At 32.6% G+C, this 243,793-nt stretch overlaps 4 protein-coding genes across 8 annotated transcripts; 1 reads left to right on the top strand and 3 right to left on the bottom strand.

The window, feature by feature from the left end:
* Window positions 1–213: 213 nt before the first annotated feature.
* LOC113403984 (uncharacterized) lies at window positions 214–27,318 on the bottom strand. Its single transcript, XM_026644692.2, has 14 exons — window positions 27,107–27,318; window positions 26,491–26,568; window positions 24,756–24,894; window positions 12,448–12,667; window positions 11,717–11,888; window positions 11,285–11,505; window positions 10,725–10,926; window positions 10,462–10,559; window positions 9,851–10,004; window positions 8,748–8,932; window positions 7,660–7,915; window positions 7,134–7,345; window positions 6,283–6,475; window positions 214–434 (listed from the first exon to the last, which is right to left on the bottom strand). The coding sequence occupies exons 2-14, from the start codon at window positions 26,546–26,548 to the stop codon at window positions 331–333; spliced, it is 2,214 nt and encodes a 737-aa protein (XP_026500477.1). The 5' UTR covers window positions 26,549–26,568; window positions 27,107–27,318; the 3' UTR covers window positions 214–330.
* Window positions 27,319–36,870: 9,552 nt separating this feature from the next.
* Window positions 36,871–150,657, top strand: LOC113403985 (forkhead box protein L2-like). 3 transcript variants are annotated; one of them, XM_026644696.2, is made up of 11 exons: window positions 36,871–37,276; window positions 46,325–46,467; window positions 83,437–83,545; window positions 116,735–116,885; window positions 117,114–117,445; window positions 118,087–118,303; window positions 135,732–135,879; window positions 145,196–145,268; window positions 145,863–145,979; window positions 147,705–147,818; window positions 148,403–150,657. In XM_026644696.2, coding segments are annotated over exons 1-11 (1,476 nt in total). In that variant the 5' UTR covers window positions 36,871–37,275; the 3' UTR covers window positions 148,474–150,657. The 3 variants fall into 3 exon arrangements, with proteins under 3 accessions (XP_026500481.2, XP_026500480.2, XP_026500482.2); XM_026644695.2 differs by having other exon boundaries at window positions 36,872–37,276; window positions 117,111–117,445; XM_026644697.2 differs by having other exon boundaries at window positions 36,872–37,280; window positions 117,111–117,445.
* An 11,295-nt stretch (window positions 150,658–161,952) lies between these two features.
* Window positions 161,953–208,721, bottom strand: LOC113404000 (cyclic nucleotide-gated cation channel subunit A). Of its 3 annotated transcripts, XM_064220453.1 has the most exons (10): window positions 208,623–208,721; window positions 188,773–188,900; window positions 185,546–185,729; window positions 166,412–166,645; window positions 165,939–166,098; window positions 164,738–164,883; window positions 164,111–164,233; window positions 163,117–164,022; window positions 162,580–162,761; window positions 161,953–162,421 (listed from the first exon to the last, which is right to left on the bottom strand). In XM_064220453.1, exons 2-10 carry the CDS (start codon window positions 188,865–188,867, stop codon window positions 162,160–162,162), a joined length of 2,292 nt encoding a protein of 763 aa, XP_064076523.1. In that variant the 5' UTR covers window positions 188,868–188,900; window positions 208,623–208,721; the 3' UTR covers window positions 161,953–162,159. The 3 variants fall into 3 exon arrangements, with proteins under 3 accessions (XP_064076523.1, XP_026500506.2, XP_064076524.1); XM_064220454.1 differs by lacking the exon at window positions 161,953–162,421 and having other exon boundaries at window positions 162,622–162,761; window positions 163,113–164,022; XM_026644721.2 differs by lacking the exons at window positions 185,546–185,729; window positions 188,773–188,900; window positions 208,623–208,721 and adding an exon at window positions 175,781–176,105 and having other exon boundaries at window positions 161,954–162,421.
* Window positions 208,722–234,849: 26,128 nt separating this feature from the next.
* LOC113403980 (uncharacterized) lies at window positions 234,850–241,003 on the bottom strand. The gene is made up of 8 exons (XM_064220281.1): window positions 240,973–241,003; window positions 240,780–240,826; window positions 240,083–240,155; window positions 238,906–238,998; window positions 237,885–237,974; window positions 236,624–236,823; window positions 236,289–236,402; window positions 234,850–235,166 (listed from the first exon to the last, which is right to left on the bottom strand). Exons 1-8 carry the CDS (start codon window positions 241,001–241,003, stop codon window positions 235,065–235,067), a joined length of 750 nt encoding a protein of 249 aa, XP_064076351.1. The 3' UTR covers window positions 234,850–235,064.
* Window positions 241,004–243,793: the final 2,790 nt, after the last annotated feature.

Raw genomic sequence — 243,793 nt, 5'->3', positions numbered from 1 at the left:
TACAATTTCGGTAGAATAGGAATCCTTCGTCCTAACTAATGGTTTTATGTATTATTTTTTTTAAATGCAACTACTCAAAACTTTCCTACGAAGCTGAATGATAGTTCATATCGTCATACAATAAATACCGGCCACAAGCATACGACTATAAATATATAATCAGTACTGCACTTGTACGAATATTCGCACTAATTTCTGCAACCAAGTCATTGCTCGTAGCCGATATTATATGACGTATTTAATAAATTAATACTAACATCGATTAAGTACTAATGCCATTGGTAATACGGAATGATATATCTTCAGTAATCGTGATGTAAATTAAACATATTACTGATATATGATATGACTGTGTAGATCTTCGTCGACGTCGGCTAGCATGTACACTGCGGCGCCGTCGATACCCTGCCCGTATCGAACAACGTTCGTGAAACCTGTAATAAGGCAGAAATCGCAGAACGAAAACGTTAATACGACATAAATATCGATCGTGAATTAAATAATTCAAACAAAACGTAAACATATACAACAATAGTCATATAACGATTGTTTCGTTGTATTTCACACATATCAACACTAACATATAACATAAATTAACGACGATACAAATAATTTCAACAAACGCTTACGTCACACTGTTTACATTTTGTACAAATTGTAATTTTAATAGAGGTCAGTCGCTCGTACGCTGATTTAAACATTTATAGCAACATTAAGCTCAATTACACATATAAAAAAAAAAATTAAATAAATTTTACTAAAAGATTGGAATGTACTTGCTTCTTTATTCCCCGATTTGTTCGCTGGAGACGATTCACAAGCGAACCCACCTTTACGAGAGTACATAAGGTTAGCACAGTATGGCATTTAGTTTATATGTCCACGTACTACAAGATAATAGTGTTTATATTATTACAATTACTCATTGTAATGTATTAGAAGGAAAAACTAAAAATCAAACAAGACTTTTGTAATTACTAATAAAATATATTTATCAATTGTAAAACTATTAAAATAATACTGAGCGAGGAACATAGAGCACAACTTCCGCGGAATAAGTTTAAACAATAAACAAATTAAACATAAATAATAATTGTTCTAAGTATAAAATAAGCTCAATAATTCATTAGTTATTTTTTAATGTAGATTATAAATATTTTGTAAATTAAAAACATAACTAGACTCTAGATTGTCTATGGTTACTATTTTTGTTGTAAGAAAACTACAAAATTGACTATTCCATATTCGACGGCAGTGACTCGAACTAAATATTACTGTTGTAAATAAATATTCAGTCTTCATTGATCTAAGGCAAGATGTTTAAAAACAATTGAGTTGTTTCCAATATTATAAAAATGATAAATGTTTTCTAAAAGACTATATTTTTCTCTAAATTTCACATATACGAATAATCGTGATATCGAAAAGTGATTAGTTATACACGCGGACGTAAGAACCAATCATCTTCAAATATTTGTACTTTATTAGTTAAGCGGAAACCCTCTGCTCCTGAATTACGCAAAAAATCTCCTATCGGTAAGCGAAACGGATCGTTTTCTGTATTTTGTTGATATTGAGAATTATATGATGGCTACAAGTTACTAGTTACAAATAGGAACGACTGGACGGATTTTGGGCATTTAATATCAATTATTTACTGTAATGATATGGGATATAAAGATACTCGATTTATTATTATTTATATCGAGTAGGTAGATCGGCTAATGGACCTGATGCTCAATTGTCACTGCTGACAGGTGCATTGGAAGAAATATCAGTGATCCCTTACATGCAATTCAAACTTTGGAGAAGTTATGTACCTTGTTGCTGTAATTAAATCGTCTCATTCAGACTTAAAACCGGAACACAACAATGTTCGAGATTACGTTATGGTGTCTATCAAGACAAAACGGGTTAAAATTAGTATAAAATATTTTATAACAGTTGGAAACAACTCAATGTTCTAAGAAATGGGTCCTCATGCTGATGGAGTAGTCATATTTGTCCGAAGCAATTTCAATAAACTAATTAATTTGCAAATTTCAGTGAAATATCTTTATAAATATTGTTAATTGTTCGTTGCATGCAAAGTAAATTCCAAGCTTTTATGAAAGTTTTATTAGATATGCCTGTCGCTCAGTGATTGCGTGATCGTGGCGCTAAAACAGCATGCTCGCATTGGTGAATCTCCACCAGCTAGTCAGCAATTTTGTTTTTGAAATTTTTCAGAAAGTCGCTAACAATTACATCGTATCAAATTTGATGACTCTAAAATCGAATTTATTAGAAGCTTCAGTAACCAATGCGAGTTGACAACACGAAAAGTTGCCAATTTCTTAATTACTCAGTTTAACTATGTCTCATGTGTCGGGAACACGTTTAGGTTTGAAATGGGAGTCACTAGCTTTTAAATTTGACGCCCAAAAAATAAAACTTCGAAAATATAAACACTCTAAAAAGTACATTTCAATATTAGCCACGAAATGATATTTAAAGCATTTTCAAACCATCATCAGCGATTTTGGTGTCTTTGTCGTTTTGGCAATGACCTTGAACTCACTAGTCAGTCAGTAGTAACTATTTTAGCGCTTGCATGCTTGCAGACAATAACATTACTATTGTATTTGATTAATAAAACAGTGCTGTATCATTTCACTAATATCCATGCGCATGCATAACAACGTCAAATATCACATGTAAATAACACAATCAACTTTAAAGTACATTGTAAGCATTTCGTAATATTTCATTATAAAAAATATACGTTACATTTATTTTTAAAAAACAACCTTCGTGTTATTATAACTTAGTGTTATTGTATACAAGATTTTAAATTAACATGGTTATTTTTATTACTACAAGTATTTAAAACGGGATATTTAACATGGGGTTTTTTTTTAGTTTTATTTGTCTTTTATAGTAGTCTCGTGAACAAGACATTCGTAGATAACGTCGAAATATCGAGCTCCATCGAATAAAAATAAAATATATGGTAAATATCCCGTTTTAAATACTTAGAGTCAGTGAGACGCCATTTTGTATTCACAAACTTCATAAACTGATTTTTCTTACAGTATTCATGAAATTTTATAATAAATGTTGAATATTTTTACGTATTTAATTTTTAATACAAATATATAGTAAAGTATAATATCGACAGATTATTGAATTAGTACTACTTTACAATAGAATAGTATTAATTGAATCATTCGAATAATAATTCTATGGTCTGGTGCTGAAATGGCCTATGTCAATTACGAGTAACTTTCGGTCATCAGAACAAAAACTATGAATGGATGTCGATTGTTTTAGATAACGTATGCCTTTTTGCGTATTACAGTCAAGCTTAAGCCGTTTCAACATAAATAAATGTACCATTTTAAAAAAAAAAAAATTATAGTAATAGACAATATTTTATATTTTTCTCAAAAATTAACGTTAGCCGTTTTAGTATCAGACCACAGAATTAAATTGCAAAGAATATCACTGTTGATCACTGCATCATTAAAAAGTAAATTAAATCTTAGATTAAATTTCAATTCGATAAAACATACTGCAAACATAAAATTTGAAAACAATTATTTTAGACCTTAATTTATTACATACATACTATTTTAAGGGAATGTTTTAAATTTGCAAATATCAAATTATAATTAATATAATGCTACGGTTAGTACTTGAACTAATTATATAATGATTCGGTGACCTCTTTTTGCACAAAAAACCAGTTCTAACCGGATTAATAATAATAAACCTTAAATGATATAATTATGTTTTACATAGTTTTTATCGTATTTTAATCGACCAATAATTATTATTTTCACGCTCATCTTATAGATAGGCCCACAAAGAACCATCTCTCATAGGATAGTGCAACAATTATTAAAAATATTAATTTTTTTTATTACTGTAATTTTTTAATTTTTCTTGCTTCCTAGATCTCCAATTTCCACAAATACCAATGGGTCGATTAAAACTCACACGTAATATAACTTTAGATATTCGTTTGTAACATTAATGATTAAAAAAAAAATGCTAATTTGAAATTAAACCAAAAATAAAATATTTTATATATTAAAAGCACAGCCAAAAATTGTATTCGAATTCACTATTCTTAGTGTCTATATTTATATTCGAAATTCAAAATCACTTAAAAATAAACCAACCTCAAATGGTGTTGCCAGTTTTTTTTATATACAGGCAAAATATGTTATAACGACATTGAAGGGACTACTCATATTTAGTCGGAAAAACCGATAGTCGTAACAACCAGTGATGCTTATTTTTTTATGAAGAGGTATTATTGAATGTGTAGGTCACAGGTAATAGGCAAATTATATAAATGAATGAAATTAAATAATATTTTGTTTATTTCATTCAAAACGTATACGTATTAAGCAAGAACAATGTCATTTTCCTGTATGCGTAAAATCTGTAATTTTAGTTTGGAAGACTTCTGTCTTGTATATACATTTTGTAATTCACTTTGGAGTTCGTTATAATTTACCTGCATGTGAAACTGTTTATTAAAAAGAACATCTTGCGTAATACATTAACAACATTGAGACCATCATTCAAAGTTGCCGTCATTTTCTTCTTCTTCAGTTGGTTGTTCTACAGATATAATTCTCCAAAAACATTAGCCAAATGTGGTCCTTTAATGCTGTATTTCGTACTAAGCAATGTCGTACAGAGCAATATTTTTGATAAGACAGTTTAGCATTCAGCCGGGACCTTTGATTTTGGTCAATATAACCGATATGTTGTTCTAAACGATGTCGCCATAAACGGTTTTAACTGTATTTACAGAAGCAGAAAAATTACTGATATGAAAATATTCGATAATCTCAAATTGAGCCTGTATCCTTTTATAGGAACTAAGGAATATATTATAGGAACCAAGTTTGTTCTTAGATTAGTTTTAAAAATTTAATACAAAGTGTGTATAATTAGAAACAAACAAAAAATTAAAAATATCAAAAATCTTTTGTTCTTTATATCACGATAGGATATATTTAAGTTAGGGCAAGAGTTTCATAACACGGAATATCTAACTTAATATCTAAAATGTAGTATTTAAAGTATTTTACGTATAGTGTCACAAGTTAAAAAAATCGAATTCAAATGGCATGGTTACGGTGATAATTAATAATAAGGACATAGATAATGAACCAGCATCATTTTAAGTTCCATAATATTTTGTGCGTGAAATGAAACGTTTACCATTTGAAGACAATGACAACGATTAATATAAATTCGATTTTATAAATTGAATTTAGAAAAGTGTACAAAACATTCGGCGAATGAACTACGCGTTTTGTGGTGGTGTGGTGGTGGTGTAATTAATTTTTTTTAATTAATTATATAATATAATGAAGATTTAATGACCATATTAATTTTTTTTTTGTTATATTATAGTCAAAATCGATTTTCTTTGTCTCGTGAAAGTTTAAGTAAATATATTCGATTTTATGATTCATCATTATCGTGTCTAGCAACTTTAAATACTATATCATCGTAACCATACAATGTGAAGGATATAACGGCGTTCACGAATAACAAAATAAAAAAAAAAAATTTTGATTACTACATACGTCCTTACGGCTTGAATATTTAAATAGTGACCTTATTTTCTATACAATTAAATTAATGTAATCTCAAGTGAGTAATAACTTTTTAAGTTTACTTGACATGAAAATTATTTGAAAAATCACAAAATAATTTTGTGTTTGTAAAAACGTCCAATCACAAAACAGCACAGATTATGTCAAAAGGACAAATCGAATCACGTTTTGGCTATAAATCCACATAACGCCTCATATAGACCATTTCCATTGAATACGTATATTGAAGTCATTAAAGTAAAACTTCTTTGTACATGAGAATAAAATTTCAAGGTCAAATTTGAGTTTGACATTTCGTTTTTGACACTAATATACGCTTATATTTGACATACACTCACACATAAACACACTCTGCTTCTTCCACGCAAACACGCGCGATCGAATAATTTCCACACATTTCATTGAAATGGTCCATATTTCTTAAGTTATCTATAACTATACTGTTATCGATAATATTATATTAAATATAACAGTGCTAAGAACTGTAGTATAATTTTATAAAAAGCTTAAAGATACGTTTGTTCTTTATAATCTAACATCTAATACTGGTTATACATTACACTTAATGGCAACATTAAATGTTCCAATAGCTACATTAAATTCGTACATTGATCATGAAATAATAATTGATACATTTATTTTTCTAAAGATGCGTTACCTTGAGTCATTCCGACATGTTGATGTTTGTTCCTCAACCAGTACTGGCCTAAGACGTGAAGACCACAGGCGACGAAAGCCCCGTAACCGAACCAACGGAATGTGTGCCAGCCGCCATAGTTCTCGTACAATAAACCCCCTATGAAGCTACCGAGGGACGAGCCGACTCCTTCGAAAACAGCACCGACGAGACCCTGGAATGTTTAAATACGTATTATGACTAACTTTTACGATTCGAGTCGGAATGGCTTTATTAGAACGAATAACCGGATCCCACAGGCGCTAGAAGCTACCACGCCGATCCAGTAAAAATATCAAAAACTAAAAACCGACACATGAAAATTTTATTATAAAGTTAAATTAAAAAAGAAGCAATATTTGTGTAGAGCATTAGTACTAAGATGAAATATCTCGTAGATAATACTTAAACTGTCAGTTAATATACTGTTATTAATTACAAAAAAATATGGTTTGCTCAAGATTACTATTAGCAGATACAGCAGCGTCTGGTTGAGCTTACTGCGTTTATCTCAGCAGTAACATTTGAGTGTTAAAGGATATTGTAAAAATATTAATTTCTTAGATTAGACCCTGGGTATGACGTATGGGTGGGATTGAAAACATGAACTATAAATACAATTATAATATTTGATAAAAAATATATAAAAAAAATGCTCCCGCTAAGTTTTGCTTCGCCGATTCATCTCAGGTCTGAGATGTTTCTTTCCAAGCCATTGGTAGATTTGATATTGAATATATATTTTTATGACTTTTCACTTTGACTAATATTCAATATGTATTAATTATACATATTTAATACTAAGTAACATGAAAATTAAGAACCCTTATTACCTGAACTGTGGTTTCGGTTCCTGCCGGCGACACAACGTTTGCATATGACGTCATAGTCGGGTAGAACATTCCGAACGTTATACCTTGGAACATCTCAATCGGTAGAATCCACCATGCGTCGGTCAGGAAGGAGTACAGCAAGAAGCGGAAGCCAAACGCAAACAGAACCAAAGTCATCATGTTGATGTGACCGATCTTTTTAAGAAGATATCCTGGAAAATAAATTAAACAGAGATTAACATATTTTTTATATTTTATTAAAACTTGTTGTCGCCAGCGGTTCCGCTCACGTTTTAGTGGTTTGTTGTCACGTGTTAGGTATAAAATATTATGTCCTTCCTTGGGGTTCAAGCTTGTTTCACACCAAATAACCCAAACCACTAAATCGAATTCCATGATATTTGTTATGAAGCAAGCTCAAGCTTCAAGGAAGGATTAATAGGCTGACTTATTTGACTAACACCTGACGACTAACCCCTAAAACTCGAGCGACAACTAGAATATGTATATTTTAGGATTTATTTACCAGATAGAAACATGAAGGGTATCTCGCCGCCGAAGGTCTGGATCGCACTGACTAATCCTTGTAAAGTCTTCACATAGTTGGAACCATCGCAAGACTGGCCAGCAACATCCTCGATATGCCAGAATAAGAATTGCCACAAGAGTCCAGTGCATAGGCCGACCGCGATTGTCCAGAGCAAGAAGGCAAACGTCGGCAGAGACGTAAGTAGACTTCCGACATCGGCTAATATATTGATCGACATTTTTGTTGAATCAACCTATAATAAGTCAACAACCGTATATAATATTTTATAATGTTCGCTAGGAAACTCGTATGTACCAAAAGGGTATAAACAAACACCAAATATTATCCTCAAATGGGTCCTCGTTAAAATGATATAGAATCAAAATATCTGCGAAATTTTATTATAGAAACGGATACTTTGCCCCACGAAGGATTTATTGACAGCGGAATCGGAAACTTGGCGTTATAAGCTTGTCCTTACGTCTCGTTTACAAACAATGATTATCATTGATTCCATTAAAGTCATCAATGTTACTGTGAATCCACATAATATTGTTGTAAATATTTTGTTACGAAACTGTGAGTATTCCTACGTCGTTAAAGACACCCCGAAGTGAGAATTTGGATGCCTAATTTATATATCAGAAAAATTACCAAAAAATTTAAAACGGGCGATATCCTCCAGGTAACGTGATCACCTACGCAATCTATGGTCTCTGGTTTTTCACATACATATATAATTGTATTTAACTAACATGACTGTATTTTTAGATGTTGAAAAAGACTAACTACTGATTATATTGCCGGTTCTTCTCGGTAGAATCTACATTCCGAACCGGTGGTAGCTTTACTTTAAATAGTTTGTTAAATGACGATTCAAAACTGCTTGTAAAAGCCTACTCGAATAAAGTATATTTTGATTTGATTTTAAATATTTATTGTCACAAAAATCCCCGACCCATATGTCTGACATCATTCACAATTCAAAGTAATCCACATCGTTATGACATAAACTAAACCTCTTTAACAGCTGACATGCTTACCTACAGGGTGTTGTTTTTTCATTACTAATATAATTAACATACCTGTGTATAGCAGGATACGATCACGTCGCCGAACATGAAGACGAACATCAGTATAAATGCGACGGTGTAGTCCTTAGATACCCCGCCACTGAACAAGTCTATAAGGGTTCCCGTCAATAGGGAAAATATACCCCAACCAACTGAACCCCAAAGCCTTTGCTTCCCATATGACGCAACGTTTGTACCTGAAATAGATATCACTTGAGCACACATTTAATGCGCTGTGGGGTTTTCTTTCTGTTGTGTCATTATTCTCTTAATCTCCCCATAATTCTCTAATGACCTTGAAAAATTTACTGATCCTTACAGAGTAAGAGATAAAATTATTTTTTCAAGGGATATTTCACATACGAGTAATCAAACTAGCTCGAGGAGAACTCTAGGTATAGTTATTTATTTTATAAACGGGGCCTGTTTGAACGTATATTATGATTTTTTTATTTATGATCTTTATCCATAAGTAATTGCCATTATCAGAAACGAATCACTCTCCGAACTATTACAGTGTAACGAGCTCTAAGATACAGATGAAGCTACTAAAAGCCTTGCTTTTTTAATTTTCATATTTGCAATTGGCTCACACTAGACCACAATCATGCCTGTTGGTAAGAACTGATAAAGTCTAAGATGGAACGCGTTTGCCTAGAAGATGCCTATTCTCTCCTGCCTTGATGCTTCTGCTATGAATATACAAGTGAAAACCAAATAAGTAAAGTAAAAGTAACAGCTGCTAAATGTTCCACTGCTGGGCTAAGGCCTCCTCTCCGTCTCGAGGAGAAATGTTGAAGCCTACTCCACCACACTTCAATGCGGGTTGGTGGATTGAAATGACATGCAGGTTTCCCCGGGATATTTTCCTTTCACCGCCGAGCGCAAGATGAATTATAAACACGTTGAGCACATGAAAATTCAATCGTGCTTGCCTGGGTTTGAACCCGCAATAATCGGTTAAGACGCACACAATCGTTTGGGCCATCTCAGCTCCAAATCTATATTATTGCTAAATTTCTCAAGTTGATATAGAAGTATTTAAAGTTGTATTATAAAGGGCGTCCGTTTAAGGATGGTAAATAAAAAACTAAGAAATAACATGGAAATCTTACCGAGTAAGTTAAAGCAGATGGCATCAGCAAAGGTAACCACAACGGCTTGCCCAATCCAGCTGATGGTCATCATCAGGAAGAACATCCAGAACTGTTTTGTGTACTGAGTCTCATTCTTATGACTTTCCGAACTGGATCTTAATAATTCATTTACCTAATAAAAAAAAGGGTATCGTGAAGGGACGTATACTATTTAGCAACTATGATGTTGTCCTTCCTCAACTATGATGTAGTTTATGTATAGTTTATTTCGCGTTTTATTTATGGATTTTTAAAAAAAATATCGTTTTTTATTTGGCAAAGTCGTTTACGGAACTTCGGAAGTGAATTTGAAGTTGATACAAACATTAGAATGGTTTTGTATCTACACTAATATTATGAAGGGCTTAAATTTGTTTGTATTGGGTTATCCTCCGGGATTTCGATACTCGGGACTCTTACTAAAAAAAATTGATAGAAAATCCAATAAAATTTTATCAGCCCGACCGGGTTTGACCCGACGGCCTTGGAATCTGCCAGTATATCTAGCCACTACACCAACGATCATTCAACAATAGCTATAGTCTGTATTGAATAATTTTGCATAGAAGTAAGAACTATATAATACATACTATTTCATTATTGCACTCAATTTTACAAAACGAGTGAAATTCATTCAACCTTGGCTCGTAATCAGCTTTGGGTCCACAGTACGGATAGTGTATAGAACCTGAAAAATATAATAATATTTATTTCTATCATAATTATTATACACAAGCATTTACCTTTGCACAGGGATAATATACACATCACACAGATTTAATTAAGATTTATATTAACATATTTAATTAGTCAATATATATACTGCAGTGTAAAACTAATAGTACCAGCTCACCGTCCGATAGTTTGATATGTTCCACTTCCATGTACAAGCATTTGTGTTCCGCCATCGTCTTGTGCAACAGCAACGAAGCGTCGAAGCTCAGGTCCGAAGGCAAGCTGTTCACGTTGTTCGCTTTACAAGTAACAGCTTTGTCAGCGTTCCAACTCTCACATATCTCCATAATTACCAACGGCGAGTCTATAGCGCATATTACCTGTAAATAATCATTATATACTAGCCGAGACGACGGTGTGACCATTAAAAAAATTCAAAAAAATATTGATATATATGGCATATTACTCAGTACAAGATTATATTACGGTTAAAAAGGCGTGGCGTGGTATTGACTTCTGCCACCTATTGCCACCAACCTTGGGAACTAAGATGTTAAGTCGCTTGTGCCTGTATTTACACTGGCTCACTCATCCTTCAAACAGGAACACAACAATACTGAGTACTGTTGTTTAGCATTAGAATATCTGATGAGTGGGTGGTACATACCCAGACGAGCTTGAGCATAGCCCTGCCACCAAGTACAAACAAAAAATATCTATCGTAATATTTGTACTTACCTCACAATCACCAATCGATTCGGTTCCAGTGGTAACATTCACCAGGGCATTCAAATCGTACGAACAGAGACGAAGGTTTAGCATTAGTTCTTCACAAGTCATATTAACTTTGGTCGAGTTGATGAGATTTGCGAGGGCGTTGTCTTCGCAGTTCATAGAGCAAGGCTCGTTAAGATTGACATAACCGGAATCGTTTCGACATTTCGGTGAGTACTTGTAGCCTGAAACAAGAAATATTAAAATAAAAATGAAAAAAAAAAAAACTTTCAAATAGGTAGGCGTACTGCCAAATATCATTAATTATCCACAACATCGACTTTCGTAAAGACGAACATCGATTCATAAACGCATAGCCAATTTCACACAGCTATAAATAATTATACACGTAAAAAAATGTCGGAACTGTATAATAAAAAAAATAAAAAAAATTACCATCGAGCACGACAGAGGAAGAGCTCATGTCGACACAGTCATCGATCTCGTTGATCTCATTTATATTCGCGGTGTATTTTATTGACTTGACATTGTTGTAACAGTAGCGAGGAATATGCCAGTGTTCGCACACCGTCTGCCACATTTCAGGGGAGTCCATGTCGCACTTCATCTGTTGATAGAAATGTATTTAAAAATTAGCTATTATATACATATTTACGCAATGAAAGCTCCTTTTTCAACGTTTCGTTACATATAGAAACATTGGGTTTAAATTCGACCGTCAAATATTACTTTAATTGAACCCAAATAAGTGTGACTTCTGTGTGTGAGCAGAGATGACCCAGTGGTTAGAACGCGTGCATTTTAACCACAATCTTAACATAATTTCGGGTTCAAACCCAGGCAAGCACCATTGAATTTTCATGGGCTTAATTTGTATTTATAATTCATCTCGTGCTCGGCGGTGAAGGAAAACGTCGTGAGGAAGCCTGCATGTGTCTAATTTCAACGAAATACTGCAACATGTGTATTGCACCAACTCGCATTGGACCAACGAGGTGGAATATGTTCTAAACCAGGAGGCCTTAGCCCAGTAATGGGAAATTAACAGGCTGTTAATGCATGTGATGTTACGTGTGAAAAATTAAATTAAAAAAATGGAATTACGCTTTAATAAATTTATTTGTGAGATATTATTTACATATGGTAGTGTTCAAACCAGTACATACATTGCATATAGCTGTAGAGTTATCCTTGCTCAGAGTTGTCACTTTACACTGGTCTATCAGGGAGGCGTCTTGGTAACAACTTCTAAGGGTGGAAGCACCATTACCACAGTCCAGGTCAACGGATGCCTTCGATGCATTCTCCGGTATGAAATATATGGCCGAGAAACTCACAATCGTCACAACTTGGAAAAGTATAAATAGAGTTTTTTGAATTTTAAACCTGAAATTATAAATTTTATTATGTATTTTATAAACTATTCTATTTTAATTAATATTATAAATGCGAAAGCAACTCTGCCTGTTACGCTTTCACGACCAAACTGTGTACTTAGAAACCTTGAATCTATTTTATTTTAATTTTTTAAACCTAATAGTCTACAACCAAACACCACCCCCTTTTTATGGTATAGGTGGCAAACGAGTTCGAGGCTCATCAGATGGAAAGTGCTCATAGACACCTGTAATACCGGGAGGCTTGCAGGTCCGTTATCGGCTTTAAGAAACGTGAAGGCTCTTTTCTTGAAGGTTACCAAGCAGCATCGGTTCGGAAATAGAAAGTTGGTTCCATAGTGTGGTTATGAGCGACAGAAAAAGCTTTAAAAATCCGGCAACCCACGAAGCGAGGCCGTGAGGAGCGTTCACCCGGAACTGTACTCCAGAAAAGACAGTGGTCCGATGAGTCCAGAGGGGGATCGACGACAACTGACGACAACGATGAGAAATCAGTAGAAAGTCCAACAGGGAAGATGTATGATTCTCCACATCCAGTATTCGCGTTGGCAAGGTGACTAGTTATCACAGATCATATAGCTATGGCGATCAAGAACATGTACTCGCATGATCAGTGGTGCGAGATCCAAGCTATTTGGTGGTAGGCATTAAAATTAAAATTACGGTCTCTGCGGGTGCGATCTACTGCAGTACGCATTTGTAGCTAGATGGACGTGCTCAACGAGTCAGACGGTTTCAACATTACCGCTATGGGATCTATACAGTCGTCACAGTCTAGGCGCAGTCAGATAAAGGATAACTCCAGATAATGGGTGGGCCTGCTAAGGCGTGAGAGCAGAATTCATCTCTGGCGTGAACGAGCACCCCATTCTACGGTACAAAGGAATGTTCCAATTTGCACCCCGGGTAGGAGGTATCAGGGGTACATGTCAGTCACCTCCTCGTGGTGTACCCTGGGCAACGGGGCCGGCTTGAGCTTGCTCGTCGGCCACGGCTAAGACTGGCGGGAGGGAAGCCGCGGGGCCGCTCCTGGTACGTCCCTGATTGGCGTCAGGGCGGACCATGTGAGTGGCCTCGTTGGCTAGGAGGGAGTGGGAGGGCTCGCTACTCGAGCCTCCCAGGTGTTTTACACCGGCGGTCGGCGGCGGAGCCTACCATCTTATCCGCCGCAGGGCGTCAGCTTCGTTGACGCCCAGCCTCCAGTGGCGGACTCGGGGGAGTTCGTCACATTCACACGTGGAGGATGAGGGGGAAGGCGCGCACTAGGCGCGCTTTCCATGTATATTCAGCCGCCTTACGGCGGCTGCCGCTGGTGGGGTCGCGGTTGCATGCCCTTGGCGATCCCGTTGCCTCACCACTCGGCGGCATGGTGGAAACCCGAGGATGGTTTTAGTGGGTAGGACAGGGCATTAGCATCAGCGTGCCCTGGCACGGGGCATTAGGCCCCGGTTAAGTCCCACATACCCGTCCCGGTCCCCCGACCGGGCGGCATGCGTAAATGCATTTCCTCCTCGTTAAACAAAAAAAAAAAAAGGAGGTATCAGACGGAGAGGATAAATGGGCCTCGGTAAAAATAGGTGGAAAGGGTTTCCTTATGATGCCTGCTGTACTTGCCCCAAATAGTAACGAGCGCAAGGCGACGAACGAGTGGGATTCTCCACCGCAATCACTGTTAGTACCCTCCTGGGGTAAAAAAAACAAATTCTGTACATCCATCATATTTTAGAAGGGGAAGTGGATTGGACCTCTGGGATCACTAATGAGCCTATCTTAACATTGTTCCGTGACTCTGTCCACTTGGACCTTTGTTGTAACGTATGGAGATACTCTTGACTCCATCGTTGCCAATAATGCTGCACGATATTACTAGAATTATGCAAGACACAAAATTCACACAACATTTTACTCGCTTTCACAAAGTTTCGACCACAATCACAGTACACATCCGTACACACACCTCGACGGCTACAAAATCGTTTTAAAGCAGCAATAAAAGCTTCAGCTGTTAATTCTGACACTAACTCTAAGTGAATTGCACGAGTCACCATACACACAAACAAACACACATAGGCTTTATAAAGTTTGGCATTTCTATGAGTACCTAGTTTTATCATAAAAGGCCCACTATAATCAACACCAACACGTAAAAAAGCACGACACCTATCCAATCGAAAAGAAGGCAAATCGCACATAAGCGGTTGCACAGCTTTCGGCTTATTTCTGAAACAAGTAATGCACTGAAATACTCTTTGTCGAACAATACTACGAGCTGACAGTATGCAATACTTCTGTTGCAATAAATATTGTAATGTTTGTACACCAACATGTAAATAGATTTTATGATAATAATCAATAATTAATTTTGTAAGATGATTTCTTTTAGGTAAGATAATTTGATTTTTTATATCATTATTCAACGAAGAATTAGACAACCGCCCGCCAACACGCAGTATGCCAGATCTATCTATAAAGGGTTTTAGCCTTTGTATACCAGTTGCACAGGGTCTATTTTTTGATAAATAATTAAACACATCACTAAATTCATTTCTTTGAACTAACTTAATCAAATTCAATAATGCTAGATTGTACTCCGACACAGTAATATAATTACACTTAGTTTTTTCAACATTTAAACAATTAACTTTAAACCGATAACACCACGCCGTAACACACACTAGCTTAGAAAGATCTGAGTACTTATGTAGCAAATCAAAATTAATATCATTCACACGAATAAAAGCTTCAATAACACGCCTTTTACTATTTATAATATTAACTTCACTATCCCCTATGTCATTAGTCATAGACACAGGCCACTGATCCCGTGACAAACGTAACCAAGGAGGCCCTTGCCACCTAAGGTTGTATGAAAGTAACTCTGAGGGTAACATTCCTCGTGGAGCACCGTCCGCGGGATTATGAACCGAAGCAATATGAAACCAATTTTCAGGACTAACATTACACTGGCACTCACTGGCTCGATTAGCCACAAAAGTTTTACATTGATGAGATGAACTCTTTATCCAGGACAAAGCGATAGTATAATCAGTCCACGCGAAAACTCTATCGATCTTTATTCTATCTTCGAACACGTTCATAACATATTTAATCAAACGAGATAGAATTACTGCAGCATACAACTCCAACCGTGGTATACTAATCTTTTTAAGAGGTGCAACACGAGATTTCGACATAAGTAAATACGTTTCACTGCGTCCATTAGCAGCAGTAACCCGAAAGTAGACAACAGCAGCGTAACCACGCTCAGTACTATCTGAGAACCCATGAAGCTCAATCGAAGCTGCATTCGTCGATACAAATCGATTTATTCTCACACTCGACAAGATTGAAAACTCATTAGTATATTGGAACCACACGTTTTTAAGACCAAAATGGTAAAGGTTCATCCCACGATAAACCACGCACCCACAATTGTTGCATCACACACTTAGCAAACAATGTGACTGGGCTTAACCACCCTAAGGGATCGTAACACTTAGCAATTTGAGATAACACTGCACGTTTGGTACACTCACACGAATCGAGTCTAACATTACAGTGGAACACATCACTTTGTGGGTTCCATTGCACACCCAACACCTTGATGACACTTTAATCTTCTGTTGCAATAAAATTCACACTAAGTTCCTTATCACATTCAGGAATATTAATCAACACAGAAGGATTGTTACTTGCCCACTTGCGAAGTTCGAAACACCCACGAGAACATAAAGCTATGAGTTCATCTTTTAATTTTAGTGCAGACTTCAAATCTGCTGCTCCGCTCACGATGTCATCGACAAAGATATCGTTAACTAAAACCTTAGCAGCATTTGGATAATTGTGCCCTTCATCAGAGGCCAGCTGTTGCAAAGTCCGTATTGCGAGATACGGAGAAGAGAGGCCATACGTGACCATTCGAAGTCTATATTCACGAACCGAATCAAACGATGAATGTCGCCACAAAATTCGCTGATAGTCCCTATCATCTTCGCTTACCAATATTCCTCGAAACATTTGTTTTATGTCCGCTACAAAACCTATCTCATGTAACCTAAACCTCAAAAGAATAGTTTCAATGTCCTTTTGAAGCTTAGGCCCCACCAACAAACATTCATTAAGCGACACACCATTACCCGACTTCGCAAAACCATCGAAGACAACACGTAGCTTAGTCGTTGAACTAGACTGTTTTATAACACAATGATGTGGAATGTAGTTAGGCCTATAACGAACATCCAAATTATTTTTAACCAATTCCATGTGACCCGAATCCAAATAATAATCCTTCATAAAATCACTATATGCCCTTTTCAATAATTCATTTTTGTTTAATCTTCCTTCTAAAGCTAATAAACGCCGCAAAGCGATATCCCGCGTATTACCTAAGTCCGGTCGACCAGTTTTAAAAGGCAATCCAATTCTATATCTCCTATTCTTTTCACGAGAATGAGTTGAAACAAAATGATCTTCACAGCGCCTCACCTCCAGGTTTAAAAAAGAACCAACAACTGTTTCGGATTCAATCTCCCAGAACCTTTTCAAAATTGAATCGAGGTTTTCATCAGATATAAAATATAGACATAAGACATAGATACCTTCTGCAGGTTCTTTAGATTTTTATTTCTCACCTCTCCCATAACCAACCAACCAAACACACTGTTGATAGCATAGGGACCCCCACACGCACCTACGACACGACCGTCTCTTATGATAGACGGAAACACCTCAACGCCCAACAAAATATCAACCTTAGAATGAATATTAAATTTTGAATCGGCAAACTTTAATGGTTTTAAATGATCCCACTGTTCAATAGGAACATACACATTAGGTATAAAGTTCGTAATTTTATTTAACACTAAACATGACACAATCTGAGAATTATTATCACTATTCTTAGGTAGTATCTCCACGACACGACACCATTCGCCTTACACACATTAGACATACTGAGACCACACACTGGCACACACACCTGCCGAACCGGTAAACCTAATCGACGAATGAAACTAGAGGTTACGAACCACGACTGTGAACCGGGATCCAACAACACGCGAGCCATATCACAGGAGCCGTCACGTCGCCTCACTCGAACCACGGCAGTGGACAACAAAACTGTTCCCGAGCTCGCACACACAGAGCCTTTAAGGGACACCACAGCCTGTTCTCCGCTGGCGTTCACACACTCGCCAGACACTCGCCGTACACCACTTTCGTTTTCACGAACACGAGAACACTCTTTCTCATTCACACTATCTTGCTTAAAGTGTAAGAGTTTATTATTTACACTCAGAGGCAACAAAAAACACAATTTATTTCGCTTTACCACTTTCGATCTATTATACGGAGACAAATGCAAAAACTTAGGACATTTATACAACTCATGATTAGAATATAACACATTACACACTCATTATTATTTTTAAATACGGTTGTAAAAGAAGAAACATACTTATTCCCGCTAGCACTCTTAATACTCAACACTCTACGCATCGATCCTTGACTAAAAAATCTAGAAGTTGAACATATGTCGGATATTCGCGATCATTTTCTAAGGACAATTCAAAGCGACGTCTCGACTCACTATCTAATTTTTTTAACACTAAGTGAAGCAACAAAAAACTCCATTCACCGGTAGGAAAACCTAAAGCCTTCAATGCACTTAAATATTCTATCAAATTATTTCTTAAACGTTTCATACCTTCGACGTCTATGTCACTACCCAACGAAGTTAAATCCAACAATTCATCCATATATTTATTTGCAATACGACGTTTATCGGAGTATCTTTCTACAAGGGAATTCCAGGCTACAGAAAAATTATCGGATGTTAATGATAAACATTTAATTAAATTATATGCTTCACCTTTTAAACTTCCACGTAATTATTGGAACCTTTGTATTTCCGATAAATTATTATTACCGATTATGTTTGAATAAAAGAAATCAAAATAACTACACCATTCTGAATACTCACCGGAAAACGTTAAAAACGGCAACTTAGGTAACCTAACACTTGTACTCGGAGCACTACACCTTCCACAATCAGATTTACGCTCAGAATTAATATCACTATCACTACGCTCAATAATTGACTTACGCTTTAAGAATTTATTATATTTTGCACGAATATCGATCACTTTGTCCATAAAATTATCACGGATTTCCTCCTGTTCGGATTCTACAAATAATTTTTGAGATATTAAAGTTGATTCGATTTTAGTCTGTGTTTCTTCAAACTGAGAACGAAGTAAGTCTAAATCGCCATAACTCGCGTCGAACTCATCAATTAAATCCGAACTTTCGTAATGCAACATACGGTCTAATTGCTTAACGAGAAATTTTCTATGAAATAATAATTGATTTATATCCATATTTAACACAATACAATTATTATTTTCCAAAACACGAGACTAGCTAAGGAATAAGATTTATATTAAATACAAACTAAAAAACAAGTTGTCCTAAGTAAACAAACACAATTATTATGACACTAAATATAATACTAAACCTTTTAACTCGACTGCGTTATAACACGACGCGTCCGGTCTATATTGTGCGGTTGCCCATCGACCGACAATATCACAAAATATGAAGGTACTTCGAAAAATAACCGACTAAATTATTTTTATGTAAAATAACTACACTTTTCTACATGCAAATAATGCGCAATTAATATAAATTACGTAATTTTGTAAAGCGAAATATAAATGAACACTATTTTAAATTACACATTAGCTCCTAACGAAAGTTTTATCCGTTTCTCCATGGAATGATTTTGAAGTATTAACACGCGATTTAAAACACACAAATTCGCCGATTTACACTAAATTTTAAATCTTAAATCCGGCTCGAAGGACCAAAATGTACGCGCGAGAGAAAAGTGGACTGTAGTTAAGGAAAAAAGGGAAGTTGTTACCTCAAAACTGGGCTCTGACTTATGAAGACACGTTCTCCTTGGGAGCGCTCCCTTGGTCTTCATACCCTCGAAGAACACAGCCAAAGGGATGGGTGATATTACAGGAGATGGATAAGTCCGTTACACAAGCTAATTTCAAAAGCGCGGCGCACTCACATAACACACGTTACCGCGGCTCACACGAGAAGGGAAGAGAAAAAAAAAAGTACGTCATACGTCAAATCATTCCTTAGACAAATATTGCCGTTTCAATGTACGCCTAAACTTAAATACGCTACAATATCTATGATTTTTTTTTTCATTCTGGTTTAACATCACTCGTCAATGTTAAGGTATAAATGTAATGAAGAATTACCTTTACCTTACCTTTTTAATCTAAATTTTTATGACAAAAAAGGACCTTGCGTCAAATTATGTACCATAGAGCGTGATTGAGTAATCGAAACCACAAAAAGATACGTTTTGTTACAGGATTAATGACTTTAGTTGCATTCAGAGGCACATCAGGGTAACACTTTTCAACTCCTAACTTAGGAATGGTTCAAACCTGTTTTCTACGATAACATTAAAATTAAATATATAATTACTAGTTAACATAGTTAGAAATAATCCCAAACAGTTCCTACTATAGCTTGTGGGATTATCTTAATTTCTTAATTTTGTTATCTGTATTATTTACGACAGCAGGCTATGTGAATATATTCATATTGAGTACATACATATATAGTTCATTAAAAGATGAAACAAGTTATTTCATTTTATTTAAAGCGTATAAATAGGAGGGGCCGATGGAGAAGTAAGTCACCTGGTAAGTGGTCACCGTCCATAGACATTGGCGCCGTCAGAAAATTTAATCAACACTTATATAGCCGATGCATCACCAATATTGCGAACGATTTTATATTCCATGTGCCTCGTGATATACTAACTATATCTGCTTGGCGATAGAAAATATGACAAGTTCGTGGTACCTACTACCTACTCAAACGAGCTTGCACAATGCCCGACCACTAAGTGCAGTGTAGCGTAAATGCTATTTATGATAATATTTGTTACGAGCGCAATATTAATATTCGTTCTACGTTCTACACATATTGTTGAGGACTGCGAGCCTTTGCCGTTTGCATATTGACAAAGTTTGTCCCCGAGGTATATGCGAAATCTCATTACGAGAGATTGTGGTCAAATTTCAAATATACTGTATGAATTGTATATAGCAAAAATGTTAATAACATTCTCTATTTTATTACGTCAATTCAACAATATTCCTTATCATGCTGTAATCAAACAATAAGTATTGCTATACAATTATATTGCTTAATAGTTAGCAACTTTTTATGTTATCAAACGTTATCTTAATCTTCTGATGATGGTTTAAAATATAGTCTTCGTTATGTTATGGGATCGGTATCATCAGATGATTGTATTATCTATGTTTTATATCGAGATTAGATTTCGTCGCTACGTATGCGTATTTTGAAACCGTTTCATTAATATGAGACGAGAGTATCGGTGCTATACTATTATATTAACTATTGAAGAAGCAATAAAGATATAAGCGCCGTAGATTTACGTTTGCCACGCGATTTTCTATTAGCTCAGCTATATTGTGCTACGAACAGTTTTTGATTAATATATCTTTATTTATAATACAATACTATTCCACTAAACTACTTATATCAACTTTAATTTCACTTCCAAAGTTCCGATAACTGTTTCGTCGACGTTCAAAACGACATTTCAATCGTTAATCCATAGTGAATATCATAGATTATTCAAGATCTTGACCAATGGTATCGCTTCAATTCAATGGCGGATATTGTTTATTTGGAAATTGTTTTTTTTTTTTTTGTAATGTCAAACTAACAAAATCCTAATGACACCAATGTAAATAAAATTACTTGAAGATACAAGGCATTCGAAAGTTTTACTGTGAGTTTAAATTATTGACGTGACGAATTTGAATTTTATACGTATAATAAAATTACTTTAGATTAGAGACGAAGATTTAATACATTTAATGTTATAAAATTTTTTAATAATAAATTATAATAAAAACGAAACGTTAAGTAAATTCCAGCGACTTTAGATAATAATCAAATTTTTATAGCGAATAATTCATTTGTTTATCAATTATCTTTATTAATATATTGTTTTATTATTATTATTTCAATCGACTATTACTTTCATTTCGTGTCAAATATTCCCTTATTTTTTTAATTATGATTACATTGTAATTACATAATTGATTGAATGTTATTTAATAATTAATTATTTTATGTCATTTTAAGATAATGTTAACCCAATAGGTTAAAAGGTCTTTTTAAATCCCACGTGTTTGTTGATATATTTTATTTCGTCTGCTCAATATATAAACTATTTACATACATATATCTCAAAACAATTTATCAAGTCCTTCAAACATAAAATTATTTAAAAACCTTACATTTAAATATTTTGTTCTACCTGTCAGAACTTACGTTGTCAAGACTTGGTAATGCAAGACGCTCTGTATAGATTGACAGGTGAGACGCACAGATATATATAAACTTATGTTATAACAGCCATGTTTATAATGTCGAGATCAGAAAACGCCTGTGACAACTTCGAGATCCGTATAGCAGAATAAAAATAGAGCTTAGCAGAAAACCTTGGTGAAATACTAACAGGTGATTCATTTTATAATTAAAATTATGAGCCTGGTTAATTACATCGCATGAATGTGAGGAACACAAGTGGAGTCTATCGACAGCAGTTCCTGGCGTCATCACTCGCAACGGTTCGATGACAAAAATCACGCTTGTGTAATCCGACTTGCGGGCTTTAAGAACCCTACGTAATAAACTATCGACCGACAGTACCTATCAGTACCTATGTGCTATGTACTACAAATATTATATATTATTAATACGTTTCGAATTGCTGGGTATCCGCAATCTAATATGTAAATGTCAAAAGATCAAAAATGTCGCTTTAATAGCTCTCTGAAGTCATTCTTGGTACGTTTGTTAAAAATAATCTCCTTTTAACGATCTCCCTTCTAGAACCATTCATTTATCAGTGTTCAGATAGGTGTCTGATCATCGCCCACGCAATATTTCCTCGACACTCGATCGATACTCGAGTGAAACGAACCAAACACGGATTAAGGTATAGCAATAATAAACGAATTCTGATATCGTAGGATGATTTCAGAGATTTCGAAATAGAAATATTTAACTATAAATTTTATTTACATTTTGAATATATAAAATTAAGATCAAATCAAATCAACATGTATAAAACAAAGACTTTTCGCCGTCTGTCGATATGAACGCGATTAAATTATAAAATACTAAACGGATTTTCATGGGATTTTTACCAAATGGTTTGGACGTATTATATTAAGATCTTGTACAAATTGACCGATGACGATTATTGAAGATGTTGGAAAAAAATATTTAAGAGGTTTACTAGAATATACGTCGTAAACCAATAGATCCGTATGTGTTACGATATAAACTTACTACGGAGTCTAAAAACATTGCTCGTTTTTAAAATAGTCTCCGTGCCGTAATCGAACGCGCTTTTGTGAAATAAATAAAAAATTAAAACATCTTTAGGTGCATCAAAAGATGTTCCCTGACATTAATTTTCCTGATCCCCAAAATAAGATAAACCATAAATTAATATAAAATTCATAAGTGACTTATTACCGACCGCGGATTCGCTGCGTGTGAGAAAAGAGGAGTTATCACCTGTAAACTTTTCTGTACCCATAACAAAGTGAATGCAATATTGAATGATCGATTCAGAAGTTTACGTGTGATTAAGAAATAATCTTACTTTCTCATTTTTAATATTAATAACATAGTTAGGATTTTGTAAATATTCTCACAAGTTTTATAATATACTTTCATTATTAAAATTATTATTTTAAACCATTGATCTCTCCAACTGACCGTAGCTCGGAGAATGTTACAGAGATAATTCTGACGCGCGCTACAAATTAAATGAAAGCTCGGATTTTGGCTGACATGCCCGTTACGTTAACATGCCCGTTACGTTAACATGCCCTAGTTGAAAGTATCGATTTTATGATATTCCGCGAAACTCTAGCCGGGCACATCCGTTGATTAATTTTACTATTTGTAAATTATATCTAAAATCTGATTCTGATTTTGTGTAAATATTATTTTAATAAACTACATCACGGATGTACCTTTTATTTACCTGAAATAGCTAAAATTTGAATTAAACAAAACTGAGTTTTTTTATTAAGCCCTCACGGCAAGCAAAGTCAAACAACCAAAATCGCAACCGTCTGTACGCTTATATCTATTAAACTATGCAACGGATTTTAACGTGGTTTTCACCAATAAACAGGATGTTTCACGAGGAAGGTCTATTATGCATAATGCGGATAAATTCAACTTCTAGTCAGAAAAAAAAACATTTATTTTTATATTGTTCCAAAATCTAAAAGTTGTACATATATAAGATCCTAGTAGCCCGTAAGACCCGTGTAAAGCCGGGACGGTTAGCCAGTATATTGTATTTAGGTAAATATAGGATCGAAATTAACAATAATTTTTTGTCCTTCATAAATGGAATTCTATAAGAAAATACGCTTTATATATCGGAGTGATACAAATGTTAGCGTGATTCACAAAAATGTATTCTTAAAAAAAAAAAAAACATTTTCTACAGTTACACTAACCAATAGCGCAGGACATCGTAGTGTACACAAAAAAAATAAACAAATGCAAAATCCTTCACTCTCACAATCCTATGGGACCTCAAATTCGCCTTCAAGATCAAGAGTCTAGACGCCGCAGTAATACTGACAATATCAATACCCTTCAAAAAGCTGTTTCGAACACAATTTTCCGTCTAAAGCTCGTTTATGAAGTCGGGAGTCGGAAGTTACCCCATGTTTTACCGCACCCCTGACAATATGTATGCAAAATTTAACGCTGATCGGTTGAGTATTTAAGGCGTGAAAGCGTAACAAACAAACTTACTTTCGCATTAATAGTATTAATTGGGAAGAATGTCTTTAGATACAATAATTTTAACACCATATCAAACACAATTACTAATACGCACAATGCAGATGTACGACTAAAATCTTGGATGAGAACTCGTTAAAAATTACAATCAAATATATATTTACCTGTCCGCAATGACACCGAACAACGGTTTAGCGACGAGTCCGAATATTGGCAGGATGGTGTAAATCAAGCCGACTGTTGCAGAAGTGAAACCGAGCTGTCGAGCATATGTCGACAAATACGGTACAAGCGGAGCAGTTCCTGAAAACGATTAATATTTTAAAAAAAGAATATATAAAACCCTACTGATGATGGATGATCTAATTTTAATAAGTAGGGCAGTTCTTCGACCCAGTGATAAATGATACTGGTATTATCAATCATATTATTTAGTTTAGTCTGATAAAAAATTAAGTCGATAAACTAATCATCACTTTAAATAAACTTTCAATTGTATATATATGTAGTAAATTATTTATCATTGTTTATTAAGAAATAAATTGTTAAAAATACTGTAAGGATATGTTTTCATTGAACAATGTTTTTTTTTCTCTAAGCTGATAAATTAACTATCAGATAACTACAACTCTAGCTCAAAATATTTAAAAACATTTTACAAGACCCTTTTAAATAGGTCATCTCTGATGCAATATACTATCCCAGTCATCGATACAATTAAAACATTCGCTAACAATTTCTATCAACTTGTGAATTCAGTGTATAAACACAAATATCACAAAAATTCTTACCTAAACAAAGAAACGTAGTTCTTAATTTTTTTCAAAACAGAAATTGTGAATTATGATAATTGCAGTGTCAAATTATGTGGGAATCAAGGTTAAAGTGTTTAATCCAGGCAAGCACCATGGAATTCATCTTATGCTCGTAACTTTATAATACTGGTAAAGTAAGTGAGAAAAGTATTAGCCTGTTCATGTGCAACTGCTCCTCTCCGATTTTTTTTAAGAAAGGTTACCAGCATGCTAAAATTTGCATTGGTTAATTTTCAACTGCTACATGCCATTTTCTACGCAATGATTTCCTAATCCACCGAGCACGCATTCAGCGCATGAAATTCAGTAGTGCATTCCTGGATTAAAAATTTGAAATCATCGGTTAAAATTGACATCTAACCAACAGAACTCCTAAAGTTTATATTGACTAAACATAACATTTTAACCTTGATTCTCACATAATATAAAGAAACAATGGTTGGTTTGTAAAAGAAGCTATGGCTAGAAAGAATGTTACTTGTGAGATGACGTCAGACAGAGAAGTATGGAGACGAAGAGATGCTGGACCAACCCCAAATAAAATTGGGATAAGGGCATGACTTACTTTACCAGAATTAAAGAAAGAAAACCATGTTCTTATACAATTGATATGGTCACCATATCACCAAATTTTTTTAAAGTCTAAATAATTAATATATATGTTAAAGTCATTGAATAAGTCCAATCACTGTACATATTTTTGTAGCAAACTATGTATAGAGTTGGAATAATATGGTGTAGGATGGTACATATTTTATTTTATTCTTAGCATTCTCGTGTTATGTAAAACCCAATTATTTAACATAAAATATTGATTACTAGTAAAAAGCATGACTATTCAACGGTACCATGTAGGAGATACCTATTGACTCGGTATTTCAGTTCACTGGTTAAAAAAGAATACAGCTTATCTGTCATCGGCGGAAAGCAATAGTGCATTTTTTTGTAATATTTCAAAATGTACAACAAAAAATGCACCAATAGGGTTGTTTATAAATTGAAATATGTGTTTTATACCCACGAATAAATATTTTCTAAGTCAATATGTAAATATAATATGGAATTAATAAAAAACAATATTTACCTGCATTGAACAGAAAAAAGTGCCCCTTTATGGGCAATAGCTTTTTATTAATGGTCATTTTCGGTTACAGCTTTAATTCTGAAATAAACGATTACATTTTACTTTATGTCATTCGTTATATCAAGGACAAACTACTTGTACATCAATTTTAACAAGATAAAAAAATTCGCCATCGTCTGGAAGATTATTTTAGCCTTGTGAATCTTAACCAATAAACTTTGCATTACTTGCCTAGCAACAATTATTATTGCTTTGTACTTAAATTTATTGATTAATACTTTTTGTACTTAAACAAAAGTGGAAATGTATTGATTGTCGATTTTATGAAGCAATTGTTTGAGTTGCTTTTATAATGAATTTAATCATGTTTCTTTATTAAAAGTTTTCACACTAGCCATCGTCAAAAAGGACAAACAAATCGCTCCATTCAGGTCATGCAGGTCAACTATTCAAAAATAAATTTCCGAGAATCACCTTCGCCAAAAGCTATACTTGTTTAGAGCAATGAGTAAAAAAAGAGCAAGCCTTGCAGAATTTTATCACGTCCTTCTTTCGCTTGCTGCGTTTTAGTAAAAATATGTCCTTTATGCAACAGTATAATTAATAAATCTATTACCTTAACAAATCCAAATTCCTATGAGAAAAATTATATATCACATTTTTGTAATAACAATATAAAGTTAAGATCTTAAAACAATGTACTAAACATTATAATTTATCGTGTACTTTTAGTTATTATTTTTAATTAACACATTTGAGAAAAACACATTTTTTAAGCCATAATTTCACTCACATGTTTGAGCAGTAACAGTATTCCAGACTCCACTGTACAAAATGCAAATGAGAACACGATAAATAAAATTTTGCTGTTGCCAGTTAATGCTAGCTAAATTTCCCTAAAATATTCTTAAAATAACTCTTTGTTAAATAATTCTTGATAATTTAATGAAAATTTAATTAGTTATAATTTAAAATCTAATTATCTTACTAATATTTGTAATATGCAAATAAACACTATTATTATTTATTTTTTTCTACAAAAAATATTGTTCAATTTTTTTTTCTAATGTGTCTTTGTCTCTATGACAGATCTAAGAGCAGAATTAGTCGAATCGCAGTGATTGAGAGACTCATCGGGATCGCCACCATATCGGTAGATGTTTTGAATTCATCCTTCATGATTGCCTTTTCGGTAGTTCCGCACTTTAACAACCTAATGAGCTTAATTGTACAATCAAAATGTAGTTACTACGTGAACGGTGTATGGTATTAAGAACGTTAAAAGCTTGAGATATTCTCCTCCCAAATAGTTTACCGGTCAGAAGTGGTAAGTATCATTAAAATCTGCCATTTGCTTTTGTACACGAAAGAATCGTAGCTAGTTTATCACATTTTCTCTGACTTCTCTATGCATCGAGACCTCCCTATTCGTCTCAAAGTAGTTTTAGAGTTTTAGAGGTTGAATATGTAACGCCCATACATTATTTTAAGGATTAATACACTTTGATCAGCTCTTACTAGAATATGCTTTTCGTCTCAAAATATTTTGTGTAGTGCATAAAAGTAATAGAAATGCGGACCTTTTCTATCAATTAGCTAGACGATCTGCGGAGGTTGCGAAGAAGTTGCGACGATTATGCTTAAACAGCATGCAGTGCATTTATGTGTCGCTAACGAAGGGATGCTTAAGTACTTCTTACCATTCCTAAATATTTAATCAACGAAACTAATTTGTTTTATAACAAATTAGTTTTGTCTAGATGATGTCCGCTATTGTAGACTTTGCTGAAGGTTTAGTAGTGAACCTAAGCAGATAATTTTTTTATCCCTACAGTTTCTACGCCTTAAGTAAATAAATGTGAAATAGTTGATTAATATTTTTAAGTGCATCTTCCTTCTTATTTTTTGGTAACAAGACTATGAAAAGGAAAATATTAAATAAAAAAAAAAATAGAATACAATTTTTCTATGAAATTTATAAATTCAGGGAAAAATTATTAAGCTGGCAGCACTCACTTTACCTGTCAAAATCAATAATTATTACCAACATACACAAGATTAATTAAAATTTCGCAGTGTAGGCAACATAATGCACAGTATGTAATTATTTTATAAAAAATAAGGGTTTTTACGATGGTATTCGAAGATACTCATAACTATGCCGCTTTTTTGCTCGATCTGCGTTTTTTCTCAGAATGGAAACATCTCTAAACATCTTAGAATTTTAGGATTTTTGAAGATTATGAATTGGGGATTATTATTTTTAAGAAGTCGTGGGCTATTTATCAGCATATTAATAACTTATTTTAATTAGAAAATATTATAAGCAGAGTCGTAATATTTTAATCATTCACATCGTGATACGTATTAATAAAAAAAATCTTGTTCAAATATAAACTATAAAACTGCATAGCAGGAACATTTTTATTAATGTTCTTTGCTATGTCCAGTGAACAAAAACTTTTCCTATGAATAAGAACTAATTGGACGAACATAAAGATTCCGGTGGCGCTAAAAGGACATAGGGTAAGGCATTCAAAATAATAAAAATGTAAATTTGTATGCAATGTAAATGACGTTTATTGAAATGGTCGTGGATTATTGTTAAGTATGTTTTAAGATACACTTAGAATTCATGGAAATAACAAATACCATAGGTGGCAAGGCGCTAGTTCGGGGAACAAAATTAAGTCACAACGTGATGAGAAGATATCGTCAAGTTTGCTTTTCAGCTCGCCATTATGAGAGAAATAAAAAAAAATGTTTGTAGAAAGCTACAGTATGTAGTAGGTATCACAAGTTTTTCTATCAGGTTCGAAAGAAATAGTTCTTAAAACATAGTATCCGTTGCACTGCATTACAGCATGGTGAATTTGTAAGGAATTTAATAATCAATATCAATAATCAAAGTAATATAATATTTGAATAAGATAGTGATCATAATACATTTAAATAGTTAAAATCTCTTTATACATTCAAGTCCAAGTATTCAGGTCGAATATATTTTACTAGCTCATACGGAGGCTTCACTCATGTGAGTATTTATTTGTGCAACAATTAATTCTTTCATTGGCCAGGACGTGATTATATTTATTTAATCCGAGTAACATTGATATAAAATAGTTCCATGATTACAACTTTGTTGTATAACGTATATGTTTACATAGATTAATATATCTTTATTTATAATACAACAATATTACACCTAATTACTCATTTCCACTTTAATTTTACTTCCAAAATTTCGATAACAGTTTCGTCGACGTTCAAAACGCAAATCCATAGCGAATATCGTAGATTAAACAAGCTCTCGGTCAAAGCTATCTTGTCTATTTTCTGTCAAATTTTGTATATTTGGCTGCTCTTTTCGTATAGTTGGAATAGAGTATATTTGTTTGAGACCAATGTACTTACTTCGATACCGTATAAGCGATCACTAAAGATGGTCCTAACTCTTGCGTTATATACATTTTCATTAAGAAGTAAAATCTATATTTTTTATTTTTTATATTTTTCTAAAAGAACAAAGATGTAGATTTATTTATTAAACTAAACAGAATATAAATGTTACGAAATACACTTAAGTAGGTACTCATTTGCTGCAGAAACATGTCTAGAATTTCCCCATGGCCGGTAGGGATACCTACTTAGCTTAATTGGTGAGATCACCTTAGGCAGGATACGTGGGGGGTGCGGGGTGTTGAAATATAGGATTAAGTTTCATTTTAATTAACCCTTCAGTTGGAAAAGTCAGTAAATCGACCCCTTCGTTTTAAAAATGCAAATATATTTTAAATAAAATTAAAAACGTGAAATATACTAGGCGCTTTTAATTGTGAGTCCTTTATTTGAAGACTTTTTAGACAACGCTAAGTCAGAGTTTGTTTATGAGTATTTAATTGGTGACTGTAGTATATATAATATATATTCTACTAGCGACCCGCCCCGGCTTCGCACGGGTGCAATATTGATACTGAATGAATTACAGAATGTCTTTATACACAACGTTCACAGCTTTTCAGTCAGTTCAGAGCCGTGTCGATCTATATTAAATGCACAATTTATGTAATGAATATTATAAATTTGATTATTGCGATCTATCTCGTAGGGTTCAGCAGCATTTGAAACGTAAGCGCAAAAGATTAAACTTATTTACGACATCACATTAGTAACCTCTAAAATTACCAGTGTTTCTTTTATATATTATGCATATATTACATAAATTTGAATCACTCTTATCTATTAAAAGAAACTGCATCGAAATCCCTTGCGTAGTTTTTAGGACCTCAGTATACATAGGGTCAGACCGACAGCGGGAAATAGAAATCATTCCGGTGCTTGCTGCATAGCAATTAAAAATATGCGAATTTCGACTGTGCTTACGCAAAGTAAAAGGGAAACGGCAAAGGATCGCGCGTAACTTTGCGTTTATACAATAATTTTTAAAGAATTTCCAACCCATTGACAGGTTTTGTTTTGATTTCGTTTCATTGTAAACTGCAAATTCCTCATCTATATTTGGCGCCAAAATGATGAAACCTTTTTATTTATTTATTTTTAATATTAAATAGTAAACATTACTTTGTGTCGTTGAAATTTCGCACGTTTTTCATTTGTTTTTTTTTTTTATAGAAACGTAGCGCCGCTCTCTAACCGGCCTTATGTTAAATAGTAACAATTTAGTAAATTTCAATCTAGAAAATCCTGTTTAATTTTCTGCACATATACAGCTGGAGCTCTTAAAATGAGACCATAACCGATTTTTATGTGCAGCTGTCGTCCCATAATCACTGGACAAAAATCGGTTTACGCTATTCATATATAGGATAATAATAATAACTATTATTTTTGAAGTCTAAGACATAAACCTAATCAGATATAGTATGGCCTATATTCCCTTTAGAAGTGCTGATTAACAACACTTACAGCCTTATTCCTCGAAAGCCACCCGTTTTTGTAACGAAGTTCTTTGGTAGTAATCGTAATGCAGATTCATCGGTCGAGCGGCGGGTGTTTCAGAAAAGACCATCCTAGAGCACAGCCTTAAAACATCTATACATAAACGCGACATCAGAGTCGCCGAGGCTGTGCTCTCTCTGATCGAGCACGGAGCAGGGCCCGCTGGATTGTAGTAATTAGGATTAAAAAAAAAAATCACCATATACAGTATTTTTATATATTATATATTATCATATATTATTTATTATGGACTATTTATATATTATTTTAAATTGAAAAAAAAAAAATGTCAGTGTGGACCACGTCTTCCAAGAAGACGACAAGGTCGAAGTCCAGCGAAGATCTTCTGATGTTCAGTAAAAATATAAAATAACGCCACAATTTATACAAATAAAATGTAAAAAAAGGCACGGGCAACTGTGAGCCCGTGGATGTTGTAAAGTAAATAAAAAAAAAAATCGTAATGAAAGGAAACAACATTATGCCTCAAGGCGACCTTGTCTTTCGCTCTCTCTGTCTACCCGTTTCTTTTAGTATTTAAACTTTGGTGGTTGGTGTGTAATGTTCGTGTGTTGTTACGAATGGCTAAATCAAAGTCCAACTCACTATAAATATGTTTATTGAAACACATGAGCAAACCGAAGAATAGAAGGTGCAAGAATAGAAACGGTTACACAGTTCACAGTGTTCAACACAAGATAAGCACAAGGAGAAAAAGTTTAAAGCACAGTGGAAAGATAGGATATAAGCATAGAACTATAAGCAAACTAATAACGAATATAGGTACAGTGCAACGTATACTGCGCCGCGTGGAATAAAGCGACAAGCGTTCAGCGTCAATCAAGCGTTATTATTTTGTACCGTTTTATTCGCATGGGAAATGTTCTTACAAGTTTTTAATTTATTTAATCGTGCCTGTTTTTAATAATAATTACAATATATAACGAAAATAACTTAATTCCAAACTACATCTCAATTTTTTTAACTGTGTATAATTATAATTGAGTTATTAGTTTTGTTCAGTTAAAATTTACACTATAAACTGATTAATACTTAAGAGTCCCAAGAGAGATACAGATCCTTATCTAACATAGCCTTCTGGCATACTGATAAATATTAGCTAGGTATACACATATATATAATTTCACTGTCTGATCATTTTACTGCTTTTAAATAATACGATATATTCCTTTTTTAATAGTAATATTTAAACAAAATCAAATACACACTTATAGATGTGAACATTTTTTTGCGCGCGTTTGGGGTAAGAATCGCTTGCAGACGTCGTCTACACCTCTAAGTGTCCGTGACGCGTATGTATACTTCGTAACTTTTCCGTGTAAGTATGTAAACTACAAAATCAGCCAAAGTATATCTATTTTAGTAACTTAAACCATCGCTTTTATCTAATTCAGTTCATGTTTATTTTATATAATTTGATTAAACATCACTTTCGATGTTTCACATCGGAGCAATGATACTCCATCATTACATCGGAGTGCCTCGTGATGGCAACATTTTTGGAATCAATTTTTTTTCACGGCTTTTAGTATAGTTAACTGTCAAAAATCGCTAAGTAAGTTGTTCCTATTTGTTTTTGTTCGGATTCATTCCGAATTTTTAATAAAAAACGTTGTAATTGTCATTTTATTCTCTAATTTTGTTAATTTATTTTGTTGTGTCTCTTATTGCATGCATTTGCGAACGCAACTTCGTTTCAAACCCAGATACCTCTCATATTTTAAATAATAATAATAGTAATTAGTCCTTGTAACAGCGGTCTACTAATAAACCTAATTATATAGCTTATTTTTCCAAAAATATAGTGTATCGTCAATAGTAGTGTAACCTCAGTATTAGCGATACATATGGCATTAAATTCTTAATCCTTTTGATTATGCTATGTATTATTGCTTTTAATGCACAGTATAATAATCACAGTAAAATAATTATTAGTTTGATTCTAGAATTTTCTTTTATGAATTCAGTATTTCAAAAGCATGTTCTATAATATTTGTTGAGAAGAATATTATAGAAAATATTATACCACCTGCGATTCAGATAAATTGGTCTTGTAAGTTTTTTTTTTTAAACTGTTCTATAGGTGGCAAACGGTCAGGAGGTTGACCTGATGAAAAGTGACTACCACCGCCCATAGACATCTGTAACACCGGGGGTCTTTGGCGGTGCGTTGCCGGCTAAAATATAATATCTAGCTATTATAAAGCCACAGAGCAGATGTTTTGGGTTAAAATCGCAGATCGGGCTGAGAAAAAGTTATAGAGTTTGCTGTCGAAAAAAATTCAGTATGTATCAAATGTGTACACTGCCTTGGAAACTATGTAAAGCCGTTCCCGCACCTGATCTCTTTCCGGTCGTGTCGATTTTGTCGTCCCATGAATTATGAGAGTAAGGGAATAGAGGGCGCACTTGTGCGCACAGATTTGTGCATTATTCTTGATATTACCTATTAGATTTTCAATTGTGATTAGCCGCCGTCACCAAAATCGGTTAGGATGACATCATCACCACCATTACTTAATACATGAAAATCGTTATACGGCTAATAACAAAAACAGAGAGGCAGAATTATAGTCCAATAAAACCAATATCTAAAACGGTCTGTGCTTTCCGAGTCACGGGAGTAGTATTTCCTGCCCGTTATTAATCTCGTCGGAGAAATTCGATGATTTTACCCGAGCGCCACCCGATTCGAAATTATCTGCAGCTCTACAGGTGCTCGTGATCAGAAAAAACGCAGGATAACGGATACCTATAGTATATTCTTACCATGGCAACGGTACTATTGCTTTGTAGACTGATAATAATCTTTATAAACCCGATCCGGTATCTCACTTTATTGCATTCCACATGAACTTCTAGCAAATTTGATTTAAAAGATTTAAATTTTTACACCTATTTTAATTTTTGTACTGTAATTTTTCTTAGTATATTCGAATATCAGGTGATAGCTTTACACATTCATAGGACGATGTACGCTCTCGTAATAAACGTTAGTTTATTTACAACAATAATGATGTCCAGTCTGAACATAAAGCATCAGAGTAAATTATTTAAGGGAATATTTTTCTTTGATTCTTTGTTTAAGATTTAAGTCCACCAAAGTGTGATCTTATGCTTTCGTCGCACGATTTCTTCCGTCGAGGACTTAGATTTGCAGTTAATTTATGAGAATTTATAAATTTAATAATAATAGCCTTTATTTAACAATCTTAGATAATACATTTCTTTCTTATATACTAAATTTTAATATTTGACACCAGTTTCGCCAAGATTGTCTTGCTTCCCAGCAAAGGCCTCCCCTAAAGCTTGCCACAAAGTACGTTCTTGTGTCTTTCTTCTCCATGTAAAACCTGCTATTCTTTTTATGTCGTCTTCCCACCTGCGACGTTGTCTTCCTTTCTTTCTTTCGTATTGTCTTGGATACCATTCAGTTATATCCTTGGCCCATTTATCTTTTTTGTTTCTCATCATGTGACCACCCGTGAACACCCATTCCATACCATGCTGACAAATCTCTAGTTTGCGTATCTTGTGTTCCGTTAAACTCCATGTTTGGCATCCATATGTCATAACGGGTAGAATACACGAGTCAAATATATTTTTCTTATATTTAAGAAGTGCATCGGGATTTTTTACTACTTCTTTTAAGGACCAGTATCTTTTCCAGGACAGATTAATTCTGTTAGTTATTTCTTTAGTTGTTAGGTCTTTTGGAGATATTATTTGACCAAGATACGTGTATTCCTCCACGTATTCAATATTTGAACCATTAACTACAATTTGTTCAACGTTAGTCATCAGTTTCGTTTTTGAGGTGTTCATGGAGAGTCCAACATTTTCGCTTTCAAATACAAGTTGTTCTAGCATTTCTTGCAAGCCTATCGCATCGCCTGAAACAAGTATCAGATCGTCTGCAAATCTTAGATGGTTGAGTTGTGCTCCGTTAATATTCAGTCCATAGTTGTTCCATTCGAGACGTCTAAATACATATTCCAGAGCTGCGAGAAGAGTTTGGGTGACAACGGGCCTCCTTGTCTAACTCCTCTTTTTATAGGAAAACTTTCACCTATCCTTTCTGTCTTTATTTTAGCTCTCATATTCTTGTAGATATTGCTAATGAGGCGTATATATTTTTTGTCGACTCCTTGTGTTTCCACATTTTAGTTTGTTGCTTCCCATATTTTAGAGTGTTTAAGTGAGTCGAATGCTTTATTGTATCCTTGATATCTTTTTTAACTTATATAGTCAATGTTACTCTTATAATCGCTTGATTCCTTTTTCGAATAAATGGCAGATGTAATAAAACATCTTTTTCCGATACATTTTATTTAAGCACCGAATTATAAAATACTAAACTAGAACTTCATCACTTGTCTGACATCGTTGCCAGCGGTGCTTTTCTGTAAGAACTTAGTCAATTAAGAGATTCGAATTCTCTTAATTTAAATTAAAGCATTTGTTTAGCTACTGTGATGCATGTGTTCTTCAAATATCTCGCGTGTCACGATCATGTAAGCACAAATAATTCTGAAAACTGAAGAAAACTCAATAGTTATTCGTATGACAAGAATTTATAACAATTAATATCAATATTTTGAGTTAATTCTTTGACAAAAATACAATTTAAAAAGAGATAGGTAAACTGCATCGTAAGAATTATGAAATGATTTTTACACACACGCACGTACACACTCACACACACACACACACCAACAGACTCAAAGACACTTGTATATTGTCTTTGTGAATAGTTTTAGCTAATATAATTGTTCTATTTACATTCCGTTTCTCTGTTAAACAAAATTATAATTAATATCATTTAAGTTATTGTAACGCTTTTGATTAAAAATAAATCATATAATATATATATATATATAAATTACAGACTCATAATTATTCCAGATTTTTTTCTAGGATAATTTTAATTATAATTGTAAAAGGTTGAAACCTTAAACTGCTTGAAGTTATAGGTTTATATTATGAAAATAAAGCAACAGTCACTTTTTTTCGGATTAATTTCAAAATCTAAACTGTACCATAACTTAACCACTTTCAAACTTTACATCAACCACTATAAATTTTGATTTAAACTGCTATATATAATGTATATAAGATTCGCATTACCCCATCGTGCGCAAAGACCGACTCCGTTTTTGAGACAAGATTTGAAAGATTAGAATAAGGGAGGCGATTTGTCTTAACGAATTTCGTAGCGATCTACTGCGACTCCACCTTCAAACGCCATTGGCTTCGGCCGCTTCAATCCAACCAATGAGACCACGGCCTTCCCCACTCGACGAAACTTACTAAGATTACATTTTCCTTAAGCATGAAAACGCACCATTTCCTACTCATGACTACTAGCCAAGACGTTCAAATAATGTGCTGTAGTAACGTTAAAGGTGTTTTTTTTTTTTTAAGTTTTTGCGATCAGACGAACGGCTCGATATTTTGCGGCCTACGCGCCAAACTTACGTTGTTTGCAGAACAGTAGCGCGGGCTACGGCACAGTTAGTGCACGTTGACAGAGACGTACGTCAGCGGCACCGTGAACGATCTGCGTTGCTTTAACGTACTAGCGCCCGACGCGTCTGCACGTCCGCCCGCCTTAGCGCTCTCACGTCGAACCGCGCGTTGTAGTTTCAAAGTGTTATAACTTTTAGGACTGGACTATTTTGAATTAATTAAAAGTGTATAATTGTGATTAACAATGAACATAATAAGTTTTATGAAAATCGTTTCGCCTGGAGTTTCTTTTTAAAGTTGAAAGGAGCAGTCTGAACTTCGGAAAATATAATAAAAAGTGGGTAGGTGGTACTGATTTTGTAGTTAGTTTTAATTTATATGTTAAGTAGTTTATTCGGTTATTTTGAATATATTTTTATTTAGTTCATAAATGTATGTGTCTGGAAAAAAAATATGGTCAAACTATTTAAAGCATTAGAAAACATTTCTCTTTCTAAGTTGGTATGTTATTTTATTTAAATGAATAGATTAGTTTAATAGATTATTATTATGTTTTTTTAAAGTACATAAAAAATATAAGAAGTCTTATACGCCAATCTGAAAGGTTACGAACTCTTAATAAGTTATCTTGAATAATAAAATTAACGTATGATTTTGGTATAATGTTATTAATACTTTGAGCTATTAAAAAAAAAGTATATTTATTACGTATATTTTAATAAAAAACCAATGTTGTTTATTAATTCGATTTTGTGAGTAAAGTTTATTTTTAATATAATTATTAGTTAAGATATTATTACAATACTATTGTATATATATGTGCAATAATAGAAATATAGAAAATATTTTTATCTCAATGCTCACTTCTTAATAACAAATTATATTGCGAAGATTCTTCTTGTTTTTTTTTTTGTTTAGATTTGATAGTTTTTTTTTTTTACTAATGACAACGTGTCAAACATTTTTCTTCTTTTTCATTATATATGCTTTCATTTTATATCACATTAAATGTAGAATGCTTAATTACGTTAAATAAAAAAGTCTCAAGAATAAAAAAATCCTTCTCTATAAAATAACCGCTAACAAGTTTTTCTAGATGGTAGTCTTTTAATTGACACATTTACCTACTTTCTCTGAAGAACACAGGACCTTTATATGTATTAAAAAAATGTACGATTCTTTTCTTACAATCTCAAACAAAGGTCGAGTCTTCAAACCCGGACAATTACAATCGAATAAGCATGGGATTAATTGTGTTTATAATGGAATACATAATGGGTGACCTGTATTTATTGGATGATAATGTTCCACATTTCCGTCCACCAATCCGACCACAATTGGAGCCGTGTGGTAGAAACAAAAATTGCTCGGCTCATCAGTGGTACAAATCCTTTACATAAAAGTATTTATACATATAAATACAACGTCGAACTCAGAAGAAGTCGCATTAATTAAAAAAAAATACATCTATGAATTAGAATATTTTTTATAATCTTTTAAAATTTGTAATATTTTTTATTTTTTTATAATTAACTGTAATTCCTCAGTTGGCCAAGACTGTCATGTTGAGACCAGTCGATCTATAATACTATGTCGTAAGATGTAAGACAGTGTAACGTGATACGTTACAAGAAAAGCCGACTTCTCGAAAGCCTGTTACGAAGATGGTAAGATCAATTGCATGCAATAAGCAGAAATCAACCCACTGAAAATTCTTCTAATAGAACTTGCACATTCATAAATAATATTTCGAGAACTATTTTTTTTTCTTTTCTGAGAAAATAATCGGCTTATAGCAATTACATTTTATAATACGAATTGCTTGGAATTCGTACGGCGTAATAGTCTAATACATTCAATTGAATTTCCATTTTGAAGGATACATACATTGTATCATCTAAGCATATTTTTTAACTGCGTTGTTCGTGTCCTTTGTAGTTTATAAAACTATAAATTCTAAGGTTTTTGGTTCGAATTTCACTCGAAACAATAGGATGATATTCGTATGTTTCTGTCAACAAATTCTCGGTAGCATTTCGGAATTTTGAAGTTTGGAATCAATGTACTCTTGTACGTCAAACAGCACGTAAAGTAATTGGTCCTGACAAATGTACTCTGGCCGTGCCGTATTGAGGCCTCATCAGATTATGAGAGTGAGAAAATGCTGTCTTAGCATACACACTTGGGCACTATAAGTTGGTTCTGATGAATTCCCACCGAGGCGAAAGAACATCATAATCACATATTTTAAACAACTTAAAGAAATTAAATTAAAAATAAAACGCTCAAATATACAAATCACAATGGCTACAAGGTGTATTCGGGAGTAACACCAGAGGATCGTAAGCTGATACAAACTTTACTGCTATTAATAATAGTATAACAAATTATTTATCAATTTATTTACTTCATACAATAATATTAATTATATTTATTTACTGTATATAAATATAAGTTTCTGGCTTATTTATACCCACGGCCCTACGGCAATATAAACTGCATAATATGTATTAATATTATACTATTAATAGTGACATCACATTGAGGTTTAATTTACTACACAATTTTGGTCGGGCTTTGTGCGAGCCCATTTCGGTAGGTCACACCCACCCAAAGGAACCCCCCTCATAATTTAATCAACTTCAAAACAGCGTCATAATAGTGTTTGATTTGAAGGTCGACTGAGATAGGGTAATTTAGATAAAAGGGACCTAACTTCCTAATTCTCAAGGTTAGTGGCGCATGGGCTTTGTCAATGTTTACTACCGTAGCCATTTCTATAAATGGACACCACTTACCACTAGGTTGGTCATTTGTAAAAACAAGTCTTGTACATACAACAAGATGTTTTGTTGTTACTAAAATTTATCAGCGCTCTTGTAGTATATTGTAGTCTTTAAACAAGTAAAGGGCAGCAGAAAATTTTATTAAAAGTATTATATAAATACATCGTCTTGTGCAATAGCAAAACTTTAATTAATACCAAAATACTGCATATATATTTATGTACGATAAACGTATTGGATATGTTGACCTGGAAACGCAAATAGTTTACGTTTCGTTTCATAGTCTTAACATTTCTTTATTGGCGTAATTATTTCATTATCAGGAGTATTAGCACTAGTGACAATCTGGTTAAAGGTGAAACGCGATAGATAAAAAAAAATATATATCCTTATAAATCAATCACCTCAAATTATTTTATGGCAACAATTTGAAGTTTAATTAAAAACTGTTTAATGATCCTTGATAATTTCATTAACGCGGTCAATTATTTTATGGAAAACCTGTATTACAAATTAATCACATTGTAATAGATAAAATCAATAAGTTTATTATATTTTCATTAGTAAATAATTATCTCCTATGGTGTGCGATGGGTACGAAATTATTTGGGTTTGAATGATTTCGTCGGATGTAACGTTGTTGGATAGCTAGCGAGAACCCAGCGTTAACGTCCTTACCGATATCAGTTTTTTACAGAGGCCTCTTTCAATATAAACTACCCAAATCTATAACACATTTGGGAAACAGAAATTATATTATTTTGTGTATAAATGTTTGTGAAAACACTCTTCTTGTCTCTAGAATATATGTAATTAATTGTAAATGTAGACAAGAACCGTCTTGGTATGAAGGACGGAAATTCGAATCTACTGATAAATAAACAGAAATGGATCCAATTCCTTTGTTTTTCGAAGCATGAGGGTAAGACTTACTCACTCCGGACAGTTCCTGATCCCGATACGGAGTACGATCGTATATAGATCGTATATCAACAATTAATTTTATTGAATATTAACACCAACACACTCAGATACTGCGTATCACCATGTGAGTTTTGATGCCAAAATGAAAAAAAAAATATTAACGTATAAATGAGAAAGTAATATTATATTCATTTAATTTAAAACATACATCGTATAACAGTTTTAACTATTGTTAAATTTCTATAATTAATCATTAAACAATAACATAAAAATAATTAATTTCGATTGAAATTCGAAATCAATAATCACAATTTGAATTTAGAATTACATTAAAAGTAAAAAAAAAAAACTGAATGATATTACAACCTGATCACATATTGTACCGCCAACGGCAATACTTGGTTATGTTTATAGGAAGGATCGCTTAATATTTGTGTTAGCGTCAATCTCTATGGGCGGGCGTCAACAGGTAGCCAATTTGCTAGTTCGCCTGTGCAGTAATCAGTGGCTAACATATTCGGCCGAAGATCCCGGGATCGTGGGTTCAAAACCCTGGTTGAGCAAAAATAAGTTCTGGGTCACTGCGTCAGTAACAGTCCGGTCTGCTAGTACGTAGTATTCACACTTCCGTGCCTCGGAGAGTAACATTTGTTGTGGTCTGTGTGTTCTATCTTCCCATCAGATTATGAGGATGGAGAGTACACTTGTGTAAATGCAGGTGCATGCATGTGTACGCATCTTTATATTAATATGGAATATTAAAAGTATTTCGTGTAGGTCGTTTACTGTGGATATGTTTGTTTATTTATAAAATGAACAATAAATATGCAGTCAACTAGTTTAGTTAGTTAAGAACTTTTAGGCTTAAAAGAATGGCTAGCATATTATTAAATGTTTAGTAAAAGGCTATTGAAGTCGCAGAAGGAGGCAGCGGAACGGGGGGGGGGGGGGCGTTGGACGCTGTTGCAGACCTGCAAAGAAGAGCGGAGAGGTTGCATATGCTTAATTGTGTATATAGTTTATCTCGTGCTCGGCGGTGAAGGAAAACACCGCGAGAAAACATGCTTTAGATGAAATTTTACTTACATTTAAATACAAGTCCACCGAGCACCGTGGCGCAAAAAGTTCTAAGCTTTCTCTTCTCTACAAGAGGGGAGGAGACTTTTGCCCAGAAGTGAAACATTGTTACGGTTGTTACGGCCTTCTCTTATTAGGTTACTCACACAAACTGCTAAATGCTGTAATTATTTATTTATTATTTATATAAGGTGTGCTGGTGCACCTTTCTTGCACGGTATCTAGCAAACGAATGGCTGATATTCCGACTTTTATTATAAATACAATTTCGAGTCAAAATAAAAACCATATTATTAAACAAAATAAATATTTTAATCTAAACAGAAAGAATCAACCGAGACACTAAAACATTTGTAGAATATAGTTTTGTGATTTATTAAAACAACGAAATATCTAAAGTCGAACCCTATTGAAGGAAAGTAATTATTTCATTTTGTAATATACAAAGAGTTTATTGTAGTTTGCATTAATTTTCAATAAAGAGTTAATAATTTTTTTTTTTTTTATATATTCTGAACCTCGCTATTAAAGGTCGCCTCACGCTCACGTTTGCTCTTGTAATTTCGTTCAAAGGAACAGATTCGAGCTTTTGCGGCTTTTCGAAAATTAATTATCCTCCACTCTTTGATTCATGTTATATTACAGTACTCATTATTTAACAAATAGTTATGCGGAATCCGTGTTAAGAGAATTCATAATAACTCTCATCCCCTCATATTATAAAACAAAAGGCAGGTGACGCGCGAGGATGGCGCGCGTTATAACGTACAATAATGTTTATAGTAATTAATAATTTGATTAATACATCAATAATTAATAATTTAAAGTTCGTATTAACAAAAAGACGCGTCGTTCCGCACTACCGGGGTTTACATTCGTTTCTGATTTTGTATACGGTTTTGTTTTTTCACTATGATATTCCATAGGTCTTTTGTTTCATAATGTGACCGTATAATTTAGTTACTTCATTTGTAAATATTTTATACATTGTACTGCATATCCAAAAGTTGAACTAAATGGATCGACAGCTCGTTTTTGGCGAGAGTCGCCAAGATTTGGGACGACCTGCCTGGGTCTATTTCTCCTGCTAAGCTAAACTCTGGAGCCTTTTAGAGTAGAGTGAACAGGTTTCTTTTGGATGGGCGTGTACCACCTTCGTCTTCATCTACACTATCCATCAGGTGAGATGGAAGACAAACGCCTATTCCATTACAACTATAATAAAAATATATTTGTAAATATGATGATTTCGTCCACGGTGGCCAACCTCAATGGAGACCAGCCAACTACGTAGGACCTATTATACCAAAATGTGTGCGCAGACACTGCTGCACTCTCTGTTTCTTAACTCCCATAATCCAATGGCACGGCAAATACGACACGACCGGAAACAGTTCAGGCTCACGGCTAAACGACTTAGCGTGTTTTCCGAGCCACGGAAGACTATACACTTCCAACTTGAAGACTATTTTCCACCAATTAAATACATTCTAATATTATATAGAGGTATATTTTTTTTGTTTGTATATTCAGGGGGTAATCAGGACTAAGGATCAAAGTCTTATTTATGTTTTCCACTGGTAGAAAGGTATAATAATTATTTCTACTGGGTGTAAATTATATTTATATAAAATCATTTTAAGCGATGCCGGGGCGGGGCGCCGTTTAACTGTATTTTAAGTAATTTAATAAAATTAAATTCTAACTAAAATTTGATGAATTTTATTGTGGATTGGTCCAATTCGATTCATTCCAGTCTTAGGTAACTTTTTTTGTAGTAAATAAATAAGAATAATAATTATTTATTAATCATCCGCAGGAAGTCGAGACGGGCAGATACTCTCGTCCATACAATCTTATAAGTTTTTTAACATGAGATTAAATTATGTTTATATGTAACAAACATTTTGTCTTCTCCGTTCTACGCTGTAGAGATTCGGCAGCAATAAGAATTTCTTCAATATTGCTTATGAAAAAAAAAACGTATTTGAAACGAAACGACTAATTTTCTTAACCAGTTTTTACATGAATTTTATAAAATCATATCATTATTTGTAAGTGAAAATTAACATGGCAAACTTCGTGCACGATTTCCACTGTACAGTTAGAAATATTTTAATACAACGGATAAACTATTCGTTGAATATATTTCGTTTTGACAAATACGTGTTATAATTTCGTATTTTAGACATTATTGAAGGAAAATGTGACAATCATTGTATGCACACGTCGAGGAAAGGTAAACAAATAATACCTGGTTGCCGACTTCGCAAAGTTAATACATCCTTCCTGAGGCACGGCATTCGTTTCTATAATAAGATTCCGCGGCTATTTTACCTTGGCCTATTAAAAAAAATTTTATCTCACGCGAATATTATGCTAAAGATAAAAAACTTGGATGTATGCAAATTTCATTATACTGTATTGACATACTCTGTAATTAAAAAAGAATAACTAGTGAGTTTCTTGCCGGTTCTTACCGTTAGAATCTACTTCCCGAACCGATGCTAGCTTTATATTTAATTCAACATTCTAACATGAAGTGAAAACTGCTTTTGCTTACTTCAATAAAAAAAAATTAGATTTTGATTTAATATTATAACAACCCATGGATTTACCATTTATTTACAAAAACGTGGCAATAAGTTTTTCAATACAGATAATGTCCGCCATGACGATATTGTATATTATTTTGTAAAATTGAATGGTTATTATCGTTTTAGTTGTTTGGCCATTGATTTCAAATATGACACCTATTCGACATAATAATGGATATTATTATATGTTGTGACGGCTATGTAAGTATTAAATTATTGAATAAATATTACCCTTTGACACTATGTTACGTTATATTCGATTCCAAAATATGATAACCGCTGTTAGTATTAGATATCACGTAAAAATATATTATTATATACGTATATGATATTTATTTTGGTATAAAGTCTGCATATCAATGTTATTAACGAGCTTGGGATGAAGTCAGGGACAATTATTGATGTGCTGTCCCTTTCTTACTCATGTGTCATCGTTTAAGTGAGACAGTAACAAAACGTGCAGCTAAAGTCTGAACGCTTTTAATAACAAGATCAATTATATCCGTGAAAGTAAAGACTTCAACACACGCGAATGTAATTCTTTGTAAAGCTACCAACACCTTTGCCGCGTTTTCAGCGAACAAAGAGAAATAAGTTTAACTCTCTTTGAATAACAATTTTGTATGAACATCATAGCGATATTATTCGTTAAAATTTACTACGTATGTCTGTCAGGTGCTTTATAGTTCTCGTTTGTGTGGAGTACATTTGAGTTATTAAAGTTCATACTTATGTAATAATTGTTTGTTTTATTCCAGCATATTTGAATATTATATTTGCGATTTTATAAATTATGGAAAACTTTGTTTGTACTTGTATAATATAAACACAGGTGATATTATTAATTTATAAATTTCGATACTTTCAATTCGAAATATTTTATATGAAAATATTAAATATAAAATATTGCTACATACTTAAATTTAAGTAGTGTGTATCTGTGTGCATGTTTATCCTATTAAGTACCCCAAAATCATTGTGCATTTAATATAGATCTATATGACCCCGAACTGATTGAAAAATATGTGATCGTAGTATAATATAAAGACATATATATACATGTACATAATATGTAGTGGATTTAGTATCAACAGAGCACCCGTGCGAAGCCGGGCGGGTCGCTAGTTAATAATATTATGTTTGTATATATATATGTATGATTATGAATGGTAAATGTCGATAAATCTTTGGAATCGAACTTTTACCATCATTCACTTGGTAAATCTTAGGATTAACATGTTAGATTAAGTTAGGTTGGAATGGTAAAAGTCCGAAAAAGTCGTTCCTTTATAATAAATACTTGCATTTACCAACTCATGTCGGTAAATCTTAGGTTTTACTGGAGAATCTTAAGATTTACCTTAGTTCGAGCTTTTACGGTAACATATACAATACATCGATTTGGCGTTTCGGTTTGACGAGTTTCAGTTTCTAAATAATAATATATATATATATTTATAGTCATTTATAATAGATAAATAATTTATATGTTGATGTTACGCTGCTATGTCTAATCTATACTCATTTTAGAAATGCGAAAGTAGCTCTGTCTGTCTGTCCGTTACTGTTTCATGACCGAACTACTGAACCGAATTTGATGCAATATAGTATGCAAGCTTGAACCCCAAAAAAGGACATGGGCTACTTTTTATGCCTTACGCCTGACGACTAGCCTGTCGAACGCGAGCGACAAGTTACCTATAAAACAATATAAAGTTCAAGAGTTTGTATAGAGTGTATCAAACCTTTTGTTAACAACGGGGAGGACGTTTAAAGTTAGCTCAGTATACTAGCAAACCACTTCGCATATTCAATCATATTCAAGTTTAAAGCCTTAGTAAGACTATGCGATATAATATCTCAAGCACCATAGCTGGCGGCGTTTTAGCAGTCCAGCATTTACCAGTCAGTTGTCCTGCGACAGTAAAATGTGCTGTTTATATAATAAATAAAGCGACGGTTTATCCCAATATGAAAATACAACGAAGTTGATTTTCCCAGTGGCCCGCGCCGATGGCGCACGGCAGGGCGGCGACGCTCAGCGCTTAACTCCGGACGCGCTGCCTTTCGACATGAACGATATCCCTGCAAACGTGTACGACGCGCGTAGGATGATCTACAACTTGCCACAAGTTCATCACACTGTAAGTACTATGTCACTACTTTAATTAAACTAAGACTTCGTACAGATATCATTCGTACAAAGCTACGCCTTTTCATTTGCCCTCTTAAAGACAAAATTACCAAATATGTTTTTTTAATTATTAGTTAATTTGTTCCAAATTTCAGCTATCTAGACTTTAGTTGTTTAGGCGCAGAGTTGATAGTAAGTCAGTCAATTAAAATCATAGCTGTAAAAATGAGATGGCCCAATAGTACTGGACTAATGTAGAGGGTCCATTAAATAAATATATTTAATTCAACTCGTTTTAGAAAAATGAGTTTAGCTCTTAAAAGCACTATTGAACTGTCACAAGATGAATGTGAAGCTATTGATACAGAAAGTAGATAGCTACTCAGAACAACTTATACTTATGTACGTACGTACTTTATCGTTATTTTTTATACAAACCCAATATAACATATTGTTGTGGATTAAAATCGAACCTTGTCTCTATATCATCAACAATATATATAATAATACGCCTTACTTATTTTGTTTTAAAAATATATACATTAAGTTTTTGATTTCTTACTACTTAAAATAACTAAGAATGACAATTTATTCTGAACGAGAGCTAAACCGCTTCACAGTTCCGTTATTGTCCTGTCATTAAACACAAGATTTCAAATGTCGGTGAATATTTAAATACGAAATATCCCTTATTAAACGTTCGTGATTTGGTTATAAACTGAGTTGATTAATTTGTCAACATTAAATATATAATAAATCTTTTGACTTTTTGATCGGTATTTGGCACACTGTCTCCGCTCGAAACGTGAACGGTCGTAAATAATGCTGACTTTGTGAACACGCGGAAGTACCGTAGCCATGTGATTTTTTTTTTTTTCTTTATTTAAAGAGCTTGATCACACAAATGACTATGACGCTCTATACGTCTTCCTTTACCAGAAAAACTGAGTTTGAGACATGATGATCTTGATCATCTTACCCTCAAACCCAATCTTACAAGTTTATAAAGAGCCCTGGCAGCCGCGGACAAAGGATATGCCAGGACGCAGTTTAATCCCCCGACTTCTCTAAAAACCTAATGAGACATAAATATTTCAGAACGTAATAGTTCGTGCCGGATACAATCCATTACTATATGATACACATCCTCGATTTTATCACATTCCGCACAATAAGGGGAATCAGTCTTATTCATCATATAAGTAAACTTGTTCAATGGAATGTGTCCAGATCGTATTCTTAAAGCTATTACTATATCATATCTATTTAAGCTATTGTTGAAATTGAATTGAGCTTACATGATTTATTTTTAAGATAAAATTTATGGCCCAAATATTCCCTACGAAGAAATAGAGGCTGTAATGAAAGCTTACTTCCCATTACATGGATAGGAGTACTTTTTATAAAACCATCTAAAATCCGCAAGGCCTGATTTTGAATCCAGTCAAGTTTTTTAAGATTGGATTGAGAACTGTGTCCATAAAGAAAACTCGCATAATCTAAGCGACTACGGACCATTGAAATATATATCCTACGTAGGTGCTTGGGATGAATTCCCCAACCTGAGCCAGTCAAAACGTTACATATATTTAAAACCCTAACGCATTTACCTTTAATCTCTCTAACATGTTTACCCCATCTAAGAGGAGGATCTAGCCATATCCCTAAATATTTAACTTCTTCGACTGTGTCCGAAATTATATCATTGACTTTAAGTTCAACTACACCCCTGAATGGAAGTTTTTTAAATAAACAAACCTTACTTTTGGATGGGGACAGATTCAAACCAATATCGGATAAAAGTTTAGAAAGTAAATCTAAACCAGACTGTAACTCATTCGCAGGTTGTAATATATCATTACCAGTTTTAAATAAAACAAAATCATCTGCGCATTGCATAATCATGACCGATTTGATCTGCTTGCAAATGTCAACAGAAGCTATATTAAATAAAAGTGGAGACAGAGGATCACCTTGAGCAAGGCCACGACTGCAAGTCCTAAGAATTAAATGATTGCCTACTTTAATATAAATATATCTTTCTATTAGAAAGTTCCAAATGTACGAACATAACTTTGTACCAAATTCCATACGATTCATTGTCTTCGTCAATGACAAAAGGTCAACATTATTGTAGGCGTTATCAATATCTACAAAGCATCCCATAGTCGACAAACCTTTTAGAAATCCAATTTGAATTAGAGAAACTAAGCGACCCGTAGCCATGTGAAATTATAAATACAAAAACTATATTTAATTATATAAAAAAAAGAAAAACTTTTCAATAAACTTAAATTAACTATTTGAACTGAAACTGAGAACGTGCTAATGTGTCAAGGCTATAAAATATTGGAAACAAATGTGCATTAAACAATAAATCTTTTTTGTCACAAAACAATAAACACTAAAAAAAAACCTTATGTGAGAAAGAAAATAAATGATTTAATGTCGGCGTTGGGTTACCAATGCAAGTGGCCATTCGACTCGGTTGCGTTTGTGAGGGAATTGAATCATTCTGATATTATTTATTACACAGCCAGTAACAGTACCCTCGACTCCGGTTGTTATTATTTAAAATAATCTCTACCAAATTAGATATTGAAATGGTAAACTTATTTTAAAAAATAATTGTCAGATTTCATAAAAAAAATGTCCCACGTCTGGGAAAAGGACTTGGAGACACAACAATCTGCGTGTTTTAACGCGATTTAGTTCTAACATGTGTCAAAATTTAATATTTTTTAGTTTTCAAAATTGTCTTCTTAGGATGATTTTCCTTAACATAGAACACGGGATGTACGCCGGGATGGTCGCTGCAAGATATGTTAATCATTTCTTACACATCAAATACGCTAACCTTGGGAACTAAAATGAATCCTCTTGTGTCTGTTGTTACATTGGCTAAGTCACCCTTTAAATAAGAACAGATATTTACTAGTGCTAGTTACCTACCCAAACTTGCTTACACAAAGCCTACCTCGATCTTCGCTTACCTTACTCTACCCCACTGCTGCTACCTCTTCTCTTAGAAGATGATTTTAAAATTCATTAAGTATAATTTATACGTCAGTATTCAATAACGTAGTACAAAAAGGGGCCTCCTAATTTATTAATAGATGTTTTTAGATTGTCGTCTTTACTAGTTGAATATGGCCATTGTATCGAATAAGTTCAGTTTATGTTTCTCAAAATAAAAATATTCTTTATTCAAATATGATTATAAAAACACTTTTGTATCGCAGTTTTCTACTATAGTACTAAGTGTAATACTAATACCAATTCGAAATGTAAGTTCTTCGTAGAAGAACCGGCAAGAAACACCGTTGTAACAAATTTCCTCCAATATACATAAATAAGTATGTCTATTGAATATTATACATCCACGTGAATTTTTTTTTCGGGCAATTTCGTTCGTTAGTTTGTATATTTGATTTTTTCCATAAATCGCCTTTATTTTATTTATTTTACGAAACACGATCCAGTAGGTCCTGAGAAAAAATATCTTTTCCAAAAATAAGAATTGTATTTATGCCTTTTTCCTTAAAAGGTTGTAATCTGGGGTGAGTTTGTACCCATCAGACGCAACTTTTAGCAAACATTTGCAACGAATGTTCGCGCGGGTCGCTCCCTCCTCCTTTCCCGTCGAAGGCCAATTATATTTTATTCTTCTTAAAAATTAACGAATACTGATGGCACGCTTAATTTTGCCTTGATAATTTTGAAATGTATTTTTTTATTTTGGATGTGATATTGTATCTACTGTTGGTTGTCCTAATGAAAATAAAATAAAACAATAATAATCTTTGTATAGTTCACAGACTAAATACCTATAGCCTTTTATAGAGTAATAGGTCAAATTCATCAACATTTTTGACATGAGATTTAAATGTATTAATTGAACAATGTAAAAAAAGTGTGGGATTCCATTTTATAAAATATATTGAAATATATCACTCATATTTTTTACCTTTGAGATTAATACAAAATGTATTGACTGAACAAATTGGGAAGATACGCACGGCCGTTATGGTGTGCATAATATGGACACTCTAAAATATAGTTACTTAATGTAAACGATGAAAAGTTTTTATCGAAATTAAAGTAATTTTAACATTGTTGCTTATTTTAATAATAATTAGCTATAAAATAAATGTTATTGACAAATAATCTTCACAGTTTTGATTAGTAAAACAAATAAAGGTTGTTACCGACTAAGCTGCGGGGCGCTGTATTTGTAAATATTACAATGTTTTCCGGTAATTAATTTATCAATACTAATTATAAAGCCGTTGACATAGTCATGATTACAGTAGTGTTTCCTAACTTATCTTTGAATAAAAAAAATGTGTTGATTGAAATTTATTGTTTTTTTGGCACTATTTTAAAGCAAACGCCTGTAATGAGTTGACATGGCGGTACGGCGACATGGCGCCATGTTTGATTTTAGTGACGTCATTTATTGCACGGGACGCTTCGTACCGCGTTTGATTTTCTATTCGCTACTGTGTGAAAATAGTGGGTATAAGATATTTTAAATTGAATATAATTATTCAATAATAATACGACGGTGACGTTCTCACAGCTAGCGGCTATCAATATGAACCGTGTTATCTGTTCTCCCGTCATTACCAGTTACATCACCGACCTTGTTTGTTTGACATTTATTCTTGCAAAATACGAAAATGTATTTGTAATCTCAAAGACGTTTCGTTTAATGTTGAGTATTATATCATTTATTTATAAAAATTTAGTTGTTGTATTATTATTTTCAAGTTTTTTTTTTTCAGTTCAAGCTGTCTACGCTTCCTGTAGATGAGTATCTTTAATCTCTAAAGACAAAAAAAATAATCTAATTAAATGTTCATTATTTAGCTTGATATTGAAACCGGTATGAGTTTGACTATATGGGTTCTTCTTCTCTTAATAATTTAATTTTAGGATGAAAACATTTTATAAAATAACGAAGAATAATGAAAAATAGAATAAACGCCTGTCAAGTGTTAAATTTTGCACGCGGTTTTTATATAATATTTGTTTTTATCGTTTTTAAGTGCTATAGAGACGTATTGTTATCTCAAGTCTTTAGTGAAACCTATTAAAATAAAACTACATTACATTATCAATATCGAATACGCTGTGAAAACAATAATAAATTATTAATGTAAATAATGAAACAATAAAAACCGAACCAAAATTTGTTTTCTTTAATGATAAAAAACAATATTGACATTTATTTTTAGAGTCGACATGTCCCTGTGGTCAGAGCAAGTGAATCTCAAGCGGAGATTATGAGATCAAGCCCGGGCAAGCGCCACTGGAATTGACGCTTAATAGTTTATGATCTTTCTGTCTTTAGCTCAGCTGTGGAATATTTATAGGCATAATCTTTCGGCTTTTTGCTAGCATCGTCTATATCATTAGTATTAGTCGCTGGCGGATGGCTTAAGCAAGTTCTTTCTTTGGCTTTTCCTATCCCTCCGTTTCTAATCAAACCGTTTTCTTTCATATTTTGTTCACGCTATCTAACCATCTGAACTTGGGCGTGTCTTGATTTCTACTATCATCAGGTTTGTTGCCACTAGTACTAAAAAAAATAAATCACCCATTTACTGTCAATTCATAACTGACTATCTAAGATATTATATCACAAATGCCTGTAATTTTGTAGGACCTCTCAATATTCACAAAAAAACTTAGTACCACAGAGTATCCGACTTAATATTGTTAGCTTTTCCAAGCAGACCAATGGAGATATGCAGGCCTCTACGCGATTATGGTTTCCTAATCAAGCTACATGGACTTCGGTGGCAAAATTTCGTAGGTAACCAATTTCAGCTTACACAGTTTCTCTTCGCCACTGGCTTATATTAAGTTAAATAAATACTTTATTAAACTTTATTTAATTCTTATGAACGTTTTTTCTCTATCGTATTGCTTTATATAAAATATTTTATTGTATTATAACTTACCGATTCAATTCAGCCTTTAATCAATAATTTTGTTTACATACATACATAAACAGCCTGTAAATTTCCCACTGCTGGGCTAAGGCCTCCTCTCCCTTTGAGGAGAAGGTATGGAGCATATTCCACTACGCTGCTCCAATGCGGGTTGGTGGAATACACATGTGGCAGAATTTCGTTCAAATTAGACACATGCAGGTTTCCTCACGATGTTTTCCTTCACCGCCGAGCACGAGATGAATTATAAACACAAATTAAGCACATGAAAATTCAGTGGTGCCTGCCTGGGTTTGAACCCGAAATCATCGGTTAAGATGCACGCGTTCTAACCACTGGGCCATCTCGACTCGAATTTCGAATTTTGTTTACGTTCCTCTAACCATATATGTATATTATAATGATATTGTAGACGTTTTGTTGTATTACGATCTCATACAATTCGGATGAGTGTATCATTCGAGCACTTTGTACATTGCTTTTATAAATAGTCGTATTGAACAAATCAAGTCTTCGCTTTGACTCGATCCGATGTATTTATAACTTTAAAAATAATTTGTAATTATATTAATCAGTGAATTTATAAAAAAAAATTAACGATAAAAACAACCTTCGCTTGATGATTGGTAATCAGTCAAAATCCACGCTCTTTCAGATAATTCTCTAGGCATATAATCTTGGTGATTGATGTAAACATCTCGTGCGTAAGTGTAAAGTAAGTGTAATAATATTATTATGTAGGCATTAACCTAGGAACAGGAGATGTCAATCGAGAATATTCTTTATTTATCGTTTATTCTTTTTGATTTGAAGATTCTCGAGCAGGCTGTGAATAAAATTTCAAGGACAAATTTTACTAAAGCATTTATTTAAAAGTAAGTAAGTAATTTTTTTTCCTTTTTTAACTTGCAGCTCTTACGTTTTTTTTTTTTTCATTAAATTCTTTGCTAGAGGCGCAAGGCTACACATAATAATAAACTGATTAAAATTGTCATTAAATGCTCTGAGGGCAGGCGTAGTCAAAGGCTGGTTTCATTAAAACATCCCATCAAGAAAAATTTATATAAAAGTAAATTCCAATACGCTAGTATTTTAGATGCACTTATATTAAAGTAACAAAGTAATTATGTAACAAAATCTAGGCAGTCGATTTTGAACTACTTCTAATTGTAGTACGAAATTTGCAACTTTGCAAATGTATATAATTCGGATGAAATTGTAATTACTTGGTTCCTGCGTGGATAGTGAATTTAATAATGTTTAATAGAAAGCACATGTTTGGACTCATCTAGTTTGATAACAGCCTGCAAATACTGGGCTAATAAGGCACCGTCGAACTCGAAATTAATTATGAATACAAAAATTTAGTCCCGAGTTTGAACTCAGAATCATCGGTTAAGAATCGACTCATGTAACTAAATTATTAATTGTCTGGGTTATCATGGCGTTTATTTAGTATATTTTTGATCACTTTGGCTGTTATATCTCTGCTGTTACGCTATAAATAGCATCAAATGCCGTCTCGATGAAATATATTTCAAATGAATTTCAACTTATAATTATGTTTTAAGCACTCGGTAAACGTTCTTCGCAAGCACGCAATGTAGATTTTTTGGTAATTTGCAATAACTAACCGTCTGTGCAGAATACATAATATATCAAGTCTCTTAAATTCATAGGCCATTGTGACAGCAGACAGAAACGGCTAAAAGAGATCAGGCGGAGGCCCAACGGGTTTACGTGCTTTCCGAGACAAGGTTGTATGTCATATGTCATGCAACTTCCTAATCCCGGCCCATTGAGATCAGCCTTATAAGCTACGCCAACGAGGTAGTTAAATAAATATTTGACAGTTTACATTTCTTTCGTTTTACAAATAACATCGTAAGAGTTACGTTGACGACTGTACCAGTGTTAACTAAGTCGAGAAATTCATTATTGTTTAGAGATAAATTATTGATGTCGATTAAAATAATAATATTATGAACAGTTTTAGATATTAGTCGCACATGTTTTCTTGTTAAAAAATGTTAATAATAGGTGATGTTAATATGTTCATAATATTTCATCATTTACATTTTTAAATCGCACGTCAGAAATATCTAGTATCTAACCGATCATCACTCGTCTCATGAACTTGTGTCAGGGACGCAAGATAAACAAAACAAGCGGATTGCATTGCTTGGTTTTTAAATAATACGTATTATAATAATTGGGGAAAGATATTAGATATTAAATCACTAAAGAGTTTTTCCTGAATCGATAATATAAATTGAAGGCCATATAATACTTCCATGTGTATTTTATACGGCGTAAATATTGTTTTTTATATGTTTATTTGAATGTAATTGTTTTTCTGACCGTGTTTTGTAAGGTTTGTGAAATAGGTGATCGTGTCGTATTGCTGTCTCATGGAACTAAGCGTGGATGGAACGAAAAAAAAGGCATTATTTATCACCTTTCTGTTATAATAATTGTAGTTAAATAAAAGACTATAACGTTAGATTTATGATCACAAACACTTTTAGTGAATTTTAAATTGAATACATTCCTAAGTCAACTATCAGGTTTTATTTTCATTTACCAGGGTAAAGTCAAAGCAAACGTGCCACCACCTCGTGTCGACAAAAAACTCCACTTTTTTCATTTAATGACATATTGTCATTAGTATGCTTAAAAAAAATGAATAAGCTAAAAGTTGAAGGTAATAAAGGTATCCAGATAAAATTTTATAATAGTGCATAACAACAGACTTCTGGCTAAACCAGCGTCTCGAGTTATCGGTAGTACATTGCAATTATACCTAAAGCCGCAATGAAAATAACTTTAAATATTAAAGGTAGCAATTATTTGGCATATTTTCACATATAACGAAAACATTTACAGAACCGAAAAACAATTTTAATGTTAAATAAAAACCGACACTAAAGCATACACAAAAGAAAACTTAATCCTGAATTGTGACATCGCCTGAAAACAGAACCAAGCACGAATTCAAACTACCAAAGTCGATAAAATAATAAGAAAAATACACCACACTGTCGTGGAGACTAGAAATATTTAATATCTGTATTTAGTATACTATTAAACATCGACAAGTGGACGAAAACGCATATTCGCTGATCGCATTACTTGTTATAATTCAGCAAACGAAGCAAATACATTTATATAGGTCTACAAATTGTCGTGTTCGGACAATGTTTAACGCTAAGCAGAGTGAAATTAAATGAAATATTATCATAAAAATATGTAAAAATTAGACGTTACCCTAATCAATTTAAATATAACTTTTACTAATCTATATAGTCAATTGATTATAAGTACTTCAACTATTACTCAATAATAAACCTCAGCGTAAACTGAGAGCTAATTCTACTTATTCGTATCGGCTTTGTGCAAGCCCGTCTAGGTAGGTACAAACCACTCATTATAATCATATTCCACCGCCAAACAGCAGTCATCAGTATTGTTGTGTTCCGGTTTGAAGGGTGAGTGAGTCAGTGTAATTACAGGCACAAGGGACATAACATCTTATTTCCCAAGGTTCGGGGCGCATTAGCGATGTAAGGAATGATTAATATTGCTCACGGCGCCGTTGTCTATGGGCGGCGGTGACCGCTTACCATCAGGTGGCTCATATAGTCGTCCGCCTACCAATATATATGAATCCGATCCAAGTTCGATCGAACCGCAACTCGAAGCAAAAACAACTGAACGGCTACGATTACATTTCCATTCGATTCCGATAATGTGACAATTTTTTTATAAATAGAACTTTATATAACAATAATCTTAGTTTAACAACTTAAATGTACCGTTACATATCTCTGACTCCCTTTTCTCTCGAGGTTTTTGTAAGTATTTAACGTAACGCATCACGTTTAAGTTTTCGAAATATTCGTATATAAATCTTACACTTTACAAAGCACGAACAAAATTCAAGATTTAGACTAAATTTTAAGTGAGTGAAATTAAAAGCAGCTATTTCAATCTCACTATCAAACGCGCTGTATTTTCATGTAAAATTTTAGGAATAAAAAAGTCTCCTCGTAAATTAGTATAGATTTGCATGTTTCAATTTTTTGTTACGCGTAAAATTATACATGCCCGTAGCTTAACATAAAAATAAAATATTCACTAGTTGCATTAGTTTACATTCAAAATATATTATTTTCTACACAGATAGAAAATAAAATAAAAATAAATTTTATTTTAGTACAAGCGCTATTCATTTGTTATTTTGCAAGATTAAATAACAGTAACAAAATTAATACATTCTGTATAAAAATCGAACAACACTAACTTCAAGTTTTATAAACATCTCTTTAAACCAATTTGTAATGAGAAATACTTCAAATCTTTTCATATGTCATTCTATGTCACAACTAATAAATAAATCTTATGTACGTACACGACTCTCTCACAAATTCGTTGGAAGTAAATATTATTTATAGTTAAAAGAGCTGTCAAATTATTAACCTAAACAATCAAGCGCTTTAAAATATATGTGTGCGTGTATAGTTAACGTAACACAGTGAAGCTAATAAATAGAACTCTTTGTTCCGACATAGAGCATCAACTGGGTGTCGATTTGATGAAATATTGCTCGAAAAGAAATGGAATCTGTTTATGGTGATTCTACTTAAAGTATCGAGGGCTCCGTATAAGTTTACAGAATTCTTGTAACTTAATTTTTTTTTATTGCTGTGATCATAAACTGAACTGCTGGGTCCGAACCCACGATGGTCTGCAGTAAGTAACCGCTACGCCATGCAGTCGGCAAATAATAATGGGCAATGGTATTTCTACCAATTTTACTGTTCCTCTACCATTCCATATTCTCCCCTAGGGTAATAGGCACGCATAATTTGAACTTCAGTTATAATATAATGTAAATTAATATACAAATAGCGCTCGGCTTAGTACATAACTTAGTTTTGAAATATATCGATATTTAGTTATTCAGACGATAAATTTAAAAAAAGTACGTGGATAGCTGTTAATAATGTACATTATACACTGTAATTCAGGTCATAGTGTGCAACTGCGAGCAGTGCTCTCCCCCCCCCCAAAGATATTTACAAAATTGCAATATGATATTTGGAAAGGAATCCTATCCGTGTAAATGTAATTATATAAACCAACTAATTTTACACAATCTTTTTGGGATCAATGTATGTGGTGCATAATTATTAATATAATAAAAAATTATAACTCCAAATATAAACGCTTTTTTGTATATATTTTTTGTGCCAGTAATAAGTATATTTTTGTTCTAAATCTTGTACGACGTTTATGTTAACATTTGAGGTATTTTTTTGTAAGTCGTACCGGACTGAAATAGTTACTACCCGGTGATGGGCTGTCAGGGTTACCAGTTGCTTTTTGTTGAATGTTACAATTAATGTTACAATCTATAAAATAATGATAGCAAATATTTTAATTAAAATTATTTATACGATAATATTAAAAAAAATATTTTGAATATACTTGCAATACTAAAAGTCTGATTTTATTCCTAGTAATCTAACTACATAAATATACTAGTAAAATGACAATTTTAATATAGACTATAAACGAAATATCATTAAATAAATGATCATCATCGAACTCCATCAATGAATGCATTTGCCGTATTGCTAAAACACAATTAGCTTTTCAATCAATAGTGTACCGATAATCTAGACGGATGCCGTCAAAATAAAGTTTCGTTGAAAGCTCGTGTGTCAAAGCCCTGTGTTAGGTTTAAATTAATTGATTTAATATATACAGTTATATCGATGGTATTTCCGCTAACATTATTGTCGAATAAATAAACTTAATCATTTTGATTAAAACAAAATATAATTAATACACTACATAAGAATTTCCATGGAATTGGAAAAAAATAAACTAATTTAATAATCCTGTTACCTCCACTTTTAACATCCAATTTGAGTTTTTTTTTTTATCGTTCGGAGAAACGGAATTGTGTTACCAATGTTTATCTATCTACGTAGACAAAGTCAAAATACTGTACCTCCATGTCCGATGTTTCTCGATCTTCTTAATATTTATTAATTTAAAAAAAAAATGTTCGAAATATGAAAATTTTCATTTCCATCTAATTTTCTCCCACTGAAATTATGTAATTCATTTGAAACGAAGAAACAGTCTAGACGAAGGAACGAGTCTAAACTAAGTAAAATATAGATAAGAAAGTAAATAACAATTTATTTACTATATAATAGTGCCCTAGGTGTTCGTGTGTCGCTTACATTATCAAATATAAAGTAACATTCGGCAAATCAATGTGTATGATCAGTTTATAAAATTTGGTCAAAAATTTAAAATAATAAAATTTCGTTTTAAATTTCTTTCGTATGGTAGGTATACTCGGTGATAGGGCTTTGGGCAAACCCGTCTGGGTAGGTATCAACCACTCATCAGATATTCTAACGCCAAACAGCAGGGTTGATGTTAATATTTCTTACGGCGCCGTGGTCTATGGGTGGTGGTGACCACTTACCATCAGGTGGCCCATTTTCTCGTTCGCCTACCGGTATCATAAAAAAAATGTTTCATATCCTTTGTTAAAACTAAATATGTTAGTGGATACGACTGTTTTATTTATATCAAATTAGTTAAGGACATCGATGTGTTAATAACAACATTAATTAATATAAAAAGCAAAACAAATTAAAAACTTAAATATAATAGCTTAATTTATATATATATATAATGCTTATGTATATCTTACAATTTTAACTTAAATAGTACTTAATATGAACTTTAATAGTATGCACAGCCAGTTTAACGATTTTGTTTAGTATAATCCTGTGTATTGCTGAAAATGTTTTGGAAATAATTTGTTATACGGGTATATGTCAAAGTTTAAACAAATTCAATATATCGTTATTAAGAATTTCGTACTATAAAATAATTATTAATTTAAATTTGGAATACATAATATATGAATATATAATATTTAATTTTGATGTAAAACATCAATGGCGATCTCTAAGGTAACATGGACTCGGATGCCGTGACATGAATATATATGTGAGTATATACCTCGCTCATATATTATTATAATAAATAGATTAATATATTTATTTTATTAATAAAACTTTACATTTATATTGCTAAAATCAAGAAATAATCATTTATTGATTTTATTTACGTAAATCGATCATAAAAACGCATAATGTCGAATTCTTTTATATATATAATTATATAATAAGATTCCTCGATGGCAGCCCTCGTTATCGTGTTGGTCAGCTGGCTGGCACGCGGCCGACTCGAATGAATCTGTAATTTGACGAGCCCTGTGACAAATGTATGAGGCATTGCGTTTTAAAGTATGCCGTTTCACGACTCCCGATTGTATTCGGTTATCGTTCTCTCGTTACGAATATGAATCGTAATTGAAAGATTTCTAGTACATGTATTATATCCTTTAAAGGATATTGTTATGGTTCTATATAAAAATATTTTTATATATATTTGTATGAAAATCAAATGTTGACAAATGAAATTCAGTTTTGTAATATCAATGATTCTGATATACTCTACAATGTTGAGTAGGAATGAATATTTGTAGATTATACAGATATTCGTGTCTAGTATCGCGTACAAGATGGCGATCGCTACGTGGATTTTGCAACTTCATATATGACTATGTTGCAATTTTTGATACCATATATTCATTGATACTGTTATTTAAATTCAAATGTCAGTGTGTGTGTTAAACTTTCAAGCAGTTTTTCTTACCCATTTAGTTGAAATTTTGCAAAGATTTTTTCTCCTGGAGGCAATACGTACAATAAATTCAAATAAAATTAAATCTTTTATATTAAACAATGCTTTTAATTATGGCTGATGTTCCTCGATGGCCCAGTGGTTAGAACGCGTGCATCTTAACCGATGATTTCGGGTTCAAACCCAGGCAGGCATCACTGAATTTTCATGTGCTTAATTTGTGTTTATAATTCATCTCGTGCTCGGCGGCGAAGGAAAACATCGGGAGGAAACCTGCATGTGTCTAATTTCAACGAAATTCTGCCACACGTGTATTCCGCCAACCCGTATTGGAGCAGCGTGGTGGAATATGCTCCAAACCTTCTCCTCAAAGGGAGAGGAGGCCTTTAGCCCAGCAGTGGGAAATTTACAGGATGCTAATGCTAAAAAAATGCTGTTAAAAAGTTTTATTTATCAACAATCTGATTTTAAATCTACTCTTTAATACGTAATATGAGTAAAAGATATTTTATTCTATTACGTGTCCAACATTATTTTTTATTTATTTTGTTTAAGAAGAGTTTTAATTCCGACGTTGCGCTCAAATTTGATATAAAACATTATTAATTTATTTCAAATTTTCCATTGAATAAAATAAATATTTATAATTAAAATCGCTTCAAATATGAAACGGTATAGAATCCCTGTAACGAAACTGACATGTTTCATATTAATGCGATGCTAGGATGCCGTAAAATTATATACTAATTGATTGTGGTCATTGTGGCAAATAATTCAAAATATACATACCTCAATACGCTTATCGCAACCGTTAGAGTAAAAGGTCGTATGTACAATTACGCGTGTTATACAGCGACATCAAAAGTGTATTTAACTTACGTTTTATTCATTTTTTTATATGTTCTATATGGATCAGAGTTTTGGGCTATGAAAGGGATGACTGAAAGACAATTGCATGTGGCGGAGATGAGAATGCTGAGAGGAATGTGTGGTGTTACGCGAATGGATAGAGTAAGGAATGAGTACATAAGAGGAAGCTTGAAAGTGGCACCGGTAACCGAGAAGCTATCTGGAAACCGGCTGTCTTGGTATGGCCATGTTATGCGGAAGAATTAGGACCATGTTGTGAGAAAAGTTTTGAGAATGGATGTGGATGGATATAGAGGTAGGGGAAGACCCAAGAAACGATGGATGGATTGTGTGAAAGACGATATGGTTAGAAATAATGTTACTTGTGAGATGACGTCCGACAGAGAAGTATGGAAGAAGACGACTCCAATTAAATTGGGATAAGGGTAGGAAGATGATGATGATGACGGATGTTTTTTTTTTTTTAATATATATATTTAGGTGGACTGGTAAACGAGCCACCTGATGGGAAGTGGTCATCATCGCTTATAAACATTGCCGCAGTATGAAATATTAACCATTAATTACATCGCCAATGCATCACCAACATTGGGAGCCAAGATGTAGCATTTTTTGTGCCCGTAGTTCAATGGATTACTCACACTTAAAACCGGAAAACAACAATATTAAATATCGCTGTTTGGCGGTAGAATATCTGATGAGTGGGTGGTACCTAGCCACATGTATTTGCACAAAGCGCAACCACTAAGTAAGCGATATATAAGAAATTAATCCGAGACGTCTAAGTGGTTAGGTAAGTTTAGGTTATTGAACTAGTAAGCCAGTGACAGATCACTGAATTTTCAAGTGATTAACAGTAAAGAAAACTTAAAGAGATTTACATTTATGTCGGATTAAGTTCTACCACTTTTTTGCAACGGAAAAGCGTAGTGGAATCAGCACAAAATCTTCTAAAAATAAAGATCCTTAGGCAAGCCAGTGGTACATTGAAAATCACTTACTTTAACATTTGTCATTATAATATTAATTTATATCTTCACTGTTTCTGGTAACTAATGTACAAGACATAAAGCAACTGCTATAATATTTAATTAAGAAATAAAACAGAGAGTTTCGTATATAAAATTATTACATATTTCTTAAACTGTAAAGCAAAGAAGTATTTAGCGTACACTCCGCGCACAAAAGGCCATAAAGACCAGCTGCGGATTGAGAATAAGCCAGAAAACGCGCCAAAAGATGTTATACGTAAAAAAGTGCCACATAAGACTTTTTTAACTATAGTATATTGTGAAAATTTATATTTATTATTATTATATGACGACTACGTGAAACATTGGTGTACTTAGTAACCGATATTGCTGCTATTTATTTATTTGTTCAAAACGAAGGATACATAGCGAGTCAGTTTATTTGAAATGTCGGTTTAAAAATTGTGTATTCATTTTATGAGGGAAGGAATATTCCGGAATTCGTAGAGTATTGTAGATTAAAAGTCCAGAGATATCGAACAGAGTAATATCGGATATATTAATATGTTTTCTCTTCAAAGTTACTAAATAAATATTCTACCAGTGCTATTTAATCGTGACGTTACAAAGTAAATTAAATTTAAACTTAACTTTTGTTTTATATATGTAGATTCTATCGAGAACTGGCAAGGACATCTGAAATCAAAAAATCTAAATATACATTTATATTATTTAAGTAGGGTCTAGCGGCGAACAATAACTACCACCGGTTCGGAGTGTGAATTCTACCGTGAAAAACTGGCAAGTAACTCAGTAGTTACACTTTTAAGACAATCTGTTACACGGTTTTTATTACTACACTATAAGTGTTAAGTATATAACTTATAGTATTAAGTATTACTTAATACTATAAGTACATTATTAATTATTCCGCATGACAACGAATAAAAACCCCCACATCCTTGTCATCCAAGTATTCTTAATATGTGATTCAAATTTATTAATTGGCAAAGCTAAGAGCTTGAGAATTCTTGTTGTAGAAACGAACACCTACCCAGTGAATGAATTTTGTGGAGACGGAAACCGAGTGTCAAGTTCAATCTACCATATTGAATTGTTTTTGTATTCAAAAATAAAAATAAATTCTCAGCTTTATGTGGTAGAGTAAGGTGTCATGTCAAAAGGCTGTGGTGGGATGACTGAGAATCTTTAATAAAATCATATAGAGAAGAATCAATAAGTTTAATTTCGATGGGGCACCTGATGCGTGGCAATTGGAGCACTTGATGGTATGTGGTCACCACCGTAGACACCACAGATTGGGACTGTAAGAAATGTTAAATAATTCTTACTTCGCCAATGCAATACAGACGAACTCACCGAAAGGCTTTTTATTAAACAAATGAAAACTGACTGAAATAAGTAATTATTTGCATGTAAATCGTTTATACCAAAACGGTATGTTGAAATGGCCTTAAAGTAATAATAATAAAACTACGAAGTAGCCAGCTACAGCTGAGCTAAGGCCTCCTCCCTTTCGAGGAGTAGTTGTAGACACGGATATTTGGGTTGGTGAATGCATGTGGCAGATTAACATAATATGACACATGCAGCTTTCCTCACGATGTTTTTCTTTACCGAGCACGAAACGAATCATAAATTAATGAGCAAATGAAAAATCGACGGAGCTAGCTTGGGTTTCAGCCGGCAATCATGTATCACGGTCTAACCACTGGGGGTTATCAGCGCTTATGGAGCTCAAAAAAATTAGAATTAATTATCCATTATTCTTAATATAATTCGTAGCTTCAAATCCATGCCCTTGAATACAGAACGAACAGTGACCCACAAACATAAATTCAAATTTTATTAAAACGCATACTTATTATTACGAGTGTCGCAATTCCTGACCCCGTTTGAAAGTGTAGTGTTGATTAAATTGTGCTAACATCAAGTTTTATGCGACCGTAGTTTTCTAGCTACGTAAGCGACTAAGCGCTTGCGCAGCGAATAGCAAAAATGTATTAAAATGTCATCATACGATATGTATGAATAAATTAAATAATAATATTAATTTTTATTAATATAATTAATATTTATATATAACATATAAAATATGTAGTCAATATTTTTTACGTGTTTTTTTTTTAAAGATATTGCTATTGAATTTTTATTTCTGCTATCAATACAACTTTTAATAATTTTAATTGATATCAAACGCCGTAAGCACTCCATAGGCTTCAGTGTAACTCTCATGGTAAACATACCCTGTTCAGTTATAATATTCAATTTTTTTTCGAAAATTAAATGTTATGCTAGGTCGGAGTTCTTTTTTTTCAGAAATAAATTTCTATCCTATTTCTATGCGCGGACGAAGTTGGGAGTCTCCTTCGTACAAATAAATTTAAAAAAAAATGTCACAATTAAACTGAATATCCCTTGAAAGCGTTGTTAGCTGATCCATGCACGTGAAGGGGATATTGCATGTTTGTGCATTTGTTCATTACGTTCGCTGTTCGTGGGTGGCCCTCTGGTACATTTTTACATACGTATAACTCCGGTACTCTCGGGTCCTCAGACCGCGTTCACACGATATTCGACCTTATAGGGTTGAGTGTAAGGTCAATAGGGCGTGAAATCTCCTTATCGGTGGCATTGGTGCCAATGCTAATTCGGTCTCAAGTGCGTAACAATGGACCTATTTCACGAGCGGGTGACTTTGTTGCGTTTTTTTTTAATTGTTACTTACGAACATGGTACATAGATATTTTCTAGTACGTTACAACAGAAACAACGCAACGCTCTTTTATTATCGTTTTTAAGCTGATTTCTCTGAGATGTTGTTCCCGAATTCGTATATATTGTTGGCAATATCAAGTTTATATTTTCATTAATGGTAATATTCTGCTATTTAATAATAAGTTTTATGAGTTATATTATTGATTATCCATACTTTTAATGATGGCCCAGTGGTTAGAACGCGTGCATCTTAACCGATGATTTCGGGTTCAAACCCAGGCAGGCACCACTGAATTTTCATGTGCTTAATTTGTGTTTATAATTCATCTCGTGCTCGGCGGTGAAGGGAAACATCGTGAGGAAACCTGCATGTGTCTAATTTCAATGAAATTCTGCCACATGTGTATTCCACCAACCCGCATTGGAGCAGCGTGGTGGAATATGCTCCATACCTTCTCCTCAACGGGAGAGGAGGCCTTAGCCCAGCAGTGGGAAATTTACAGGCTGATTATGTTTAATGTTATACTTTTAATAATATTTCGTTTTAGTTCTCTAAGGACCGGTTACCATATTCAAGAAGTATAGATACGAGGCGTAATTCAGAACCGTTTAATTGATACTTACGGACCACAAGGCTGTTAACAACGGACAGTAGAGTAAATGTATGGATCTGACAGTTTATAGCGTTTTAATAAAGAAACTTAAACGTCATTTAGACAATTATATTTTTAAATTAAAAATACGAATCGTTTTTTGTATAAAGTAACCTAAATTTGGTGTTTTGAAAGATAATAAAATACGTTGATTAAAAATTACTACATTCTTGCTTAAATCGACACTCGACATCTGAGACTGATTAGTCGCGTTTTATTTTGCTGAGGCAAATATTTTGGCCACGATCGTGTCATACAGTGTACTTTATGTTTGTTATCTGAAGATAGTCTTCATAAGGGTACAGTTAGGTGGGCCGCGCTTCCTAGTATTTTAATCAAGATATTTTATTTTTTACACAATACTAATAATTTTATTTTTATCTCAAAGTATAAGGATTCCACTTGGAATCTAATTCAAAATATTATTTATTCTCGTAGGCTTATATAAATAAGCACTTGAATAATGTTACAAGATTGAATTGAAAATTATGCTACAAAATAAATATCCTAAAATAATTATCAAAAGGCTTGGTGCTTGCCCATCTAGGTATCACCTACTCATGATATATCCTACCGACAAACAGCAATGCCTTGTACTGCTGGTTTTGTTTTGAAGATTGAAGGAACCAGCGTTATTACTCAAGGGGGTATGTCCCTTAGTTCCCAAGGTTGGCTTATTGGCAATGTGAGAAATGGTTAATATTTCTTTCAATGCCAATATCAATGGGCAGTGGTGACCACTTACCATTAGGTGTCGCATTTTTCCATCCGCCTACCTAACTTATATAATATATTTAAAAAACTATTATGGGACCTGTGCTCCATTTTGAAGGGTGAATGAACTTTTGTTAATGCAGGGTAAAGGTAGACCTTAGGCACGTTAGCACCTCATTGATAGTATTAGCAACAGAGGGTCAATTCTACTAACATATATCGATTATGATACGATGCCGATCATATTCCGATCCAACGTCGATCGAACCGCAACTGGATTGTTGTGTTTGTAGAAAAGGAAAACGGCTGAACGCCAACGATAACGTTTATATTACATAACATAACATAATCAGCCTGTAAATTTCCCACTGCTGGGCTAAGGCCTCCTCTCCCGTTGAGGAGAAGGTATGGAGCATATTCCACCACGCTGCTCCAATGCGGGTTGGTGGAATACACATGTGGCAGAATTTCGTTGAAATTAGACACATGCAGGTTTCCTCACGATGTTTTCCTTCACCGCCGAGCACGAGATGAATTATAAACACAAATTAAGCACATGAAAATTCAGTGGTGCCTGCCTGGGTTTGAACCCGAAATCATCGGTTAAGATGCACGCGTTCTAACCACTGGGCCATCTCGGCTCTTTTACGTTTATATTCTTCCATTCCAATGTGACCATTTTTTAAAATAACTGGTGCCCTATAAACACGACTCACGGTATTAGTAGGTCAGGACTACCTCTAAGATATTTCTCATCTTTTCTGATAGTAATACGAAATCATATACGCTTTTTGAATAATAATCATTTGCTATAAAATTAACACTTCTGACCTTCAATCGAGACATCTATTAAATAATATCATACGGTATAGACAAACACTAAATTGTATTACAAATAACTTTTTAGTACTGAAATGACTTTTATTAATTCTTTTTTTAATTTAAATCACATTATATATGTACACATACTGAATAATATTCATATATAATAAGCTTTACTATACAAAATAATCTAGAACTTCTATTATATTTTAATTAACAAAAATTGCTTGTACTTAGTTAAATTACTATATGGATTGATAATAATATCATTTCGGCCGGCGATGACGACACATTATATATGTAAAACAACTCAAAATGACGTACATAAATGATGATATAACTGCAAATACATATATACAAATTAAAATAAATAAGAAATATAGGTAAAGATTATACTTACTTATATATTTAAAATTGGGTTTAAACATCATAATTATACATAGCGTTCTATAAAGTTCGCTTTAAAAGATGAAAAAGAAAGCGTATAGGGACAAATAAAGGAGTATTCCTCAGTTTTACAGCTGTTATATAAAATGATTTAGAGTAGAAACGTGAAAAACTTATGTGCGAGCTTAAGATTGTTGTCTGATCACCTGAGGTAATAAATAAAACTACTCTTGTAGATATGAACAGTGATAAAACATACATAGTTTTTATTACCCTGATGGTTATGAAGTAACCAACCAAATATATATTTAATGGCGACATTTTCAAGCTCATCAAGTTATCAAATAGTTAAAAATAATATAATATACAACATGAATATAAGTTCAATTGGCAAAAAAATGAAAACTGTTTTATTGAATGATAAATAATTGGTGAGCGACATCTTTGCTTATTAAGCAACTAATGAATAGGGTTTGAACAAAATTGACAATCAGATTTCTAATCAAACGAAAAAAAAAAACGGTACGACACTGTCTTAAATTCTATTTTGAATATTACAGCATCCTTTAACTTGGACACTTTAATTGAACTGTCCACAATTATAGTCTGTGATTTGAGAGGATTATTTAACAGGCCATATGATATAGCCAAATTGCTAATAGCCGCTAAGTCACCATTAATCTGCTCAATTGCTTCTCTCAAATTAGAAAATGATGCAGCAGTGTGAATCAAACAGCATATTGGTGACAAGAAGATATTATAACAGAAAATCCTTTGATGGATTGATCAATTCATAGCAAAATCGTTTACAGAATCCTTTGGTCAAATTCGACCAATTTCTGTTAATCAGATGGGAACGAAATCGAGCTGGTTTTCATACTTTAATAAACAGCAAAGCAGCAAATATGAAATTCCTTAGAGTTCAAGGTACTCTTGTAATATAGAATGACAAACACACTTACTGTTCACACACGTTTTAATTTCATAAGAAAATTTCATCAAATACAGTTTAGTGGCTTAGCCGTGAAAGAGTAACGGACAGACAAACAGACAGAGTTACTTTCGCATTTATAATATTAGTAAAGATCAATGTATACTACGTATATAATACGTAATATCATTTGAAACTTTAAAGAAGAGCTGCGGCAGAAGTTATTATGTATGACTTCAAATAGTTTATAACCTGAGGAAAAATATAGCCTGTTTCATAAATAAATAGATTAATTCGATATATATCAGTATAACGAAATAAGATGCGCGCAATATAGTAAAACTTTCTATATTAAATACATTATAAGTACTATAGTACAGGGATGGATGAGATAATCTCTTATACTGTACACTGTTAACAAAACAAATATGACATAACACTAGTTGCCTGTATGTAAATATTCCTATGTACATTCCACAACTTAAATAAGCTCCTCTCCGTTTGAAAGTTTCGGAGTATATTTTACCATGCCACTCCAATGTGGGTTAATGTCGCATGTGACATTAAATCCAAAGCATGCAAGTTTTCTCAGTCTGTTTCCCTATTAGAGCACGAGATAAAAGGCAAATTGTAAATAAAATCTCAGTGAAGCTGGCCCGGGTTTGAATCTGCAATCTTCAGCTAAGATATTCGTATACCGACCAATGGGCCATGTTGCCATCGGGTAATGTCAGCTGTCATTGGAATGTTTATTTTATGATATGGTTATATAAACAATATATCCAATAAATGCGCCTAATTAAGGGAGCGATGTAAACAATACGATTATTTTGGTAGTTAGAACGAATATCACATCAATAGCATCATTATTTATTTTGAATATTATATTACAGAAAATAATATAATTTAACTAAGCACATTACAAGTTAATTCCATTTAATTTGATATTTACTAAGTTCCAGTTGATCATAATAATTCTTAATTGATTGTGTGAGTTCTCAATAAATACTCAGGGAAGTTCGTTGAATATGAATTCAGGATATATTACATACATACATATATAATTGTATTTAACTAGTATGATTTTTAAATGTTGAAAAAGAGTAACTACTGAATCTTGATTGCGAAACGGTGGTAGCTTGACTTAATATAGTTTGTTAAATGACGATTCAAAAGTGCTTGTCAAAGTTTACTTGAATAAAGTATATTTTGATTAGATTTCATTTGAATGATCTTCCACTAATTAAACAGTCTCTAGCCCCTAATAATTGGTTACCCAGGATTTAGAAAAACTGTAAACCAATTTTATAAGTTGACGCGAAAAGGAATTTGTTAATGAAGTGTTATGTGAAATCCTAATATAATATTATAATATTAAATTAACATATTAACATATGTTGTTCAAATATATATGTATAATGGCGAACCGCACTGGCTTCGCCTGTAAATAATACGTCGCAAAACGTCACTGATACCCAATCACGAAGCTATATATAAATTTATTGAAATTGAAAACTATAAAATATAAATTTAAATAGTTTTTGTCAAGTACACCTCGTGTACGAGTATACCTATTTGTGATAAATAAGTTGTAGCAGAAGGACGGACGGACGAAAGACATCTTATATATTTTTCTTTATGTGCTATAAATCAATATTAAGAAAAATATATAAATATACAATTTTTTTTAGTCAGTCTTTAAATATCATCAAAGGTTTAGTGAATGATTTGTTTGAATTAATTGAAAGACTTTATTTTTCATTTTCGTAGCGGTTTTGGATTTTTCAGACTGAGATAAAAATATATTTATTTTATGTAAAAATAAATCGACGCCTCGCCGAATATTGTTCCCTACAAAGAATCAAAAAGTGTTTTACAATCGGAATATTTTTTTCCCTTATTTTTGTTATACTCTTGTTAGTTTACAGAATCAAGATATTAGATACATACCGTTGTAAACCTATTTGAATGGGGATCAATTCTATACTCTCAAAAATGATTTAAAGTGTTTTAAACGTAAAAAAACAAACAAAATAGTCCAGAAAATTTTGCCGTCAATGAAGAGGGGTTTTTTGTCTGACTTTTTTTTTAAATCATTTTCGGTAATTTCGAATGGCAACTTACTCAGTATCGTTTAATTACAAAAAATCAAAAACCAAAAAGTTTGTATTGTATATCTATTTTTTTTTTCATGTATTTTTTATAAGCAATGAGCGTAAATATTTCAAACGTTTACTAATTACTAACGCCTTTGGAACTATTATAATATAAAGGCATTTCTTTTGAAGTACCATTTACATAGCAATAAGAAAAATCCCTTTAGAAACGGAATACAAAGTATTGAAGTATCGTATCGAGACTGACAAGTGGGAGGTAACATACCCAGACGCACTTATATAAAGCTCTACGAATAAAAAAATACAACAATTAAAAATAATTAAAAAAAAATAATAAAACAACAGTAATGTTCACAAGCGATGAGCGGTCTCATAAAATTTCCACGAATGAAAGATCAATAAAAAATTAAAAATAAAAGAAAGTTCAACCTTCACACATATATTAATGGAAAAAAATTTGCATCGATATAATGTTGTAATTTATTATGATCGTTTAAATGAAAATCTCGAATTCTCGCTATAAGATTGTGGGCTCAAGCGTCTATTAATTACAAATCTATTTTTATTTAATCCTACCCCGCAGTCTGCCGTCTCCTCGTCACTATATACACGTTGTGGATATTTTTTGTAAAGAAATATTTATTTATAACGCTTTTTATGTTAATTGTACGAAACTCGCTTATGAACTTATTTAATACTTTAAACGGAAATTCAATATCAGTTAATTATAATACTTTTAAGTTTAAAAAAAAAATGTAATATTTTTTTAAATAAAATTAAAACAGAACATTATATATCAGATTCCACGGCGAGCGGTTTCAATGTTAAATTGTATACCTATTCCGTCGAATTGTTCGAATGTGGAATATTTCGTTTGATGTAATTTGATTTAATTATATTATTTACGTAGTATGAATAGTGTACAGATCTATTCATTTACGAAGACCTCCACGTTAAAATTATCGAATGTACAGATTAATTATTATTTGTTTTAAATAGTTGAAACTAGTGAAAAGATTTACAGGAAGTTCGAAACATATGACAGGTTTCGTTTTGATTTCATTTCATTGTAAACTGCAAGTCACTCATTTACATTCGGCGCCAAAATTATGAAACCTCTTTTAAATGAAATTTTTAATATCAATTAGAATGTTTATTCGTTTTCATTTTATTTCTTATATAGCAGTAGTGCCGCGCTCTAACCGACCAGTAACTTTTCCGCTCCCTAACACCCCCTAAATAATGTGTTGATTAAAACAAACCGTCTTCGAATAATATCTATATATTTTTTACTTTGACGGTCCGGTAATGTTTTTTTAAATTTAAATGGGACGAATTTAAAAAAATTATGTTCCAAATCAGTTCATAAATGACGGTTTTCTGAGGTAATAGACTTAAAAAAAATTGTACATCCGTACAACGTCTTCCTTTTTTCAGAAGAATTTACTAATACTTTTTTGTACGAAATAGGTGTCTTACTAAATGGCTTTGAAGAGTTTCTCATAGATAATCTTCTTATGGATTAACCAACGGTTAGACATCTCCGCCCTAAGATACATTCGCTGTGAGATACACTGGTCATGCGTCACCAATAGAAAAGCACGACTTAGATAACTCGGTTAGATGCACATCTGAATAGTTTGTTCGAACATGAGACCGAGTTTGCCAAGAGATACGAAGGTTATTGCAAATTGGATAACGTACATGAAAATTGTCGTCACGTGTCGCTCAGCAGATCTGAAACTTTGTACGATTTAAATCATTTATAATTAAATAAATCAAATTAATAAATGTGTGTTTAAATTAAAAAAAAAATAGACGATTATTATAATCACTTGGTGGTAGGTCTTTGTGGCTTGATTTTCATATTAAATTTACTCCTACCCTATATGTTAACATATGTGATGTATGTAACATATATACTATGAATATATTAAATTGATTTTATCACGGGTTCATCTCTTTTCGATAATTATATTCAGAGCCGGCGGTAACCTTAGACGATACAAAAAAAACTTATAAAAGATTTTAATAAAAATGTGTTAAGCTTGCTGAAACGAAATGCGATTTTACTTTGAAATATTATTAAATAACAATTCGTAAAAACTAGCGTTATGGATAATCTTTTTTTTTTTTTTATAATACAGTTACAAGTTAGCAAACTTTCCTAAGTGCCCTAACCTTACCTAAGCCTTACTTTTTTTCTTGAAAATATTAATTGAGTTATGTTAACGTAAATTAAATTTATCTCGGACTCGATAAGTCTTAAAAAATAAATGACTGCAACATTTCTACCATGTAACGTTTGAGTGAAACATTTCTGACGCATCGTTTTTTGATTTTATTCATTTTTGTATGTATTACAAAAAATATTCAGTATAAATTATGTACAGATAAAATTAAGCCCAGTGTCGACACAAATAGTGGTTACAGCTTTAATAAATTTGTTAATATTTAAGTTGCTTTTTTTATAATTAAATTAACGTTAAAATCTCTTTAATGCATGATCGGATATATTCATATATCCGTAATACAATTATAAATATATTCATTTTAAATAACATTCATTTCTGGTATCGTTTTAAATTAATTATCTTTATTTATGTACTATTATATTGTTGGTCAGTTTGATTTTGGTAATCTCAGGAATCAACATGGCATTTGTATATTTTTATTTGGATTTAATGAACTCTTATTGAGGAAGGCAATGAAATTTATAACCTTTACGTTCACCCAATATGACAAAATGTATCAAACAAATGGGATAAAAAGACTAGATAAAAATATATGAAATATTACAGAGATAATTAGTCAGAGCATGTTATAACAGAAACATATCACAGACATATCACTAAAATAAAATGAAACATTCGAAATTCAAAATGAAATCGAACGTTCCTTGACCAATATATCTTTATATAGAAAAGAGAAATTGTCTGCCAACGTCGTTTATATAAACCAGTTTGAATTTTTCACAGGGATATTTTCTGGAGTGTCATGCTGCAGCAAATAAATATGGTCGAATCGGAGAAGTGAATCGATCTCGCTCACATATAAATGATTCTTAAATTTTATCTCTTTCTCCCTAATAGCCGCCTGACAAACATGTATCAGCGGTTAATAGGTGCGCACACGCAGCTGTTGCGTACAAATCAGCTCCGATATAGCTGACTCTGTCAAAAAGCTAAAACTTCGGCGTAAGAGGGAAGCGGCGGGCGATGTCCTCTTTTCGACTACATTCATGTGTTCGGTTTAATCTCGAAAACCCTTTATTTTGTTCTCAATTAGTTAGTTTGTCTGTCAAATCCTATAACATTATATACGATAAATATATTGAAATAAATGTATTTTTAACGAGTTATTAATAAAGAAATACGATACACGTGCAATTTTTATCGGAATTCAAAGTGCTTTTATTAAAAAACTATTGGCTAAAAAATTATAAAATGTGTCTTCTTAAGAGACTGTATTATTTTTCAAAATTTGAATGGAAAAATTCGAACTCGAAATTTGAAATTGAATTAGTAAAAATATTTCATGGCACTGGCAGATTATTATCTACTTTATAATTGATTAATATTAACATTAGATGTATCTACATATGTGCATTGTGATAAGGTGTCATTTATCTAATGGTTTACAAAAGTAAAGGTCGATATTATAAAGCCCGTGTTCGTTTGCGTCGTTCGTATAATGCAATTTCTTCAAAAGAGTTCAATGAACACTCAATGAATATAAGAAAAAAATATATATTAATAAAACATACTTTTTACTTTTTCAATTTTAATTTCCTTATTTTTCTAATTCATTGTGTGTGTGAAATACATTGCATTATTAAATAACAATTTCTCTTATTCTATTTAATACGTAATTTAATTATGAAACGTAATTTTGAAACAATAGAAGAAAAACAATAAATACGAAACATAAATATATGTATTAAAACTTTATTTGTCTATAAAATTAGCGAAAAACATTTGCATACAAATTGAGTATTATATTGCTTTATAGAAGCGTATAAAACAATACTACGTTTGGACCGGCATTGTGCGAAAATGTTATTTTAATAATTGATATTTATGTAAACGCGTACCGACTTTTTCCATACACAAAACGTTACCTCGTAAAACGGTCCGTGTTATGATTAAAATTTTTGGTAAAATACTTGTATGTTTATTCGTTTATTCTACAATATAGTTACGAGGTACGGAATCGCTCGGGGTATTAAGCTATGCCGTATAAATGTTACGTACTCATGTAGCGATGACATACGATCTACTCGTCAACGGAGGGCCTGAGTCATATCTGCCTTAAAGAATCGGTCTTCCATATTCAAACGGATAACATAAAGTGTAACTATTCGAATTTTTAGAGAGAGTCAAAGGAATGTTTTGAATTTATTTTTTATGGTAGCATGCACTGCTATTGCTTTTCAAAATTATTTGCAAAATATTGGTAGATTGGTAGAAATGTATGTGTTTTAAAAACCAGAGAGAATGTATGAATTTATATTGTGTAAGCAACTTGTTGTAATTTATTTATTTAAAAATGATACATTTACAAATAATTTACTAATTTCATAATAAATAAGATAAACATATATTTTTTAACGCAAACTGATATGTATATCAATTAAAACGTAGACAACATTTATAAATTAGCATGAAAACTGGTTTGAAAATATTTTATAATTATGAAGAAAATTAGGTACTCGTGTTAATATAGTTTGCTTAAATCTGGTTTAAGTATGTTGATTATTGTAATTTATTCAAAAAGTGCTTGCTGAAGTGAAGTGATTTTTAATTAAGTTAATTTTTAAGCACATAGGCGATTAGGAGATTTTTTGATCTTCAAATAAGAATACATAAACTTTCGATTAGCTAACTTTGAGATTACAATTTAAGATGGCTTACTTGGTAGGGTTTTGTGCTAGCGCGTCTGGGTAGGTACCACCCACTCATCAGATATTCTACCGCCAAACAGCTGTACCCAATGTCGTTGTGTTCCAGTTTGAAGGGTGAGTGTGCCAGTGTAACTACAGGCACAAGGGACATAACATCTTAGTTCCCAAGGAGGGTAGCACTGGTGATGTAAGGAATGGTTAATATATCTTACGGCGCCATTGTCTATGCTCGTCCGCATATCATAAAAACAAGATACCTTTGTAACTATGTCTAATTAAATACTAATTTGAAGAGCTATAGGGTACTATAGTTCCAAAAAGGATCACGCGTCCAAGTCATCAGTCTATGCGCAGGTCTTTTGCTAAGCATTATGAAATGGTGCGTTCGTAGCCCAAGACTTGGCTAAGGGGTTCATATTATTGAATTAGAATTACAAAAAATAATAATGGATTGAATAAAATTATAAAACAAATCGAAGACAATCAATATAATTGGCTAACCAGTTGATTATAATTACGACATCTGTTATCTCTGGCTAACAGGTTTGCTATCAATAATTTTTTTGACGCCTTAACAAATAGATGAAAAAATATTTCGGTTGTACGGAAATAATAAAAATAATATTATTTTTTTGATGTACTATTTTTAGGCTTGATGCTTGATGTATGATGTATGATATGATATTATCACCAATTAAATATTTTAACATAAAGATTATTAATTTTATTTATACATAAGATAAAAATCCTCAGATTTACGAATCCCACGCCTTGTGCTAATAGTTCTAATACTTTATGAACTGGATAGTATTATTGATTAATATAGTTTTATGGAGCCGAGATGGGCCAGTGGTTAGAACGCGTGCATCTTAACCGATGATTTCGGGTTCAAGCCCAGGCAGGCACCACTGAATTTTCATGTGCTTAATTTGTGTTTATAATTCATCTCGTGCTCGTCGGTGAAGGAAAACATCGTGAGGAAACCTGCATGTGTCTAATTTCAACGCAACTCCTCAAAGGGAGGGGAGGTATTAGCCCAGCAGTGGGAAATTTACAGGCTGCAAATGTAATGTAATGTAATAGTTTTATTTACAATACAATATTATTCCACTCAACTACTTATACTCGTTTCCGATAATAACATCGTCGACATTCAAAATACCGTCTATACACATAATAAAATTGGAGTGTCTGTTTGTAATATTAAAATAACCCACTTTTACTAAATGCATATGTATGTATACACGGTACATATACCAAAACAATTTCTTTTACAATTTTTGTCTGTCTTTTTGTTCCGGTTAATCTCTGGAACGGCTGAACCGATTTCGACGGGACTTTCACTGGCAGATAGCGGATGTAATAAGGAGTAACTTAGGCTGCTTTTATTTTAGAATTATATATAGAATAAAAATAAAATCACGCTACAATATCCAAATAACTTAAATTCAAACAACGCGCACGAACTCGCGGGCACAGCTAGTTTATTCATAAATCCATAATGAATATTACGGATTGTTCAAGATCTGGACCAATGACATCACGTCAAATTAATGTCAAAGTTGTTATTTCTCCTTTAGTTGGAATAGGCTTCATATAATAGGTGATTAACTCCTCAGTCAACAGCTACGCTGCTGGGACCCGAGGTCTTGGGTTCAAGTCCGGCATGTAAAAATGTATCGGGATTTTTTCTAAAAATTAGCAATGTTGACAATCCCAAACCTTGGAAAGAACGTTAAAATTTAAATAATAAATAAATATTGGATAACATCACATACATTACTCTGTGTTATGGAAAATCAGAAGTAACGACGGTACAATAATCACTCAGACCCAAGACAACATAGAAAACTGATGAACTTTTTCTACATCGAATCGACTGGGAATCGAACCCGGGACCTTGGAGCGGCGTACCCATGAAAACCGGTGTACACACTACTCGACCACGGAGGTGTTTTCGCATTTTCCGTCTTATCGAATTATGATATTAAGGCACAAATTATAATGCACACAAATGTTGATTAAAATGTGTCCCATGCAGATGGCTAATCTCTCGATCTCGATGGTCGAACTTTCAGGCGGATATCATAAAGAGCAATATTCTGACAGCATCAGTGCACACTAAACTATAATATATTGAGGCTTGAAATTAGGAAGGATCTTTTGTTTCTTAATGTAGAGTCACATTAAGAAAGGATCTGTGACATGTTGTAAATAGTAACTGGATCCCCTCAGTCTTTAACTGTACGCAATCGTCCTACTCGCTCGAAGTGTTACTCTTTTAAAAACACTTTAACGAATTAAACTAACTCGTCGCGTTCTGAGCGCACTCATTTTTTTTGTTCTTCCGTAAATGATGTTTAGTGGAAGTATTATTTGAAATTGTCAGTCTGAGAATTTTTAATTCGATTTTTGAATTAAATATTCTCAATAAAATTAAAAAGAAATCTTTGTAAGTTTACAACATATTTATCGCAGAATCCAGTATTATATGTAAAATAGCAACTATGCGAGTTTCTTGCCGTTTCTTCTCGCTGGAAGCTGCTTTCCGAAACGGTGGTAATATTTAAATATCGACGATTCGAAAACGCTTCATTGTGAAGTTTACTTGAATAAAATTGATTTGATTTGATTTGATATGTATATATCACATTCATTGTCAAATTTAAAATTAGACTTTTTATTTAATGTTAACTGATTTGTCACACAATATACAAATTATGGTATTATCCATTGATATTACCATATTATTAAATTTAAAAAGTTGTACGGACATATATGTACGTAGTATTTACGCTTTGCTATTTAAACAAACGACCCGGCTTTTCAATATGTGTATAGAGAGTTCAATTTCTTATATATATATAAAAATAAAAATATATATCAAGTGTATATATTTAGAATAGTATAGAATTGGTTCGTTTTCATTTCCACTTAACCGATTTATTTATTGAGCGATAATTTTGTAATACGAGACCCGAGTTATGTTTTTAAATAAAGTTACAATAGGTACAATCAATGTCCGTAACGCTTACACAGAGCCGAATGAAGTGTTTTTGATTCTTAGAACTGTTCTCAATGTCATCGGATATTTATGACGTCACCAGAAATTGATTACAAATAACGATTCTAGTCATTTTTTAAAGACCATTAAGATGTTTAATTTTGTGACTTATATAATAATTTCATGGAATAAGAATTTTAAATTTGGTACTTATTCATATTTATTCGAAAGCCAAGACAAAAATAATAAAAAGAACATAATTATTGATATGGACGTATTTTAATTTATTCACGTTTTAACATAGCTCATTACTAAATTTACTGACAAGAAAGTTAATATAAATAAATTTTATTTATCGTAAGTCGTATAATCAGGTGTTTATTTATTTCAAAGATAAACGAAGTGGGATATTCGCGAACATACGTACGTATATCTTGTGCGTACGTGTCTATATCGCGGAAAACAAACACGCGCTCAGAAGTCATTCCGAAAACCACAAAATCGAATTCCATAGACCACAAAACGCGCCAACTAGATGATTTAATTTCGATTTTCAAAAATCTGACTCAACATTGTAAAATTCAATTGATATTTAATTTATTTATTCTTAGAGTCGCTAGTCTCTCCCCGATTGGACGGTGTTACAAGCACATTACGCAGAGGGTCGACTGTCGTTCATTCAAGATTGGAGAAAGCATCCCACGTATTCAAAAATAGATATTGCTGTTTATTTATTAGCTATTCAACATTCGATTTAATATTAACATGAGAAAAATATAGACGGAATTTGTATTTTTGACGCCTATGGATCTAGCCTATATTAAATACGAAACTCGTCAGCATATTGTACAAATGTTGATTCTTCGTATTCAATACTAGCTGTATTGACTATTAGCTGGATTATTGTGGATACGACAAATATCGGACATCGAAGGTACAGTGCCATAAACCATCTCAAATGATAAGAATGCGTGCTGTGTGTATTTAAGACTTGGTATTAATATAAACCTATCATCATGAGAAATTTTAGAGCAGGTAAAGTTTGCGTTATTTTTATCTGTATTAGTATTTATGACAGTTTTAAAATATACTGCCCGCCAGTTATCAGGTTTAATTGTATTTAATTAACACTGTGCCGATATTTATCGACAGATTAGAATTGTAATGATCATTCAATACGTGGATAAATTTGTGGTTTATAGTATCAATAAACAAATGACCGTCACGTTACGCTTAGCGGAACATCGAAATTGATGATAATTGTTTGGACTTATAAATAAAGTTAACAAAAAAACAGTAAAATAAATAAAAAATATATTTTCGATAAATAAAATAATTTATCGATATCATTATTATAATAGTGTGTGATATACCATGACAATGAAAAGCGTCATCGATGAGGAGGTATGACGCTGCAAGAAACCGTGTCGTTAACCGTCATGGTATACGAGTGGTTTTACCCGCAGGAGCGTGCAAACAGATTTTTTCATTTCATCGGCGGTTTTTCCGAACCGATACGACTTGAAACCTTCAAGAGAAAAGCGTACTCCTTTCTTAAAGGCCAGCAATGCACCTGAAAGCCCCCCGGTGTTGCAGATGTCCGTGGGCCGTGGGTAGTCACTTTCCATCAGGTGAGCCTCCTCCTCGTATGCTATCAATGACATAAAAAAACAGAAGTTTTAAACATGATACTAGTGGGTCAATCGCGAAACTTCGTGTTTATTCAAAATATTTTTTAGGTATTTCAAAACCTATGACAGGTTTTGTTTTGATTTCACTGCAATCAAATTGTAAACTGATGAAAACTTTTTTAAATGATCTTTTTAATGTCAAATACATTAGTTCTCTATAACCGGCCAGTATTTTTTTCCTCTCTCTATTTAATGTTATTTGTCTTAAATAAACGTTAAAAAAAACAATTTAATTAATTACAATCAAGAATCCCTTTTATTTTTCTGCACATTTACGACTGGAGATCAAAATGAGACTATAACCGTTTTTTTATGTGCAGCTATCGTCCCATAATCACTGGGACAAAAATCGGTTTACGCTATTAATATATAAGATGCTACGTTGTACACTATTTTAGTTAGCATTAAAATCCCCGTGTAAATTTGCTTCAATCTTTCTCCATATCGAAGCAATTTATGGCAAAGAGATCATATTTGCCCAGGTATCGGCTGTAGTATGAATCACTTCGTAAAGGATTAACGCGCCGCAAGCCACTCTTAAGAAATATATCTTGTGTTTGCAGTGTGCCTCGCTCTTTCAAGCGGTATATTAAGTTAAAGTGTTACTAGTCTATGGTAAAATAATTGAGGTTATTCCTAAATTATTCTGATAACAGAAATAAGATTTAATACCGACGAAACCTCAAAGCTTATTGCCATATTTTTACATTAGCAGCCTGTAAATTTCCCACTGCTGGGCTAAGGCCTCCTCTCCCTTTGAGGAGAAGGTTTGGGGTATATTCAACCACGCTGCTCCAATGCGTGTTGGTGGAATATACATGTGGCAGAATTTTGTTGAAATTAGACGCAGGTTTCCTCACGATGTTTTCCCTCATCGCCGAGCACGAGATGAATTATAAACACAAATTAAGAACATGGAAATTCAGTGGTGCCCGCCTGGGTTTGAACCCGATATCATCGGTTAAGATGCACGCGTACTAACCACTGGGCCATCTCGGCTCGGCTGATATTATATAAATAATATTATAATAGAACATATATTTTTTTTTCGAAAGAGTATCATGTCTGATTGTAGTATTTCTAAATTACATTCAAATCAATTGCTGTAACATAACGTGATAATGATCAAATTATTTGGTTAGTTCGAAATTATCAATATTTAGTTCATATTTCATAGTAGAATAAATTTTATTGCCTCCATTTAATCATCAAACAGTATCGTTAATGGAACAAAACAAATTTATAGTAATTGATACTAAAAAGAAACCATATCAATACATTTATAATGACATATGTTAACAGATTTTACTAACGGTACCAAAGAAACAATGCAGCAATGTGATAGACCAATTATAATTAAGCAAGCTTTAAAATTGAGACCGCATCTATAATATTTTTTTTACTTGGTGGTAGGGCTTTGTGCAAGCCCGTCTGGGTACCACCCACTCATCAGATATTCTACCGCCATGCAGCAATACTTGTTGTGTTCTATAACATCTCAGTTCCCATGGCTGGTGGCGTATAGGCGATGTGAGGAATGGTTAAATTTTGTTGCAGTGGTTACCACTTATCAGGAGAACTGCAAGTTTGTATAAAAAAAAAAAGTTTATGCAAATATGTTATGAGTGCAAAGCATTTACTAAAAAAGATTGAAAATTATTTCAAATATTATGATCAAGTTTTTGAGCATATATTGTGTTAGGTCTATTATAAGCAGTTTCATTATAGACTGGGAAATGGTGCCGGAAAATTTAAAGTAATACATAAAAGTTCAACACCTCGACTGCTAGTGCAATTACTCAACTCAAACTCAAACTCAAATTCCTTTATTCAACATAGAAGCATTACACTTTCTTATTGATGGTCAAATTAAACATTAACACCGGTTCGGAAAAAGGAACACCCTGACCTGAGAAGAACCGGCGAAAGAAACTCAGCGGGTCTTTTTTTTTTTTGTCAAATTAATTACATACATAATTGTATATGAATAGAAACAGCCAGGAGGCGATCGTTTCATTCCCAAGGTGTGCTATCAAACATAAACTCACTAATTGTATAGTAACTTTTAGCACACAAGCGTTCCTTAAAAAATTTTTAAAATTTGGCAACAGAAGCATTTTGAACAATTTCTGGGATCCTGTTGTAGAAGCGTATACATTGAGAATCACATTTTCTCATAAAAACATTAATATTTTTCCGTACATACAAAACATTACAGAATATATATTGAGACGCAACAGTTAATATCTTAATTTCTTTAAATTTATACCTTAATGATTCCTTGGCTCCTAGGTTATAGATTGCGCGAATAGCCCTCTTCTGCAGCACAAATATAGTATGGATAGCGGCTGCGTTACCCCAAAGCATACTACTGTTATGTCCCTTGTACCCGTAGTGATACTGGCTCACTCACCCTTCAAATCGGAACACAACATTACCAAGTATGGCTGCTTGGCGGCAGAATATCTGATGAGTGGGTGGTACCTATCCAGACAGGTTTGCACCAAGTCCTACCACCAAGTAAAGTTATTATGTAGACTATATGAAAAGCTGCAATTTCTGAAATGTTTTTAACTCAATTTTGATTTCGTATATACGTTCTATTTACTTGCGATTATTTGCCATGGCTTCCAAGACAAAAAAAATTGATATGAAATGTATAATTAAGTTCTCGGAGGTGTATACATAAAAGCTTCGACGGTTTTTGCATGATACTGGCTTTCTATCGAACTATTTCTTAATTAACAATACATAACAAAATATTTGTCATTGATTGTAGCTCAAAGAATATTGACATTTGTTTATGGCGAGCACAGCGTACAATAGACTGAAATTCAATTCTTTGTTTTTTCACGAATTCATCCATTCGTAGTTCGAGTCATGTCATATTTCACATGTCCGTGAAGGTCAGATTGTAGAGATTTATCCAAAATATTTTATCAACATAGAGGCCTTAGATAAATTTCGGATAAAATCAGAATTTATGGAATTATCGTCTTAACGATTTATATTTTATAATATTATAAAATTAATCTCTTTCACTTTTCATTTTCTAGATCTATTGAATTCATGTGTATTATTGAGTAGTTTCTTATGATGTGACGATATTTTAATTCGTTAAAAAATTCAACTTCCCGCCTCCGTTAAGTCGACGGTGTGATTATAGAAATATCGAAATACTAATTGGTTTATCATTTTGTCCTTTACCAATTTTTTTTATGTTTATGTGTATGTGGCAAATAGGCCAACCGATGGTAAGTAGTCTCCACCGCCTATAAACATTGACGCTGTTAGAAATAATAACCATTCCTTACATAACACCAATACACCACCAACAACAACAATGATGTTATGTCCCTTGTGCCTGTAGTTACCAGTGTAACTACAAACCGGAACACAACCACACTAAGTTTTGCTGCTACCAATTCAACAATTTATGTTATTATTCGATGTTCATATTTAATTCTCTTCAAACAGGAGCTGTCCATTCACGCTGTGTCAACGCACGAGCTGTTGAAACCAAAAGATGAGCCGTCGTACAGCTTAGCGAATAACAATATGTGCACGATCACCTTGCCTCATACAGGTATGTTTTAACATGTTAAAAACCAATAGTCTTATGATTGTCGATCTTTTCATTGGAAGTTCAGGGCTTCCCACGACAGCGTACTACTAAAATAATCTATTATTTTGTACATCAGTTATTGTTATATATTACAGTAATATTTTTTATATTCCTATAGTTTCTAACTATCTATTAGAAAAAAATGTTTATCTACTAACCTAATATAGTAGGTTAGACTAGTCTAATATATTAATAGGTTATCCGAGCCCCGAATGTTGTTTCGTTGGAGACAAGAGAACTAAGATGTGTAGATGTGATAATTGAAGTCCGAAAACGGGCGAGCACCACTGAATTATCATGTGCTTGTTTGTAACTCACCTAGTAACTCACCTTGTGGAAGCCTACAAGATCAATTATATAATGATCGTTAAACGTAGAAACTTAAGTTCATGTAACTGTTCGAAAAGAGCTTCTTTGTAATATTTTACATCAAACATAATTTTCCATTCATTCATAAATAAGTGAATATATGTTACGTACATTACATATGTATAATTTTGCTTCACAAAATTGAATTGTTTGATAAAGAGAGTAGTTTGTACAGTATTTCGTAGGTTTTGTTGGCTTCGCAAATTGAATTGGAATACTGCAATAGCTGCAGTACCCATTCAATTCGTCAAAATATTCTCAATTTTTAAACAATTCATTTCGTACTCACAACAAAAACCACAAAACTGCTGTTAATATTGAGGAAGTTTCCCTTTGTTACTTAATGGCAAATATTTAATAATAGCTGTGTATTTATCTATGTATTCGTTTACTATTTTTTTATTAAAATACCCATGGAATGGTTTGATATAAACATAATAAACAAGTGTTCTTTGCCTGTACGTTAGGTAAGTTAGCGTTAGTGCTACCATACATAGTCGTGGTAGGTCCATATCTTATTCGACGTCAAGTTAAAGTTAAATTTTTTTTTATAATAATTGCTACAGTTGCTTATTGATAAAACTCTACAACCGGTTCCGAAATAAACACCTCGGACCTTAGAAGAACCGGCGAAAGAAACTCGGCGGGATTTTTTATATGTCAAATTTTACAATTTTTTTTTTCAGTAGGTAACAAACTATATATTTTATTTATTTGATACGATTCAAAAAGTCTAAATATTGTTATGTCTGTGACAAAAAAAAAAAAATTATAACTTTAAAAGTTTAAAACTACAAACTAACACAAATTAAGTGTCTACGTGTTCAATAAATAATGTGCAACTACGAGGCAAACATTTGGACGGACAATCCCTTTAGAAATATTTAATGCCACATTAATATGATTTACTTTGGTTAATATGAAAATGTGTCCGTTCTAAGTAATCCTCTAAATTTTCTTTTAAAGATTATATATATATTTATTGGGATAATTTAGTATTATAAAATCAATAGCCTCGCGTCCAAAATCTTGATCCACATCAAGAGAATTTGTATTAGACTTAGAGTTAATTATCTAAAAAATGAGTTTCTAAAATTTTTTTGACTTAAACCACAAACTTAAGCCTCGAAATTCGCATTCGTATAAGCTATACAAACACCCACAAACATAGATACACGCACACATACAAAGATACCTGGTAAAAAATAAAATTCTTAATCTTTCACGATATAAATGTTACAGAATATCTTTGAATACACTGTAAGGTAACTTGTGTGTACATACACGACGTCGTTCTATCTTCGCGTACGAGATTAATTGTAAACAAAATACTTCGCGTTTGACAAATTGTTGCACCGCTATTGATATAACCCAGCGAATTAACAAACGCTTAAAATCATGATATTCCTTCCTATTCAAACTTTAGCTTCGTACTTTTTATTTCATTATTTGGCTAAATCTTTTTATGGATTAACGTTTAAAACAATTCATAACCGTTTTATATGCCAAGTGTAAACATAATACGGTCGAAAATCTCGCGTAGCCGCAAGCCGTAAGTAACTAACGCCCGTAACGTATCGCGTTACAATAAAGCGAGCGTCTAATCATGTTTCACCCGCTTTAGCCCGCGGTTATAATTGTTGATATTACCGTCGAATTTAAGAACTCTTAACAGACGTTAACGTAGGTCATTGTGTCTGTTTGTATCAGAATATCGATTAATAATCTGGAATTCGAGTTAAAATTTCATTCGATCTATATTAAATATACATCGATATTGTATTTCAATAAAGCAGCTCTATGTGTATACGGGGAATGTATCGGTCATCGCTTGATAATTGAGTGAAAATGCAGACGGTATTCGTCGTTTGTTTGAAATGAACATTCCATAACATCGTATTTATTATATGGCTTTAAAATTGTTCTGCTACTAAATTAACTGCCCGTTTTATAGATATTTTAAACCATATCAATGATGATGTAGTTTCATTCGGATGTTGTGTCTTTAAATTTGTATGAATATGAAAATTTAAAATTGTATGAATTTGTATATCTATGCTAATAATAGATATTAAAAATTGTTGGAAGACTCAGTAGTTCTAACCGCTAAGACATGGTTATATAGTAACCATTGATTAATTATATTTTATAGTCTTTTTTATGTTATATAAACGAGATTTTATTCTGTGTATTTTAATAACAGTTAAAGTGCAATACTATAGTAATTCACATTGAATTTAATCCTTCAAATGTTGACAGTCGAAACGCATATGTTCTGACATTTCACTTTTCACGCTCGTATTCTGCGGTGAGTTTCGAATTTCTACTTACTGAATAGCTCTACTTTACATTTTTGATGATCCATAGTCTATCATTTGTTATTGTAAACAGTCAATTTGTCACGGACCGAAAATATAAAACACGAAATTTTTACATATATAATATCAGAAGGTAATATTAATATAAATTCAATCGTATCATTTGATTTATACAAGTATGTTCTATTATTTAATTCGAAGCAGACTATTGTTGGTTTGTTAGCGATAATTGAACAACGAACATGCGTTTTCTTGATCGTACTCGACTGATAGCCATATACAATAGGCACAAAATAGACGAAATGACAAAACATATCGTATTACATTAGCTTTAGTAATAATAATAATAAGGAGAGCTGAATTTCGACCACTATGACGTCCTATATTATTAATTGTACACTACAAACGGAAATGTATAATAAGCAGGCAGACTAGCATTAATACTATGGTATGGTATGAGTCCATCACGGCACATAGGTATTGCCACCGTAAGAAATATTAACCATCCCTTAAATCTTAAATGCGCGCAGCCTTGACCTGCTCGGTCCAGCATGTTACGTCTTCCGAGATGCTACGTTTGGTCAGACAAAGGCAGCTTATATTATTTATTTAACAATGTGTAAACTGATTAAAATAATATAATATAATTACAGTAGAGTTCTATTCTAAGTGTCACAATTACTTGACGAAGAACACAGCATGAACAAAGAGAAAATAAATCAAAAATAAATTATTGAAGACCCAGCTTCAAGTAAATAGGAACGTCAAATATAGTTTACAATATTTATTTTTCGAGTTTTTGTTACAATCATCCATTAGCTTCCGCTTTTCAACCCAGATTAACAATTCGCATGTCCAATTCGAAAATAATCTTCCTCTACTTTTATTATAAAAATGTCAAACCAAAAAGTATTCATCACATTTATATAATTCTGTGATTGAATATAACTCAATAGCTAAAAGCTATACAACCTTAAATGATTATTTATAAATATTTTATATAAAATAATTTATAGGCTTACATTATATATATTTTTTTTATAGTATATATATATGAGTACGGATACATTAAGTTAGACATATTTTTTGCTGCCCAGTACGATCTTTTTCATGCAATGGACGTAACATTTAAATTTAAACTTATTTTTTATTATTCACACGGAACTTTTACTGATAATTTAATTTATTGTCATCGCATTATTCGTAAACTTTGTTAATATTTTTGCATTTAAAAAATATACCTACCAAGAATTTCAATTGAACAAGATTTGAACCATTCATTAGAATTGTTGGTCACTTAAGATGTCATTATTCAACGGTCAAATAATAGGAAGCGCTGCTGCATAGAATAGAAATTATACAGTATTCTCGATGACTTGACCTGTCGTAACTAACTATGCCTCCTGAGCTACAAACCGACAGACTTTATATCGGAATTGATAGGTCCGATAACAGAAGCAGCGTTGACAGGACCTTAAATCAATCTAGGGGATGCGACTGGACACCGTAATTACACTCCACTACTATTATCGTTCAGGTCGAGTCCACAAAATTCACTCGTAGGATAATCCTCAGAATTTAGAGAGACAGGAGCGTGTTCTCTTTGTGTATTTTAAATCTTCAGAGCGTAATTTTCGCGCAGCTTGACCTTCACGAAAACTCACACATCGAGTAATCATAAAAGTATGCATGTCTAAATTAATAACTGTGCTGATATACGAGCGCGTTACGTGGAGAGATGGTTTAGTCATACCACAGAAACTCCAAGTATTTAGTTATAATTCTGAAATGTGTGCGACAATTAGGATTTTGTCTATATTTTCTAATTTACATCGCGCGAATGAGGCGAGTTCAGAGCCACAGCTAAAGGTTTTGCGAGTTATCTGAAGCACCGAAGCATCTCCAAACTGCTGCTACTGAGTATATCAGAAAATCCCAATAAATTCTCATTGACCTTGATTGGGCCTTTAACCGGGAACTAGATTGTCAGCATCATAAGGTAGCCACTAAACCAACAGGCAGTTTTTTGTGGAGCCATCGACCACCGCCGTTTATATTGTTTATTTATAAAACGGTATAAAATATTAAAACTGATGAACCTAGGGAAACAGTCTCGGAGAAAAAATCAATTCACAAATCCAGCCTCTCGTACTCCAAAAATAGTAATTAAGTACTAGCCAGACCGGACGGCATTAATGATCGCGCAATTTACTCCGGGTATCAAACCCACTATTTCTGACGTTAAACCTATCAATGAGTTTCCGGCAGTTGACACATATTGGCAATCAAATTCGAACTCAATGAACAATACACAGTCGTAAATAATGTTTCAAGTTCGCTTTACGCAGCGCTTTACTGCTTGAGATTAACACTAGCTTTTAACGCGGTTTTGTTCATAACTTATGATTTACTATTAAAAAAAATGTACAATATGGATCGATTTAATACTATTAGATCCTTTTGTAACCATAATAATTATTTTTAATGTTAAGGTATATTTAAGAGAAAGTAACGAATATAAAATACAATAGCGTTTTATATTCGTGCTCTGCGTTGAAGGAGACCTGCATGTGTCGTATGTAAACCAGCAGAAAACATGTATTTCCACCAGCCCACATTGGAGCAGCGTGGTGGGATGAAATCCAATCAATCTTTTTAAGAGACATTCTATTACTTGCTTACCTATGTATAAAATGTAGCGGTATATGCCATACTGCTAGGCTAAGCCTCTCCTCCTTTTTAGGGAAGAAATAAGTAAAGGCCTAAAGGAATATAAATCATTTTTTACATCACCATTGCACCACCAACCTTGGGAATTAAGATGTTATCTCCCTTGTGCCTATACACTGTTTTGCAATTTGATGGTAGAATATGTCTTACTCTCAAGCAAATCAGATTGATTACTTTAACATGGATTACAACAATCAATCCACGAGATATATCCGAACAAGATGTTGAGGACCTTGGCCTTCTCGTTTTGGACTAAATAGCGATCAAAGACAAAGGCAATCTAAAAAACACTCTATTATAAGTCTGCAAAGATGTCCAAGGCTGAGTTGTATTTAAGTATTCATATATTGATTGTAATATGCTCCATACCTTCTCCTCAACGGGAGAGGAGGCCTTAGCCCAGCAGTGGGAAATTTACAGGCTGATTATGTATGTTATGTATATTGATTGTTAAATTTAATTTGATTTAGGTCAAGTAATACGTTAGAATATTAAGATTTTGAGAGAGCGCTTCACGTGAATAAATTCTAAGTAATAAATAAATTCAGAATTATTCAGCACCTAATTTTTTTTCTGTTGAATTAATTCATTTTTCCTTAACAACGCTTTCGTTCAGTCGAATTTAATGTAATTTACTGTATCCATTTGTTGTTACAAATTCAATGAAATTCTTTACTTGTTTATTTATTTACATAGGTATTATAATGGTACAAAAAATTCCATCAGCATATTTGAAATTAAATAATTTTGTATCGGTTTAACTGCATTATATAATATATTGTATAATAGTAATATACTTGCTAAAATAACATATTATTTTCATAACGTTTTCGATTCATAATATTTGATTCTCAACACGAAAAACTAAGATATGATCATCGAATATAACTTTTTTGTCGTTGATTTTATAATATATGTCGTCGATTATGAATAATTATTAACTTGATGATTTTGTTGAATCTGTGGGATGTGGACGCCGTGACGTAATGAGTCACGTGATCGGAATCGTTTGAAGGGACAACTGTCAAATTTTGAATTCTTTCGAGAGCGTTGAATCGGAAGCTAAATATTATTACAGAGAGCGATGCAGTTCGGGCCTTCTAATCGGGACCGTTGGTTCACGCAACTCGGATAGTTATAATATACCTACTTTATAATTTGTGATTGCTGATTACCTACATAAAGTACAAGAATTTTCATATTGTATCGTTGTGGTTAATTGCCTGAGACCTACGCCATGAACCCTGTACCAGAAGCTCCTACCGATGACGGGCGTCCCGCTGATCTATCGCAGTCGCCGTATATATTATTATCATTTTTATTACAAACATTCAAGTTGACACAACTGTGATGTAATGTTGCAGTAGTAGGGTAACAGAGTTTTTGTGACTAGTGACTTTCGCGTACAATTAACAGAAAGTAACTGCTACAAACAGATATATGTACAAGGGATTACTTTTTCTTTTTTCAATTAGTAGATGTATAACGACATATATATTTTTTAATTCAATTAGTGATTGATATTATTCGTAATGGTTATTATCGATATTAGTTTGATATTTGATGTTCGCAACAAATATGTCTTGTGTGCGATAAATATAATTTGTTACAGGCAACATATTTCTTAACTATATTATTCTCCATGTGTGTTAAACGAACAATAAGTATGTTTGTCTTTGGTTAAACTGATATTATTTATAACTTGAAATACTAACACCTAAAACGAAGTTAAGAAATACTTTTGATATCAATCATGAAACCTGTTAAAGTTCACATGTTTTGGCCATTGAACCGTGACAGCTCTTATTAAATAATATTTAGACGTAATTTATTTAATATTATATGACAAAAGCGCATATAAGTACAAAGTACCTCGTTGTTTATGTTAACTAGAACCATCTAAGGTGTAGTGACATCACCATACAAGTCATACCGTTGCGTTGACGTGCTCATTGCGATAGTTTTTTTTTTTTTATATAATACCAGCTAATGGCCGACATGCATTGCGATATTTTAGAAACAATAAAACCTCCTTGAATTAGCATAAAAAATCCAGAAAACATTCTGTATTAGTATTTAATAGATCACAACATCTATCAATAAACAACCTTAAGTTCAGTCGTACCTATCTCGATTTGTATTTGCTTTTACCTTACGTAAGACCTAAATTTAATTGCATCAAACGTAATGGATATTTGTTGTATTTATTGAAATTTAGAAAAAATAAATAAATCTATGAATTAAACAAACAAAATATAATGTATTCAAATATTCATTTTGAAGATTCAATTAAATGTAATACTACTAATTGGCATATAAATTCCACCAGGAAGAATCTGCAAGAAAAGCAACGGTAACTGTTTTAATCCACCAAATTACATCCAAATTTATATACAATTTGAATCTATGTAATAAATATATATATAATATAAAATAAAAACATTCCTGTTCTTTAGTCTCGCCGAAACTCAGAAGGCGGTGGACAGATTCGCATGGCCAACGTCGAAAACATTACATGCTTCTTCTCTGTTAGTAAATGTTTTGCTTGCAATTGTGAGCTGAAATACCACGGTAATAAATAAAAGATAAACACGAAGGAAATCCTTATTTACATTTGCTTCAGACTCTCTGGGTAGCATCTACAAACATCTGTGTAAAAATAAAGTTTAGGTGACAAGAACTTCACCAGCACATATAGTATTCAGTAAATACTTGTGAAGTTTATTGAACGAAATAAATATATCGTTAAATATACATTTATTATTACAATATTTTCGGAGAAAATCATAAATGATGTTCTTTCATTTAAATACATTTCATTTTTAAAATAACTAATTGCCATATTAAGTTCAAGTGTTTTATTTATTTATTTATTTAAGCCTCATTTATTCCTTAGTATAATAACAGTAATAAGAGTTTCTTTTTTTTTTTATAATTCTAATTTTAACTAAGGACCTCTCGACGAGTATGAGATGGAGATCTCATTCCATTTTTTTCTGTCTTGAGCTATTCTCATCCAGTCTTTGTTTATGAATTTTAAAAGTTCGTCTTCCCATCTTTCAAGGGGGCGACCTCTTTTCCTTTTTCCGGGAGGGCCAGCCCATGCAGTGATTGCAATGTGACCAGCCCACTTCCACTTTAGTTTCTTGCAGTGGGTTAAAGCATCAATAATTTTTGTCCTGTCTCTTATTTCACTGTGTCGTTTTTTGTCACTGAGTTTCAGGTTTAGAATGCTTATTTCCATGGCTCTTTGGATTTTTTCAATTCTTTCCTTCGTGTACGTATTGAAGATCCAGGTTTGACTTGCATATGAGAGGGAAGGTAAAATACATGAGTCTAGGACTGTCTTTTTTAATCTTAAAGGTAGATCCGATTTTAAAACTTCTTTGTGGCTCCAGAACTTGTTCCATGTCATTTTAATGCGTCTCTTTAGTTCGTCACGGTGTCTTGATTTTGAGAAAGATATTTGTTTTCCTAGATATATGTATTCATGAACATATTCCAACTGTCGACTATTCACAAATATGGGTGTTTGAGTTTTGTTGCACATGATTTTAGTTTTTTCGACATTTAATTCAAGTCCAATGTTGCGACTGATGTAGTTAAGTTCGTTGATCATTTCTTCAAGTTGTATTGCGGTTTCTGAGAACAGTACGATGTCATCTGCAAAACGTAGGTTGCTAATGTAGTGCCCTTTAATATTTATACCTTTTTTGGCTAATTAAGTTTTTTCATGATGTCTTGTAAAACAGTTATAAACAATGTCGGGGATAAGGGGTCGCCCTGTCTCACACCTCTGCAGATGTCTATGTTTTTAGTGATTTTAGATATGCGTTGTTCTAGACATGAGGCTAATAACTTGTAGAGACATGGTTGTAGGTTAATTGGTTGATAATTTGCAATATTTGTAGTGTCTCCTTTTTTCTAAAGTAAAATGATGTCGGATTTGGCCCATTCTCTTGGAATCTGTCTTGAGTCTAATGCTTTATTAAAAAGTGTCGGTTAAATATGGCGTCAGTATATATCTACCTGCTATGATAAATTCGTTGGGTATGTTATCAGGGCCACTGCTTTTACCTTTCTTTAGAGATTCAATTTTCATAAGGTTTTCGTTATTTGTGAATCGTTGTAGTGGTGGAGGATGAGAAGGGGGTCCGTTTCTAGATGTTTCACATGGATAGTTGTATGAAGAGTTATTTTTACTAGAATATAAATCCTTGTAGAAGTGTTTTATAATGAGATATTAATTGGAAGAGCTCGTTGATAAATTTTAATACGTATAAATAATAATAACACAGAGTTTTCGCATTTTTATCTTAGTGGATCGGACAAGCCGGGGTTTCTGCGATTATTCTTCTGCGTATCTCCGAATTCAACTCGATTATATGATATATTCATTTCGCTATTTTTCTGTTTAAAGTACAAACAGATTGTATCGATTTCATAATATTTTTGACCTTCGACGCAAAAAGAGAGGGTATATAAGTTTAACGTGTCTGTGTATCTGTATGTCTGTCTGTGGTATCGCAGCTCCCAAACGGATGAACCGATTTTCGTTTAGTTTTTTTTTTTTGTGTAATAGTTCATTTTATTCCAAGTGTTCTTAGCCATGTTTCATGAAAATCTGTTCAGCCGTTTGAAGATCATCAGCTTTTTAATAGTTGATGAGGATATCTGACTACCTTCTGTCCTATCGATTCGAAATTTGATTCCGTGTTACTTCAGTGATATTGAAAGAACATGGTAAGGTAACCAGGATTTCAAATATGACATGTTAGGGTGCGGTTTAGATTTCGAAGGTGAGTAATTAAATGGGACCAATTAGGCTCAGCTACCACTATATTTAAACCTATGATACCTAGTACCTAACTAAGTTACTATCTCAACTAACTAATCACTATAAATACCTTCCTAATATTTATACCTATCTACTTTAAAATGGACGAAATAAAAATAAAATTAAAAATTTTAAAAACACCCCGACACAAAAACTTAGCTCTAAAAATTAACAAATAATATTTTAAACCTATTATAATTATTATCGTCACGTGTATTATGGGTGTTTACATATTTTATATTCCAAGCGCCGTCATTGCGTCGTACGTTTCACTTAAGTATTGTAATTGTTATTAACACCTGTATAATATTGAAAGTAACTTCATTCCAATGAGGAACTAGCTTATTCATGAATACAATATGATTTTATACATTTTTTTTATATGAAAAAGAAACCTTTTATATTTTATGCCTGCTACAAATGTATCTTAAGATTTTGGGTATTTATGTAACTATATTTGATTGGTATAACAATAACGAAGCGAGATGAATTATAAACACATATGCAAATGAAAATTCAATGGTGCTCGGTCACATTTGAACCTGTTATCTTCGCTTAAGAATCACATGCTTAACTACTGGGATGTCCGTTCCAATCAAAATTTATTGTATGTAAATAATATGTTACGTTATATATTTATAATTGCTTCAAATACGTAAAATATTAAATAGAATATATCATTTACTGAAGTGGGCTCATAATATTACTTTTGTATCGTCTTGTTACAACATTGAATTGAATGTAATAACTTTTTTCAAAGAAATAACATAGATGTGTTAATTAACTAACATAATTATTATTATATATTGTATCTATAATTTAAATTAGTTTATAAAATTTAATGAGAAATGCTTCTCTATATAAATATAAAACCTTTTTAAGTTTATTTATATAGATATTTTGACGATCTCCGTGGTCGAGTAGTGTGTACATCGATTTTCATGGTTTTCGTGATTACGATTGATGATATGATTCGATTCTCGGCCGAGTCGATGTAGAAAAAGTTCATTAGTTTTCTATGTTGTCTTGGGTCTGAGTGTTCGTGGTACCGTCGTTATTTCTGATTTTCCATAACACAAGTGCTTTAGCTACTTACATTGGGATCAGAGTAATGTATGTGATGTTGTCCAATATTTATATTTATTTATATTATTTATACCAAAAGTTTTTTTTCTGATAACTAATTATTTTATTTCGTGATCCAAGATAAGGATCTCGATTTTTAATTATCCATATTTGAATGGGATACAATATACGAAAGGCGAGTGCAAATACTCTCAAGTCGCAATCAACAATATCAATTGAACCTACAGGATCGTAAAGTAGCCCGTGCCTAATCAGATACAAATGAGAAACGTACGCAGTTTAATGTGAACGTTTGTACTTTTTATAATTTTTTTTTCAACACGGCCCTGTCTTTGCCAAACATCATTGTTTTTCAAGCTTTTATGCAAATTCTCTTGACCAGTTCAATCTGTTGTGCACATTTGTTATTATTATTATTTTTTTTTATGGCATTGGTTGACGGACGAGCATATGGGCCACCTGATGATAAGTGGTCACCACCGCCCATAGACAAAGGCGCTGTAAGAAATATTAACCATTCCTTACATCAGCAATGCGCCACCAACCTTGGGAGCTAAGATGTTATCTCCCTTGTGCCTGTGATTACACTGGCTCACTCACCCTTTTAACCGGAACACAACGATACAGAGTACTCTTATTTGGCAGTAGAATATATTATGAGTGGGTGGTACCTACCCAGACGGGCTTGCACAAAGCCCGACCACCAAGTAAATTAAAAAAAACTAAAGTTAGTCGATCTAATGCACTATGTATCGTTTTTAGTTCAAAACCGTTACCAACCCTCTGTGGGTTACTAATAAGATTTAAAATAGGAAAACATTTTAGAGCGAGACGAACTCTGTTTTCTTGTTATTAATATGTTTATATAAGTATAATATTATGTAGATTATTTTAAAGTTTTTTTTTTATTTCGTAACATTGATCTCCTTTATTTTAAATCCTTGTATATATTAGTGTCTATTTGTTGGGATATTTCTGCAAATTCACGATCAAATTGCAAGCTTGTTTTAAAATGTTTCTTTTTATGCCTACCTATTAGTATATTATTTTAAAAATAATATTTTATACTTCTTTTAATAGGATTAGTAGTATAGTTGTATAGTTAATATTTCCGGGTGGGTACAGGGCCAGTCTATTCGCTTATTAAAATAAAAATTACTTTCGTATCTTAGACATGAAATTATAAACTTGATACGTGTATCGTTTTAACTTTATAATTAGTGCCCATAGTCAAACTCACATATCTCTGGCAATTTACGGTGGTATACAGTGGCGAGTTTCGAATTTGTATTTACAAAATAGTTCTACAGTTACCGTAAACGCTGTCGGCTAGTGCGCTGTGAAGCTGAATTCATATTTCTACAGATAAATAAGGCATCCTATCCACCAGAATACAGCGAGAGGAGGGTTATGGTTTTTACCTGTATGTATGTATATATATATTCAAAATTAGTCGTACCATAATAAAAAGATACAAAACATTCACAGTCAACACATTCACAACATATTCATACATTATTAACAGTAGTGAGCGATCATAAACTTTAGGGCAAATTGACGTCGGCTATCCTTGGAACATCACTATTAATGTACACAGTGTTCACACCACCACCCACATATGTTCTAAAAACAGGAGAAGTAGCAGCAGTAAGTAGAATTGTCGTGTTTCAGTTTGAAGGGTGAGTGAGCAATTGTAACTACTGCACAAGGGCATAACATCTTCGATCCCGTGGTGGTGCAGTGACGATCTGTAATGTCTTTGGGTAGTGGTTAACACTTTACATCGGCGGTCCTACGCAACTTCACTAACCAATGTTATAACAATTAAAATACGACAATTTAGTTTGTACACAACAACAACAATATATCCTTGTTTCTTAGTTTATAGAATGTGATTTTTCCGTAGTCGGGTTATGGTCTTCGAAATTAGTTTTTATTTAGATTTAATTCTACAGGATAATTATTCAAAAAAAATGTACATTTATTTTAATGGACTGAAATGAGTACATACAAAATTATAATTATATTTAGTATTATCCCTTGATTTAATTAAAGTTTTACCTTTGTTCGCTTTTAAATAAATTTGGTCAATATTATTTACATGAATATTTTATTATTAATGTTTACAAAACTGAACTATTTATATTAAAAATTCAAGCATAACTTTTTTATGGTATTAAGTCTTAAAAATGTACTCATACCAATAAGGTTTGCCTGGTAATAAAAATATACGGGCATATTTAAATAAATAAAAAAAAAAAACAAACTAAAGGGAAGATATTCCAAAGACAAATATGTCTGTGGAGATACACATTTCACTATAAAAAGTGAAACAAAAAATCACTGGAGTGAGTTTTATTCAAGCATCTAGTTGTACGCTATGTGTTGCTATTATATTTTAAGCACTATTTTGTATCGATATATAATGATAAAAATTAAATGAAAAATAATTCACAAAATCGAATATTTCATTAAAAAAAAAAAAAAAACAAAATATTGTTTATTTAATCAAACAGTAAATTTACAAGTAGCTCAATGTGAACCACTTGTTCGGAACGAAGTTTCCATGTATGGAACTAAAAGAAAATAAGCAATTATTAACACTTATATTTATATATTCCGTGAAAATCAACGAATATTAACACTCAATTTTATAATCGTGAATACAATCTTGTATCGAATATTAAGGTATGTGTACACGCAAATTATTGTTTTCTATGATCGCGTGTAACCTGCGAATGCTTGTAGGACGCTTGTACGTGCGTACGTGTTGATATTGTGTGCAATATAGGGCAGAGCTTACCACAGTTTACACATTAATTGATTTGACATCGAATGTAATCGATTAAACGCGTAGCGATAATTCATTTACGATTGCTTTTTCATATAAGATATCAGAATAAATGTTCATACAACCACATATAGTATTTAACATTCAACAAATATGTTCATCGTAATTTACTCAGTTCAAAGATGAAATTAAACTTTGAAATTTTGAAGTTTGTGATAAATTTATTTCGCGTAACCTTCAATTATTTTACTTCTGTAAATTGGTTTATTTATTTCGGATATCAAAGGGACTTATGATGGCACTGACTACTGTAGGAAAAATTGTATATTTCGAACTTTGTCGGATAAAAATTGTATATTTACAATGGACCTGACAACTAAATCGTAGAAGCGTGCTGTCTCCATTCTCTCAGAAATTCTCTTCTCATTTTAAACTTAATTCCAAATATAAACAGAAATAATTTTTCAATGTAAAAAAAAAAACGAAATATTCAATTAAACAATACTTGCACATTGTCTGGAGTCGTTTAAAAATATCATATTCGACTTGTTCGACTTTATTATTTCGTGTAAAATATTTTAAATATATCATCCAACAAATACGAAACTACTATTTGCAATATTTGTCCAAATTCAGAAAATATATTTGAAGTAATTTTAAACATTGTCGAAGTCACTTTGAGAAACAACGTGTGACCCACGGATACAATCGGAATGATAGACCATGAAGAAAAATTTGAAGCTAGGTTGGATATCACAAGCCATCTAATCTTGTAGCGTAGGTGCCTTCGACTTTGTCCAATCGCGCAGGTAATACCTGTGTAACTTATATTATATATTTTAACTTTGATTCTTAGTCCACTAGTGGTCGAAATGATTTGATTCATACAGTGTGATTTTATTAATAGGATGTGGATGGCGAAAACCGAACCAATAAGTCTTATTAAAAACGATTTTATACTGCAACATAGGGTTTGAAATTCACTCTGTATAATAGGAATCGATTAATTTAACGAACAAATGCATTTAATTCATCAATAAGGTCATAAATTATAACTTCTATATCATAAGATATATTAATTCTTAATGTATTGTTCTTTACAATATATTTCAGTTAATCTTTTTTAAGATTAATTCGATATTAATAAAATATTTAAAAATAAATATAACTATGCAACTGTTATGTAGCTCGTTCATTATTATGGATATCAGTAACTTTAAACGATCTAATAAGCACTCTTTTCAATTATTATCATTAAATATGATTTTGTAGACTGTTAAATTGAATTATAAAATATTTTAAATAGATTAGTTTGAACAGTAAATTATTAAAAATAAATAAATAAATATTATACTTTTTTTTTATGGCATTGGTTGGCGGACGAGCATATGGGCCACCAAACTTGGGAACTAAGATGTTATGTCCCTTGTGCCTGTGATTACACTGTTTCACTCACCCTTATAACCGGAACACAACAATACAGAGTACTGTTATTTGGCGGTAGAATATCTGATGAGTGGGTGGTACCTACCCAGACGGGCTTGCACAAAGCCCTATCACCAAGTGGCATACGTTTATTTAGTTTAAAGTTAATTCATCATCATCATCTTTTATCATAAAGGATTGTCATAACCTCCTTCGTAGCTTCCTGCGGCTCTCACAAGATCGTCACCGTCAACCGACAAGGTTGTCTTCTAAAGTTAATTCAAATTACCTAAATGATCCTAGAGTGTGATTTATGTTAAAAATAAATGATCATTCCTAATAATATATATATTATTAATTTTATTTAATATCCAACACAGAGCAATAATTGTGATAAGTATTGTATATTGTGTTACGGTTTTAATTGTGAGGTGAGTTTGTGTAACTACCAGCACGAGGGATATAACATCTTAGTTCCCAAAGTTAATATTTCTTGCAGCACGAATGTCACGCGGTACTTATCATCAGGTGGCCAATTTGCCCATCCGCTATAACTAAGCTATGTTCCAATACGTCTGATAAAAATTTATTTCCATTTTAAAGTGTTATATTATTATTTGAGTTAATATTAGCATCACACGTATCTTTGTGTGTGTATGTGTGTGTAGGTCTGTGAATACAAACGCTTAATGTATATAAGTTTGAATGGTTTTAATTATCCTTTGTCATACCTTTTAATATTAACGCATGGTATTAACATATCACGAATAAGAGTCTAAGCTATAGAATGATCTATAATCATAGCTCATAGCTGTTATTTGACATTAATTCTTTTGACATTAATATGCGGATAAATTAAATATGCACTTTCAATATATATATCATTTATCATTCAAAGAACCGATTGATTATAGAACATTAAAATATTAAAATAAGTACGTAATTCTACTTTTTTTCTTTAATTTTAAATATTTGTTTGAAATTATGTGTCGAAAGTGCTTGCAAGAGTCTAGATATCATTTAATAGAGTATTATTTTGATTTTAATTTTGATAAAAATGACAGTAAATAGAGGGTTTTCTCGCCTTGCTTTAACATTGGTTATGCATGATGTTTTGCTTTCGACGTAGTTCATGCACAGATAATTAAAATATAGTTTTGATACATTCTTTTAATGTCCAAAAAGAGGTTTAATGTTTTTAAACCTCTTTTACGGTAAATCCAGCTAATTACCGTACGTTGATAAAACTGATTACGTGAGCTATTACGCTTTATCTGGAACCGTATAAGAGATGATTTAATTAATTATATTTTAAAGTTTTGAGTGAAATGCATATATCCTTAAATACTTGTAAACATACATATATATATAAATACAACTAATAAATTAATACGTCCAAATAATTCCAAAACAGAGTTAAAGAGGTTTCCAATGTGGATTTGGTTTTTTAAATCTAAAATATAATTGTCAAGATTTTAATTTATTTATTTATAATAAGTGGTCACCGCTACCGATAAAAATTGACCAACCAACTTTAGGAACTAAGACGTAAATACCAGCGTTATATTTAAATTTGCCTTTCATTGCCCAAAGATGTTTTATATGCCTTTAAATTCTCAATCATTCCCCTTACCTTTAATATCGTAAAAATACATATAAAAATGTTATTTATGTACACTAGTATTTGTTTTCGTGGTTATCAGATGTAGCTGCTAGCTCTTTGTCCAATTTAAAATGTACTTTTTCGTTTCATAACAAATATGCTCGTGTAAATTACAGATCATAACAATGTTCAAGTATTTTATGGAAAATGATGCAACATTAACGAAATTTTTGAAACTTTCTGCCTTTGTATCGAATTATTAATTAAATTCTTTTCATTGAATAACTCTATTAGCGCTTACTTTTATTTATACTGTAATTAATTTTTAACAGATGATGGCGAAGTTATTAACGGAGAGGTCTTTTGTTGAAACATTAAAACATTAGTATTTCAGTCGAATTTTTTAACCAATGAGAAATCATAGAAATATTTAAGCGCACTAGATATGTATTTTCGCAATTTTAAACAAAGTATATCTGTATTAACTACCGAATAAACACTACGGACTGATAAAGGGATTTCATTTCTTTCAGTTCTTTATTATAGGAAATCGTAAATGAATAATGGACACGTCCTGATAAATTATGTCAACATAACGGGTTCGTCAATATGCGCTTTTGTGTTACTGTTATTGTGTGATGTACACCCCTACGTCATACTGCGTTAAACCATATTAAATGTCTAACACGGCTTTACCGTAAATAGACTGTGAACAAATATAGTTCGAATTTACAAGATATATTATGACGTGTGTGCTTGGTATTATTTTTGTATAATAAATCGAATGAAGCAAAAATATATTTGTTAATATAAAGAGATAGAATGTATTATAAGCAGAGGCAAAATAGTTTAGTACTTTTTTTCTTTGTTTGTCAAACTATTTTAGAATTTTTCTAAAAAAAATATGAGTATAGTGAATTTTTGTAATATCGAGACAATTAAATTAATTTCTTAAAAATATTCGTATAGTGATTAGAAAAAAAGGATTTGAAACAATCTTTTGATCAACCTTCTATATAGTAAATTAAATAAAAATACCAGGCTCTCGGCTTTCCAGATAATAGTACCATACCTCGCTCTGTAAATAAAGTTTCATTTACGCTAGGCTTTACTTTGAAACTTAAAATGTGTATATTTTTTAAATGTTTTACAAATTTCAAAGTATATGATCTAGTGTTTACAAGCTTTAACTATTCTTAGATAGATGAGCTGTTTCGTTTTTAATCTGTGAATTTTAAAGATGAAAACTTTTTCATCATTCAAATATTTAAAAGTAGTATTTTTATAGGGTTAATTAACGTTAAAATTAGTTATGCTAGTACAATTTATATAATATATAAGGAAAAAAAATATCTACTTTATTCAAGTAAGCTACAAACTATATTAAGTGAAGTTATCACCGGTTCCGAATGTAGATTCTACCGAGAAGAACCGGCCATCAACTCAGTAGTAATTATTTTTCAACATTTAAAATACAAAGTTATGTTAGTTAAATAAAATTAAATATGTATATAATATATCCTGCCTAGTAACCAAGTATTAATTCCACGCTTTTTTATCATCTATAGAATCTTGTATTGAATAATATGATTTTTTATTAATGTATTTTTAGCAAATGATTTGAATTTATGAATCGGTAAAGTTAAATTGAAATAAAATCCCAAAGACTTTCCATGGACGAACTTGAAGCTTGATCCAAAACCTGTGTTTCTCGATTGCAGATTCGCACGATATTTGTGGCAGAATTTATCTACTACAATTTGAAAATGCTGCAAAAATAAAAGACATATTTATTGATAACAAAATGTTTTCTTCGGTATCAAAAATAAGTTAAAATTTAAGCAGAAGTAAATGAGAAACACGCATGACCTGATCCCGATTTGTTCTATCCACTTCTAATAACCGTCGTATAGTTATTACTCCTGCATTTCCGCTCTATCCTTTAATCGCCAAATATAATTAGGAACTTGCAAGTGTATGCATAGTGAAATAAATTCCAACCGTATCCTCCTTCAAAATACTCATTTTCGAACTCTTACGTGTCAGTGTAGAATTGGAACATACATATGTCAGTGTGTTACTTCACTTTTTACATTATGCTGATAGAAGCATGAGATAGAAGCTCCTTGTTAATTATTATTTGAAACAAAATATACATTTATTTTAAATATAAGGCTAAATTTTTTTAAAAGAATCGATTTCATTTACGTTTTCCTCTCGAATGCCTTGTTAAGGTGTTCGAATCTTACATGCGATTTTTACAGTGCAACCTTTGAGCTAATGAGCTAATGAGGTCACTTCTCGATGTCATAACGTCTATTCCGATGGATTCAAATTTATTCATTAGCATGTGTGAGTATATTTTCCAAATAAAAAGAAACTCAATCTTCAACATAAGATAACTATTCGGGGTCTATATGAAAAATCATCGTTGCAATAAATAACCAAGTGCAAAGGGGATGGCTTTTGATTTGTATCCGGCGAAGCGGTACTACAAATATTTTGAGTCACGATACTGAAACTTGAACTAAAAATAACTGTCTTTCTAGTTACACGAAATATATTTTACTCGAGTACTTCAGATTTTTTTTTATTGCATTCGTAATTGTAATTTTCTTTTGTTTCAATTAAATTCACAAATGTTTCTATCTCATACGCACACACATACAATACCCACACAGCATCAGATCTCATACAGATTTCAGATTTTAACTCAAAATGAATTGTAAAAATTTATGCAAAGTTTATTTTATATAAAATCTGTAGTAAAATTATTTACTTATGGTTTCAACTGAACATAATAAACACATTCTATGATTAAATTTAAATTAAAAACAAATGCAGTTACAGGCAAACTCAACATGCTTACTCGTGCCTTTTTTATATTCTACTTGTATACATACTGGCGTTTTATATTTTATATTTTTACTGAGATCTTCGCTGGACTTCAAGCTCATCGTTTTCTTGGAAGACGTAGCCCACACGGACTTTTTTCATTTAAAAATAATATCCATCAATTTCATTCATAAATAATATCTAAGTAATTCTTTTAATCCTATTTACTGCGATCCAGTGGGCCCTGCTCCGCGTTCCATCAGAGAGAGTAGTCTCGGCGACTTTTATATCGCGTTTATGTATTGATGTCTTGAGGCTACGCTCTAGTAATTAGTATAGATTATGTAATAGCACTAGCTGAACCTGCTTTACCCGCGCGAAATTTATAAAACACAAACTTCGAGACCCCGCTGTACCCCCTTACGGATGAAGTTTCGTAAAATGCGTTCTAAGCGGACGTCTACCCTATAAAGAACCTACCTGCCAAATTTCAAGTTTGTAGGTATTACAGTTTCTGAGGTTTCGTGATAATCAGTATTTCGCTTTTATATATATATATATATATATATATATATATATATTTATTTATTTATATATATAACAACGTTTTTTAATAAGAAAAAATATGTCTAATTATTAGTTATACAATTAGCTGCGACAATAACTCCTCAAGCCTATCAATAACATTTCTCCGTCGAAATAACATTTCCAATAGTATAACAACATTCCTGGAAAATGTTTGAGCTTTGCCTCGAAACCAAACACGATTTTATCAGATATAGCTCGCCGAATATTACAGGATCACTATCTAGATTCTCAATAGTACGATCGAAGTTGAATTTTGAAAGATTTTCAAAACAATAACATTTTATTAGAATTCAGAAATTCTAACGAACAAATTCATATTTGAAATGGTTTCGGACAGCACATTCTTTGAAACTGCAAGTATATTACATCTCGCTAGTGACTCCGGCATAATTTTCCTTCAATATGTAACTATGCAATACATATTGTGTAGGGGTATTATGACTGATGAGGGAATTCCAGAGTCCCGTTATATAAAAAAAGAATAACCAAATATATAATAATAATAAATAAAAGAAAGAAAACACAAAAGATTTAGAGATATAAAATATACTTCCATAAACGTTTCACCAGAAGATGTTTCGGAGAGTGTGCTTCAGAGTTTCACCCGCTGTAACTTCGACATGTTCTCGTATTATATAATTGTATGAGAACTCAAAACACATTTCATTTTAAATTAGTAACCGATATATTATGATTTATTTTAACTTTGATTATTTTTTTACATACCTTAACAGCCTGGAAAATTCCCACTGCTGGGCTAAGGCCTCCTCTCCCTCACCACGCTGCTCCAATGCGGGTTGGTAGAATACACATGTGGTAGAATTTCGTTGAAATTAGACACATGCGGGTTTCCTCGCGATGTTTTTCTTCACCGCCGAGCATGAGATGAATTATAAACACAAATTAAGCACATGAAAATTCAGTGGTGCTTGCCTGGGTTTGAACCCGAAATTATCGGTTAAGATGCGCGCGTACTAACCACTGGGCCATCTCGGCTCACTGATTATTAATGAATTGAATTTCTAAGTTAAGTAAAAAAAAAAACATTAATGGATACAATAATAAATAAATGATAAAAATCATGAAGTTATAAGTTATTTTCAGTAATGCGTCTATTGATTAAATATTATTTCAATTAGAGTCGCTACGAATAGTTTAATCCACCGAGATTGAGGATCGTCTACAATATATATTTTTGTCTTGCAATTATGATTTTAAGCCTTTTTTTATTATCTTAACTCAACTCGATTGTGATAAATAATTATAAATAAATATAGGTACAATGTTTACTTCATTTCCCATTAAAAATATCTTAGTAGTATATAAGAATATCGGATACGAACCGAATATTCCTTGCTCTACTTTTTACGAAACGAAAAAAAAAAAAACAAATCGAACGAATATTCTAAATTTAAAAAAGACTAAATTTTGTTCGTGTAATTTTTACCGCTTATTATCTAACGTCTATAGTAACCTTACCTAGAACTTTGCATTATAAAGCTTTATTGTTTAAAAGAACAATCGTCCTTTGTATTGCTATCGGTATTAAACCCGGGTAACACATACGTAATCGTAAAAATGTGTCAAAGTCTGATTTAATTGCCCGACAATTAGTTCGTTCGACAGCTTAACTTTTTTTTTTTATATTAATTTATTTTGAAAGGAGTTCTTAATTGTTCTTTTGTTTTTTAATATATTGATTTCTTTGTCTGCAGAGTCGAAACTTATAATACTGATAATAAAGCCTTGACCATTTATAGCTTCGTAGCATTATGATAATTAAATTTATTATGCACGTAATTGATTATGTGGAATACTGATAGATATGTAAATTAGAATACTAATTACTATGACTATTATTATTATTGATAGTCACTTTCCATCATGTGAGCTTCTTGCTCGTTTGCCACCTATGACATAAAAAAAATAAGAGTACATTTGTATTTGTATCTTGAGTACTTTTTTAAGTAAAACATCTTTAGAAAAGTTGAGATTTTAAACTCAACGAAATGAAAATGCGTCAAAACAAAGATATATATTTATATATTTTCATTCACACAATTTTTCATATAGTTTGTCAAATAGTCTTTCATGAAAATGGCTGCCACTAACGAATGAGTCAGGAGTACATAATCTTTACTTTACTTTAATGGAGCATAAAATAATTATAAATGCTAAATGTTTTTATTGAAAATTTACTATATGTATTATATATGTTTTTATGTAAGTACCTAATTTTAGTAACATTCTTAAGTATCACAGTTTTTCATAATACAGAAAAAATATCGCATGTCGAAACAAGCACATAGATATTCCGTATATATATTAATCCACATATAATTCTCAATACAATTTTCTAGGTGAATAATTATGCCCTAAGGTCGTCACCTCACCCCCTCAAATGTCGCTAATTGGAGCTTGTATATCTTGCCCGAGGGCTGTGAGGTATGCATTTACAGATGTTTAATACGATATTTTAACACATTTCTGTTTTAATTTAATCGGATAGAACAACGAACTTCAATTTCCGTCGATTTTTGCAGGTAAATAGTTGCTAAATGTATTGTATATTTTGCCATTTGTTTGTCGTAAGTGGTGTGGTAAGTGGTACCCATAGATATTGGTGGTATAAGAAATGGTAACCATCGCTTACATCGTCAGTTTACATAGGAAACTAACTGTTGGTTACGTGGGATGACGTACCTTGCAAACCAGAACACAACGATACTAAGTAAATAATATATGAAGATACTGTTTCGGTGTATAAGAGTGGGTGGTACTTATTTATTATTATTTAAATTATATTAAACTAGCTGTTAGCCGCGGCTTTGCCCGCTTAGAATATGAATATATTTACAAATTAACTTAAAATGTTACGTTAATGTAATACCTCTTTGTATACCACAGTGTGTATTTCAGCCCTTAGGGTAGAATATCCAGAAACGCTTAAATGCGAATCAACTCATTTTTAATTGGTAGCCCAAAAATAAAATTTCGACCTTCTAACTTCAAAATGACAGACTTCCAGACTAACCTGAATACGAAATGTTAACACCTATTTTTCCCTTTAGGCCTAAAATATCAAGAAACGCTTAAATACGTATCTACTCATTTTTAATCAGTAGCCCATAAATAAAGTTTCATGCTTCTAACTTAAAAAATGACGGATTTCTAGACTAACCTATATAAAAAATGTCCTACCCCTATTAAACCCCTTAGAGGTAGAATATCTAGAAACACTTAAATAAGTATATAATCATTTTTAATCAGTATCCCAAAAATAAAGTTTCATATTTTTAGCTTAAAAAATGACGACTTCCATAAAAACTTTCAACCCTTAGTTCACCCCCTTAGTGGTAGTATATCAAAAAACACTTAAATACGTATTTACTCATTTTTAATCAGTATCCCAAAAATAAAGTATCATGTTTGTTACATAAAAAATTACTGACTCCCACAAAAACTTTCAACCCTTATTTCACCCCCTTAATGGTAGATTATCTAGAAACGCTTAAATACGTATCTACTCAGATCAGTATCTGATCAGTATCCCAAAAATAAAGTTTCATGTTTCTAACTTAAAAAAATCCATACGAACGTTCAACCCCTATTTCACCCATTTAGAGGTAGAATATCCAAAATTCCCTCCTGAGTGGGTGTCATGATATGTTATTTTATAAGTTTACAGCCTAAAATATAAGTTTTATGCTTCTAGTTCTAAAAATTCTAATATTGACAATACTTTCAACAATTTACAACCTTTCATCCCCTTTTCAACCCTTTACAGCACTTTTTTCCAAATAAAAAGTAGCCTATGTCCTTTCTCAGGCTCTAGACTATTTGTGTACCAAATTTCATTTAAATCGGTCCAGTAGTTTTGGCGTGAAAGCGAGACAGACAGACAGAGTTACTTTCGCATTTATAATATTAGTAAGTATAGAAGTATGGATTGTTATTGCTCTCGCTAGAGAGCTCCGATAATAACCGCGTCCGATCGCTGCTAATTTCAAAGTGCTACAGGGAGAACCGCGGCCTCCGACGCGCCTATAGCACGCTCCCGCCACCCCGGCCGGGCGGTACCACCGCAAACGCTAAGCTCCGCAATTTTTTAATCTGTAATATCTTCGAAAATATTCATTTAAATCAATTGCTGTAAAGGGCCATATAGATCAATATTAAATCAACAATGTATTTAAGGTATTTCATTGGATAAGGATTAATGCTGTATAGGTTAAAATCGCTTCCAAAATTAGCCAATATTTGTGGTAAAAAATTAATGACAAATTTTTTTTATTGTGGGTTATCACTTACAGATAGACATACCATCGCGGACTTTTTTGTAGACATTTTTGAGTTGTACAATTCTGTAATAAATTATTTTGATCTATCTCATAGTGTTCAGCCAGCGTTTGCAGTATATGCGCAAATAAAATAACAAAAACACAAATAACAGTACACTGTATGTGTATAATATCTGTGTGTTCCGGTTAGAAGGGTGAGTGAGCCAGTGTAATCACAGGCACAAGGGACATAACATCTTAGTTCCCAAGGTTGGTGGCGAATAGGTGATGTAAGGAATGGTTGATATTTCTTACAGCGCCTTTGTCTATGGGCGGTGGTGACCACTTACCGTCAGGTGGCCCATATGCTCGTCCGCCAAAAAAACCATCTAAAAAAAAACGATCTTTAAGAGATAGACATATACCATCGCGGACTTTTTTGTAGACATTTTTGAGGTGTATAATTCTGTAGTACATTATTTTGATTAGTAGGGTTCAGCCAGCGTTTACAATGTAAGCGCAATAAATATATAAATTTACGACATCACATTAGAAACTTTTAAAATTATCAGTGTTACTTAACTATATTGTCTATGTATTATATACAAAAACCTACCTCTCGAATTACTCTATCTATTAAAAAAAACCGCATCAAAATCCGTTGCGTCGTTTTAAAGATTTAAGCATACAAAGGGACATAGGGACAGAGAAAGCGACTTTGTTTTATACTACGTAAAGATTACAAATTTATATAAAAAAAAAATTATACAAATTTCAATTGATGAATTCTTACTGATGGCGGAGTGGTGAGACTCATAGAGATGCGCAAATAAGTTCACACACTGAATTTTACCATACAAATTGATACCGTCCCGTTGCGTGATTATAGGAAGGATTTATTGACTTTGCGGAGTCCGAAAATCTCTCAAAATGATCAACGTTATTATGAACTTACATAATATTAAATTCATAATAATTAATTTGTATTTTAACTGTAATTATTCCTATTTCGTTATAAACATACCGAAGGGAGTCTCAAAAACGCATAAACGATGGATCTAATGTTAAGTATATTTAGATCAGAGCGATCGCGTTTTATATTTACCCGAAAGGTATTTGTAAACGATGAAATGTACTCTTATTTAATTTACAAAAGATAAATCAAAATCATATATCTGCTATTGTATGCATCACGCACGAAATCATTGGATAATTCAAATTGAACCACGACGTAGACAATTGCTCGTTTGTAAACACACACCAGACTACATATATTTTTTTTTAATTTATTTCGATATTAGTTATAGGCACACAGTGCAATTATTACGTGTAGTTTTTTTTTAAACAAAGAAAAGTACTTACGAATGACGTCATTCGACGTCACACGATCAAATCCTTCGTCGTATTTTACTTACAGAATACGTTTACCAATGTTACGTATTATGTTTTGAAGCGTGAGCTTGTTAATATAATTAAAACTTAGTTATGCTAAAATAATAGAAATGTCTAAACCTTCGGTATTAAATGCCCTATCAGCCTTTACTCTATTCCAATCGAAGTAGGACTAAATAATATAATTAAAAAGAAACCTTTGATTTACATATTTTCAATTAGCTCTCACATATGCGATACAAGTTCACAACTTCGTCTTCTACTTAAACTCGATCTCAACCAATGATATCTCGTCGATTCAATTCCAAAATTGTTTATAATATTTTACTTTGCTTGTAATTGAAATAGATTACAATTCTAACTGTGCCATATCGGATTAGTAAACTTGCTAAGAAGCGAATGAAATATCGTAAAGATCTGTAGTACAGCAGTCAGGTCATTTTGAAATATACGTCATATAATATTTATAATTAAAAAAACGATAATGTACATTATAACATATTAGACCGCTTATAAATCTACTATCCTAAACTAATGTGTAGTCTGCTGTATGTACATGAGCACGTCTTCCTAATGATCGATTAAGCCGAAATTTCACGCGTAGTTTTTTACGAGATGCCTAACTTATCACTCTAAGAAAATATTCAATAATATTATAAAATTTTGGGTTGATAAGGTATGATATGGTCATTGTCTAAATATATATTCTGTTCCAATTTTATATTAATCATGATACATTTATAGTATGATTATCTTCAGTCCGCGGCTTCACCTGCGTGTTAGGGCAGATGCAGGTGTGAGGTATATCGTTCTGAGATAAAAAACTTATGTTCTATTCCAGACTTAAAAAAATTCATTCAGATCCGTTGAGATATATACAAACTTTCGCATTTATAATATCCTTAAGATAAGCGATGAAAACTTCTATGAAACGTAAATAAAGTTTCAAAGTTTAAAGAAAATCCTCTTGTAACTTTTTTTTATTAGAAACGAGATTATTGAATTAAGGTCTTTCTTAATTAACATTTAAAAAAAAAAACGGTTGTAAAAGGCGATGGCGTGGGCGATATGGTTGGAACGCAGTTGCTTTCGCTGTTTATAATGTATTAAGTAACAGATAAAATTAAATAAATTTACAACGATTTGAATGATAATGACAAAATTTTTATTAAAAATTTAGAGTTTATATATAATAGGTTTTAATAATATCATATTATAAAACTAGGGAAAGGTTGTCTGAGAAGAGTTTTGCCCCCATCAGGTTTTTTCCTCATTTAACAATATTTGCCAGTTCTCTCTACTACAAGCCACGTTCTTCTTCACGAAAAAAACATAAGCTGTTGACTCTTTAAATAATGTATAATTTATAACCTTGAACATACATACGGACTTAACAAACTTGTTATACAAACAAGCTTTTGAATAGATTTCAATATTAACTATTAAGAAGAAACATAAATAAAAAAAGTACTAAATAAGATTAATTTATATTGAGTTCTTAGCAACATGGATCGAAATTTAAAATAGTTGCTGTTCAAGACCGCGTGGAATGTTGGCCAAACTGCTTTCCCCCTTAAATCGCGATTTCGAAAATAATCAGCCCGGGGCAAAAATATATCAGCCCTTACCTGTTGCAATTACACGAGGTGTTATTTGTTTTAGTAAATCTAACGCGGGCAAAATAGGCCTGGCGGTAAGTGGTCACCATCCATTGTCGATTTCTTACATCGCCAACCTTGGGAACCACAATCCTACGTCATCATCGCTTCACAACGATACTTAATATTGCTGCTTAGTGGTGGTACTTGCGATGAGTGGGTACTACCAAATAGTAAATAAAGAAGAATCAAGACACTGGAATATTTGCCTTTAAATTTATATAAATCGCCATGAACAGCAGGACTATGATCATATGGGTATCGATCGAGATTACCGCAAAAGTAAGGTGTTGCAAGATATTTTGCTACGGAAGCGACTAAAATATACAAGGCAAACATACATATCGGTTACATTCTTTTTTCAAACGTATATACTGCCTCAGACCTCGCAGCTGTTTATATAAAAATACCACAGGATAATGATTGATTCTCAAATCTATTCTTAGGAATATTAAGAAAAGTCTGATAATTTTCACATCATACCCGTAACATACTTCAACAAAACTGAAAGTCCATATTACAAGAGCCTGGGTAATTCTCGCCGAACTAACGTTTCACAATTGTTATTTGTTATTAATTTCGCGAACGATACGGCTGTAATGTTTTATAAATACGCATTGTTCATAGCATACAATGCCCTGGCGGCGTTCGAACATGATACGGACCCTATACTGTCTGACGCATTCTTTGAGTGGAAAGTGTTCGCATTTTTACATAGAACATATATATTATATGTTACCGCATTAATATAAATACCGATCGATCACAGTTATACTGTAATTATACAAACCTAACCAGAGGAAATTTAAATTCAATGCTCTGTTTACAAATTTTCTTTAAATTATAGCGTCCAGTGACGTAGTCATTATAATATAATAAAATGAGCGATTTAAAAACAGCCATCTTCTGCATTACGCCGAAATATTGTTAATATTACAATATTGTTTATGCTTAAAAATAATCTACGATTTTCGTTAAGTCCTAATTAATCTTGCAGAATCGAATTTTAACGTAATGAAGTTTGCCAAAGACAATGTTTATCTTTTTAAAAGCGAGTGTAAGACTTACGCGATCCATTTAGTACAGGGATTTTTTTTATTATATTTTAGAATTAGTATAGAACACTCCCTAATAAATCTGACCTAAGGAGACTTTAACATTCTCACTAAAGTTTGTTGCCCTATATACAAAATCTACACTATTTCAATAATAAACATTAATATTTCCATAAAGTACAATGAAGAAAATAAGTCAAATAATTATTACAATTATCAGAAATCGATTATTTATTAGCATAGCCATTACTCACTGCCCGATCCGACTTGTTATATTTAAATGTTTGGTGTCCCACAATACTATTTAAAATTTACTTTTAGATGTGGTTGAAACTACGGCAATAAGTACATCCTATTTATAATATTATTAGGCATAATTTTTATGCATCAATATCGTCTCATTCCACAATAAAAAAAAAAGTTTACGAAAATACACACAAAGATGACCTTGTACATTTTACGCACACAAATGCAACACGTATATACGAAAAACTGGTAATTCTGTTTACGGATTTCGAATTTCAAATGTCTGCCTTCAGTCATACTTGCAGCAGGGAAATGTTAGCCGGGCTATCAGCTTTATCTGGATTACCTTATATGTTGGCTAACAAAGGATGGAGCATAAATTGAACATTTCTTATGTGAATATTATGTTACAGTCCGGACGTTTTGTATGTTGGTAAAGCTCGTTTGGACGGATCGGATTTTTTGTGCGAACTGAAAATCTATAGATATATCAAAACGAAATCGGTGGTGTAACTTACATATGTACAAATTACTTTTACATTTTTGTGTGGTTTATTTATTAGTCTGAATATCATGAGACTCGAAATCCGGTCGAGACACTAGAAAGTTGCGGTTTATTTCCGTGTACAAATTCAGAAATATAGTTAGTTGGGTTTTTAATTGCGTGCTTCGAAATAACGTTAAAACATTGTTCCTGCGCCTTATAGTTTTTTTTCCGCTGGAAGAAAGCATTACGCGTTTTCCTCACACGATGTGGGGGTGTTTGTGGGGCTCGCCGGTGCTGAAGGCGCTGGAATAGCTACTAAAAAACCAGCGGTACCCACTCCGACTTTTCGGGGGACGTCACGGGGTCGCTTGCGTTACTACCGTGACGTCATGACGGTAGGCCCAACTCTGCGGGCCTGAAATTCCTAGGGGATTATCGGGGTATAGAGACTGGGAGACCCGGTCCTACCTCCTCGAGGTGCTTAACAAGATGGGCAGAGAGAATCATTTCGAAGAGTTTGCCCTTCTCATTCAGCAGCACAGTCGGCCAGCATACCGAAGAAGAGTCTTGTGAATTTTCCCTCTTTATATAGCTTCAAGAACTGTCCACTGGAAAGACACTCGTCAAACAATTCCCGAAGCCTTCCTCCTAGGTGTTTCATGGCGTCACGCAGAAAACGTCTTGGAACTTCGTCTGGACCCAGCCCAGCGCTGGGCCACATTGTCAACAGTCATGGAGCGAGGGGCCATATTTGGTGAACGTGCGATAATCAATTTTTTTTATACTAAATGTTGTCAAATGTCTACGCGAATACTAGACTTTTACAGATATGTTACCGTAATCAAGTTAGTTAAATAGTCCATGACGACGCGCCCCACTATTTCGTGAGGGTAAGGCGCGGGATAGCTCAAACCATGCGTTAGTCTCGGTGAAGTTTAACTAATTAATTTTCTAGTATTATTTCTTCTAACACAAGTTTTTAATAATAAACGTATGAAAAAATACCCAATTATTCGAAGTATGTAATAGTAGTCTCGGATAATGTTTACCATAAATCGGGTTCGGAAAATATACCGACTTCCAGGAAATCGGCAATGCAGAAGTAGCTATCCGCAAGTAATATTTTATTTGTAAAAACAAAAACTACTCAGAGAGACCGAAGTCCATGACTTTTGGAATAGTTTCACTGCATTACGCAAGATCCTTTATCACCGGGCTCTGAATCGAAACTCATAATTGAAGCTTTTTATCAAATAAACAGTGACGTTTGAGGTACTCGTAATACGTTGAAAAAAAAAGTCACTGAGCTCTGCATAAAATAAAGTGTGCATTCATATCAGACATAACAATATGTAATACATTATATAATTATATGTTGATAAATGGGTATTTACTTTTTAAGCTTATTCGAACCTATTTTGAACTTATGAATATTTCGTTTGATACAAACATTATTGCGAATTTAAAATTAAATATTGTTGTTTTACAAAATCGTATTTTGCTGTCGTTAACGTTGATATAATCTCTGATATCATCCAATATTATAATATTCGACCTGTTAAAATGTAGTGCAATTATCATAATAAATATTATTTGGAGGCCTTTGAAGGATTTCAATTATAAATAAAATCATATTATTCTAAAATAGATATTAATACAAAAGAAAATGTGGAATATTGTACATGGAATAAATAACATCGTTATTTGAAATCAGGAATATGTAGTAGAGCATATTTCCAGTTGACTATCAATCTTTTCTGTCATTTAACTTAGTGTGCGTATGCCCACACAGATACCGCGATCATAGCAATAGAACTCACACTATAGCAGCATATATAGTGAGGCGCGTCATCGTGGATTGAACTATCTATAAACAAAATTTTACGAGACCAATAGCAAAGCTAATTTTTATATATATAGCTATAATTAATTGTTACAAATTATAATCAAAGTTAATTGCTATTTAAGGAATGCAACGTTACTGAAAATCGTTTTTATTGTCAGTGAAATGTAAAATTAATTGCATATATCTTTCATTGCTGATTTACAAATAAGTGGCAACTGTTTTTACTTCATTGAAATATTTTAACGTGAATTCAAAGAAGCTTACAGATACCTGTACATTTGTATATACTTTTGAAATAAATAATATTCATTCAAAATAATTATTTATTTAAACGTTTCTGCATGAAAAAATGTTTCGGATCGCTTTAATAATTTACATTTAAAGCTACCTAATGTACTCATGACTTTTTAATATAAATAACAGTATATAATAATAACAATATTATTTAAAGAGGGTTAGTGCAAGAGATTCGCAATAGGTTAGTTCAAATATAACGCCATACGGAATTTAACATTTCAAAAACTCGCGGTAATGCAATGTCAAATTAACTTATTTGGCTGAACACTGAACGTTCGTTGGTCGCCTATCACGTCAGCGTCTGCGCCGACCAATCATCGTTCAGATTAATGTCAAATTAGTTAATCAGATTTCAGTTGTTCCTGAAACTGTAGGTTAGGTTATAATAATGCCCAAAAGAGGCATATAATTATAAAAGCCCATTATATGCATAGGTTGTATATTTACAATGATAAGTATTATAGTTGCCAGGGGCAAAAATGTTTAGGTTTAAGCGGCTACCAATACTAAGCCACGATTCCAAGAAAGCCGTATTCGGAGGCACGTGCGCGCAGGATCGGCTAAATCGTGCGTATACATTAACATTATGTTTACATTAATAACATAATGTTCTATAGTCTAGAATGTATTGTTAAATTCTAATTTCTGGCTAATAACGATATCTAATATTTTAGGTGACGATGAAACTTAATAGACAATATTTTCTTTTAAAGACCACTTCTTTTAAGCTCTCTTATTTCTTTGTAGGGATGAGCTTTACGGACCGATTATAGCTTGCTAGTGATTATAATAGCACGATTTATATATATAGTTTTAATTGAACGTTGATGATTGGTTTCATTCGAAAGGAATGTTTCGAGAAAATATTTTTTGATATAAAATTTAATGTAATGATTCAATGAAATTTAAAACAGACGTTATAAAAAAAGTGAAAAACATGATATAAATGAGAAAACATATTTGATAGGTAAATAACTGTTATAATTAAAACTTATACAAGCGAAACACGCGCGAGTTGTAATTAATGAAGTTTTTTATAAAGAGATCTTACTTATTATAGACCTTGTGTTTAGAAAGCAAGTCTTCATATTTTTTCCGTCTCATATATCTTAGGTGAACAGTTAAAAACTAATTAATTATTGAAATACGTAGTGTAGTTATCGGCAATCATTGATTCACGAATGAACATTTAAATCAGTATTCGTACCTTTTGATTGATCCTTTGATGTTTGACTCAAAATTCACTTGAAACCTTAGTGTGTTAATTGTCAATTTTGGACTGGTTGTAATATGCAATTATTCACCAGGTACATCGGCGTACGACGGTCGCCTTTGTCTCCAAGACGGCCCGGATACCTCCGAAAACCCTATACTCAAAGGCGATGAGGAGCTATCAAGGGTTTATCAGACTCTAACATTACCACCTCTATCACGGGAGGAAGGAGCCAATTCCAACAGGTAATGTAAAATAACTGTATGGAATATTTTGAAAAATTATTTATGATACTTATCTTTGTAATCGCTGCGAATGTTTTATTATGCAATAAAAACATCCCAATAATATTAATGCAATCGCGAAGTTATAATGCATATCTAAAGAAGAATATTAACTGTTTTGAAATTGAGTACTTCAAAACGATAATAAGTAAATGGAGTGAATAAATAACAGGGTATTATTTGCAGCAGCGATACAAAGAATAAACCAAATACACCGGCTCCAGCTAGTCCAGGAAGTGCGTCTGAAATGAAGCCCCAGTCGACGACGCCAACTCTGCAGGTTCTGACCAAGCCACCATACTCCTATGTGGCTTTGATAACAATGGCTATACAGAACAGCCAGACTAAACGCGCAACTTTGAGCGAGATTTATTCTTATATCACCAAGGAATTTCCATTCTTTGAGAAAAATAAGAAGGGTTGGCAGAACTCCATCAGGCACAACTTAAGCTTAAACGAGTGCTTCATCAAAGTGCCAAGAGAAGGCGGCGGTGAACGAAAGGGCAACTATTGGACTCTTGGTGAGTTGATATTTGTTCTCGATGCGTGGAAGTGCATTAGAGCTCGGAGTCCACCTAGGTGATGCGTTACTGAGATTGGTTGCGAGTATTCTACGTGCTATGTATCAAAGACTCGTTATGTGAAAAACGCGAATCCCATAATGTACCGTCTTAACAATTTCAATTTTCGAACATGATTTGCATGGATACATCACTCCTCTAATTTGCTTCCGCGCTTTAAAGAACGAAATGGTTTTTTTTGTTTATTGTTACCAATGTGAAATTTAGTCATAATATTGGTTGCGATTGTATGCATACCCTGTTTCTATTATGCTATGCGAATAACGTAGCCAGCGAAACTTTGCCGCGCAAAAATGCTCGCGAACACAAATGGAATTTAAAAACTCAACAAATTTTTGGACTGGCGTTATTGATTTAATTTATTTAAAGATTATTGTAATATATATATATTTTAATTTCTCGAATTATAACTATTGAGCCATAGCTTAATTATGTCATTTTCGCATTGCAGCTGCTTGATAACTGTTTGTTCGTTTTGCGACGCCTTTGATTTAAATACGAATCCAGTTGATTTGGTTGATTAAATTTATTTTATGACCTTTTTACTGGGGACAGTTTCTGTGAATATAGACTTATTTTAGATCCCCAATGCGTCGATATGTTCGAGAATGGAAATTATAAGAGGAGGCGTAGGATGAAGAGGCCCTTCCGAGCAACGCCCTACCCCAAGACCCTCTTCGGAGAGGGCTACGTGACGCATGTGGGACAGCACCCGCACATGCAGTCGATCTCGCTGGGACACAGGAACTACTTCGGGTCCACCTCTCCATATCCGCCGTCGTATCCGCGCTACGATACGTAAGTTAGAATTTACAATTTTAGAATTTAATTTATTTCGTTCAGTGAAATACATCACTAATTGTAACGAACTCATTAAATATTCAATACATAACAATTTTATTCGAATCTCACTATAAATTGATATATTCTATGAGAATTATTAACATTAAGTCCTTAAATATATACAAATATGAATTAAAAATAGTTACTAAATATTAACCGCATTAAATCTGTATAGTATATAATAAGTTAGCTTCACTAAGAAAATTTAAGGAAATAAAAATATTGACAGCCGCCTCTCAATACATAATAATACAGATGTGATGTATCTTTTTATAAATTGCGATGTGCACGCAATTAATACATTTGAATTTGGAATTGATATCCGACTCGCTGTGATACGTCATTTTGACACGTGTATCCTATAAATTCTATAATTACAGTCAATGTCGCATATTACATTTTGACATTTAACATCGGTGGTAGGTCTCGAGTTTGTTCATACAGAGTAAGTTTTACAGTACAAGTTTTTGTAAATCTATGTATCGCTATTGTATTTATGTAAGGTCGTATGTAAAATAAACCTCAATTATAAATCAGACAAAAAAAATTATACGATCTTCAATTATTTCTGTTTTATTAAAATAATATATAATTGTTTGCCAGATTTCAGATGTGCATTTGTGTCATATGCGTTTTTATACCTCTAATACAAACCTCTATTTAATTAGAACGTTTGTTTAGGTCAAATCTCCTAAGTTGAATTAGAATCACTTTCTTTAATTTGATTGAATTGAAATGATTTATGATAAACAAGATCAACAGTAAAGACACGAAATTTTTAATATAAATTCTAGGCTAGGCTAGGCTAGGTTTTTAAGAATGTTTTCTTATTCAATTATTTTAGCATATCACATACAAAGCAAACATTGCATTGTTATGTTTTTAAGTTTTAAATGATTTTGATTTTTAACATTTGTTGACTTGGGTTTATCCTGCTCGTATGCCGTAACCACAACGACGCTGTCCACCAATACACGTAGGTATAATATATATTTGGTTGCAACCAATACTTATAATAAAATCATAACTGATCGAAATCTGTTCAAGGAAGATATTCGAGAAAAATATTACTGGAGGTATCTATTAACACAATAGATCACATAATTATTATTATTAGAATGTTTGTCTGTTTATCTGTTCGTTTGTTACCGCTGATCTCGGAATTGGCTTAAACGATTCGGATGCGGTTTTCACTGATTTATTGTAGTAACCTTGGGGTAACATATTGCGTTGTTTTATTAGTCAGGCTATTATAGAACCAGAGGTTTAAGACCTGTTAAATTTTCCATTTGCATTTGAAAATAAATGTCAATAGGTACGGCGTAGATGATTTTATGTCTATACCCCGGGTCGCTCATATTTCAAAAAACTTTGCGTTTACTTTTAAGTCCAGTTTCCGATGCACACGGCTAGCCTTATGTGGCTCTGTAGCGTGTTTGAAACTGCAAAAAATCTATGTTTTGATCCCCGACAGCACTACGCGCAATATCGTGTAAAATACATACCGCACTTAGTCAATCATATTTTTTAATATTACAAGATTAAATTTTAAAATTAATTAATTCATTTGTTTTGGTGGTTTGTGGTTTGATTTTTATCGATGAAAAAGCACTCAAATAAGTCATCTATCAAAATAAATCATAATTAGTCCATCCATTTGGGAATTACAATGCCATGACAGACGCAAAGATACACAAATATGTCAACCATATAATAGGGAAAAAGTAGGGACTTTTGAGGTTTAAAGTCACGCGAACGGAATCGCGGGCATTTAGCTAGTATATTATAAAAAAAAATATTATATTTCTATAACTATATTATTTTTATTTATTTTACTCCCTATTTATTAATTAGTTTTCATTAATTATAAATTATTTCAATCATCCATTTTGATTTAGATTTGGGGCCGTTCCTTGAGATCAATTTTCTTAAAACTTTTTACTTAATAAGAAAATCTCACGCATCTAACTTATCTACTACGTTTATCGTTTGAAAATATTCTGGTGGTTGGGATATACCGAAAGATAGTATTACGAGCTCGTCTACTTGAAATCTAAAATTAATTTGGAAAATCAATCGAATCATTAGTTTGAAATATAATAACAACGCGAGAATTAAATCATTGTTATCTGTTAAGGTAAATACCTCATGCAAAACAAGGATAAATTACTTATAAATTAACATGACATTTATATGACTAGGTAAGACTAATCAAAGTTTGGCTGAGCTAGTATAATTACAGGCACGAGGGTTTACAATTGTTTGAGCAGAGACTAATAGTTTTAGCAATGACATTCTTCTTCAAATCTCCTCATTGATAAAAAGCACCAAGTGTAGCCGGCGCAACGCCCGCGTTTTTCGGTTTGTCGTTAGGTGTTAAACAATTACAATGTTATTAAACAAATACAAGGTTTTTACTATTTTATAATATAAATATAAAAACTCAAAGCTATATAATGAGTAAATAGATATTGTTTCTGTTCACACGCTCACTAAACAGTGAAAGCGTAAACGCCTCGACAAGGATTTTCTGCCATCTCTAAAATTTGAATGAATGTGTCTGTTTCGAAAATATGATGGATATGTGTGTTTACTTACAGTTTACGAGACCCGTGTGTGTTGTATGTGTGCGTGGCTATGTTCCGACGCCAATTGTTCCTGAGATTACAAACTATTAATTAACCTTTAGAATATTAAGTCTAGATCATACTAAGCCAATTAAAATATTTGATAGATGTTAGCGATATATACAGACTCTTCAAGAGTCGAGATGGCCCAGTGGTTAGAGCGCGTGCATCTTAACCGATGATTACGGGTTCAAACTCGGGCAAGCACCACTCAATTTTCATGTGCTTAATTTGTGTTTATAACTCATCTCGCGCTCGTCGGTGAAGGCAAACATCGTGCGGAAACCTGCATGTGGCTAATTTCAAAACAATTCTGCCGCATGTGTATCCACCAAACCGTATTGGAGCAGCGTGAAATTTACAGGCTGTTAATGTACAGACTCTTGATAATGAATACCTTTAGTTCTTATAGGTCACGAAAAATTATATTTTATCGTGAATACTTAAACACAATGAGCAATGCCCAGACCGTTTATCGTTTCAGTCAAATCGATTAAGATGATTAGGGATCTGTCAAGTATATTTATTAATAAAAAAAATTAAATTAAAATAACTATCAAGTTATTATAAATTGGGTTGTATAGATATAATCCTTTGTAAATATGCTTCAAATTACATTTAAGTCATTTTCAATCGTAGCAGTAGTGACGTTACCATCAGGCCGTTTAAACTGACGAGTAAGAATTGATAGTCCAGAGTGGAGACTGAACGCCAAAGTTTGATCTCACCACGCAGCTCCAACCGTATGTTTAAATTAATAAGAATTAATTAGTAACGGCAAACAATACATCGTAACCTGCATGCATGCATGAGTTCTTAAAAATGTGTGAAATAAGAATCCATACAGACTGGTGGGACAGCTTAAGGCCTGATGATATGATTATTTACGTTTTGTCTGATCGAATTTAGACTTTGTATTTTTAAATGTTGAACTATTGATTTTTTTGTCGGTTCTTCTCGTTAGAATCTGCATTCCGAACCGGTGTTAGCTCCACTTAATATAGTTTGTTAACTGACGATTCAAAGGTGCTTGTAAAAGTCTACTCGATTTTCATTTTGGAACCTTTTAAAAAACGTATCTTCATATATTATTTGTTAAAATAAGCAATATTATATATATATGTATATTTATTACAAAACTATTAATTCCTCCAAAAACTTATTATGAAAATTTCAAAAGCTTACTTTAAAGTTGGACGACCTCACATACTAAATTTCAACGCTTGTATTATTCCTTCTATAGGTGAATTGACAGATTAGCCTCGGCTTTCCTGGGATTCAAGCTTACACCGTACCAAACAAGTACCGTGGTTTAGCTTTGACAGCGTATAGTAGACTTTATCATAAACTATTACAATATTAGAATGGATGATCAATCATGATTGTTTTTGTATGATATTTTTATGAGGCGAACGGGAAAATAGGTCACCTGTAAATAGTCCCAACCATACACGGTGGCGCTGTTAGATATATTAATCATTTGGAACTAAGATGTTATGTCCCTTGTGCCTTTAGTTACATTGGCTAGATTACTGCTGTTGAGTGGGTGGTACCTAACGAACTAAAATATTTGTTAAAACTAAACTAAACAATTGTATTAGTTTAAAAAAAAAATCACAAGCGTTACTTCAAAAAATTATTGTACATGATTTGTATGTAGAACAATAAAAATGTAATTAAATGTTAACACGTCAAGATAAATTGATTAATTACGAAAATATTTACATATGTGCGTTATTATATTTAATAAACAAACGTACATCGTAACCGTTTATATGTATGTAAGTGCAAAATAAAGATAAAATCGAATGAATTTAATCGATTAAATAATAACATATTCTTGAAATACTGTATAATTTTTTTTTTAATTAAATTAATTAATGGCAATAAACAGATTAGTTATTTTATTTATCTGTTCACATAAATTATTTATTATTCGCTTATCTGGAACACAGTCTATTTCGAAATCTGTTTCCTAAACGAGAATAAGACCATTTATTTTTAAAACTCAACTTAGCTGACTTAAGAATCGTTTATTTAGAAATCATTAACACTGTTACTAATTTAAATATACATATGTATATCGTTCTTTGATCGATAAAATATTTACGAATTAATTGGTACAAAATCAGTAATTTTTTTTTTAAATTAGTAGTAAACTATATTTTTAAAGTCATTGCAATAGTGCGACTCTATAAGAATAACAATAATAATTTATATGAGTTAATTTATGAGTAATAAACGAGTAGACATAGTAAAATATATGTTTTACATTCATGTTTGTGAAACACTATTTTTTTTAAAAAAAAGGTCGCCTTTAATTACATGCAATAGCCTCTGTTGTCCCAGGGCCTCCACTTCATTGTTGCCCCAGACCCTCCCCCGTTATATTGGAAAAGAGGGGGGTTTCAGGTGTTGGGTACTCTATGTCCATTTATGTATCTCTGACAACTTTGAACTTTAATCGATGGTCGGCGGAGTACTTAGGACGTGTTTTCGTTAATTTTAAGTTGAAATAACCCGTACAAATGCAAATGTTATCGCAATACAGATTAAAATGCATATTTGTATGTATTGTAAAGAGTTGAGTTGAGACGAAAACTGTTTTGTTGTAAAGTTTACCTGAATAAATTACATTTAATTGGTTTGTTTATTTCTTAACATTCTGTATTTCTTTGCAATATATTTTTTAATCATAAAAAAACGTAATTTGTTAAACTTAATCAATCGACAATCAATATACTCTTCGACTTACAGACACCTTTATCAAGACTATTTTAGGCGATTGCTTCGCCCTTAAAAAAAGAAATCAGCGTTGTGTCCTCGTTACGGCAATAATTTCATTTCTAACATGATATGTAGCTAACGTAATGTCACTTGGATTGTCTTTATAAATAATATAATAATTAAAATTAAATATTAAAAGTTATTCCACTTTGTATGACGATAAAATAATAAGTAATTACAGCGACAATAACTTAAACGAAAACAGATTATTATTTGTCGTTACATGGTCACTGGTTATGTAACGCGGAGGAATAAAAGTTTTCGGTATGCATATGTCGAAATGCGATTCGGACTTGCGCTCTGAGTGTACCGTACCATCAGAGAAATTGACAAACAAATGTAACTACAAAGTTTTCAGAATTTTTCCTTTACTTGTTCTATAAGATATACATTTTAGCCAAGTAATGACTACTAAAAGATGAAAGTAATTTATCGTATACTAGCGACCCGACCCGGCTTCGCTCGGATGCAATGTGGGTTATCCCTACGACTTATACCGTCGCGGACTTATTTGAAAATCGTTTTAAGGTGTACAATACTGTAATACATTATTTTAATGTATCTCGTAGGGTTCAGCCAGAGTTGGTAACTTAAGCGCAAAAAATTTGTCTATTTACGACATCACATTAGAAACAAAAATTATCAGTATTTCTCAACTATATAATGCATGTTATACGTACAAATATATGTTACAGTCTATCAATAAAAAAAACCGCATCAAAATCTGTTGCGTAGTTTTTAAGATCTAAGCATACATAGGGACAGACAGCGGGGACCGACTTTGTTTTATAATATCTAGTGATAGAACTAAAGAGCAAGAAAACGTGGAGATGAATGGAAGAGGAAAACACAATGAAAGAGATAAAAACACAATGAAAGAAATAAAGTAAAGTAAAAAAATATATAAATGTTGATGAAATCGAACGAAAAAACCGGTAGCGTTTTTTAAATACCGAAAGCAATTGTGCGTTTGAGCGCCAGGTTGACTGTGAAGCGGCAAAATTTGTACTGCACCCAAAAATATATGTATATGTTTGTTTAAAAAGATTTTTGTCATTTTTTTAAAACTAGAACGCCTAAATTAAACTGTTGCGTTTTCCTTATGGTTATTATATTAAAACCACCAATGGCAGATGCATAATGACTTTCATACGAATTGGCACACAGATTTTTCATGTTTTTACCAAATAACTTTGAGTATTAGTAACATAAACACAAATTTAGTTTACGTAAGCTCAGTGGTGCTTGGAATGATTTGAATCAGCGTCACAGCTCATCGTTTCAATATAATACATTTTTAATTTTAATTGTTTAATTGGCATTGCTTTGAAGTGTGAAATTGTGGTATATTATAATATGTAGCTTAAATATAAATATTGGACAACATCACATACATTACTCTGATCCCAATGTAAGTAGTTAAAGCACTTGTGTTATGGTACCACAAACACCCAGACCCAAGACAATATAGAAAACTAATGAACTTTTTCTACATCAAACCCGGGACCTCGGAGTGGCGTACCCATGAAAACCGGTGTACACACTACTCGACCACGGAGGGCGTCAAATATTTTGTATTCATCACACAAATAAACTTATACTATAATACAAAATATATGATTAAGCTTAAAGTATAAGTAGTCACTTGGGAATCAAAAATATATTATATCAGTGATGGTTTGATCACTTGTATCACAAAAAGTGACACAAAGGTCAATCGAGACAGATAAAAAAAACCCCGAATATTATCGGTAATTTTAAGTCAATATATGTTTGTAATATTATTGTAGAAATTATGTCGATTGTTGATTGTTTTCTTCGTTCGTAAATTGTATTTGACAATCCAACTAGCTTTTAATAAGGTTTCCCTTTTCAGATTTATTGAATTTTTCATTCGATCGGGTTATAAGAGGATGGTTCATTGTCCAATATAATTAAAGCAGTGTAACGTATACAATAATGTGCGTACATGATGTATTGAAAGTAGCCAAAAATGGCAAATTTCTCGGTCATTGCAAAATACGTTATTTGCTTTTTCTTTTTGACATTCAACTGTTTTGATGTACATGTTGTGCGATAGTTGAAAATGATGAAAATTTGAAATTTAACAATAACACTGTTATTTCTGTTATTCGCAAACTATTTGAATTAAATTCAGAGGATCAAAATTGGCTCACTAACATACTCGTGATTATTGTTGGCACCCTAACCGTTTGTAATCTGGGCATTATACGAGCGCGAAGTTGATACTTATTTAGTTATTAAATTACCTGTGTTTATAAAATTACATTTTACCTTTTTTTTTGTATGGCATTGGTTGGCGGGCGAGCATATGGGCCACCTGATGGTATATGGTCACCACAGACAAAGGCGCTGTAAAATCAAAAACAAAATCAAGTAGGCTTTTACAAGCACTTTTGAATCGTCATTTAACAAACTATTGTTACAATTTGTTCAGTAACTATTTTAAATTTGTATTTTTACTTAAATAAGGCTTTAATGTTATGAATCCTTATGTATATAAATATATTGCTTATCGGTTGTAATATAAATAATATTGAATAGTTCCAATAATATTTGCAGCAGTTCTGTGATGATTACCGAACTTTCAGTAGCCAAGGCAATTATATTATAGCTATTATTCAATACATTTTAAATCAATGGGTACATCGAAAATATTTAACAGTTACGATACGGAATTACTAATATTCTTAATTTTCCTTCGAGTTTGAACGGTAGGTCTAGATTAACCCTGCTTCTTTTTTTATAGCAAATTAAAAAAAAAAAAATTTTTATTTTATTTTAATGTTGTGGAGCTTAGTAATACTTAGCTATTTATGTGATTATTTAAAAGTCTAGTGACATAAATCGCAAAGTTATTATTATTTACTAAAACATGTTTTTAACTTTATTATATAATTATAAAAGATACTACAATCGATCAGGTATATGACCTTATTTTTTATAAGGTCGTTTGGACGGTTGGCAACAGATTGCATACACGTGACTGATATTCCCTGATAACCGATGCAAGGAGGTCAAATAGCGCTGCAAAACTATGATTCAGTTATCAGCTTTATGCTGACATTTTTTTAAACGATACTCTTTATTTCGTTATCAATTTGTTTCATTTGGATTCTGCAACGGAATAATTGATATATATATAAATAGGCAAAAAGGAAATAAAACTTTTTCACTTCTATTTTTAAAGCAATATTTTTTGTTCGGATATTGCTGACGAATTTCAGAACCATGACTAAAAATAATGGAAAATATGTTCGAAACATCCAAATTCATGTATGAATTTATCTCAATTTTACAATCATTATTTCTAAAGGCGCTGAACGTTCGTAACTTCCACTTGGTTGTAGGGCGTTGTGCAAGCCTGTCTAGGTAGGTATCACCCACTCATCGGATATTCTACCGCTAAGCAGCAATACTCCAGTTTGAAGGGAAAGTGGACTAGTGTAACTACAGGATAAAATTGTCAAGGTTTATTGCGCATAGGCGATGTAAGGAATGGTTAATATTTCCTACAGCGCCAATGTCTGTAGGAGATAACCGCTTACCTTCAGGTGGTCCATTTGCCTGTCCTATATAATAAAAAAATATTTTCTCATATTTTATATAATGATTATTAAATGCACTGAACGCTCGGATCCACTAGAAGTATATTCTTAGTCCTTTCTAGGTTGGATCCCTTACATGCCAATAATTCAGTTGTCAATTTATTACAATTTAAAGTAATAATTTGTTCTGATGTGTGGGCTGGTCTGGTTCAAAGGAAATAATGTGTTATTTAAAAAGCTTGGGGGTGCATTGACTTTGTGACTTATATATCCAACAGTGCAGATGTCGGTGGGCGCAGGTTGATACCCTTGCTCATTTACTTGTCTGACGTTGTTAAAATAAATAAATAAAAAAAAAACAAAGTTTCTGCGATTTTTATTTGCATAAATATTGATTTTCATAAGTGTGCTTAGAAATAAATATATTGGTAAAATTCCTGATTATAATAATATCACATTTTAACAATTTAAACAAAATATTAATGAACTATACACCTAAACCTTCCTCACCAGTCATTCATACATATTATGGTATAGACGGACTTCTATACTAACTTTCAACCCTTATTTCACCCCCTTAGGACTAGAATATCCAGAGACGCTTAAATACGTAACGTTTTATTTTAAATCGGTATCCCAAAAATAAACTTTCACGTTTCTAACTTAAAATATATTTTCAATCCTTATTTCACTCCCTTAGAGGTAGAATTTCCAAAATTCCTTCCTTAGTGGGTGTCTGTCTCAATAAAACGATCCTACTTCATCCATACTACATCCTAGCCATTCAGTCAGGACATATTATTATAAATATAGATATAAGTATTGTACTGTAATCAGAAATAAAGACATACTATAGATGATAATATAGTTTATGTATGATTCCATTTCTTATATATTGATCTATCTAAAGTCTATTATGCTCATTTGATGTGCTGGAAGAAGTTCTTGAAGGGATATGCATGTTTTTAGTATTGAGTATCCTTTAATGTTTTTTTTTATAGCTCAATTATATACTGCTTCGTATAATAAAGTGATGTAATTGTTTTACCTCGAATGCCATAATCGACAATGTTTTTATTCGGTTACGTAATAATTTTATATATTGAAATGATAATTCGGATTTGATATTTATATTTGAATTTGTAATTATATTAAAGTATTTAAAACTGTTCTTTATAAATAAACATTATTGAATAATAATCTGTATTTAAAAATAGTATTATTTTTTTTTATTTATTTACACTCATGCATAATAGATTTTTAAATATAGAATACAAATATATAAAATATATTTAAAAATATAAAATACAGAGGCCAACCAGTGGCGGGAACAAGGTCCAAGCCACCAGTGGTCAGGGCCCCAGAGAGAGGAACTTCCTCACAATACGCGCCGTGCCGAGGAGTACTGCCTTCTGCATCAGGCCCTTGACCCAGCTGCCTAACGAGAGCCTCTTAAGGTGTTGGTCGAGGCTCTTGGCCATTAGGCCATTCGCTGAAACGACTATCGGCACAATAACTGCTGTATCCACATCCCACATGTCGACAACCTCGTGAGCTAAGTCAAGATATTTTATTTGCTTATCCTTCTCAGCCTTCACGAGATTCTCGTCATGAGGGATGGTGACGTCAATAATTATCGTGCGGCGCTCTGACCGATCTATCACCACTATATCAGGCTTGTTGGCGACAACAGTCCTGTCAGTGATTATAGATCGGTCCCAGTACAGTGTGATACAACCATTCTCGAGAACTGGGTCGGGCACATACCTGTAGTAGGGTACCTCTGATACCACAAGACCGTATCGAAGTGCAAGTTGTTGATGGATAATCTTGGCCACTTGATTATGTCTGTGCAAATACTCTCCGTTAGCAAGACGAGAACAACCGGAAATAATATGTCTAATGGATTCGCCCGGAGTGTGACACGCCCGACATATGTCCACCGTGCCATCCCTCACAATATACTTCCGGTAATTGTTCGTCATGATAACTTCGTCCATAATTGCACAGACAAACCCTTCGGTTTCACCAAATAGGTTGCCGAACCGTAGCCAAGCTACGGACGCTATAAAGTCCACATCGGGTCCATGAAGGGCCCGATAGAAGCGTCCGTGTAACTCCTTGCTCTTCCATACCTCCTTGCGGTTCTCAGTACTTAGTACTACAGGTTTGCGCCAGTTCTCTTTGCCTAAGGAGAGCGGAGTTAGCCCCTTGTCCATTGTAACTACATCTCGGTGCATATCCAAGTCAGTGTGGAGAAAATACTCCCTGAGTTTGTATACCTCACTGTTATGTAGGGTCTTGGCATTTAAAAAGCCACGGCCACCACATCTCCGTGGGATATACAATCTCATCACCGAAGACCGAGGATAATGCATCCGATATGCAGTCAGCAGGACACGGACTCTCCTATCCAAGGCGTCTAGTTCTTTTTGAGTCCACTTGAGTATGCCGAAAGAGTACATCAAGACCGGCATGACCCAACCATTGAAGGCGCGAACCTTATTACCACCCGACAAAAGACTCTTGAGTACTTTTTTCAGACGACCAAAGAAACGCTCCTGCAGTGATTGTTTCATGTCGGTCACATTGATGCCTAACGCTTCCGACACACCCAAGTATTTGTATGATTCGTTTGCGGACAGTGATCTAAAGTTTATGGAATCTGAAAGTTGTAATCCGTCAGATTCCATAATCTCTCCTCGCTCTACATGCATAACCGCGCACTTGTCAACTCCAAATTCCATTCTAATAGAATTACTAAAAGTTTCTGTTACCTTTAGTAACTCCATTAGTTGTGAACCTGAAGGTGCAAAGAGCTTTAAGTCATCCATGTAAAGTAAGTGAGATATAACTTTACCTCCTCTCCGCAAACAATAGCCTAACCTTGAACCCTCTAACAGAGTAAAAAAATAAATAAATAAATAAATAGTATTATTATTATTGTTTCAAAACATTTCGATTAAATTCGACGCAGTTAGTTTGAACTCGTCGAAAGGACAAAGACCAATTGAATAGTTTGTGTACACGTTCTGTGATTAAAAATTCTGGTACCTTTTCATATCAATAGTCATTTCAGACTTTTGAAAAAAATTACTATATTTGTTGAAAAGGGGATTGTGGATTTTCCATTTATAATAGGAGTAGGAACAGAGGTTTGAAACTGTGAGGACCAATAGTGAGGCAATAGTTTCACGATGTAAATGTGAACTCATAATAAGGCACGTCGGAGGAACCCCATTGATTAAATTAGAAGATGAAACTTGTTAAATTACATATTCTTAATTTTTTAAGTTCAAAATTTGTGAATTTCATTAATTTGGGTAATTGTAATTAATAATTACATAAGTAGTAATATCACATATAGATTTTATTAACATTTTGAAAAATTTCACCCCGAAGTCTTTTGAGCAGTAGGGGGTATAAGTACGAATAGGTACTTATGTACTTTATTAAAAATAATTCTTAAACATAAAACGGATATATAATGCGATGTAAAAATTAACTGTATAATAATAGTCAGTTAATTTTTCGAGGGATGATCCCTGTTTATAAAACTGTCTCAGTGCGAACGGACCTCTCCTCAGTATGAGAAGAATGTAGTCACTGGCTTTATGCGAACTGTCAAAACTCAAATTCATTACACTTACTTATTGATAGTCAAATTAAACACTACCACCGATTCGGAAAAGAAAATACCCTGACCTGAGAAGAACCGGCGAAAAAAAATCAGCGGGTCCTTTTTTGGTCTATTAAATACATATATTGAATATGAATAGAAATAGAAAATTAAATAATCGAATCCATTAGAAGTTTATGGACGCAAGCTTCATACACCTAGATTCGAGATCTCTCAAACATACAAGTTTCATCGCAGGGATTCCTTCGCTCTTAAAGTCAGCGAAAGATTACTAATTATTCAACTAATACTAACGGCTTGACTGATAACGTTGAAAAATGTTTGTCGTAGAAAAAAAATCGAGTTGCAATCTAAGTCTCCACTCAATTTATCTATTTTAAGGATTTTTGCGCAGGATTCTACGCAGACAAAGTCATCGATTCAGTATAGTTAGTATTTTGTATACTATTTTTACTTATAGGCCATTATGTAAAAGTTTTATAGATAAATTAAAAGATATTTATATATTTAAAACTTAATATCCAGAACGTTTATAATAAATCAACTTTACGATAGATCAATTAGATAGGATCAAATTAAAGTTGAAAAATGATATAAATATTTTTTTCTCACAGTCAACACGTAAAGATGCTGGTCCTGCGCCTAAACTCTTTCCGGACGGTTTTACCGTCCCATCAGATTTCGAGAGTGAGGGAATAATGAGTGGCCATCTGCATGCACACACTTGTGCCCTATAAAATGTCGTACATAGTCTCTTAAGATTGGTCTCCGTGACAGTAATCGCTCAGGAGAAAATCATCAACGTCAGGAATATTAAAACTAGAATATTATAGCACAGTCAAATACATTAAATAGTATACTGTAATGTCTTTGAACACTATTATATTTTGACTAAGCGGAGAAGCAGTGCAGAAAGCTAAACTTCAAATGCAATATTTGTCAAAAATTCATAGTATTAACCACAGATAATAAAAAACAAAAGGCAGATAGAACGCACGGAATATTATAGTGAAGCAATAATCTACCTTCTGTTTCATAATCTGGGCCTCGATTCTGTAGGCTATCGAAAATACAAAAGAGCTTGTAACGCGCCGCGTCGCGTTATTGGCCAAAAATCATACCGTGCTTTTAAGTTCTTATGAAATGTCAAAATTCCACGTGTCTTGAAAACGTGGATGTCGTTTGACATTAAAATTTAAAAACTTATATAATGTTTTTAATGTGTTTTATAAATCATATTGATAGTTTTTGGACTTATATTTACGCATACGTCAAAGTTAATATTAATTACTTGTTGTTAGACATTTCCTTGGTCCAAATGTAAAAACTATCATGCCAAACTGTTGTCAAATTTTGCACCTTAACAAATATTAATAAATAAATAGTAGAAATAAATTAAAATAGGTTTGAAATTAGCTCAGCATGGAAACAGTTGTTTGACTCAAATGTACACGTTGTACAAAATTTACATTGTATATCTTCTTATAATAATGATACTATATTATTGGATAATAGTCGGTCACTGTGACGTGTTCTTATTGGTCGAGAATTGTAGGAGGCGTGGTTACGTCACCATTTCTTACGTTAATCTAGAGTAAACCCACATTTTACGTTGCGGTATTCATCCGTAACGAGCCGTTGCCTGCGGCTTAGAAATAAATGCGTCATTTACATGGACGCGTTTACGATACAGACACGATATTTAGATGTGTGTGTCATGCTTCACTATCACGAAGTACAAAAGAAGAAAAAAAATTACGAGTCATTTTAAAGTTCTCACTAACAATCACTTGAATTTTGATACTCTATGAATTAAATGAAAATTATAATTTTCAAGGAGGCGTTTAGAAGTACTATTGAAATGTGATTGATATATCCAGCTACCAGCTATCGAGCAAATATCGTTAGAAAACTCAAAAGTTATTCCTAAGCTTGAACGATTAATTCCAATGAAAAAGATATCTGTTAAAAAAAGAGCACATCTCTTTCTTGGGACACCTCGTTGGAATAAAGATTACCTTCGCTTTATATGATGTATTGAATAACGAATTGGAATGAATTGACGAAATGGAATGAATTAACAATGTTTGAGAATATAAATGTTACATTAAACTAGATACAATAGTTAAAGAAGAGGTAAAGGTCGTCTGAGTTTAACGCGTTTTCCTTACGTAACGATTTCTAACAGTTCACTCAATTGTAAGGCGAGTAAAAGAACTTCGTTACAAAAGATAAACTGACGTCAAAATTAATTGAATAAAATTTAACTGAGAAGCGTGCAATAGTTCGATATTTTCTGTTTGTTATAGCAACGTTCCCTTGAACATATCCTTGAATCATATTTATCAGATCCTAACATTATACACTAAAATCTACCCTGAAAAAGAATACAAATTCAAATCAGATCAGTAGTCTTTCAGAAAATGTACACGGACATACGAACACAAATACATATAAACATACAGATCAAATGGAGAACCTTTTATTGTTATATGTCCTGCTCTCCTTTTGTGACAGACAGACGGCATTTGATTTGTAATAGAGTTCACCGTTTGGGAATCCTAAATTTATCAAAACATTTTTGTATCGGGTTTTTAAAACAAAATTTCATGAAAGATTACTTTCATTTCATTTGTAAAAAAATATTTTATTTTAATGAAATATTTTTTACATAGTTTTCATGTTTATTTATAGTTTTTTTATATCTGTTTCGGACATTTATGTTACAAAAATTACACCTAAACCACAGCGCTGATTTAATCAATTAAATTTTTAGAGTCGTGTTATTTTTTGATTCAGCAATCTGGTGTTATAGTTGTAGAATATATTTGTTGATTACATTTTCGCTGTTTTCGGTTACAATATTGTTGACTATAAAATTTATAAAAATATTGCTCTTTATTAAAAAAAACTTCTCCTATTTCAAAGCCTAAAACTTTAGAAAAAAAAACAAACTAATGAAATTATATCGATGAACGACATTTTCGCTTCCAGTGTAAAATTTCGTTATATACTAGAGGTCCTAAAAATTCAAAATAGTTTTTTACAAAATTCTCGACATTTAATCGAATATCATTATTATACGTTTATGTCTTTTTCGAGCCGAGATGTCCCAGTGTTTAGAACGCGTGCACCTTAACCGATGATTTCGGGTTCAAATTTAGGCAGGCACTACTGAATTTTCATGTGCTTAATTCGTGTTTATAATTCATCTCGTGCTCGGCGGTGAGGGAAAACATCGTCAGGAACCTGCATATGTCTAATTTCAACGCAATTCTGCCACATGTTTATTTATAATAATTACATTATTATATATTATTATTATTATATGTGTAACCAACCAGCATTGGAGCAGCGTGGTGGAATATCCTCCAAACCTTAAAAGGGAGAGGAGGCCTTAGCCCAGCAGTGGGAAATTTACAGGCTGCTAATGTATGTCTTTATCAGCTTCCGACCAATTACAGCTCTACTTCGTATCGTTGCGTATAGGCAAAATGGTCGTAACTTACTTAGGTTGGTGGCGGATTGGTGAAGCAAGCAATGATTTATTTTTCTTACAATGCCTATGGACTGTTGAAATTGACTGATTCTACCATCTAAAGGCCCATTTACCCGCCCGTCTAACTTTGCTATATAAAAAAGCAATACTGCATACTATAACTATACTATTTATGTTATACAATTACTTGTCTATTTTCTTGCCTTTTTATGAAGTACGTAGTCGGATGGAATAATGTGCCACAAGGTAAATGATCACCACCACCAACAGCCATTGGCGTTGTAAGAAATATTACCATTCTTTACATCATCAATGTGCCACCAACCTTGGGTTGGTTGGTCAACCAAATTTCGCAATTTTGCGATGATACATACATTAATGAAGATACATTTTAGGAATATGTTTAAAAGTAAAAGAACAATGTTCCCGTGTTTTCAGATGGGATACCCCATACGCGCCTAGTATAATTATAATGAGCAATGAAATATTCATATGCACGTATAATTTTTGATTATTTAAAAATGTTTTCACTGTTATTTACCAAATAACCATTATTTATAAAAGCAGAGCTCAGTTATGAATAAAACGATGTAATTATTTTTATCATTACGTAATTGGTTTGTGATCCGTAAGTCGTTTGGTCTGACTGCCGCAGTCAAAACTATTGATACTAAAATTTGGAACATATATTTAATTTAATTCGTAGGGATCCGCTATGAAATGATTTTTAGAAGTTTCATATACTTTCTTGTTAGCAACACAGTCTAAATTCAGGATTACACTTATAGTTTACTTCTATGGATATTTTTCTGTCTTTGTGTAATCAATCTTAGTGGCATTTTTGATGGATGGTATTCGATCCGTCTGTTGATGGAATTTTCCTATTTCGGATGTTATATATCGTTATAGATTTTAGGTTTTAAATAAAGACATTCTGACATTAATTCGTTTCACTTTGGATACATTTTTGATGTGATCTATTGGCGCGCCTTGGGAGTACGATAAAGTCATATGTAATCCTGCTGCTGTCAGCCGTGCGTTCTTCGTATTCGTAGTCACACATATGTATGTTATTAATGAAACTATTTTAGTATTTATTTTACTCCTTATTGATTTTCTTTCATAGTTAATCACTTTTATTATGTTTAATTAATTATTGCAAAATAAACATAATCATGTCTAAAAATATCTACAACATTCACATCATTTTTCTTTTGTATAATAATATAATACGGTACCATAAAAAAAATCTCTTAAACAGATCTTGGCTCGCTCAGCCCACTGGCGGACTGGGTTATAGCAGTGGATGCGCCATGGGTCGGAGCCCTCCTGGTTGCTCTCCCCACAGCGCACTGTCTCACCAGACGCCATCAGTCAACCCTTTTGCTACACATCAGATACAGGGACAGGTAAGACGGAATTTATTTTTATAATAAATATTAAATTTTATTTAACTTTAATTGTAAGTTGAAAAATAAATATGATCATGACTAGTGCAAAATAAACAGTTAAAAACGGAACAGTGTTCAAAAGATTAAAATTTATTTAAAAATAAATTTATCTTATTAATTTTATTGTAACTTAACATTTTAGTAGGACAAATGTACATAATATTTTTTTTTTTTAAATATTTACCTTAATTAATTAATTAAATTACGTTTATTCGTAGAACTTATAACTTGGTAATGAATATTTTGCACTAAAAACACAGGTTTCCTATACAATATTTAATTAAGCGTTATTTTATAATCAACAACAAATCATTTTCGCGATACGAGCATCGAAACTCTCTTTCGAAAATTACGATCGGAAATTACGTTTTTTGTTGAGATGCTTTTGAACAGTGGTTAGAACGCGTGCATCTTAACCGATGATTTCGGGTTCAAACCCAGGCAGGCACCACTGAATTTTCATATGCTTAATTTGTGTTTATAATTCATCTCGTGCTCGGCGGTGGAGGAAAACATCGTGAGGAAACCTGCATGTGTCTAATTTCAACGAAATTCTGCCTGCATGTGTATTCCACCAACCCGCATTGGAGCAGCGTGGTGGAATATGCTCCATACCTTCTCCTCAACGGGAGAGGAGGCCTTAGCCCAGCAGTGGGAAATTTACAGGCTGATTATGTTATGTTATGACGAAGGTTGCACGACGCGTAAGCAAAATGTATCGTTTCTCGAATACAGTAACCGGACATTAGTTAGAATTGTATTGTACAGTCAACGTTGACTGTATACTAATTTATGACGCAATTACAGCATTTAAATGACTTACAAACATTTACAAAGACGCGTTGCATCGTGTGAAAATATATTACATAATATTTCGTAAACTCGATTTATTTTAAGTTTATTTGATTGGTTCGCTGCAAATACTAGCTATTAGCCAGCATTGCAAAGTCGTTATTTAGTTTGCAACTATCGACGATACTACGAGAATAATCCTTTCGCGGTACGAAATTTGATACCGAATAGCAACTTGACAGCTAATCTCGATGTCTGTAGCCAGATCGACTAAGGATCAATCAGTATAAGTGCCCGACATCTGTACAAAGTTTCAACGCAATCGGATGACAATGTTAAAATGTATAGAACAAGTACGAACAATAAAAAACAAGCATTTTTTTAATTTAAAAGAATTGACATTATAAAATTAAAAAAAACATGTTTAAGTCAACGCCCATTATAAAAAAGTCGTGCGACTATTCCATATTCAGCATAACCTGTAAAAAGTCGAAAACATTTTATGTAGCTATAATTTAATTCACGTAAGAACTACTCCGATTAAATAATTAAAACAACGGCATTGTAATCTGCTTGAAGCTAAGAAGCCGTAGACATATATTATTATAAACACCTATTCGATGTTCAACATTGGAGTACTTATTAAGACTTCAGTATTAATACCTTTTGTAATAACTTCTTTTGATGAATTATGTCAAAAAATGTATTATAATTTTAATCTTCCTTAATTCGACCATACGCTTTAATTCTCAAAGTATTTGGCAGTGACTATAGTTTGCTGATTAAATGGAGCGACATTTTTATTGACAACAATGTCAGGAACGTAGACAAATTGGTACCGTAGGAAAGATTACACCGCTATATCGAAAAAGCATTTTTAGTTTATCGACTCGTTTAAGAAATTGGAAATTTCGATCGTTTTTTGGATTCATTTGATGAAGGATTTCAAATATGGAATCTGTTATATTATATATTTTAATCCTAAATTGAATTATTTGAATTGATCTGATGGTATAGAAATAATGTCCTCCTAACCGATTTTTTGTAACGAACTCTCATCACAAATACTGTAAATATAATAGGTATGTTACATTTATATTGTTATATTTATATTGTTAATTACAAATACATATAACATATTATGGAGCAATTAATGTAAGGCTAGAGGCACTCTTACAGTCACAATTCCATGAGGCAACACACCAACAAGACCACACAGATAAAATTTCTTCTCTTCGTATAGCCGTGAAATTCATTTCGGTTCCAAATTTAAAAAATCAGGTAACCTTACTGTAAGTTTCGTAACAGTCAATGTTTATATTCGTTTTTTTTTTTTATATTAGATAACATTAACACTCACCAGCAAAAATAGGTAGGCCCGAACAGACGACGTTAGGCAATTAGATAAACTCTGTAAGGAGATATTATGCATTATTTTGAATATAACTGGTTACGTATTGTCTGGACAGCGGTTAGAACATCAGAATCTTTAAAGAAGATTCATGTTTCTGAGCATCAATGCTTCTCACGTGCTTCATTTGTTTTATAAATTCAAGTCGTGTTTGGCGGCGAACGAAAACATTGTAAGGGAATCCGCATGTGTCAGGTGAAATCTCCATGAGTATTTATCATCCCAGAGTCATAGGACATGTACAAGGTTATTATTTTACTTTTATTTTATGAAAACAGAACACGCGATGTTCGACGGTTAGTGGTCGCTTTAACCGTTAAACAGGAAGTATGAACGACTTCTCATAGTGTCAGATGCTCCAAGGATTGAAGATGCTATAACACTTTTAAATACGAATATACAGTCGCAAAACATATATATAAGGTATTTTTATCTTTTATATCAACTTCGAATCAATTACAGTCGTCGGCTAAATAGCATAATAAAAAAAAAACCAATAAATTCGCCTGTGAATATTTTTTTTTATAACAGAACAGCACTCTCGAAAAAGAAGGCGAATATTGTCCACGAGGCGGTAAATTGACAGTCGATAGTGTTGCCTGCCGAATCGCGACCACCTCATTTTTTGCTTCTTCTGCCGTCTAGCCATTATAGCTTCGCGTTCTCGAGTTCCCTCTGATACGTCGATTTTAACACCGGATTCGTGGTTAATTGCCGAATTCGAATTCAGTGCCAATCTACAACGATCAACTTATCTTAGCAATGTACTTAAACGATATGGTTATTTTGAGAGGGGTTATCAATAACTCACATAATAGCTAGTATTTTCTTATCAAAAATTATGTGTTCTCATGTACTACGCTTAACATTGGCTCTCTCGATCACGACGAGAAAAGGATACTTACATAAAAACTTATTTAAATAGGTTTACAAGTAGAATCAGCGATATAGCATCAGCGATAAAAAAACAGTTGAACTATGTAGATAAGTCTCACCTTATTAGTTATGTATAGTATAAATAATGACTTCGTTCAGTAAAATTTCCGTCGAGGCTTTTTTCCCAAACTGGATATGAAGCCCCGATCTTCCGTTTAGATAAAACTGCCTAAGTATTCATCACTACGGTTAAGAAAGTTTTTGGGGTACTATTCTCATTTATGAAAATAAAGAATTATCATGTTTACCACGAGACTGAAATGGCGCATCTATTAAATCTACACGAAAATTATAAAGGCGAACGTAACTGCTCTTATCTACCAGACCACTGAAACGAATTTGATGAAAGTGTTTAAGAAGCAAGGCTGAACTCCAAGGTAGAAGATATGCTTAACAGGCTTAATAAGCTAATTTTTTATGTCTAATACCTGATGACTGACCCCTTAAACGTAAGCGAACCCGCGGGCAGAAACTAGTGTATATAATAAATTATTTAAAAAAAAAAAAACTTTTTTTTCAGACACTACATTATTACTTAGTTATTAATTTAATTATTTTATAATCCCGGCTCACTAACTAGCTTAGTTTCAAAATATCGACCTATAAATTTAATTTGTAAGAAGCTATTTTCTTAATAATAATCTTGTTCTTAATTTATATTATTAATCTCTCGAATGACCTACTTTTTCGGAGGATAAAATAAATTAAATCGTTACGAAACTACTAAGCGAAGTAAATCATCGAATAACGTAAACAACCATTTTTATCTTGTTATATTACGAGATAACTTTATTCAAAACGAACTAACCCTATAGGATATTACGGGAAACGTAACGTTACATTTTTGCCAATAAACAGGAACCAATGTAAAGATAATGTCAAACTTCCATACCCAAATTTTACACCTCCTTAATTCATTAATTTTTTTGTAAGCATTTTTGTATTACTTTTTTTGTAAGTTATATACCTACTCAAGCGTATTTTGAAAAAGGCAAACTTCGAATCAAACTTGCATCCACAATTGGAACCTCGTGGGCGATGAATTGATAATAAAAAATCTGTGTGTGTCTCGCGAGGCCCAACAGCAGTGATAACTTAAGCTAATCTAAGTTGAACTATTAAATATTGAAATTGCTTAACTTGAGAAAAGCTTAAGTTATTACTTAAATTTTATATGAAAGTAAAGGTTATTTATTAATAAAATCTTTTATTGATTAATAAATTTTATTCTTATTTACAAATATTAAACATATTTAAGAATTGTAAATAAGAAGAAGGGAAGTCAGATAGACTGGCGCCGTAACGCGTTACGTAATGAAGCGGTTTACTCTCCCATGAGAAGTTATCACTTTTATTGTTTGTCATTTGTTTTAATTGATTCATAAACTTCCCCCATGTAACTCCCTGAGTAAATGAATTTTGAAAAATCGTAAATGTATATGATACATATGTATGTCATGTTCCATAAGGAATTTCTGTGCAAAATTTATTGCATATTAGTCAGGCAATTCAAAAACGTTTTAGGTAGATGTTCATTTTCGATAATTACGTACAACCTAAACGGATTTAATCTCTATATATTGTATGAATTTCATTCAAAATGTTCTAAATAATATTACATTAATTATTTCAGAACTCAATTATTGTTTTCATAGTGATTGATTTGATTTTATTTCAAACTATTTGAGTGTTATAATTTTAGGGATGGGTGTTAGATTGCCTATATTTGAGTGTCTGTGGTTCCGTAGCTAACGAACTCTCTTCATTCTTTTTGCAATTTGCGTAGTTTCAAAGCCAATTTTTGTCGTCAATACTATGAGGGTGAGCTCGTGTGATCTAAATATTTATTAAGAGTACTTACTCACTACTTAAAAATAGATTTAAATGTTAAAACAGTTCTTTGAAACCAAATTAAACATATTTTGATATAACTAGTCATTATATATTATAGCGTATGTATGAAACACGATATAAAATTTACGTTGGTGGAGTTTTATTAATTTATTTCGCTTTCGTAATAAAATTTTATCAGCGAGCCTATTCAAATAATTATGCGGTCTCAATTAAGATATTTATGTATTTCAAATAAATTTTACATATCATTAACGGAACTGCTTTGAACATCCCGATCAGGAAAATCGGAAAATTACCGTAATGATGCGTGTGCTAATTTTTAATAAATGCCGGTTTAGTTCTATTAATGGTTCGTTCTTCTGACTATTTCATATATAATTTAAAATACATTTTAATTGAATAGAAGTCACTGGAAAGGCTTTGAATATATGAAAATCCAGATTACAAACGGTGACCGCGGTACGTGTCCCTATTATTCTTGCTCCAAACTTTAACTTTTGCTTTTTATACTCTGTAGTTCTATGTTCGGTGTGAAAGGTGAGTTAGTGTATTGTTTCGAGATCCGGTATTTTGCAGTACATTTCCGATTCAAAAGTTGTGTTTATTTCTTGGAATCCTCTATGCACTAGGAGATATGACATGGTGACCTATTTTTTTACATTAAATTAGCAGCCTGTAAATTTCCTCCGGCTGGGCTAAGGCCTCCTCTCCCTTTGAGGAGAAGGTTTGGAGCATATTCCACCACGCTGCTCCAATGCGGGATGGTGGAATACACATGTGGCAGAATTTCGTTGCAATTAGACACATGCAGTTTTCCTCACGATGTTTTCCTTCATCGGCGATCACGAGTTGAATTATAAACACAAATTAAGCACATGAAAATTCAGTAGTGCCTGCCTGGGTTTGTACCCGAAATCATCGGTTAAGATGCACGCGTTCTAACCACTGGGCCATTGCACGCGTTCTAACCATTGGTCGCCTATTTGATATTTATTAATTACTCAAAATAACATTAGTATTGCTATGCTTCGTTGAAAATGGTTGTCATCATCAACATAAGTGAAAAAGGCATCAAAGTCAATGAGTAATAGACGGTCTAAAGCCATTTTGGTCCTGGTACTAGACCGTGTCTTTATTCCCAGACAAAATGCAAACCTAATAATGCACTGTACGATATCAGGTATCAAACGCATATTATTTTTATGGCTGTAATCAAAATGAGATTAAAATTTTATTTGCGTATCAACACGCTATAAAACCGAAGTGCTTGCAAATTGGCACAATGACTGTTTCGACAAATTCTTAATACTGCAACGGCTGCCGTTAGTTACGGCTTAGAATAAAATTTATTAGAAATGATATCAACCGTATGACGACAGTAGACGCTAAAGTAATTTATTATGTTTTATTTTTTCAATTTATCTGTTATTTTGTTTTCGATTCAGAAAATTATAAATGTTTCGCAGGAATTATTAGGTCCTTGAAAGTGTGAATATTCTATTAAAAATAGTTGATATGTTATGTTGAACAGGAGTAATACCCTCGACTAAATTAATTGGACTTTTAACATGAACGATTTACGTTGAAAAAGTTATGTCTATATCAAATAATATAAAATATCATAATAAAAAATAATTGGAGTTCATATTGATTGTTAAGTTTTCGTATTAATTAGTCGTATCTTTGTGAGAGTTAAATTATCAAAGTTATGATGTAAATTTGAAAGTTACTCTGTTTATGAGCATTACAAAACTGGTCTAAATATCACTGAATACTCATCTTAATACGATACGTTCACCAAACTGTATAGAAGTTGAAGATAATATGCAACGCGAACAAATTGTATATAATAAAATCCTATCTCATGAAAAATATATACTATTATTATGATGCAAGTTTGATGATAAAAACCAATCAGGTAGTGTCAAAGTTTGCAAAACTCAAACAAATACCAAAATCTATTAAATAATATTCTGGCTTTTTCATTTTAAATATAATTATTAACATTCATAGGCTTTGGCTAAACAAACAGTGTACCCGTAAATTTCAAGCCTCTTTGTGTCAATCTCTCCATCAAATATATGCTATGTTTAATTCAAATCTATTTTATTAATAATTCACAGGAAAAACATTACAAAATTTGTATTTCAATATTTATTTTTGTACAAAAATAATAAAAGTTAAATACGTATATTTAATTAAATTTCTATTTGATTACGAGTTCAAATATTTCCAGGAAAATTTTATTGAAAATGTCAATCTTTGTATAACCTGTGTATTCAGTATATTAAATGTAAATAAAAAACAACAGCCACTCGATTTCATTCGATTTAAAATTTAGTTTAGACTTTTCACGTTGTAATATTAAGACAGCGCGCCGCTTCTAAAGCATCAATGTCGCCTGATCGGACGGGATTTTGTAGATATCACTTTGCGTATTTACCATTCCTTAAAGTCGCATCGTATGGTTAGTCAACTTAAAAATTATCTCAATAAACAAACTATTTAATACAAAAGGTTGTTATGGATAAGCCCGGCGGTAAAATACCAATTGCGTTATAAAATATTAGATACAAGAGTCCATGTTGTTAGTGCTTGCATACGACTAGAGATCAATTCTAATTTCGTTCGGATAGCTTAGTATTCCGCTGAATAATCAAAATCAAAATATACTTTATTCATGTAGGCTTTTACACTTTTAAATCGCCATTTAACAAATTATATTAAGTGAAGCTATCAAATGAACAAATGAACCGAGAATGATCTATACATTCTACCACATATACATTATTGTCATATAAATTAAGAAAAGAAGGGGGAATTTTTTTTATTCAACCTAATCCTCAAGCATACATATAAAATTCACGTGCTACTTTAATTTTTATTTTTTTTAATTATGAAAATAGAAGTAAGAGAACATTTATGCTTTATTGTAAATCTAATCAATAAAAAAAAGTTACAGATATTAAATAATCTTTATTATATAAGATGCAGTACTGACTTCTTAGGATTTTCACTGTTGTGAATTTATTGACAGATATTTTAAAACTTTATAATTGGCCCGTCCCGTCGTCCGTCGTCCGTCGGGACATATCCATACAAAGTGATTTGATAGAATTCGGATAATTGTATGGAACTATTTATATTTACATTGATATCAAAATCGAATGCTGGCAATGGACGTCGAGTTATATGTTTCATAAAGGATTTTGCGCTCGTACTCCAAAGTCCAAGTGTTTCAAATTGACAAAGATATAATATGGAATATTTAAACAACTGGCTATTATGAAACGTGCTAGAACTGAAATTCGTGGTGTATTGTAGTGTTGACAATACGTTTTTGACGTAATAAACAATGCATTTCCAAATGTTAACTCTATGGTAAATATTTGAACTATCGACTATCTGTTACATAGTTTACATAGTTGTTCAATAATGTGGTTTGTTCGTCATTGTCAAGCTAACAAGCGTTTTAGTCTGGTCATTGAAATCATGAAGTACGTATATTATTTACTTCATGGTAGAACTTTGTGTAAGCCAGTCCGGATAGGTATCAGATATTTTACCGCCATGCAGCAATACTTGTTGTGTTGTATAACATCTCAGTTCCCATGGCTGGTGGCGCATAGGCGATGTGAGGAATGGTTAAATTTTGTTGCAGTGGTTCCCACTTACCAGGAGAACTCCAAGTTTGTATAAAAGAAAATTTAAAAAAAATACGTTTAGCAAATATGTTATGAGTGCAAAGCATTTACTAAAAAAGATTGAAAATTATTTCAAATATTATGATCAAGTTTTTAAGCGTAAATTGTGTTAGATCTATTATAGACAGTTTCATTATCAGACCGGGAGATAGTGCTAGAAAATTTCAAGTAATATATCAAAGTTCGACACCTGGACTCGACCAGTGCATTTGACATAATTATTCATCTTAACATTGAAATTGCTCGGGCGTGGCTCAAACTAACTATAAGATTTCGTTTATATATAAATATTATTTTTAGCAGAATACTGTCAATGTGTTCTGAGGGTAGAAAATAGCTTTAAAATCAATAAACAAAAATTAGAACTATTTTATGTATTTAGGAATATTTAATATACACGCAATAAGTTATTTAAGATTTTCTAGCACCAGCAAACATTCGGTCTATTAATACTGTGTCAGGATGAGAATGCATAGTAACCTGGTAATTAAAATACAAATGCCGAATGAAAAGTGCTCGCGGTATTTTATAAATGTATAATAATGTGTATTAATAATGTATCCGTCATTTGTTTCAGCTCCAGAACCAGCTGCAGTCGATGCAGCCGATGCCCATGAATAGTTACAACGCCATGAACGTTCCACCTCTTGGTAAGATGTTGAAAAGTATATAGCAGACGAGATAATTTTAGTATGAAAATAAAATAGTCAAAGTTTTACTGCGTGGTCGTGATCGCGATGATTTTGTGAAAATACTCTCACAATTAGACGAGCCTGCAAAAATCGTTACAATATTTTTTGTTTTAATAATGTTAACTGGAAATAAATACTGAATGAATTCTAAAATAATAAAAAAATCGAAACACCATTTTAACTCTATTTTACCTGGAAAAAATCCAACCAAACCGTAACTATTTGTTCAGTAAACAACAAACGAATAGTGTTTTAGGAATTTCTGCCCAAACAAAAATACTTTTGTAAGTCTCTTTGTTGTATCTGAGTACGAGTATAAGCACCATATACTTAGGAGCGTTCCTCTCCGTCAGATGTAAATTAGGATCATATAATTTTATTTCAAATTTAACATAAATAAATAATAACCGCCCTCTGTACTAATTCATGACGTGTCGATTTCTAATCCTTTAATAATAATTCCTCCAATCGTTCGACTTCCTAATTTATAATATTGTTAACATTAGGATTGAGTCATTTGTATGCTACTAAAACATTTTTTTTTTATTACAGATGGATCATCTAGTCCAGGATCTGGCTACGCAGCCACCGGTGGCTTTTCACCGAACCGCCATCACGACATCGTGACATCTTCAGACGCCGTCTCACGTTTTTCTTTCTGGCCTGAAGGTAACTTCACTTTCACATCGACTATTAGTCACCGATTGAAAGCAGGGCCGGATCTACCATAAGGCTTTTTGGGCTTCAGCCCAGGGCCCCGTGTCAAGGGGGCCCAGTTAAGTCAAGTCAACGTTAAAAATAGACGATAATGCGAAAGAATCCATAACGTTATTAAATTAAACAGGTCGTATGGTTTCAAGTCTACTTTCAGATATGTCTTAGGTGGGCCCCTAAGTAGTGTTAGCCCAGGACCCCCTAAACTTACGGTCCGGCCTTGATTGAAAGAAAAATTTTTTTTTTCAAATAAACACTAATATTTCGGAATAAAAATAAAAGTGTTTATTTTAATTTAAATAAAACGTTCTAAGCTTTTTTTTACATAAATCGTTGTCATATCAAAAATTCCTGTCGATATTTGTATACTATGTAAGGAAAATAATTGAGTGCGTTTTTATAAAGTTTTATTTTATTTATAAAAAAAAAATTACAACAGGAGTGTATAATAATACTAAAACAACAGATCTATTGGAGCAACAAATAAGTCATGAGTGCTTAACCATTTCTCACTAATAAAACATCAATAAAGTAATAAAAACCGTTGTTTGCGCTTCTCAGCGGTTTTAAAAGCAATACCTAGATTTTTAGATGCTCAAGGAAAACAAAACTAAAAAATGCATGTTTTTACATGCATTTTTTAGTTTAAAAATACAAATGTATATTTTTAAATGGAAATAAAAATTACATAGTCAATGTATGAATAGTTTGATCATAATATATGAAGTCTGACTAAAGGCTGCCGATGCATCCGTCCTAATAGATTCAAACCGACCTGGGCTAGTAGAAACTGGTTGAGTTCTATTTATATTTTCATTTAGCGGAGTTTCGAAGCAGCTTTCAAAATTAAAATCAAAATATACGTTATCAAACAAGCACCTTTAAATCGTCAGTTTACACTCTCGCGTGCTACAGAAACCACGTTAAGCTGCTTACGACGCAATTCTATACATTCCTATTTTCAGACATACTCTCAGGAGTAAGATAATTAGAGAATCTTTGTGTATACACACCTGTTCACTAATGCTCAGTCGACTAATGTCCGTTGAAAATTCGCCGTAACTGTAATTATTCAGAGGGATATTGTTACATGAATATAATAATAGTAACAGCCTGAAAATTTCCCACTGCTCTCCCTTTGAGGAGAAGGTTAGGAACATATTCCACCACGCTGCTCCAATGCTGATTCACATGTGGCAGAATTTCGTTGAAATTAGACACATTCAGGTTTCCGAGGTTTGGCAAACCTGTAAGGTTAGGTTAAAAAAGTAGCCCAATACCTTTTTTGATGTTCAAGCCTACTTCATACCAAATTTCGTTAAAACGCATTTATAATATTTGTGTATAATATCGTCAACAGCTACTACTAGCGCCATCTCTCACCAACAACCAACCAACCAACCAACACAATTACCAACCCTTCGATTAGAACCAGACTGCTATTAGTTGATGAAAAGTCCAATAGATGGCGTTGATTTACTTTCGACGTCGAAACCATGTGTACCCTTAAATGTTTTCAAAGATACGCACATATGTTTTATTTCTTAAAAGAAATAGAGAATATTACATTACACTATATTATTAATTACTACTGATATTATTGATGCTTTATATCTATAGAACTAAAAAATATATTTTATATGAGTACGATAATAAAACGTTTTATAAACCGTTTTTCAGGAGGCTCTCCAAGCCCCAATGCTGGTTACGTGTCTACAAGCAGCTTTTCTCCTCGCCGTCATGACGCAGTCACATCATCAGACACAGCTGGACGATTTACTTTCTGGCCAGAAGGTGACATCACTTTAATGATAACACGAACTTAATTTACGAAATGAATGTATTTAATTAAGAGTCAATAAAATACTTTAATCGCAACTTATTACGTCGCATACACGGATTAAACAATTCATTGGTATGTACCACAAATCCCTATCACCTAAATATACCGATATATTTATGAATGATAGGGATTTGTGCAAGCTCTTCCGATATTCTACCGCCAAACGGCAAAGAATTCTTGTAATCTGTTTGAAGGACGAATGTACCAGTGTAACGGCAGTAACAAGGGACATAACATTTTAGCTCACAAGGTCGATATACGAAATGGTTAATATTTCTTGCAGAGCCAATGTCTATGGGCGGTGGTAATCACTTCAGGTGACCCATTCGCTCGTCCATCCGCTCCAATGAGGATTTTATACAAAAAAAAAAAATACTATGACAACACAAAAAATTGTACAAATATCATTCTAAGTGGTTGGATCAGTGGAATTGTTTATTAAAGACCTCAATGTAACATTTTTTATGTAATAGCTTATATATTATTATTAGGATAAGGTATTAGACCAGATTACAGCTAAATTATCACTTTTCAGTCGGAGTCAAAGAAGAATCGTCATCCAGCATCCTCTCCAACGCGACCTCCTACTCCAAATGCTTCATGTAAATTCTACGAACGTATCCAAGACCGAGGCTATTTAACTTAATAAATCTATTGCATTAATATTGTTAGTAGACAGCTTATAATATTATGTTATGTGGTCGGTGTATAGACGTAAGTTAGTTATAAAGTTGATGACGAGAGCTAGCTTTAAAAAAACCTGGTTGATACTTTAGGTACATTTTGAATGATTTATTATTAAATTAAAACTTAAACGATTGTAATATACATTCATGAATATTACAAATTATAATGATCCCACATATGTTGTTCTGGCGTTACTAGACAGACAATATTCACTGTCGTAGGTATTATACGATCACATATGGATAAAGTTATTGAATAATGAAATTGTGGACGATTAATTTCTGATTAAGACGTGGATATACGTGAATACAATGATTCCTTTTTTTCGGTTTTGTTAGTTCAAAACTTTAAAAAAATATAAACAAATTAACAGAAGTAGAAATAAATATGTAAAGTACCCGCTGAATTTGTTATTATTAGTTTTTTTATCCTAAGATATCTGTAATATAATTTTGTTAGTTACATTAGAATATTATTTAAGACGATGATCTGGGAACCTTCGATTTAATTTTGCAGAATAACTTTTTAAATATATTTTATTTTACATAATTGATATGCGCCGATCGCGATTCAATCTATATGTTGCCTAATAATTCAGTGCGGGACAAGACTTTGTAATTTATCGGTAACTGCTTATCGAGCAAAGTCAACGACGTACATCCACGTCTTAAGGCAGCTATTTGAATAAACGATAAAAACTCTAATTTAATACACCAAATGTATGTATTTACAAATATTAACCTCCAAGTCATTGTTAAAGCTAGCTCTAAAACAGAGTTGACCCTATGAAAAGTAAAAGTTTAAAATTATAAACAAATCGTTCAAAACATCCCACCGATAAAAATAATATCGAGGGGCATTTAGATCATGTTAATAATATGTCATGGCGTTAAAATTATTTTCGTAGAAAGGCGGATACAGGGTCGCTCGTAAGAGAGTTCTAGTAGTTTAAAAATTTTTGAATCTCTATGTGTAATTGTGCAAATACATATTCAATCCGTAAGTATATTTATTATTAACTTATTTATTTCCAGCACCTTTCATCTAGTTCGTACAAATGTAAGCGAATGCCAAAAAGTAGCTATTGTGGGTCCATTAGGTTAAATTGGCAACAAAGTAAAATTTGCTAAAAGTTTACAAATGTTAAGGAAACATTTTATAAGTCATAAAAATAAAAAATAAGATTATTTGGAAGTTTAACTTTTCATAACTTGTACGGTAAATTTCAAAAGTAATTTACACAGATATGTCGTGATATAGTTACTCTATGGGACCCCCTTCTGTCTTATGACCTTTGTATATGTTATAACTATTTATCGATAATGTAATGTTATCGTATATTTTGAATCTGTATACACTTACCTCAATCGCTGTCTCGGACGATCTCTCACAAACAAAATGATCAAGCATTCCTTAATTTTTTGCTGAATTTCGTTTCTGTACTGATAAGAATGGTAATATTAGTTAATTTTGTCAATTATTGTGCTTTCGTAGTGAACGTCCGTTTCTAGATATCGGCGTTATAAATGTATGTAGATGTTTGTAATTTATAATTAGGTAAATTAATATTTCGATAGTAAGTGGTTATTTTTTTTTAATTATAAACTTTGTATAGATATGTTTGTCTTATCCAGTTTTTATTGTTTTCTTTTTTTTTGAGAATACAGTCGTATTTTATTTCTTATTTGTATCCATATTGTTAAAACGTTAAAGTGTGATAGTCATCCATGCGCGGTCGCACTTTTCAACAATGACAAATTCGATTTGATTCTTGTTTTATTTTATCATAATATGACTATTATATTACTTTTTGGACTTAGTCCATTAATTTACTTAATCCTGTTCAGATTGCTGTTAGTGATAGTTCAGTCAATGTGTAAGATTTTTGAACTCTTGATGTTATTACCGTATAGTCATATCTTGACAATAATTCTTGGTGTATTGGCGTCCTCGGTGCAATAGATTTTGTGGTTACTGTAAGTCAATGTGATTTTTGTTGTTCTGTCAAGATTTTTTTTTTATGATAAGTCTGTTGATCAGCTTAATTATAAAATTATTGTGCGCTAATATTATTCAAGATCTTAATAAAGTGAATTGAAAAATGACGTTGTGTACTTTTGTTGAGGAGATTGAGTTTTAATGAAAGTGAAGTTTGTATATCATACATAGTTCTGTAGTATTATATAATAACTGATCCATTATAAAATATCTTCATAACCTTCAACGAACCTTTGCACACATTGTACCATTTCTCAGATAACATAAAAATTGTAGCATTTTATAGGAATAGTGTTTTAATTTTTGAGTAATTCTATAAAACTTCTCTGATCGTCGATTATTTTACATAAATAGTGATTCTTCGTTTATTATTGAAGAAATATAATATATAATATATAGTCTGTCTGTTGCTCTTTCATGAGGAAACTGCTGATCCGAATTTGCTGAAATTTGGTACGAAGTAAGCTGGAGCCCAAGGAAGGATATAGGCTACTTTTTATACCTAAAACCAGACAACCAAGCCACGAACGATGCCAAAAGCGACAACTAGTGCTTAATATAATAAAAAAGATTATTCACTAAAAGACATTGTACAGTGGACTAAATCGAATTGAAGCAAAAAATCGCAGCAGAGTTAATTAATTTAAATACTTATGTATATATTCTATTCTCACCGCAAAATAATAGTCAAATAAACAACTTTTTAAATTGAATTAATGCGGTACCATTGAATGATATATGATTTTTAGTACGGATTTACGAAATAAATGGCATTTTGTACGTCGACGAAAGTAAAATTAAAGTGGATATAAGTAGTTAAGTGGATTAGTGTATAATATATAAAGGAATATAACAAAAACAGCCTGTAAATTTCCCACTGCTGGGCTAAGGCCTCCTAGCCTAATAAATTTGGCAGATATGGCAGATGCATGCATTTCAGTGAAATTAGACCCATACAGGTTTCCGCACGATGTATTCCTTCACCGCCGAGATGAATTATAAAAAATTAAACACATGAAAATTCAGAGGTGCTTGCCTTTTAAGGTGTGGGTACACGTTCTAACCAATCGGCAATTTCGGTTCATTGAATATTATCGTTTCTATAACCAGTCGAAGTATATTAATTGTATTGAGTTAATTGCGATGTCTATGTTGAATTTATAGTCTTGTTTGCACAAATCAATATATTGAACTGGTCTGGATGATGCCGTTGCTACAGGACGGATACTCAACGTCCGGTACGGTTTCTATATATAGAATATTTTTATCTTAGAAATAAATAAATATCTATAAAAATTAATAAAATGAAAGCGTTTGTCTGTGATTTAAAAAGACCCGTTTGTTTTTATATTAAGATGACTATAAATAATATTATTAACTATAGTCAGTCTGTTTGTCCGGTGTAATTATCAAAACGGCTTTTGTTTTTTTTATTATAAGTTAGATAAATAAACATTGAGTTATTCGTCTAACTTATAATAAAAAAAAATGATAGTATCATAAGGAAAAATCCAAGTTGCCAATTAGTTTTATTCCATTAAAAACGATCGTGGATATCAAAGCTTATAATATAACGACTTAAAATTAAATATAAGTATTATTTTTATTAAAAATTAAACGCATGTAGAACTACGGGACAAAGCTAGTCTATTCTATGGAATACGTTCACAATATTACATTGCTCTTTGATCAATATAATAAAATAGAATGAAGTTTATTTGCTTCATAATACAATATACTTTTTACATTTTTTGTATTTCTCAATTTCGTCTACTTACTAACTGTATATATGCATAGTCACCCGTGATTAACTTCTAACCAGTCAAATTAGACACGCGTGTTTTTATTGAATTGTGTCGTTTTTGAATGTTTGCTAACAATAGTCGTAAATATTTCTGGTTAAATAGTACTTTATATAAAACGTCGGGACTGCTAACTAGTTTAACGTTAATATGAATCTCGAACTGTTATTGTACAATCTTTAGTTTGCGGAACTTTATCTGCAATCCGTGATGTTACCTGATACTTTGCTTAGTTAAAAGTAACTTCCATGCATGTAGTTCACTTAATATTAAAGATACTAATAAATTATACGTAAACTTCATGATTTTTTTCTACATGCAAATATGTAACTACGGGTGAAATCTTGCAACTCAATTTTGAAGCAGATATCTTAAACCGATGGAGCTGAAATTTTGTATTCATGTTCAGCTTGGATGACAATGCATATTAACTGAGTGACGTCATTCTAAATTCAACATGGCGGCATACCCAAGATGGCGGACCAATTATTTTGAATGCTCGCATGCTGCATCAAATAAAAGGGCTTGCTAAAAATAACTCGAAAAATAACGTGACGTCACTTAATTCTCTTACACCGATATCCGATACAAATATATATATAAATATCTTTAACCGATTGAGCTCAAATTTTGTATACACGTTCAGTTTGAATGACAACGCAACTTTGACAAGCTTTTATATGATATAAATTGTGTCATATTATGTGTCAAATGTGAAATGACGTTATAATTTAACAGTAAAAATTTTATTGTAAAACTTTATTTTACCCATTTGTCTTACTAGTTCATTCGATTTTATTAATAAACGGTTTAATGAGTTGATTGAGATTTATACAAAGTGTTCCATGTTAACTAATAGTTGTTTATCCTTGTGGTGAGATTGTATTTTGTTTGACTTAGATTTTAATATTAAGTAAGATTATATGAATATATAGTAATACTTATATGTTTATAGGATTGGAATATATGACTAGGGCAATATTTATGAGAAATAGGATAATTCTTAGTATTATAAAAATCCCTTGAGATCGTAAACTTATTCCAATTAAATAAGATAAAACTTATTAAGATATCGGTTATGAATATATATTTCTAATAGGATAACCATTGGCAGTCAAATATAAAGCACCGTTTACACGTGCGTTAAAATAACCGCGGCTTAAAAAACGCTCAATTTTTTTACCACTTTATTGATTACGAAAGCGCATAGATTTTATTATAATAAGAAGATTAATGACCAGAGAAAAATTACACCAGCCCACTATACCATTAGTATTCTCAAACGAATTTAATATTATAACGAGGGCGCGAATTTTGAGAGTTTGTGGCAATCCACAAAGTAAATCCCGGAATCGCAGAACCTATTTAAAAAAATCTTTCAACATTTGACATATATTAATCCAGATGCAAACAATCTGAAGTAAGTGCGCCTTAAAATAAACTTATAATGTTTTTGTCTTCAAACAGACACACGAACATTATTATAAAGCCTCTTTATTTCCTTAAAACACCTATAATGCTATGGCCTTTAATGGGTACAGGCCTCCTCCAATAACCTCCAGATTTACCTTATCTTCGCTTTCTTTGTTCAGTCTTTTCCAGGATGTCTCTTACCCATAATTCTCTAGCGCGTCCCCTGACTCTCTTACGACTTGGACTTGACCAATTAGGATGACCTGAAATATTTGTCTTCAACAAACCTTAGCTAGCAGTTGCATGTGTATTTAATGTTTTATAATTAACACAATTGCACTCAAACTTACGTCAACGACCATTATACTTGAAAATTATGTTTTTCTCTTGTACTATCTATATAATATACTAACTGATAAAAGAAAACATATACCAATATCTATCAGTAAACTTACTCAAATATGAAAATCAATTTTTAAATAATGTAAAATAAAATAGATACTTTTATTTTTTTGAAAATATTATATCATCACGAGCTGGTATATACGATATCTAATTAGTAATAGAGCGAGATTAGACTGTCAGAATAAATAATCAGCGATAGAACCAGACCCATTTCTATTGTATAAACGTTTACAAGACTAATGATGAACACTAATTTGAATTAAGGGATGTTCTCTCGGCAGAAAAACAGCTGTGTTTTTCCTATTGAAGACACGTGGATTTTAAACACATGTAGGTAGCTTGTGCGAATATAAGATACCTACATTTTTATCCTAGACGAGTGGCATATCAGCATGCGTAGATGTCTCAATGTGTCTCGATGAAAGGAATAGTTAAAATCCTTGACGGTCACCATTTACCTTTGGGTGGCCCATTTGTTCATCCGCCTACTTATATCACAAAAAATATCCTCTATTCTTGCGTAATGCGTTACGTAAGGTAGTTTTGTAATTACGTATATATATTTGTAGTCAAATAAAACAAATAAGTTGATTATAATGCAGTATGAAAATTTGTATGAAATTTAAAAACGTCGACACTGTTTTGCTGATCGTCTTATTTTTAATGATCATCACACATCGCATGTTTTGCAGCTAAATAATAATACATTTATATCTATATACATATAATAAAATTGAAAATCTTTCTCAACTTTTGTCTGTCTTTTTGTTTGTTCCGGGTAATCTCAGGAACGACTGGACCGATTTTGAAAGGACTTGCACTGGCAGATAGCTGATGTATGTTAGTAAGGAGTAAATTAGGCTACAGCAATAACTTTTTTGATAAAATTCGAACGCGCACGAAGTCGCGGGCACAGATTGTATAGTAATATAAATATAAAGTAATTTAAGGATATATATATGTTGAAAGGACATAATAACTCAACATAGTTAGTTCTGAAGGGATGGTTGTATCATATAGTGCTCATTTCTATGAACTGATATGATGATGACTTTCTGGTGGTAAATTTTCCAATACACCTACCTTTAAAAAAAAAAATCATTTATAATGTTACACAGCTCTGTCTTAGTGCACTTTTAAACAAAGCCGTTCTAATATTATTTTTTATAATAATAAATCTTTATTCATTAAAAAAAAGAGGTTGAACAGAGCAGTTTAGTTTTATAATTGTTGTTGGTTTGTTCAAATTAATCTTATTTCAATCAATTGGTTGTAGTACTGTACTCCTCGCTAGGTTATAAAATTATTTGTAATAAGGAGTAACATTTTGCTCTGTATTTTGCACTTTGAAACAATTTTTATTCAACAGTGATACCCTTAGTGTGTTCGTACTTATATTTATATGTGTTCCAATAACTTATTATAAACAGTTACGCAACAAATCGCAGCAACAATAGTACACGTGTACTCCGAAGAAATTATTTTATGAATACTGTATGGAAAAATTTATCAGAAACAAGTTCTTCGAAGTCAGCAAGTAACAAAGACCGGGCAACAAGAACGTAAGTCGTTTTATTTCTGAACGAGTGATTTTAATCCCTGTCTTGTCATGTTTATCATGTTTTATTATTGCGCCACGTGACCTGGCTTCGATGAATTTTATTCGAAATTTTACGTTAACATTATCTTCGATTTATTTATTAATTTTTTTATAGTTTATACAACGCTACTGCATTGTCCAAACCAAATACCACTCAAACTTGAAACAAATAAAAAAGGTAATAACGCTAAGCAAAATGAGAGTAGAAATAAATGTATAAATAATAAAAATAAATACATAAGTAAAACAGAATATAATAATTCATAACACGTTGTTCTAAATAGCATGGTATTTAATATGATACTGAATAAATGTAGATGTTCAAATTTTAGAGTCGGCTTAGGTTTTGCGCATTGGACTGCAAATGCATAGGCCTAAGAATGCTAGACTAGCCTAGTTAGGGATGCTCGAGACATCGCGAGATTGTGCGACGCTGCGCCTTGATATTATCTACGCTGCCACTTCGCACGGCGTATGCTCGCGCAAACATTTGTGTGATACTTTTTACGCCCACATTCATTGTGATACTCTTAAGATAAAGTTGCTCAGTTTTATTATTTCAGATTTTTCATGTTATCAAAGGATACAGTATTCATAATTGTTTTGTAGTAAAAAGTATCTTATATATCTATACTGTTATATTAACGATATATTACATATATGCAAATTAATTAAATGGTGCTATAATAATAAAATGATCCTGAATATTGCCAAATGTTATCACATAAAATTTACTCGTAAAAAGAAAATTATACCATACAAATATTATGTAAAACATATAGAATTACAGGAAGTTGACTTAAGTTCGTGACTCAGGTATCATATTATATAGTAAATTGAATTTCAACCTGCATATAGACACAGGTCTTGATTTAGCAACTAAATTACTAGGCTTTGATCTAAGATGCTCCAATGACTTGAAAAGGAGTGCAACTGTCTTAAGTCTCTTCAATTATTTCGTGCGCAGCAGATTAGAATATTATTGCTTACTTTGGTCACCGTATCAAAAATTGCATATTAATAGAATCGAAAACGACACAAAGAGTTTCTTCATCAACTATCATAATTATATATTCAGGATTAATTTGAAGTCTTATAATGAAAGATGCAATCTGTTCAATATACAAAGTCTGGAGAATAGACCAAAAATAATGTCAATGAAATTTTATTTAATTTATTTAACAATAACATTGACAGTCCGGAACTTTTATCAAGATTCTACTTAAACGTCCCTAACATTAATTCCCGTAATATGAGTCATTTCTTTTATACCAGATTATATAGAACGCGAATAAGGAAAAATTCCATCATATCGAGATCATAATTGTTATACATCACCATCAGTAATCAAGTAAAAGATTTAGACGTATGTCACGATAATCGACCTCAATTCAATCGAAAAATAAAGTATTTCATTTGTGCTCATTTCTAATTTTATATAATAGTTAAAAAAAAATGTATTATACTTCTCATCTCTAATTTATATTTTTAATACATATTGTGCAATATGATAATTTATGGTGAGACTACCTGTAAGTAGTAGAACTTTTGCCTAGATAATTTTGGAATGTAATTTAATTTTTATTTGAATATAACATTGTATCTACTGTTGGTTGTCCTAATAAAAATAAATATATTACACCTATAATCATATAATCCATATAATCTACACTGTTTTCAATAAAATACATTTTTCCATATAGTACTTTTTTTACTGAAAAGTACTTCTGGATTTTGTCCCAGTTTTTTTTTTCCATTTTAAATATCTAATCCGCAAGCATACTCGAACCCTATTGCATCACGTAGCCCTATTGCTTTGATATTGTTATTCTAAATTCAAAGTATCCTGGTGTAATCTTTCAACATGATCATCGCTAACGATGTCCAAATTTTCAGGAAAAAGTTCAAATGAAACTTTACTTTTATTGTCATGTCTCAACGTAAATCTTCATAAGTAGTTATAAGTTGAATTCCGAGAATGTTTGGGGCCACCTTCTCCTCGAAGGGAGAACGAACCAAGTGTGTGAACCCGCCGATGTAATTTAGGCTTGGCAGCATATTTTTTAAAAAAATAAATGAGAAAAGATAAAATATTTTAAAAAATAATATAGTTACGAGTGGATATGTTTATTTGGTCGAAAAATCGGATAATTTGCTGAACAATCTGCCGATGTACTGTATTTTCACTTAAAGTCATTTTCACATATTTTATGTTCTCTTAAGGGACCACTTCAGCTGACTCATTCGGTTGTGCAAAGTTTCAAAATGTTAGGTTTCGAACCAGTACCGTCATACGAATCTCTTATAAGTATGGACTATTAAATATTAGTTAAATTTAGAATGCAAGGAAATATATATGAGTGTTTGACCAATGCGAGTTTTGTGTTTTTTTTTCTCATCAATTTGAATCAAAGGTTAAAATTATAAATTATAAGAGAAGTATAGAAAATCAATTACTTTATCTTGTTATGTGTGTCGTGCGTTTAAACGCATTCTAACATTTTTACAATTCCACCGAAAAATGTGCAACGCACGTTAGTCAATCTTCAATATAACTAGAACCACTGAGTTATTAGCGTTAGTGAAATGATTATCAGTAACAAAACTAGAATATTGTAAGCAGATAATTGATTGAGTGACAGCCGCAACAATTCAATACGATCAAGAAAGAGACAAAACATTTTTACGGTCATCAGTCTCAGTTTCGTACGTCTGTAATGACTAGGGCAGACAGCTGCCCACATAATCGTTATGTCTCCCTCACTCTTTTCCCCTCGGATGTACCTCAAGCCAAAATGGGAATAGCTCGTTCCTGATAAAACGATTATAATAATGTCATATTTCTGATTTATTTTTATGGCATAAATGCTAAACGACTAGAAGGCTCATCTGATGGAAGCGCCCATGGAAATCTGCAACACGAGGGGACTTGCAGGTGCGTTGCCGGCCCTAAAGGAATGTGTAGGCTATTTTCTTGAAGGTTCTCAATCGAATCGATTCCACAGAAAATGAGCGAAGCTTGGCATTCTGTCGCGATGTCCGAAGCAGTTTTCCTCGAGAGGCCAAATTTCCGCCTTGTATAGTTAACAAAACAAACTACATATGCTTCTGCATAAATATTAAAAAAAAAAGTCGATATTGAGATTCAAATATAAAGTGTCTCTATGTCGAATTTTACAAGATTTTATCCGCAAAATATATTACAAATATCATATACATCTTTTATTTCAGTCGGAAGAATGTGTAAGCCAGTTATACTACTAGCAAACGGGATATAAAACCTTGGTTCCGGAACTTGGTAGCACATTGACGATGTGGGAAGTAGCTTAGCGTTGTTACGGCACCAATATCGATAGGCAGTGGTGATCACTTCCCATCACTATTCCATATTATACATAAACAGTGATGTGGATTCCCCACATTTTTCGTTCGTTCTTTCAGTTCGTTTCTTACAACACCATTTCAACGTCTATGGCCACCTATGGTGATCATTTACCATCAGGATCATTTGCTCATCTGCCTACCCGAATGTAGATATGACAAAATACAGTCTCAGTTACTAAGTTTATGCAGACACAAGCTTTTTATTTAGGCTGAGTTATGTTACAGAATCGATGCACGTTTGTGAGGTGAATGCTGCTCACCTTGCATTGCTCCTTGCGTTAATATTATATGAGTATTTGCTTTTGTTACGGGCACACGATTGTAGCGCGAAAATAAAGTGCTTGGGTTGTGTCGCGTAAGCACATTCATATTTCAATCCTTTTTTATCTATCGGTAGATGCTATATACATGGACTAAAGTGCAAAATCATAACATTTCAATCGAGGATCTAAAAGTGTCAATTCGTTATGTTATTTACCTGTTAAAACTGAAGTTTATAACACTTTGCATAGTGACTATGACACAATAAATAATATAATACAATATTTTTTTAAACTATAATTAAAAATGTAATTATTGATTGATAAAAATTAAATGATTTTATTTTTTACATGAGATATATATTAATAATTAAGATAAAAATTGCTACTGTCTATCAACTGTTTTATCCATTACCCTATCCATATTCTATCCGATCGAAGCCGGATATGTAGTTTATATTATATTTATGTGAATATCACTTAACTATTAATTTAAATTGATTATAAATTTTATTTGACTTTTTAATAAATGCCTTTAATGTAATTCTTGGCAATGTTTATCTCCTACACATTTAAACTAACAATCAAACTCATGTTGACATTGTTTCGATTGCAATCGAATTTTAATTTCATTTATATATATAAATCACTCATATATTTAAGAATCGTTGCATGTATGTAATTGATTCATTTATATATACACGAAGAAAAGTTATTTAGTGTTAGGGAAGGTATATTCAATGTGTTAACTAAGAGGAGTTGGATTCAGAAATGAAAATCATATCGCTATCTAACATTTATTTGAGTAATAATAGACACTGAATTCTACCACTACATATCACTAAATAGAGTAATATTATATAATATTGAAATATACGATGTTTGTCGTTATACAGCTAGATCCTTTTAAAGATTACACACGCTCCATCACTACATAAATATTGTCACTTTGATTTAACTATCGTTAACTTTGAATTATTTATTTAATTAAATTTCATCATTCGGCCTATAGATGAAATATAACTAATCAAATAATTTCTAGTTCAATAAAAAATCAAAGAAACAATTTTATGCGCGCCGAGCGATGTCAGACGTATGTGATCTTCAACGGGTTCTAACTTCATAACAAACACATAATACTTAATCTATGACATAAAATTCGGGAATATAATAATAGATTAAGTTATATAATACCTCATAAACTGCCTTAAATACATTCACACTCCTATACTGTGTCACAGTGTCGATAAGAAAAATTGTATATTTTAAATCATTTGTTACAAACTCATAAACGTAAGACAAGCGTGATTTAATGGAAAATGCATCGAAAAGTCCACAATGCCCAAGTTATGTCGAAATAAGTAGAATATAATTCAAAAAAGTGGAATATAATTCTAAAAAGTGGAATATATTTCTAAAAACTGGAATATATTTCTAAAATATGGAATATATTTCTAAAATATGGAATATATTTCTAAAAACTGGAATAGATTTCTAAAATATGGAATATAAAGAGAATTTTTTTGTGCTTTTATATTTTTTTTAATTTCTTATAATCATCTTAACCGCTAAGGAAATCGAATAACCCTATGTTTTGAGTAAATATTTATCCTATAAATATTGATTAAGTTATAACTAACATATTATGTAATTGAAATAATAAAAATATAACGTAAGTACTTTTAATTCGCAAGTAATTGAATTCAAATCAAACGCTCAAATCGGATATAATAAATAAAAAAAATATATCTAAATAATTGAGATCATTTTACTAATTATTAATAAAATAACAAACTGGCATAAAATTAACCTTATATAGAACGATTTTATATCGGAAATAATATGTAGAATAACCTAGCTGTAATAAAACTTCTATAAACTTAAAAGGTATTCTTTCGATTATCGCAGACTTAGAGCATTATTACTGAATCATAACTTATGTAACTAGAACATTTAAAATTGGAACTTTTTTTCTACCTTTTTTAATATATTTTTAATTATAACCATGAAACCTTTGGTAATATATTTGGCAATAGAGACTATGTAGTTATTTTACTAGTTTATAAGTGGAATTCTATTCCTAAACATACACAAGATAATAGTATAAATTTATATATATATATATATATATAGTTAAATATAATGTAAAAGAAGTGTATATTAGGATAATAAATATAATATTAATTACGTCCATGTTAGTTAAAGCCACGCACCATTGACTGTAATATATAGTATAAATTCATATGAAAATTACATGTATACATAGAAAAGATTTACAATAAATAGTTTAAACTATGAGCAAAAAATCGATCAGATAAAATTACTTTCAGGAATAATCTTCATTACCATCGAATTTTGAATAGGGCTCTAAAACAATATATGTATGTTTAAATAAATCTCGAAGAATATCGAACGATTAATACGTTTTCAAAATCACTGGCTGACATTTATTTGACATTTATTTTCATATGTCACATTTGTTTGGTACGAAAACAATCAAAATAAAAAAAAAATATAATCAAATACGTTTCTAACATTTCCCTTCAGCACCAACACAAACCGTGTTCCATCACGAAAGTATAATTCACAATCATCTCTTAAATTTAGAGTCCAAACGTTTTCATATAAAGCCTTTTCCAGGTATCAAAAATAATTTACAAAAACGTAAATTTCGATTTTCGAAAACTCTTTTCTAGACCAACAATACATTTCTAAATTAATCAAACGTTACGATTGTACAGATTCACTTTGAAGCATCAATTTGAATCCGCTTCAGTCGTAATGACTTGCTTCTCGGCTCAGTTTTGACATTCAATAGACCTGGGCTACGCTCAACACTGAGGGAGTGTCCTCGTTCCCTAGCAGGACAGGCTGGCTGATTCAGGCTCCTGAAAGAACCCCCTTGTGCATTTCCAATGGTTTCTCTCTCTTCACGTGACCTGACAATCTGATGGCGTAATTCCTCTGGACCAAGAGAGTTCATTTTTTTTTCAGCTTCGATGGCCCTGAAATATGCTCAATTGAAATAGATCGATTTGAAATAAAGCGATTTTTATAATTCGCCAGGCAAAACTGATGTCGCAAATTTAAAAGTTCGCTTTGCCAAATACAAATGGAAACAGTGCAAATGTCTTAAATGTAAACGGTTTAATATTAGCATTACCTTGTCTCAAGTCTATTTAATCTCTGCTTCAACAATGCTTGTTTTTCTCCAACGTCAGCCAGTAATACTTGCAAACGATTTTGCAAACTAATAACAGTAGATTCCAATTTGCGAACGGTATCCTCTAAGCTTTGCTGGGTCGTTTGAGCGTTTTCGAATATTGTTTCATCGAGTAGTCCGTCCTATAAAATTTGTTTTATATTAGTATGTGTCGAAAAATTGCCAGAGTTAAACTTTGAGATAAATAAACAACGACAACTTCTAGTACTAGTATTTCTCCTACTTGTACTACTTACTAACTAAAAAGATCTATATGATATCTATCTGCAAATAATTAATTATATTTAAACGAAAACGAATGCAATGATATTATAAAATGAATAAAATAGTCTTAATACATATTTATAAATGTTAAAATGCTTTAAAAAAATTCAATTTCAACAGACTATAAAAAAACTTTTTTTTTTATATGTAAAACTTACAACTTTTAATTCGGTGTAAACACACGATCGGACTAGGTGAGATCAACTTACAAACCTTACGCAGTAATTGACAACCGCGTGCAGTTAAAGTAGCCCTGGCATCTGGATAGTCTGCAAGAGCTTCCCATAAATCTTTCTTAGCCAGACAGAATAAATCGGAATAGCCCAATGACCTGACGTTAGCTGTGCGTCTGTTACCGGTGCGGTTACCAGCAATCTCCAAAACACTGACTTCTCCGAAAACTGATCCTGCACTCAGAGTAGCTAGGACGGTTGTACCGTCATCGGCTACCACTTGAAGCCTACCCCGCTTCACGATGTACATTTCCTTGCCAACGTCACCTTTGCGGCATATATAGTCACCAGGGCTGAATACTTGCAGCCTCAATTTCAGCACCAAAGCTTCAAGTAAACCGGGCTCGCAATCTTGAAAAATCCGTACTTTGCGCAGTGTCTCGAGGTGAACCCGAATAGCGATTTCGGCTTTCAGTTTGTCCGGTAAAGATGATAATACGTTTTCTTCATCCAAAGCTCCACTCTCCGCCCATGTGTAGGAAAACCAGCGGATCACTCTTGCCTCTAAGTCACCAGTTATTTTTCGAAAAGCCATATATTGTTTAACACTGTCCATCTTGTTTTGAAATTCAACTCTCGCCACGTTCATGTTAGAGATCATAGAACCAATATTGCCTACTATAGTTGCAAAAATAAGAACTCCTGCCAGAAAGTCTGCCACTACAAATGCATACTCGACATCAATTTCTGGTTGGGGAGTCTCGCCAATAGTGGTCAACGTCAACGTTGACCAATAAAAGCTGTAAATATATTGGTGTGCCAACGTTTCATTCTGAGCTCCGGTGATGTTATATACCCAATTGTCAGTGCCAAATCCAACAGCGTAGCTGATCGCAAAGTAGAGGCATGCGTTCCAGTGAATCAGGACTAAGATTGCCATTACGACCTAGAATATCAAAATATTTTTTATTTATATTATTTAGATGAATGATAAATGATCATTAATTAGTTTGTTGTTACTAATTTTAGTTGACCTTGCAAATTCTAAAAGCGTTCGGAAAACTAGTCGCGGTCTCGGTGCGGTCGAACCACTCCCACATTCGAGGCAGGCGAAATATCCGATTAAGTCGCACAATAACAGGGCACGGCAAACGATCCTGGAACACAACCAATATTGACACTTTCAGTAATAACAAAGCTAAAGAATGTGTTTGGTTGGAATGTTTATTGTAGTTCGATTTATCTCGCCTTGTAGGTACCCTGAACTTATTTACCAAATCTAAAATACAAGATGGCTTTAATTGTAAATCTGGTTGTGCTATATGTGATAATTTATATTGACCTTAAGTTTTTATCAACCGAAGTGTAGTACGATTATACAATGATAAATATACTCATTGTATAATCATCATTATATAACCATAAGAAAAAAGAGTGCACAACGGAAATGTATTGAAAGTCTGATCTATTCAAAATAGTATTAAATCCACAGTAGAAATCTGAATTACCTTTGTGAAACAAAGCTATACATTTTAATAATCTAGCCTATCTTTTCACCACTAATACTGAATTATTGGCCAAACATTTGTTTTAGTCCAAAGTGTTAGATGAAATACATACATACGAAATATATTATTATTTTAATGATATGATCGACTCACGTAGCTGCAGGATCCTGGAGTCCACCAGCAGTAAGCTATGTCCGTCGGTAAAAGGGAGAGAACATCGTAGGGCCATGCGTCAGATTTCATATAATTTTTCCTAAGGTAATGAGAATCCTTTACCATGAGTCCTTGTTCTAAATAACCTGAAATTTACATCTTACCATTTTCAATATGAAGACTTCAACGTTCATTCAGTCCATTAAAAAGGTATCAACAAATTTAAATCGAGCTTAATTAAATCAAACATTTAATCGCAGCAAGTAGCACAAATATTTGTAGTCGCTTACAATATCAAACATCTGCGTACTCGTATATCTCACGATCGTTAAAATACGAAGGACTTTTTAATATGTCACGTATTTACTTCAACACATCGTAATTCATTAAATATCATTTCTGTCTAAGTCGAAACAAATAATAGATACGAAATGAAAATTTTTCGGAAACTAGTGCCATTAGCTACTGTTGTTGAATTTTAAAAATCCTAGCGACTGGGATTCGTTCAATTCGAATGGTAAAATGTTTGTCTTCTGAGCTTCTTAATTTTATTAAAATTAAAAAATTACTAATCTATCAAATTACCGAATAAGCATATTTTGAAAAATTTTGAAATGACATATTTTTTTTAGTTCACCATATCGAATAGTCCTTTGATATCAAGATCATTCGATTCAGAGTATTTGTGCGGAAAGTGAGGGCGGGGTGAGTTGTTTGTCCACGCGTTAGCTAAATTTGATGACGCAAGGCGCGGCCCAATGTATGTGGATGTCAAATAGTTGAGTTACGACCTTATGTCGAATACTACACTCGATTTAAATCTATGAATAATAAGTCATAAGAAATAATTATGTTGAAGGTTGCTTATGCAGCGTCCGTTTGAACAGAAAGGAATGAGCTTCAAATGCAAAATAACATGAACTGATTGGAAATTTATTTCAAATCGTATTTCTCACACAAGATATCAATATAATTGTAGGCACGAGCATTCTCCTGGAAAATATTCAACAACGAAAGACGTGACATTCGCTTGCTATTAAATAACTAAAATCCATATTTCATTAGAAATTCGCATAATGTCGCATAGTCATCTTAAATAATATACTATATATATATATAAACATAATATTATTACGGCCCGTAGCTTATTAATTCAATATTGTTCTCAAGAGTATCATAATTGATAAGATAGTAAACGTACCTTCATGAGCATGTATAATCGTATCGATGATGTAAATGATGTCACAGAGGTAATCGACCGCGAACCACATGGTGGTGAGTTCGTCCAGCTTCCAGAAAACCGCTCGTCCAATAACGAATATGACGTTATACAGTATGGCCAGGGAGACGATAGTGAGCCACTGGCAGAGATATAGTAAACAAATTAGACAAGAACATATAAAATTATCATATTTGCCATCTAAGTTGATCGGTCAGAAATTAGTCACAGTTCAGCTTGGTTATATTTGCGTGAACTGTTCACTTTAGATATTTTCTATTATTCTGCGAATGTCTCGACGATACTAAGTTTAGGGCGGCCGATGTAATTATCATTGATGTTAATAAGCAATTATTTGTATACTTAGCGGCACCACTCATGTTGGTTATGTTACAAATTATGTAATCTATAAAATTAAATAAGAAATTATTTATAATAAAACCGTTTGTACGTACCCGATAATGCGCTTGTTCTGTTGGATCGAATGCCAGTTTAAGTCCACAAAGGAACTTGGATCGTTTTGCCTGGTACAGTGGTTCTTCGGGGTCGGTGAAGGTTTGAGTCGAAAACTTATCAAGGAACCAATCGGGTGGTTTCGATCGACCCTCGCCACTAATCCGTTGGCGGACATTGCGAGTAATCCGGTGGAACTGCCGTCGAAAACATCCTGGCTGATCATCTTTAGGCGGCTGTTATAAAATGAATGAAATATTAATGGCTACCATATCAACATTTCTGTCATCATAAAAAACAGTAGACTACGATGTAGCGAGAAAAAAATATTAAACAAGATTTCCGATATTTTTTAATGGTAAGTAAAATTAAGATTTATTTTAGACACACAGTCACTTAGAACTGAACTGAACACTGTTACAAGAAATTAATGTCCATTTACTACGTCATTAATTGTAACTTGTCAATGGTACCTTTATATTTTGTCCATGCCTATGGTCTATCCTTAATTTGTAAACTTATTTTCTTTGTCCTACACGTTTTTTATTTACCAGGCAGCACCATAATTTAAGTTTGACTATACACGACAATGTATTGTGCATTGACAATAAATAAATGAAGATTGTCTTCCGGAACATTTACACGTTTAATAATATTATACTTATACGCTGATGATATATAACTATGTAGGTAACTACAGGGACAAGGGTCATAACATCTGAGTTCCCAGTTTGGCGGCGTATAGGCGATGTAAGGATATAACCATGATTACATCGCCAATAATTTTTACAGCGTCAATTTATCGGCAGTGGTGACCATAAGGTAACCCAATCGTACATCCGACTTATACCATGAAAAAAACTGTACAGTATGATAAATCTGCTAAAATCGATGCTGAATTATCGTGGAGGCTTTAAATATTTCGCTTTCAATATTCGAAACTGTGAGGGATATGACCCGAATTCTCGTTATGTGCAATTGACGAGTACACATTCTTCAGCTTCGTAAATACCATAAAGCTTTTATAACTCAAACGTCACGGTAGTTTAAAAACGTTAGGCAAAGTTCTAGTATTGAGCATCTAGCCATGGAGGAAGGTTTATGACGACCATAAAATATAGCTATTTAATCATCCAACAATCGTGAGACGTATAACATATATATATTACTAACAGATATATATATACATGATAGGCATAGATTGGAAGATGGTTTTAGTTTTAGTTCCAGTGATATATTAAACTTTCTATGTTCATGTTATTAATAAGTTATTATTATTTGTAATTAATAAGAAATGAATTTATTAATTTTAGTATGGGTATTATATCATTTTATAAAAGAAAAATATCAATCATTTTTGTGAGATTAAAGCGAAGAAAAGAAAAGAAAGAAAAATATTTTAGTTACCACAACAATACTTAAAAGGAAAGTTAAATACATTATAATTTATTCAGTTTAGGGAGTATATAGACGGCCTTATTATTTTAAATAATCTCTTACAGACTTTTAGATAGGATAATATAAGGAATCGGGATAATGCAATAATTGCTGTAGTTATATATGCCGTATCTAAAATTTAATACACATTTGTTAATAATTATAACGCATACTAGATGAAAACCCGGCTTCGCTCTGGTGAAATATATAAAACTAAACAAATACGGTTTATCATTTACTTCTAATATAACTTTTTATAAACGTTTTGAGTATTAAACATCTATATTTTCTATTTAGGTGGTGAAAACTAACAATAATCATTTTTTACACAGCTTTCTGAACGCACCTGCAAACGTCAAACATGGCCGCCCGTTGAACAGTCATGTCATTGAAATTCATGGATTTAATATCGAAATATCTCGATACAACGAATTTTGCGATTACATTTTGTCGACTAAAAATTATTGTATTTAAACGATCTATAATAGGAAATAGGCTTAGATCGGCTCTATCGCAGACCTGCACGATATTATAAAGAAAAAAAATTAGACAACTCTATACTGAAAACCATATATAAAATTTGTACCTATACATAACATAAAAATATATATAATTAAATATAATGTTAAAAAGTTATGTTATCGAATGTTACAATTTATCTCGAACAATTCAGTAGTTTAACTTGACGAATGAAAAGCGAAATTCAATTGCATTGTATTGTTTCAATTTGTTTCGAAAATTCGGATTCACACGGAAACACAATATTTTTTTTTATAAAAACGATTTTATAACTTACTGAAGAACTTTTTCGCGAATTGTCCAGTAAGAGATAAGCGACGTTTACTGTTATAATTATGTTTATGTGTTATGTTGGATATTGTTCCGATATATATGGAAATTTCAGATTGCACTAGTGTCAAGTTTCAAGGTGAAATGATAATACTATGTCTTAAATAAGTATGATTTAAAGTTGTAAGTTCTCTGTCCTGAGATGTGTTTTTTTCAAACTGTTGTGTTTTATAAAGAAATAAGTCATAATAATAAATAAATCACCATAAAAATGTGATAATAGGAACAAGTTGAAATATTGGTAACTGTGCTTTTAATATATAAATATGATATTTTTTTAAATGTATGTTTTTTATACTTTAAATTTTTTTATACGGTGGCAATCGTGAAGGCTACCATCGGCCATGGACAATTGCAACAGCAGGGGACTTGCAGGTTTAATCATATTATTATGCTTTAATTTTTGTTTATAACATATTTATAATTGTCAGATTACTATCAAATCAAATCAAATCAAAATCAAATCAAAAATCTTTATTCAATATAGAAGTGTTTACACTTGCTTATTGATTGTCAAAAATTTACCACCGGTTCGGAATTTAGCACCTCGGACCTGAGAAGAACCGGCGAAAGAAACTCAGCGGGATATTTTTTTTTTTTCCATTTTGCATGTACAATAATAATTATATTTTAGTTATTCGAAACAGCCTGGAGGCGATCAGTATTTTAAACGGGATATTTACCATGTTTTTTATTTTTATTTGGTGGAGCTCGAGAACAAGACATTCGTACACAAGACACTGAGTCTCGTGAACAAGACATTCGTAGATAATGTCGAAATATCGATCGAGTAATAAAAATAACCTGTTAATTTAAAATCTTATATAGTCAGATTAATGGGTATAAGGCCTATATTGAACAGTCTTCCCCCCGTGTGGTTACACGTACTTACATTAAGGGATATTTGGTTGAGCAATTGTGTATCTGTGTGTCGGTTCAATTTAAAATGGTTTCGTACATAGCTTATCGTGATTTTAGGTTTCATTGAATATTCTATAGAATAGATTTTCAACTGGGCGTGAATGAATTAATCCGAAATTTAGAGGATTAGCAAAAAATATAAAAAGTATGCTCGAATCCGATATTTCTAAAATCTATATTCCTAGCGAGGTTACACGTGGAATTACAAAAACAAAAAAGTATATTTCCAATTTTAAATTGAAAGCAGGCTGCATCCATCTAGCTTATCCAAGCGAGCCGTTAAAATCATTTTAGTTTGTATAATAATATGAATATTAAAGGAAACAAATATAGTGTACGTTATATATTATGTAAAACTTAAAAACGGGACAGAGACTAAAGTCTGCTAAGTATAGGAATAAGTACGAGATAGTAATTTGAGTAACAATCAAATCCATGTAATGAACTAATATTCTGTGGACATTTTTTTTTATAACAACTTCACGTGCTCTGCCGAGCATTGTCAACTTCCTAACACTAGATTGCTACTGATTTTATGACAGAACATCATTATTCTTGGTCCGATTTAAGGAACTGCAACCTTATAAGCTAGAGTCACAAAATAAACTAGTCATGCTTATTTTTTTATAGACATAATCCATAGTAATATTATAAAAGCGAAAGTTACTTTGTCTGTCTGTTACTCTGACATAGTTAAACCATATAACGAATTCAATGAAATTTGGGCTAGGACGGCCATAGGCTAACGACGACTGACGCCTGACGACTAACCCCTAAAACGTGAGCAAAGCCTGTAGTGGGTACATCTATGTGTATCCATGCCCAATCTCCTCCGCCACCTTCTAACACCCCCCCCCCTCTTTTCTATACGTGGCGCCTTTACTTATTAATATTTTTATTAATTTAACACTTTATTTATTAACTAACTAGTTGTCATTCAAGGGCTTAGCAGCGAAAGGCTTAACAGACAGAGGAACATGTAGAGTCACTTTCGCTTTTATAATGTTTAGTATTTGACAGTTGATGGGGCGCCTGTGACGTCATTTACACATTTTACTTATATTTTACGTATCGTAATTTAAAGTTTAAAATGCAACCATCGAATTTGAACCTTGGCACTTTTAAAGTACAATAGCAATTCGATACACGCACTATTTAAACGTAGCTTCCTCGAAAGAGTTATCTTATGTAATTTTCCTTGTAGTTTTGAAACTGTTCGCCATTGTCATCAAGACCATGGCGGTGTCATGGCGATGGATATGCTCTCTGAATATAAATAAGCCTAAACATTTCCACGTGTAAGAGTTAAGCGAGTAATTTATTGTGTTTTAAGAAATTGACAATTTTAAATTCACATGTGGTGAGTTAGCCATTAGCTGATTGTTCAATCGTCGAATGGTCAATACTCTGAACAGCTCCGGGCGTATTGGATATTGTAAATAGGGTTATAAGGGCTAAGCTCTACAAATGGACGCTCCGGTTATACCAGGTTTGACAAATCCCATTTCTACAATACAATGCTTGTTAGCGTAATATATTACGACGGTATATTTCATTGCTCGCGTTAAAATTAAATAAATTATTATAATGATAATAAATGAAATATATTAATTGAATAAATCCACTTCGATGTAAGAATTATTTGGTATGCATACATGATTTTATTCGATGAATATATTTTTTTTATTATCTGTACGTATTGCGTTAGAAATTAATTACGTCCATATAAATAAATAAATATAATAATGATGAATTTTACTTTCACATCACATCAGTCATAGAAATTTAACACAATATTCCCTTGGCGAGAGCAAACGTGAGAAAAAATATTGCAAAATTAGTAGTACCTAGATATATTTTATTGATGTTTTACGTTTTCGTAAAATAAATTATGTCAATTGAAAGGAATCGATTTAAAAAGTGTCCGACGACTATTTCATCACGATTATAATATATCGTGATTAAAGAAATATATGTCATTTACGCTTCGCGAAGAAGTCATTAAGTATGAAACAATTAATAATATTTGTACCTTCAACCGAAGTTACATTAATTTTAAAATAAAAACATGATGATGAATGATTGATGATGAGGTTTGCTATCTGTAAAGTTTGAGTGCTACGTTTGTGTGTGTTTAGTTGAGCGTTTTAATATTGTTCATTTGGCTCATAAAATATATGAATATCCCACTGGAAAACATATACTATATATATTAAGTCCTTGTCATTAATATGAAGAAAAGTTAATGATCATTACAAATTGAAGACGACGAGCAACACTATACACGTAACGACGTCGAGCAATTTAAAAAAATGATAAAATATTTAAAGATTTGGTCGCTAATGATTGGTAATAAATTTAATTTAATTATTTTCTAATATTTTATTGCTAATTTAGACGGAACATCGCACAGATAAACGAGACACTGATCTTGTTAGTACTACAATATATTAAAATGAAAATCTGCAGAGAATATTATTTTATATGCCCAAAAAAGTATCTATCCTCTGATTTTCATCGATACTAATATAATAAGAATTGACATTTGTTTGTTTGTATGGGGGGGGTAAGAAATATTCACTGGTAGAAATCTACATAGTTCCTGAGTATTAAAACTTATATTTATAAATAAACTTCTTATATATGATATATCATATAATTTTCTTTAATAATAAATTGCATCCGTGCGAAGCCTGGACGGGTTGCTTGTAATCTAAAACGATAGACAATCAGATAATTCAAATTCCAGGATGCTATCAAAGATATCTCGACATAAAACTGGATTGATCCGATGTTCGAGCCCAGAACCAATTCGCTCCCTAATACGCTAGTCACAATACCAACTATGCAATCAAACATAAACATATTACATAACGTAATATCTGACTACAGCCTATCACAATTTCATATTCAAAGTCGACTTGAAATTAAAACCAAGTACTTAAATGCTATCTAAAAAAAAAAACAATGCGAAACTGATCTCGCGTAATAAAAATGCAAATACACATAATATGACATCAGAATAAGTCCGAAGGGTGTATTATTAACGACGTATACCGCCCGTAGTAACGCCGCGTGATTGACAATTGCCTCATTAACAAATAGCAATGAATCGTGACGAAGACAGCCACGGACGAACAGGCTGTCGGATTCAATCAATTAAATTGGCTGTTTGTTCAAAGTGATTCGAACAAAAATTTAAATTAATTAAAAGTATGATGCCTTTGACGATGTCAAGGCAATTAAATTTTCATACGTTCTGTTGCAGTTCCCTTTAAGTTTATGTAACTTCATTATTCACGCTCTGCTGAAATATCAAAATGTAATTTTAAAGCAAAAGCTTTTTTATATTTAAACTAGCAGAATCTGGCAGACGTGGGTGTTATATATATATGTATATGTTAAAATGAAATATACGTCACAATGGACTTTTTATAGGTACATTATGTTCCACATGTTTTCATTTCAATTTCAGTGTTTTTATATATGGCAACACTAAAAAAGCACAGAATATAGAGTTCTTTGTTCAGACCTATTTCTATGGCTAAAGTCCACAAGGTGCAGGTGGAACTTATTAAAAAGGAACACTCCAAGCTACATAGGCGCTATTTGAACTTGAATTACCTTCCAAGAATATGTCACTTTGAAGTTAATAAATTTAAACACATGTTTAATATTTGTTTTTTGTTAATTTTACAGATTATAGTTTTACTATTTATTTTTTTAAATAAAATATTCAACTAATTAATAAATTACGCGTAATATATTCATAGTCGTCTGGTTTGATCCAGGTTGGTAGCTACAATTAATGTAGTTTTGTAAAATGACCTAAATAAAAATATTTCAAAATATCTTGTAAAAGCATACTTGATTTAGGTATATTTTGATTTTTCAGATTCTCAAATGAACGTGGATTTAGTTTTAAAAAGTGAGGTAAACATTAGCTTGCACGGAAGAAACTAAATTAATCGTTGCCCGACACATCACTTATAAACATCAATTTTATAATAATGTTACGTCACCTACGTAACTGCTACGTTCAGAGATAATATTATAAACAACGTTAAATATTTTAGCTCGCTAAATATGAAAATTTACTGAGTAAACAAGTCTAGTGACATAGAGTGACATAAGCTTGATCACAACAAGTATTATGGCGATCTCCTCTTCGCCTCAAAATATGTTTAAGAAACCATATTATTAATGTTCCAAGAATTGATCATCATCGGAGAAGTATAGCACTCTGGTTTATGACGAGTCTAAATATCGATAGTTCTCGGAACCGCCCACTCTTTCTCTTTGAAATTATACGCTCCAATCTTTCTCTTTAACAGTATGAGTTGATTAAAATCCACGTGAGTTGATCCAGAGGGTGCATCCAAGCACAACAATCTCAGACTTAACATGTGCTTAATTTGTGTTCTTAATTCACCTCGTGTTCATTGGCAAATATAATATCTTTCAAATGCGTATTGTGGAGTAATGTATCTCATTGTCATAGATCACCAAGGAATAAAAGCCATACAGAATGTAATATCTTTTATTATCTTATGAGAGGAGACTTGTGAAATTTATACAATTAAATATTATAATGGTCGTTTTTAGATATTATAGTACGATAAACTATCACGATCAAAGTACATTATAGATGCCACAATTATTATATATAAAATCATTTTCTCGTACAATTTACAAAACTTTACTTGACAACTATATTACTGGTGACATTCTTATCAGACTACTGTTAAGCACAATAAAGTTTGTCTATATATAGAGCAGTAATTGGTCGTGTCTGTACATTTAATATGTGGAAATAGTTCTTTGTGTGCCAGTCTTTTCATTTCCTTGTTATTACAACCGGACACATGATCAACGTCTCAAGTGATCACCTTTGATATTATCACTATAAGAAATATCAACTAGTTCTTGTACAATGGGATCAAATATGTCGTTGCGTATGATACTACAACAGATACTGAAACAGCACTAAAATGTATTTTTCTTTTACAAAATAACTGATTAAGGATTTACCCCAAGGTAGAGTTAGTGAAACTACCAGTATGGAATGTATACTTATCATTTATACCAATGAACGGATTGAATTGGCGTTTTTCAGCCTTTTGCCGTCCACAGATATAGAGCGCCAACAATCCTGATCTTGGGCAGACATGCATTTATTACGTACAAATCATCTTTTTAAGCCGTTTAGCCACCTCGCCATAGGGCATTCCCTACGTTTCCCAAGCGTAGTCTCCACTCTAGCAAGTGTCGACTCCATCGATAATCATGAATTAACGCGTGGGTAGTTTTAATTTCCCTACGAGGTAAACTTAATTCTATATTTACATTCATCGAAGTCGTGGACAGTGTAACTCGCGGTGAAATAAACTATCTCCGTCTAACAGAGCAATTCCTGCGCAATATATATATCAATTGTTATTCCAACTCGTTTATATGAACGGCAGACACGAACCTTCATTTGCTCAGCTATTAAACCGGGCGATTAGGCGCGCACTTTCCTTAGTCGCTTGAGGTTACTGATTGTCAAGTACTATCGATTTTCGAAACATATACATCTGAAGTTCTTAGCATATACTTGAAGTCCATCCGTTTTGTAGTTTTATTGTTTTATTTATTTTAAAAAAATCGACTGTGAAATGAATAAACAACTTAACTGCATATCGTATTCAATAAAATATATGATTAATAAAAAAAAACATGTTAATGAAATCATCATTTCTTCGCATATTTTTTAATACACTGAAAGTGACAGATAGATTTTTATGATCAGCCGTTTGCTTGCGAAAAATACTTATGATTCATTTTCGTTGGTAACTCTTAATCGACTGCTACGAGACCTACGGCTTATTATGAAGCTCTGCGTGGCTTTACCAGAAGAAATATTAACCGAACACTGATAATTTATCAAAACACCAGATGAGTTTCAAACGAAAAAAACTTTTCTCATACAAATAATCATTGACAATATATTAATAAGCTCTGTGAAAAAATCAGTTATCCAAATTCTTCAACACTGTCATTCAATGACACTGTAATTGCGAAATACGTATTTAAAAAAAAAATATAATACTTTTTTAATTTAAATTAATTATGTTTTTTTTTTTAAATATAATAGAATCATATCTATATAAAATGTAACTCACCTGTCCCGTAGACATTCCGAGTCCAATTTTCTGTATAGTAAAAACCGGACTCATGTTGCTAAACTGACTTACTCACTCGACTGATTCTTACACATTCACATTGCAGTTCTTATAAGACATTGAGTAATTAAAACCTTCGTGAAATGAAAGATCCTTTATCTGTAATTGGTAGAAGGTTGGGTAACGACACCGCCTCGCCACTAACTCCAATTAAAGGAAATTTAGTCAGCACTAGTAATTACTGATACGATGTCACCATCGAGGTGTTCTCGAATGGACAGAACGGCCTTTTCGTAGCTCACTATGTGCGACGCTGGAGTTCCGAAGACTAGCGCTCTCACGGGCGGAGTGAGCATCAACTTTAAAGATTAACAAAGTCTATGCGTGTTCAAGGTAGTTGAACAATAGGCCATGATGTGTACCGACTTCCCTGACGGTTTATGATGCGTTCGCCGTCCGTTGTAAATAGTGATGGCGCGCTGTAGGCTGTCACGAGTGTAATTGCCCTTTTAAAACAGAATGCATTAAGTTGATCAGTTTCGATGCCATACGTTCGGACTTTTTATGTAAATTGCTTGAATTCTTCCGCAAATTTCGGAATTACTTTCGGAATAAATTAACTATTTGTATATTTTTTTGTGGAAAATTATCAAATTATTTAATGTTTCAATTGTTTTGAGTCAATACGTAAGAATGTCGAAGTCGTTCAAATATTACATATTATTTGATATTCAAGTTGATATGCTATTGGAATTTCTTTATAAGTATAATATCAAAAGTTATGGATAAAAACAGAATTGAATCGTACAATAATGACGCTTTTGATAATCATTTATAAAATTATTATAAATATAATACTAATTTAATTTGGAAATAATTTAGTGTTAAATATTTAACACTTTTTACTTTTAGAAAATTTTAATTCTAAGCAAAGAATACATGTTCAAACCCTAGCAAGCTGCACTGAATTTTCATGTGCTTAGTTTGTGTTCTTAATTCAATTCATTATGAAAATGACTGACTCTGGCGCTGCGTGGTAGATTATACTTCAAACGTTATACTAAAAAAAAAGTAGGTAATTGAGGAGCTGTTATTTTACTATTTTTATTTAAATCAGTCACATATGTATAGCAAACAAAGTTAACTTGCAATATACTGTCGTGGTTAAAGTAGACGTATAATGTCCGAAAAGTGTATATTGCATTGAGAAAAAATTAGCCCTCTGCATATAAACATCATATTTATAAAAATATGAATTTTGAAAAAAAAACTCTTTCTATACGTGCCAGTGCGCGAAAATGCGTTCTTTTTTTTGACATCGATTGGAGTTCTGCAAATGGGCCACCTGATGGTAAGCTGTCACCACTGCCGAAGACATTGAAGCCGTATCAAATTTTAATAAATTCTTCCCTATGACAGCTACGTCACTTTACTTTACTCAGTAAGATATTCGCAGTATGCAGGTTTGCTGATAATTAACCGTTTGGAAGTCACGGCTCAAGTCCTTTGAAGCTCGGATTTAAGTTTATTTTCATATAATTTATAATTAATTAGTTCGATACTAAGAAGATCGCTCGAAAGATTTCATTTTTAATAGTGTTTGTATGTCATATAATGCAAGACATATCAGCCATATTGAATTTAACATGACGTCCAGCCTATGGTCACGTGGCATTCAACGACGAAGTAAACGAGGCCTCATTTGTGAATGTATGATATCTACACCGGAACGAACATACACACATAGGCTACGGAATTATAACCACCCCCTTTGCCCAATAATATCGATAAATCTATTCGATTTTCTAATTACCACTTAAAATATAAAAGCTAAGCCTAATCTCCACATCAGACGTACTTTAAGAATGTTTACATTAATAAATTACTTTTAAGAAATAATAACTGTTAAGCTGTTAATTCAAATTGATCTAGAATTCCATGTCTGGCGGTTTTGTGCACACTCATCAAATAGTAATTTGTCATAGTTGAGTCCAGTAAGGCTGGTATCCTAATATTGAGAGTAGGGTTGTCAACTGATGAAAGTTTTGCCTTGTTAAATATACATAATTTTTAGTACTATTCGAATAGTAAGATTAGAGTTCTCGGTCGTACACATTTATTTCGTAAATTATTATAAAACTGTTATCTTTCAACATTATGTGTGAAGAAGTCATAATAAACATAATAATCAGCCTGTAAATTTCCCACTGCTGGGCTAAGGCCTCCTCTCCCGTTGAGGAGAAGGTATGGAGCATATTCCACCACGCTGCTCCAATGCGGGTTGGTGGAATACACATGTGGCAGAATTTCGTTGAAATTAGACACATGCAGGTTTCCTCACGATGTTTTCCTTCACCGCCGAGCACGAGATGAATTATAAACAAATTAAGCACATGTAAATTCAGTGGTGCCTGCCTGGGTTTGAACCCGAAATCATCGGTTAAGATGCACGCGTTGAAGAAGTCACGATGCACTAAAAGGTGCTATATATGCACATGCTGTTGTATGTATCTGTGAATATACAAGTCATTTACAAATGAAGTATCTACCGACAGTTTTTTTTTTTAAAACATAGATACAGATAATACAGCAAAGGATATAAAAGATTGTTCTATCGGCCGGTGACAAAACTGGACACCTAATGGTAAGTGGTTACCACCGATTATATTTATTGGAATTGTAATAAATACATTGCACTTATTAAACAGGCTGCTTAACATCACAATGCTATGCCATACGCATTATAGATATATAATTGATGGAATTGTAGCTGAAATTCATACGTTTCAGGGACGATCCATAGATCTTTTATATTTAAAAAAAATAATAATCACCAGTCTCATCATTTTGATTAAATATAATCTCGGTGTTAATAGAAATAGGGATACATATACTGAAGGATTAATTTTAGACGAGAAAAGACGAGTAACAGCCCTGTTAGGGAACGGAAAAGTTTTAGGTTCATGATCGTTCATGTAAAAAGGATTGAGCACACTCGTGTGATAAGTGAAGCGTTTCGATCCAAGATGATAATCTGCGGAGTGGAGGCCGTATCTGTATGCGTTGAAACTGAGGCCGTCATTGTGTATGCATTTGAGTTGTATGAAAGACTCATTGTAATATATTGTTGCCACTGAAGCAATTCCTAAGGGAGACTGACCAACTACGTATCGTGAATCATAGCCATATAATCACAAGTGTATATGCAAACAAAAGTGTTTTTTTATATCGGTCGAGCAAATGGGCCGTCTGTCAAGTGGTCACTATTACATATATATATTTATGCTGTAAGATATATTAATCATTTCTTATCGTCAATGCGGCTACATCCTCGCGAAGTAATATCTATTGCTACAAGCGCCTGTACTGACTAACTTATCCTTCAAACCGAAAAACAACAATATTAACATCTAAACGAAGTTCTGGCAGCTAATGAGATTTTTATGATAAAAAAACAATAACTTTTTAATGGCCCAGCCAGAGTTTCATTACATAACCTCGAGATCTGTGGCCTTATAAACTAGCTAAAAACAGAATCAGCGAAGCTGCTGCTTTTGTTTTTTTTTGTCTACACATCCTTGAGAATATCCTTCGCTTCGCTTTGTCGTCCGGAAATAGTCGTACCCTAAAACACAATATTATATCGAGCAATTTCTCTTACGCATAATATCGTATGCATACGAAATGATTGGTCTAATCTAAATTCTAAAGTCAATCGATGTTATACGGTTTTGGTGTATAACAAAACATGTGATTTCGTGAATGTCGATATTGAGAAAATTCTATAACTCAGAAATAAAACGATGTTTCTTGCATTATTTTATATTCATTATAAATAATTATGAGGATGATGATGATGATGATATAAATAATGTTATAATGATTAATATACTAAGTGATAAGGAGTGAGGAGGAATCTAATCGTGTCTTACAATATATATATTTGACCTAATAAATTTTGTAAGCGCAAATGTTTAGGTATGGAATTCTGATATTTAAAACCATACTTGTCTAAAGAGTACTGAGAGATGAAAAGAATTAAATGCAGCAAAAATTAAGGAGGCCTCGCTTACAGTAATTACATTAAGACCTTCTCAAGTTAAAAATGTTAAGCGTTTAGAACCGACTGCATCTCAGAAAAACTGCATAATATTTCAGAATATGCTTGGGTTAAACGCAGAAAAAATTAGGTAGTCCTAATCGTAAAACAAGTTGCTTAATTTTATTGAATTCAAGATTTATTCGATACTAGTCACTCGCATTTTGGGGTTTGATCTTGGCTTGCTTCAAACCACATTTAGTTTAATTTGGTTGTCAGTGTTATGTCCTCGAAAAGCAACAGAAAGGCAGACAGACAGAGTTACTTCCATATATAATATTAGTAAAAAATATAACTTTAATAAATATATTTATTTATTCAATACTTTCTTAGTAATTTTGTAAAGCACTCTTACTCGTACAAACCGCTGCAGAGTCATATGTCCAAATATTGTCTGGAAATGCTCGCTTTTTAGCCCTAGGAACGGTTTTGTAGATATTTCTTATTTGTATTTATAATTCAATTTAAAGGTATACAGTAAAGAGAGTTTTTTACAATTTTAACGAAATTCAAATTAAGAATTAGCGATCTTGGACGCATTTGAAGCCACATTAAATTATTCTTTATGCTAATATTTCGTTTAGTATGAGACCAAAATTAGTTGCATATAGTTGAATCTGTTGAGCGTACTTTAGTGGTTCTGAGCTTCGAATCTGGACAGTATAGGCGAAGTATATTAGGCGACTTTAACTAATAATTCAATGAGGACTTTATTCTTAGTCGTGGTCGCCAAGTGGTAAGAACAACTGAATCTTTAACGAAGATTGTGATGTGACGATTCAAACCGTGCAACAAACATTTCCACATGGTTAATTTTTGGTTATAATTCATGCGAGGAATTCTGCACGAGTGTCATTAAAATCTGACACGCATCCGCATCGGAGCAGTGCGACGAAGTAAGATCCTAAACTTATATTCAAATGCGAGGAGATCTTTGATATGGCTATTCTTTACATCCATGATTTCCACGAGGGAAAGGAACAGATAAATAAAATAAAAATATTTCATACAAACTTTATTACATAAAAATGTCTATCAAATAAAGTATTTAAAATGTTCAACGTTACCGATTGCTAAATGAATATTAATTTGCTGACGGAGTATTTCAATATTTTTTTCAATAAAAAGTCGGCTGTTGCGGATGCGCTTCTGACGACGCCTAACACGCTTCTTCCGACGGGCACTCAATATTTCTACCTTCAGTTAAATGCACGATGTTTTATAAACATAAAACTATATTTAGCTCTATCGTCTTGTTTGCTTAGACTGCTGAGAATTTCAATATATTGTGCTCAAAGTTCTGGTCGATATTCTGTTGGGTCTATTCATTAAAAATATATCGGTAACAGCTTAAAACAATATTTTATTCACCTGGCCACCTCATGGAAGTGGTATATAGACATAGACGTTAGCGCTGCAAAGAATATTAACCATTTCTTAGATCGCCAATGTTGCACCAACCTTTGGATCTAATATATTATGCCCTTTATGCCTATAGTTGCACTGGCTTACTCACCCTTTTCACCTGCTTAGCGGAAAATATATAATTATTAGGTGGTACCTAACCAGACAGGCCTGCAAAAAGCCCTACCATCAAGATAAATATATAAATATTTGGTTGTATGTTGACGTTCGTTGCAGAACAGATACATCACATCTAAAGTATCGATACAGACATTTGTTTGGATACGTCGCTTAATTGACAGATCACCATCTAGTAATATGTTATCGTACTTCGACATAGAGCTGGCTAAAATTTTAACGCAAGTGATGTAGAGTGGTCAGTGGCGTAGCTTATTTCTGTTTAAAGACATTGACAGCCGATCGCCAACTTTGGAGGCATACCGTGAGCACTAAGGTTTTTGTTCTTGAGTGGAGACGGAAAGAAAAGCTCGATGCAAAACGGAACGAGCTTATGGCCTGACCACCTGTGGCCATTCATTCTTATATCGGAGGGGTGCTGACCTGGAGTGAATGTGATATTACGTATTAGACGTAATGGCAGGAATCTCACAAAACCCGGTTCAAGGGGTTTCTAAAGGTTTTCATTGCGAGAAAAAAAGTTTCTAGAGAAGGTTAGGCAATTATTTTACAATACTGCATGCATTATATCTGGCAGATTTTCATTCGACGAAAATTCCATATGACGTGTTATTTTAACAATAAGCGTGAATTGGATTATAATGCCTTGCATGTATTTGAACCCAGAATTTTGGTTTAAGATTCCCTCGTCCAAGCCAACAGGTATAAGCATAATAGTTGCGTTATTATAACCACTATAAGTACCTATTCTACTTCCAAGGACCTATTGAAACAAAGATTCTGAAACTTTTTCATTACCTAGAAGTATATTTGAGACAAATCACTGTGAAAATAAAACTAGATAAAAAATCATAAGCACAAATATATATTCATATAAGATCACTTTATACAAGTGTGTTAAAATTCGACGACCTCCGTGGTCGAGTAGTGTGTACACCGGTTTTCATGGGTACGCCACTCCGAGATCCCGGGTTCGATTCTCGGCCGAGTCGATGTAGATAAAGTTCATTAGTTTTCTGTTATCTTGGGTCTAAGTGTTTGTGGTACCGTCGTTATTTCTGATTTTCCATAACACAAGTGATTTAGCTACTTACATTGGCATCAGAGTAATGTATGTGATGTTGTCCAATATTTTAATATTTATTTAATAAAATCATCTTTTTGCCGTGTAAATAAATGTAATTAATAATTCCTCGCAAGTTTTAGTTATTCGAATTCCATCGTATGTTCAAATATAAGCGAAAGAGAGTTTAACCGTATTTCATTATTGCATAGAATTCAGCGTTTTCGAGTTAATAAATAGTTCGAAAAATTATTTGTTCATTTTGCTATGTAGCTACCAAATTAAAGGACCAGTTTGAGTTAGTTCGTACGTAGTTTGTGCGCGTGGATTCCATCGCGTAGTGGCAATGCGATTCAGAATTTCTAGTTCGGGTTCAGAGATTGAAATGTCAATAACGAATTCTACTCTTGTTTTGTTTTCAAATGTTTTCAATAAACATTTCCATGTTTGTAATTTGCAATATACGTTATGCAAACTAATTTATATCATTTGATTCGAATATTTAATATAAATGGATGAATTTAATTCTACTTAGAATATGTACAAAAAAACGTGATTATTTATTATAAAGCTAAAGTCCAGCTTAATTGAAGGCAAAATTCGTAAATATTAACTTTGACCTTCGGCTATATTTATATAAATTGTCACCCAGTGGCGAGGTTAAGAGGACAAGGGGCTCAGGAATCCAAAAAAAAACCTCTGAGTTCATTCGCTACAAATTTTAAATTAACTTGATAATTATTATGCTACTTGAATTCAGCGATCGTTACATTACCGAAACAAAAAGGAAATATTTTATGCTTGATTAAAGTTTACTCTTTCTAACCCCAGCGGGATCAAGCCGCTCTCAAGACATCTCTGGATGCGCCACTGCTGATCTATTACACTTGACAATTAAATACTTACAGTACTGTTGCTTAATGAAAATTAAACGTCTTAGATCCTTTAAGGCTACAATTTGATTTAACATGATCCGTTATTGACACAAAATATAATGTTTATAACATGTTTCTTAAATTTCACCGTAGAGGTACTACAAAGTACTAACACATTTCTGTTCGTATTTACAGGCTTACTGATAAAGTTTCAGAAGTGACTTGTCCGTGAGTTGTAAAGCTGACGTTGTGTACTGAAGTTGGGACGCCAGCACCAGACGAATGAGGCTTTCGACTTTGGAACTAAGTTCTCCGACAGTATTAAAATTGACGTTGGCACGTGCAGTTGCTATTAGAAAATGTTGTAAGACAAAAAATATTTAATAATAAACAAAATGATATGGGTAAATTAATACCAAATATTTAATAGTTTTATGTTTTGGATAACCAGATGCCCCAGTGTTGGTTTAAGGTACGATCTCCTTTTGTGGTTTTTGTAGTTTATTTCATTACACTGATTAAATACAGGAGTCAAAATTTAAACATACATAAAGAATATTTCAATTCATTGACGACGGCCCGTCTTTGAATCTACAGTCTTCGTTTGAGATTCACGTGTCCTAAAACACTGGACAATATATGCTATGATCTACACTTTTGCAGGTTTAATTTGGATTAAATATACCTTCCGTTATGCTAAAATTTTAGGCCAGCTTACTTTGTATTAATTTTATGAGAAGTCCTAAGTGTTCAGTAATGATACTGAAATCCATTGTATTTAGTTACATACGTAAGAACAATTTACAATTCTTACGTAGAATCGAAACGAGTGCTCGGATCGACTTACTCGACAAGTCGTAAGTCTGTTTACAAATAATCAAACTGAGTGAGCTTAATTAGTATTATTTAGTTATTTTTTTGCTAAATAATTGTTTTAATTGAGTTGATTTTACATTATAATATTTGATTTCAGGGGCAGAAATTAAATGATGAAATCTTTAAATAAAACATAAGAGTATAACAAATTCTCTTCTGCCTGTAAATATATTATCTCACTCAATCAAGTCTGAACTACTAATAAAATGCGTTGCTATATGGCGGCAGAAAATCTGGCGAGTTCATGAAATGGTGGTTACCCAGACGGGCTTGCATAAAGCTCAGAGTACACCAGTAAAACGGCAATGTCTAATGAGGATTCAAAATATACTTAAAAAATGGTAAAAAGAGTATTCGAGCAAATCCAACGTTTTTAACATGCTCAATTGGTCTTTATAACTAATCTCGTGCTTAAGAAAAACATCGTAAGAAAACGTGCACGTGTAAGATGAAATGTGCCAAATTGATATCCATCAACTCTGCAGGCCGTGAAGCAGTCAGCTGTGCAGTCTGGGCCGCAGTGGTAATTCGTCTGTCTGATCATCCAAGTTTTTTCCAAGCAGAACAAGATTATTCCCATCATGGAAAGCTGATACAAGTGGATTTATCACGAACCACTATATGGGTGGTCGAGACGGTTACGTACTCAATTAATGAACTTAACAAAAATTATCTAAGCGTTCACTTATGATACTCATATGATGTGAGGTCGACTTTAGCTCCCTGGAACTGTTTTTTTATGGCTTCGCTAGGTGATTGGGAAAACAGGCCATCTATTGGTAAGTAGTTATCACTCTCTCGAACTTGGCGTATAGAATTACAACAATTTTTTTTGCATAACCAATGCGTCACCAACATTGACAACTGAGATGTTATTTATGTTGTGCCTGTAGTTACAATGGCTCAGTCACCCTTTATGCCGGAACACAACAATACTAAGTATTACTGCTAGTGGTTGGTACCGACTAAAACGGGCTTGCACATTGATTTTTATCTGGCCTAATAAATTAAGAGCCGAGAAAAGTCCTGAGAAAGTGTGCATTGTAACCGAAGATTACGGGTTCAAAGGTAGGCAAGTACCACTGGATTTTCATGTGCTTTGTTCCTGATGATTCATTACGTGCTCGGCTGTGAAGGAATAGTAAGTAAACCTGCATTTGTCTAAATTCAATGAAATTCTGCCACATCGATCCATAGTATTATATTATATAGCAGCGTGACCTTGTTCTCAAATGGATAGGAGACCCCAGTAGTTGGACATTGACAGGCTCTTACTAAATTACTTAAAATAAATTAAAATATTCACTTACTTCATCATCAAAAGGGTTGATGCGCTCTTCGGCCATCATATTGGAACGATTGTGTCGACTGTGCCTTGGATGGATAACTCTTCTAGTGTGGGAGCTCGAATTCCTAGGCTGATCCCCGGTGTTTACCGATATAGGTTTGGTAGAAGATATTTTTGTGATCGTAAACACTTTACCATTGCGTAAACTGTAACAAAATAAATTTGTATAAGGATTTGTTGCTTATGTGTATTTACCTTAATTTAACAAATTACATTGAAAGGTAATTTTTTTTTGGCGACTGAGACGCAGGCTCCGCTTAGTTCATAGAATAAGTACGTATAAATTGTAATATTATTCATAAGTTATGATATATGCATGTACATTATTTGGTTACGGTTTCTTATATGTAAATTAAAAAAAATAAAATAATAATAAAGACTTCTTTTCTTTTAAAAAACTAGCAATAAATACGTAACGCTGTTGGTTTCTCACGGTAATGATAGCACGGTCAGACAATATAATAATTACTAATAATAATAATCATAAATTGATAACTATTATCAACGTGCTTTATAGAACAATTGTTTGTTCGAAATACAAAAAGATGAACATCGCATGACCATAGTTTATGAATAATAAAAGCGTAAAAATAATACAAGAAACCCAATAATTGCCAAAGGGAACATTTATTTATTTTTCTATTTTTTTTTTCTTTTTAAATATTGTGAGACCAGTATGGCCGAGATGGCCCAGTGGTTAGAACGCGTGCATCTTAACCGATGATTTCGGGTTCAAACCCAGGCAGGCACCACTGAATTTACATGTGCTTAATTTGTTTATAATTCATCTCGTGCTCGGCGGTGAAGGAAAACATCGTGAGGAAACCTGCATGTGTCTAATTTCAACGAAATTCTGCCACATGTGTATTCCACCAACCCGCAATGGAGCAGCGTGGTGGAATATGCTCCATACCTTCTCCTCAACGGGAGAGGAGGCCTTAGCCCAGCAGTGGGAAATTTACAGGCTGATTATGTTATGTTATGTGAGACCAGTATGCTGTGTAGGATAAGTAATGAAATATATCCTTACGATTGCGTATTATATAGTCGAAGTGATCGCTTTTTACGACACATTAATATATGTAAGGAACATTCAAATTTGGAAAAAAGTGAACCATCGAACCGATTTATTGAAAAAAAAATTACGTAAGAGGTAACTTATGATCTTAATATTCCTGATCTTAGACCTGCTTGGCTTGGCTGCTATTGATGACGTGGCTTTAAAATTCTCACAGTACCGATGTCTACTAACAATCGAGATAATTTAACTAACATGAAACGGTCAGGATTAGTTCCCGATTATATTCCGATACAACTAGAATCGACTCGACTCGATTCGACTATTCCTCACAAAAATAAAAATCAGTTTAATCGTAACTGTGTGCCCATTCTACTTACTTATATCAGTTATGATACGATCCCGATCATAATCCAAGCAAACGACGACAGAAGCACAACTGAATTGTTGTGTTAGATGAATATGAATACTCGATCGATATAGTAATACTTTGTTAGTAGACTCGGCGAAAATGTTCTAAATTTAAAACCTTCACCAATGTTCTTAATTTAAAATAACTGTTTTCATGACTACACGGAATTTAATTGAACAGAAATTCGAATACAATTTCAATTACATTTTATAATACATTATTTTTATTACAAGTAATTCTAATGATCTTATAAAAACTCTGGTAAACAATGTTAATGACAAAGCGCGTAATAAATAATTGGTCACGTTTTTTTTTTTGTCTTTATCTATAAGCGTAGAATGCATTTGAAGTATTTATCATAACACGCTATGATTGCGTTTGTTTGTATAGAAATCTTCCACAATCAAGCAATATAAAACGGAACTTATAAGATATATAACATTTTTGAATTATTTTACTAATCGCATGAAGGAAACGGAACAGATTACTGTAAGTCATCATCGTCGTCGCCAAAGACACAGATCTATTCACTCGAGAAAGCGCGTCGTTAATTAAATGAACTATTTTTTAATAAAATAAAATTAACGAATATAATTTTATTTACCCTTAATCATCTCACGCACACTAAGATAGACGAGCGCAACTCACTCATAGTAATGCACGCCGATTGTAATTTAATATGGAGACGCGCGATTTCGTCAGTTTTCGTGAACAAATCTATATCACTATGAAAAATATATGTCGTTCCTTACTATTACGGCTACCAATTCAACTATTATTAATTGTAATTAATCAAGCTCACCCTTCAACTCAGAACATAGCAATACCAAGTATTAATGATCGATTAACGGTAATTACAATAATGGGTCTAATATTACCCAACAGCTAAAGCATGTGAAACTTAATGTGATGTTTGCTGGTTCAAACCCGGGAAACATGCACGTGTCGAACGAAGTTTAGACAAATGTGTGTTTATCAAATCGTGTAGCAGCTTGATGGAACAAATTCCAATCTTTCTCAGCGAGAAGGGAAGAGGTTTTTATAATAAAATAAGCGGGTAATATGAAATCTTTGGTGACTTAAAGAAGGGAATAAAAGATATATAATTTGAATGGCGCTAAGGACCTTTTTATTCTAGTCAACTTGTTAAAAGTCACGCCCTGTTAATATGATGGTTTTGAAATCCTCCCCTTAATCCGGCAATAATATTAACTGAATGTTATGTTTGGCCTTACGTTTGGAGCATTTTCCGAACAGGAGATAAATAATATAGAAAAATTAAGCACTAGAAAACAGCGTGGTTTGTCTGGACTGGAGCTCGGAATCTTCTTAATTTTTAGCCGTCGGGTTAGAGTGAGGCCATATGAGCATTGGCTGTGCATTATGATTTCAACGCATTGAGTGCCACGTCAGCATTTTCATATTGCAACGTAGTACTGCCGTACTGGAGCGTCGCATGTTCTGGTATAGGTAAATCATGTCTGTCTTTGAACGTCAATGGAGTAAAATAGAGTCTTCTGTTGCTGCTACTAAAACCTGCTTCATCTAGTATCTTTTTCCGTGACACACGCTTCGTCTGAACATTGCATCGCACCATATGGCATACCATGGATATTTGTATGAGGACGGACAGTCAACGCTAAGTCGACGCAACACAATACAACCCGTATGGCTCACTCTTCGTCGACTTGAATATGAATATCAAACAAGCGAATTACTAGTAAATATATTTTTGAAGGAATAAAAATAAAAAAATTACGGTTGCTGTCGTTCATTGGGTGTTGATGTTGATCTTCGCTGCTGGGGACGAGGATTCCGGGTGTTACGTCCTTGCGGTGCCACATATTTATACATAGTATTGGCAAACTACAGCATCAGCATCGATTCCTGTGAACAAAATATATATTAAGTATATTACTACTCTTTACATATGACTAAGGGAGATTTCATTTGCGTTTGTCCATCGAACGAAAGGAATTTCGTGGTCGTATATGAATCTCGATAGAATCATTATTTTGTCTCACTAATAGGTTGTTATATAAAACTAGTAAAACGCAAAATAAACTCGTTTCTCAATCACAGCGCCGCTCAGGTCTAGTGTTACTGTAGAGTTATTAGTATTATTCTGTAAAAACTCACTTCGTATGACACTCGTGAAATATTGAAAACCTATTTTATCATTTCCGTAATTCACGTAAACGAAATAGCGATCCGGTGTAAGCCTTATAACTTAAATTTAGTGTGAAGTTGATATCCGAAAACTTTTAGATGATCAAAGTAGTTTTAGAATAAAATGCGGGAGATACTTGAATTTATAAAACGCATTCACTGAAACTTGTTATTGAAAGTAGAGAGTTAGGGAATGAAATATCGAATATTTTTCGAAATGAAAGAAAAAGAAGAATTGCTAAAGCGAGGATACGATAATTTTTGGAAATGAGACCGTTTTTTTTTTTTTTTAATATATAGGATGTACTAAAAGTATTACGGACGTTAAAATGTTACCTTACGCCAATATCAGATATACGGTTCGTTAAAAATATTTTATAAATAACATTTAAACACGAAGCCTATAACGAAGCATCAAATGAAACTTGACTTTAGCAAATATATTTCATGTGCTTACAGTATTTTCAACAAAAAAACACTGGAAAAGCTCTAAAAGGTCTCTCGTATAAAAACAAAAACTCCGAGAGATAGTTATTTTTATATTGAATATTTACTTTATTTTCAAATTCATATAAAATACCAAGAGATTTTAGAAACTACGTGTCCTATTGACTTCACATTTATCATAGTTATCAAGAAAATAATCTTACAAAGTCGGGCCGGGCAACTAGTATTTCGAATGTTCGCGCATCATAGAATTAATCTCTAAAACACCTCACGTAAGGAGGACCCGTTTGTCGGCTTTGATAAAATTTTATACAAATAAAAATAAATATTTATTAGTGTGTTTGTCCTCCATGCTTTCATAATTCATTTGATCGTGATTAAACTTTGTTGAGTGAAGTCAGAGTATGCACGCTAAGATTGCTGAAAAATAAATCTTTATGTATTTGTCCAATGAAATAAAGATTATAATGTGATCTTACCCGTGCAATGCCGGGACGAATAAATATAAAAGACTTCAGCTAACCGTTTTATTTGATTCGCTAAGAATTTTTAATATTTCTCAGGAAGATAGCTACAATTTCTATGCGGTGCATGTTTTCGGTCCAATAAACAATAATTGGAATATGTGGTATATTAATATGCATTTCAATGTTACCTTTACTTATTTCAAATAAATAAACATTCAATTTATGTATAATATTCAAAATTAACATTCGAAGCAGGCTACCGAAAATCATTATTAATTATGCTTCCCCGAAACTAGCATTTCATATTAATTTCCATTTGAGCGATTTTCATGGAACACAGGTATAAGTCCTTTGAGCGCACGGTAGTGCAGCGTTAAGTTCTGTGAAATACATAGCGTTTATCTTCAAATTTACCTCTATTCATTAATATAAAACACATCAATTATAATTCAAATGATTGCTAGCTCAGCCTAATAAATTGTTATTCAATGTTTTGTGAAAGTTTTTATTTTTTAATTTTGCAAATTTACATTACTTAGTAAATTCATTATCTGTTGTACAGTACGCTTTTGTAATACGTAATCATTGAGTTGTTCGACAAAATAAAATAAGATGCAGAATAAAATAATTAATATAGTTAAAAAAAAAAAAAATACATAAAATAACACAATACGGGATTATTTTTCGTTACAACTGGCTCTCTACATAGCGTTTATGATGCACGCTAGTGCACGCAAAAAATATTAATAATTTCAATTCGATCGAATGAATGATGTGGGAACGTATAAACACGAATCAAAAGAGGTACTTTTTGCAACTAGAACTGCAAAACGAAAAAAACAATAGCATCATTATTTTTCTATTGAAATTATTACGACTTAAAATTTATTTAAGCTTACAAAGACAGTATTCATGTATACTTAGTATTTATTTAACTATTTTTTCTATATCTTATTCTACTGCAACGTTTTAATCGCTATTGATTTTAATATTGTCATTCGATATTATGAAGTCGTTTTCATAATATCGGATGGATCAAAGGGTTACATCCGACGGATTACAGGAAAAAGGAGCTTGCGAACATATTAAAATGTTTTAAATGCAATAAGAGCAAGCATGCAGCAGACCCATGTAATGAAGCCTAATCTCATAAACTGGTAGGTTTTTTTGTAGAACGGGCAGAGTCTTAATTGTTTTCTTGTGCTTTTTATGCTGTTTTTGTTAGGTTGTCGTGTCGACTAATATTCTCATTTAATAAAATGGAAACAAATTAATCATTAGTTTAATTAGATTATTACAAAGTATTAATTATTTTTGAAAATGATGTAGGATGATTTAGTAAAACAGTAATTGACATTGGAATATCAACGAATAATCTCACGATGATTTTTTTTTTAATATAAAAAAATATGATGCTAATATAATATAATTGTATTACAACTATTTTATAGAACTTGGCCTTTTTTTTCAAAGAGATAATCCAATAAAATAATTTGCTGTAAATTTAATAATTAGAGAACAATGAGGCATTGTAGAATATTCGGAAATTCAATCAACCAGAATAATTAAGCCTGGATATACTGTGCACAAAATTCTAGGCATCATTAAAGTAGGCTTCTATTCATTTTTAACAATGAAATAGAGCGCTTATGCGATAATTTATCTTATAATGAGCGAGCATATAGCTCAATTTACTTTGATATATTTGTTCTTTGCCGATTAAATTATAATTTAAAAAAAGTAGCTTAATTCTTTTTTTGAGTTACAAATATTTTCCTATATTTATTTAATATTTTACAACTAATTCAAATAAACAGGATATTCAGTAGATCCTTTTATAGCTTAAATAGGGCCTATTTTTACGCCCAATATGCATTGAGTTGGTGATAGACAACTTACTACCAAATAATTATTTATTACAATATAACCATAGATGTTAAACTTATTTTAGAAAATCGGTCTAAATCGAAATATTTTTCGTTAACGTGCTATTGCACTGACAATGAGTACGAGCGAAGGTACCGTTTATGATACTAATTGTGTTATTTTATATCGCTTTACATAATAATCAGGATAAATTCTTAAACGTATCCACGTGAAGATATTAAAATGTTAAAATACAATAAGAGCAAGCAGACCCATGCTAATATTATAAAATAGTTTTTTTTTGTATACCCATGTAAATGTATTCGTAAAATAAAAAACGCGTGATCCGACCATGTGAAGATAAAATAGGTAACTAGTACATAATATTTATGTAAGCTAGAGACTAATTCCATATTGAAGGAACTAACATTTCATATTGATTGAAGATACCATATTACGATTCCATTAATACGATACGATTCCATCAAATGCCTTCAATTAGCATTGCGCTCTGATTATGTTCATAAGACTTAAGCTGGTGCTATATATAGTAATAACAAAACCGTTCATATTTCAAGAGGAAGAGAGGAAGAGGCTAATCGCTTTGGTTGCCAATCTACGGTAACCATTGAACAAGTGACAGTTGCTGAACTCAGAATTGCAGTACGGCGATTAAAAGCTTAAACTGCTTGTGGTCCTGACAACATATCTCCTTTTCTAGTAAAAGATTGCTTGTCGGCTTTCGAAGTGCCCTTACTTCATGTATATAATCTTTCAATTAAACAATGTTTATACCCTAGCAAGTGGAAATTTTATAAAAACTTCATCAAGTATATTAAACTATTACAAGTTGGCTAAAATAAAATGAAGTCGTTAACATAATTATGTTGTTCTAAATGATTAATAATAACGAACTTCAAACCTAACTTGCCTTGTCCACCGAGGTTCTATTCTTGTCCATGTTTATGGTCAAATATACGAAAACCACGTACATGTAGGCAAACGTTTCTCCAATCATAGCTATGTTGTCTTTGTCAATTTGATTATTGTGATTGTGAGCATGTCTTGTAGCTCAATTTCTTGTATCCGATGTCAGGAAGCAACGTTCCTTGAATATAAACGCAGTGAACTGTTCTATTTGCTATCCAAATTATATTGTATTGCAGTATTGGCTCCTTAGTTAGCTTTCTCAAGCATACAATTTGATAAATGTGTTTGATCTTACAAGACACATACAGGTAATGTGTCGTTTTATAAGTAACAATTTTATTTGTACAGTTTATTTGATAGCATATTTTGAATTTAAAAAGTTAATACTTTAATACACAATGTATTCAAGTATTGAGACTACCTAAATCTATTTCATGGTCATTGGATTGTAAATGTTAAATATAAACTGAAACAGCTATTTGTTCTTAAAATGTCTCTTAACATGACGTCATGTGTCAGGAAAACTAGAAGATCACCGAGTGAGCCACCCCGATGAAAATCGTACTCGTACTCGTAATCAGCTGATCTGTTACTGAGATTATTATACTAGCTGCATGTATGCTAGCTATTTAGAAAGATTTGAAAGATTTATCGAAATTCTCAATACCAAACAGTAGATACACTAGACAAAAGATACAAAGTCAATAACTTATTCAAGAACTAAATTAAATTTAGAAGATGGCTAAGTGCCTGTGACTTTTAATAGAGAAATCGGGTCAAATTATTTTATTTAAAATATTCTAGATTCGATAGAATTGATTATATTTAGATTTTAACTGACCCAGAATAAGTTCTAGACAATAATTTCTATTAAAGGTGACCCAAATATGCCGATATTTTTTTTATAGTTTTTAAATCTTATAATACTGTTTCATTTATAAAATTGTTTTTTAATATCTATCATATTGCTTAAATAATATAATAATAATTCGGTAATTATAATTATTTAATATGCATGTTTATCTTTCCAAAATATAATATAGAGGGTAAGGTTTATAGTAATCTATAACCTAGGACCTAAAGAATCGTTAAAGTATAAATTTAAAGAAATCAAGAAATTAACTCATAGCAAGGAACAAACACAAACTTATTACTCCTGTTACTCGACTACATAGAGTCTGTAACTCCTTTGTGAGGCAATGTATACGGTTCTACAACAGGATCCCAGAAAGCGTTCAAATGCCTGTGTTGCCAAATTAAAAAAAAATGTTAAGGACCGCTTGTGTGCGAAAGGCAATAATAATAAAATTAGTGAATTTATGACTGACACCAAACCATGGGAATGAAACGATCGCCTCCTGGCTTTTTCTATTCATATTCAATTGTGTAAATAACAAAATAGACAAAAAAAAAGACCCGGTGAGTTTCTTTCGCCGGTTTTTCTCAGGTCAGGGTGTTTTCTTTTCCGAACCGGTGGTAGTGCTTCATTTGACTGTCAATAAATACGTGTAGTGCTACTATATTGAATAAAGGAATTTGAGTTTGAGCAATTTGACCTATTTTTGGAAGAAGTGAACTTCATTGAAGATCGAGAGTTCGTATGAGCGAACTCGGGAGAGGTTGCCTTCTTCATTAGTGTTTATAATTATAATTCTTATGCTCAGCGGTGAAGTATAACAAAAAATTATTCGACTGAGACTGTATTTAGTAGCCACTAGACAAACGAGACGGTTAAAAAGCCGTTCATAGCATAATTTCACTTTGAATGAAATAATGGCTGTACTGCTATACATTACTGGAATTTAATCGATGTAGGTATATTTCGAATTTATTGTTGATTAGTATATACCAATGTCATCAAACTGGTATAAAATAGTAGTTAAGTTTGTTGTCGGTTCACTTAGTACAATCTAAATAACATTAAATTTAAATCGTATCTTGAAAAACACGTTTTAAATAATTATGGAAAGAACCTTACTGACTTAATTAAAAATCAACTATTATGTTTCTAAAGAAGTTCGATTTTTTTAAACCTTACTAAAGGAGAAAGAAAATTAAAGTCTTTAAATAACTGGTGATATGTCCAAGTATTCATTTATTAGTGTCGCTAACAAATTGCCGCTCGTTGAAGATGAGTATTGATTAACACGTAAACACACAGTTTTAGTACTGCATTATGGGAGTGCCTTTTTCGGACATCTATCATTTGTCAAGACATAATAAAGGAAGGAATTTTTTTGGTATCGCTCGCTTTATTTTATTTACAAAATTATGGAACAAATCTATATATTTATAATCATCATATCAAATTAAACTAAAGTTTTCTAGTACATATATTTATATTTTAACGGGAAGACTTAAACACGATTACATTTTTCCTAGTAGATTCGTATTTTGATAGAATTGATTGTAATGGATGTTGACAGTTTAATGTACTATCCGAACGCCGGCGACGGAAGAGAGATTATAATTAAGTTTATCGTAACGTCCACGTAAAACTGAAAAATCCTAGACCAAAATACTTTTTATTAAAACGTTTTCCACGCGATATCTAACTACGCGCGATTTTTTCAAATATTTGAAACGAGTTTTTAACAAATTATTAGTTTCATTCGGCACAAACAGCTTTCCTCACGATGGTTTGCCTCAGCGCCGAGGACGAGATTACAATGGTGCTAGCCTAGAGTTTGACCCACAACGTTAAATTTTCCTTACTTCACGCGTCTAAAACACTGTTCTATCAAGGCTCACGTTATAATTCCTAGCTAGCCCACATTACCGGTACCTTATTTTAATAATCAATAGTCTCAAATTATCAGTATAAATTATGTCGTATTTGATATCAAACTTATCAGCAAATATCCCCAGGATGCCATCAGGACTGTACCAATACTATGCATATCAGAGATAAATTGGGAAAAAAGCTTCAAATTAAAACAAGCTAAAAAACCTCCAGGTCAGTTAGCACACGGTATATCCGAAATAAATTTATTACCACGAAGGGAAAAATTTTAACATGCAATATTTTTACAATTTTTATTTTCATCAAAAACGAATTTTTTTTATACAGAGTCGCGATGAAAACATCAAGCTAAAATATCAAGATAACCTTACGTCCGATAAAAATATCCGATACATTTTTAATAACTATTTTCCGAGGTAGCGTTATAAAAAAAAAAAAACAATTTTTGTGCTGGATGTTGTTGAGAGCAAGTATTTTTATTATTCGGGATAAAACAAATACTTACGATAGGAAAAAATCATTTATATTTAACCTCAATTAGGTCTTTAAGTAATTACGTTTATAATTGCCAGTTAGCCGTCCACTAAGAGTAATGTAGTAAATTTTTGTTTTATTAATTAAATTAAATAAAGTCCTCTTTCGTTTTCTAAGACACGCCAACATACAAAACGACAAAATATTTTTCATCGTAGAATTGTTATGGTTATCAAATATTTGTTTCCAAATTTAAGGTCAACTCAAATTTACTTGCAAAAGTATCAAAGAAAAATATTTATAATTATAAAATTGGTGGGCGGATAGAAAATTGGATCATCTGAATGATGGTCATCACCGTCGCAAACATTGGGGCTGTAGGAAATATCAACAATTCTTTACATCTTCAATGCACCACTAAAATTGGGGTTTAACATGTTATGTCTCTGGTGCCTGTAGTTGCATTGGCTTACCTCTTTATCAAATTTTATTACGAAGGAGTAGTAGTTTAGTTTTGATGTAGTTAACAAGCTTTATAGACAAGGTTATTTATGGTTTTTATAATAATAGTCTTAGATAGTGACCACCAGTCCGACTCTTCTACCAAAACCCTCTTTTCAATATCATGAATGCGTTTGCAACCACGAGAGCTCTTCAAACCTTACGCTGTTTTTATGTAGTGTAGATAGGCGGGTTGGAAAATGGGTAACCTAATTGTGAGTGGCCATAACTATCCATAGACATTGGTGCAGTAAGAAATTTGAACCATTCTCACCTTGTCAATGCATCACTAACCTTGGGAACTAAGATGTTATGTCTTTTGTGCCTAATAATGCACTAATTCACTCAGCCGTCAAAATGAAACCCAAGAACTAAGTATTCGTATTTGATGGTAGACTACGGTAAGTCAGTGGTGAATATCCAGACGAGCACAAAGCCCCCTCGAGTGAATAGCATCAAGTATTTTTTTATAAAAAATATTATATAATAGTTCCTTTGATCTCTGTATTCGAAATGGATAATCAATTTCAAGATCAAAGTTAAAAAGAAAGTTAGAAGTTATCTTGTGTTGAAGTTAAGTTCCACGGCAAATCCTTACTTAAAAATTAATACCGTACCTTTGAGAAGATTTTTCATTGTGTAAATAGGAAATGCTGCTTTTAAAATTCTAGGAATTAAATATAAAGCGAATAGTTCTATTTATTTCCAGTATTTACTTAAGAGAAAAATTTTATCTTGACTTCCTTTGGAAGTCTTGTTTATCGGGACCAAGGATTTCATCGTGGTTTCTTAGTACAGTCATGAAAAGGTTACTAAGTTCTATAAAGGATAATGTTTTGAAAAGAACTCCGGATATAAACATACCCTAGTCGAAGATTTATTTTATGTGCTCTTATTATATTACTAAATTGTAATATTATTTACAAATTGTTAAATTGAAGCGAGTCTTAAGAAATCGAACATTTCAGAAAAATAAAAAGGTTAATTAATTTTTAGTCATAGAGTTTTCAGAAAGAGCCATTTTTAAATAATTAGAATCTGTCTTTTCACAACAATATACAAAAATTGTGTTAGTTATATTTCAGAAAGGTATACGAGTCTATGTACTAGTTATAATAATTATCATCTTCGCCATATTTTAACTCCTTAAATTATAATTCACTTCTTGGGCCTTCAATTCTTCAGGAATAGGAACTAAAATGTTTATGTCTTGTACTTGTAATTACACTGGCTCATTCTTTCTTAGGACCTAGTACAGCAATAAAGATTATGTCGATATTTAATGGTAGATTAATTTATCTTATTCACACTCATTATTTATTTATTTTTTAAGTAACGTTTTTCTAAAAAACTATTTCCATAAAATAGCTAGTAGAAAGTAGACGATTCTTGACAGATTTTTTGATCAAAGAGAAATGTGTGGATGAAATCAACTTAGCAGTGAGTGATATGGGCTGTAATGTTATCAACGGATCATTCTACAGCAGCCTTTGTACTGACTGGCCTCTGCTGGTAAAAATATGATTGCATATTGAACAAAATTTTCGGTGTTCTGTTACAATTTTTGACACCCTTTCGCCAATCCAACTGGCCATTAGCCATCCTATACACTTTTGAGTCTTCAAAATTTTGATATTCCTACAAGACTTTTTAAAACTGACTTATCAAATAATTTCTTCTTTCCGTAAATAGTATAATCCATTACTCATTGCCTGCACTCCACTTTTTCGTGTTTAATTTTACATAACTATTAAAATACAGAATAATTAAATTTCAGATAAATCTGTCCTGTTGTTTGAGTGACTTTAAACTAGTGAACGATTTCCTAATGTAAGTTTCGAGTATTTTTCGCACGGGAAGGTAATTAAACGTCTTTGCAACGAACTGTCAAACAAACACACAGACAAAGAAGCGGCCCAATGCTTCTTTGACATCCAGTTCCATTTTGTATCTAAAATTTCAAACATCGAAATCACAGGGTTTAGTTTGAAATTAATGATATTTGTACCAACCAGACTAACAAACAAACAGACAAGGAAGCTGGTAAATATAGATTTGTCTTTCAGTTCTAGTCAGTGATTTAAGTTTCAGATCACTGTTGAGGTCATTAAAAATCGAGTGATTTTTGTTGAATAAACAAGCTAACACACAAATAACGAAATAGTTCGATATAATGGCTTTGTAGTAAATTTCTGAGTTGTGCTAAAAGCTTCAAGTCTCTTTACAAGGAAAATAAAAAAAATCGATTCAATTTATACTGAAAATACTCACAGACACCCAAGCAAGAAAGCAAGTTAACATTGATTTGACATACTTTTTCTGATCTACACCTACCGTTTGTCTGTAGCTCATAGGGGAGTAAGTACCAAATCGATTGTATTTGTACCGACCAGTAAGCAAAGAAACCATTACTTACAAGCAAGCGAGTTAATAATAACGTTACTGTAATAGCTTCATCTTTGAAAGCAAGACCGACTTGTTACGGCATAAGTTTTTATATTTTTCATTTAAATGATTGGAACGTTATTTCATTCGTTACTGATACTAAATAAATATAAGTATCCGTTTTGTTTAATAAAAAACTCATGTGGGAATTCAAATATGATAATGAACTATCGTATATAGTAATAAATAAATCAGATAATTCAAAGTGAGTATTGATACCACTGATTGATTTCGACAACGATGGTTGATAACAGACAAATTTGATAAGAACTCCGACGGGTATGTCGACCTTATATTTTTTACCATTGTCTATCTGGTTTTTTTTTCAAAAGTTTTTTTTTATGGTATCCGTAGACTGACGAGCAAAGGGGCCACCTGATAGTAAGTGGTATCAATCATTCCTTACATCACCAATGCGCCTAGAACCTTGGGAACTAAGATGTTATATCCCTTGTGCCTGTAGTTACACTGGCTCACTCACCCTTCAAACTGGAACACAACAATACTCAGTACTGCTGCTTGGCGGCACAAAGCCCTATCACCAAGTAAATTATAAGTCTAGTAAGTCATATATATAATATTCATTTAAAATATGCACCTTACGCTCGGCGTCGATATTATCCAATTGTAATACCATATAATCCGATCGAGAAACCATGTCTTTACGAGTTTCTAAGAATCATGATGTCAAATGCTCTTAAATAGAATAAATATAAATATATATAAATATTGGACAACATCACACACATTACTCTGATCCCAATGTAAGTAGCTAAAGCACTTGTGTTTATTATGGAAAATCAGAAGTAACGATGGTACCACAAACACAAACCAAGACAACATAGAAAACTAATTTACCTTTTCTACATCGACTCGGCCGGGAGTCGAACCCGGGACCTCGGAGTGGCGTACCCATCAAAACCGGTGTACACACTACTCGACCACGGAGGTCGTCAATACTTAAATGATGTTATATTTAATTAATAGAACACAATGTTCGTTACCGTTCAAAATAATTAGTAAAACCATAAAAGAGATTGTTTACATCAAATAATGTGAAAATATATTAAAATCAAGTGCTTATTAAAAGCCTCCGTCATTAACGGAGTTAAGTACATCGATACTGTTGTACTGCGCTGGATATAAATGAGAATTGAAATATTGAGCACAAATGAAGCGTAATATTGTTAGCATTCGAACAATATATTGTTTTTTCGACGGAAAAAGGATTTACAGTAGCATTAATGCTAACTTTAGCATAAACCTAAGCTTATTTTTAATACAATACTGTTGTTTTTTGTTACAATGTTTGTTTTTATAAGACTATAAAGAAATTGATGAATTTTGATACTTTTTTATATAACTATAACTATCTTATCTGTTTGTATCGGAATATATATATTTTAAACTTGTAGACCGTTAGAAATATATCCGGATTTAATGTCACTGCTATGGTAGGTATTACTTGGGTGTAATGAGGTTCGGTTAAGGTCATTTATTAACCTCGTAAAAGTTTACAAAGTGCTCAATCCTTTGTTACGGATTTCTACAAATGTCAGAATTAATCGTTCAAAATAAGTACAAATTCTACTTCACTGTACATTATAATAGGCTGTATTGTCGAGATATGTATCTCCTACGTGGATACGATTGATCTCACGTAAGCCGTTCATTAAAACCGGTTAAGTGGAGAATAATCAATATTATGCAGAACATTACCTTCAATATTACTGTAGTATTCAACTACTCAAATAACAATTCGTTATAAACTCGTCAAATAGGGCAAATCCGAATTAAATTCAGATGGACGACCTTCCTATTATCATCTAGTTGCAAGTTTTCTTATTAAAATAGTGAAATTACGATTTCTGAATTCTACAATTCGCAAAACATTTTTGCTTATTTTTTTGTTATCATAATCGAAATATAATTATATATTATACGAGATTCATTTAAATTTAATACCGACCGGTTCAGAACGTAGATTATATCGATATATCGGCAAATAGTATATAGTGGAATTATTATCTCGACAGCCAATAATACCCCACTACTGCACTAACCTGATCTTCTAAGGAAATAATATTTGTTTCAGCGCGAGTTAAAATCTTTTTGTGATATCAGAATACGTGCTATCAACCCAGGTTGGACACGGGCCTCTTCCAGAGCATGCAACAATATCATTTATTGATTTCCCATACAAATCTTCTGCTTCTATTCTTTAATGTATAGATTACAGATAAAATAGGTTTTGCTGCATGCTCTGGATTACCTATTGCTCCTATTATAAAATAGTTTTTTTTTTAAAACTTATCCGTACAAAGTCGAGATATTTATAAATAAATTCGATTTAATTTATAGTTTCGTAACATCAAACACCCAATTTTAGTCTCTCTTCAAATATGAACACTCTGACCAAGCTAGTTTTAGCCAAAATGTTTCATAAACTAAAATGATAATGATTAAAGGCTTTACCAAATTCAATAACTGGGTTTTAGAGAAAATGATTTTACAGGAAAACCAATACTGCGTTTGACGTTGACCAAAATCATCATTCGTATTTTATGTATTTATGACATTCAAATTACTAAATATGAAATAGATACCCTTTATGAAATACGAAATATTAATATAGATATTAAACGTTTTCAATCACGTTTAGCGGTTATTTATTAAGTTATATAATATACCTAAATGTTCATGAAAATACATTTCGAAAAATCAAACAAACTGAACTGAACTGATCAAACTGATTAATGTCATGTAGCATTGATCGCATTATTTGCTTACAGACTAATGGTTACAATATTCAAGAAACGATCCAATTCCTTACGAAGTCTGTGATATAACAAATTAAAGGAACGACTTTACGTGCTGTGCCTGATCTGTCATCGAGGGAGTCGATACATAGTCGTATCGAAGTCTGTAGGTGAGAAAGAGAGACGGGATAAGTTATGTTCACACCTGTGCAGTATTGTGCCTCCTGCGCAGTTACATTATACAATGGACGGCTATTATAAAGTCTCGACGTCATTTAAAATATAAAGGTTTCGTATATTTTTTTAATTTTAGTCAATTGCCATGCCATTGTTTCTATTTGATTCTTTGTGTTATTCACTTTTCACGAGTTAAAGTTAAGTCTTAAACAAATATAAATAGAAACAAAATAATGAAAGAGCTTTCAATTCTTTTTTTTTTTTACTGATCCCTTGAAACATGTTGGGTCCTTCTTTAAAGTTATTTTATATGAGAGATCATTACTATAGCTGATTCTATTTTATCACGTTATCGGTCAATATATCAGGTTTTTTTTTCATTTTCATGTCTCCTATTTAAAGCTGAGATTTCCATAAATTCCTTCTTACCGGATGCAAAATTTTTGTTTGTATTTGGTTGGCGAAAGGGCAAGTGGGAGCTAAGATGTTATGTCCCTTGTGCCTGTAGTTACACTGGGCCCCTCAGCCTTCAAACCGGAATACAACAGTACTAAGTATTAAAACCCCTCCACCAAGTAAAAAAACTTTACAAAAGAAACATTTGTTCCCAATTTTAGATATTCAGACTCGCGACTTTCATGAGACCCGAATCATCCCTTAAGGGTGTGAAAAGAAGTTTGTATGGGGAATCAATAAATGTTTGTGTGAATAAAGATTTATAAATTTCGCGCGAGTAAAGCCAAGGTTTCGGCCAGTATTTGTATTATAATACATAGCAATGAAGTATAATAGAGTGAGTACAGCGGCAGGAAAAGGAGCGCAAAGCGTCATGTCTTCTTCCTGGTTTTCTTCAGCGGAGCGGGAGCGAAGGTCCACAAACACGGCCTCCTTGTGACATGACACTTTTCCAAAAAGATACTTTTTCAATACAGCACATCTTGCTGCCTAGCGTGGAAATTATAACCCCAAGACGTTTCAATAAATTTCCACATCAAAGACTCAATAACTTTAATTATTTTGCAACGGTACTAATATAAATAGTATTTTAATGCAAATAAAAGCTTAGTAATGTATTTATAGTTATAAAAAAATATTTCACTGAATAGCATAAGTAACTGGATAAGGCCTTCTAAGATTAATTACGTAATAAAATATTAACTAAGCCACGTTATAAATTTGTTCGTATCCCATGAGCTGTATACTGCTATGCTCCGTTAATTTAGCCTTTGTATTATGATACTTCGGTTAATGCGAGATTTTACAGAAATGTTTGCGCATTCTCTAAAGTCCTATATGATGTGTATTCAACTAAGCTCAATTTACACTAACGATAATTTTGATTTGAATATAACATCTTCGCGATTAACAATAGTCAAATATATTTACAGAATATTGTAATCCGTGTCCATTATTTGAGTTTTCATTCCATTAATGTCATTATAAACTGACTTTTTCATTGAATATATTTATAAATTACACTTTGGTAGCGACAATGCCATTCAAATTCAATAAAGATCATTAAATTTGCACAAAATATATTTAAACTCGAAGATCTTTTCTTACTGTGCATAGTTCATCTTTGAAAATACTGATGCGATTTGCGATTGAAATTACTACAAAGAACTGAATGTTCTGCTAAGCTTAAAATCTGCCTTGAAAAATGTTAGCTCGATAAGTGTGAACAACAATTTTCTATTAGCGATTCAATGACCAATTAGTCTCTATTAAGTAATATCAAGGCTGTTCGAGTATTTTTAAGTATAACTCTTATTGAGAGTACAAGCCTGAATCTTCGAGTTGAATATTAAATAGCTCTTAGACCTGCCGGAGAGCCGCATTAGAATGCGAATCTGATTCCATATTCCATGTTCAATCGTAAATCCAGATGTCGCGTTTTGAATACCTGTTCTTTCGCCTTCGAATTTTTTTTCATTGTATTTTGTTAAGTTGAACTATTTAACATGAGTAGTATCTACTATAATATTATTTGTATAGAAATTATTTCAATACAAATATTTTTTACAAATAATTGTAGATATCCATTGATCTGTATCCGTATTTTATAAGGCCGAACAAAGAGTTTTTTTTGTTAACTGCTCGCCATCAAACCAATCTAGTGGCTAATTTGTAAGATCGGCAGCCTCCGTCAGAACGGCAAAAGCATTTCTACTTCGACTGCGCTCGAAGCTTTGAAGCAGCGGCAGCACTGGATAGCGTAGCCGTCTCCTCCAGGAACTAAACGCACGTAAACTCATACTTGAAGCTATCCACCAGTCTTTAAAGCCTGAATATTATGAAAGCGGCAAGTCATGTACCAATTTACCTACTTAATTAGGTGGACATGAATCGACAACGGTGTGCCACCCCGGCACTAACTTGATACCCAATAAACGCTGTCACTCTCTTTGTGAGATGCAAAGAAGCAGACCCTGGTATATGAAATTGCTATAAGTAGTCTGGTTTGCTGCGCAGAAAATCAGCTTGGAAGGCCAGTATCACCTTCGTGAGACAATTGTGTTCAAGGAGAAGTCGGTGTCTTGATATTGAGAAGGGACTGATCCCACTCAGCAGATGTGACAAACGCACCAACTTGACTTCTTAGTTCCGGAATTATAAATGTGAGAAAGCAAAGCCTTGGTCATGTACCTGAACTTTCTCCGATCGCTTCAGATTGTCATCCCATTGGCTTATTATAGCGAGAGAATGGAGTAGGAATATCTCTATTTGCATTTGTGCATCCTATCTCCTGCGCAGTTACCGCTGGTCTCCGGTAAAAAAATAGCCGGATTAGCACATCATCATCATCATATTGTAAAACACCGACGTTATACAACAAGCTATTGGAATATAAATTGTTTGTTCCAATAATATTTGCTGAAATTTCTTTCTACTATTTTAGTTCATGGATATCTTTGGTTAAGATTAAAAAAAAAGAGCTTAACCAATATTAAAAAAATATATTGAAAACAAAAGTTAAGTAACGTCAGGTGTGGGAGTGAGTGAGGCCATCCTTTGTTTAGGGTGGTCTTAAAATGTTATATGTTAAACATAAAATACAAGATTTTAAAAATATTTTACAACCTAGCATATGAATGATATGATAGCATAGAATGATAGCATAGAAGTTTTGCAACGTTTTCTCAACGCAATCCGAGCATACTTAATACGCACTTGAAAAATCTTAAATGTGCGCACCCTGATTCGTGTTAAAGAACCCTTGGTTCTGTAATAGGTTCTTGGAACAGTATGTTTTAAAGTTATATTTTAAAAGAGATAAAAAAATCTTCTCACGATTTTAAATGTATGTTTAATAAATGTTTAAGATGTATATACATTTTAGAATTCTTATAATTTTATAATCTCTTCTTATAAGAGATTATTAATCATAACTGTTTATTTGAAAGTTCACCGCTGAGCACGATAATAAACAAATTAGGTATGCAAATAAAAGCTCAGTGATCAGTGACTTGTCCAGAGTTGATACCACTATCTTAAGATCATAGTGTACTTGTCTCTTTTTGCCAAAAGTGGAAAACTGCAGAACGGGTACATTTATTTGTCCAGAAGCTAAAACCAGGTTATGTGAGTTTCTTACCCACTAGAACCTCTACGATGACCGTCTTCGACAAGGATTTGGAGGGCTGCGGCATCGTGTCAATATAACGTATTCGCGGCCTATGGTTAGTACGAGGCTGTTCAAGCTACCGTTTAAAAAATTCTGAGCCGTCTTAAACAGGACATCCGAGGCCACCTCACAAATTTACGGACCCGAGGGTAACGCACTATCCTTATCTAGTCTCCTCTTCTTACATGTTCAAACCCTTAAATAGTTACTTCTATTATATTTTGTCAATTAGAGATCAAGCTTACGAAATAACTGAGTTTCATAAAATAAATATTTTAAATCTGGAATTGTTGACTTATTCGATTAAACAAGCTTGCTCCAGTCGTGTGTGTTGTTCTTGTTAATATTTAATGATATGTTTATCAGAGAATATGTTAACCCGTCAAGACGTATTATCACCATTATTATTGAAGATAAACGCTTATTCTAGGAATATTATTCAAGACGATATTACTCTGATAAAATTGGAACTTGAATGTCTACCAGAAAAAATATGTTTTGATCAAATGGGCAATTATGGCTAAGATATAATTATTCGATTTATCAAAGATAGAAAAATATTATAAATATGAAATTAATAAGAATGATATCTTAAAATTTGGAAATAGTTATTTATTTACTTTAATGAATCTTGTGTGAACGACCCTCGTGGGAGTTGATGTCTGTAGAACCTCGATGGGTGTTTGTCATTGATATGCATATATATATATATTATATATATATATGTATATTTGCTCAGTAAAATTTGTACCAATTGTAAAGGCTTCTTATTAATACGAGAGAAATTTAAGAGGATTTTTTTTAAATCAAATTTTTCGGAATTCTCACAAAGTGTGAGAAAGAAGTTACTGCAAAATGTATATGCTTCTCCTTATTAATAGTACCTTCTTAGTTTAGGCCCGCTTAGGTGTGAATTGTCCGAAAATTATAGTTTGCGACATATCCGTGAAAAATTATGATTTTTATGACTTATTTAAAAAAAATATCATCCAACATATTGCATTTCTTTCAACAATATATTGTAAAATAGCATATCCAATTCAATACTACGACATAAGAAAATCAAACTTGAATTATTTGATCAACCCGCATGGGGATAAATGTTGAATATGTTTCGTAAAGATCATCGTCGACAAGGTTCAAATCTATAGGAGATAATAACATGCAATTTTTTTTAAACAGCATCACATGCACCTTGCACTCCTTGGTGGGAGTTGATATACATAAAAATTTTCGCTCATTTGGCTTCATGTGTATCACGCTGAAGCAGAACCTACTCTAGACTAGAATACTTGAATATTAATTATTAAAATCGCACGTCGGCCGCACCGCAGCCGCACCGGAATCGCATATAAACTGCAACTTTCTGTAATAGATAATAAGCGTTCTGAAGGACCGCTAACCGCACACGCGGAATCCACCACGCGCGTAACATATCGAAATATTTGAATCTGTTTGGCCTCTGAGCAGATGCGCACACGAAGATTATGCTGACGGACACGTCTGCGCGGTGCGCTGTCACTCAATTCAAAACGCACATTAAGCCAAACGGCAAAGTGAGGTGGCGTAGGATAATATTATAAACGTAAAATCCTCGTCTTTTTTATAATTTTTCTCTTTTTATCGTACGTATTATTATTATATATAGTATTTAATTAATTATTGTATATATTAAAAATAAATGTGTCTATTTATCTCATCTGTATTGATAAGTATAAACAATAAAAGATGATAAAAAAATTCTAGTATCCGTTGATTTTTGTGAATATCCTATCCTGTATCCTTTAATAATTTAATTTGGATTAGTTTAATAATAATAAATTGTAATTTAATTCGTCGAAAAGATTGACGACTGAGTTTCTTGCCGATTAGACTCGGTAGCTTTAAATTTATTTTAATTTTGTAAAATTACTTTTTGAAAATGTTTGTAGGAGCCTCCTTTTTATTGTCAAAGTATTTTTACTGACTATGATTATGTTTTTTGTTTACAGTGTGATGACGTGCCGCCGTCGGAGGCTTGCATGTTTGCCCTAGCGGACGAATATCCCTATGATATTTCAAAGCATTAAGTTTTATAACTAGAAAAATGGTCGTTTTTACGCATCCAAACCAGCATTACTTGCCGCGAAGATCAATTTTATTTCATTCTATGATTTCTAACACAAGAAATATGACCGAAAATATTAAAGTACAATTTATTGCCTAAATTATTATGCACTTATGTTGAAGGAATATTTTTGGAATTAAAATTTATCGTTCCTACATATGTAAATCGACTATCAGTATTAAGATTGTTAAAGATTTTTCGAAAGATATTTACAATTGTTAATAGAAATAGATCCGACGGTAGAATAAATTGGAAACTCATTGGCCACGGCTAAACCCCCCAGCTGAGGTAATTTTCATTAATTACGGGTTCAATTCTTTCCCGGCGAGTGAGAGATGGAATTGTGGCAATTATGTAAGTACACTTGGGTACATTTTTGTTACTTAATAGACGTTTTACTGGAATTAACGGACACGAGAAAAAATGGAAATGAAAAATTATTTAATTATACACACGCTGTGCGTTCAATATGAATATTTTAATTCAATTACCCAAGTTTTTAACGCGAATTCCCGCCGCAAAAACGAAATTAATTTAAATCTATTTATTTTTTTTTATTTAAATGAATCATTACAAATAAACTACGTGTGTCATACTATTTAAAAAAAAATCGCGTAACTAGTTCAATTTCAAATGAAAGTCCGTCGGAATAGAAGTTTAAATGTTTTCAGTTAGAAACGAGAACCAAGCTTTACATAATGTATTTTTTTATATACGCTTCTTTTAAATACTCAATGGCAGCCTTATTTATTTTTTGTTATTTAGGCTGGCACCCAGACGATATCTATTAAATTCCGTACGCAACCGTTCTTCCAGTACAAAGTTCGAGATGCACCTGTATTACTCGAAAAGTTTTCCGAACTCGAATATCTGAAAATGCAACCAATTATTATACTTACCACCCTCCGCTCTGCACTGCTCTGCCACGGCTGGATTTTTAATATCGATACGAAACAGCTCGACACACAGCCGCAATAAAAAATAATTTTAAAAAAAAATGTCCACACACTGAAATATTACAAGTTAAGTTTTTAAGCGGCTGGTCATGAGCGCGCGTCGTCCTTTCACGGAGCGCGGAACTCATCTGACGACGACGGGGGTAGTCTATGTAGCTCGCTCTGCCCTGCGTAGCACTAACGAGGGGCGCACATCGTAGACATTTATCGTAGTAGTCAAATTTTCCGTAGCTAATTAATTATTTATTGTTTTTTTCTTCTTCTTTTCTATTATATAAATATAATATTTATTTTTATTTTAACTGACGAATATACCACGTAACACAAGACACTGCAACTATGCCTGAGCCATATTGTGAACTATTAATGAATTACTCTACAATAGGCGGATTTATTGTCATTCTCCTGTGTTTTCCAGTGTCAGGATGTATTTGGTTTCGTACAACTCAATTACAACCTCCCCAAACATCAATACCTTTTAATGAAGTCCGTATATTTCTGGACGGTTCACTGATAAACTTTGTTGAAATGCTAATGGTTTAACACTATTAGATACATGCGACCTGCGTACATTAAATATGGGTAACTGGTGTATAAGTATTTACATAGCCATCAAATGAAAAAAAAAAACGTACAAAAAAACTGATGGTTATTGAAAGATTTTATGATCAAAAATAAACTAATATGTATTACTGGTTGTAGAAGTATTTACTAGATGGTAGGTCTTTGTGCGAGCCTTTAGGGTAGGTACCATCATACCACTTATTAGATGTTCTTCCGTCGTACAGCAATACTTAGTATTATTGGGCGAATTACACGGAATGTTTACGCGGTAAGTGAGCCAATATCATCACAGGCACAAGGGATATAATGTCTTTGTTCACAAGCTTGGTGACGCATTGATGATGTAAGGTTTTTGGCATTTCTGGGTGTGTTTATGGGCGATGGTGACCACTTACAGCACATGAACGAAATTCACGTTTGCTTGTCAAAATCGTAAAGCCCTACCACCAAATCAAAAAAATCACAATCGAAATATATACTCAAGTAAGCTTTTACAAGAACTTTTTAATAGTCAATTTACAAACTATATTAAGTGAAGCCACCTCCGGTAATTAAATAAGTACTTATAAATCTATTTATTTGTTTTAGCCAGTCACTACATGACACACCAAATCAACGTCCATATCATTGTACGAATTTGCGAAGAATTTGTCTCGGAAAATAGACCACAAGCAAATTTAAAAAGGCATAAGGTAAGTAACCTACCCAGGTGGGCTTGCATAGAATCCTACCAAGTCATTTTTATTGGGTTGATACGGTGTTTGAAGTCATGACCTGGAGAACTGCCCTGTACGACACTAGTCCAATATGTGACACGTGTCACTCCTTAAAGTTGTAAAATTTATGACTACATATTTTTAAGACGTCTAAGCTTTAACTTTAGAGTGTTGAATAGGTTTTAACTTTTAACAAGCAATATCATGTTCTGCATGCTCAAGCGGGTCTCGTTTCCACATTTCGAAGGTAAATGCTTCGGATGTAGAAAACTTACATACTCGTAAGAAGAATGCTGCGTGAATTTGGGAAATTTGAGATTAATGTTTGATTGATTTACTGTATGTATGATTTATATATTTGTATATGTATACTTAATTTCAAAAAATGTGTTTAATGTTAAATAGTTGAAAAATCAACCAATTTTGAACAATTGGAACTAAATTGTGTATTTCTCTTTGTCGCTAGCAAACATTTAGTTGCGGTCAAGCTATTTTACCGACATATACTCTAATTCCCTCCACATTTTCTCCTGTATCATTATCGGTCTTCTTATTAATACTTTTTTTCCTTGTTATAATTATTAAATATATTAAATATTTTCTTAAAATTTTAATGATATAAATAATAGCTGAACCTGCTCCTCTATTCGCGCGAATTTTCTTGAACTTTACCTATAGCACTAATTTTACCCCCTCGAGGAGTGGATTTAATAAAGTAATCCATGTCCTTTTTCGGGTCTCAAACTATCTTCAGATCAAATCTCATCTAAATTGGTTTAGTAGTTTATGCGTGAAGAGGTAACAGACAGAGTTACTTTCGCATTTTTTTACAGCATTGTTTGGCGAACGAGCATATGGGCCGTCTGATGGTTAGTGGTCACCACCGCCCATAGATAAAGGCACTGAGAAATATTAACCAATCCTTACGTCGCCTATACATCACTAACCTTGGGAACTAAGATGTTATGTCCCTTGTGCCTGTAGTTACACTGGCACACTTACCCTTCAGGAACACAAAAATACTGAGTTATGTTATTTGGCGGTAGAATATCTGATGAGTGGGTGGTACCTACCCGGACGGGCTTGCACAAAGCCCTACAACCAAGTGCCTAGCCAAGCTTTACTACCGGCATATATAGCATTAGAGTAGATTATAATAAATCATAGATAACCATAAAAATCTAGGTCCTGATGCAACTTATTCAGGAAATATAAACAGGAAAGGACCGTGTCAAGGGCAGTAAGTTTATGATAAAATTGAATTTCAGACATTTAATTACAGTACTGCATTTTATATGATTTTTTTTTTCAAGTTTTATAGTTTATAATTTAGATTAAATAATTTTTCAATGCTTAAATAGAGACTGTTTAATAATCGGTGAAAAATTATACGTCAAGATTGAGACATGGGCATAAATTATAATATATTTATGGACCAAATTTGTTATACGTCACATGAGGAAAAAGCGTTATGCCCTAGATTTCTCTTTCTCTTCTTATTATTCTTTCTATCTCTTTCTATTGTTTAGGGTTTTATGTAATATTTAAACCTATTTTTTTTATTCACTCAGTCGTCATTTAATTATTCTCAAACGTTGTTTATTGTTGTTATGTTAATTTTATTGAGTCTGTTATTTAATACATAATCGATAGCAGAAGTAACTTCGTCCAAAGACACCTCTCGGTTTTTTTAAGTGGCAATTGAACAGGAAACTCAACAATCTTACAGGTGTGTTACCGGCTTTTAAGAAATTAAGTAGAAATCGTGAGGACGATGCTCCGCAGGAAATCGGTGTGCTGGGCCGTACCTTCTGAGAGACCGTCATAGTTTCCTATCTCAGACGGTCCTGAGAACAGCAGTCGGCCTGGCCTCGTGCTGCCATACGACTAGAAGATATAACAAAACGCCATCGCATTGGTTTTATTGAGTAGGAAACTCATAACTGGTCCCCACCCCCATGTTTATTTCCCCCCACTTTTTTTCACGCAGTGGATAGCTTCCACTGCGTGAAAAAAGGGCTTATCCAGTTTGTTAATTATACATGCACAAAATAACAATATATAGTAATAATTATATTTATAAATATTATATAATAAGAAACCTCAAGAAATCCACAATTTTATACGTCGTTAAATCATAAAATAATGATTTTAGTCGACAACACATATCCGCAAAATTCGTATAATCGAGATATTAAATTTGTGAAAATCAATGACATGACAGTTCAACAGGCGGCCATGTTTGACTAAATGAACTTTTCGAATATTCCTACATTTTAACGTTATGTTAATTTGAAAACCACCATTTGAAAAATTTCACTAACTAAATAGAAAAAAATAATGTTTGACAATAGTAATGATGATCACAACATTGATGAAAAAGTTATATGTTATCATGAAAAATAAATGATAAACCGTATTAGTTTAGTTTTATTAATTATACCTGAGCGAAGCCGGGTTTTCATCTAGTGATGTATTCCTGTGTTCCAGTTTGAAATTCGAATATACAAGAGACATAATTTAGTTTCCAAGGCTCCAATGCACCGAGCATTTGCATTCGTGATTAAATCAAATTGCCAATTTCTATGGTTGCCTATCAAGATCGATTGGGGCCCACGGGTAACAAAGTAGTTAATCCAAGACCTAGACGAAATATAAATTACCAAATTCACATCAAAGGCTCGTGTACGTTGCTCCACGTTGATATTACTTTTTCTTGTAAAACTAAATAAACCCGGTGTTGCAGATGTCCATGGGCGGTGGTAGTCACTTTCCATCAGGTGAGCCTCCTGCTCGTTTGCCACCTATAACATAAAAAAAAAACTAGCTGAAAACATGGAGTTTACATGCGCAAAATTTATAAAACTTTAGCACACAAACAGTCGCCCTAAATTTATCCCCTCGAGAGGTGAATTAAAAAAATGGATTATGTCCTATTCTGGGACTCAAACTATCTTCATAACAAATCTCACCTAACTCGCTTCAGCGGTTTAAGCGTGACAGAGTTACTTTCTCATTTTTAATATTAGAATAGACATAGATTTGTTTACAAATCATTTGCTTATATTACAATTTAATCCACTTATATGTACAACAAAAAGCAACATTTCATAACTATTAAATCGAATTATCGATAAAATATATCAAAATAGATGTAGTTAGAAATAAAATGTATTTATTAAGGTAATCTGAGAGCTTAGAGTTTTGTAGTAATCGTTTTGATTGCATCGATGCGGCCGCAGGTTTGCGGGCGATTGCTACGATGCTTGTCACTTAAAATAATCAGGGAAGTGATCGTTTTTGAGCTGTATTTATTATGCGTTTGTCTCGTTTAACTGAAGGTAAGTAAAACGACTCCTAAGTTTGCTTAGCATTGTGACATTATTAATACGACTTTTATGTTTCCTATTAGTTCTGTGTGTACATGCAACCCTTTTGCCCGTACGACAATCTATTACGCATAAAAGAGTCAAAATGGACCAATTAATCTTATATCATGAAACTTTTAAAAAAGATTGTCGATTGTCGATCTCGCAATCACCGATATATTTTTTGTGTGATTTGAATTTATTATAACACAGACAGATACAATAAGATGATATAAACACCTTATCCATTAAAAAATACCAATTCCAATTTGATGGTGATCAATCAAAGGGTGTGAAAGTCTATCAATTTCAAACAGATATACCGACGTCCGTGATTTGGTGCAAATCCAATTTTAGTAATGTAAATATCTATATATTAAAACTGAAACGAAAATATAGCACAATTTTTACAGTTCGCAGTGAGTGTGAGATTTCCCATTGATAGAGATTTTATGGAGGATCAAGGTAGAAAGAAATGATTTTTATATGATTTGTTTTACAGATACATTATCTAAATATAGTTTTTCTTTAATTTATATTCCACGCATCAACTTGAGATCGGCTTCGTCGTTTTCATATATTCTCTCTATATAAGTTCTCACGAAAAATACGCAGAAAGTTGTAAATTTTATTATTTCTGCGTACCTTTCTCCCTCCTATTTTCTGGAATAAATACTATTGAGTATAATGTTTTAAAACAATATGGGAAAGACATTAAGATAATCTTTCAGCGGTTAACCATTAACCTCGCCTTTAGACTTTCACGTCAAAAGTAACACGTATTGTTTGTTGTTGAGTGAAATTCTGAAGCAAAACAATGGAACATTCTTCTAATAACAGCGTTAATACAATACAAGTATTCATGAATGTTCTAGAAATAATGAAAAATCCTTTCCTCCCACACTGTAATCCATACACAATATCTATCAGTTTCCACGTCAAGCAGCACAATACTTGCACAATGGACAGATTCACGGTGTCGTAACAGCAATTGTTATATTTATATCACAGCAGTAAACAACCTAATGGCTGATAATATTTCAGACAAAGATTAAATTCTTTTTCCAGAAACTATATATTATTTTCATTTAAAAACTGTATTCTTTGAAATACAAGTAAGAAGGAAAGAAACATATGAACTATAGCCCTGTATAGTAATAAGGCTGTATTAAATAAAAATAGTGACCAAAATTTTTTTTTTACGATTCTGTTGGATGATATGAGACTACTTAAAAAACAATAGATTAATAATAAGATATAAAAACTATTTCGCTAATATAATAAACATATTTTCGTGATTAATATAATAGCAGCAATTAATATAAAATAATAATATTTATAGTAACGAAGTATACAGAATGTAGTAGGTATACGCCCGAGGGGGTAGAGGCGTCAGACAGGATGCATGGCTCAATCTCACCCCAACGCGCGCCAAACGAAGTTTCACGCCAAAAACAGCGTAAAATTGGTTTTTTATATAATTTCATTTCAGATTGAAGCTCAGTCTCTTACCGGTTATTATCTATATGGTAACCTTTACCTATATTTATTTAAATCGATTCATTTGATTGAAAATAATTATTTAAAAGTGCATGTGAGACCTTGAAAGAATAAAACCTAACTGCATTTGACTTTTTTTCTTCTTACCTAAAAATCAGTGGTTCGTTAGATATAAGGCCGCAAATCCCGAGGTTGTGGTCTCGGACCCCAAGTCACGCCAGTAAAATAATATAGACAGTAAAAGATATAGAACTTCTCAGTAAGTTGTTAGTACACTCCCGTGCCTCGGAAAACAAAAGCCAATGGTCCTGCACCTGAAATCTTTCCGATCGTGCCAGATTTGCCGTCCTATCGAATCATGAGAGATGAGATGAAGAGCGCACCTGCCTGTGTGTCCCTTAAGATTGTTCGCCATGGCCGAAATCGGTCAGGATGACACCATCATGATGTCATTTGGTAAAATTTTGTAACGATGATTCACCAATCGGATGTATTTTTGCTTAAGAAGCCAAATTCATTTTCGATAATAGGGCGTTAATATGACGAAGACGCAATTCAAAGATAAGAAAACATATTGTATACACGTGCCGAATATTTATGTTGGAATATGTAAGCTATGCAAGTTCTTCGCGATACATTCCCTTGAAGCAAACACGAATGAACTGTGAATACTTATCACTTGAAATGTTCAGTGATGCTTGAATTTCCATTCTTCAGTTAATATGCACGTCGTATCTTCTTTAAAACTTCTTTATTCGATTTAATAGTAAATTTTATAAGCACCAACTTCTTAGAGAGTGTTGGTTGAACATTGTTGACAGAAAATATCTTACGAGAAAGGAAACTAAGATGAAATAAATACAAGAATTCAAGTAAAATAAACGTTAAAGATCTTATTTCTTTTCAACGAAGCGGACATATTCCGAGTAAAATGCGAATTCTTTAAACTTTTATCACGATCGAATGATTCAATGCAATCTCTGTAACACGTATAATATTTACTGGATATTTTTCTTGATATCTTTCATTATTGTTCAGTCTCATTTCACAACTGAGTATTGACAAACATGCGTATTATTTTTCGTAGTAATACAGTTTTTTTAAGAATTATTTCGTCGTTTATACGAATTATACTACCTACATTATATTTTGGAATATTAACTAGAGAATTGACATTTATCTCTGATTGTGATATGTATGAACTAATGGATCTGTATAGGACTATTATATTTTATATATAAAAAAAAAAAAACATAGTTTTAGTGAAAAAATTAAAGCGAAGGAATTGGTACCCTGATTGATGACGAACGATTTCTCAAGTTTTTTCACATATTGCTGTAAATTTTTATAGGATAACGAAGCGTTTTGATTCTATGAGTTGTTTTTAGCTTTTTCTCGTATAAAAATGGCACGGAAAATCTATACTCAGACCGGTCAATGCGTCCGCATATTGATAGACCATTGAAATATCATTAGAAACCGTTCTTTATTGGAAATATCTATAAACAATATATTCGTCAAACGATATTCTTAGTTAAATAATTCGGTTAAATTTAATTCGTTGTTTTGGTTTGAGAATATAGTACATCAAAGGAATATGCAGTACCGTCTAAACTTCAAATGTATTTCATACTGGCTTTACAGCTACATACATACATCCTTGCATAGCCCAATACATATACAGCGCTGACCACTTTCGAGTTCATTTTCCGACTCACTGCTCCAGAAGTTTAATTTAAATGCGCTTTATAACATATAGAGTACCGAATTGTCATACAATTCTCAACACGTAAGATAAACGTGAAGTTACGGAGCTTTGTGTCATGTAAACATGAATATTAGCAAAAAAATCTCGAGCAAATTTACTCCAATAACACGAATATTGAATTTCTCGACTTGTGAATGTAATACAATTTAAACGTCAATCTTTATAAAAGTAAATAAGATTGAGATAATAAATTCCTTCATAGTCTAACCATGTTTCTACGTTCAGGGCTTTTTAATTTCCGTCGCAATACGTCAACTCGATATAAGACAGCTCTGCTGCACTTTACGACCTCCATAGGTTACGACGACATCTTGGTGCGGCTGTCACTTATGTTGCGAATCGTGAACGATTCGCGAGAGAAATGCAATATTTAATGTTAATTTCCTTTTCACAAGTCAGGACTTCTCTAAGTTTTCTGGGCTATGTAAACAATGTTGTTGTAATTGAATTTTAAAAGGATTAAAATCGGGCACATTGTTTTGAACAAAGGCCAGAGTGGAAATACGAATTGATTGTTTGTTGTTTTAATTGAACGTGATTCTCCTTTACACAACGGGATTGAACGAGAAATAAGTAATAAATACAAGGCATTTTCGTTTACAATCAGGTGACGTCACGTGTAGGTTTTTAGTTGAGGTATTTTCAATCATACTTCTCAACTTATTTCATACATTCTCACGCGAACGTCGCGAAAGTTTATACATCGTTTGTTTATTGTTCTAATATATTAAAATCGATTAAGTCATGCATATAAACGAAGACCTAATAGGTACTTTAGATTATTTTTGATTACCAACAATATTATTGCAATTGATTATAAAAACTAGCTAGTGCTCGCAACTCCATTCGCGTGACTTTAAGCCCCAACTCGAAAGAGGCGACTTATATTTTTGACATATATGTATAAGAAACGAATGAACCGATTATGATCTTTTTTGTTTGGTGTTGACTGATTTTAGCATATTCTTCGCCATATTCAATAAAAAGAAGTTCATCGATTTAAAAGTTATAGTAATGAAAATCAAATATCTTAAATTTATTATGTAACCTTGTTAGTCACGTATATTTTTATAAACTGAACTCGTTTAAAACTAAATGTAAAGTTTATTGGAATGAAAAGGATCCAGCTTAAAATATCTGCTTCTCTCACGTTGCGTTGTACTTAACTTTTAACCTAAAAACACAGTTTCGGTGGGCTTAAATTTCTAAGGAGTTATTTTAAAGGTAAGTCAATTTTCAAATTAATCTTATGAGCTGACGGGCTAGGAGCGCTCAGGGACTCCAAAAACTCAACTGGATAGATATTAGAATCATCCTGTTTAACTTGATCCATAAACCTATTGATCGAGATATACTCTACATTATCCCCTGGAACAAATCGCAGAATTTCAACATTTAACGCCTGGTCAATATATCTCTTTAGTGAAGACAGCAGTATTCTTAATTTTCCATGCCAACAGATGATAGGAGAGACCGTGACTATGACTCTAGACTGCTTTGTCCGTCCCTTTTCGAAGCTCTAGCGATAGATATAGGCTACAAGATCGGCAGTTCAACGCGCATTCTTCAGGAATTTCCTGAAACCGTACATTTTTTATGCGAACTCTCTGAGAGATTAAGCGAGAATTTTTGTCAGTAAAGGTTTCGTGCTCACTTGATAAAATATGTTCTTCGCGATCGGCAATTAGATGCGCTCTACGTTCTTCAGGCGTCTCCTTAGCGTCAGGCATTTCTGAGCGTTAATCATCCGAAATCTTTAAAAGCTTAAGCAAAACGTTTGTGTTGGTGAAGGTTTTGGATTTCGTGATTTAATTGATAGTAGGGCTTTGTGCAAGTCCGTTTGGGTTGGTACCATCAGATATGCTATGATGTAAGGAATGGTTGTTGTTCCTTACATCACCAATTTCGTATGGGTGATGGGCACCACTTACCATCAGGTGGTCAAATTGCCCGTCCGTCTAAAGCAAATAAAGAATAATATTTGACCTTCGCAATTGGCAGTTAGACGCTCTTCTCGTTCTTCGGGAGTTCCCTGAGACTAAACGTTCGCTGTCCGAATTCGCGGAGAACTTAACCGTAATCCCGGACTCATGTATCGGAGTATGGAGTTACGATCCGTAGATAAGATTAGGTAATAGATAAGATAAGAGAGCCTCAAGTTGTTGACTGTTCTCTTGAATTAGAGAGAACTAGAATAGTAAAACCCGCAATTGCGAATCACGCTGAGCCGAGGTTTCTGTAGTACCTACGTAATTCGGCTCTAAAGATGCAGCAAGTTAATGTACCTCCAAAAGTATAATTCCTAAAATCCAAAAGTCTATGTACCTCCAAGCTAAATATATACATCCTCTATATGCTTATGTCAAGCCGAGACTGACCAATGGTTGAAAAACCAATGATTGAGGGTTCAAACGCAGGCAACCACCACTGAATCTTCAGTGGCTTAATTTGTGCTTATAATCCATTTCGTGCTCAGCAGTGAAGGAAAACATCGTGATGAAACCTACATACTCGTATGTCTAATTTGAACGAAATTCTGTCACTAGTATATCCACTAATCGAATTGGGGTAAGCGTTGTGGAATAAGCTGCAATCCTATTCCTCAAAGGAGAGTAGGTCTTAGTTCAGCAGTAGGACATTTGCAGGCTGACATTTTTTAATGTCTTTATCATCAAATTTGATTTCGAATCGTTCATAACATAAATCTGAAGCCTGTGTTGATAATTACTAAGGTAATTATTTATAAATTATTTGTTTAATCATTAACCAGAATTAAGTGAATTGAATTCATTAAATATATATTTCAGATAGATTTGTATACATAAATTATAAGTGTCTTATTACACTGTTCACTGACCCTTCACCGTTACATCGACGGTAGAAAATTGATTGACGGTAGAATTGCTTCCCATTTGGTTGTACCGTATAAAAACTTAATAATAGTAAAACTAATTTCAATAGGAAATAAGAAAAAAAACGACCCATTTAAAACAGACCGCAGTTTTTCAAATACGATTTTTTTAGAGTTCCGCAGCCAAATGGCTAAAATCGGAACCCTTATAGATTCGTCATGTCTGTCTGTCCGTTCGTCCTTATGTCACAGCACTTTTTTCCGAAACTATACGAACTATACTGTTGAAACTAGGTAAGTAGATGTATTCTGTGAATCGCATTAAAATTTTCACACAAAAATAGAAAAAAAAACAATACATTTTGGGGGTTCATACTTCAACTTAGAAATGAAACTCAAAAAGTGGGGTATCTATGGATAGGTCTTTAATGGTATAGAGGTTTCTAATAGCATTTTTTTTCTTAGCTGAATAGTTTGCGCGAGAGACACTTCCAAAGTGGTAAAATTTGTCCCCCCCCCTGTAACTACGAAAATAAGAGAATGATAAAACAAAAAAAATATATATGATGTACATTACCATGCAAACTTCCACCGAAAATTGGTTTGAACGAAATCTAGTAAGTAGTTTTATTTTTTTAATACGTCATAAATCGTAAATCGCAATTTACCTTTCATTGGATCAACTTAAATATAAAAATAAAAAATTGAATTTCATAAATATAAGCCGTTGTTACTTGCTGCTACGGAACCCTTCATGGGCGAGTCCGACACGCACTTAGCCGCTTTTTTTACATATGACAGAATGTCGTTTATTTTACGCTTCTATGAACTGAAATCGAAATTGCAATTCAAAGGGAAATGCTACATGTGTTTTTTATTTTCGTCTCTTTCAGTGTTTGACATTTTTGACGTATACACGATTTAAGTAATATGTAAAAAAAAAACGTTTTATTATTAAGGAAGACATAAAATAAATCATTAAAACATTTACACGAAAAGCAATCAAGTCTACACACATATTCTTGTCTATTATTAGTATTGTTTTTATTTCAGAAAAGATTAGTAAGAATGGTGTTAATAATATTCCTATCTACCCCTCCTTTTAAACTTATCACATGTGTCGGGAGTGGGGAAGACAGTAGTCCAAGGGGTCAGGATCGATACTGCAAATTTTTACATCGCTTTCGATTCATGTACCATTGCGCTATTGATGCTTGATATATACAGTATATTGTTTATTCGTAATTTAAAATAATTTTACCCCTTCCCACATTTATATTACAAACATATTTCTGCCCAAAGATTGCCCGGAGATCGCTGCTGTAGTGATAATGCCGGCTGTTGTACCTCATGCAAGTTTTGTTAAGCCAAATGTCTAAATAATAATAAAAGTATATTATTATAAAACACGCAGACGTGCACTAAAGTATTACATCTTATTACGCAAATTTAAGAATTAAAAAAAGACGTAATAAAACAAAAATCTATTAAAATAAATGTTATTGTAAATAAAAAAATTGCTTCAACGAAGTTATTTTCATTACACATTAGTTAATACTGGAATAACAAAATCGAAAATCATCTCGTTATAATAACAACATTCGATTGTATATTATATACTCATAACTAAATTGAATTATTTATTTACATAAGAATTATTTACATCGGATACATTTTGTTGATTAAGCGGAATGTGTTTGAGGTATGGTTTATAATATTTATTATAACGTCAAAATGTACTTAATATTGTCGTTTCGGTTTGAAGGGTGAGCCGGTGTAACGACATGCACAAAGGACATATTACAAAGCAGTCGTCTGGCAATGTTAATATTTCTGTGACGTGTGCTATAGGTAAACTTTTGTAAATTTCGCGAGGATAAAACCGCAAACAAAAGGGCTTGTAAACGCCCACTTGAATAAAGTATATTTTGATTTGATTGACTTAATATAGAAATATGATAGACAAAAACTCGATTAAGTTATTTGCTATATTAAAGACGTTATTAGTTTCGCGGTCGTCCTCAACGTCAAGATTACGGTCAATACCTTGACCCAGTCGTTTTAGATCACTGTACTTTTATAGTATCTCATTAAACTTTCCTTAAGCTTAACTCGTTTAGTTAAACAGTAAAACAGCGGTCGATTTGGACGGTATGTTATATTTATACTGAAACTACTACGTTCTATATCTATACTAATGTTATAAATTATTTAGGAACTCTGTCTGTCTGTCTGTCTGTCTTTCTTTCGGCCTGTCAATCCAAAGATTTTTAAATCTTTTTAATTTTTTAATATTGGATTTTAGATTATATAAATATTATTATTGCTGACCACTATGTGTTATTTCATACAGATATTAAAAAATAGGTATTCTCAATTTTTAAACTAGTAACATTGACCAGGTTCTATTTGTCGATACAAATACTAGTTATGGCGTGGAGCTTTATTAATTTACTTCTTGGTTTTCACTGAACATTGATGTTTTAAAATTCACACATGACTTTAAAAACAAACAAAAATAAAAGCCATAAAAAAAGGAAAAAAAAAGATTATAAGAAATCCTAAGTTTTTGTTCTGTACTTTCAATCGTCTTCTCGATATAAAGATAAAATTATGACTTTATATAATTTTTGCTTTTGTCATGGGCCAGTACCACTTTATATAATAAATAAGTAAATAATAAATATTGGACAACATCACACACATTACTCTGACCCCATTTTAAGTAGCTAAAGCACTTGTGTTATGGAAAATCAGAAGTAACGACGGAACCACACCCAGACCCAAGACAACATAGAAAACTAATGAACTTTTTCTACATCGACTCGGCCGGGAATCGAACCTCGGAGTCGCGTACCCATGAAAACCGGTGTACACACTACTCGACCACGGAGGTCGTATTCCATCTTATGTTGGATTATGGACTATCACATAAATGCAAATTCGCAATGCATCGCAAATATCTGCAAGCTCACATGAATGCAACTCAAGAATATCCGATCTGAGTCGCATCGCGCATTCCTGCGATATTACGTCACACTTGTTGACGCCACGTTAGTCCGCTCCGAGACAGCGCAAAAACTCTTCAAATGTAGATATGCTCTTCTTAAAATAATCAAAAGAAATATTTTATTCTATTTTCAAAGTATTTTCGAGTAAAACAGCTCCCATCAGCATTCATAATCGTAATGAATTGATGAACCCAAAATCTTCCTTTTTTTATATATATTTTTAACAATAACAACAGAGTCGCACTGTTGTTATTGTTAAAAGATTGGCTTTTGATAAAAGAACATGAGATATTCTTTTATCAAAAGCCAGTATACAGTAACGTTAGTTACTAACACAACGTGAGAAATATTCCTTTGAAATCGTTTAAAACATCTGTTTGTCTGATTGTGAAACTAGACGTAGTGTGATGTGAAATTGTGAGATTTTGAAAGCTCAAAACAAAACTAGTCTGTTCAACTTAAACCTTTTTACAGAATTTCTATTTGTTTAACTATTTAATTTCTATTTGTTAAACATTTCAATTTAAGTTTTTTTGTGCACTATACACGTGGGAGTTGATGTTTTAAATTCGCTATTCAAATAGATAAACTGTTCCAATTTAATTTTAAAGTTACGTAATATATATTTTAAATTAACATGGTTATTTTTATTACTAACAGTATTTAAAACGGGATATTTACCATGTTTTTTATTTTTATTTGGTGAAGCTCGATATTTCGACATTATCTACGAATGTCTTGTTCACGAGAAAATAAAAAACATGGTAAATATCCCGTTTTAAATACTGTTAGTAATATATATTGTAGTATTGAAATTTTAAAAAGAACCGGACACCAGTCATATACTCTTTATGCAGATAAAGTTTACGATTTTATCTTTATCACTGGAGCAGTAGAGGTGTGTGGGGTACCCCCTGAAGAAATCTCAGTCGATGCACTCGCAGCGAATGCTAATACAGTAACTATCCTTAAGCCGCACCGATGCGTGCTGAGGCTCTAGAAGTTTAGCACTTTTTGTGTACCAAATAAAAATATACACATCTTTGCACTACTCCTATGCCATGACGCGAACGCTTCTCTACCGAAATCGACGCTAGGGGGCAAGCCTCACAGAAGGCATCGTCAGGCCTATGTGGGCTGCCAACGCAATGTATTTATATTATTAACTAAAAAGTATGATTATTTACAGATTTTATAACTATCAATTTCGATATTTCCCGTCTACCAGGGGTCTCGTACCAGCCTTATATTTATTTAATTTTGGTTGGTGGATTGAAAAATGCTCTACCCGATGGTTTGAAAGAGGCCACGACTGCCCTCGTACCACCATTAACCTTGGGAACTAAGAAGTTGCAGAAACGTCTCTTGTCACAAAAATCTCACTCACTCTTAAAACCGGAACATTACTATTTATTCATAAAAGTATTACGAATTTGTCGTTGTTAAGTACCCGAGCAAAAACAAATGTTTGCAGTAGAGGTGACAAAATCAGACCGGAGCTTTGAAACTTTACATATGGAAAGATTCAGTATCTGAAAACACCACAGTAACCAAATGTAGATATACGATCTGATCTAGTCTAACTGTTAAACCTAGTACTGTACAAGACAACAACATGACTGCTCAATATTTTACGCATATGTTTTGCTCGTAAGCCTTACTGTGAACTGGTATATAATCTAATTTGTATTATTTTATTCTTAGTCGTCTCACCCAACTAACACTCCTGTGAGAATGAGCGTCACTCACACGACCAATGCATGCCAGTAATATGATTTAACGTGGTGCGCCTCTTTGTGAATAGATCTCCATGTGTAGTGCAATGTCAATAGACGTCAACGTCAATCGTCTTTTAATTACTTATATTGGAAACCTTTTATAAAAAGAAATATTGAGATTTTTCGAGACATAAACTTATTACACTGTACTATTTATAATAAGTGAAAGGATCAATTTATACCTGAACGAATGGTTATGCCATTATTGCATTAATTTTACAATAAAAAAATAGAATAAAATTCAATTATACTGTAAAACACTAAGTCTAGAAACTGACACGGCGTCTTGTTCCGAAGCTAGCACTATTATCCCTACGAACCTTTGAGCTAAGTGAGCGCCACTTGGGTCACAAGAAGTAAAGACCAGTTTCAGAAAGATTTCTAAATACATATCGTTAAGCCTTGTTCGAGAGTAAGGTTTCATATGCTTTGTGGATAAACGATGAAAAAAAATTTTTTTTTTTTTAATTAAAAACGCACCTACTTCCAATCAGTTGTCACGGTGTCAAAATAAAAGCTTTTAATTTAAAAAAAATCTACATAATTACCAAAAACTATTATTTTAATATTCGTCAGTGCTGGTAATATAAACATGCATTACAATAAGTTCGTGTATTATTCAATATTCCCGTTGTTACGGGGAATTTAATAGTTTCGAAACTCCTCGCTGGGAAAGCTTAAAAGTTATAAAATGTGATGTAGATATGAAATATGTTCGGCAGTGTTTTATCTCTGTGTGTGTGTATAGTGAGGTAAATGGAAATACTATACAAAAATAAAGTAATATTTTTTATTCTAAAAACGTCGGTACAAAATATATTCGTACCCTCAAGCCATATACAATGTTTTTACACGTGTACAATATTATGACGGATAAAAAATATTTCGGAACAAAAACGCTGAAGAAAAAAATTTTGTTCTCTTAAATCCTGTGGTCGAAATTATTGATATTATTGTCATAATCATTATTGAATAATATGTGTTAAATTTGTGTGTTTCTAACAATTTTTTAATCCTTAAATTTTAATTATTTTTTTAAAAACACTACTGGTCGTCAATTACTACCAAATTCACCTACCTATGAAGTTCAAGGACACCAATGTTATTTATACAATAATGTCAAACACATTATTGTTCATGTTAAGTTCATAATTGCATTTCAACAAGAAAATACTAGTGGCATTCTCCATTACGGACATAGATGATTACAGTACAGAAATTTTAAATATTATCGATATTTATATATTTAACAACCAAAATCAAAATATACTTTTTTAAAGTAGGCTTTTATAAGCACTTTTAAATCGTCTTTTTACAACCTATATTAAGTGAAGCTACCACCGGTTTGGAATGTAGATTTTCCCGAGAAGAACCGGCAAGAAACTCAGTAGTTACTCATTTTCAACTCGTCCCAACCGCACACGATTAGGGTTTCAACCCAAAATATTATTATTTCTTAGTCATATGACTCTACTCCACCTGATAGTGAGTGGTAGTGAAGTCCAAACGCGAAGATTGGGAGGGAGAATGAACTGCGCTAGTCGCCCTCGCCATGGCAGCCCCTAAGATGCCTCTCCACGCCTCCTTTGAAGGGACTCAGGTTACAAGAGGAGGGGTATGACATACGTGTGCTGGTAGAGAATTCCAATTTTTTTCAATGCGACAAAAAAAAAAGAGTTGCCGTATTTTTTGTGCGCGATGTAATTGACTTTACAGTTAGGCAGTGACATAGCAAGCCAGCACACGTAGACATTTACAGGAAACGGGAAACAGGAATTAGAGAGAATAATTCCTGAGAGCACTCACCGTGACAAAGTTGATAGAAATCGCTCAGAGCCGATATCTCTCTATTTTATATATTTATAATAGTTTATCGTAACTAATACTATAAATAAATATAATAGTTTAAAAAAACTAAAAAAGATGCGTTTTAGCACGCACTAAAAATTACCAAAGTAAATCTTTCATTTGATACTCATATCATGGGGGTGCATTTCAAATAGCCAATCCTCCATCTTGGATGTACGCCATGTTGGATTTAAGTCACGTGACTATTTTTCTCGTATTCCTGACAGCAAACCCTTTCATTTGATATCCATATCATGGAGGTTGATTTTAAACAGCCATTCCGCCATCTTGGTGAGGCCGCCATATTGGATTTGTAATGACGTTTCTTAGCTAGTCATGTATTGTCATCAGAACTCAGAGCGTGTGCAAAATTTCATCCTAATCGAAGACCGGGAAGTGGCTCAAATTAAGATTCCAAGATTTTCTTACATACATAGTTACAAGTGAAGCTTAATATAAGCGTGTTAATGAGAAAATAAGTTTATTTATTTGTTTGTTACACTTCACGTCTTAATCACTCAACTCATTATGATTGTTCATACACGTACATGATGACATTTCATGCACGTTTACACTGGCACGTAAAAGGTCAAAGGGCAAATACCTGATCCTTCCTCCCGATAACACGCGGGTAAAACTGAGGACGGAAACTAGTAAATGCATATCAATATGAACGATCTAAATGAATATCTTACTGTACTAATAAATACATACTGACGTAGTATGCTAATAGTCCATCTTACACACGCCAGTGGGCGCCGACAGGATTATATTCACCGAGGTGCACCGGCGTCGTCACTGATAAATACTCAGAACAGTGCATCCTTATCATTTCGGTAGGTATATAAAACTATTCGTCGACGAACGAAAACGAAATTAACGGTAAGTTCAAATCATTTGGATATCTGAAAATGTCTCTGAAACGCCAGCGAACGGCACAGATAATCTACTAGCGGTAAAGCGATTAATTGATAATACGTTTATCCAGCGGTATGCGGGATTGGCCTGACTATTCCAGCGGATAACTTGGAATTAGTCAACGATGGGAAACGCGAGGCTAAGCGGCCTGTACGTGTACTTTCAGGAAACTGGTAGTGGAGGGCTGAAATCGGTCATGTTTTGAATAATTTCGAAATGATTGACTCTCGTAACAAAAGGTAGAAGGTGTAAAAGCACCCTCTTTCTCCTTCCCCCAATGTCCATGCACGCCAATTATCTTTTATTCATGCGCTAATTAAAATTTATTATAATAAACTAATGTATTATAATCATATTAATGATGTTATGATTTCATTATTCTAATCACATTGTTATACAATTCAATAACTGTTTACATTTCTAAAATTACAGGACTATGAATATGTAAATTAATTTAATAAGTATATAAAAAAAATGTAGGACAAATATTATGTATATCATTATTTTTTTATTTGGTAAAGTTTCGAGAGCGTTCGAACCGACAATATGTGTTTCTGCTACGTTGAAATAATAAACTATAATATCTAAAAAGCACGACATGCAACCTTACATTATCGCCTACGTTAGACGTCGAACTAGAACCTCGAATTTGATAATCCCATAGCATTCAGCACAAATTAAAAACAACGAACCAACTACGAAACATTTCTACAATAAATACTTCATTTTGATCTCAATGTTAATAAAACGCATACATATAGAAACGTATAAAATCTCGTCGTAACTATAAAGCCCTTTCGAAAATTGCGACACAGATTCAACGTTCTCGGGCATAAGGTACTCTGTTAATTAATATAGTCGTCCGAGTGTCCGCTGCGGCGTATATCTTTACAGCATGTCCCTATTTATTCTGAGCGAATATTTATCTCGACTGACGAATTTCGAAATCTAGTCATGCTTTTATAGATAGAAAGAGTAAACTGTTATAAGAGATGGGTGTCGTTAGATCACTCCAAGGGATTATCTATCAACAATATCATCATTGAAATAAATTAGTTAATAGTTACGTAATTTTGTGTTTATAGTCATTACCATTGGATAGTCCCTTCGTCAACCTTTCGGAGGCAATCTTGAATGAAGAATTAGGTCATAATCATTAATTGTCATTGAAATTGAACATGTGAAATTTCAACTCTACGCAGTTATTACGGAGTGGAGTGTTGAAGTAGTTGGTTTTAATTAAACTTTTCTATATTATTTGTGCAAGTTCAGATCAATTGGAATCGATTAAGTCCAGTTTTAATTTGTATTGTTCAACTTTAACTATGATTTATTTATAGCGTTTCAACATCCTGTATGCTGGCGGAAGACATACTCCTACGCTTCCGAGGAAGCGTTGGCGTCTGGGACGCTGCTAGCCGTATAGTCCGGCAATCCTTGGAGCGTTATAAAATGCAATGCGCCCTAAATAAATGGGATACGGACAATTTGAGTCCAACGATAATAGATGCTTATTAAGAAATTTTAAAAAGCATCTATTATCGTTTATTTTAATAATGAAAGTTGTTTATTTTAATAATGAATGATACTCTATCACAATTAAATTATACTAAAGTTGACATTTTTTTAGAGAGTTTTTGAAAGGAATGTTTGCACATAAAGACACATATAAACTAGCACACACATTTCTATTAAAATTTTCAAGATTTACTAAACTTCCTTTCTTTTTTAGTGTATCTCTAATATCCAATATTTTAGAGTAGGGTTTGCTATGCTTCCATCCGGTTCGACAATTCTTATGTTTACATAACGACTTATACCTCAATCTTACAAAGAAACTTACATATACTAAAAAAAGCGGTACGAGCCCAGGTTGAACCTGTAATTTACAAGATACGCAGCGGATGATTATATTTCAAGATCTAAGTATAAAGTACAAAAAATATAAGTATTTATAATATTTAAATAAATACATATTTATTTAAGAGCTACTTAGATTAAGGCCTTAATTATATACATTTAAATATAAAAAATATTAAAATACTGTATTAATCATAACCGCGTAAAGTAGTGTAGTATTAATAAATATCTATGTATGCGATAATCTTCCGGATAATATAAGCGTTAATGTTAGAACGTGGCACTGATTTCATGTTTGAACCTGCTGTCCACTCCGTTTCCCCTTTGAACCCTTCACTCCTCGCGTTTGAACCGTCCTTTGTTTCAACCGTACCCAGACTTCTTATTGTCGTCTTTCAACGTATGTATACCCAAACCTATCCACAGCCGATCATTTGCCGCAAAACCCGTTTGCATCCGACCGGAACATAGTTTCAACCTGGCAGAACTAACAAGAAACTATTATTCATCTTGCATGAAAATCGACCGACTCCAAGCTTTTTATCAGTATAGTAATATGTTGAATAATAAGCCTATTTGATCAATGTATTGTTCTCATGAGATTTAAATGAAATAGTTAAAACTCAAACAGGTATAAAAAACGTATATAAAATATGTTTTACGAACTGAAAACATTTCTCTAATATACTGTCCGGGAATACCTGAGCGGGGATACAAAGTTATTCGTTTTTAGAATTGCGAACAGTTCCCCAACAAACCTGAAATTACACTGACGAGGTAATATGGCAAAATAGTTTAGTTCGCCGATGCAGGCGGATGCGCTCCTAATTTTACTTCGACATGTTTAATTAAATACGTTGGACATTATTGCTCTGAACTCTGAGAAAGTTATACGACCTATTTCATGTAGTTCCCCGGACGAATATAAATAGAAACATAGTTTGCAAAATGCTAAGCATAATGTAACTGTATAACATCGTCAGAGTTCCTACTTTATATATTAATAAAATCCTCGTTGAATTCCATCAATTCGTGCCAATATAATCGTATATTAGAAATATCAGTAAATGATATGTAAAACTGACTATAATAATTATTGAATTTAAAGTATGGGTACACACATTAAAATGAATGGCGTATCAGCGTAATCGATTTTGAACATTCCACGACTGATACACAGTTAGGGTCTCGTAGCGAAAACGGAATTTTCCAAATATTCATCATGTTACTCATAACAGTCCCGCAAAATGATTAAAATTTTATAGATTTTGATGTACAAATGTCTCCATATTTAACCTGCTAGTAACTAATATTGATGTTTAGTCTGAATATAGCTTTTGTAATGTCATGTCATGTTATAAGTCTATCATTGACACATTGATGATGTCGGTGTTTATATATTTTTTTTAATTTTATACCTAAAGTATGTACGCAATGCCATTTGTATAGATGTATAGTATAAAAGACGCTCATTGTCGCAGGAGCGTAATACAGTTTATCGCATCAAATATTGCTAGACTTACTTTTGCCTACGTTAATCACACGATTGGGTGTGGCACTATTGTGTGACTTATGGTCGCTTGCACTACCGGAACAATTTATGTTTTAAGAATTTGTGTTAGTCAAAGAACAATTAGAATCGATCGGTCGCAGATCGCCTTCCAAACCTTTTTAATAATAACTTTTAGATGTTTGATTATTACGCCAATGTTTCGTCTAATATAAAAACATGGATATAAAATTGTTAGATTAGACAGAAAGATTACCTAGGACCTAATAACGATTGAGAAATAGCATAGCATTTTAGCAGTTTACTAATCATTGTTGACTTTGAATACAATTAATATTTTTATTTGACCAGCTCTGAAGGCAATCGTTACATAACCTCGACGTGCTATAATTTATGAAGTCGCTAGTTTCCCTTTAGCAAACAAACGATAATGGACCTCATTATTCTTCGTGATGACGAAACCTTTTTAAACGCGATAAATAGATGTATTTATCGCGTTTGAAAAGGGATTAAGAGACCCTTAATCGCACAGTACTGTACCACCCATATCATTCTTCAAGTAACGTGACTACTAAGAATGCAGGTAAATGTGTTGTTCATACAGGCAATTTTAGAAAATGATAATTTTTGTTCACAAATAGAAAGTTGTACAGACTATAATATGCAGAGTTTTCGGTTGCAGATTAAGGTGGGTGGACCATGAAGGCCACGCTCCTTTGAAGGCCAACTATTGAAAATTCGTAGTTATTGACACGTAAAGACAAATTCTTTCTGCTATGCACTAAGATGCATCAAACTCAAGGCCACAGACGCATGCGCGGCTATTGTGGCTGTGCGACCTCATGCTTCGTACACTTTGTCGTCGACGTTACAATTGTTAATCGCGCGCACAGAAAAACAAAAGTTTTTAGTTTAATGACGTATTATTATCTCATATTTGTTACTGTAAATTATCGTATAAGGATATGTTTATGGTATATCAGAAAAATTAAATAGTTTTGCATCGATTTAAGTTAAAATATTGGTAGTGTTCTTAGGAAAGCCGTTGGCTCCTTATAAGGCCAATCAAAATTGACGGTTGGCCTTGCTTACAAGGAACTTCTACAAACCATATAACATATGAACATTTACTTTTTAGTTATAAATAAGTACCGTTACAGTTAAAACAATGTTTTATATTTATAATATTTTTATTTATAAGGTTTATTAACCCTTTTAAGTCATTTTGAATAGACTTTTTTCAAAATTAGATAAATGAGAAGAGGATTTATCACAGCGAATCAACCGTTTTGCAAAGCTGGGTGTACGCTTACGCCTAAAATCAGGAAACAAGCCTTTTTATTTTGTGAGAGGTTTAAAATCAAGAACTCTTTCAATATGTTAACAAGGATGGGCGCAAATGACTCAATAGGTTTTTGGCTTGAAACCCATCTATTTCAAAAATAAAACCCCAGCTAATGAATCCAGCTAGAGCTTAAAAAATTAATAAGCCAATTAATTAAAAAAAGAAATTGATAATTGTTAGTTTGGCCTTCTTAGAAGATTTTGGTCTTACAAAGAACGGACCCATATGAAGGCCATTTTAGGTAAAAAAAAAAGGTTTAAATTTTATTATAAAACGCGTTAGCAAGTTATTTGATGTCAATATAATACTCATTACTACTATTTTTAAATAATTTCCATGAATATATTCTTAGTTATAGGATGGTGTCCAAGTAATGTTCGTTGAGTTTTTTATAGATGATAAAAACATATTGAGCACTTCATGCTTAAATGAAAGAGCTTATTATGTAATTTTAGTAAAAGCAGATATATCAATTTTTACAATTCTATTTTTAAGTTAAACGACTGATGTATAATATTGGCCTTGTTTGGAGCCGTGTTCCTTGCAAGGCCATTTAGGAGAGCTTAATAAAACTTAATTTTAATAAAAAGTGATTAAAGCTAGATTAAAAATGATTGATATGGTACACAATAAAACAAAGTATTACTTAATAATTAGTTCCTTCATTTATCCAGTTAATAAACGAATAAAATGTGCTTACTCGGCTTACGGCACATTTTGTCTTCATTTGATATTAAATTAAAATTTAAAAAACATGATTTCCAAATAGATAGAAATAGATAGAAATAAGACGTTACAGTAATTTAAAATAAGGCTTGGTTATAATTATCACAGTTTTGTTGTTCTCTGAGGCTAAGCATATAATACGCAGAGTTTAGTTTATTTTAGCATTTTGATTAATATTTATTGTTAGGAAGTCTTGTTATTGAAAAAGTGTTCTTAGGAAGTTTAAATAACCAATGTTTCGAAAGGCACTGTCAAGGTGAAAGTTTGACATATAAAAATAATCAAAACAAATATCTGGCTTTACGCATTCAATCCCAGCAACTCAGCCGTTCACGAACAAAAAAATAAAAATAAAACCGTTTTCCAAAGTTCAAAAACTAGACTAATGATAACACAATTGAATGATTGAGTCAATCATTCAATTTGACTTACTGGCGGAGAGATAGAGGTCCAAAATTCTCTTAAAAAAGAGGGGAGGTTTTGTCTAGCAGTGCGATGTTTACAGACTTTTCTACTAATATTATACCATATTTACTCTGAATTTTATGTAAACTTTTAGCCGGTAGATTTACATTTAGTTCTATCTAGTTACAACAACAAACAGAAAGTGGTTCTTAAAGGGGTATTTAAAGAATGTTACAAATTAAATCTCGGTATTCACTGTCAAGTTATCGGATGTCATTAATTTACAATCCGAATGGAATCGATGAAATCTCTATGTGAATAAATCGCTCACCTCTTTAAATTTTTTTATGTAAGACTTCTGTAGTCATGTGGTGTATCAGACTTGTATGCCGTGAAGGCAAAGGGCATGATGCTCTCGCTTACTCTTTATGCCCTTTATCGTCGCTCTCACTTTCCTTGTGTGTGCGTGGCTCTTATACAATTTGTACCTTTGCTACATATTGTTTTTTTTTATCTGCCTTTCATTTCAAGCAGTTTTAAACGATATGCCCAGACTAGAATATATGATTTGATATAATAGATGTAAACCGTGGACTTTGACGCAAGCCCAAGGTCGCTTGTTGAAATCCAGAAAAGCATAATTGGTTTTCCCGCTTATTTGGTGATTGGCGGTGCAGGAAAACACCGTAACGAACCTGCACTGTAATACAAAGTATTCGAACATTGAAAACGAAAAATATAAAAGTATATGAAATAACAATAATAACTTTACTGCACCGAAAAATAATAGTAATTGTTTTGTGAAAATTTACATGGTGGTTACAGGGTAGGTACCACCCACTCATCATATAGTCTACCGCCAACCTATACTTCGTATAGTTGTTTAGGTTTGAAGGGTAACTACACACATGTAGGACATATAACATCTCAGTTACTTAGGTAGCGGCGCATTGGTTATGTAAGAAACGGTCAAAATTGCATGCGACGCCAATGTATCCAGTGATGTTGGCTTATCATCAGGTGGCTCAGTGGCCTGATCGTGACCTGATCTTTTAATGCCATTTTTGTTTGAATAAACCCTTAGGAAATATGGTGTTAAGTAGAATATAAGGTTGTATGAAAATAAAACGCGTCATCAGATATAACAAAAAATTTAATTTCATTAAACTAAGTCGCTAGTCAAATACAAATATAAAATTGGTCCATTGTGGAATGTATTTAACATTATTATTATTTGTAAATGTAAATAGTTTACATAAGTGAATAATAAACGAGTATGTAATTAATTTATAACCATAAACAAACACATAATATGTATATTTAAAATAAAAAAAGCGCATGTAAATCAGTACAGACTGAAGTGAAGCATTTGTGTCAGAAGAGCTTAAATCAAACGTGACGTATAAATTTTTTGTGCTATAATATTAAAATAATTTCACTTCATCCAAAGTTAAAACATTTGTTCAATTAAAATTGTAATAACAACATTTGAGTATCGATTTAATGGAATGTTTCATATTTTTGTTGCTAACCGTACATAGCATAAAAAGTCGAACAGGATTTAGGCCTTACTGTTTACAAACTAATAAAATAAAACAAACAGAAAATACGAATTAAAGTTATCAAACTTCGAGTGATTACATTCTTAACACATAAATACATTATACGAGCAAATATAATTTTACAGCAAATATTAAAATACTTTATCGTTTCAAACAATTGAACGCACGAATTGGTACAGTTTCTTAACTTCTATAATACATCTTAACAAACAGAACAAACCATTATAACTAATATGATTTAAAACAAAAATTATTTGACACTCAGTAACGATATTCTTAATAAAAACTTAACACAGGATAAAAATGGCTTTATGGCCTTCATTATAAAAATGTAAATTCATTGTAAATCAAGTTGATTGTAAAATAGACGAGTGCTTTTCGTTCCTTACTTCATTTTAATAATATAAAAAAGGAATCTTATACATATTGGAAATAATAAACACTAATGAAAAGCTTTAGTGCGAATTGAAAGCATCTTACAATATAATTGTAAAAGTGCGAAAATAATCTCTATTGTAATTGTGATAAAGTCTAATATTATTTAACATTGCATAATAAAAAAAAAAATGGTATGTTCTTATAATTGGTTTAAAAACGAGACCAATATTTTTTATTGTAATTGTGATAGAGACTAAGAATCTTTTATAATTATAAACTAACTTTGTGATCCTCTTGGTTGCCTCCAGGCTGAATGGAAGCCAGCCGCAGAATCGGAATCTGAATCGCCTTCTTCATTAACGCCCATTTGAGCTCGTGGCTGAAAAATAAAAATATAGTACATTTACAATCAAAACAAAACGGTTACAGTAAAATAAGCTAAACAATGTTACAAAACATTTGATAATAGTACTAAAGGTTTGGGGCGCATTGATGATGTAAGGTTCAATATTTCTTACAATGACAATGCTTGTGGTAACCACTTGACATCAAATGTCCCAGTTTCCAGTCTGCTTATTAATTTTTAATAAAAAAAATAATGTAATCTAATGAGGTGAGGTATCCGGCGATACCCGGTTGGAACGAAGTTACTAAGTTTTACTCATACATCATGCATAACAATAACAGGCATTGAAATAAATTTACAATGTTTCAGGATAATTAGATGACAATATATATTTTTTTATTTTCGTGTCATAGCACCTTTTAAAATAGAAAGAGAGAGATAGAAATAAAGGAAAAGGTCGCCTGTGCAGCATAACCCTTTCTCCTTACGTGACAATTTATGCTAGTTCACTCTAGTTTAAGCCACGAAAACTTCTTTCCAAAAATGTTCATTTTACAGGATTAATTTTGGTCATATTTATTTTTCCATCTCTCTCGTATTATTTCGTAATTATACCATAATAAACCTGTCACATATTTCATAACGAAAGGCAGTTGTTTAATCGCGATACGTCTGCAACCATGAATTTTGAGGTGGTATATTATCTTGTATAAACGTAACCTCAAATCAGAGCAGAGCAGTACAAAGTATAGGAAATCAAACTCATTACTTATTCGCCCTTCAAACCGCAGATCTTGAAAATGAAGCACCTGATTTTAAGTGATCACCAGTGCCCAAAAATGGAAAAAATAGGAACTAAGATGTTGTTTCCTTTGTGCCTGTTACACTGGCTCACTCACCCTTGCTCGCTACTGATTGCTGACAAAATATAGAGGTAACCCATCCTGCTCAAAGCTCTACCACCAGTATAATAAACTTCGGTAGTTAAAATCAAATTGACAGGCGTACATAAAAGGAGATACGAGTATTAGGTACTCTGCTCCTACAACTATAGAAGTGTATATCAACGAATCGATACAATTTTGGTTGAGAGATATGGAACGGAGACTTTTTGTACTGAACTCATAGAGATATCGTGAGTAGAAAAATGATTACCTGATCTGGAGTGGATGGTGTACTTCGGCTGTGAGCTCCAACTCCTCGTCTTCCGCTAGCACCACGTCTTCTGATCTTGCTGCTCATTGGAGGAGGCATCAATTTATCGTCTTTCTGAAATATGCGAAAACACATAAGTATATCAAATACATTTCTTCAATTTATAATACATAGTTATAATCACATTTTTTTAAGTGAATACGTTTGCTTAGTCCACGTCGCGACAGATGTAAATCTATGTCAGGAACGTTACCCTTTCGTTGTAATAAAATTCGACCTTGACACTTTACAATTATTCATAGAGCGTTTTGACTAATTATTTATAATTTCCATACTTGTATATTATCAGCTGATCCCCACGATTTGTGGAGTTGGTCACCGTCATCAGACCGTCTATCTAGATCTCTGTCACGGGCTGATTTAGGCACATACGCCGATGACCTTGTAGCTCCAACGCCTAGGAAATTGCTGAACGCTTCTGTTGTCTTCTTTACGCGAACGTTTAGAGACCCTATTCTAAGGAAGCCTTCCTTTTCTGCAAAATTATAATCTTAATTAGTTTAAGTATTAGAAAATCAAATGACCAACGACACAAATATAGACCCGGCAAGATACCCACTGTTACCTATTTGCGTTCGTAATATGTAACATCCAAAACTATCATAATGTACTAAATATGAAAATAAATTAACATCGTTTTAGTTGAAATGCTACTTGACTGAAATTGGACTAATCGAATTTTAAAATAAATATTGCAGCCAAATTAATTACAAGAGGTTTATTACTAGTCAATTTTGGGTCTCAGTTATTTGGAATATTTCGACCGTCACCCACAAAAGAACAAAAAAGGGCCAGCGCATACTGACGAAGCGCAACGAGGAGCAAAAGAGTCCCTTTATTTATTCCAATTGAACTTTTCTAATTGCCTTGCTGTAAAAAAAAATTGCGCTGCGCTTTGTCATGTATGCGTCGGGCAAAATAGTTACGAGAGCGAATCAAAAAGTTCTTAGCGATGAAATATGCCATATTCTTGAAATTAGTTTCAATGAGTGTCAATTACGCAAATCATAAAAACTACATTGCAAACTATAATTGGGAATGTTGTTTCTTCAAGATCGCTCATCGATCGGAAGTCGCGCAATACGCAATTCGCAGAACTAACTTCGATAACCTTGATCACTCTTCACACAATACTCTTCGGACTTAGCCTCTAGGAATTTTTCATCAAATTATGTTATAGCTGTATATGATTGAGTCAAAATATTTTTTTTTATTTATTTCATAAAAATATTATTAATTTAAGAACTTTTCGAATCACCCTCGTACACCGAAGACAGATAAGAAAAATGTTACAGATACATCAGACATAACTGATATTAATGAAATGGACACAAGAACCAAATTCACGAACAAAGAAAATTAAACGTAACAAGCTTAAACATAGAGATAATTTTATTAAATCACCATTTTTTATTTTGCTGTAATGACACAAATAACGTACACAGAAATGATAGTCACAGGTAAAATTAGACACACGGATGAAAATAAGCCCAATTAATAAACCCTTAGGCGTAAGTTGACTGAATCTGTGTATACCATTCTTAATCAGCTCGAGTTGGGTTTGTGAGACCCTTAGAGTGGGCGCCGACGTAACTGTACGGCGTAAACTATTATTGGTTGTGGGTTCTGTGGAACAGGTTTCATTACATTTTGTTGAAACATCGAGTCAATGAAACGACGATTTAATTTTGATTAACAACTAACAACTTATTATTTAATTTTAAGCTAAATATATTTTATAGAGACTTTTTTCAATAACGATATCGAACTGCTTGTATTTAACGTCGCACTGCATGGAAAAGGATTTCTTTGCTATCGATGAGGGGTTTTGTAGCATATTCCATCAACTTGGTCCGGTGTGATTTGGTGGATATATGTCGGTTTCCTTATGATGCTTTTCTTCACGATAGAGCATGAGTCTAATTATAATTTCCAATAACATGTATTATATTTCTTGGGTAATTGAAAACCTTATAAAACAAATTATATAAGAACAAAACAGTACCTTTTCATTTTTTAACGTAACTGTAATGAGCAATGATAAATACATTAATGTTATATTCACAAATATAGTCCAGTTACAATGGACCTAAATTGTAGAGCCTAAATGAGGCAACAAAAAAGTATTTTATAATAATTCTCGTATCACGACTCACAGCCGAGTTATCGCAAAAAAAAACGAAATTCAACACTATTTCAAGATGGCGCCGAACGCACATATCGAAAATCGAGGTCGACAGTTTATGTTAAGCTTTTCTAAGGCCTTCCTACAACATATCCTTTTGGATATGTTGCATGTATGTATAATTTATATCAGCCTTCTCGGTTCATTTGCATTTCCAAATGTATACAATGAGAATATTCATCGAGAATCTTCTGGATGGATTTTGATGTATCTCTGCGATATGATATTCTCTTAAAAATATAACGAAATAGAAATATGTTCAGGGTAAAAGATTAAAACGTTAATTGAAGTCTAGTCTCGTACACATATTTGTATGATAACATACGGGGTTGGGATTACGATGGGGGGAGGGGGTCAGTTGGGCGTACTCACTGCGATAAGACCCTGGCGACAGTGATGTGTCCATGTGCACTAAGTATTGTCGAGGTTTCTTGCCGGACCAGTCTCTCACATTGGGATCGGCGTCTGTTAATAATAAGATTTCTTTTAAGTAATTAGTCTAAAAAGTGATTAATAAAATACGAATTATAACCTATAAGTCTGCGCAGTACCATAATATAAGATATCTAATGCCTTAAAATAAAAGAGACCACTAATATTAATCATAATATCAATAAAAAAAAAATATATATATTAAAGCTGTGAATTGGTTGTTATTGTAGACCCATTTGGGTCACGTTGTATTATTTTATTTATAATAATTATAATTAGCTCTGTATTTATTTATATATTTTTATTTACATGAAAGTCACGCTTGTCACGTCAATAGTTTACAAAATTTAAAGCTATGACGCGCAGCTATATGATCACATTATTAATAAGAGTTAACACCTCCATAACGCATTGCATCTTCTAGTATAAGTTTTATTTTGTATTCTTTTATTTCATTTTAAACTTATTTTTTGGTGTAAAAATACGGCTCATACAATTAGTTTTTGGTCGTCATCTCCAATTTGAGCTTTGTCTATAGTTAAAAAAAAACTACAAGCTTGGTTTACAGCGCCACCTTGGAAGGAAAGTGGAACTATGTACTTCAAGCGTGTACAATTGATTCGTTTCTGAAAGTTTTCACTAGATGGCGCTGTTACAAAAGTTTGTCGTAATTATTGTTAGATGTCACTATTTACTTAATATTCTTGTGAAAGAATGACTTTATTATCAACTATGAGAATGTGTTCGTAATAGAATGGAAGTTTTACGATAAAAATTTAAAAATAAACAATAATGAAGACACAGCTTAGGCTTATTTCATATTAAAATATTCTTTCACATAAATTACCTTGTATGAAAAATATAGTCGTACATTATCAAATTCTATTCAATTTGGATTTTGAAATACAAAACAAAAAAATATATATGCATTATACATTTATACATTAGTCGTATATTAAATAAAATAACATTTCGCTTGAGATTGATATTACTCATTAAAGGGACTTACAAGATTTATTGTCTTCCTTTCACACCGTATAAAAGAAAAATATGATACTAGTTCTTCCTAATTAGTCTAAGGCTCAGCTACAATTACAATAAAGTTAATTTATCTTACCGTATACTTCTACTAGAAGTCTGTAGACATTTTCGTGACGAAATCTCATTGCAATATGTAATGGTGTGTATCCCTGTAAATCACACAGATTTATTAATTTACATGAAATTTGAACCAATTTCTTAGAATACTTAAACCTTAACCGAATAAAACGATTTCAATCCGGATGGACGTATGTACTTAATTTGTGTTTATAATTAATGACGGACTCAACGATGTAGAAACATTCTGAGGAAATTCTGAATCCTCTTGGATATATATGTCGTATGAAAATCTGCCAGATGTCCACCCTCAACTCGCATTGGAGTCTTTAAACCTTCGAGTCGAATAGGCCTTAGCCGGTAGACATACACAAGTTTTTATATTACGTTTTATTCGATTATCACTTTTACTCTTCAACATTGAACACTCTCCGAATCTCCCCTAGTTTCGTAACGCTCGATTTTTAATATAATATTATGAAGCAAATATTAAATCACACTCCCTGAATATTACGACAGCGACAGGTGTAAAAAAAAACTGAATTCGAAAAACGTAATATAATATCAAACTAAAATTACATATAAACGATTTGAACATTTCTGACGTCATTCCCAGCGACACGATTTAGTTAATAGCACGTCAAAATGGCGGACGACGAGTTAAATTTACCGCGCTTTTCAGAGAATCTACACTAACGATAATAAAATCAACTTACCCCATTCTGAGACGTGACGTTGACAGCGCATGAAAAGAAGGTAATGTCTGTTTAACGATACCGTAAAAGTTGTTAAATGGTTTAGCGAGGAGTATTTGATTGAACGTTAAGATTCGGGTGAAGTATTATAAATACGTGTTAACAGTGTTCGGCAGTTAGCACATGATGAAATTACGGGTGATTAAGGAGATACCTCGTCGAGATATCGTGTAGCGTCTGTTCATGGTGTTTCATTTTGGTCGGATTGTAATTGAGTGTTACATGTGTTTTGATTTTGAATTAACATATTAGATTTGAAAAAATAAACAAGTTTTTCGTTATGTCTTTGATAAAATTGTCATTTTAGTTATTTACAGACAATCGTCACTGCTTCTTTAAGTATTTGTTTGAAGAAAAATTGTTATAACAGCTGATACAGAAGTAAAAAAAAAACGTGTTTCTTAAAATAGTAATGGACTAATAAACACTTTATTATACATTCATATGAATATATAATCAATATAAATACATACGTAGATTAATTGTGTAATTTGTTAATTTTAAAGCTGTATATAATATAAATATGTATATAATCACGTATAAAATAATAATTACTTATTTAATTAGTCGTTCCCACTTGGTTGTATACATTATGACGACATAAACTTTACGAAAAAAAAAAAAAACATTGTTTTTTTTTTTAAATTTGATGGCAAATTACAAAATATCATGCTTAATGTAAAGGATAAAAAAAAAAAAAACAAGCAACAATTATTAAAGTATCGAATAAAATATTTACTAAGAATAATAAAAACGCTTATTTGCAAAACATTTTCGTAATAAAAAAAGATAATAACGCTGAAAATAAGTTTAAATAATCGTTGAAGGATAGAATTTCATAGTTACAAGATAACGACACAGGGAATGACAAATAAGTAACTCACCGAGCGTTCGTTGACGATGTGGCGATGGATGCCCGCCAGCAGTTTCACTAAGTTCTCGTCACCGCGTTTACAAGCCCAGTGCATTGCAGTCTGAAATTATGTGATCGAGGATTAACACACACACACACACACACATCACAATATATAAATTCGTCAAATAAAACGAATCAAATAACTAGAAAACAATTGAATCATTATTGACAAATACACAATCAAACTAAACGATACAATTATATTGACAACTTCATTATGGAAATTTAGAAATAATTTAAAATATAAATATGAGAAGGAAAAACAAACGCATACAGAGAGAATCTCATTATGACGGCGATGACGTCAACGATAAGATGGACGATGTTGGAAGATTATCTGAATACTTGAGTAAGAATAGAAAAGAACTATATTTTAACTTAACAGCAGAATAAGCAAAATTCCAATGACAAAAATAAATAGCTCTATTCGAATAGCATAAAAATCCACTTGTAAGAATCACTTTTGTACAATTCGTTCGTCAATAATATATGATGTAAACAAAATATTGAAATCGCACGGAAGCATTAAAGAATTATTTTTTTTGCCGTGATTATATCCAAATAACAGCAAATTATCGGGATAAATATCTAAGCCTAACTTCAAAACACGAACGATTTTAGTAGGTTGGGAAACAAATGACTTGATTGCTCGCCTTTTATTTTTATATATGTAAAACACTGACGGACAATATAATGCCGAAATTATAGCTCATGATAATAGGAACGTATTAGGATGATTTGCATCCAGATTAAAGATTATATTTTGTTGAAGGTGGGTGCTATTAGCATAGTTATATGAATTAACTTGGCCATCATCTGTGGTCGTTTTAATTTTAAAATCGTCGGGACTCGGAAATTTCGGAGCGAAGCCGATACTTGTTATCTTTAATGCGACCGTTTGGATTGAGACTTTCTTTCCGTCGTCAGTTTTTGTTATCTATATGACGAGAGATTTAACATTATTTTAAGTTACGTCTTCTTTTGTTTTTATTACGTTACATCACATACGTTTGGTTTATATTTAGACGGACGTTCTCCAGCTTTAAGATATTATTTCGAAACGTTATCGTGTGATCTGTTAAGAAACATTGTGAGAAAACCTATACGCCTCCGAATAAATTTTAAAATGTATATTCATCTACTACCCGCGGAGAAGCAGCGGGACAGGTTAATTTAATAAAGGGCCACAAATAATTTTAGTATTCAATATAATTATTGAATGAAAGGGCACACGCTAAAGGTTTTTGTATATTACCCCCAAACCTCATGAATATTTACTCTCATTTTTATTATACGATTTTAGTCTTAATAAACCTTTAAACATTAAATGGATAAATGCAATGATGAATTTAAAGGTCCGCTAAAAAAGGTGTGATGTTCTTTTTTTGGTTAAAAAAAAAAACAAGTTTAAAGATCGATATCTCTAAAATCTTTAAAATCTTTCCGAAGGAACTCGATTCCGTCCGGCCGCATACCGGTTTTCAGAGTAAACAGAGCGTCGCTTTATCGAGGGGTTACCAATCGTAGGTACAAGGTGTAGGCGTGATCATTGCTGATTCAGTGGAATAGTGGCCTGTACCTAGGTTCGGCGTCGGGAGAAATATGGGACTCGAGGGACGTGGTGTTAATTTCCAGCGGCCGGTACGATTTCGAAACGTCGACCGAAATTGGCGGTGGCATTTTCGTGTATTAGCTTTCTCTCCGATATTCTGTTGCGGGCAATTTCGGGTATTGGTCGTTTTTGGTCGTCTAGTGGCACTATTTAAAATTAGAAAACCTTTCAACCGTAACATCAATGACTGCAGACATTTCATCAGTGACTGGTTCGTCTTCAAAACAACCGATAGCGGAAAATTCGACACGGAAACTGAATAGATTGTATATGAAGTTACTCATACTTTGGACATACTTATTATTACAAATGCGAAACTGTGAGTTTTGGTTTATCTTTCTTTACGTAGCAACAGAAGAACAGATTTTTTTTTTATATGGAGATAATATGCATGACATAGACTACTTTGGAAAAATAAACTGGAGCTAATTATGATACATTTAAAAA

This window comes from Vanessa tameamea, chromosome Z (assembly GCF_037043105.1).
Source record: "Vanessa tameamea isolate UH-Manoa-2023 chromosome Z, ilVanTame1 primary haplotype, whole genome shotgun sequence".
Lineage (NCBI taxonomy): Eukaryota > Metazoa > Arthropoda > Insecta > Lepidoptera > Nymphalidae > Vanessa > Vanessa tameamea.
This window is presented reverse-complemented; position numbering and strand designations above follow the sequence as displayed.

Excerpts from the sequence above, each read along its gene's own strand:
- LOC113403984 (XM_026644692.2), bottom strand. The coding sequence starts at position 26,548 with ATGACCATTAATAAAAAGCTATTGCCCATAAAGGGGCACTTTTTTCTG. Across the intron at positions 8,933-9,850 it reads CATCTGCTTTAACTTACTCG|GTACAAACGTTGCGTCATAT; the intron begins GTAAGATTTCCA and ends TATCTATTTCAG. Across the intron at positions 7,346-7,659 it reads ACCCTTCATGTTTCTATCTG|GATATCTTCTTAAAAAGATC; the intron begins GTAAATAAATCC and ends TTTATTTTCCAG.
- LOC113403985 (XM_026644695.2), top strand. Across the intron at positions 83,546-116,734 it reads GATCACCTTGCCTCATACAG|GTACATCGGCGTACGACGGT; the intron begins GTATGTTTTAAC and ends ATTATTCACCAG. Across the intron at positions 145,269-145,862 it reads CATGAACGTTCCACCTCTTG|ATGGATCATCTAGTCCAGGA; the intron begins GTAAGATGTTGA and ends TTTTTATTACAG.
- LOC113404000 (XM_064220453.1), bottom strand. The coding sequence starts at position 188,867 with ATGTATAAATATGTGGCACCGCAAGGACGTAACACCCGGAATCCTCGT. Across the intron at positions 166,099-166,411 it reads CAGAACAAGCGCATTATCGG|TGGCTCACTATCGTCTCCCT; the intron begins GTACGTACAAAC and ends TATCTCTGCCAG. Across the intron at positions 164,023-164,110 it reads ACGCTTTTAGAATTTGCAAG|GTCGTAATGGCAATCTTAGT; the intron begins GTCAACTAAAAT and ends TTGATATTCTAG.
- LOC113403980 (XM_064220281.1), bottom strand. The coding sequence starts at position 241,003 with ATGAACAGACGCTACACGATATCTCGACGAG. Across the intron at positions 240,827-240,972 it reads CTACACGATATCTCGACGAG|ACATTACCTTCTTTTCATGC; the intron begins GTATCTCCTTAA and ends ATCGTTAAACAG. Across the intron at positions 235,167-236,288 it reads CACCATCCACTCCAGATCAG|CCACGAGCTCAAATGGGCGT; the intron begins GTAATCATTTTT and ends TTTATTTTTCAG.